Raw genomic sequence first — 263,897 nt, forward strand, 5'->3', positions numbered from 1 at the left:
CACGGTGAGTGGCAGGGAGCTTTGGTGGGAGCTGTGCCAGGAGGCTGCTCCTCCTCCAGCTCCCCAAGGCACGGGGATGCTTCTTTCTGATCCACCTTTGCACCTCACCAGTCTTACGACAAAGTATCAGCATTCCTTCTTCTTTAATCCAGACTTTATCTTGGATTTAACACTTGGAAACCTGAATTGTGACTCATCAACCACGTTGTCTTTGCAGGGCGTCATTGCAACCAAAGTGATGCAAGAGAACACCTGCTACATTTCCACCATGAACAGAACTGAGATGCCCAGCTTTGAGAATCTGCCCAGACTGGCCAGAGAGAGCAGGGTAAGATCCCAAAGCAGCAGCACTTTCTTCAGCCTGGAGTTCTTGGGGCCTTTTCTCAACTCTGCCTTTTCCTTCTGGAGAGGACGAGCTTGTCCCAAGCAGCAGGACTGTCTTTGTCTCCCCAGCAATGAGAACTGAGAATTTCTATTACGGGTGGTTTGTGAAAAGGAAAAGAGGGTGTGCATCATTCCCAGGGCCAGCTGTGCTTCCTCTGAGCACGTTGAGCTCTGCAGGCTGCTGAGAAACCCTTTCTCTCACATCCCCTTCAAGGCCATCCATTCTTTTCCCATGGCAATATCTCCAAGGGGTTGGGAGGCATTTCCATTTCAAGGTGTATTTGTCAGCTCAGAGCTTTGCCCTGTACTTGGTATTACCAACACTCCCTTTTCCTTTGGGGCAGGAGAGGGCATGTCTGGGGGATTCCAAGGCACCCTGAAGGCAGGTGGCACCCAAACACCAAGGCCAGAGTTGTCAATGCAGAACTAGGGATATGCCCAGCATGAAATGTGTCATTGCACTGAACTCTCTGAATGCTGTTCTTTGGTGTCTAGAACCAGCTTGGACTGGGAAGATTTACCAGGAAGATCACCTTTGTCACTGGTGGATTGGTCAGCAACCTCAACTCCTACGGCGCAGACATCATCAACATGTGCAGCGGAGCCATCACCTACCAGGCCTATGAAGTTCACGGTGAGTGCCAGCAAATCAATTCTTTCTCTCTCTCTCCTGGCATTTTTCTCCCATGGGGAATGGTGACTGCTCCAATCTCCTCCTCCAACCCTCGATGGATAATTCTTGAGAGGTTGCATTTCTGTAGGAAGGATTTGGCACCACTGCAGCTCAGAACACGTCCCAAGATGGGTGACAGCCTCCAGAACTAACATGGTGAAATCCCTTATAGCACTTTTCTTTAAAAATTAAGGTGCCTTTATATTGAGCATTTCATTTGGCCCACATTGATCTTTTCTTCAATGTCTCAGCAAATAGAAAGATTGTTCTCAAAACCCCCTTTCTTCCATTCAGATGTTGCTGATTAGTTTGCTGAGGAAGCCACCACCAAAGCCTTGTGCCTCAAAAGGCTGTGCCAAGTGGTTTTCTTCCCTGTTGGTGTTTCAGTGGGAAGGGATCGTGTTGCCCATGAGATCAGAGACCTGCACTTTGTAGGGTTATTGTAGAACATCAGAGCCAGTCAGGGCTCAGGAACTGGCACCAGCCTCACCCTCTCATGCCCAGCCACCTGCACTCACAGGGGCCAGTGTAACAGTGCCCCGATTCCTGCACAGAAACACCCCCAGTATGTTAAAGGGCACGTCTTGTGATCATTGAGTGCTGAATCACAGAGTTGGTGCTCTTTGGCCACGCCAAAGGAATTCTCCTCTCCAGCATCTGAAACTGTCCTTGGGCAGCAAATTCTTGAGAGCCTCACTCACTCTGAGTAACAACAACCCCTTCTTGGAGAGTGGTAACCAAAAAGGGAGGTGTTATCTCATGGGCTTTGCCTTATTCTTTTCCAGCTTTTACAAGACCTCAAGTGAATCTGGGAACATGTTTTACCCTCGATGTCCTGAGAGTTGTGGAGCTCAAGTACTGCAACAGCAATGGATTCCCTAACCAGGTGTGAAACCCTTCCCTTTCTTGAACAAAGTGCTGGGGCTGCAGAGCTGCTGCTCAAAGACACCCAAATGCCCTCGTTTCCATTTGTCTTCTCCCTTAAAGGGCTTCCTTCTTGAAGGTAGAGAAGCTGAAAAACATCACAGGGTGACCAGAGCTTTCCCTTTAAGGACCCTGAGTGTGGATCAGCTCTGGCTGGTTCCCTTGCACACATCAAACTCTAAAGGCTCCCCAGGACAGCTGTAAGATGCAGCAATGATGCAGTGAAGGCAGCAAAAGGATTCTCAGGGCTACTGCCCAACCCCACAGCCTTGAGCCTTTGTGCTTTGGAAACTGCTGAGGGCACTGCTGGCACTGCCTGTGGGCAGCCCTTCATCTCACAGGGATTTGGGGACATCACTGAAGTCATGCAAAGGGTAAACATCTTTCACTTGGTTTTTCAGCCTCAGCAGGACGACCAAAATCAGCAAGTGATCATTGGTGGCCAGTCCCAAATTGTGACCATCCACAGCCAATGGCGCGTGGCAGTGATCCAGCAAACGACCAGCACGGGCTCCTGGAAAACCATCTGGAACTACAACACGGTGAGTGGCAGGGAGCTTTGGTGGGAGCTGTGCCAGGAGGCTGCTCCTCCTCCAGCTCCCGAAGGCACGGGGATGTGTCTTTCAATTAAAGGTACTGAATCTGAATTAGCTTAAGATATCTCAGCATTCCATCCTGGTTTAATCCAGACTTTATCGCAGTCTCAGAATTTGGAAAACTGACCTGGGAGTGACCAACCACGTTGTCTTTGCAGGGCGTGATTGCAACCAAAGTGATGCAAGAGAACACCTGCTACATTTCCACCATGAACAGAACTGAGATGCCCAGCTTTGAGAATCTGCCCAGACTGGCCAGAGAGAGCAGGGTAAGATTCCAAAGCAGCAGCACTTTCTTCAGCCTGGAGTTCATGGGGCCTTTTCTCAACTCTGCCTTTTCCTCCTGGGGAGGACGAGCTTGTCCCAAGCAGCAGGACTGTCTTTGTCTCCCCAGCAATGAGAATTGAGAAATTGTCTTATGGGTTATCTGTCAAAAGAAAAAGAGGGTGTGCATCATTCCCAGGGCCAGCTGTGCTTCCTCTGAACACGTTGAGCTCTGCAGGCTGCTGAGAAACCCTTTCTCTCACATCCCCTTCAAGGCCATCCATTCTTTTCCCATGGCAATATCTCCAAGGGGTTGGGAGGCATTTCCATTTCAAGGTGTATTTGTCAGCTCAGAGCTTTGCCCTGTACTTGGTATTACCAACACTCCCTTTTCCATTGGGGAAGGAGAGGGCATGTCTGGAGGATTCCAAGGCACCCTGAAGGCAGGTGGCACCCAAACACCAAGGCCTGAGTCGTCCTTGCAGAACTAGGGATATGCCCAGCATGAAACGTGTCATGGCACTGATCTTGCTGAATGCTGTTCTTTGGTGTCTAGAACCAGCTTGGACTGGGAAGATTTACCAGGAAGATCACCTTTGTCACTGGTGGATTGGTCAGCAACCTCAACTCCTACGGCGCAGACATCATCAACATGTGCAGCGGAGCCATCACCTACCAGGCCTATGAAGTTCACGGTGAGTGCCAGCAAATCAATTCTTTCTCTCTCTCTCTCCTGGCATTTTTCTCCCATGGGGAATGGTGACTGCTCCAATCTCCTCCTCCAACCCTCGATGGATAATTCTCGAGAGGTTGCATTTCTGTAGGAAGCATTTGGCACCACTGCAGCTCAGAACACGTCCCAAGATGGGTGACAGCCTCCAGAACTAACATGGTGAAATCCCTTATAGCACTTTTCTTTAAAAATTAAGGTGCCTTTATATTGAGCATTTCATTTGGTTCACATTGATCTTTTCTTCAATGTCTTGACAAATAGAAAGATTGTCCTCAAAACACCTTTACTTATATTCAGATGTTGCTGATTAGTTTGCTGAGGAAGCCACCACCAAAGCCTTGTGCCTCAAAAGGCTCTGCCAAGTGGTTTTCTTCCCTGTTGGTGTTTCAGGGGGAAGGGATCATGTTGCCCATGAGATCAGTGACCTGCACTTTGTAGGGTTATTGTAGAACATCAGAGCCAGTCAGGGCTCAGGAACTGGCACCAGCCTCACCCTCTAATGCCAACCATGCCAAGCCCCTGCACTCACAGGGGCCAGTGCAACAGTGCCCTGATTCCTGCACAGCAACAACCACAGTGTGTTGAACTGCATGTCTTTGTGACCGTTCAGTGCTGAGTCTTAGACTTGGTGCTCTTTGCCCACTCCAAAGGAATCCTCACCTCGGGCATCTCAAACACTCATTGGGCAGCACATTCTTGAGAGCCTCGCTTGCTCTGAGCAATAACAACCTTATAGTGCAGCAGCCAAGGAGGGAGGTGTTATCTCATGGGATTTGGCTTATTCTTTTCTAGCTTTTACAAGACCTCAAGTGAATCTGGGACTCTGCGTTACCCTCGATGTCCTGAGAGTTGTGGAGCTCAAGTACTGCAACAGCAGTGGATTCCCTAACCAGGTGTGAAAGCCTTCACTTTCTTGAACCAAGGGTGGGAGCTGCAGAGCTGCTGCCCAAAGACACCCCCAATGTCCTTCTTCCCAAGGATCTCCTCCCTTGAGGGCTTCCATCTTGAGGGTAGAGAGCCTGAAACACATCAGTGGGTGACCAGAGCTTTCCCTTGAAGACCTTGAGTGTGGATCAGCTCTGGCTGGTTCCCTTACACACATCAAACTCTAAAGGCACCCCAGGACAGCTGTAAGATGCAGCAATGATGCAGTGAAGGCAGCAAAAGAATTCTCAGGGCTACTGCCCAACCCCACAGCCTGGAGCCTTTGTGCTTTGGAAACTGCTGAGGGCACTGCTGGCACTGCCTGTGGGCAGCCCTTCATCTCGCAGGGATTTGGGGACGTCACTGAAGTCATGCAAAGGGTAAACATCTTTCACTTGACTTTTAGCCTCAACAGCCAGACTACCAAAATCCAGAAGTGATCATTGGTGGCCAGTCCCAAATTGTGACCATCCACAGCCAATGGCGCGTGGCAGTGATCCAGCAAACGACCAGCACGGGCTCCTGGAAAACCATCTGGAACTACAACACGGTGAGTGGCAGGGAGCTTTGGTGGGAGCTGTGCCAGGAGGCTGCTCCTCCTCCAGCTCCCCAAGGCACGGGGATGTTTCTTTCTGATCCACCTTTGCACCTCACCAGTCTTACGACAAAGTATCAGCATTCCTTCTTCTTTAATCCAGACTTTATCTTGGATTTAACACTTGGAAACCTGAATTGTGACTCATCAACCACGTTGTCTTTGCAGGGCGTCATTGCAACCAAAGTGATGCAAGAGAACACCTGCTACATTTCCACCATGAACAGAACTGAGATGCCCAGCTTTGAGAATCTGCCCAGACTGGCCAGAGAGAGCAGGGTAAGATTCCAAAGCAGCAGCACTTTCTTCAGCCTGGAGTTCATGGGGTCATTTCTCAACTCTGCCTTTTCCTTCTGGAGAGGACGAGCTTGTCCCAAGCAGCAGGACTGTCTTTGTCTCCCCAGCAATGAGAATTGAGAATTTGTCTTATGGGTGGTTTGTCAAAAGAAAAAGAGGGTGTGCATCATTCCCAGGGCCAGCTGTGCTTCCTCTGAGCACGTTGAGCTCTGCAGGCTGCTGAGAAACCCTTTCTCTCACATCCCCTTCAAGGCCATCCATTCTTTTCCCATGGCAATATCTCCAAGGGGTTGGGAGGCATTTCCATTTCAAGGTGCATTTGTCAGCTCAGACCTTTGCCTTGCAGCTGCCTTTGTCCACACTCCCTTTTCCTTTGGGGCAGGAGAGGGCATGTCTGGGGGATTCCAAGGCACCCTGAAGGCAGGTGGCACCCAAACACCAAGGCCTGAGTTGTCCTTGCAGATCTAGGGATATGCCCAGCATGAAATGTGTCATTGCACTGAACTCTCTGAATGCTGTTCTTTGGTGTCTAGAACCAGCTTGGACTGGGAAGATTTACCAGGAAGATCACCTTTGTCACTGGTGGATTGGTCAGCAACCTCAACTCCTACGGCGCAGACATCATCAACATGTGCAGCGGAGCCATCACCTACCAGGCCTATGAAGTTCACGGTGAGTGCCAGCAAATCAATTCTTTCTCTCTCTGTCCTGAATTTTTTTTGCTTCTGTAATGGCTGCTGCTCCAATCTCCTCTTCTAAGTCTTGATGGATAATTTTCAAGAGGTTGCATTTCTGTAGAAAGGATTTGGCACCACTGCAGCTCAGAACACACCCCCAGATGAGTGACAGCCTCCATAACTGACATGGTTAAAACACTTAGAGCACTTTAGTTCAAATCTTAAGGTGCCATTTTATTCAGTGCTCCTTTTGTTCCGTGGATGGTCCTGTGGTGCAATGGAGAGCACTCTGACTCTGAATCCCAAGGACCTGAGTTCCAGTCTCAGTTGGACCGTCCCCTGGCATTTAAATGCCTCCCTGCCATCCAATCCTGTCAGATCTCGGATGCCAAGCAGGGTCAGCCCTGGTTAGTACTGGGAGGTGTAGACAGTCCTGAGGACGTCACTGTCACTGTCCAAGTTCACTCGGAAATGGCAGATGGACCTTAGAACTAAAATGGTGGGGCCAGTTCAGTGCACGCTGCACCTCACCTAAAAATCCACTGCGCAGGTTGGAAGGGCTCACCCACATGGGGAGAGCCCTTCCCAAATCCTCGTTCGCCAAGTCTGGCCATGCACACATACACACTTTGGGCCTACATTGACCTCCTCTTCAATGTCTTGATAAATACAAAGATCATCCCAAACCCCCTCTTCTTCCAGTCAGATGTTGCTGATTAGTCTGCTGAGGAAGCCACCACCAAAGCCTTGTGCCTCAAAAGGCTGTGCCAAGTGGTTTTCTTCCCTGTTGGTGTTTCAGTGGGAAGGGATCATGTTGCCCATGAGATCAGTGACCTGCACTTTGTAGGGTTATTGGAGAACATCAGAGCCTGTCAGGGCTCAGGAACTGGCACCAGCCTCACCCTCTAATGCCAACCACGCCAAGCCCCTGCACTCACAGGGGCCAGTGCAACAGTGCCCTGATTCCTGCACAGCAACAACCACAGTGTGTTGAACTGCATGTCTTTGTGGCCGTTCCGTGCTGAGTCTTAGACTTGGTGCTCTTTGCCCACTCCAAAGGAATCCTCACCTCGGGCATCTCAAACACTCATTGGGCAACACATTCTTGAGAGCCTCGCTTGCTCTGAGCAATAACAACCTCATAGTGCAGCAGCCAAGGAGGGAGGTGTTATCTCATGGGATTTGGCTTATTCTTTTCCAGCTTTTACAAGACCTCAAGTGAATCTGGGAACGTGTTTTACCCTCGATGTCCTGAGAGTTGTGGAGCTCAAGTACTGCAACAGCAGTGGATTCCCTAACCAGGTGTGAAACCCTTCCCTTTCTTGAACCAAGGATGGGATCTGCAGAGCTGCTGCCCAAAGCCACTCCCAATGCCCTTTTTCCCAAGGATCCCCTTCCTTGAGGGCTTCCTTCTGGAGGGTGGAGAGCCTGAAACACATCACTGGGTGACCAGAGCTTTCCCTTAAAGACCTTGAGTGTGGATCAGCTCTGGCTGGTTCCCTTGCACACATCAAACTCTAAAGGCACCCCAGGACAACTGTAAGATGCAGCAATGATGCAGTGAAGGCAGCAAAAGAATTCTCAGGGCTACTGCCCAACCCCACAGCCTTGAGCCTTTGTGCTTTGGAAACTGCTGAGGGCACTGCTGGCACTGCCTGTGGGCAGCCCTTCATCTCGCAGGGATTTGGGGACATCACTGAAGTCATGCAAAGGGTAAACATCTTTCACTTGGTTTTTCAGCCTCAGCAGGACGACCAAAATCCAGAAGTGATCATTGGTGGCCAGTCCCAAATTGTGACCATCCACAGCCAATGGCGCGTGGCAGTGATCCAGCAAACGACCAGCACGGGCTCCTGGAAAACCATCTGGAACTACAACACGGTGAGTGGCAGGGAGCTTTGGTGGGAGCTGTGCCAGGAGGCTGCTCCTCCTCCAGCTCCCAAAGGTACCAGAATGCTTCTTTCTCATTCACCTTTGCACTACACCAATGCAGTGACAACTACTGTCATTCCTTGCTGTTTTAATCCAGACTTTATCCCAGAGTGAGCAGTTGGAAAACTGACCTGTGAGTGATCGATCCCTTTGTCTTTGCAGGGCGTCATTGCAACCAAAGTGATGCAAGAGAACACCTGCTACATTTCCACCATGAACAGAACTGAGATGCCCAGCTTTGAGAATCTGCCCAGACTGGCCAGAGAGAGCAGGGTAAGATTCCAAAGCAGCAGCACTTTCTTCAGCCTGGAGTTCATGGGGCCTTTTCTCAACTCTGCCTTTTCCTCCTGGAGAGGACGAGCTTGTCCCAAGCAGCAGGACTGTCTTTGTCTCTCCAGCAATGAGAACTGAGAATTTGTCTTATGGGTGGTTTGTCAAAAGAAAAAGAGGGTGTGCATCATTCCCAGGGCCAGCTGTGCTTCCTCTGAGCACGTTGAGCTCTGCAGGCTGATGAGAAACCCTTTCTCTCACATCCCCTTCAAGGTCATCCATTCTTTTCCCATGGCAATATCTCCAAGGGGTTGGGTGGCATTGCAAGAGCAAGGTGCATTTGTCAGCTCAGAGCTTTGCCTTGCAGCTGCCTTTGTCCACACTTCCTTTTCCTTTGGGGAAGGAGAGGGCATGTCTGGGGGATTCCAAGGCACCCTGAAGGCAGGTGGCACCCAAACACCAAGGCCTGAGTCGTCCTTGCAGAACTAGGGATATGCCCAGCATGAAATATGTCAGTGCACTGAACTCTCTGAGTGCTGTTCTTTGGTGTCTAGAACCAGCTTGGACTGGGAAGATTTACCAGGAAGATCACCTTTGTCACTGGTGGATTGGTCAGCAACCTCAACTCCTACGGCGCAGACATCATCAACATGTGCAGCGGAGCCATCACCTACCAGGCCTATGAAGTTCACGGTGAGTGCCAGCAAATCAATTCTTTCTCTCTCTGTCCTGGCATTTTTCTCCCATGGGGAATGGTGACTGCTCCAATCTCCTCCTCCAACCCTCGATGGATAATTCTCGAGAGGTTGCATTTCTGTAGGAAGGATTTGGCACCACTGCAGCTCAGAACACGTCCCAAGATGGGTGACAGCCTCCATAACTAACGTGGTGAAAACCCTTATAGCACTTTTCTTTAAATCTTAAGGTGCCTTTATATTGAGCATTTCATTTGGCCCACATTGATCTTTTCTTCAATGTCTCAGCAAATAGAAAGATTGTCCTCAAAACTCCCTTTTCTTCCATTCAGATGTTGCTGATTAGTCTCCTGAGGAAGCCACCACCAAAGCCTTGTGCCTCAAAAGGCTGTGCCAAGTGGTTTTCTTCCCTGTTGGTGTTTCAGTGGGAAGGGATCGTGTTGCCCATGAGATCAGAGACCTGCACTTTGTAGGGTTATTGGAGAACATCAGAGCCAGTCAGGGCTCAGGAACTGGCACCAGCCTCACCCTCTAATGCCAACCATGCCAAGCCCCTGCACTCACAGGGGCCAGTGCAACAGTGCCCCGATTCCTCCACAGCAACAACCAGAGTGTGTTGAACTGCATGTCTTTGTGGCCGTTCAGTGCTGAGTCTTAGACTTGGTGCTTTTTGCCCACTCCAAAGGAATCCTCACCTCGGGCATCTCAAACACTCATTGGGCAGCACATTCTTGAGAGCCTCGCTTGCTCTGAGCAATAACAACCTCATAGTGCAGCAGCCAAGGAGGGAGGTGTTATCTCATGGGATTTGCCTTATTCTTTTCCAGCTTTTACAAGACCCCAAGTGAATCTGGGACTCTGCGTTACCCTCGATGTCCTGAGAGTTGTGGAGCTCAAGTACTGCAACAGCAATGGATTCCCTAACCAGGTGTGAAACCCTTCCCTTTCTTGAACCAAGGGTGGGAGCTGCAGAGCTGCTGCCCAAAGCCACTCCCAATGCCCTTTTTTCCAAGGATCTCCTTCCTTGAGGGCTTCCTTCTTGAGGGTGGAGAGCCTGAAACACATCACTGGGTGACCAGAGCTTTCCCTTAAAGACCTTGAGAGTGGATCAGCTCTGGCTGGTTCCCTTACACACATCAAACTCTAAAGGCTCCCCAGGACAGATGTAAGATGCAGCAATGATGCAGTGAAGGCAGCAAAAGAATTCTCAGGGCTACTGCCCAACCCCACAGCCTTGAGCCTTTGTGCTTTGGAAACTGCTGAGGGCACTGCTGGCACTGCCTGTGGGCAGCCCTTCATCTCGCAGGGATCTGGGGAGATCAGTGAAGTCACGCAAAGGGTAAACATCTTTCACTTGGTTTTTCAGCCTCAGCAGGACGACCAAAATCAGCAAGTGATCATTGGTGGCCAGTCCCAAATTGTGACCATCCACAGCCAATGGCGCGTGGCAGTGATCCAGCAAACGACCAGCACGGGCTCCTGGAAAACCATCTGGAACTACAACACGGTGAGTGGCAGGGAGCTTTGGTGGGAGCTGTGCCAGGAGGCTGCTCCTCCTCCAGCTCCCCAAGGCACGGGGATGCTTCTTTCTCATTCACCTTTGCACTACACCAATGCAGTGACAACTACTGTCATTCCTTGCTGTTTTAATCCAGACTTTATCCCAGAGTGAGCAGTTGGAAAACTGACCTGTGAGTGATCGATCCCTTTGTCTTTGCAGGGCGTGATTGCAACCAAAGTGATGCAAGAGAACACCTGCTACATTTCCACCATGAACAGAACTGAGATGCCCAGCTTTGAGAATCTGCCCAGACTGGCCAGAGAGAGCAGGGTAAGATTCCAAAGCAGCAGCACTTTCTTCAGCCTGGAGTTCTTGGGGTCGTTTCTCAACTCTGCCTTTTCCTCCTGGAGAGGACGAGCTTGTCCCAAGCAGCAGGACTGTCTTTGTCTCTCCAGCAATGAGAACTGAGAATTTGTCTTATGGGTGGTTTGTCAAAAGAAAAAGAGGGTGTGCATCATTCCCAGGGCCAGTTGTGCTTCCTCTGAGCACGTTGAGCTCTGCAGGCTGCTGAGAAACCCTTTCTCTCACATCCCCTTCAAGGCCATCCATTCTTTTCCCATGGCAATATCTCCAAGGGGTTGGGAGGCATTTCCATTTCAAGGTGCATTTGTCAGCTCAGAGCTTTGCCTTGCAGCTGCCTTTGTCCACACTCCCTTTTCCTTTGGGGAAGGAGAGGGCATGTCTGGGGGATTCCAAGGCACCCTGAAGGCAGGTGGCACCCAAACACCAAGGCCTGAGTTGTCCCTGCAGAACTAGGGACATGCCCAGCATGAAACATGTCACGGCACTGATCTTGCTGAATGCTGTTCTTTGGTGTCTAGAACCAGCTTGGACTGGGAAGATTTACCAGGAAGATCACCTTTGTCACTGGTGGATTGGTCAGCAACCTCAACTCCTACGGCGCAGACATCATCAACATGTGCAGCGGAGCCATCACCTACCAGGCCTATGAAGTTCACGGTGAGTGCCAGCAAATCAATTCTTTCTCTCTCTCTCCTGGCATTTTTCTCCCATGGGGAATGGTGACTGCTCCAATCTCCTCCTCCAACCCTCGATGGATAATTCTCGAGAGGTTGCATTTCTGTAGGAAGGATTTGGCACCACTGCAGCTCAGAACACGTCCCAAGATGGGTGACAGCCTCCATAACTAACATGGTGAAATCCCTTATAACACTTTTCTTTAAATCTTAAGGTGCCTTTATATTGAGCATTTCATTTGGCCCACATTGACCTTTTCTTCAATGTCTCAGCAAATAGAAAGATTGTTCTCAAAACCCCCTTTCTTCCATTCAGATGTTGCTGATTAGTTTGCTGAGGAAGCCACCACCAAAGCCTTGTGCCTCAAAAGGCTGTGCCAAGTGGTTTTCTTCCCTGTTGGTGTTTCAGTGAGAAGGGATCGTGTTGCCCATGAGATGAGAGACCTGCACTTTGTAGGGATATTGGAGAACATCAGAGCCAGTCAGGGCTCAGGAACTGGCACCAGCCTCACCCTCTCATGCCCAGCCACCTGCACTCACAGGGGCCAGTGTAACAGTGCCCCGATTCCTGCACAGAAACACCCCCAACATGTTAAAGGGCACATCTTGTGATCATTGAGTGCTGAATCACAGAGTTGGTGCTCCTTGGGCAGCAAATTCTTGAGAGCCTCACTCACTCTGAGTAACAAAAACCCCTTCTTGAAGAGTGGTAACCAAAAAGGGAGGTGTTATCTCATGGGCTTTGCCTTATTCTTTCCCAGCTTTTACAAGACCTCAAGTGAATCTGGGAACGTGTTTTACCCTCGATGTCCTGAGAGTTGTGGAGCTCAAGTACTGCAACAGCAATGGATTCCCTAACCAGGTGTGAAACCCTTCCCTTTCTTGAACCACGTGCTGGGGCTGCAGAGCTGCTGCCCAAAGACACCCCCAATGTCCTTCTTCCCAAGGATCTCCTTCCTTGAGGGCTTCCTTCTGGAGGGTGGAGAGCCTGAAACACATCAGTGGGTGACCAGAGCTTTCCCTTAAAGACCTTGAGTGTGGATCAGCTCTGGCTGGTTCCCTTGCACACATCAAACTCTAAAGGCACCCCAGGACAGCTGTAAGATGCAGCAACGATGCAGTGAAGGCAGGAAAAGAATTCTCAGGGCTACTGCCCAACCCCACAGCCTTGAGCCTTTGTGCTTTGGAAACTGCTGAGGGCACTGCTGGCACTGCCTGTGGGCAGCCCTTCATCTCGCAGCGATTTGGGGACATCACTGAAGTCATGCAAAGGGTAAACATCTTTCACTTGGTTTTTCAGCCTCAGCAGGACGACCAAAATCAGCAAGTGATCATTGGTGGCCAGTCCCAAATTGTGACCATCCACAGCCAATGGCGCGTGGCAGTGATCCAGCAAACGACCAGCACGGGCTCCTGGAAAACCATCTGGAACTACAACACGGTGAGTGGCAGGGAGCTTTGGTGGGAGCTGTGCCAGGAGGCTGCTCCTCCTCCAGCTCCCAAAGGCACCAGAATGCTTCTTTCTCATTCACCTTTGCACTACACCAATGCAGTGACAACTACTGGCATTCCTTGCTGTTTTAATCCAGACTTTATCCCAGAGTGAGCAGTTGGAAAACTGACCTGTGAGTGATCGGTCACTTTGTCTTTGCAGGGCGTGATTGCAACCAAAGTGATGCAAGAGAACACCTGCTACATTTCCACCATGAACAGAACTGAGATGCCCAGCTTTGAGAATCTGCCCAGACTGGCCAGAGAGAGCAGGGTAAGATTCCAAAGCAGCAGCACTTTCTTCAGTCTGGAGTTCATGGGGCCGTTACTCAACTCTGCCTTTTCCTCCTGGAGAGGATGAGCTTGTCCCAAGCAGCAGGACTGTCTTTGTCTCCCCAGAAATGAGAACTGAGAATTTGTCTTATGGGTGGTTTGTGAATAGGAAAAGAGGGTGTGCATCATTCCCAGGGCCAGCTGTGCTTCCTCTGAGCACGTTGAGCTCTGCAGGCTGCTGAGAAACCCTTTCTCTCACATCCCCTTCAAGGCCATCCATTCTTTTCCCATGGCAATATCTCCAAGGGGTTGGGAGGCATTTCCATTTCAAGGTGCATTTGTCAGCTCAGAGCTTTGCCTTGCAGCTGCCTTTGTCCACACTCCCTTTTCCTTTGGGGAAGGAGAGGGCATGTCTGGGGGATTCCAAGGCACCCTGAAGGCAGGTGGCACCCAAACACCAAGGCCTGAGTCGTCCTTGCAGAACTAGGGATATGCCCAGCATGAAACGTGTCATTGCACTGAGCTCTCTGAATGCTGTTCTTTGGTGTCTAGAACCAGCTTGGACTGGGAAGATTTACCAGGAAGATCACCTTTGTCACTGGTGGATTGGTCAGCAACCTCAACTCCTACGGCGCAGACATCATCAACATGTGCAGCGGAGCCATCACCTACCAGGCCTATGAAGTTCACGGTGAGTGCCAGCAAATCAATTCTTTCTCTCTCTCTGTCCTGGCATTTTTCTCCCATGGGGAATGGTGACTGCTCCAATCTCCTCCTCCAACCCTCGATGGATAATTCTCAAGAGGTTGCATTTCTGTAGGAAGGATTTGGCACCACTGCAGCTCAGAACATGTCCCAAGATGGCTGACAGCCTCCATAACTGACATGGTGAAAACCCTTATAGCACTTTAGTTCAAATCTTAAGGTGCCTTTATATTGAGCATTTCATTTGGCCCACATTGATCTTTTCTTCAATGTCTCAGCAAATAGAAAGATCATCCCAAAACTCCCTTTTCTTCCATTCAGATGTTGCTGATTAGTTTGCTGAGGAAGCCACCACCAAAGCCTTGTGCCTCAAAAGGCTGTGCCAAGTGGTTTTCGTCCCTGTTGGTGTTTCAGTGGGAAGGGATCATGTTGCCCATGAGATCAGAGACCTGCACTTTGTAGTGTTATTGGAGAACATCAGAGCCAGTCAGGGCTCAGGAACTGGCACCAGCCTCACCCTCTCATGCCCAGCCACCTGCACTCACAGGGGCCAGTGTAACAGTGCCCCGATTCCTGCACAGAAACAACCCTAACATGTTAAAGGGCACGTCTTGTGATCATTGAGTGCTGAATCACAGAGTTGGTGCTCCTTGGGCAGCAAATTTTTGAGAGCCTCACTCACTCTGAGTAACAAAAACCCCTTCTTGAAAAGGGGTAACCAAAAAGGGAGATGTTATCTCATGGGCTTTGCCTTATTCTTTTCCAGCTTTTACAAGACCTCAAGTGAATCTGGGAACGTGTTTTACCCTCGATGTCCTGAGAGTTGTGGAGCTCAAGTACTGCAACAGCAATGGATTCCCTAACCAGGTGTGAAACTCTTCCCTTTCTACAACCAAGGGTGGGAGCTGCAGAGCTGCTGCCCAAAGCCACTCCCAATGCCCTTCTTTCCAAGTATCTCCTCCCTTGAGGGCTTCCTTCTAGAGGGTAGAGAAGCTGAAAAATATCACAGGGTGACCAGAGCTTTCCCTTTAAGGACCTTGAGTGTGGATCAGCTCTGGCTGGTTCCCTTGCACACATCAAACTCTAAAGGCACCCCAGGACAGCTGTAAGATGCAGCAATGATGCAGTGAAGGCAGCAAAAGAATTCTCAGGGCTGCTGCCCAACCCCACAGCCTTGAGCCTTTGTGCTTTGGAAACTGCTGAGGGCACTGCTGGCACTGCCTGTGGGCAGCCCTTCATCTCGCAGGGATTTGGGGAGATCACTGAAGTCATGCAAAGGGTAAACATCTTACACTTGGTTTTTCAGCCTCAGCAGGACGACCAAAATCAGCAAGTGATCATTGGTGGCCAGTCCCAAATTGTGACCATCCACAGCCAATGGCGCGTGGCAGTGATCCAGCAAACGACCAGCACGGGCTCCTGGAAAACCATCTGGAACTACAACACGGTGAGTGGCAGGGAGCTTTGGTGGGAGCTGTGCCAGGAGGCTGCTCCTCCTCCAGCTCCAAAAGGTACCAGAATGCTTCTTTCTCATTCACCTTTGCACTACACCAATGCAGTGACAACTACTGGCATTCCTTGCTGCTTTAATCCAGACTTTATCCCAGAGTGAGCAGTTGGAAAACTGACCTGTGAGTGATCGATCACTTTGTCTTTGCAGGGCGTGATTGCAACCAAAGTGATGCAAGAGAACACCTGCTACATTTCCACCATGAACAGAACTGAGATGCCCAGCTTTGAGAATCTGCCCAGACTGGCCAGAGAGAGCAGGGTAAGATTCCAAAGCAGCAGCACTTTCTTCAGCATGGAGTTCTTGGGGCCTTTTCTCAACTCTGCCTTTTCCTCCTGGAGAGGACGAGCTTGTCCCCAGCAGCAGGACTGTCTTTGTCTCTCCAGCAATGAGAACTGAGAATTTGTCTTATGGGTGGTTTGTCAAAAGAAAAAGAGGGTGTGCATCATTCCCAGGGCCAGCTGTGCTTCCTCTGAGCAGGTTGAGCTCTGCAGGCTGCTGAGAGACCCTTTCTCTCACATCCCCTTCAAGGCCATCCATTCTTTTCCCATGGCAATATCTCCAAGGGGTTGGGAGGCATTTCCATTTCAAGGTGCATTTGTCAGCTCAGAGCTTTGCCTTGTACTTGATATTACCAACACTCCCTTTTCCTTTGGGGCAGGAGAGGGCATGTCTGGGGGATTCCAAGGCACCCTGAAGGCAGGTGGCACCCAAACACCAAGGCCAGAGTTGTCATTGCAGAACTAGGGATATGCCCAGCATGAAACGTGTCATTGCACTGAACTCTCTGAATGCTGTTCTTTGGTGTCTAGAACCAGCTTGGACTGGGAAGATTTACCAGGAAGATCACCTTTGTCACTGGTGGATTGGTCAGCAACCTCAACTCCTACGGCGCAGACATCATCAACATGTGCAGCGGAGCCATCACCTACCAGGCCTATGAAGTTCACGGTGAGTGCCAGCAAATCAATTCTTTCTCTCTCTGTCCTGGCATTTTTCTCCCATGGGGAATGGCGACTGCTCCAATCTCCTCCTCCAACCCTCGATGGATAATTCTCGAGAGGTTGCATTTCTGTAGGAAGGATTTGGCACCACTACAGCTCAGAACACGTCCCAAGATGGGTGACAGCCTCCATAACTAATGTGGTGAAATCCCTTATTGCACTTTAGTTCAAATCTTAAGGTGCCTTTATATTGAGCATTTCACTTGGCCCACATTGATCTTTTCTTCAATGTCTCAGCAAATAGAAAGATCATCCTCAAACCCCTTTTCTTCCATTCAGATGTTGCTGATTAGTTTGCTGAGGAAGCCACCACCAAAGCCTTGTGCCTCAAAAGGCTGTGCCAAGTGGTTTTCTTCCCTGTTGGTGTTTCAGGGGGAAGGGATCATGTTGCCCATGAGATCAGAGACCTGCACCTTGTAGGGATATTGGAGAACATCAGAGCCAGTCAGGGCTCAGGAACTGGCACCAGCCTCACCCTCTCATGCCCAGCCACCTGCACTCACAGGGGCCAGTGCAACAGTGCCCCGATTCCTGCACAGAAACACCCCCAATATGTTAAAGGGCACGTCTTGTGATCATTGAGTGCTGAATCACAGAGTTGGTGCTCTTTGGCCATGCCAAAGAAATTCTCCTCTCCAGCATCTCACACTGTCCTTGGACAGCAAATTCTTGAGAGCCTCACTCACTGTGAGTAACAAAAACCCCTTCTTGAAGAGTGGTAACCAAAAAGGGAGATGTTATCTCATGGGCTTTGCCTTATTCTTTTCCAGCTTTTACAAGACCTCAAGTGAATCTGGGAACGTGTTTTACCCTCGATGTCCTGAGAGTTGTGGAGCTCAAGTACTGCAACAGCAATGGATTCCCTAACCAGGTGTGAAACCCTTCCCTTTCTTGAACCAAGGGTGGGATCTGCAGAGCTGCTGCCCAAAGCCACTCCCAATGCCCTTCTTTCCAAGGATCTCCTCCCTTGAGGGCTTCCTTCTGGAGGGTGGAGAGCCTGAAACACATCACTGGGTGACCAGAGCTTTCCCTTAAAGACCTTGAGTGTGGATCAGCTCTGGCTGGTTCCCTTGCACACATCAAACTCTAAAGGCACCCCAGGACAGCTGTAAGATGCAGCAATGATGCAGTGAAGGCAGCAAAAGAATTCTCAGGGCTACTGCCCAACCCCACAGCCTTGAGCCTTTGTGCTTTGGAAACTGCTGAGGGCACTGCTGGCACTGCCTGTGGGCAGCCCTTCATCTCGCAGGGATTTGGGGACATCACTGAAGTCATGCAAAGGGTAAACATCTTTCACTTGGTTTTTCAGCCTCAGCAGGACGACCAAAATCAGCAAGTGATCATTGGTGGCCAGTCCCAAATTGTGACCATCCACAGCCAATGGCGCGTGGCAGTGATCCAGCAAACGACCAGCACGGGCTCCTGGAAAACCATCTGGAACTACAACACGGTGAGTGGCAGGGAGCTTTGGTGGGAGCTGTGCCAGGAGGCTGCTCCTCCTCCAGCTCCCCAAGGCACGGGGATGCTTCTTTCTCATTCACCTTTGCACTTTGCCAGTCATGGGACACAGTATCAGCATTCCTTCTTCTTTAATCCAGACTTTGTCTTGGATTTAACACTTGGAAACCTGAATTGTGACTCATCAACCACGTTGTCTTTGCAGGGCGTGATTGCAACCAAAGTGATGCAAGAGAACACCTGCTACATTTCCACCATGAACAGAACTGAGATGCCCAGCTTTGAGAATCTGCCCAGACTGGCCAGAGAGAGCAGGGTAAGATTCCAAAGCAGCAGCACTTTCTTCAGCCTGGATTCTTGGGGTCATTTCTCAACTCTGCCTTTTCCTCCTGGAGAGGACGAGCTTGTCCCAAGCAGCAGGACTGTCTTTGTCTCCCCAGCAATGAGAATTGAGAATTTGTCTTAAGGGTGGTTTGTCAAAAGAAAAAGAGGGTGTGCATCATTCCCAGGACCAGCTGTGCTTCCTCTGAGCACGTTGAGCTCTGCAGGCTGCTGAGAAACCCTTTCTCTCACATCCCCTTCAAGGCCATCCATTCTTTTCCCATGGCAATATCTCCAAGGGGTTGGGAGGCATTTCCATTTCAAGGTGTATTTGTCAGCTCAGAGCTTTGCCCTGTACTTGATATTACCAACACTCCCTTTTCCTTTGGGGCAGGAGAGGGCATGTCTGGGGGATTCCAAGGCACCCTGAAGGCAGGTGGCACCCAAACACCAAGGCCTGAGTCGTCCTTGCAGAACTAGGGATATGCCCAGCATGAAACGTGTCATGGCACTGATCTTGCTGAATGCTGTTCTTTGGTGTCTAGAACCAGCTTGGACTGGGAAGATTTACCAGGAAGATCACCTTTGTCACTGGTGGATTGGTCAGCAACCTCAACTCCTATGGCGCAGACATCATCAACATGTGCAGCGGAGCCATCACCTACCAGGCCTATGAAGTTCATGGTGAGTGCCAGCAAATCAATTCTTTCTCTCTCTCTCCTGGCATTTTTCTCCCATGGGGAATGGTGACTGCTCCAATCTCCTCCTCCAACCCTCGATGGATAATTCTCGAGAGGTTGCATTTCTGTAGGAAGCATTTGGCACCACTCCAGCTCAGAACACGTCCCAAGATGGGTGACAGCCTCCATAACTAACATGGTGAAATCCCTTATAGCACTTTTCTTTCAATCTTAAGGTGCCTTTATATTGAGCATTTCATTTGGTTCACATTGACCTTTTCTTCAATGTCTCGGCAAATAGAAAGATTGTTCTCAAAACCCCTTTTCTTCCAGTCAGAGGTTGCTGATTAGTCTGCTGAGGAAGCCACCACCAAAGCCTTGTGCCTCAAAAGGCTGTGCCAAGTGGTTTTCGTCCCTGTTGGTGTTTCAGTGGGAAGGGATCATGTTGACCATGAGATCAGAGACCTGCACTTTGTAGGGTTATTGGAGAACATCAGAGCCAGTCAGGGCTCAGGAACTGGCACCAGCCTCACCCTCTAATGACAACCATGCCAAGCCCCTGCACTCACAGGGGCCAGTGCAACAGTGCCCTGATTCCTGCACAGCAACAACCACAGTGTGTTGAACTGCATGTCTTTGTGGCCGTTCAGTGCTGAGTCTTAGACTTGGTGCTCTTTGCCCACTCCAAAGGAATCCTCACCTCGGGCATCTCAAACACTCATTGGGCAGCACATTCTTGAGAGCCTCGCTTGCTCTGAGCAATAACAACCTCATAGTGCAGCAGCCAAGGAGGGAGGTGTTATCTCATGGGATTTGGCTTATTCTTTTCCAGCTTTTACAAGACCTCAAGTGAATCTGGGACTCTGCGTTACCCTCGATGTCCTGAGAGTTGTGGAGCTCAAGTACTGCAACAGCAGTGGATTCCCTAACCAGGTGTGAAACCCTTCCCTTTCTTGAACCACGTGCTGGGGCTGCAGAGCTGCTGCCCAAAGACACCCCCAATGCCCTTCTTCGCAAGGATCTTCTCCCTTGAGGGCTTCCTTCTTGAGGGTAGAGAGCCTGAAACACATCACTGGGTGACCAGAGCTTTCCCTTTAAGGACCTTGAGTGTGGATCAGCTCTGCCTGCTTCCCTTGCACACATCAAACTGTAAAGGCACCCCAGGACAGCTGTAAGATGCAGCAATGATGCAGTGAAGGCAGCAAAAGAATTCTCAGGGCTACTGCCCAACCCCACAGCCTTGAGCCTTTGTGCTTTGGAAACTGCTGAGGGCACTGCTGGCACTGCCTGTGGGCAGCCCTTCATCTCGCAGGGATTTGGGGACATCACTGAAGTCATGCAAAGGCTAAACATCTTTCACTTGGTTTTTCAGCCTCAGCAGGATGACCAAAATCCGCAGGTGATCATTGGTGGCCAGTCCCAAATTGTGACCATCCACAGCCAATGGCGCGTGGCAGTGATCCAGCAAACGACCAGCACGGGCTCCTGGAAAACCATCTGGAACTACAACACGGTGAGTGGCAGGGAGCTTTGGTGGGAGCTGTGCCAGGAGGCTGCTCCTCCTCCAGCTCCCCAAGGCACGGGGATGCTTCTTTCTCATTCACCTTTGCACTACACCAATGCAGTGACAACTACTGGCATTCCTTGCTGTTTTAATCCAGACTTTATCCCAGAGTGAGTAGTTGGAAAACTGACCTGTGAGTGATCGATCCCTTTGTCTTTGCAGGGCGTGATTGCAACCAAAGTGATGCAAGAGAACACCTGCTACATTTCCACCATGAACAGAACTGAGATGCCCAGCTTTGAGAATCTGCCCAGACTGGCCAGAGAGAGCAGGGTAAGATTCCAAAGCAGCAGCACTTTCTTCAGCCTGGAGTTCTTGGGGTCGTTTCTCAACTCTGCCTTTTCCTCCTGGAGAAGACGAGCTTGTCCCAAGCAGCAGGACTGTCTTTGTCTCTCCAGCAATGAGAACTGAGAATTTGTCTTATGGGTGGTTTGTCAAAAGAAAAAGAGGGTGTGCATCATTCCCAGGGCCAGTTGTGCTTCCTCTGAGCACGTTGAGCTCTGCAGGCTGCTGAGAAACCCTTTCTCTCACATCCCCTTCAAGGCCATCCATTCTTTTCCCATGGCAATATCTCCAAGGGGTTGGGAGGCATTTCCATTTCAAGGTGCATTTGTCAGCTCAGAGCTTTGCCTTGCAGCTGCCTTTGTCCACACTCCCTTTTCCTTTGGGGCAGGAGAGGGCATGTCTGGGGGATTCCAAGGCACCCTGAAGGCAGGTGGCACCCAAACACCAAGGCCTGAGTCGTCCTTGCAGAAATAGGGATATGCCCAGCATGAAACGTGTCATTGCACTGAGCTCTCTGAATGCTGTTCTTTGGTGTCTAGAACCAGCTTGGACTGGGAAGATTTACCAGGAAGATCACCTTTGTCACTGGTGGATTGGTCAGCAACCTCAACTCCTACGGCGCAGACATCATCAACATGTGCAGCGGAGCCATCACCTACCAGGCCTATGAAGTTCACGGTGAGTGCCAGCAAATCAATTCTTTCTCTCTCTCTCCTGGCATTTTTCTCCCATGGGGAATGGTGACTGCTCCAATCTCCTCCTCCAACCCTCGATGGATAATTCTTGAGAGGTTGCATTTCTGTAGGAAGCATTTGGCACCACTACAGCTCAGAACACGTCCCAAGATGGGTGACAGCCTCCATAACTAACATGGTGAAATCCCTTATAGCACTTTAGTTCAAATCTTAAGGTGCCTTTATATTGAGCATTTCATTTGACCCACATTGATCTTTTCTTCAATGTCTTGACAAATAGATAGATTGTCCTCAAAACTCCCTTTTCTTCCATTCAGATGTTGCTGATTAGTCTGCTGAGGAAGACACCACCAAAGCCTTGTGCCTCAAAGGCTGTGCCAAGTGGTTTTCTTCCCTGTTGGTGTTTCAGTGGGAAGGGATCATGTTGCCCATGAGATCAGAGACCTGCACTTTGTGGGGTTATTGGAGAACATCAGAGCCAGTCAGGGCTCAGGAACTGGCACCAGCCTCACCCTCTAATGCCAACCATGCCAAGCCCCTTCGCTCACAGGGGCCAGTGCAACAGTGCCCTGATTCCTGCACAGCAACAACCACAGTGTGTTGAACTGCATGTCTTTGTGGCCGTTCAGTGCTGAGTCTTAGACTTGGTGCTCTTTGCCCACTCCAAAGGAATCCTCATCTCGGGCATCTCAAACACTCATTGGGCAGCACATTCTTGAGAGCCTCGCTTGCTCTGAGCAATAACAACCTCAAAGTGCAGCAGCCAAGGAGGGAGGTGTTATCTCATGGGATTTGGCTTATTCTTTTCCAGCTTTTACAAGACCTCAAGTGAATCTGGGAACGTGTTTTACCCTCGATGTCCTGAGAGTTGTGGAGCTCAAGTACTGCAACAGCAATGGATTCCCTAACCAGGTGTGAAACCCTTCCCTTTCTTGAACCACGTACTGGGGCTGCAGAGCTGCTGCCCAAAGACACCCCCAATGCCCTTCTTCCCAAGGATCTCCTTCCTTGAGGGCTTCCTTCTGGAGGGTGGAGAGCCTGAAACACATCAGTGGGTGACCAGAGCTTTCACTTAAAGACCTTGAGTGTGGATCAGCTCTGGCTGGTTCACTTACACACATCAAACTCTAAAGGCACCCCAGGACAGCTGTAAGATGCAGCAATGATGCAGTGAAGGCAGCAAAAGAATTCTCAGGGCTACTGCCCAACCCTACAGCCTTAAGCCTTTGTGCTTTGGAAACTGCTGAGGGCACTGCTGGCACTGCCTGTGGGCAGCCCTTCATCTCGCAGGGATTTGGGGACATCACTGAAGTCATGCAAAGGGTAAACATCTTTCACTTGGTTTTTCAGCCTCAGCAGGACGACCAAAATCCAGAAGTGATCATTGGTGGCCAGTCCCAAATTGTGACCATCCACAGCCAATGGCGCGTGGCAGTGATCCAGCAAACGACCAGCACGGGCTCCTGGAAAACCATCTGGAACTACAACACGGTGAGTGGCAGGGAGCTTTGGTGGGAGCTGTGCCAGGAGGCTGCTCCTCCTCCAGCTCCCCAAGGCACGGGGATGCTTCTTTCTCATTCACCTTTGCACTACACCAATGCAGTGACAACTACTGGCATTCCTTGCTGGTTTAATCCAGACTTTATCCCAGATTGAGCAGTTGGAAAACTGACCTGTGAGTGATGGATCCCTTTGTCTTTGCAGGGCGTGATTGCAACCAAAGTGATGCAAGAGAACACCTGCTACATTTCCACCATGAACAGAACTGAGATGCCCAGCTTTGAGAATCTGCCCAGACTGGCCAGAGAGAGCAGGGTAAGATTCCAAAGCAGCAGCACTTTCTTCAGCCTGGAGTTCATGGGGCCTTTTTATCAACTCTGCCTTTTCCTCCTGGAGAGGACGAGCTTGTCCCAAGCAGCAGGACTGTCTTTGTCTCCCCAGAAATGAGAATTGAGAATTTGTCTTATGGGTGGTTTGTCAAAAGAAAAAGAGGGTGTGCATCATTCCCAGGGCCAGCTGTGCTTCCTCTGAGCACGTTGAGCTCTGCAGGCTGCTGAGAAACCCTTTCTCTCACATCCCCTTCAAGGCCATCCATTCTTTTCCCATGGCAATATCTCCAAGATGATGGGAGGCATTTCCATTTCAAGGTGCATTTGTCAGCTCAGAGCTTTGCCTTGCAGCTGCCTTTGTCCACACTTCCTTTTCCTTTGGGGCAGGAGAGGGCATGTCTGGGGGATTCCAAGGCACCCTGAAGGCAGGTGGCACCCAAACACCAAGGCCTGAGTCGTCCTTGCAGAACTAGGGATATGCCCAGCATGAAACGTGTCATTGCACTGAACTCTCTGAATGCTGTTCTTTGGTGTCTAGAACCAGCTTGGACTGGGAAGATTTACCAGGAAGATCACCTTTGTCACTGGTGGATTGGTCAGCAACCTCAACTCCTACGGCGCAGACATCACCAACATGTGCAGCGGAGCCATCACCTACCAGGCCTATGAAGTTCATGGTGAGTGCCAGCAAATCAATTCTTTCTCTCTCTCTCCTGGCATTTTTCTCCCATGGGGAATGGTGACTGCTCCAATCTCCTCCTCCAACCCTCGATGGATAATTCTCGAGAGGTTGCATTTCTGTAGGAAGCATTTGGCACCACTGCAGCTCAGAACACGTCCCAAGATGGGTGACAGCCTCCATAACTAACATGGTGAAATCCCTTATAGCACTTTAGTTCAAATCTTAAGGTGCCTTTATATTGAGCATTTCATTTGGCCCACATTGACCTTTTCTTCAATGTCTCGGCAAATAGAAAGATCATCCCAAAACCCCCTTTCTTCCATTCAGATGTTGCTGATTAGTTTGCTGAGGAAGCCACCACCAAAGCCTTGTGCCTCAAAAGGCTGTGCCAAGTGGTTTTCTTCCCTGCTGGTGTTTCAGTGGGAAGGGATCGTGTTGCCCATGAGATCAGAGACCTGCACTTTGTAGGGTTATTGGAGAACATCAGAGCCAGTCAGGGCTCAGGAACTGGCACCAGCCTCACCCTCTCATGCCCAGCCACCTGCACTCACAGGGGCCAGTGTAACAGTGCCCTGATTCCTGCACAGAAACACCCCCAGTATGTTAAAGGGCACGTCTTGTGATCATTGAGTGCTGAATCACAGAGTTGGTGCTCCTTGGGCAGCAAATTCTTGAGAGCCTCACTCACTCTGAGGAACAAAAACCCCTTCTTGGAGAGCGGTAACCAAAAAGGGAGGTGTTATCTCATGGGCTTTGCCTTATTCTTTTCTAGCTTTTACAAGACCTCTAGTGAATCTGGGAACGTGTTTTACCCTCGATGTCCTGAGAGTTGTGGAGCTCAAGTACTGCAACAGCAATGGATTCCCTAACCAGGTGTGAAACCCTTCCCTTTCTTGAACCAAGGGTGGGAGCTGCAGAGCTGCTGCCCAAAGACACCCCCAATGTCCTTCTTCCCAAGGATCTCCTCCCTTGAGGGCTTCCTTCTTGAGGGTGGAGAGCCTGAAACACATCAGTGGGTGACCAGAGCTTTCCCTTTAAGGACCTTGAGTGTGGATCAGCTCTGGCTGGTTCCCTTGCACGCATCAAACTCTAAAGTCACCCCAGGACAGCTGTAAGATGCAGCAATGATGCAGTGAAGGCAGCAAAAGAATTCTCAGGGCTACTGCCCAACCCCACAGCCTTGAGCCTTTGTGCTTTGGAAACTGCTGAGGGCACTGCTGGCACTGCCTGTGGGCAGCCCTTCATCTCACAGGGATTTGGGGACATCACTGAAGTCATGCAAAGGGTAAACATCTTTGCTTTTACTTTTCAGCCTCAGCAGCCTGACTACCAAAATCCAGAAGTGATCATTGGTGGCCAGTCCCAAATTGTGACCATCCACAGCCAATGGCGCGTGGCAGTGATCCAGCAAACGACCAGCACGGGCTCCTGGAAAACCATCTGGAACTACAACACGGTGAGTGGCAGGGAGCTTTGGTGGGAGCTGTGCCAGGAGGCTGCTCCTCCTCCAGCTCCCCAAGGCACGGGGATGCTTCTTTCTCATTCACCTTTGCACTACACCAATGCAGTGACAACTACTGGCATTCCTTGCTGGTTTAATCCAGACTTTATCCCAGAGTGAGTAGTTGGAAAACTGACCTGTGAGTGATCGATCCCTTTGTCTTTGCAGGGCGTCATTGCAACCAAAGTGATGCAAGAGAACACCTGCTACATTTCCACCATGAACAGAACTGAGATGCCCAGCTTTGAGAATCTGCCCAGACTGGCCAGAGAGAGCAGGGTAAGATTCCAAAGCAGCAGCACTTTCTTCAGCCTGGAGTTCTTGGGGTCTTTTCTCAACTCTGCCTTTTCCTCCTGGAGAGGACGAGCTTGTCCCAAGCAGCAGGACTGTCTTTGTCTCCCCAGAAATGAGAATTGAGAATTTGTCTTATGGGTGGTTTGTGAAAAGAAAAAGAGGGTGTGCATCATTCCCAGGGCCAGCTGTGCTTCCTCTGAGCACGTTGAGCTCTGCAGGCTGCTGAGAAACCCTTTCTCTCACATCCCCTTCAAGGCCATCCATTCTTTTCCCATGGCAATATCTCCAAGGGGTTGGGAGGCATTTCCATTTCAAGGTGCATTTGTCAGCTCAGAGCTTTGCCTTGCAGCTGCCTTTGTCCACACTCCCTTTTCCTTTGGGGAAGGAGAGGGCATGTCTGGGGCATTCCAAGGCACCCTGAAGGCAGGTGGCACCCAAACACCAAGGCCTGAGTCGTCCTTGCAGAACTAGGGATATGCCCAGCATGAAACGTGTCATTGCACTGAGCTCTCTGAATGCTGTTCTTTGGTGTCTAGAACCATCTTGGACTGGGAAGATTTACCAGGAAGATCACCTTTGTCACTGGTGGATTGGTCAGCAACCTCAACTCCTACGGCGCAGACATCATCAACATGTGCAGCGGAGCCATCACCTACCAGGCCTATGAAGTTCATGGTGAGTGCCAGCAAATCAATTCTTTCTCTCTCTCTCCTGGCATTTTTCTCCCATGGGGAATGGTGACTGCTCCAATCTCCTCCTCCAACCCTCGATGGATAATTCTCGAGAGGTTGCATTTCTGTAGGAAGGATTTGGCACCACTACAGCTCAGAACACGTCCCAAGATGGGTGACAGCCTCCATAACTAACATGGTGAAATCCCTTATAGCACTTTAGTTCAAATCTTAAGGTGCCTTTATATTGAGCATTTCATTTGGCCCACATTGACCTTTTCTTCAATGTCTTGACAAATAGAAAGATTGTCCTCAAAACCCCTTTACTTACATTCAGATGAAGCTGATTAGTCTGCTGAGGAAGCCACCACCAAAGCCTTGTGCCTCAAAAGGCTGTGCCAAGTGGTTTTCTTCCCTGTTGGTGTTTCAGTGGGAAGGGATCGTGTTGCCCAAGAGATCAGTGACCTGCACTTTGTAGGGTTATTGGAGAACATCAGAGCCAGTCAGGGCTCAGGAACTGGCACCAGCCTCACCCTCTAATGACAACCATGCCAAGCCCCTGCGCTCACAGGGGCCAGTGCAACAGTGCCCTGATTCTTGCACAGCAAAAACCACAGTGTTTTGAACTGCATGTCTTTGTGGCTGTTCAGTGCTGAGTCTTAGACTTGGTGCTCTTTGCCCACTCCAAAGGAATCCTCACCTCGGGCATCTCGAACACTCATTGGGCAGCACATTCTTGAGAGCCTCGCTTGCTCTGAGCAATAACAACCTCATAGTGCAGCAGCCAAGGAGGGAGGTGTTATCTCATGGGATTTGGCTTATTCTTTTCCAGCTTTTACAAGACCTCAAGTGAATCTGGGACCCTGCGTTACCCTCGATGTCCTGAGAGTTGTGGAGCTCAAGTACTGCAACAGCAATGGATTCCCTAACCAGGTGTGAAACCCTTCCCTTTCTTGAACCACGTGCTGGGGCTGCAGAGCTGCTGCTCAAAGACACCCCCAATGTCCTTCTTCCCAAGGATCTCCTCCCTTGAGGGCTTCCTTCTGGAGGGTGGAGAGCCTGAAACACATCACTGGGTGACCAGAGCTTTCCCTTAAAGACCTTGAGTGTGGATCAGCTCTGGCTGGTTCCCTTGCACACATCAAACTCTAAAGGCACCCCAGGACAGCTGTAAGATGCAGCAATGATGCAGTGAAGGCAGCAAAAGAATTCTCAGGGCTACTGCCCAACCCCACAGCCTTGAGCCTTTGTGCTTTGGAAACTGCTGAGGGCACTGCTGGCACTGCCTGTGGGCAGCCCTTCATCTCGCAGGGATTTGGGGACATCACTGAAGTCATGCAAAGGGTAAACATCTTTCACTTGGTTTTTCAGCCTCAGCAGGACGACCAAAATCAGCAAGTGATCATTGGTGGCCAGTCCCAAATTGTGACCATCCACAGCCAATGGCGCGTGGCAGTGATCCAGCAAACGACCAGCACGGGCTCCTGGAAAACCATCTGGAACTACAACACGGTGAGTGGCAGGGAGCTTTGGTGGGAGCTGTGCCAGGAGGCTGCTCCTCCTCCAGCTCCCCAAGGCACGGGGATGCTTCTTTCTGATCCACCTTTGCACCTCACTAGTCTTAGGACAAAGTATCAGCATTCCTTCTTCTTTAATCCAGACGTTATCTTGGATTTAACACTTGGAAACCTGAATTGTGAGTGACCAACCACGTTGTCTTTGCAGGGCGTCATTGCAACCAAAGTGATGCAAGAGAACACCTGCTACATTTCCACCATGAACAGAACTGAGATGCCCAGCTTTGAGAATCTGCCCAGACTGGCCAGAGAGAGCAGGGTAAGATTCCAAAGCAGCAGCACTTTCTTCAGCCTGGAGTTCATGGGGCCATTATTCAACTCTGCCTTTTCCTCCTGGAGAGGACGAGCTTGTCCCAAGCAGCAGGACTGTCTTTGTCTCCTCAGCAATGAGAACTGAGAATTTGTCTTATGGGTGGTTTGTCAAAAGATAAAGAGGGTGTGCATCATTCCCAGGGCCAGCTGTGCTTCCTCTGAGCACGTTGAGCTCTGCAGGCTGATGAGAAACCCTTTCTCTCACATCCCCTTCAAGGCCATCCATTCTTTTCCCATGGCAATATCTCCAAGGGGTTGGGAGGCATTTCCATTTCAAGGTGTATTTGTCAGCTCAGAGCTTTGCCCTGTACTTGATATTACCAACACTCCCTTTTCCTTTGGGGCAGGAGAGGGCATGTCTGGGGGATTCCAAGGCACCCTGAAGGCAGGTGGCACCCAAACACCAAGGCCTGAGTCGTCCTTGCAGAACTAGGGATATGCCCAGCATGAAACGTGTCATTGCACTGAACTCTCTGAATGCTGTTCTTTGGTGTCTAGAACCAGCTTGGACTGGGAAGATTTACCAGGAAGATCACCTTTGTCACTGGTGGATTGGTCAGCAACCTCAACTCCTACGGCGCAGACATCATCAACATGTGCAGCGGAGCCATCACCTACCAGGCCTATGAAGTTCACGGTGAGTGCCAGCAAATCAATTCTTTCTCTCTCTCTCCTGGCATTTTTCTCCCATGGGGAATGGTGACTGCTCCAATCTCCTCCTCCAACCCTCGATGGATAATTCTCGAGAGGTTGCATTTCTGTAGGAAGCATTTGGCACCACTGCAGCTCAGAACACGTCCCAAGATGGGTGACAGCCTCCATAACTGACATGTTGAAATCCCTTATACCACTTTAGTTCAAATCTTAAGGTGCCTTTATATTGAGCATTTCATTTGGCCCACATTGATCTTTTCTTCAATGTCTCAGCAAATAGAAAGATCATCCCTAAACCCCCTTTCATCCATTCAGATGTTGCTGATTAGTCTGCTGAGGAAGCCACAACCAAAGCCTTGTGCCTCAAAAGGCTGTGCCAAGTGGTTTTCTTCCCTGTTGGTGTTTCAGGGGGAAGGGATCATGTTGCCCATGAGATCAGAGACCTGCACTTTGTAGGGTTATTGGAGAACATCAGAGCCAGTCAGGGCTCAGGAACTGGCACCAGCCTCACCCTCTCATACCAACCATGCCAAGCCCCTGCGCTCACAGGGGCCAGTGCAACAGTGCCCTGATTCCTGCACAGCAACAACCACAGTGTGTTGAACTGCATGTCTTTGTGGCCGTTCAGTGCTGAGTCTTAGACTTGGTGCTCTTTGCCCACTCCAAAGGAATCCTCACCTCGGGCATCTCAAACACTCATTGGGCAGCACATTCTTGAGAGCCTCGCTTGCTCTGAGCAATAACAACCTCATAGTGCAGCAGCCAAGGAGGGAGGTGTTATCTCATGGGATTTGGCTTATTCTTTTCCAGCTTTTACAAGACCTCAAGTGAATCTGGGACCCTGCGTTACCCTCGATGTCCTGAGAGTTGTGGAGCTCAAGTACTGCAACAGCAATGGATTCCCTAACCAGGTGTGAAACCCTTCCCTTTCTCGAACCAAGGATGGGATCTGCAGAGCTGCTGCCCAAAGCCACTCCCAATGCCCTTTTTTCCAAGGATCTCCTTCCTTGAGGGCTTCCTTCTTGAGGGTGGAGAAGCTGAAACACATCACTGGGTGACCAGAGCTTTCTCTTAAAGACCTTGAGTGTGGATCAGCTCTGGCTGGTTCCCTTACACACATCAAACTCTAAAGGCTCCCCAGGACAGCTGTAAGATGCAGCAATGATGCAGTGAAGGCAGCAAAAGAATTCTCAGGGCTACTGCCCAACCCCACAGCCTTGAGCCTTTGTGCTTTGGGAACTGCTGAGGGCACTGCTGGCACTGCCTGTGGGCAGCCCTTCATCTCGCAGGGATTTGGGGACATCACTGAAGTCATGCAAAGGGTAAACATCTTTCACTTGGTTTTTCAGCCTCAGCAGGACGACCAAAATCAGCAAGTGATCATTGGTGGCCAGTCCCAAATTGTGACCATCCACAGCCAATGGCGCGTGGCAGTGATCCAGCAAACGACCAGCACGGGCTCCTGGAAAACCATCTGGAACTACAACACGGTGAGTGGCAGGGAGCTTTGGTGGGAGCTGTGCCAGGAGGCTGCTCCTCCTCCAGCTCCCCAAGGCACGGGGATGCTTCTTTCTCATTCACCTTTGCACCTCACCAGTCATGGGACACAGTATCAGTATTCCTTCTTCCTTAATCCAGACTTTATCTTGGATTTAACACTTGGAAACCTGAATTGTGACTCATCAACCACGTTGTCTTTGCAGGGCGTCATTGCAACCAAAGTGATGCAAGAGAACACCTGCTACATTTCCACCATGAACAGAACTGAGATGCCCAGCTTTGAGAATCTGCCCAGACTGGCCAGAGAGAGCAGGGTAAGATTCCAAAGCAGCAGCACTTTCTTCAGCCTGGAGTTCTTGGGGCCTTTTCTCAACTCTGCCTTTTCCTCCTGGAGAAGACGAGCTTGTCCCAAGCAGCAGGACTGTCTTTGTCTCTCCAGCAATGAGAACTGAGAATTTCTCTTATGGGTGGTTTGTCAAAAAAAAAAAAGAGGGTGTGCATCATTCCCAGAGCCAGCTCTGCTTCCTCTGAGCACGTTGAGCTCTGCAGGCTGCTGAGAAACCCTTTCTCTCACATCCCCTTCAAGGCCATCCATTCTTTTCCCATGGCAATATCTCCAAGGGGTTGGGAGGCATTTCCATTTCAAGGTGCATTTGTCAGCTCAGAGCTTTGCCTTGCAGCTGCCTTTGTCCACACTTCCTTTTTCCTTTGGGGCAGGAGAGGGCATGTCTGGGAGATTCCAAGGCACCCTGAAGGCAGGTGGCACCCAAACACCAAGGCCTGAGTCGTCCTTGCAGAACGAGGGATATGCCCAGCATGAAACATGTCATGGCACTGAACTCTCTGAATGCTGTTCTTTGGTGTCTAGAACCAGCTTGGACTGGGAAGATTTACCAGGAAGATCACCTTTGTCACTGGTGGATTGGTCAGCAACCTCAACTCCTACGGCGCAGACATCATCAACATGTGCAGCGGAGCCATCACCTACCAGGCCTATGAAGTTCACGGTGAGTGCCAGCAAATCAATTCTTTCTCTCTCTCTCCTGGCATTTTTCTCCCATGGGGAATGGTGACTGCTCCAATCTCCTCCTCCAACCCTCGATGGATAATTCTCGAGAGGTTGCATTTCTGTAGGAAGGATTTGGCACCACTGCAGCTCAGAACACGTCCCAAGATGGGTGACAGCCTCCATAACTGACATGGTGAAATCCCTTATAGCACTTTTCTTTAAATCTTAAGGTGCCTTTATATTGAGCATTTCATTTGGTTCACATTGATCTTTTCTTCAATGTCTCAGCAAATAGAAAGATTTTTCTCAAAACTCCTTTTCTTCCATTCAGATGTTGCTGATTAGTTTGCTGAGGAAGCCACCACCAAAGCCTTGTGCCTCAAAAGGCTGTGCCAAGTGGTTTTCTTCCCTGTTGGTGTTTCAGTGGGAAGGGATCGTGTTGCCCATGAGATCAGAGACCTGCACTTTGTAGGGATATTGGAGAACATCAGAGCCAGTAAGGGCTCAGGAACTGGCACCAGCCTCACCCTCTCATGCCCAGCCACCTGCACTCACAGGGGCCAGTGCAACAGTGCCCTGATTCCTGCACAGCAACAACCACAGTGTGTTGAACTGCATGTCTTTGTGGCCTTTCAGTGCTGAGTCTTAGACTTGGTGCTCTTTGCCCACTCCAAAGGAATCCTCACCTTGGGCATCTCAAACACTCATTGGGCAGCACATTCTTGAGAGTCTCGCTTGCTCTGAGCAATAACAACCTCAAAGTGCAGCAGCCAAGGAGGGAGGTGTGATCTCATGGGATTTGGCTTATTCTTTTCCAGCTTTTACAAGACCTCAAGTGAATCTGGGACTCTGCGTTACCCTCGATGTCCTGAGAGTTGTGGAGCTCAAGTACTGCAACAGCAATGGATTCCCTAACCAGGTGTGAAACCCTTCCTTTTCTTGAACCACGTGCTGGGGCTGCAGAGCTGCTGCCCAAAGACACCCCCAATGCCCTTCTTTCCAAGGATCTCCTCCCTTGAGGGCTTCCTTTCTCAGGTGGAGAGCCTGAAACACATCCGTGGGTGACCAGAGCTTTCCCTTAAAGACCTTGAGTGTGGATCAGCTCTGGCTGGTTCCCTTACACACATCAAACTCTAAAGGCTCCCCAGGACAGCTGTAAGATGCAGCAATGATGCAGTGAAGGCAGCAAAAGAATTCTCAGGGCTACTGCCCAACCCCACAGCCTTGAGCCTTTGTGCTTTGGAAACTGCTGAGGGCACTGCTGGCACTGCCTGTGGGCAGCCCTTCATCTCGCAGGGATTTGGGGACATCACTGAAGTCATGCAAAGGGTAAACATCTTTCACTTGGTTTTTCAGCCTCAGCAGGACGACCAAAATCAGCAAGTGATCATTGGTGGCCAGTCCCAAATTGTGACCATCCACAGCCAATGGCGCGTGGCAGTGATCCAGCAAACGACCAGCACGGGCTCCTGGAAAACCATCTGGAACTACAACACGGTGAGTGGCAGGGAGCTTTGGTGGGAGCTGTGCCAGGAGGCTGCTCCTCCTCCAGCTCCCCAAGGCACGGGGATGCTTCTTTCTGATCCACCTTTGCACCTCACCAGTCTTAGGACACAGTATCAGTATTCCTTCTTCTTTAATCCAGACTTTGTCTTGGATTTAACACTTGGAAACCTGAATTGTGACTCATCAACCACGTTGTCTTTGCAGGGCGTCATTGCAACCAAAGTGATGCAAGAGAACACCTGCTACATTTCCACCATGAACAGAACTGAGATGCCCAGCTTTGAGAATCTGCCCAGACTGGCCAGAGAGAGCAGGGTAAGATTCCAAAGCAGCAGCACTTTCTTCAGTCTGGAGTTCATGGGGCCTTTTCTCAACTCTGCCTTTTCTTCCTGGAGAGGACGAGCTTGTCCCAAGCAGCAGGACTGTCTTTGTCTCTCCAGCAATGAGAATTGAGAATTTCTCTTATGGGTGGTTTGTGAAAAGAAAAAGAGGGTGTGCATCATTCCCAGGGCCAGCTGTGCTTCCTCTGAGCACGTTGAGCTCTGCAGGCTGATGAGAAACCCTTTCTCTCACATCCCCTTCAAGGCCATCCATTCTTTTCCCATGGCAATATCTCCAAGGGGTTGGGAGGCATTTCCATTTCAAGGTGCATTTGTCAGCTCAGAGCTTTGCCTTGCAGCTGCCTTTGTCCACACTCCCTTTTCCTTTGGGGCAGGAGAGGGCATGTCTGGGGGATTCCAAGGCACCCTGAAGGCAGGTGGCACCCAAACACCAAGGCCTGAGTCGTCTTTGCAGAACTAGGGATATGCCCAGCATGAAACGTGTCATGGCACTGATCTTGCTGAATGCTGTTCTTTGGTGTCTAGAACCAGCTTGGACTGGGAAGATTTACCAGGAAGATCACCTTTGTCACTGGTGGATTGGTCAGCAACCTCAACTCCTACGGCGCAGACATCATCAACATGTGCAGCGGAGCCATCACCTACCAGGCCTATGAAGTTCATGGTGAGTGCCAGCAAATCAATTCTTTCTCTCTCTCTCCTGCATTTTTTTGTTTCTGTAATGGCTGCTGCTCCAATCTCCTCTTCTAAGTCTTGATGGATAATTTTCAGGAGGTTGCATTTCTGTAGAAAGGATTTGGCACCACTGCAGCTCAGAACACACCCCCAGATGAGTGACAGCCTCCATAACTAACGTGGTGAAAACATTTAGAGCACTTTTGTTCAAATCTTAAGGTGCCATTTTATTCAGTGCTCCTTTTGGTCCGTGGACGGTCCTGTGGTGCAATGGAGAGCACTCTGACTCTGAATCCCAAGGACCTGAGTTCCAGTCTCAGTTGGACCGTCCCCTGGCATTTAAATGCCTCCCTGCCATCCAATCCTGTCAGATCTCGGATGCCAAGCAGGGTCAGCCCTGGTTAGTACTGGGTGATGTAGACAGTCCTGAGGACTTCACTGTCACTGTCCAAGTTCACTCGGAAATGGCAGATGGACCTTAGAACTAAAATGGTGGGGCCAGTTCAGTGCACGCTGCACCTCACCTAAAAATCCACTGCACAGGATGGAAGGGCTCACCCACATGGGGAGAGCCCTTCCCAAATCCTCGTTCGCCAAGTCTGGCCATGCACACATACACACTTTGGGCCCACACTGGCCTCCTCTTCAATGTCTTGGTAAATACAAAGATCATCCCCAAACCCCCTCTTCTTCCATTCAGATGTTGCTGATTAGTTTGCTGAGGAAGCCACCACCAAAGCCTTGTGCCTCAAAGGCTGTGCCAAGTGGTTTTCTTCCCTGTTGGTGTTTCAGTGGGAAGGGATCATGTTGCCCATGAGATCAGTGACCTGCACTTTGTAGGGTTATTGGAGAACATCAGAGCCAGTCAGGGCTTAGGAACTGGCACCAGCCTCACCCTCTCATGCCCAGCCACCTGCACTCACAGGGGCCAGTGTAACAGTGCCCCGATTCCTGCACAGAAACACCCCCAGCATGTTCAAGGACATGTCTTGGTGGCCACTCAGTGCTGATTCACAGACCTGGTCCTGTTTGGCTACTCCAAGGAATTCTCCTCTCAGGCATCTGAAATTGTCCCCGGGCAGGACATTCTTCAGAGCCTGCTCACTCTGAGCAACAACAATCCCTCTTGGAGAGCGTCAGCCAAGGGCGGTGTTATCTCATGGGGTTTCGCTTATTCTTTTCTTGCACTGACAGGACCCCAATTGAATCTGGGACGCTGCTTTACCCTCGATGTCCTGAGAGTTGTGGAGCTCAAGTACTGCACAGGCAACCTCCAGATTGATCAGGTGTGAAATTCTTCCCTTGCTGGGACCAAGTGCTGGGGCTGCAGAGCTGATGCCCAAAGACACCCTCAATGCCCTTCTTTCCAAGTGTCTCCTTCCTTGAGGGCTTCCTTCTTGAGGGTGGAGAGCCTGAAAGACATCTCTAGGTGACCAGAGCTTTCCCTTAAAGACCTTGAGAATGGATCAGCTCTGGCTGGTTCCCTTGCACACATCAAACTCTAAAGGCACCCCAGGACAGCTGTAAGATGCAGCAATGATGCAGTGAAGGCAGCAAAAGAATTCTCAGGGCTACTGCCCAACCCCACAGCCTTGAGCCTTTGTGCTTTGGAAACTGCTGAGGGCACTGCTGGCACTGCCTGTGGGCAGCCCTTCATCTCGCAGGGATTTGGGGACATCACTGAAGTCGTGCAAAGGGTAAACATCATCTTTCCTTTGGATTTTCAGCCTCGGCCGCTTGTCAAGCACGAAGTGATCATTGGTGGCCAGTCCCAAATTGTGACCATCCACAGCCAATGGCGCGTGGCAGTGATCCAGCAAACGACCAGCACGGGCTCCTGGAAAACCATCTGGAACTACAACACGGTGAGTGGCAGGGAGCTTTGGTGGGAGCTGTGCCAGGAGGCTGCTCCTCCTCCAGCTCCCAAAGGTACCAGAATGCTTCTTTCTCATTCACCTTTGCACTACACCAATGCAGTGACAACTACTGGCATTCCTTGCTTGTTTAATCCAGACTTTATCCCAGAGTGAGCAGTTGGAAAACTGACCTGTGAGTGATCGATCCCTTTGTCTTTGCAGGGCGTCATTGCAACCAAAGTGATGCAAGAGAACACCTGCTACATTTCCACCATGAACAGAACTGAGATGCCCAGCTTTGAGAATCTGCCTAGACTGGCCAGAGAGAGCAGGGTAAGATTCCAAAGCAGCAGCACTTTCTTCAGCCTGGAGTTCATGGGACTGTTTCTCAGCTCAGCCATTTCCTCCTGGGGAAGACGAGCTTGTCCCAAGCAGCAGGACTGTCTTTGTCTCCCCAGCAATGAGAACTGAGAATTTCTCTTATGGGTGGTTTGTGAAAAGAAAAAGAGGGTGTGCATCATTCCCAGGGCCAGCTGTGCTTCCTCTGAGCACGTTGAGGTCTGCAGGCTGCTGAGAAACCCTTTCTCTCACATCCCCTTCAAGGCCATCCATTCTTTTCCCATGGCAATATCTCCAAGGGGTTGGGAGACATTTCCATTTCAAGGTGCATTTGTCAGCTCAGAGCTTTGCCTTGCAGCTGCCTTTGTCCACACTCCCTTTTCCTTTGGGGCAGGAGAGGGCATGTCTGGGGGATTCCAAGGCACCCTGAAGGCAGGTGGCACCCAAACACCAAGGCCTGACTCGTCCTTGCAGAACTAGGGATATGCCCAGCATGAAACGTGTCATTGCACTGATCTTGCTGAATGCTGTTCTTTGGTGTCTAGAACCAGCTTGGACTGGGAAGATTTACCAGGAAGATCACCTTTGTCACTGGTGGATTGGTCAGCAACCTCAACTCCTACGGCGCAGACATCATCAACATGTGCAGCGGAGCCATCACCTACCAGGCCTATGAAGTTCACGGTGAGTGCCAGCAAATGAACTCTGGAGAGCAGCAGCCAAGGTGGGAGGTGTTACCTCACGGGGTTTGGTTTTGCTTTTCTTGCTTTGCAGGACCCCAAGTGAATGTGGGACCCTGCGTTACCCTCGATGTCCTGAGAGTTGTGGAGCTCAAATACTGCAACAGCAATGGATTCCCTAACCAGGTGTGAAACCCTTCCCTTTCTTGAACCACGTGCTGGGGTTGCAGAGCTGCTGCCCAAAGACACCCCCAATGCCCTTCTTCCCAAGTGTCTCCTCCCTTGAGGGCTTCCTTCTTGAGGGTGGAGAGTCTGAAACATATCATGGGGTTACCTGAGCTTTTCCTTAAAAACACTGAGTGTTGATGAGCTCTGGCTGGTTCCCTTGCACCCATCAAACTCTAAAGGCACCCCAGGACAGCTGTAAGATGCAGCAATGATGCAGTGAAGGCAGCAAAAGAATTCTCAGGGCTACTGCCCAACCCCACAGCCTTGAGCCTTTGTGCTTTGGAAACTGCTGAGGGCACTGCTGGCACTGCCTGCAGTCAGGACATATTGCCTTCTTGCATGGAATTTTTTAAGGGTTTGGGTTGCTACTGAAATATCTCTGTACTTTAAGAATTCTTTTTCACATTCTCAACAGAGTGGCCAGCACCAAGATATCATTGGTGGAGATTCCCAAGTGTCTTTTGGTGGTGGGGACTCCCATATCTCCATCTCTGGTGTCTCACAAAGCATGAACATCAACAGTCAAACACAGGAGGCAATTATTGAGCAAAAGGGCAACCAATTGTCATGGAAAACCATCTGGAACTACAACACGGTGAGTGGCAGGGAGCTTTGGTGGGAGCTGTGCCAGGAGGCTGCTCCTCCTCCAGCTCCACAAGGTACAGGGATGCTTCTTTCTGTTTCCCCTTTACACTCCACCAGTTGTAGGAGAAACTGCAACCATTCCTTGCTATTTTAATCCTGAGTTTATCCCGGTCTGAGCAGTTGGAAAACTGAATTGTGAGTGGTCAATGTCTTTGCAGGGCGTCATTGCAACCAAAGTGATGCAAGAGAACACCTGCTACATCTCCACCATGAACAGAACTGAGATGCCCAGCTTTGATGCTCTTATCAGAGTGGCTGCACAGGGCGGGGTAAGAGTATAATACAGGAATTTCTGGGAGTATTGTACAGTGGTTGAAAGCAAACTGATGTACAAGATATTGCTTTCATAGAATCATAGAATCATAGAATCGATTGGGTTGGAAAAGACCTCGAAGATCATCGAGTCCAACCCTTGGTCCAACTCTAGTTCATTTACCAGATCATGGCACCCAGTGCCACGTCCAATCTGTGTTTAAAAATCTCTAGGGGTGGTGAATCCACCCCCTCTCTGGGCAGCCCATTCCAATCCCTGAGCACTCTCTCTGTAAAAAATTTCTTTCTGCTCTCCAACTTCAATTTCCCCTGGCAGAGCTTGAGCCCATCGTGCCCCCTTGTCCTATTGCTGAGTGCCTGGGAGAAGAGACCAGCCCCCACCTGGCTATAACTTCCCTTCAGGTAGTTATAGACAGTGATGAGGCCACCTCTGAGCCTCCTCTTCTCCAGGCTGAACACCCCCAGCTCCCTCAGCCTCTCCCCACAGCACTTGTGCTCCAGTCCCTTCTCCAGCCTTGTTCCTCTTCTCTGGACCCGCTCCAGCATCTCAATATCCTTTCTGAACTGAGGGGCCCAGACCTGAACACAACACTCAAGGTGTGGCCTCCCCAATGCAGAGTCCAGGGGAAGGATCACTTCCCTCGTCCTGCTGGTCACGCTAGTTTTGATACAGGACAGGATCCCATTCAAATCATTCTAAGAAACCATTCAAATCATTCTAAGAAACCATGTCATGAAAAGGCATTTAGATGTCCCCCTTGACAATGAAGTTCTTTTTATTTCAAAGGTATGTTATAGTTATATAATTTGAAATGTTTAAAAAATTTGCACACCCTTAGTTAGTTGCTTTTAGTGGAGTTTTTTCATGTATTATCAGTATTGCAGATATCTTAGGGCATTTTTGTGATGGTTTCAATAATACTCCTACTGCCTGCTTTTTAATCCTCTGATGTGGTCCAAGAGTATTCTTTATAACCCCCCATTCTTGGCATACTGAAAAAGGGAAGAGTGAGCCAAGTACAGCCTTGAGCAAAATATCCAGCTTTAAGTACAGTTTCAGGCTGATGAGGAGAGGACAGTCACTGAGCAAACGCTTGGCCAGGTCTGGCTGAACACACTGGCTGCACTACTCTGCTCCTGCTCAGCGCATGCCTTGAGCTGCCACTTCTCCTTTGAGAAGAGTCCCTTCCAAAGATGTGCCTTAGGAGCTGTCCTCAAGGCTTGCTAGAGCTCCCACAGGCCCCAGGGGATTCCAAGGCACCCTGAAGGCAGGTGGCACCCAAACACCAAGGCCTGAGTCGTCCTTGCAGAACTAGGGACATGCCCAGCATGAAACATGTCATGGCTCTGATCTTGCTGAATGTTGTTCTTGGATATTTAGAATCTGATCACTCTTGGAAGACCTACAAGGCAGATCACCTTTGTCAGTGGTGGATTGGTCAGCAACCTCAACTCCTATGGAGCAAACACCATCGCCATGTGCAGTGGAGTCCCCACCTACCAGGCTTACGAAGTTCATGGTGAGTGCAAGGAAATGAATTCTGTCTCTCTCTGACGTGGAAATTTTTTCTTGGGGAAAGGTTATTTCACCAATGCTCCTCTTTCAACCCGTGATGGACAGAAACCAAGAGCTTGCAGTTCTGTAGAAAGGGTTTGGCATCTCTGCCAATCAGGACTAGAACAGGGTTGAGTCACAGCCTTCATAACTGACCTGGTCAAAACCTTTACAGCCTTTTTTTTGGGAAATTTTAAGGTGGCTTAAGTTTCAACCCAGAGTTTTGCAGGCTGACCTCTTGTCAATGCCCAGGCTAAGAAAGGAGGGGATTCTAAGAACCACTATTGTCTCATCCCAACAATAGTTGTTTTTGGAGTCACAAAAAGGATCCTTTATTCCTGTATTAAATCAATTCTATCACAGTAATTACTCAGAGCCTTTCTTGCTCCTAGGAACAAAAATACATCCTGAGAGATTACCCACCAATGTCTTAGCTATTAACTCAGGGTATTTGTTCTGTTTTTAAAGGGACCTACAATCCACAAACATGCCTTGCACTTCATGTCCTGCGACTTGTGGAGCTGAGATACTGCAATGGCAATGGCCAGAATGTCCAGGTCCAAAGCCCTCAGCTCTCTTGAGCCAAGTGCAAGCACTCCAGAGCTGCTGCCCAAAGACAACCCTGATGCCCTTCTTCCCTGGCATCTCCTCTTTCAAGAGTTTTCTTCTTGATGGTTCAGATGCCGAAACAGATCAATGGTGACCAAAGCTTTCCATTAAAAACCTTTTGCATAGATAATCTCTGGCTTGTTTCTCGTTACTGTGCGCCTCAGTCATCTATGGAATTCCTGAAAAAACATTTGGATTGTCTCTCTTTTGCCCTTCTTGAGCCCTTAGAATGCTCTTTTCATAGCCAGCTCTCAACACAGGGCACACCCAGAGGGCTGGGCAAGCCCTGGGGTGTGGACATGACAAGAGAGGCTTTCAGAGTTAAGACCTTCCTTTCCCTATTCAGGCAAAGATGCCTCACATTAAAAATCTTAATTCAGGTGGCACAAAAGGCAGAAAGAACGAAGGACAAAGCAATGAATTTGCCTTTGTTACTGGAAGAGGAGTCTCCTTTCTGGGGTTTACTGAGTTGTTCTTTGCTTAAACTGAGCCCTCTCTTCTGTGGTGCTCAGCAAGGACGGGCATGTTGAACACTAAAGAGGATGAAAATGTCCTTCAAAGATGCACACACGGTACAAACACAGCTGTTGGTCATGTGAGACAGTGCAAGATTCCCAGGCACCTCCTTCCAAATGCCTCTATCTTAGCATGCAAAAAACAAAGAGAGACTTGTCTTTCCTGATGTCTGGTCCCAGATTCTCTCTCTGCTCAGTCTTCCTCAGTAGGAATGGACAGGAATCAAGCCAGGAATACAGTCATGTTTCTGCTGAGCCAATGAGAGCATTTGACAAAGTGTCAACCCCTACCTACTCTCACCCAAACCAGTTTGTTGCTACAATGTTTTGTTTTGTTTTGTTTTGTTTTGTTTTGTTTTGTTTTGTGGCACTAGGAGGGTGTATTTGCTTGAACTCTTGTCACCCAACAAGAATTTTCCCCTCCTCCATCTTTCAAGGGACACCTGAACTCAAACTTCTTCTATGGTCAGAGAGAAAAATCAAAGAGAATGAGAAGCCAAACACTTGAGAGTTGAGACTTGCACAGGAGAATTAGACAATTTTATTTTTAGGAAGGCATGGTCCCTGTTGCTCAGAATCCTAAAATCAACTATTCTGTAATGAAACTGGCAGGATGCTCTGGGTTACCCAGGTGAACACAAACCTGTCTGGAGCACAAACCCCAGCCATGTGCAGTCCCTCAGTTTCTGGCACCATCTCACTGACCCCAGAGGCTTCACCATGTAGTGAATTGAGAGCATGGAGTTCACTGAGACACCACTCAGGGAAAAGCATCTCAATGATCTGGGTGAGCCCACACCAGTCCCCAAAGGAGAGACACAGGCAGGAGTTGGTTGCTGCCAATCTCCTTCCTTTTTTGGTATGACTGAATTTTTTTTTAATTCCCTCATAGACCATCAATTCTCTTTTTGAGGGCACTGAAGAATGACAGAAATAGGCAATAAACAAAGTTTAGGAGGGATTGAGTACCCTAACAAAATCTCTCAGCTCATCATGCCCTACTTTGCCTTCTACTTGGCATTTCTCTAACTCCTTTTCAGTAGGGACTGGAAAGACATTTCTTAGTAGTTGTGTCTGCCTTTTAATACCAAATGTATGTGAGTGAAAGAAAAAGGAACTTCAGCCACCTCATGAACCAAAACAACCCCTCAGCAGTCTAATTAGAGGAACTGTAAGTCTTTTCCTTTAGTAGTTTATTACTTTCATGCACTATATTTAACACCTTGTTTCCCAGTTACAGCTGCTGGGACCAGTTTGGCACTGTGTGGGTGTGACCAAAGCTGTGGGTTCTACACCCTCCGTGCCATTTCTGAAGGACTGTCAGTAATGGATCGTTGGCAGCAGCTGCCCAGGGCACAGCTGGCACCTCAGGGCACACCTGGCACCTCAGGGCACAGGATGAGTGGCACAGGGCCCTGTGGGACAGGGGAGTGTGCCAAGGTGGGTGTCACAGACCCTGTGGGACAGGGGAGTGTCCCAAGGTGGGTGTCACAGGGCCCTGTGGGACAGGGGAGTGTCCCAAGGTGGGTGTGAAAGGGCCCTGTGGGACAGGGGAGTGTCCCAAGGTGGGTGTCACAGGGCCCTGTGAGACAGGGATGTGTCCCAAGGTGGGTGTTAAAGGGCCCTGTGGGACAGGGGAGTGTCCCAAGGTGGGTGTCACAGGGTCCTGTGGGACAGGGGAGTGTTCCAGGGTGGATGTTAAAGGGCCCTGTGGGACAGGGGAGTGTCCCAAGGTGAGTGTCACAGGGCCCTGTGAGACAGGGGAGTGTCCCAAGGTGGGTGTCACAGACCCTGTGAGACAGGGAAGTGTCCCAGGATGGGTGTCACAGACCCTGTGGGACAGGGGAGTGTCCCAGGGTGGGTGTCACAGACCCTGTGGGACAGGGGAGTGTCCCAAGGTGGGTGTCACAGACCCTGTGAGACAGGGAAGTGTCCCAGGATGGGTGTCACAGACCCTGTGGGACAAGGGAGTGTCCCAAGGTGGGTGTGAAAGGGCCCTGTGGGACAGGGGAGTGTCCCAAGGTGGGTGTCACAGGGCCCTGTGAGACAGGGAAGTGTCCCAGGATGGGTGTCACAGACCCTGTGGGACAAGGGAGTGTCCCAAGGTGGGTGTCACAGGGCCCTGTGAGACAGGGGAGTGTCCCAAGGTGGGTGTCACAGGGCCCTGTGAGACAGGGGAGTGTCCCAGGGTGGGTGTCACAGACCCTGTGGGACAGGGGAGTGTCCCAAGGTGGGTGTCACAGACCCTGTGGGACAGGGGAGTGTCCCAAGGTGGGTGACACAGACCCTGTGGGACAGGGGAGTGTCCCAAGGTGGGTGTCACAGGGCTCTGTGGGACAGGGGAGTGTTCCAAGGTGGGTGTCACAGACCCTGTGACACAGGGCAGTGTTTCTGTCCCCACACCAGGGACCCCTCCCAGGAGGCATCAGCACCTCCACACCCACCTGAGGGGTCAGATCTGCCAAAGGGCCATCAAAGATTCCAGAACATCCCAGGACTCACAGAGTAAATCACCCACTGTGGAACTCCCTGCCCTGGGGAAGGTGCTGGGCATTCCCACCCAAGCCTGAGCCTGGATAATCTCGGGGTTTGGGGCTCCTGGGACCACTGGTGGGATCCAGAGGAGGAGCAGAACCTCGACAGGACTGCACTGCCACTCTCACCCAGACTGTGACATCATCATCCTCACCAACAGCTTTCCTTTCCTTTCACTCTGCACTCAGGGGCCCACGTGGGGCTCAGCACAGGGGCCAAGGAGCACCATCCTGTTCCTGCCCCAGGGGCTGGTTATACCCCTGTTCTTTATGGGTTTAAAACGTTCTCTATTGGTTAGCATGAGGTTGAGCAGAACACCATTCCATGTGGGATCCTCCACCAGTCCAACAGGAATTTATCATTGTTTTCTTAGATGATGCAGGAAGGATTTTTGACTGTTTGATTTTCACATTTTGTAGATTTTAGGAACTCAGTAGCTGAAGCAAAGTAGATTTTTAGTAGGTTGATATTTTTTAGCAGCTTAAGTTTAGTGTCTTTCTATCGCCACACCTGTCCCAGACTGGGGAGCTCAAATTCCTCAGCTGTTTAGTCTCTGTTTCAAGGCACGAGATTGAAGGATATCAGAAGAAGACATAAACATGGGGCAGAGTGACCCAGAACTAAGAACACTGGAAAACCTCCAAGAGTCTTTTGTATGCTGAAGAAGAGGAGGCTGATGAAGAGGGGGGGGTGTCTCATCGACCCCAGACCCATTTCCTAGGGTGGTGGGACAGGGTTGGGTGTTGCCACCCACTGACTCCAGTGGGTCCAGAAGAACCACGTGACACCGGACTCAGAAGTCAAACAACAACAAGCCCAGCATCTCACCTGGAAAGGGCTTGGGATTTTACCTTATAAGTACATGTTTCTAAGCTCAACCTATGGAGTCAGATGTGTTGTGCCTGGGGCGGGGTTACCTCGGGTTATATATGTTGTCTAATTTGAATAAAGTTGGGATTTGCCTGAGTACACCATATTGGTGTGTGTGATCTCCTTTGGACCCGTCCATAACAGGTGGGACAGAGGTGGCACTGGAAATATGTAAAGTGATGATTGGATGGATCATATTATAAAAGCCATGGAAGTTAAAGCTTGCCCAGGTGTACGTCGATGTGTTCCTGGGTGAGCCAGGCTGCTCATTGAAGTTGCTACCCTTTATCTTATCTCCTACTAAAATTTGGCTTGGAGACTTTTTAAGGCATCAAGGAACTTCTTGGACTGTTTCTACTCCACAGTATTGCTTCTCCTGCAGATGTCAGGGTAGTCACAGTTCCCCACAAGAAACAATGCCTGGCACTTTGAGACCGCCTGTAGAAAGCCTCATCCACTTTTTCCTCCTCCTGATCAGGCAACCTGTAACAAACACCCACAATAATGTCACTTTTCCTACTCTTCCCTTTTATCCTAAACCATAAGATGTCCACTTGCTCATCATCCACCCCAAGACTGAACTCAATACATTCTAAACAGAGGGCAAATAACTCCAGGTACAGGGTAAAATTCCTTCCAAGAGAGGGCAATGCCACCAGCACGTCCTGCTGCCTTCCACCTTCTCCCTTAAACAGGTGTATCCTCTCATGAGGACATTCCAGCCGGGAGAGCTGTCCCACCAGATCTCCATAATCACAAGGACATCACAGGCCTGTGGCTGCACACAGACCTCTAGTTCCTCCTGTTTGTTCTCCATATTGTGTATGTTGGTGTACAGGCACCTTATGGAGGTGTTTGACTGTGTCAGCATCTCAGAGGGGATGCAAAGGGATGCCCCATAATCCTGTCTTGTGGTTGTCTTTGGATGCTGTCCCAGACCAATCAGGGACAAGGCTGCAACGGGGTCATTTAGCCAATTCATTCCTTTGAAGGTGAGGTTAAGGTACACAACAGCAAATGTTAGAACTCAAGCAGACAACTCGCTTTACTTGAACAATAAAGGAAAGCAAAGAGGAAAAGTTGGGGGAAAAGAGGCAGGGAAAAGCGAGAGACTGGATTAAAAAATTGCACAGGAAAAGTTCACCACCAGTGAGAAGCAACACGGTGCCTGCAGGTGGTCAGGTGAGGCATCAGCAGGACATTGGGGCAGGGGAGCAGCAGGCAGGTCCTCAGCCAGAGCAGTGTCAGCAACTGCAAGGAAGCAGGAAGCAAACTAAGGAGGCAGGAGACACAGGCAGGGGGAGCAGAAAAGGCAGGACCAGCAGGACAGAGGCAGGCAGGACAGAGTGACAAGGAGTGGGACCAGCAGTGACAACAGAGCTGGTCTGACCTGAGCTGGAGTGGGGACTGGTCATCTCTGGGTGCTGCCCTAAACACCCTCCGGTGGGCGCTCACTGACCAGCTCGACCAGCAGGACAGAGACAGGCAGGACAGGGTGACAAGGAATGGGACCAGCAGTGACAACAGACCTGGTCTGACTTGAGCTGGACTCGCCACTGGGCATCTCTGGGTGCTGCCCTAAATATGCCCCAGTGCGGTCCGTTGCTAAGATTGTGGCTATGAGGGAGCCGTTGCTAGGGTAGTTTCTATGGGGGGCAGTTGCTGGGGCAGTTGCTATGGGGGGCCATTGCTAGGGCAGTTGCTGGGGCAGTTGCTATGGGGGGCAGTTGCCAGGGCAGTTGCTATAGGGGGCAGTTGTTATGGGGGCAGTTGCTATGGGGGGCAGTTGCTATGAGGGCAGTTGCTGGGGCAGTTGCCATGGGGGGCTATTGCTGGGGTGGTTGCTATGGGGGACTGTTGCTGGGGCAGTTGCTATGGGGGGCCGTTGCCAGGGCAGTTGCTATGGGGGGCTGTTGCTGGGGTGGTTGCTATGGGGGGCCATTGCTAGGGCGGTTGCTATGGGGGCTGTTGCTGGGGTGGTTGCTATGGGAGGCAGTTGCTGGGGCAATTGCTATGGGGAGCTATTGCTGGGGCAGTTGCTATGGGGGGCCGTCGCTAGGCCAGTTACTATGGGTGGCAGTTGCTGGGGCAGTTGCTATGGGGGGCCGTTGCTAGGACAGTTGCTATGGGTGGCAGTTGCTGGGGCAGTTGCTATGGAGGACATTGCTAGGGTGGTTGCTATGGGGAGGCCGTAGGTAGGGCAGTTGCTATGGGGGGCATTGCTAGGGTGGTTGCTATGGGGGCAGTTGCAATGGGGGCAATTGTTAGGGTGGTTGCTATGGGGTGCAGTTGCTAGGGCAGTTGCTATGGAGGGCATTGCTAGGGTGGTTGCTATGGGGGCAATTGTTAGGTTGGTTGCTATGGGGTGCAGTTGCTAGGGCAGTTGCTATGGAGGGCATTGCTAGGGTGGTTGCTATGGGGGGCAGTTGCCAGGGCAGTTGCTATGGGGGGCATTGCCAGGGTAGTTGCTATGGGGGGCCGTTGCTGGGGCAGTTGTTATGGGGAGCTGTTGCTGGGGCGGTTGCTATGGGGGCTGTTGCTGGGGTGGTTGCTATGGGGGGCTGTTGCTGGGGTGGTTGCTATGGGGGCTGTTGCTGGGGTGGTTGCTATGGGGGGCCATTGCTGAGGCAGTTGCTATGGGGGCTGTTGCTGGGGTGGTTGCTATGGGGGGCTGTTGCTGGGGTGGTTGCTATGGGGGACTGTTGCTGGGGTGGTTGCTATGGGGGGCCATTGCTGAGGCAGTTGCTATGGGGAGCTGTTGCTGGGGTGGTTGCTATGGGGGGCTGTTGCTGGGGTGGTTGCTATGGGGGGCAGTTGCCAGGGCAGTTGCTATGGGGGCAGTTGCTGGGGTGGTTGCTATGGGGGGCCGTTGCTGAGGCAGTTGCTATGGGGCAGTTGCTGGGGTGGTTGCTATGGGGGCTGTTGCTGGGGTGGTTGCTATAGGAGCTGTTGCTGGGGTGGTTGCTATGGGGGCAGTTGCTGGGGTGGTTGCTATGGGGGCAGTTGCTGGGCGGTTGCTATGGGGAGCTGTTGCTGGGGTGGTTGCTATGGGGAGCTGTTGCTAGGGTGGTCGCTATAGAAACAGCTCATTGCTAAGGCAGTTGGTATACACAAAATACTCCCTTCAAGGACAACAGGATTGTTTACCAGCCCCTGTTTTCCCATAACAACAAAGTATCTTTTTTGTCTAATTAAACCCGGATACAACTTGGCAACCCTCAGGGGCTTTTCCCTGTCAATCACATGCTGGGGCCCCAGAAAGGTGTCAGCAAACAGCCTGTCTTGGGTTGAGCTGGCACAATGCCAGCTGCCCAACACAGAACATCAGTCTCCCTCCCCCTGTTGCTGATAAAAGGGAGAAAGGAATAAAACTGGAAGCTCAAAACAGGTTTAAACTTAAATTAATTATATATATTTATACAGAAAAGAGAAAAATTAAAAGAAAACTACAATATCACACTTCTAAGTTAAATATAACAACAATTTTCTACGTCTCACTGAAGACAGATCTCATTACTCTAGATGCATAAAGTACTCCAAATAACACTTAGCAAGGAACAGAAAGAGTAACAATAAAATGTTTACTTCCCTGAATTAAAGAGAATGTGACATAGTGGCGGTGGCAGCAGGACCCAGCACAGCAGGACAGTTGGCAGCATGTCCTGTCTCTCCTGCAGACATGATGCTAACTCAGAAACTCCTCCTACTCTACTGCATTTATATCTCAGTTTTGCATCATCTGGTATGAAATATTTCTTTGGTTGCTTCAGTCAGGTGACAGTTGTCTCTCCCAATCTATGTAGATTCTCTGAGCCTCCTAAATTGAGGGCTGGCTAAAACTAAAGCCAAAACTACCCTAAAAAGGCACGGACTCAAAGAACTGCTCAGAGAAAATTTATCCTTAAGCAGCAAAGGTATTTATTTTCCAGCATTTTGGCACTGACTGGTTGGCACCAGACAAACTGGCTCCCAAATTTCAGTGAAAAGCTGGTAACTTTACACAGTCTTCATACAAGGCTGTAACATTGTCCTGGGCTGAGCTGGCAAAATGCCAACTGCCCAGTAGAGAGTCAGTCTCCCTCCCCTTGCTGAGAAAAGGGAGAGAGAAAAAAACACCTTTAAGATTTAAACTTAATTATATCTATTTATACAGAAGAGAGAAAATTAAAAGAAGACTACTGTCCTAGTTCAGCAGGAGGGACCAGCTAACCCTGTGTGGGGGTGATCAAAGCTGTGTATTCTACACCCTCTATTCATTCCCCAAGGACAATGGACCATTGGCAGCAGCTGCCCAGGGAGTCATTGGCACCTTCACACCCAGCCTGAGGGGGGCGGAGCTGCTCATGGGCCATCAACAGTTCAACACCCCCTGGCTCCCAGAGTTAATCACCCATTGTGTGAGTCCCTGCCCAGGGGGAGGGACTGGGTGCTCCCTGAGGGTACATAAGGGGTGGGTAAGAAGACCTCGGGAACTTCTCGTTGGATCCAGAGCAGCAGCAGGACCTCGACAGGAGGAGATCTCCGCTCTCACCCAGACCACAGCCCTCACCTGCACCAACAGGTTTTTCTTTTCCTTTTGCTCTGGATTTGGGGGAACCACAGGGGTCTCAGCACAAGGGCAAACAAACCCCCTTGGGTTTGTGCCCCAGGACACTGGGTTATACTGCTGGGTTTGTGAGTTGAAAGCAATTTCCCTTTGAGTCAGTGTTGTTATTGTAATATTATTATTAAATTTTAGGTCTGACTTATAATCTCTCTCGTGGTGAGTTCATTTCCCCTGCTGGTTCACCTTTAAACCAGCACACTACAATATAACACACACCTTGTTATAGTTTGAGCTGGCAAAATGCCAACTGCCTGGTACCCAGTCAAAAAGTCCACTCCCAGAGCAGGAGAGGGAGGGAAAACAGCAGAAACGAGGCTTTGGACACAGTGAGGTTTTTATATTTATACAGAGAAGAGGAGAGCTTAACACAGAATATGAAATAGCACATAGTGACAGAAAACAACAACAGGCTCACCGAGGTCGTCCCAGCTAACAGGTGAAACTCCAAGCCAACCAAACCCCCTCCCCAAAGGAAACCTCCCAGGAAGAGGGAAAGAGGAATTAACAGGAATGTGCTCACGTCCCCGGGTAAACAGACGTGGGACCGGCAGCAGGGCCTGATATCAGCAGTCAGGGAGCGGGAACCGTCCTGGTCAGAAGCAGGGACCGAAGAGAAGAGAGACTCCTCCCCCCTTGCTTGTTATACTCCCCGACACTTCCTGATGATGTCAGATGATATGAAATACCTCTTTGGCTGCTTAAGTCAGATGATACCTGTCCCCTCTAATCTGTGTCACAACCTTTGAGCCTTGCTAAAAACTGAGGCCTAAATGGGGACCTATGCTGACTAAAGCCAAGACTACTACACACCTGTATGTATATGTATGTACGGCCAAACTTCGCTGAACGCAGATTTGGGCAGGGCTGTCCCCACGTGGGTGCCCTTCCAGCCTGCGCAGTGGATTTCAGGTGAGGCTCAGCGTGCCCAGAACTGGCCCCACCGTTTCAGTCCTGAGGTTCATCTGCCACGGCCGAGCGAGCCTGGACGGTGCCAGTGAAGTCCTCAGGACTAGAACCTACAGCACCCGGCATTGCCCAGGAGGTCTCCCATCCAAGTGCTAATCCGGGGCTGACCCTGCTGAGCTTCCGAGATCTGATGGGATCGGATGTCAGGGAGGCATTTAACACACACCTACACAAGTTAGAAGACGGCATCTACATCCGATATCGTACCGATGGAAGCCCATTCAGCCTGAGGCGACTGAAGGCCCACACCAAGACCCTGAATCACCTTGTCCATGAGCTGCTTTTTGCTGATGATGCCGCCCTCGGTGCTCACACAGCAGCAGCTCTGCAGCGCTTCACATCCTGCTTTGCAGAGGCTGCTGAGCTTTTTGGGCTGGAAGTCAGCCTGAGGAAGACGGAAGTTCTCTACCAACCTGCACCTCAAGAAGTCGTCCATCATCCTCATAGGCAATTCAGAGCTTAAGTCAGTCCAGCAGTTCACTTACCTGGGAAGTATCATTTCCTCAGACAGTAAGATCGACAAAGAGACAGACAACAGGCTGGCAAAGGCACACAGAGCCTTTGGAAAACTCCATAAAAGAGTCTGGTCCAATAAACACCTGAAGAAAAGTACAAAGATCAGTGTCTACAGAGCCATTGTACTGTCTGCTCTTTTATATGGGTCTGAATCCTGGGTCATCTACCGCCACCACCTGCGGCTTCTCGAACGCTTCCATCAGCGCTGCCTCCGTTCAATCCTAAACATCCACTGGTCTGGTTACGTGACCAATGTGTCTGTTCTGAACAGGCAGGGTCAGCAGTATGGAGGCCATGCTGATGAGAACACAGCTGTGCTGGGCAGGGCACGTCTCCAGGGTGGAGGATCACCCACTGCCCAGGGCACGTCTCCAGGGTGGAGGATCACCCACTGCCCAGGGCACGTCTCCAGGATGGAGGATCACCCACTGCCCAGGGCACATCTCCAGGGTGGAGGATCACCCACTGCCCAGGGCACGTCTCCAGGGTGGAGGATCACCCACTGCCTCCCAAAGATTGTGCTCTGTGGTGAACTCGCCACCGGCTGCCACAAGAGAGGAGCCCCGAAGAGGAGATACAAGGACTGCCTGAAACAACAGCTCAGCCTTGACCATATTGACTGCCCCAATGGTCCACTCTGGCCTCCAATCGGGATTCATGGAGACCATTCCCGACGCTGCTGCTTCCTTTGAGAATGCACAGGGTCAGTCTGGAGGAGAAAAGACACCGCAGACAGAACCGTTCCTGGCCAATGTCACCCAGGGAGACGTTCCCCTGTGCCTTCTGTGACCGGACCTGCCTATCCCGTATCGGCCTTTTTAGCCACCAGCAGCTTGCAGAGAGTGTGGGTAGAGCCCTTCCCAAATCTTCGTTCACGAAGCCTGGCCATGATGATGACACAAGTTAGAAATAACAAAAAATAACTCCCCACTCCCCATCGAACACACAAAGCTCACAATTCGAGCTACAAACCACTCAAGAGAACTCAATCTCCCAGGGACAGACCCAAGCAGAGAGAAGACTAAAACTAAATGTTTCACTTTCCTAAGATACCAGAGCAGCAAGGGGTGCTGGGGCCTGGTTCAGGAAAACAACACAATACGTCCCTCCCAGACAAGAAGCCATCAGGAACTGAACTAAGCCCCTCCTACACTTGCTTTTATATTTGAGATGATGTCAGAATATGGTCCAGAACAGCATTGGCCAATAGAAGTCAGCTGTCAGCTGGCCCGTCCCAGCTCAAGTCAGCTGATTATCTCAGGCCTACTCGGAGAACTAAAGCCTAAATTTAGGCCTAGCTTAAACCACAACAAACATCTTAACATACATATTCATCCAATTTCAACATCTAATCCTCATATTTGTAAAAGGTGGAGCTTAGGCAGACTCTGAGGTGGAGTCTTCCCAAATCTTCTTTTGGTAGAATTTTTAGGGCCTTCTGCCTCATTTTTGGGGTGTTTTGCTCCTCTTCCTTGCTCTGAACTTTTCAACTTTTGTTGTTAACTTGACTCAGGTGCTGAGACTTGTAAAACTCCTTGACTTGTGTCCTTCCTGTCTTCTGTGAATGTTCACTTTGTCTCAATTTATTATTACTGGGGTGCTTGGAGTGCATTCCCAACCTCATCCATGTAGTCAGCAGGACAGAACAAGCTGAGAAGGGGATGGGGACCCCAGTGTGGGGATGGAGACCACAGTGAGGATATGGTGACCCCTGAGAAGGGGATGGGGTGATCCCAGTGCCTCAAGGACATTTAACCTGGGGAAAACAAAATAATTTTTATTTTGAGTTGTGTGTTGTAGGACATGGACCATCAGGTGAAGAAGACCTGAGCTGAACCAGTGTTGGTGTCCAATGAAGAATTGTTTTTCCCTTGCCTGAAATGGACTAATGCCTAATGGACTAATATGGAGGGGTGGAAGATGGAACTGAAAAGAACAAGGACTGTTTAAGTGTGGGAAATAGACATAGAATATGAGTTTGATGTCATTTGGTAAAAAATAAGGGGTGGAGATTGTGGTAGTTTTGGCTTTAGTTTTAGCTAAGCCTCATTTTCAGCAGGGCCAGAGACTCTACGTAGATTAGAGGGGAGAATCATCACCTGACTGAAGCAACCAAAGAAATATTTGATTCCAGATGATGCAAAACTGAGATATAAATTCAGCAGAGTAAGGGGTGTGCTCTCAGTTGGCATCATGGGGGCAGCAGAGACAGGACACACTGTCCTGCTGTGCTGGGCCTTGCTGCTGCCTCCACTATGTCACCTTTTTAATTCAGGGAAGTAAAAATGTGACTGATTTTCTTTCTTTCTGTTCCTTGCTCAGTGTCTTTTGGGGTGCTCTATGGATCTAGAGTGATGGAATCTGTTTTCAGTGAGAAGTAGAAAATAGTTGTTATATTTAACTTGTGTAAGTGTGTGACATATTGTAGTTTTCTTTTAATTTTTCCCTTTATTGTATAAATATATATAATTAGTTTAAGTTTAAATCTTAGAGTTTCCAGGGGTTTTTCCTCCCTTTTCTCAGCAGGGGGAGGGAGGCTCTGACACTCTGTACTGGGCAGTTGGCATTTTGCCAGCTCAACCCAAGACAGCTCTTTACGTTCTTGTTCTTGTTTCAAGCTGTCCTAGTTCAGCAAGCTCTGACCAGTTTGTCCCAGTGTGGGGGTGCCCAAAGCTGGGCATTCCAAACCCTCTGGGCCATTGCCCAGCAACTGTTCCCAAGGGCCCATTGGCAGCAGCTGCCCAGGGCACAGCTGAGCCCTCAGGCTGGGAGCTGGCTGGGAAAGAAGCCTGGCAGAGGAGCTGGGAGAACTGCCCTGCAGGGACTCCTTGGCACCTCCACACCCACCTGAGGACTCAGCTCTGCTCAGGGGCCAGCAACGAGTCCAAAATCCCCCCTGAGTGCCAGAGTCAGATCCCCCAGGCTGGAACTCCCTGCCCTGGGGGAGGCACTGGGGGCTCCCACCCAAACCTGAGGGGAGACAATCTTGGCCTTTGGGCACCTCTGGCACCACTCCTGGCATCCAGAGCAGGAGCAGACCCTGCACAGGAGGAGCCCCCCACTCTCCACCAGACTCTGCCATCATCTGCACCAACAGCTTTGTCCCCTCCTTTGCCTTTGGCCTCGGGGGAACCACGTGGGGCTCAGCACAGGGGCCACCAAACCCCCCTGTGTTTGTGCCCCAGGGGGCTGGGTTAGACTGCTGGGCTTGGGGGTTAAACCCAATTGCTCTTTGTGCCACTGCATTGATTGCAATGTTAGTATTAAATTGGAACTCTGACTTAGAATCTCTTTAGTGTTGGGTTCATTTCTCCTGCAGGTTCACCTTTAAACCACCACACAAGCCCAAAGTGTCTCCCGGGTTGGTGCAGACAACCTTATGTGCAAGATAAAGTTCTGCCACTTTTGCACAGTCTCAGGGCTCGGGCCATGACTCCTCTGGAGTGTGACTTGCGTTTGGAACCTGCCTCAGCTGACAGAAATAGCTCTGGAGGTGTAAAACAGCGACTTGGCCCTTCTGTGAGTTTTAAAAGGGATACAAACAAGCCCTGCCTGAGGCAGAGTCAACTTAATTGCCCAATTAACGCCCTACCGAATCTAAGCACTAGTGGCTAATTATTTCATTAGTGGCTAATTGTTGCACTGAACAAAGTGAAACCAAACAAACTAGTTAGAGACAGAGTAGTCTCTTAGAGATGTTTGTTGTTGCTGGAGGCGTCCCCTCTTCAGTCTCCTTTTGTTGCTGGGGTGGTCACTTTAGTTCTCCCTTCCCACTCCTTGTCTCTGTCGAGCCTGGCTCTTTCCTCCCCTCCTTCAAGTCTAGTGCTCAGCTCTCTCTAAAGCTCCCCCCAGCTCCTGAGCTGAGATCCTTTTCTGCTCCGAGACAGGGGGATTCCATTTGTTGTCAGCAGGTTTGGTGTCATATAAATTAATCCATGATCAACCCCCCAAACTCCACTGGTGACATCATTAAGATACAGAATTACTCTCAGCTGAAGGAAAATTGCCAGAATTTGACCTATTATTTAATGCTGTGACCCACTAGAAAACACTGAAACCAAAGAACCTTGAACAACAAGTGAAAAGAATAATTAATTCCACCATTCCAGTTCAAGTCTAAGTAACAAACAAGAATTTTAACATCTAAAGGAGTAGGATCCAATCAAGTCCAGGGGAGATTGCACGACCACAATAAACTCTCCTGGTGACTCACAGGGCTTTTATCCAGGTACTTTTCATAAATATTGACTTTATCAGGGAGTGAGGAGGTAGTGGGAGAAAAGCAAAGAGTGAAGCAACACCTCAAAAAACCACCCAAGCTCTCCGTGCTCCCATTTGAACTCGTGTGGGCCACGCTCTAGATAAAGGTGGGGTGACATTGCCTAGAAAATTCTGTGGCTCAAGGATCAGTCAAGGACAATTAATTCATTTCCATAGTTACAACCCCCCCCTCCCCAAACACCAAAAAGCAAACAAAAAAACCCCCAAAAGCTCAACCTTCCAGGATGAAACCAGGAATAATTTCAGCAGTTTTACTCTTGCTGGACAGGAAGATGAAAATGTACATGAAAATGGAAGTGTGTGCCCAGAATGAAACATTAATCTGAGGAAAGGGCGAAAACTGGAACCACTCCTGGCATTGGGAGTTTGTGCCCAGTGGTACAAATATTTCCTATGGGAACAGAATGCCTTGGGCAGAGCTTGAAAGAGGAGACAGAGACAAGCCTTTATTAGAAAAAGACCAAGGTGTTACCCAGTCAAAGCCCCATTCCTGCCCTTTTTCCTGGCTATTCTACTGTTCCCACTAGCTCTGTAAGCCAAACTTCATGTGCTTGGGCTGTTGGAAGACACAGGCAAAGCTGCTCCCAACTCATTGCTGATGACACTGCAGGGGTGAGGATTATACAACTCGGTTTCTTGTGCCTGTCTTGAGAATGCCTCAATTCATGGAATTTCCAGAGGCCGTGTGTGCTGGTTTAAAGGTGAACCAGCAGGGGAGATGAACTCACCACGAGAGAGATTGTAAGTCAGACCTAAAATTTAATAATAATATTACAATAACAACACTGACAGACAAGGGAAATTGCTTTCAACTCACAAAACCCCAGCAGTATAACCCAGTGTCCTGGGGCACAAACCCAAGGGGGTTTGTTTGCCCTTGTGCTGAGACCCCTGTGGTTCCCCCAAGTCCAGAGCAAAAGGAAAAGAAAAACCTGTTGGTGCAGGCGAGGGCTGTGGTCTGGGTGAGAGCGGGGATCTCCTCCTGTCGAGGTCCTGCTGCTCCTCTGGATCCCACGAGAGGTTCCCGAGGTCTTCTTACCCACCACTTATGTACCCTCAGGGAGCACCCAGTCCCTCCCCCTGGGCGGGGACTCACACAATGGGTGATCAACTCTGGGAGCCAGGGGGTGTTGAACTGTTGATGGCCCATTGGCAGCTCCGCCCCCCTCAGGCTGGGTGTGAAGGTGCCAATGACTCCCTGGGCAGCTGCTGCAAATGGTCCATTGTCCTTGGGGAATGAATAGAGGGGGTAGAATACACAGCTTTGATCAACCCCACACAGGGTTAGCTGGTCCCTCCTGCTGAACTAGGACACCGTGAAAGGAGTTTCTGACACAAAATAAAACGTCTTTGTGCATTTGGGATCTTGGAGTCTGAGGACATACCTGTCTCCATCCACAGATCAGTCCTGTGGGTACACACTGTGGGTTGTGGTGGCCAGAAAGGAGGGGGGTCACAGGTCTCAGGTGTCACACATGAGATAGTTTATTGAATCCCTCCATAAAGAAAGAAAAAGGAAAAAATAGAAAAAGGAAAAAATAGAAAAAGGCAAGCAAGGTAGATACATTCTAACTACAAGTTACACAATATATATTGTAAAATCCCACCCATAGCCAAGTTCTACAGGTTGAATCACAGTGACCACAAACTTTATTACAGGTTCTAATTGGATGTTACTTTTTGCCCAGATGTTCTTTGTTGTGTGAAAAATTTATCTCTTCAACATTCTTTGCCTTATGCCTGCTTCTCTCAGAACCTTCTTACCTCATTTTTGGTTTTGCTGGTCTGCTGGTTTTTCTCACAGGACTAAGTTTCAGTGTTCTCATCTCTGTACCAAAAAGTACCAGCTACTGGGCCTCAGACACTGCCTGCAGCTCCAAAGGCCTTTCTTAACCCAAACCCCTTAATAGTCCTCACACAGTCCCTTTAGAAGAACTATGAATCTTTTCCTGTGGTAGTTTATTGTTTTTGATGCCGAAAGGGTTTTTGTTCTGATTTTCACATTCTGTAGGTTTTAGGAACACAGTAGTTGTAGATTTTTAGAGGGTTAATATTTCTAACAGTTTAAGTTTAATGCCTTTCTATCACTACCCCTGTCCCAGAACAGGGAGCTCAAATTCCTTTAGTTAATTAATCTTGTTCAGACTCCTTTCCAAGGTAAAGAGCTGAAGGATATCAGAAGGCCCACAGAATGAAACATAAACACAGGTCAGAGTGACCCAAAAGCCAGAATTGGATGAACTCCAAGAGACCTTTGTGTGCCTGAGGAAGAAGAGCTGATGAAGACAGAGGGTCCTGACGACCCCAGACCCAATTCCAGGGGGTTGGACCAGGGGTGGGACTGGGGCTGGACTGAGAAATGTGTAAAGCAATGATTGGAGGAATCTTATTATAAAAGCCATAGAAACAAGAACTAAGATGCATGCATGTCATCCTGTATTCCTGTGGGCTGTAGGCCCTGTGTTATTAAAGGACCTTTACTTTTTATCTTACCCTGCACTAACGTGGCTCAGAGTCCTGTTTTTGGGGGGAAGGGTCAGTCACGGCATCAGTTTTGGCGAGCCAGGCAGCATTTTCATTCACCATATTTGACACCTGGAGCAAACTACAAAAAGGAAAACAGAGAGGCAGAGCCAGAGTGCTCCAGCTCCTCTGCACTCATGGACACCAAGCCAGGCATCAGCAGGAGGGCAGAGGGTGGTCCTGACAGCAGAAGTGAGAACTGGACCTCCCCTTCTCTAGGAAAGGAGGATTCCCAGTCTTTTCCAGTAACAGCTGCAGCAATGACCCTCAGCAGTGCATGGCAGGGAGGGCTGTGTCAGACACTTCAGTTTGGAGTGACACCGAGGCCCCATCACACCATCCTGGCAATGCAAAGGAAGCTTCAGTGTGCAAACCCTCCCTGAACTGCAGCCACGGTTACAATCAGCACTCAGGGACTGCCAGAACTGCTGTCAAACACAGGAGGGCACTTTGGGAGTTGGGAAATGAGCTCCTCTGGCAGTGCTGCCACTGGGATGGGCACAGCAAAGAAATAAATCCAATTTACCAGAAGCTCCTGGGCCATGGCCTTGTGTATTATTATCGAATTCAGAGAAATATTAAAATCTGCTTCCCAAATAGTGGTTGACATAAAATGCCTGATGTCACTGCTCCTCCCTTACTCATCTTTTGCTGCCTCCAGTTTATGGTCCCTTTCTCTAATCAACCCTTAGTCCATAATCAGGTGTTCCTTCCATGAAGGGGCTCTGTGAAGATTCAGGGTCCATCAGAAAGCAGATCCTGACTGAACATAGGAAGGTCCAGAACAGAACTCAGGAATTTCTGTGATTTAGAACCAACCTCATGATCTCCAGGGGCTGACTTAACATTTTTGGCATAGCAAGATGCCTGTTTAAAAGAAACCAAGATGTCTATCAAGGGAAGTGAGGAATTCTCCTGGACTAGGAAGGGGCCTCTCCTCAAAACCCACCACGACTGTAGGGATCAAACTTCATCTTCCAGCAGTGAGAAGCCTGACAAGCTTTAGCAGGAAGCCATGGCCAACAGAGGCTGAGACAAAATCCCATCACTAAGCACAACAAGGCTGTTGATGTTCATCCAAGCTGATTGGCTGTCTGAGATCCAAGACAGAGATGGATTTTAAGATGAATGTTATCAATTCATGCTGAAACCCTTTCATTTCTTTCCCCATGTAAATTCCTTTTATAGAAGATATCAACTAACTGTGCAACCCAACCAAAACTTGTAGAATCCCCTCGTTAACATATGTCACCATAATCCATCCTCCTTATTAACATACCCCAACCCAAGTCCTTTAAATTGCATGTCGTGTGTTCAATAAACATTCCAGTTTTTCCCTCCACATCTGGGATTGGGAGCTTTTTAGACTGTCACACACAACCTTTGAAATTAAGAGACTTCAATGAGAAAATGTAGAGAAAAAGGATGACAGTCCTTTACTACAAATATATATATCATAGAATCCTAGAATGGATTGGGTTGGAAAAGGCCTCCGAGATCATCAAGTCCAACCCTTGGTCCAACTCCAGTCCCTTTACCAGATCATGGCACTCAGTGCCACGGCCAAGCTCAGGTTCAAACCCTCCAGGGATGGGGAATCCACCCCCTCTCTGGGCAGCCCATTCCAATCCCTGAGCACTCTCTCTGCAAAGAATTTCTTTCTGCTCTCCAACTTCAATTTCCCCTGGCAGAGCTTGAGCCCATCGTGCCCCCTTGTCCTATTGCTGAGTGCCTGGGAGAAGAGAACAACCCCCACCTGGCCACAACTTCCCTTCAGGCAGTTCCAGACAGTGCTGAGGTCACCTCTGAGCCTCCTCTTCTCCAGGCTGAACACCCCCAGCTCCCTCAGCCTCTCCCCACAGCACTTGTGCTCCAGTCCCTTCTCCAGCCTCGTTGCTCTTCTCACTTGGGTTGGAAGAGACCTCTGAGATCATCAAGGCCAACCCTTGATCCAACCCCACTGGGATCACTCTGGCACTCTGTGCCCTGGGCTGGTGATCCCAGTGGGGTTGGATCAAGACATGGTGGATTCTCTGTCCCTGGAGGTGTTTCAGAGGACACTCAGTGCCACATCCAGTCCCTTCTCCAGCCTCGTTGCTCTTCTCTGGCCCCGCTCCAGCCCCTCAATCTCTTGCCTCAACTGAGGGGCCCAGAACTGAACACAACACTCAAGGTGTGGCCTCCCCAAGGCAGAGTCCAGGGGAAGGGTCACTGCCCTGGGCCTGCTGGCCACGCTAGTTTGGATCCAGGCCAGGATCCCCTTGGCCTTCTTGGCCACCTGGGCACACTGGTGGCTCCTGTTGAGCTTCCTGTCCCTCAGTCCCCCCAGACAGTTCTGGTCACAGACAGAGGGAGGTGATGCCACACCTCAGAAGGCAGTGGCTGTGGTGAGGCACTCACGGGCTCTGGAGAGGCACAGCCAGGAGCAGGGAGAGGTGCTGGTTCCAAAATCTCCCGTGGGAAGGGCAGCCAAGGGGTGTAGAGAACCAAAGCACCGACTGTCGGTGTGTGCAGCAAGAATCGTTTGTTGCTTATCACAAGTGTGAGAAACGGAGTCTCAGCCTCATAGGTTTTTAATTAAAATTTATTATATGATAAAAGCAATCTCAGCATGCTGGGTGGGACGGACACAAACATTGCTCTCCATTGCACCCCAAACACAGTGTAATTCTAACATTTATTTAGTCTCTACATACATATTCATTTGACTCAAGTATAAACATTTTAGATACATTGGTAAGCAGTTTAACATATACAACTATAGCTCAGTCACAGCCCCAGTGATAACCCCACCATAAATTCTGTTCCCCTTAGATGTGGGAAAGTTTTAAATTCTTTAACCTTCTTGTTACAACTCATGTGGTCCTTGACAAAGTCATGGGAGATAAAGTGATTTAACACTATCCTGTTTATCTCTCCATGTGGGTGTAAGTTGGAATTTCTGTTTAATTGGCTGGCCATATGTTTTTTTCTGGTGTCACTTTGGGAGCCTCAGTAACTCGTTCCTTTTTACCGACACGAATCACACTCCGACATCTCACCCAAGGCTCTATTTATACAGAACTCAGTTTCGCTTTCGGTTTCTTAGCTAAGTTAAGTTCCTTGGTCCTGACTGCATTTAGCATTTGTCTTTGCACCCATCAGCCTCCCTGACATCCGAGCCCGTCAGGTCTCGGAAGCCCAGCAGGGTCAGCCCCGGATTAGTACTTGGATGGGAGACCTCCTGGGCAGTGCCGGGGGCTGTAGGTTCTGGTCCTGAGGACTTCACTGGCACCGTCCAGGCTCGCTCGGCCGTGGCAGATGAACCTCAGGACTGAAACGGTGGGGCCAGTTCTGTGCACGCTGAGCCTCACCTGAAATCCACTGCGCAGGCTGGAAGGGCCCGTGGGGACAGCCCTGCCCAAATCTTCGTTCGCGAAGCCGAGCCCACATCAGCATTTAACACGAGTCTTTTCCTGCCAATCAGCTCGGCTCTTGCTCACAGTTCGGTTCTGACCTGGCACCAGCCACTCCTCCCCTGTCACTGCAGTCAAGTCTTGTAGCTTTTCACTTTCCCTTCTGACCTGGTCCTTGGGCTCAGCAATTTTGCTGCAGTTTGTTCTGGTCATGATTCTGTCTAGGGGGAGCTCCCTACACTGAGCTGGGCTGTGGACTGGTGGTCAGAAGAGCTGGGACACAGCAGGAAGGCTTGATCAGAAGGCTCACATCTTAGGGAGTTTATTCAGATAGGTCAACAGACAGTTCTCACAGCTCATAGCAGAAGTTAGTTCCTATTACATCAGTAGATCTAGATCTGGCTCACTCACATCCCAGTAGATTGTCCACACCTTTTAAGCACTCTCACATTCAACATGCCATGACACTATTGGTTAACCAATTCACTTCACATACACCACAGCCTCTCATTGGTCACAAGCCACCACACGTACTCCAGGTAGCTCTGTTCTCTTTAAGGCAGAACCTCCAAACACCTTTCCTTAAGGGATGCACTCACACTCACCCCCACAATTCTCCACAACATGGATGGGTTGGAAGCTTCCTGTGGGCAGCCCAAGGACCCTCTCACCATCCTTTGTCCAAAAGCACTGGGGGGTCAGCAACTCCTCTGCAGATGGCACTGACCCCTCGAGGAGCTTGTAGTGGATCCAGAGGCAGCAGTGATTGTTCCCTCAGGAGAATGGCACAGGGAGTGCAGAGTTGGGGGGGAGCCAGGACCCCCTTCCCAGTGCTGCCACCAGCCCAGCAAGCCGTGGCTGCCACCCAAGCAGACGGAGGACCCAAGTGTCACAAGCACCAGGAAACCTCTCTCACTCCACCTTCCCCAATCCTCCCCCAGCCATCCCGTTGGAATGTAAAGCCATCAGTTATCCCTTTGTTTGGGCCTTAGACAGTGAGCCCTTCCAGCCTGCACAGTGGATTTCAGGTGAGGCTCAGCGTGCACAGAACTGGCCCCACCGTTTCAGTCCTGAGGTTCATCTGCCACGGCCGAGCGAGCCTGGACGGTGCCAGTGAAGTCCTCAGGACTAGAACCTACAGCCCCCGGCATTTCCCAGGAGGTCTCCCATCCAAGTGCTGATCCGGGGCTGACCCTGCTGAGCTTCCGAGACCTGACGGGCTCGGATGTCAGGGAGGCATTTAACCTAAAATCCACCGCGCAGGCTGGAAGGGCACACCCACGTGGGGACAGCCCTTCCCAAATCTTCGTTCGTGAAGTTTGGCCATACATACATACATAGACAGTTACCTGGCTCTGGGAGCAGGTAGTGGTGGGCTGGGCTTTAAAAGCCATCTCGTCCTGGCCTCCAACTCCCAAACCACTCTGTTGGTACGGCACAAAAAATAAATAAATCCATGAAAGATTTTGAAAGTATAACCCAGGATTACCACCTGCCTTGATTTGGAATGATGGGTTTGGTTACAGGTACCACTTGAGGCTGAAACCTTTGCTACATAGTCAGTACAAGTTTCCTGGGGATCTGCTCTCTGGTTCTGCTCATTAATTTTTTCCATTTAAAGTTACTGTTAAATACTTTGGACTTACCAGGACAAGATTTCTTTCATCTCCCTGGAGCAATGAATTCAATCAGGCTGCTATCAAAGCCTGCCCTTATCAGAGCACTTCCCCAGGAAACCCGTCACCATTCTGTGAACACAGGGCACCTGCCAATAAGGTAAACCCATTGCCACCCTTAACTTTGGGGTATTATGTATCATTTTTTTCTCATAAAACTCTTAAGGTTGGACAGTTTTGAATGGAAAACCACTCAAATGAGTCTTTCTTGGCACTGAGTGAGCTCTTAGTGATTTGTGCAGGGATCACAGGGAGAAAAAGCCCAAAGGGTGGGAACTGCACAGGTGAAATGTCCCTTTTGGCAGGGATGTGACTCCATATGGCTACTCAAAAGGAAAAGAGAGAAGTGCTCTGTCCCAGGGGCAACACACACCCATGGAATATTAAAGCTTATCCATCTTCATAAGGGGAGTGAATCAGGCACATGAAAGTCAGGTTGGGATGAAGCCTGAATGTGAGGTCTGACACAACAGCACTGATGATTTCCCCTCTTCCATCTGAGTCCAAAAATTCTCTTCCCCATTTGTATGATCTCCAAAAGAACAGTTTCCCAAAACATGGCTACTACTCTGTTACTGAGTGAAACACTCCTGGGAATCCCCAAAGCTAAATCCTCACCTCCTTTCATCTTTCCCAAAAACCAGGACACTGAGGATGAGCACCACAATGAAAACTCAAAGCACTATGACACCCACCAGCACTGAACCAAAGGAGGGCTCTGAAGGCTGGAAAACTGTCTGGGACTTCAAGACTGTAAGTGGCTGCCACTATGGCTCAAAACATTGGCAAGAGACAAAAGAATTCTGAAAAAACACCAAAGCTTCAAGAAAACTTCCCCAGATTTTAGGGGAGACTTTGAAAAGGTGCTCCTGCAGCCCCAGGGCTGGTTCTGCTGTGCTGGGATCTACACTGAGCTTTGCAGCAGAGAATTCCCTCACCTGCCTCAACCACACCACAGACGTGGCATTACTGGAGGAGGCACTTTTGCCTTTCACCAAAGTCCCTCCATGACACATTTACCTCAACAATATCATTGAAAGGATCAATATTTTTCTTTCCCTGTGGCTGCTTGCACTGTACAAAGCCTTTCCTTTGACCAGTGCCTCTCTCCAGCAACCCACTTCTCCTTCCCTGGGTATTGTTTGCACCAAAAAGGGATTTTCTGTGTAATTCTAACAGGGCCACGTTGCAACCAAGGTGTTTTCAAGGAACACCTGCATCATTGCTTCAACAAGCAGGAGGCTTTGGCTTGATGAATGGTGTCCTGCTCCACCTCAAGGAGACACGGCAGGAGGGTGGGTGAAAGTGGTGTGAGAGCCAACTGAGTGAGAGAAGGCTCTGAGAACTTTCTCAGCAGGGCTGAGCCACTCCCAAAGTTCTCTCACAGGTTGCATTGCCCATGAACAGCCCCTTCCCCATTCCAGAGATGTGTGTGCAGGTTCTGAACTCCATTCCTGCTTTTCCTAAATGCTGTTTTCTGGCTTTGCCTCTTTGGTGCCTTACCAAGTGCCACCCAGAGAGAGTCACTTCATCCTCTCCAGGCACAGACTCCAAAGCTTCAGCCCACATGGAAAAGCCATCCAGGCTCTGTGCAGAGGAATTCCCTCTTGCCAGGCTTACCCAGCTCCTGCTGGCTCTGCCCTCACAGCCTTGGTGCTCTAAAACCACCAGGGGCTTGTAGGGTACAGTTAGAAAGATGCAGCTCAGCCTCTGAGTGGCTTTTCCTGGTACATTTCCAACACTAAGTTGGAAAAATTTCAGCGAGATTGTTCTCTTATTTTCTGAGTCCAAATCTAATCAGTTTTTCCTTTTCTTTCAGGAGCAAACTTCTTATCATGATCAAACATCTTATCAGGACCCAACTTCTTAGAGCAAGATATTTCATGCTTGAGAGTTTAGATTAATGAACTGCTTGGCTATCACTGCTCTCTACCTACTGTATTAGCCCTGTAAGATAATGTGGTCTGAAGCCCAGATTTGTAGAGATCCATCTAACTGAATTATTTTTATTTTAACTTCTTATTAATATACCAAGAATTAAAATGTTATATTTTAAAAATAAGCATTGCCAAGTGTGCTGGTTTAAAGGTGAACCAGCAGGGGAAATGAACTCACCACGAGAGAGATTATAAGTCAGAGCTAAAATTTAATAATAATATTACAATAAATACACTGACACACAAGGGAAATTGCTTTCAACTCACAAAACCCCAGCAGTATAACCCAGTGTCCTGGGGCACAAACCCAAGGGGGTTTGTTTGCCCTTGTGCTGAGACCCCTGTGGCTCCCCCAAGTCCAGAGCAAAGGAAAAGAAAAACCTGTTGGTGCAGGCGAGGGCTGTGGTCTGGGTGAGAGCGGGGATCTCCTCCTGTCGAGGTCCTGCTGCTCCTCTGGATCCCACGAGAAGTTCCCGAGGTCTTCTTACCCACCACTTCTGTACCCTCAGGGAGCACCCAGTCCCTCCCCCAGGGCAGGGACTCACACAATGGGTGATTAACTCTGGGAGCCAGGGGGTGTTGAACTGTTGATGGCCCATTGGCAGCTCCGCCCCCTCAGGCTGAGTGTGAAGGTGCCAATGACTCCCTGGGCAGCTGCTGCAAATGGTCCATTGTCCTTGGGAATGAATAGAGGGGGTAGAATACACAGCTTTGATCACCCCACACAGGGTTAGCTGGTCCCTCCTGCTGAACTAGGACACCAAGCCACATGGCAATTGCAAATAGAGAGAGACATTATTGCTCTGATCAACCCAGAAATCAGGGTGCAAAGGACAGAATTAAGAAGTGTATTCACTGCAGTCTGGAGCTGAAAACAGAAGTTTATTAAGAATGTTTTATAAGGGTTTAACCCAGAAAACAAAGAAGTATCCCCTAAATAACTGAAAGTTTTATTCCATGAAAAGCTTAAATTCACCATGTCTCCTACAGTAACATTTCAAAGTTTACACAAAATGTAGAACTCCTGCTGAGCCAAGGAGCAAAGGGGTTGCTCTTTCCAGACTCAAGGAATTTCACTCTAATAGGACAACCTGTCAGGTTTCTTGCTCTAATTGGGCTGTCATTACATCTCAGAATCTTCAATAGTCAGATTTAATTTAATTGAGGTTTTGATTCATTGTGAAGAGAACAAGACTCAAATTAAGATTTCTAAATAGGACCATGACAGCAAAGACTCCAGAGAACCTGAGGGGACAACCCTGTGTCTCTCCAAAGGCCCATGTAAGTCAGAGATACAGAAATATCCTTAACACTGCAGGGACTGGAGTTGCTTTTCTTGCCAAAAATATCCCTCTCAACAAGGATAAGTTTTATTGAAATTTTAATCCTGAGGGCAGCCTATCACCAGGAGCATCAGCATTATGAGGTGACAGGATTTTACCCAAAGTGCCTCCCCCCACAAATCCCCATCTCTGCTGCTGCTCCTCAGGAACCAAGGATGTAACTCCTGGTTGTGTATTGGGACGTATTAAAAATATCCCTCTGGACTTGCAGCTCCAAAAAGTGAACCTGAGGCCTGAATTCAGTTTCCTCTTGCGTGTGCTACAGTGGTTAGAAGTTATTTTTATGTTCAAAGCCCTCCCTGTCCCCCCACCATGAGCACAGACACTGCCTTTTAAAATAAGGGGCAGGGTTGCAGTTGGAAAGCAGCTTCCATGCCACAGACTGGGGTTGGTCACAGAGGGAAATGTTGGGCTATGAGGATGGGGAAGGGCCTGGAGGGGTCACAGGAGGAGCAGCTGAGGGCACTGGGTTAGTCCTGACTGCAGAAGAGGAGACTGATGGGACACTCACTGGGACTGCATCCTCCTCCCCAGGGGCAGCAGAGGGGCAGCTCCAATCTCTGCTCTGTCACCAGTGACACAACCCAAGAGAATGGGTGGAGATGTGCCAGGGAATTTTGGGATGGATCTCATGGAAAGGTCCTTCCCTCAGAGGGTGGTGGGCACTGAACAGGGTTTGGGCACAGCCCCGAGGCTGCCAGAGCTCCAGGAGCATTGGGATGATCCTCTGGGGCACAGGGTGGGATTTTGGGGTGTCTGTGCAGGGCCAGGGGTTGGATGGATGCTCCCTGTGGGTCCCTCCCTGCTCATCATTCCCTGATTCTGAGGATCTCAGGGAAAGGTTCTTCCCCCAGAGGGTGGTGGGCACTGACCAGGCTCCCCAGGGTTTGGGCACAGCCCTGAGGCTGCCAGTGCTCCAGGAGGGTTTGGATAATGCTCTGAGGGACTGGGTGGGATTGTTGGGTGTCTGTGCAGGGCCACGGGTTGGAGGGATGGGTGAGCCCTGTAGGTCCCTCCCATCTTGGGTTATTCCATAATCCCAGAGCTCCAGGAGGGTTTGGATGATCCTCTGGGGCACAGGGTGGGATTGTTGGGTGTCTGTGCAGGGCCAGGAGTTGGATGGATGATCCCTGTGGGTCCCTCCCTGCTCATCATTCCCTGATTCTGAGGATCTCAGGGAAAGGTTCTTCCCCCAGAGGGTGGTGGGCTCTGACCAGGCTCCCCAGGGTTTGGGCACAGCCCCGAGGCTGCCAGAGCTCCAGGAGGGTTTGGATGATCCTCTGGGGCACAGGGTGGGATTGTTGGGTGTCTGTGCAGGGCCAAGGGTTGCAGACTCAATGATCCTGGTGGGCCCCTTCCAGCTCAGGATATTCCACGATTCTATGACATAAAAACAAGTGTTCAAACCCCTCCCTCTCACACCTCACTGGCTGCCCCTGCTCCAGCATTTACGTCACCACAGAACATAAACTGAGGTAAAGTTAAAACAAACACTGTTACCACGTAAAATAAAAAAGGGACCCCCACAGAGGTCCTACATATTCTATACATAATATTTGAGCTTAAATTGTCTATTTCTTGTAAAACCACCTTCAGTGGCCATGTTGTACTTGGGGCAGGTATTTTGCAATGTTGCTGTGGTTACAAGGAACATACAGTGCATTGGAAGGTACAGAGGCTCTTATTTGAATTTCCTAATGCAAAGCTTTTTTTTTTGTTTTATTTTGTTTTAAACTCTAGGCTATCTCTGGTCTTAAATTCCATGTAATTTTGAGAAGTCATTAATACCTGTCAGGAAAATACTACAAAACGTATTTAATTTCTGACTCCAAATGGAGCCTTATCTGAGAATTCTCAGGTCAGAATGTGCACAAGTACAGTCCCCATGTTTATCAAGTAGTTACAGCAGGAAATAATTTGCAGTGACAAGTGGCAGGGAAACAAATGGCAAAATAATTATATTACAACACGGGGCCCTTCCAGAGCCAATTCTGAACCCACATATAAGGTGGGAGGTTCACGCTGCTCGTTCTACCTGCAGGAGCATCAGCTCTGCAGTCAGCATGAGGGGCTCTGTGAGTATACAGCTTTTCTGCCTTATTAACCAAACCTCTGCTTCAATCCCATTGCCTTTCTCTCTCTCTGAAGGGCCTCTGCCTGTCCACAGCACAAGGGCTTTCTCTGGGCACATTTTGCTCCTCCAGAGGGAGGAATTTCCCAAATCAGCTGAGGAAGGAAGGGGCTTTTTCACAGTTTATTCAGAATACAGAATCCCAATCCATGTCCATTTTTGTCAATGCTTTTGCAAACTGGAGCACTGCATTGATGGACCAACCCCTTCCCTGGAATGGCAGAGCACAAGAAATGGGGAAGCTTCTCCTGACTCTGGTGAAACCCCTGTGTGTGCCTGATTAGGGCTCAGAAGCAACTTGGGATTCAGGTCTTGGAACAGCAGCTGTGGGAGGTGTCTGGTTTGCAGCACCGTGGGGGAAAACAGGGGGGACTCTCTTCTGGACAAAGGAAGATCCAAGGAGGAACTTGGGATTCAGGTCTTGGAACAGCAGCTGTGGGAGGTGTCTGGTTTGCAGCACTGTGGGGGAAAACAGGGGGGACTCTCTTGGACAAAGGAAGATCCAAGGAGGACAATTAAACAGCAGATCAGGAAAAGGGCACAATGATTCTCATGACCAGACTCATCAGCCAGACCTGCAGTTCCACTTTTCTCTTTGTTTTCATTTCAGATTTTGGCTGCAGTCCTTCTGGGACTTGTCCTGACTCCAGCTCTTGGCAACTTTGTGAGTACAGTGCCCCATTTCCATTTCCCCAGCTGCTGATTCTGTATCTCTGCTTTGGGACATCTCCTTGATTCTCTCACCATCCCTTTGGAGTAAAGAAATTGAAATCTTCTCTCATTGATGAAACTCTAAAGGCACCCCAGGACAGCTGTAAGATGCAGCAATGATGCAGTGAAGGCAGCAAAGGAATTCTCAGGGCTACTGCCCAACCCCACAGCCTTGAGCCTTTTTGCTTTGGGAACTGCTGAGGGCACTGCTGGCACTGGCTGGGGGGAAAGATTGATTCAGTTTTAGCAGGGATTTGGGGAGATCACTGACTCCCTTCTTTCCCTTGGTGTTTTAGTCCCAGCAGACTGATGACAACTGCCATGTCTGTGCTGGTGGAGTCTACCAAAATATGACCCTCAGTAATCACCCTCCTGTGGCCGTTATTGAGCAAAGTGGCAACGAGTTGTCATGGAAAACCATCTGGAACTACAACACGGTGAGTGGCAGGGAGCTTTGGTGGGAGCTGTGCCAGGAGGCTGCTCCTCCTCCAGCTCCACAAGGCACGGGGATGCTTCTTTCTGATCCATCTTTGCACTCCACCAGTTGTGGGAGGAACGATGAACATCCCTTGCTGTTTTGATCCAGACTTCATCCCAGTCTGAGCAATAGGACAACTGACCTGTGAGTGGTCAAGCACTTTGTCTTTGCAGGGTGTCATTGTAACCAAAGTGATGGAAGAGAACACCTGCTACATCTCCACCATGAACAGACATGAGATTCCCACCTTTGCTGACCTGCCCAGACTGGCCAGTGAGAGCAGGGTAAGAGTAAAAGCAGCAGTTGCCTCAGAGATTGTGGAGTAATTAATGCTCATTTTTTGAAGGAGACACCTCTAATATCAAAATCTTGGAAATCAGGTAAATGAAAAGCTGTTCAGTTTGACTTCAGTGATATTTTTCAGGTGCATCATTTGAAAGCTTGCAAAAATTACAATATTCTTGTTTAGATGCCTGTAGTGCAGGTCAATCTTGTTTAGTCAAACTTGCAGGTCACCCAAGATTGGTTTTACAACGTTTCAAATGATTCCTTCAAGTGAACCTTCTTAATACTCTCTTAGGATCCAAGAGTTTTGATTTTTTGTTAAAATAAAATCACTTTTCATAGTCTCTAATTCCCTCAGGATAAAAAATTGATGTTTTTAAGAAGGTCTACTTAGGGGGAAAAATTATTGCAGGATACAGAAAGAAAAGTATAAATAAGATTTCAAAACTTTTTGGAGCTTTACACCATATTACCATGACTTCAACCTGAAAAATTAGCACACACATTTTAAAAAATGGTCTCAGCATTCCACACACTCACCATTGCTGGACACTCACTTGCCTCGAAGATTGAAAGGCAAGTTCTTGATGTAAAGCCCAAAAAGACCTGGAGCAGATAAAAAAATAGGACAGTGAGCCAAGTAGAGGCATAAGCAAATATAAAAAATTTTACCTGTAATTCCAGACTTTCATTTCCTAAGAAGCATCTCTGAGCCCCCTGTAGCTGATTCCAGCCCCTAACTCAGAAGTGAGAAGGAAGCACAGAGCCCTGTTCAGAGTCATGGCAAGGATCTGGCTGAATGATGTTATTTGCTGTCTAGAACATGATCAATCTGGGAACACCTAAAAGGAAGATCACCTTTGTCACTGGTGGATTGGTCAGCAACCTCAACTCCTACGGCGCAGACATCATCAACATGTGCAGCGGAGCCATCACCTACCAGGCCTATGAAGTTCATGGTGAGTGCCAGCAAATGGACTCTGGAGAGCAGCAGCAGCCAAGGTGGGAGGTGTTACCTCATGGGGTTTGACTTTTCCTTTTCTTGCTTTGCAGGACCCCAGGTGAATGTGGGACCCTGCGTTACCCTCGATGTCCTGAGAGTTGTGCAGCTCAAGTACTGCAGCAGCAAAGGAACCTCTGACCAGGTGTGAAACCCTTCCCTTCCTTGAACCACGTGCTGGGGCTGCCAAGCTGCTGCCCAAAGACACCCCCAATGCCCTTCTTTCCAAGGATCTCCTCCCTTGAGGGCTTCCTTCTTGAGGGTGGAGAGTCTGAAACACATCACAGGGTGACCAGAGCTTTCCCTTAAAGACCTTGAGTGTGGATCAGCTCTGGCTGGTTCCCTTGCACACATCAAACTCTAAAGGCACCCCAGGACAGCTGTAAGATGCAGCAATGATGCAGTGAAGGCAGCAAAAGAATTCTCAGGGCTACTGCCCAACCCCACAGCCTTGAGCCTTTGTGCTTTGGAAACTGCTGAGGGCACTGCTGGCACTGCCTGTGGGCAGCACATATTCTGTTTCTGCAAGGGTTTCTGGAGATCACTGACTCCCTGCAAGGGTTAAACATGTTCTATCCCTTGGTTTTTCAGCCTCAGCAGGATGACCACCAGCTAATCATCACTGGTGGCCAGTCCCAAATTGTGACCATCCACAGCCAATGGCGCGTGGCAGTGATCCAGCAAACGACCAGCACGGGCTCCTGGAAAACCATCTGGAACTACAACACGGTGAGTGGCAGGGAGCTTTGGTGGGAGCTGTGCCAGGAGGCTGCTCCTCCTCCAGCTCCCAAAGGCACAGGGATGCTTCTTTCTCATTCACCTCTTCATCAGTTGCGGTGGAACCTTTTGTAATTTCTTGCTGGTTTACTCCTCACTATATCCCAGGCTGAACACTCCACAAACTGACCTGTGAGTGTTCAACCACGTTGTCTTTGCAGGGCATCATTGCAACCAAAGTGATGCAAGAGAACACCTGCTACATTTCCACCATGAACAGAACTGAGATGCCCAGCGTGGAGAATCTGCCCAGACTGGCCAGAGAGAGTAGGGTAAGATTCCAAATCAGCAGCACCTTTTTGTCCTTGCATGTCATGACCATGTTTCTCAGCTGTGCCTTTTCCGTCTGGAGAGGACGAGCTTGTCCCAAGCATCAGGACTGTCTTTGTCTCCCCAGAAATGAGAATTGAGAATTTCTCTTATGGGTGGTTTGTCAAAAGAAAAAGAGGGTGTGCATCATTCCCAGGGCCAGCTGTGCTTCCTCTGAGCACGTTGAGCTCTGCAGGCTGCTGAGAAACCCTTTCTCTCACATCCCCTTCAAGGCCATCCATTCTTTTCCCATGGCAATATCTCCAAGGGGATGGGAGGCATTTCCATTTCAAGGTGCATTTGTCAGCTCAGAGCTTTGCCTTGCAGCTGCCTTTGTCCACACTCCCTTTTCCTTTGGGGCAGGAGAGGGCATGTCTGGGGGATTCCAAGGCACCCTGAAGGCAGGTGGCACCCAAACACCAAGGCCTGAGTCGTCCTTGCAGAACGAGGGATATGCCCAGCATGAAACGTGTCATGGCACTGATCTTGCTGAATGCTGTTCTTTGGTGTCTAGAACCAGCTTGGACTGGGAAGACCTAGAAGGAAGATCACCTTTGTCACTGGTGGATTGGTCAGCAACCTCAACTCCTACGGCGCAGACATCATCAACATGTGCAGCGGAGCCATCACCTACCAGGCCTATGAAGTTCACGGTGAGTGCAACCAAATGGACTCTGGAGAGCAGCAGCCAAGGTGGGAGGTGTTACCTCATGGGGTTTGGCTTTTCCATTTTATGCTTTGCAGGACCCCAAGTGAATGTGGGACCCTGCGTTACCCTCGATGTCCTGAGAGTTGTGGAGCTCAAGTACTGCAACAGCAATGGATTCCCTAACCAGGTGTGAAACCCTTCCCTTTCTTGAACCAAGGGTGGGAGCTGCAGAGCTGCTGCCCAAAGACACCCGCAATATCCTTCTTCCCAAGGATCTCCTCCCTTGAGGGCTTCCTTCTGGAGGGTGGAGAAGCTGAAACACATCACAGGGTGACCAGAGCTTTCCCTTAAACACCTTGAGTGTGGATCAGCTCTGGCTGGTTCCTTTACACACACCAAACTCTAAAGGCACCCCAGGACAGCTGTAAGATGCAGCAATGATGCAGTGAAGGCAGCAAAAGAATTCTCAGGGCTACTGCCCAACCCCACAGCCTTGAGCCTTTGTGCTTTGGAAACTGCTGAGGGCACTGCTGGCACTGCCTGTGGGCAGCCCTTCATCTCGCAGGGATTTGGGGACATCACTGACTTCCTGCAAAGGCTAAACATCTTTCCCTTGATTTTTCAGCCTCAGCAGGACGACCAAAATCAGCAAGTGATCATTGGTGGCCAGTCCCAAATTGTGACCATCCACAGCCAATGGCGCGTGGCAGTGATCCAGCAAACGACCAGCACGGGCTCCTGGAAAACCATCTGGAACTACAACACGGTGAGTGGCAGGGAGCTTTGGTGGGAGCTGTGCCAGGAGGCTGCTCCTCCTCCAGCTCCACAAGGCACCAGAATGCTTCTTTCTCATTCACCTTTGCACCTCACCACTTGTAGGAGAAACTGTTGGCATTCCTTGCTGTTTTCATGCAGACTTTATGCCAGATTGAACACTCTGGAAATTGAATTGTGACTGATCAACCATGTTGTCTTTGCAGGGCGTCATTGCAACCAAAGTGATGCAAGAGAACACCTGCTACATTTCCACCATGAAGAGAAACGAGATGCCCAGCTTTGAGAATCTGCCCAGACTGGCCAGAGAGAGCAGGGTAAGATTCCAAAGCAGCTGCATTTTTTTCTCCTAGGATTTCATGAGGCTGTTTCTCAGCTCTGCCTTCTCCTCCTGGAGAGGACGAGCTTGTCCCAAGCAGCAGGACTGTCTTTGTCTCCCCAGCAATGAGGCTTGAGAATTTGTCTTATGGGTGTTGGTCAAAAGAAAAAGAGGATGTGCATCATTCCCAGGGCCAGCTGTCCTTCCTCTGAGCACATTGAGCTCTGCAGGCTGATGAGAAAGCCCTTATCTCACATCCCCTTCAAGGCCATCCATTCTTTTCCCATGGCAATATCTCCAAGGGGTTGGGAGGCACTGCAAGACCAAGGTGCATTTGTCAGCTCAGACCTTTGCCTTGCAGCTGCCTTTGTCCACACTCCCTTTTCCTTTGGGGCAGGAGAGGGCGTGTCTGGGGGATTCCAAGGCACCCTGAAGGCAGGTGGCACCCAAACACCAAGGCCTGAGTCGTCCTTGCAGAACTAGGGATATGCCCAGCATGAAACGTGTCATGGCACTGAACTCTCTGAATGCTGTTCTTTGGTGTCTAGAACCAGCTTGGACTGGGAAGACCGAGAAGGAAGATCACCTTTGTCACAGCTGGATTGGTCAACAAGCTCCAGTCTTATGGAGCAGACATCTTCTCTATGTGCAAAGGAGTCCCCACCTACCAGGCCTATGAAGTTCACAGTGAGTGCAAGGAAATGAATTCTGTCTTTCTCCGACCTGGCATTTTTTTGCCTTGGGGAACACCTACTGCCCCAGTGCTCCTCTTCCAACCCACGAGAGAGAGAAACCAAGAGCTTCAGATTATGCAGAGGGATTTCAGAATGTCTGAATGTCAGGCCTGGACCAGAGTTTATTCACAGAACCCATAACTCACCTGGTCCAATCCCTTACACCTCTTTTCTGCAAAGCTTTAAGTGCCTTAACTTTGGGCACCAACTTTTGGTGCACAGTGACCTCCTCTGCAATGGCTGCGCAAAGAAAAATTGTTGTCCAAAGAATCTCTTTCTTCCTGTTCAGAGGTTGCAGCTTAATTTTTTGAGGAAGACACCACCAAACCCTTGTGGTTCACAACACTGGGCCAAGTGGTTTCCTTCCCTGTTGGTGTTTGAGGGGGAAGGGAACACATTGTCGGTGAGATCAGTGACCTGCACTTCATATGGTCCTCCAGGAATTTCACAGACTGTCAGGGCTCAGGAACTGGCACCAGCCTCACCCTCTAATGCCAACCATACTGACCCCCTGCACTCACAGGGGCCAGTGTAACAGTGCCCCAATTCCTGCACAGCAACACGCTCAGAGTGTTCAAGGGCACGTCTTTGTGGCCACTCAGTTCTGAGGCACAGAGATGGTGCTCTGTGGGCACTCCAGAGGAATCCTCCACTTGGGTATCTCAAACATTCCTCAGAAAGGAAATTCTTCAGAGCCTCCCTCGCTCTGAGCAACAACAACCTCCTCTTGGAGAGTGCCAGCCAAGGTTGGCAGTGTTACCTCATGGGGTTTGGCTTTTCCTTTTCTTGCTTTGCAGGACCCCAAGTGAATCTGGGACCCTGCGTTACCCTCGATGTCCTGAGAGTTGTGGAGCTCAAGTACTGCAACAGCAATGGAACCCCTGGCCAGGTGTGAAACCCTTCCCTTTCTTGAACCACGTGCTGGGGCTGCAGAGCTGCTGCCCAAAGACACCCCCAATGCCCTTCTTCCCAAGGATCTCCTCCCTTGAGGGCTTCCTTTTTGAGGGTGGAGAGTCTGAAACACATCATGGGGTGACCTGAGCTTTTCCTTGAACACCTTGAGCATGGATCAGCTCTGGCTGGTTCCCTTACACACATCAAACTCTAAAGGCACCCCAGGACAGCTGTAAGATGCAGCAATGATGCAGTGAAGGCAGCAAAAGAATTCTCAGGGCTACTGCCCAACCCCACAGCCTGGAGCCTTTGTGCTTTGGAAACTGCTGAGGGCACTGCTGGCACTGCCTGTGGGCAGCCCTTCATCTCGCAGGGATTTGGGGACATCACTGAAGTCATGCAAAGGCTAAACATCTTGCTTTTGGTTTTTCAGCCTCAACAGGACAACCAAAATCAGCAAGTGATCATTGGTGGCCAGTCCCAAATTGTGACCATCCACAGCCAATGGCGCGTGGCAGTGATCCAGCAAACGACCAGCACGGGCTCCTGGAAAACCATCTGGAACTACAACACGGTGAGTGGCAGGGAGCTTTGGTGGGAGCTGTGCCAGGAGGCTGCTCCTCCTCCAGCTCCCAAAGGCATGGGGATGCTTCTTTCTATTTAAAATTCTGAATCCATAAATTAGCTTAAGATCTATCAGCATTCCTTGCTTTTTTATTCCACACTTTCTCCCTGTGTGAGCAGGTGGAAAACCAAATTGTGAGTTGTCAAGCACTTTGTCTTTGCAGGGCATCATTGCAACCAAAGTGATGCAAGAGAACACCTGCTACATTTCCACCATGAAGAGAAACGAGATGCCCAGCTTTGAGAATCTGCCCAGACTGGCCAGAGAGAGCAGGGTAAGATTCCAAAGCAGCAGCACTTTTTTGTCCTTGCATGTCACGACCATCTTTCTCAGCTGTGCCTTCTCCTTCTGGAGAGGACAAGCTTGTCCCAAGCAGCAGGACTGTCTTTCTCTTAAAAGGAAAGCAGCTTGGAATATTGTCATAGGGATGATTTGTCAAAAGAAAAAGAGGGCCAGCTTTTCTTCCAGGGGGCAAGTTGAGCTCTGCAGGCTGCTGAGAAACCCTTTCTCTCACATCCCCTTCAAGGCCATCCATTCTTTTCCCATGGCAATATCTCCAAGGGGTTGGGAGGCATTTCCATTTCAAGGTGCATTTGTCAGCTCAGAGCTTTGCCTTGCAGCTGCCTTTGTCCACACTCCCTTTTCCTTTGGGGCAGGAGAGGGCATGTCTGGGGGATTCCAAGGCACCCTGAAGGCAGGTGGCACCCAAACACCAAGGCCTGAGTTGTCCTTGCAGAACTAGGGATATGCCCAGCATGAAACGTGTCATGGCACTGATCTTGCTGAATGCTGTTCTTTGGTGTCTAGAACCAGCTTGGACTGGGAAGACCGAGAAGGAAGATCACCTTTGTCACAGCTGGATTGGTCAGCAACCTCCAGTCTTATGGAGCAGACATCTTCTCTATGTGCAAAGGAGTCCCCACCTACCAGGCCTATGAAGTTCACAGTGAGTGCAAGGAAATGAATTCTGTCTTTCTCTGACCTGGCATTTTTTTGCCTTGGGGAACACCTACTGCCCCAGTGCTCCTCTTCCAACCCACAAGAGAGAGAAACCAAGAGCTTCAGATTATGCAGAGGGGGTTCAGAATGTCTGAATGTCAGGCCTGGACTAGAGTTTATTCACAGAACCCATAACTCACCTGGTCCAATCCCTTACACCTCTTTTCTGCAAAGCTTTAAGTGCCTTAACTTTGGGCAAAGACTTTTGGTGCACAGTGACCTCCTCTGCAATGGCTGCGCAAAGAAAAATTGTTGTCCAAAGAATCTCTTTCTTTCTGTTCAGAGGTTGCAGCTTAATTTGCTGAGGAAGCCACCACCAAACCCTTGTGGTTCACAACACTGGGCCAAGTGGTTTCCTTCCCTGTTGGTGTTTGAGGGGGAAGGGAACACATTGTCAGTGAGATCAGTGACCTGCACTTCATATGGTCCTCCAGGAATTTCACAGACTGTCAGGGCTCAGGAACTGGCACCAGCCTCACCCTTTAATGCCAACCATGCTGACCCCCTGCACTCACAGGGGCCAGTGTAACAGTGCCCCAATTCCTGCACAGCAACACGCTCAGAGTGTTCAAGGGCACGTCTTTGTGGCCACTCAGTTCTGAGGCACAGAGATGGTGCTCTGTGGGCACTCCAGAGGAATCCTCCACTTGGGTATCTCAAACATTCCTCAGAAAGGAAATTCTTCAGAGCCTCCCTCGCTCTGAGCAACAACAACCTCCTCTTGGAGAGTGGCAGCCAAGGTTGGCAGTGTTACCTCATGGGGTTTGGCTTTTCCTTTTCTTGCTTTGACAGGACCCCAAGTGAATGTGGGACCCTGCGTTACCCTCGATGTCCTGAGAGTTGTGGAGCTCAAGTACTGCAACAGCAGTGGATTCCCTAACCAGGTGTGAAACCCTTCCCTTTCTTGAACCACGTGCTGGGGCTGCAGAGCTGCTGCCCAAAGACACCCCAATGTCCTTCTTCCCAAGGATCTCCTCCCTTGAGGGCTTCCTTTTTGAGGGTGGAGAGTCTGAAACACATCATGGGGTGACCTGAGCTTTTCCTTGAACACCTTGAGCATGGATCAGCTCTGGCTGGTTCCCTTGCACACATCAAACTCTAAAGGCACCCCAGGACAGCTGTAAGATGCAGCAATGATGCAGTGAAGGCAGCAAAAGAATTCTCAGGGCTACTGCCCAACCCCACAGCCTTGAGCCTTTGTGCTTTGGAAACTGCTGAGGGCACTGCTGGCACTGCCTGTGGGCAGCCCTTCATCTCGCAGGGATTTGGGGACGTCACTGACTTCCTTCAAAGGCTAAACATCTTGCTTTTGGTTTTTCAGCCTCAACAGGACAACCAAAATCAGCAAGTGATCATTGGTGGCCAGTCCCAAATTGTGACCATCCACAGCCAATGGCGCGTGGCAGTGATCCAGCAAACGACCAGCACGGGCTCCTGGAAAACCATCTGGAACTACAACACGGTGAGTGGCAGGGAGCTTTGGTGGGAGCTGTGCCAGGAGGCTGCTCCTCCTCCAGCTCCCCAAGGCATGGGGATGCTTCTTTCTATTTAAAATTCTGAATCCATAAATTAGCTTAAGATCTATCAGCATTCCTTGCTTTTTTATTCCACACTTTCTCCCTGTGTGAGCAGGTGGAAAACCAAATTGTGAGTTGTCCAGCACTTTGTCTTTGCAGGGCATCATTGCAACCAAAGTGATGCAAGAGAACACCTGCTACATTTCCACCATGAAGAGAAACGAGATGCCCAGCTTTGAGAATCTGCCCAGACTGGCCAGAGAGAGCAGGGTAAGATTCCAAAGCAGCAGCACTTTTTTGTCCTTGCATGTCACGACCATCTTTCTCAGCTGTGCCTTCTCCTTCTGGAGAGGACGAGCTTGTCCCAAGCAGCAGGACTGTCTTTCTCTTAAAAGGAATGCAGCTTGGAATATTGCCATAGGGATGATTTGTCTAAAGAAAAAGAGGGTGTGCATCATTCCCAGGGCCAGCTGTTCTTCCAGGGGGCAAGTTGAGCTCTGCAGGCTGCTGAGAAACCCTTTCTCTCACATCCCCTTCAAGGCCATCCATTCTTTTCCCATGGCAATATCTCCAAGATGATGGGAGGCATTTCCATTTCAAGGTGCATTTGTCAGCTCAGAGCTTTGCCTTGCAGCTGCCTTTGTCCACACTTCCTTTTCCTTTGGGGAAGGAGAGGGCATGTCTGGGGGATTCCAAGGCACCCTGAAGGCAGGTGGCACCCAAACACCAAGGCCTGAGTTGTCCTTGCAGATCTAGGGACATGCCCAGCATGAAACGTGTCATTGCACTGAACTCTCTGAATGCTGTTCTTTGGTGTCTAGAACCAGCTTGGACTGGGAAGACCAAGAAGGAAGATCACCTTTGTCACTAGTGGATTGGTCAGCAACCTCCAGTCTTATGGAGCAGACATCTTCTCTATGTGCAAAGGAGTTCCCACCTACCAGGCCTATGAAGTTCACAGTGAGTGGAAGGAAATGAATTGTCTTTCTCTGACCTGGCATTTTTTTCCTCTCATGAATGCCCCAGTGCTGCTCTCCCAAACCATCAGAGACAGAAACCAAGAGCTTCAGATGATGCATAGATTGTTCAGAATGTCTGAATGTCAGGGCTGGACCAGAGTTTAGTCACAGGATCCATAACTGACCTAGTCCAATCCCTTACACCTCTTTTCTGCAAAGCTGAAGGTGCCTTAACTTTGGCCACCGACCTTTGGTCCACATCGACCTTCTCTAAAACACCCGAGAAAATAAATAGGGTCTTCCTAAGAACTCCTTTTCCTTCCATTCAGAGGCTGCTGATGAGTTCCGTGAGGAAGCCACCACCAAACACTTCTGCTTCAAAACACTGTGCCAAGTGGTTTCCTTCCCTGTTGGTATTTCACTGGGGAAAGATCACACTGCCCATGATATCAGAGACCTGCACTTCATAGGGTTGTTGAGAACAGCAGAGCCAGTCAGGGCTCAGGAATTGGCAGCAGCCTCAGCCTCTCATGCCCAGCCACCTGCACTCACAGGGGCCAGTGTAACAGTGCCCCAGTTCCTGCACAGGAACACCCCCAACATTTAAAGGACATGTCTTTGTGGCCACTCAGGGCTGAATCACAGAGATGATGCTCTTAGACCACTCCAAAGGAATCCTCCCCACAGGCATCTGAAACACTCCTCAGGAAGGAAATTTTTGAGAGCCTCATGCTGTGAGAAACAACAACCTACTCTCAGAGAGCAGCAGCCACGGTGGGAGGTGTTACCTGATGGGGTTTGGCTTTTCCTTTTCTTGCTTTGCAGGACCCCAAGTGAATGTGGGACCCTGCGTTACCCTCGATGTCCTGAGAGTTGTGGAGCTCAAGTACTGCAACAGCAATGGAATCCCTGACCAGGTGTGAAACCCTTCCCTTTCTTGAATCATGTGCTGGGGCTGCAGAGCTGCTGCCCAAAGACACCCCCAATGCCCTTCTTTCCAAGGATCTCCTCCCTTGAGGGCTTCCTTCTTGAGGGTGGAGAGCCTGAAAGACATCTCTGGGTGATCAGAGCATTTCATTAAAGACCTTGAGTGTGGATCAGCTCTGGCTGGTTCCCTTGCACGCATCAAACTCTAAAGATACTCCAGGACAGCTGTAAGATGCAGCAATGATGCAGTGAAGGCAGCAAAAGAATTCTCAGGGCTACTGCCCAACCCCACAGCCTTGAGCCTTTGTGCTTTGGAAACTGCTGAGGGCACTGCTGGCACTGCCTGTGGGCAGCCCTTCATCTCGCAGGGATTTGGGGACATCACTGAAGTCATGCAAAGGGTAAACATCTTTCACTTGGTTTTTCAGCCTCAGCAGGACGACCAAAATCAGCAAGTGATCATTGGTGGCCAGTCCCAAATTGTGACCATCCACAGCCAATGGCGCGTGGCAGTGATCCAGCAAACGACCAGCACGGGCTCCTGGAAAACCATCTGGAACTACAACACGGTGAGTGGCAGGGAGCTTTGGTGGGAGCTGTGCCAGGAGGCTGCTCCTCCTCCAGAACCCCAAGGCACGGGGATGTGTCTTTCTATTAAAGGTACTGAATCTAAATTAGCTTTCAGATATATCATCATTCCATCCTGGTTTAATCCAGACTTTATCGCAGTCTCAGAATTTGGAAAACTGACCTGTGAGTGACCAACCACGTTGTCTTTGCAGGGCGTCATTGCAACCAAAGTGATGCAAGAGAACACCTGCTACATTTCCACCATGAACAGAACTGAGATGCCCAGCTTTGAGAATCTGCCCAGACTGGCCAGAGAGAGCAGGGTAAGATTCCAAAGCAGCAGCACTTTTTTCTCCTTGCATTTCATGAGGCTGTTTGTGAACTGTGCCTTTTCCTCCTGGAGAGGACGAGCTTGTCCCAAGCAGCAGGACTGTCTTTTCTCCCCAGCAATGAGGATCAAGAACTTGTCTTAAGGGTGGTTTGTGAAAAGAAAAAGAGGGTGTGCATCATTCCCAGGGCCAGCTGTGCTTCCTCTGAGCACGTTGAGCTCTGCAGGCTGCTGAGAAACCCTTTCTCTCACATCCCCTTCAAGGCCATCCATTCTTTTCCCATGGCAATATCTCCAAGGGGTTGGGAGGCATTTCCATTTCAAGGTGCATTTGTCAGCTCAGAGCTTTGCCTTGCAGCTGCCTTTGTCCACACTCCCTTTTCCTTTGGGGCAGGAGAGGGCATGTCTGGGGGATTCCAAGGCACCCTGAAGGCAGGTGGCACCCAAACACCAAGGCCTGAGTCGTCCTTGCAGAACTAGGGATATGCCCAGCATGAAACGTGTCATGGCACTGATCTTGCTGAATGTTGTTCTTTGGTGTCTAGAACCAGCTTGGACTGGGAAGACCTAGAAGGAAGATCACCTTTGTCACTGGTGGATTGGTCAACAACCTCCAGTCTTATGGAGCAGACATCTTCTCTATGTGCAAAGGAGTCCCCACCTACCAGGCCTATGAAGTTCACAGTGAGTGCAAGGAAATGAATTCTTTCTCTGACCTGGCATTTTTTTGCCTTGGGGAACACCTACTGCCCCAGTGCTCCTCTTCCAACCCACAAGAGAGAGAAACCAAGAGCTTCAGATTATGCAGAGGGGTTTCAGAATGCCTGAATGTCAGGGCTGGACCAGAGTTTATTCACAGGATCCATAACTGACCTGGTCCAATCCCTTACACATTTGGCCGTGAAGCTTAAAAAGCCTTAACTTTGGGCACTGACCTTTGGTCCACATATTCGTTCTCCAAAATGCCTTAGAAAAGGGAAAGGATCTTCCTAAGGCCTCCTGTGCTTCCATGCAGAGGCTGCTGATGAGTTCCCCGAGGAAACCACCACCAAACCCTTGTGCTTCAAAACACTGGGCCAAGTGATTTCCTTCCCTTTTGGTATTTCATGGGGAAGGGCCACACTGCCCACGAGATCAGTGACCTGCATGTTGTAGGGCTCTCTGAGAACATCAGAGCCTTTCAGGACTCATGAACTGGCAGCAGCCTCACCCTCTAATGCCAACCATGCTGACCCCCTGCACTCACAGGGGCCAGTGTAACAGTGCCCTGATTCCTGCACAGCAACACCCCCAAGGGCACGTCTTTCTGGCCACTCAGTTCTGAGTCACAGAGCTGGTGCTCTTTGGCCACTGCAAAAGAATCCTCCCCTTGAACATCTCAAACACTCCTCACAACGGAAATTTTTGAGAGCCTCACATGCTCTGAGCAACAACAACCCCCTCACTGAGAGCAGCAGCCAAGGTGGGAGGTGATACCTCATGGGGTTTGGCTTTTCCTTTTCATGCTTTGCAGGACCCCAAGTGAATGTGGGACCCTGCGTTACCCTCGATGTCCTGAGAGTTGTGGAGCTCAAGTACTGCAACAGCAATGGAATCCCTGAGCAGGTGTGAAACCCTTCCCTTTCTTGAACCACGTGCTGGGGCTGCAGAGCTGCTGTCCAAAGACACCCCCAATGCCCTTCTTTCCAAGGATCTCCTTCCTTGAGGGCTTCCTTCTGGAGGGTGGAGAGTCTGAAACACATCACAGGGTGACCAGAGCTTTCCCTTAAAGACCTTGAGTGTGGATGAGCTCTGGCTGGTTCCCTTACACACATCAAACTCTAAAGGCACCCCAGGACAGCTGTAAGATGCAGCAATGATGCAGTGAAGGCAGCAAAAGAATTCTCAGGGCTACTGCCCAACCCCACAGCCTGGAGCCTTTGTGCTTTGGGAACTGCTGAGGGCACTGCTGGCACTGCCTGTGGGCAGCCCTTCATCTCGCAGGGATTTGGGGACGTCACTGAAGTCATGCAAAGGCTAAACATCTTTCCCTTGGTTTTTCAGCCTCAGCAGGACGACCAAAATCAGCAAGTGATCATTGGTGGCCAGTCCCAAATTGTGACCATCCACAGCCAATGGCGCGTGGCAGTGATCCAGCAAACGACCAGCACGGGCTCCTGGAAAACCATCTGGAACTACAACACGGTGAGTGGCAGGGAGCTTTGGTGGGAGCTGTGCCAGGAGGCTGCTCCTCCTCCAGAACCCCAAGGCACGGGGATGTGTCTTTCTATGAAAGGTACTGAATCTAAATTAGCTTTCAGATATATCATCATTCCTTCCTGGTTTAATTCAGACTTTATCGCAGTCTCAGAATTTGGAAAACTGACCTGTGAGTGATCGATCACGTTGTCTTTGCAGGGCGTCATTGCAACCAAAGTGATGCAAGAGAACACCTGCTACATTTCCACCATGAACAGAACTGAGATGCCCAGCTTTGAGAATCTGCCCAGACTGGCCAGAGAGAGCAGGGTAAGATTCCAAAGCAGCAGCACTTTCTTCAGCCTGGAGTTCTTGGGGTCGTTTCTCAACTCTGCCTTTTCCTCCTGGAGAGGACGAGCTTGTCCCAAGCAGGAGGACTGTCTTTGTCTCTCCAGCAATGAGAACTGAGAATTTGTCTTATGGGTGGTTTGTCAAAAGAAAAAGAGGGTGTGCATCATTCCCAGGGCCAGCTGTGCTTCCTCTGAGCACGTTGAGCTCTGCAGGCTGCTGAGAAACCCTTTCTCTCACATCCCCTTCAAGGCCATCCATTCTTTTCCCATGGCAATATCTCCAAGGGGTTGGGAGGCATTTCCATTTCAAGGTGCATTTGTCAGCTCAGAGCTTTGCCTTGCAGCTGCCTTTGTCCACACTCCCTTTTCCTTTGGGGCAGGAGAGGGCATGTCTGGGGGATTCCAAGGCACCCTGAAGGCAGGTGGCACCCAAACACCAAGGCCTGAGTCGTCCTTGCAGAACTAGGGATATGCCCAGCATGAAACGTGTCATTGCACTGATCTTCCTGAATGTTGTTCTTTGGTGTCTAGAACCAGCTTGGACTGGGAAGATTTACCAGGAAGATCACCTTTGTCACTGGTGGATTGGTCAGCAACCTCAACTCCTACGGCGCAGACATCATCAACATGTGCAGCGGAGCCATCACCTACCAGGCCTATGAAGTTCATGGTGAGTGCCAGCAAATCAATTCTGGAGAGCAGCAGCCACGGTGGGAGGTGTTACCTCATGGGGTTTGGTTTTACTTTTCTTGCTTTGCAGGACCCCAAGTGAATGTGGGACCCTGCGTTACCCTCGATGTCCTGAGAGTTGTGGAGCTCAAGTACTGCAACAGCAATGGATTCCCTAACCAGGTGTGAAACCCTTCCCTTTCTTGAACCACGTGCTGGGGCTGCAGAGCTGCTGCCCAAAAACACCCCCAATGACCTTCTTTCCAAGAATCTCCTCCCTTGAGGGCTTCCTTCTTGAGGGTGGAGAGCCTGAAAGACATCACTGGGTGACCAGAGCATTTAATTAAAGATCTTGAGTGTGGATCAGCTCTGGCTGGTTCCCTTGCACACATCAAACTCTAAAGGCACCCCAGGACAGCTGTAAGATGCAGCAATGATGCAGTGAAGGCAGCAAAAGAATTCTCAGGGCTACTGCCCAACCCCACAGCCTTGAGCCTTTGTGCTTTGGAAACTGCTGAGGGCACTGCTGGCACTGCCTGTGGGCAGCCCTTCATCTCGCAGGGATTTGGGGACATCACTGAAGTCATGCAAAGGGTAAACATCTTTCACTTGGTTTTTCAGCCTCAGCAGGACGACCAAAATCAGCAAGTGATCATTGGTGGCCAGTCCCAAATTGTGACCATCCACAGCCAATGGCGCGTGGCAGTGATCCAGCAAACGACCAGCACGGGCTCCTGGAAAACCATCTGGAACTACAACACGGTGAGTGGCAGGGAGCTTTGGTGGGAGCTGTGCCAGGAGGCTGCTCCTCCAGCTCCCCAAGGCACGGGGATGCTTCTTTCTCATTCACCTTTGCACTACACCAATGCAGTGACAACTACTGGCATTCCTTGCTGTTTTAATCCAGACTTTATCCCAGAGTGAGCAGTTGGAAAACTGACCTGTGAGTGATCGATCACTTTGTCTTTGCAGGGCGTCATTGCAACCAAAGTGATGCAAGAGAACACCTGCTACATTTCCACCATGAACAGAACTGAGATGCCCAGCTTTGAGAATCTGCCCAGACTGGCCAGAGAGAGCAGGGTAAGATCCCAAAGCAGCAACAATTTTTTCAGCCTGGAGCAATGGGGCTGTTTCTCATCTGTGCCTTTTCCTCCTGGAGAGGACGAGCTTGTCCCAAGTTGTGGAAATGTGTTTTTTAGCAGGAATGGGGTTTGATAATTTACCATAGGGTGATTTTCCAAAAGAAAGAGAGGGCATCTGTTGTTTCCTCCACCAGTTGTGATTCCTCTCAGGAAACAGGAGGAATTTGAGCTCTGCAGGCTGCTGAGGAACTCTCTCAGATGCCTTTCATGACCATGTGTTCTTTTCCCATGGCAGTTTCTCCAAGGGGTTGGGAGGCATTGCAAGTCCAAGGTGCATTTGTCAGCTCAGAGCTTTGCCTTGCAGCTGTCATTGTCCACACTCCCTTTTCCTTTGGGGTGGGACAGAGTGTTTCCATATTCCACAGCCTTTCCCCCACCACAGTGCCAGGAGCAACAACAGGAGGCTGTGGCTGGATCTGAGGAATGAGCTCCAGAGCAGAGGGAAGCCAAGGCTGTAGGAGAACAGACAGGCATCCTGGGGCTCTGTCCAGGTCACAGAACACTTGTGTGGGAGCCCAGAGTGGAAGTTCATTGCAAACAGAGCACTGTAGATCCCCTCACAAAGAGCTGTGCCACTCAAACACCCACAGTTCTCACACAGCTCCTCAGCAACACTTGCAAGGAGTCCCAGTGGAAATGGACCTGTGTGGTGTTGCTGCTGCCCTCTTTGGGTCAATTTGAGAGAGCTGGAGGAAAAGACTTCTGCTGCCAACCCTCCAGCCTCCAGCCAGAGGAGCTCTGAGTGGCAAAGCACTGACCAAACAAACGCTTTGCCAGGTCTGGCTGAACACACTGGCTGCACTACTCTGCTCCTGCTCAGCGCTTCCCTTGAGCTGCCACTTCTCCTTTGGCTCCCTGCACCTTGAGTCCCTTCCAAAGATGTGCCTTAGGGGCTGTCCTCAAGGCTTGCTAGTGCTCCCACAGGCCCCAGGGGATTCCAAGGCACCCTGAAGGCAGGTGGCACCCAAACACCAAGGCCTGAGTCGTCCTTGCAGAACTAGGGATATGTCCAGCATGAAACGTGTCAGGGCACTGAGCTCTCTGAATGCTGTTCTTTGGTGTCTAGAACCAGCTTGGACTGGGAAGATTTACCAGGAAGATCACCTTTGTCACTGGTGGATTGGTCAGCAACCTCAACTCCTACGGCGCAGACATCATCAACATGTGCAGCGGAGCCATCACCTACCAGGCCTATGAAGTTCATGGTGAGTGCCAGCAAATGAACTCTGGAGAGCAGCAACTGCCAAGGTGGGAGGTTGTGGGGGTAAGGGGTGTGAGTTGGTTTGTTATGGCAGGCAGAAGAGGCCCAGTCAGGTTCAGGTAGCAGCAGGAATAGCAGGCTTTGAACTTGGAACAAAGAGCTTGATCTTCAGTTACAGATTCACTTTTTATCTACTCCTGTATAGAGTGTGTCATCACACAATTGGCTAGTCAGTCCTCTAAGCATAGAAGGAACCATTCTACTGGCTACAAGGTCTGTCAAATGTTTCCAGTGACTGTTTCCTCCATAAGGGTACACCCCAAAATGCTTTTCTTTCAAAGAAACACCTTGAACTCTTGGAGATCAATTCCCTCATCAATTACCTCAGACATCAGAGGATCCACAGAACCACTGTCACCTCACCAGGAGGTGTTACCTGATGGGGTTTGGCTTTTTCTTTTCTTGCTTTGACAGGACCCCAAGTGAATGTAGGACCCTGTGTTACCCTCAATGTCCTGAGAGTTGTGCAGCTCAAGTACTGCAACAGCAATGACCAGAATGACCAGGTGTGAAACCCTTCCCTTTCTTGAACCACGTGCTGGGGCTGCAGAGCTGCTGCCCAAAGACACCCCAATGACCTTCTTTCCAAGTGTCTCCTCCCTTGAGGGCTTCCTCCTTGAGGGTGGAGAGCCTGAAACACATCAGGGGGTGACCAGAACTTTCCTTTAAAGACCTTGAGTGTGGATCAGCTCTGGCTGGTTCCCTTGCACACATCAAACTCTAAAGGCTCCCCATGACAGCTGTAAGATGCAGCAATGATGCAGTGAAGGCAGCAAAAGAATTCTCAGGGCTACTGCCCAACCCCACAGCCTTGAGCCTTTGTGCTTTGGAAAGTGCTGAGGGCACTGCTGGCACTGCCTGTGGGCAGCCCTTCATCTCTTCCAGTAGGGATTTGGGGAGTTCACCGATTGCCTTCAAAATCAAAACATGTTCCATTACTTGTTCTTTTAGTCTCAGCAGAATAATGACAACTGCCAGATCTCTGTTGGTGGAGTGTACCAAAATATGTCCCTCAGTAGTCAACCTCCTGTGGCAGTGATCCAGCAAAGAAGCAACCAGTTGTCATGGAAAACCATCTGGAACTACAACACAGTGAGTGGCAGGGAGCTGTGGTGGGAGCTGTGCCAGGAGGCTGCTCCTCCTCCAGCTCCCCAAGGCACCCCGAGGCTTCTTTCTGATCCACCTTTGCACTCCACAGTTTATGGTGGAAACCGTCACCATTCCTTGGTTTTTCAATCCTGACTTTATCCCTGTCTGAGCAGTTGGAAAACTGAATTGTGAGTGAATTTGTCTTTGCAGGGTGTCATTGCCACCAAAGTGATTCAGGACAACACCTGCTACATCTCCACCATGAACAGAAGCAAAATGCCCACCTTTGATGCCCTGGTCAGAGTGGCTGCACAGAACGGGGTAAGATTCAAAGCAGTTGTTGCCTCAGAGGTTGGATACTAATTGATACTCATTTTTTTTCTGAGACATTGGTATTTTCCAAACCTCATAAAAATTTGGGGAAATGAAAAGCCCTTTAGTTTGACTTCAGTGATGTTTTTCAGATGCATCATTTGAAAGCTTTCAAAAATTCCAATATGCTTCTTCAGGTGCCTTTGAGTGTAGGTTAATTGTGTATACTCAAAGTCACCTGTCACTTAAGTTGTCTTACAATGCTTGAAATGATTATCAAACTTGAATTTAAGAGTGTCTTGTGATACAAGAGCTTTCATCTGGAGGGTCGGGCCCAGAGAGTGCTGGTGAGCGGGGCTGTGTCCAGCGGGTCACCAGTGGTGTCCCCAGGGGTCTGTGTTGGGTCCAGTCCTGTTTAACATCTTTATTGATGATTTAGATGAAGGGATTGAGTCCATCCTCAGCAAATTTGCTGCTGACACCAAGTTGGGAGGGAGTGTCGACCTGCTGGAAGGCAGGAGGGCTCTGCAGAGGGATCTGGAGAGACCTGAGGGATGGGTTGATTGCAATGGGATGGAGTTCAACAAGGCCAAGTGCAGGTCCTGCCCTTTGGCCACCCCAAGCCCTGCAGCGCTCCAGGCTGGGCACAGAGTGGCTGGAGAGCAGCCAGGCAGAGGGACCTGGGGGGACTGAGGGACAGGAAGCTCAACAGGAGCCACCAGTGTGCCCAGGTGGCCAAGAAGGCCAAGGGGATCCTGGCCTGGATCCAAACTAGCGTGGCCAGCAGGCCCAGGGCAGTGACCCTTCCCCTGGACTCTGCCTTGGGGAGGCCACACCTTGAGTGTTGTGTTCAGTTCTGGGCCCCTCAGTTGAGGCAAGAGATTGAGGGGCTGGAGCGGGGCCAGAGAAGAGCAACGAGGCTGGAGAAGGGACTGGAGCACAAGTGCTGTGGGGAGAGGCTGAGGGAGCTGGGGGTGTTCAGCCTGGAGAAGAGGAGGCTCAGAGGTGACCTCAGCACTGTCTGGAACTCCCTGAAGGGAAGTTGTGGCCAGGTGGGGGTTGGTCTCTTCTCCCAGGCACTCAGCAATAGGACAAGGGGGCACGATGGGCTCAAGCTCTGCCAGGGGAAATTGAAGTTGGAGAGCAGAAAGAAATTCTTTGCAGAGAGAGTGCTCAGGGATTGGAATGGGCTGCCCAGAGAGGGGGTGGATTCCCCATCCCTGGAGGGTTTGAACCTGAGCTTGGCCGTGGCACTGAGTGCCATGATCTGGTAAAGGGACTGGAGTTGGCCCAAGGGTTGGATTTGATGATCTTGGAGGCCTTTTCCAACCCAATCCATTCTATGATTCTGTGATTCTATCTCTGGAAAAAAGAAAATTACTTTTAATAATGTCTCATTCTTGCAGGATAAAAAATATGTTTGTTTCTGAAGGTCTAATAGAAGAAGATGAAATATTGCAGTATGGAGGGAAAAAAGTTGAAATAAGCTTTAAATTTTTCTGAAAGAGCATTTTGTGATAACTTTAACACACAGAATTAGCACAGACATTTTTGAAATGGTCTCAGAATGCGACACACTCACCATTGGTAGGCAGTCACTTCCCTTAAAGGCTGACAAGTTAATTCTTCAGAATATCCAGGCTTTAAAGGGCAGGAACACCAGGAGAGGATAAGAAAACCAGGAGAGTGACTGCAATAAAGGCATAGGGAAACAGATCCAGCTTTAGGTGTAATTCCAGGCTTGCTTGTCCCCAGGTGTATCTCTGAGGCCCCTGTAGGTCATTACAACCCCTTGCTAACCCGTGAGAAGGAGGGACAGTGCCCTGGGCTTTCAGAAACCCGTTGCTCATATTCCACTGCACTTTTGAAAGCTTCTCATGATCCCACCCATCCCTGCCAAGAGTGGAGTTCATGGGGCTGTTTCTCAACTCTGCCTTTTCCTCCTGGAGAGGACGAGCTTGTCCCAAGCAGCAGGACTGTCTTTGTCTCTCCAGCAATGAGGATCAAGAACTTGTCTTAAGGGTGGTTTGTGAAAAGAAAAAGAGGGTGTGCATCATTCCCAGGGCCAGCTGTGCTTCCTCTGAGCACGTTGAGCTCTGCAGGCTGCTGAGAAACCCTTTCTCTCACATCCCCTTCAAGGCCATCCAGTCTTTTCCCATGGCAATATCTCCAAGGGGTTGGGAGGCATTTCCATTTCAAGGTGCATTTGTCAGCTCAGAGCTTTGCCTTGTAGCTGCCTTTGTCCACACTCCCTTTTCCTTTGGGGCAGGAGAGGGCATGTCTGGGGGATTCCAAGGCACCCTGAAGGCAGGTGGCACCCAAACACCAAGGCCTGAGTCGTCCTTGCAGAACTAGGGATATGCCCAACATGAAACGTGTCATGGCACTGATCTTGCTGAATGTTGTTCTTGAATATCTAGAACATGATTGGACTGGGAAGACCTACAAAGAAGATCACCTTCATTGCCAAGGGATTGGTCAGCAACCTCCAGTCTTATGGAGCAAACATCATCAATATGTGCAGAGGAGTCCCCACCTACCAGGCCTATGAAGTTCAAGGTGAGTCCAAGCAAATGAGCTCTGTCTCTCTCTCACCTGGCATTTGTTTTCCCTTTGGGAATGGTCACTGCCCCAGGGCTCCTCTTCCAACCCACCATGGACAAAGCCAAGAAACAGAATTCCACCCTTGTAGCACAGCACCTTAATTGTGGAGATTGGCAGGAACCAGCCCTGGGTGCCTCAATTGTATTTTCATCACTTCCAACAGGGTTTGTATTGGTGGGAAAAAAGCCATTTCTGGAAATACATCCAAGGGAACTAAGTTTGAATCTTGGGAGTTAATCCTGAGGCAAATCAAAGCACTCGGAGCCTTCCTGCAAGCTGAGTGTCTCCAGCCCTGTCAGGGAAAGCTGCTGCCCAGCTCAGGCTCAGGATGGGGCATTGTGGCATTGCAGCATTGCCCTCTGCCCCCTCTGCAATGCTGTGGGCCTTGCTTTGGGCACTGTGGGCACTGCTGTGGGCACTGCTGTGGGCATTGCTTTGGGCACTGCTGTGGGCACTGCTGTGGGCATTGTGGGCACTGCTTTAGGCACTGCTGTGGGCATTGCTTTGGGCATTGCTGTGGGCACTGCTGTGGGCACTGCTTTGGGCATCACTTTGGGCACTGCTTTGGGCACTGCTGTGGGCACTGCTTTGGGCACTGCTTTGGGCACTGCTGTGGGCACTGCTTTGGGCATCACTTTGGGCACTGCTTTGGGCACTGCTTTGGGCATTGCTTTGGGCACTGCTTTGGGCACTGCTGTGGGCACTGCTTTGGGCACTGCTTTGGGCATTGCTGTGGGCATTGCTGTGGGCATTGCTTTGGGCACTGCTGTGGGCACTGCTTTGGGCATTGCTTTGGGCATCACTTTGGGCATTGCTGTGGGCATTTATTTGGGCACTGCTTTGGGCACTGCTTTGGGCATTGCTTTGGGCATCACTTTGGGCATCGCTTTGGGCACTGCTTTGGGCACTGCTTTGGGCATTGCTTTGGGCATTGCTTTGGGCACTGCTTTGGGCACTGCTTTGGGCACTGCTGTGGGCACCGCTTTGGGCACTGCTTTGGGCATTGCTGTGGGCACTGCTGTGGGCATTGCTTTGGGCACTGCTGTGGGCACTGCTGTGGGCATTGCTTTGGGCACTGCTTTGGGCACTGCTTTGGGCATTGCTTTGGGCACTGCTGTGGGCACTGTGGGCACTGCTTTGGGCACTGCTTTGGGCATCGCTTTGGGCACTGCTTTGGGCATCACTTTGGGAACTGCTTTGGGCACTGCTGTGGGCACTGCTTTGGTCATCACTTTGGGCATCGCTTTGGGCACTGCTTTGGGCACTGCTGTGGGCACTGCTGTGGGCACTGCTTTGGGCACTGCTTTGGGCATTGCTTTGGGCATTGCTTTGGGCATTGCTTTGGGCACCCCTTTGGGCATTGCTTTGGGCACTGCTTTGGGCACCGTGGGCATTGCTTTGGGCACCCCTTTGGTCATCACTTTGGGCATTGCTTTGGGCACTGCTTTGGGCATTGCTTTGGGCATTGCTGTGGGCATTTATTTGGGTACTGCTTTGGGCACTGCTGTGGGCCCTGCTGTGGGCCCTGCTTTGGGCATCGCTTTGGGCATCGCTTTGGGCATTGCTTTGGGCACTGCTTTGGGCATCACTGTGGGCACTGCTTTGGGCACTGCTTTGGGTGCTGCTTTGGGCATTCCTTTGGGCACTGCTTTGGGCACTGCTTTGGGCATCGCTTTGGGCATTGCTTTGGGCCCTGCTTTGGGCATTGCTTTGGGCACTGCTTTGGGCATTGCTTTGGGCATTGCTTTGGGCCTTGTTTTGGGCATTGCTTTGGGCATTGCTGTGGGCATTTATTTGGGTACTGCTTTGGGCACTGCTTTGGGCACTGCTGTGGGCATTGCTTTGGGCATCACTTTGGGCACTGCTGTGGGCACTGCTTTGGGCATTGCTGTGGGCACTGCTTTGGGCATCACTTTGGGCACTGCTTTGGGCACTGCTGTGGGCACTGCTTTGGGCATCACTTTGGGCATTGCTTTGGGCAGTGCTGTGGCCACTGTGGGCACTGCTTTGGGCACTGCTTTGGGCACTGCTTTGGGCACTGCTTTGGGCATTGCTTTGGGCACTGCTGTGGGCATTGCTTTGGGCATCGCTTTGGGCACTGCTTTGGGCATTGCTTTGGGCATTGCTTTGGGCACTGCTTTGGGCATTGCTGTGGGCATTTATTTGGGCACTGCTTTGGGCATTGCTTTGGGCACTGCTTTAGGTACTGCTTTGGGCACTGCTGTGGGCCCTGCTGTGGGCATTGCTTTGGGCATTGCTTTGGCACCTGAGGGGGCTCAGTGGGATCAGAAAGGTGAGTACAAAGTGCCAGCTGTGAAGGGCTGTCTCCAAATTCACAGGTCTCTTCCCAATATCCACGACAGCAGCTCAGGGTAACGGTTTTTACTTTTTTCCTTTGTGAAGGGCCCCAGGTGAGTCTCGGATCCTGCACTGCACTTGATGTCATGAAAGTCGTGGAGCTGAATTATTGTCATGGCAGGATCATGGCTTGAAAACTTCACCATCCTTGAACCAACTGCTGGGGCTGCAGAGCTGCAGCTTTGCACACAACCCTGATGCCCTTCTTGCCTGGCATCTCCTCATTCCAGAGGCTCCTTCTTGAGGATGGAGAGGCTGAAAAACATCCCTGGGTGACCAGAACTTTCAATTAAAGACCTTTATCAAGGATTGACTCCAGCTTGTTTGTCATTACCCTACACTTTGTCATTTATGAACACCCACAGAAAAACCTTTTGATTGTCTCTCTTTGCCCCTTTGGAGCCCTTCAAACACTCTGTTCATTGCCAGCTCTCAACACAGGGCACACCCAGAGGGCTGGGCAAGCCCCGGGGTGGGGACTTTACAAACAAGGCTTCCAGAGTTAAGACCTTCCTTACCCTGTTCAGGCAAAGATGCCTCACATTAAAAATCTTGATTCAGGTGGCACAAAAAGCAGAAAGAAGGGGGAACAAACAGTGAATTTGCCTTTTTAGGGCAAGAGGAATCTCTTTTTGGAGATTTACAGTTGTTCTGTTCTAAACTAAAGCAAGGCAGGCTCCCTGTTGCTCCAAACTTCACCATCAAGATTATTTCCTCCTCTCTCACAAACCTGGCAGGATGCTCTGGGTTACCCAGGTGAACACAAACCTGTCTGGAGCACAAACCTCAGCCATGTGAAGTCCCTCAGTTTCTGGCACCATCTCACTGCCCCCAGAGGCTTCACCGTGTGGTGAATTGAGAGCATGGAGTTCACTGAGACACCTCTCAGGAGACACACACAAGGAACATCCCAGGGACAATGTTCTCTCCTTCACTACTCAGAGCCAAGCCAACAGTCTCAGCAAATTCCATAAAGCTCTGCTGGGAAGAACCATGAGAGACTCCCATGCCCTCAGATCCTTTTCATCAAAATCTTTCTGTGAAGGAGATGAAATCTGGGGCCACTTCAACATTCAGAGCATTGTCTCCAAGAGAATCACTGGTCATAATAGTTATCAGAAAAGAATTCATCATTATAGCAAAAAACTCTCCTGCATATTTCAATCCAGCCAGACCCCACTGCAGAGAGTGCTGATCCTGTACAGAGTTTAACAGGAAGTCAAAATTATTTTAGGACAGCAAATAACTTGATGTGAGATGAGCAGCACAAAGTTAAAATGCTGTGAATTTCAAGGGTTCTTTCAGACTGTGATTGCTCCTCTTCTTGGAGTTTTCCTGGCTCCAGCTCTTGCCAACGGGGGCTGTGAATGAGGGGGTTTGGTTGCTGAAAGAATCACCATAAAGGCCATTGGCTAAAGCAGGTTTTAATCTGAATTTGTGAGAGTTCAGGGGAGCAGAGTTCAGAGTCAGCACTCAGCCTGTTGTTCACTGCATGGATGAATCATGCAAAGAAGAATGGAATCAGAACCTGTTTAGAATGGCACACACAGAATCCAGGGGTACAGGGGGTGAGGGTACAAAGGGTTTAAGAGTATTTAATCATTGACTGATTTATCATTTACAGGGTGACTTGATAGGATTTACTACAGTCACAGACTCGAGATAACACCACTCATAATGACCCCAATCCCTGCAGAGGCACCCACAGAGCTGCCCACACTGATATCTCTGTGTGCAAACCACCTGTTGGAATTCCCCTGGAGCTCAGTGGAACAGGTCACATGTCTTGGTGTTTCTCAGTAGGTGAGGGTTGAGCCTCGAGGAGTTGGGGCTACCAGCCCAGGCCTCATCTTCAGAGCCATTGCAAGCTGGAGGGTTTGCAAGCCCCAGGAGGCTCCCACTGTGGGGAGATGCTCGTGGAACCCACTGTGGGGAGATGGTCATGGAACTCACTGTGGGGAGATGCTCGTGGAACCCACTGTGGGGAGATGCTCCTGGAACCCACTGTGGGGAGATGCTCATGGAACCCACTGTGGGGAGATGCTCATGGAACCCACTGTGGGGAGATGCTCATGGAACCCACTGTGGGGAGGTGCTCGTGGAACCCACTGTGGGGAGATGGTCATGGAACCCACTGTGGGGAGATGCTCCTGGAACCCACTGTGGGGAGATGGTCATGGAACCCACTGTGGGGAGATGCTCATGGAACCCTCTGTGGGGAGATGCTCGTGGAACCCACTGTGGGGAGATGGTCATGGAACCCACTGTGGGGAGATGCTCATGGAACCCACTGTGGGGAGATGGTCATGGAACCCACTGTGGGGAGATGCTCCTGGAACCCTCTGTGGGGAGATGGTCATGGAACCCTCTGTGGGGAGATGCTCATGGAACCCACTGTGGGGAGATGCTCGTGGAACCCTCTGTGGGGAGATGCTCGTGGAACCCTCTGTGGGGAGATGGTCGTGGAACCCTCTGCAGCTCAGGAGAGCTCAAAGGCCCCACTCAGGGCTGCTCTTTGAAGGGCTGAGAGGTGACTGTCTTCAGTCACCAGTAGATTTCCAGCCTGGCCATGACCCAAGGTGGTTACAATGGTGCTGTTCCACTCGGGCTGCAGCTCAGGTAAATCATGTTCTGAGGCTGTCAGGGGGTGACTGATTGTCCCTTGTTCCTGCCTTGGTCAGGCAACTGATGTTCCTGATACAATCAGTGTCACTCCCACCTTTGCCATGCAAGAGCTCTTGGCAGGGTCATGAGCACCAGGTTGGGGTAAGGGATTGTAAGGCCTGACACAACAGCCCCAAGGGCTTCCCATCCTCCCCTCTGAGGCCAGAAACCCCCTCCCCTTTAATCTGACCTCCAAGACCAACAATTTCCCCAAACACAGATCCTACAGCTATTGCTCTGTTGAGTGAAACACTCCTGGTACCACAAAGCTCAATCCTTACCTCCTTTAATCTTTTCCAAAAACCAGAACATGGAGAAAAACTCCAAGGAGCACCCCAATGAAAACCCCAATCCCTCTGACACTGGTTCAAGCAGGAGAGCAGATCCTGCACGTGGCAATACTGGAGGAGGCACTTTACCTTTACCAAAGTCCCTCACCACCTTCCATGACACATTTACCTGAACAATACAACTGAAAGGACCAATATTTCCTTGTCCTTGATTGTTTGCTCTGTATCAAGCCTATTTTTTTAACCTGTGCTCCTCTTTGGCAATCCACTTCCCTTCCATTCGTTCAATGTTGTTTGCAACAAAATCTTTTTTGTTTTTTTTCCCCCCCCTATGTCTACATTGCAGCCAAGGTTGATTTTAAAACATCTGCATCACTTTCACACTGTGGAAGAGGTTTGGACTTGATGAATGGTGTCCTGCTCCACCTCAAGGAGACACGGCAGGAGGGTGGGTGAAAGTGGTGTGAGAGCCAACTGAGTGAGAGAAGGCTCTGAGAACTTTCTCAGTGGGGCTGAGCCGCTCCCAAAGTTCTCTCACAGGTTGCATTGCCCATGAACAGCCCCTTCCCCATTCCAGAGATGTGTGTGCAGGTTCTGAACTCCATTCCTGCTTTTCCTAAATGCTGTTTTCTGGCTTTGCCTCTTTGGTGCCTTACCAAGTGCCACCCAGAGAGAGTCACTTCATCCTCTCCAGGCACAGACTCCGAAGCTTCAGCCCACATGGAAAAGCCATCCAGGCTCTGTGCAGAGGAATTCCCTCTTGCCAGGCTTACCCAGCTCCTGTTGGCTCTGCCCTCACGGCCTTGGTGCTCCAAATCCAAGGCAGGTTAACAAGACCACAACTTCCTTGCTCACCACCAGGTGGAGGTTGTTTTTTATGACTTTTCAGACCTTGGTGAGAGCTTTTGCAGGAAGGTTTGGGCTCCAGGTGTTGGCCCAAGTGTGAATTTTTAGGTTACCTGTAGCCCCCGTGGGTCCTGCTCCTCTGTCCAGCAGGGAGAGCACAATCCACCCCAGAGCCCACACAGAAACCCACATTTTGTCAGAGAAATCCACACAAATTCTGCTGCCCACAAAGAACCAGGAATGGAACCCCCTTGGGTGTGGTGGTACCAATCCAAAAAGTCCCTTTGGACTTGCAGACTCAACTCAGTGAAACCAAGACCAGAATTTAAATTAACACTGCACATGCAGCAATGGTTACAAGTTATTTGTCTGTATATATCAAAACCAACCATTTTTTTTTTAAATAAGTGGCTGAATTGCAGCTGAAAAGTAATTTTAGAATCTTTACAGTGAGTCCCTGTCACAGTTTGGGGCTGTTCACAGAATGAAACTGAGAAGTTTGACACAAATATCAAATATTCAAAAACCTCCCCAACTGAAGGACCATCCCATCAATATTTACATCACCCAAAATAAGAAAATATTTTCATCACAGAAAATAAACTGAGGCAAGCTGAAAACAAAATGTTGTTGCCACCTAAAACAGCAGAGGGACCTCTAAGGAATTGCAATTATGTGGAATATTTTAACTTCAAAACCCCATTTCTTGTAAAACAGTTTTCAGTGGCCACGTGGTATTTGGGGCAGGTATTTTGGAGTGTTGTTGTGGTTACAAGGAACATTCTGTGCATTTAGAAGGCACAAAGGCTCTTATTTAATTTGCCTAATGCAAGATTTTTATTTCAATTATTTTTAATTTACACTCCAGGCTCCCTCTGGTCCTACATTCCCTGTGAATTTTCAGAAATAACCAGTACATGTCAGAAAAATACCACAAAACATGTTAATTTTTTGACTCCAAAAGGATCCCTGTCTGATAACTATCAGCCTGCAGCAGGTCAGAATTTGCAGAAGTACAATCCCTGTATTTATCAAGTAGTTACAGCAGGAAATAATTTGCAGTGACAAGTGACAGGGAAACAAATGGCAAAATAATTTTATTGCAGCATTCAGCCCTTCCAGAGCCAATTCTGAACCCACATATAAGGTGGGAGGTTCACGCTGCTCGTTCTACCTGCAGGAGCATCAGCTCTGCAGTCAGCATGAGGGGCTCTGTGAGTATACAGCTTTTCTGCCTTATTAACCAAACCTCTGCTTCAATCCCATTGCCTTTCTCTCTCCCTGAAGGGCCTCTGCCTGTCCACAGCACAAGGGCTTTCTCTGGGCACATTTTGCTCCTCCAGAGGGAGGAATTTCCCAAATCAGCTGAGGAAGGAAGGGGCTTTTTCACAGTTTATTCAGAATACAGAATCCCAATCCATGTCCATTTTTGTCAATGCTTTTGCAAACTGGAGCACTGCATTGATGGACCAACCCCTTCCCTGGAATGGCAGAGCACAAGAAATGGGGAAGCTTCTCCTGACTCTGGTGAACCCCCTGTGTGTGCCTGTCCAGGGCTCAGAAGCAACTTGGGATTCAGGTCTTGGAACAGCAGCTGTGGGAGGTGTCTGGTTTGCAGCACTGTGGGGGAAAACAGGGGGGACTCTCTTCTGGACAAAGGAAGATCCAAGGAGGAACTTGGGATTCAGGTCTTGGAACAGCAGCTGTGGGAGGTGTCTGGTTTGCAGCACTGTGGGGGAAAACAGGGGGGACTCTCTTGGACAAAGGAAGATCCAAGGAGGAACTTGGGATTCAGGTCTTGGAACAGCAGCTGTGGGAGGTGTCTGGTTTGCAGCACTGTGGGGGAAAACAGGGGGGACTCTCTTCTGGTCAAAGGAAGATCCAAGGAGGAACTTGGGATTCAGGTCTTGGAACAGCAGCTGTGGGAGGTGTCTGGTTTGCAGCACTGTGGGGGAAAACAGGGGGGACTCTCTTTTGGACAAAGGAAGATCCAAGGAGGACAATTAAACAGCAGATCAGGAAAAGGGCACAATGATTCTCATGACCAGACTCATCAGCCAGACCTGCAGTTCCACTTTTCTCTTTGTTTTCATTTCAGATTTTGGCTGCAGTCCTTCTGGGACTTGTCCTGACTCCAGCCCTTGCTGGACATGTGAGTACAGTGACCCATTGCCACATTCATGGTGATGTTTCTGTGTCTGCTTTGGGACCTCTCGTCGATTCCTTCCTTTTTCTACATCTTTGGGAAGACAACTCAACCACTCAAAGGTCAAATTGTTCTTTCCTTTGGTTTTCTAGTATCAAAAGGTGGAAGAAAGCAAGAAAATCTCCATTGGTGGAGGCTTCCAAATTATGACCATCAATAGGGATTGGCTGGTGGCAAGTATTGAGCAAAGGTCCAACTATGGATCGTGGAAAACCCTCTGGAACTACGATACGGTGAGTGGTGGGAAGATGTTCCCTCAGAGACTCTACGAGGGGAGGAGCTGGGACATTCCAATGACTTTTTTAACACAGATTTAATGATAATAATAATTATTGAGAGAGTGAATTCCCAGTGGTAAATAACTTTGTTTTCCAGGGCTTTTTGGCAACCAAAGTGCTGCCAGAGAGGTCCTGCTACATTTCCATCATGAACAGGACGGAGATGCCCAAGTTTGATGCCCTTCCCCAGCTGGCTGCAGAGAGCAGGGTAAGATTGAAAAGGAGTTAATTGGAAATTTTGATTTACTGCCAAGCAAACTGACATCCCAGATTCTTTTCCCAAGCTTCTAAACCAACAGGAACTGTAAGAGCCACGTCATCACACCACTGATTATGGATTTTTATTGATTTCAATGACATTTTACATCAGAATAACTTGAAACCTTCGAAAAAGTAGAATATCCTGGTGCAGATGCTTCCAAGGGAGGGTTTTCATGTTCTGCCAATGTGGTAGATCACTCAGATTATTATTAGAAGGTTTCTAACAATTAAATCTGGGAATATGCCCAGGGATCAGGGCACTGACCTTGCTGAATGCTCTGATTTGATGTCCAGAACCAGAATCGTCACAGACCTCCCACAAAGGAGATTCTGTTCACCCTCGTCAGGAGAAACGTTCGTGACCTCGAGTCCTACGGACCTGACACCTTCTCCTTGTGCAGAGGACTCACAACTTACGTGGCTTATGAAGTTCAAGGTGAGTCCAAGCAAATGAGCTCTGTCTCTCTCTCACCTGGCATTTGTTTTCCCTTTGGGAATGGTCACTACCCCAGGGCTCCTCTTCCAACCCCCCATGGACAAAGCCAAGAAACAGAATTCCACCCTTGTGGCACAGCACCTTAATTGTGGAGATTGGCAGGAACCAGCCCTGGGTGCCTCAATTGTATTTTCATCACTTCCAACAGGGTTTGTATTGGTGGGAAAAAAGCCATTTGTGGAAATACATCCAAGGGAACTAAGTTTGAATCTTGGGAGTTAATCCTGAGGCAAATCAAAGCACTCGGAGCCTTCCTGCAAGCTGAGTGTCTCCAGCCCTGTCAGGGAAAGCTGCTGCCCAGCTCAGGCTCAGGATGGGGCATTGTGGCATTGCAGCATTGCCCTCTGCCCCCTCTGCAATGCTGTGGGCACTGCTGTGGGCACTGCTGTGGGCACTGCTGTGGGCATTGTGGGCACTGCTGTGGGCACTGCTGTGGGCACTGCTGTGGGCACTGCTTTGGGCATTGCTGTGGGCACTGCTGTGGGCACTGCTGTGGGCATTGCTTTGGGCACTGCTTTGGGCATTGCTTTGGGCACTGCTTTGGGCATCGCTTTGGGCACAGCTTTGGGCACTGCTTTGGGCATTGCTTTGGGCACTGCTTTGGGCATTGCTTTGGGCACTGCTTTGGGCACTGCTTTGGGCATCGCTTTGGGCACAGCTTTGGGCACTGCTTTGGGCACTGCTTTGGGCACTGCTTTGGGCACTGCTTTGGGCCTCGCTTTAGGCATTGCTTTGGGCACTGCTGTGGGCACTGCTGTGGGCATCGCTTTGGGCATTGCTTTGGGCACTGCTTTGGGCCTCGCTTTGGGCATTGCTTTGGGCCCTGCTTTGGGCATCGCTTTGGGCACTGCTTTGGGCATCGCTGTGGGCACTGCTTTGGGCACTGCTTTGGGCATTGCTTTGGGCATTGCTTTGGGCACCTCTTTGGGCACTGCTTTGGGCACCTCTTTGGGCACTGCTTTGGGCATCGCTTTGGGCATCACTTTGGGCACTGCTTTGGCACCTGAGGGGGCTCAGTGGGATCAGAAGCCGAGTGCAAAGTGCCAGCTGTGAAGGGCTGTCCAGAAATCCACAAGTCACTTCACAGTTTTATGGAGGCATCTCACGGTGATGCTTTTTTCCATTTTCTTGTTTTCCAAGGACCTCAACTCAGCCACAGACCCTGCACTACACTTGATGTCCTTCAACATTTGGCCCTTACCTACTGTCATGACAGTAACTACGTGTGAAAATCATCCCTGTCCCGAACCTTGGATGAAGGTTTGAGCTGCAGCTTTGTACACAACCCTAATGCCCTTCTTGCCTGGCATCTCCTCATTCCAGAGGCTCCTTCTTGAGGATGGAGAGGCTGAAAAACATCCCTGGGTGACCAGAACTTTCAATTAAAGATTTTCATCAAGAATTGACTCCAGCTTGTTTCTCATTACTTTACTCATTGTCATCGGTGAATACCCACAGAAAAACATTTTGATTTTCTCTCTTTTGCCTCTTTTGAGCTCCTCAAATGCTGTTTTCATTGGCACAGGGCACACCCAGAGCACTGGGCAAGCCTGGGGTGGGGACATTACAAACAACACTTCCAGAGTTAAGACCTTCCTTTCCCTGTTCAGGCAAAGATGCCTCACATTGAAAATCTTGATTCAGGTGGCACAAAAAGCAGAAAAAGGAGGGAAAAATCGATGCATTTGCCTTTTTTAGAGCAAGAGGAATCTCCTTTTGGAGATTTACAGTTGTTCTGTTCCTAAACTAAAGCAAGGCAGGCTCCCTGTTGCTCCAAACTTCACCATCAAGATTATTTTCTCTGCTCTCATGAAACTGGCAGGATGCTCTGGGTTACCCAGGTGAACACAAACCTGTCTGGAGCACAAACCCCAGCCCTGTGCAGTCCCTCAGTTTCTGGCACCATCTCACTGCCCCCAGAGGCTTCACCATGTAGTGAATTGAGAGCATGGAGTTCACTGAGACACCTCTCAGGGAAAAGCATCTCAATGACCTGGGTGAGCCCACACCAGTCCCCAAAGGAGAGACACAGGCAGGACTTGGTTGTCCCAGTGTGGGTGTGACCAAAGCTGGGCATTCCAAACCCTCTGGGCCATTGCCCAGCAACTGTTCCCAAGGGCCCATTGGCAGCAGCTGCCCAGGGCACAGCTGAGCCCTCAGGCTGGGAGCTGGCTGGGAAAGAAGCCTGGCAGAGGAGCTGGGAGAACTGCCCTGCAGGGACTCCTTGGCACCTCCACACCCACCTGAGGGCTCAGCTCTGCTCAGGGGCCAGCAACGAGTCCAAAACCCCCCTGAGTGCCAGAGTCAGATCCCCCAGGCTGGAACTCCCTGCCCTGGGGGAGGCACTGGGGGCTCCCACCCAAACCTCAGGGGAGACAATCTTGGCCTTTGGGCACCCCTGGCACCACTCCTGGCATCCAGAGGAGGAGCAGACCCTGCACAGGAGGAGCCCCCCACTCTCCCCCAGACTCTGCCATCATCTGCACCAACAGCTTTGTCCCCTCCTTTGCCTTTGGCCTCGGGGGAACCACGTGGGGCTCAGCACAGGGGCCACCAAACCCCCCTGTGTTTGTGCCCCAGGGGGCTGGGTTAGACTGCTGGGCTTGGGGGTTAAACCCAATTGCTCTTTGTGCCACTGCATTGATTGCAATATTGGTATTAAATTGTAACTCTGACTTATAATCTCCTTTGTGTTGGGTTCGTTTCTCCTGCAGGTTCACCTTTAAACCAGCACACCCACTGTCAGTCTCCATTCTCCATGAGACTTCCACACATGGGACTGGTGAAGGATGAGCAGGTCCTGCTGGTCACTCCTGGGCTCTGCAGCCAAGGAATCACCTCTCAGGTGGGATCAGGGTCTTGGCTGGTGTGTTATTGTCACCAGTGCACCATGGTAGAAATCAGCACCTGCTGTTCTTCAGCCTTGAAGATCAAAAGGATCCCCCAAGAGACCAGGCAGGGCAGAGCTGTTCCATTTCCTCCATCTCCAAGGCACTGAAAACCCACCAGTGCCTTTTTGGGTGCTGGAATCAGGCTGAGGTAGCCCTTGCCAACTGTACCCCCAGGCCAGTCACCATGGGGGGGTGTTGCCACTCCCAGTCAGGCTGATTTCAGCCCCAGAGACCTGCTGAGACCAGGACACCCTCTCTTAGATTATGGTGGCTCTATCCCCGTGCCACATTTTCTTCTATTTTATTTAATACATTACAAGCCATGTATTTTCACCTGTACAATTCATGTGACACTCTGCAGGCAAAAGTCACAAACACACCCAGAGTCAGCAGCCCCTGTTTAAAGAGCCAGTGGAACAAACTGGAATCACCAGAGAATTTCTGCATTCCAGCCTTCCATGGTGCATCATGGCAGGGCAAAGTCAGACCAAAGCAAGAGACAGGGGAGCTCTTCATCCTTTGAAAAATTATGGAATCATAGAATCAACTGGGTTGGATGAGAGCTCGGAGATCATCCAGTTCAACCCTTGATCCAACCCCACTGTGATCACCAGCCCAGGGCACTCCGTGCCCTGGGCTGGTGATCACAGTGGGGTTGGATCAAGACATGGTGGATTCTCCCAGTAGGGTTGGATCAAGACATGGTGGATTCTCCCAGTAGGGCTGGATCAAGACATGGTGGATTCTCCCAGTGGAGCTGGATCAAGACATGGTGGATTCTCCCAGTAGGGCTGGAGCAAGACATGGTGGATTCTCCCAGTGGGGTTGGATCAAGACATGGTGGATTCTCCCTCAGTGCCACATCCAGTCTCACCTTAAACACCTCCAGGGATGGAGAATCCACCCCCTCTCTGGGCAGCCCATTCCAAGGCCTGACCACCCTCTCTGCAAAGAATTCCCTCCCAATATCCAACCCAAACCTCCCCTGGCAGATCTTAAGCCTGTGCCCTCTTATTCCTACTACTGGTTTCCTGCAATCCAGGGAATTAGAGCAATCCAGAGAAGAAAAACCCCTGTTGGCCACTGAGCGTCAGCCTCGAGTTGTGTGTTTGTACAGCCGAGATGGAGACACCCAGAGGAGCCTGTTGTCCTGCACCAGGAGGGCAGCTCTGCAGTGCTCCCTGAATTACACCCCTTGGAGATACAACCAGGCACTTGGAGGACCTGCCTGTGCTTCCAGCAAGGAGCAATTCCTGGGCAGAGATGGTGTAACTGGGATGAGAACACTGGGGGGTGCAGGCAACTTGCTGCACCTCGATTGGACTCCCAGTGCTGTGACAGCTCCCTGAGGTGCCCTGAAAACCAGAGAAAGGGGCTTTTAGATCCTGACAGAAGCCACTGCCCATCATTCAGATCAGATGTTTGGGAGCCAAAGGGAACCACCCCCAAGCCCCACTGGATGCTGTGCCTGTCTCTCCCCTCAGCACCAGCACCAGTCCCCCAGCCTGGTAGAACCTGCTCCCTCCCAGCTGGGAGTTTCAGAGAAGGTCCCACAGACACATATGAGGGAGAAGTTGATAAAACAAAACCTGCTGATAGCACTTCCCCCCTCATTTACATATTCAATTCCAGTCACTCACCGAGGGCATCAGTTGGAGCTTAATTACTCATTGCACTGCTGAGTGCAATTAAAACACCTCACTAGTGCCTCTCACACAAGACTAGAACACACCCAGTCTCCCCAGGCACTGGGAGGTCTCACACAAAACTCTGACCTGCATAATATTCTTGGGTTTAGCATTTTTTGGAGAGGGAAGGACAGAAATTCCAACATGAGCTTCGTGTTATGGAGCTGAATTTCTCAGGGTGTTGATGCTGCTCTTGCCAGGTCATCAACAAAATACACATTCTTCAGACAGGCCTGTGAAGGGGATTAGTCCTCAGAAAGTCAGAGCTGCAGCACAGATCTCATGTCTCTCTCTGGCAGCAGCTCCCTCCACGTCAGGGTGCCCACACCTTCACCTCATGCCTCATTCCTTGGCTTTTTCCCAGGTTTTTCCAGGCCTTTTGTCAGCCACAGCCACACAGAGAATCCCATCTCCTGCTCCAGTCCCCCTCCTTTCCCTCCACTCACTCTGCAACAAAGTTCTTTTCCTGAGGTAGAGCTTTTCCTTTAGTTTGGTTTTTTCCCAAGTATTTGTTCATCTCAGGGCCAGTGAGAAACAAATGGAAGAGATTATCACTCTGCTTTTACTCTTTAAGCAGACACAGATCATAAACCAACGACAGCAAGACAAACCTGGCCATGACAGCACTTTAACTGTATCTCAGTCTGAAGCTCATCCCAAGTACTTTTCCAAAATTTCTCAGAGCCAGCACATCAGTCCCCAGAGAGGAAGCTTTTCTCCTACCCTTCCAGTTTCACATCCTGCATTCAGCTCATTTTCTTTTAAAATACCAAAAAAAAAAAAAAAAGGAGTCCACAGACTGGTCTCATCCCCTTCCTGAGAGCAGCACAAACACTCACACAACTCTCTGTGCCCAACTCCAGACCTACAAACACATTTTGTCCAGAACATCTGCATAAAACTTTAAAATTCCCAACCCTACATCTTTGCTGGCTACAGGAGCTCCAGCTCTGCACTTTGGTGTATCCAGCAGCCTCACCTGGGAGGGTTCAAACCCCCAGATCACCTGGACATGGAAACCAGCAGGTGATGCTCCACCTTTTCCACAACTGCCCATGAAGAAGCGTCTCCCCAGGAGTGGGGCAGGGGCCAGCCCTCAGTGTGGGCAGCAGCACAGCCCCCTGTGCAAAGGGCTCCTGGGACATTGCTGGCATTGTCCTGCATTCCCATGGGTTGTGGGAAGGCTGATGCCCTGGCACACACCCCTGGGCACCAAGGGGCCGTGTCACTGCCCTCCTGTCAGACTCGGAGATAACAGAAAGACTCACTCCTTGTGCTGGTTTGAAGGTGAACCAGCAGGAGAAATGAACTCACCACGAGAGAGATTATAAGTCAGAGCTAAAATTTAATAACAATATTACACTAAAAACACTGACACAAAGGGAAATTGCTTTCAACTCACAAACCCAGCAGTATAACCCAGTGTCCTGGGGCACAAACCCAAGGGGGTTTGTTTGCCCTTGTGCTGAGACCCCTGTGGTTCCCCCAAATCCAGAGCAAAAGGAAAAGAAAAACCTGTTGGTGCAGGCGAGGGCTGTGGTCTGGGTGAGAGCGGGGATCTCCTCCTGTCGAGGTCCTGCTGCTCCTCTGGATCCAAAGAGAAGTTCCCAAGGTCTTCTTACCCACCACTTATGTACCCTCAGGGAGCACCCAGTCCCTCCCCCTGGGCAGGGACTCACACAATGGGTGATTAACTCTGGGAGCCAGGGGGTGTTGAGCTGTTGATGGCCCATTGGCAGCTCCGCCCCCTCAGGCTGGGTGTGAAGGTGCCAATGACTCCCTGGGCAGCTGCTGCAAATGGTCCATTGTCCTTGGGGAATGAATAGAGGGGGTAGGATACACAGCTTTGATCACCCCCACACAGTGATAATTGGTCCCACCAGGACACTCCTGTACTCCCAACTCCCCCTGAATTTAGGTGTGGAAGCCCAAGGTCTCCACCTGGAAAACCCCCATTTCTGCTCCTGTGTAGCCCTAGAGCAGCTTTGGCTTCCAAGGGACCTCCAGGACCAAGGAGGTGCTGCTTGCCCATGTCCCTGTCACCCACACTGGAGGTGATGGAGCTGGTGCAGGTTGGGAGGGAGAGGCACTCCCAAAGTTCTACCCATCGATGCACAAAGGGGTCCCACTGCTCTGTCCTTCAGGTATTCTGCTATCCCAGCTTGCTCTTCTCCCTTGCACCTCATCCTGCTGCTTTTCCTGGGCTCCCCTCACATCAGTTGGATCTGCTAAAAAATTGTTTTAAGACAAATTTAACTCTTCAAGCAATGAAGAACAGCTGGAAAATCTGACCTGAGTGCACTTGCACCCCCTGCCAGAAACCTGACCTGGTCCCCCCACCCCTGAAGCTGATCCAGGACAAGGGTGTGGGTGCATCCTGAGAGGGCTTGGGAGGGAAAGTCGGGAGCTCCTGCTCCTGGAATCTTGAGTTCAGCTTCTATTGGCACCCTGACAGGGGACTCCTCTTCCCTTTGAGCTGTGCTGCTCAGGGTTTAGAGCTTGTGGTTGTGTTGGTGGAAGGAGACAAGAGATGCAAGTGTGGCTGAAGTGACATTGTCCATGGAGTTTTCTTGGAATAGGGAAGTTCAGGCTTTAGGTGGTTGAAATGAGTTTGGTAAGGATGGTGAGAGGGGGCAGCCTGTTTCTCTCCCAGGATCCTTCTGGATAAACTGTCCAGCCCACAGCTGGATAACCATGATGGGTTATCCCATCCCATGATGGGTTATGTGATGGGTTAACAACTGGTTCATAGCTTGGGCACAAAGGGTGACAGTGACTGGGGTGGCATCAGGCTGGCACAGGTCCCCAGTGGGGTTCCCCCGGGCTCCATGCCCAGCCCTGGGCTCTCCAACACCTTCACTGATGACCTGAACACAGGACTCAAAGGAACACTGAGCTGAGGACACCACACTGGGAGGAGCTGTCAAGTCTCTGGAGGGCAGAGAGGCCTCCACAGACCAGAGATGGACAATCCCCACCCATGGTGAGCTCCACAAGGGCAAGGGGTGGATTCTGTCCCTGGCATGGGCAGCCCTGGCACTGTGTGGGGCTGGGAAAGGGCCCTGGGGGTCCTGCTCACTGGCCAGTTGGCCACGAGTCAGCAGTGCCCTGGAGCCTGGGGGGACATCCCTGTCCTGGGGGGCATCAGGGGAGGGAGGGGATTGTCGTGCCCTGCTCTGAGCTGGGGCAGCCCCACCTGCAGTGCTGGGGCAGGTTGGGGGGACACAATGAAGGGAGAGATTGAGCCATTGCAGAGTGTGCAAAGGAGGCCACGAGGGTGGGGAAGGGTCTGGAGGGGCCCCCTGGGGAGCAGCTGAGGGCACTTGGGGTGTTCAGCTGGAGAAGGTCAGATAGGTCAGACCTCCCTGGGGTCTGTAGCTCCTCCTGAGGGGCAGCTCCATCTCTGTGAGCAGGGACAGGCCCCTGGAATGGCAGGAGCTGTGCCAGGGCAGGGTTAGGTGGGATATCAGAAAGGCTCTTCCCCAGAGGGTGGTGGGCACTGCCCAGGGTTTGGGCACAGTCCCGAGGCTGCCAGAGCTCCAGGAGGGTTTGGATGATCCTCTGGGGCACAGGGTGGGATTTGGGGGTGTCTGTGCAGGGTCAGGGGTTGGATTGATGATCCTGATGGGTCTGCTCCAACTCAGGATATTCTGTGACAAGCACAGATGTTACTGAGTGTTTCTCAGGGCTGAGAAAATACAAGAGAGGGAGTCTGGCATGGCTTGTTGCTTTAACTTTTGTGAAGCTACTCCAGGTTTTCAGAGGTCTTTAAACTCAGATGTGGCCTGTGTGGGAAACAGATGTGTCTGCACATCTCTCCTGTCTATTCTGTCTTTGTGGGAAACACAGAGGTCTCCAAGGGCATGTAGTGATAGGACAAGAGGGAATGGCCTTAAGCTGAGGGAGGGCACTGTTAGATGGGATTTTGGGAAGGGATTCCTCCCTGGGAGGGTGGGGAGGGGCTGGGGTGGAATTCCCAGAGAAGACCTGAGAGCTCCTTCCAGGGCCCAAAGGGGCTCCAAGAGCTGGAGAGAGATTTGGGACAAGGAATGGAGGGACAGGACACAGGGAATGGCTCCTACTGGAAAAGTGGATATTTAGATGGGATTTGGGGAAGTAATTCTTCCCTGGGAGGGTGGGGAGGGGCTGGGATGGAATTCCCAGAAGAGTTGTGGCTGCCCCATCCCTGGGAGTGCCCAAGGTGAGGCTGGAGCCCCCTGGGACAGTGGGAGGTGTCCCTGGGACAGTGGGAGGTGTCCCTGGGACAGCAGGAGGTGCCCCTGGGACAGTGGGAGGTGTCCCTGGGACAGTGGGAGGTGTCCCTGCCCATGGCAGGGGTGGCACTGGGTGGGCTTTGAGGTCCCTCCCAACCCAGTCTGTGGTTCCACGCACCGGGCTGTGCCTGCTGGGAGCAAACCCCTTGTGTGTTCCCACCTGGAGCTGCTGCGGTGGGTTCATGAGCTCAGTGCCCAAATATGCCGCAAACCAAACTCAGCCTGAGTTTTGGCCACGAGGTGGCAACGTCTGAGCTCCTTTTGCTCCGGCGAAACGGGACTTGCCATCTTTAATAATAACAATAATAATTAAGGGGGGGAGAAAGCCTCAAGCCCTCCCTGGATTTTGTGAGCTCTGGGACAAAGCAGGATCTGTGAGGAGGCTGCTCCTGCTCTTGCCAAACAATGGTGCTGCTTCCCGAGAGCCGCGAGGGAGACTGAGGGGCAAGTCCCTTTAACAGGAAAAAAAAAAAAGAGAAATACAGTATTGTGCATCTTGAAATCTGAAACCAAGAAACAGAAGTGCAAGGGAAACAAGGGGGAAAGCCTTGCAATTCCCGAGGACAACTGTTGCAAGTGGAGTTTTAAGGAATACAACCTACAGATGCACATTTGAGGCTCATTGAATGGCTTTGGGGGAGAAACCTGTGCAATAAGGGAGCCCTGAAGAAGACATTTCTTTTTCTCCTCCTCTCTGGATATAATGGCCATTGCAAAGCAAAGCATCTTGAGATTTGGCTTCAGGTGTCTCTTGCTGGCAGTTTTTGTGCTCCCCTGTGGCGGGCACGGGGGTAAGAGGGAGAATGGTGGTCCTGCCTGCTATGGGGGCTTCGATCTGTATTTCATCCTGGACAAGTAAGTCACCTCTACTTTGTTCTTTGTCAAAGAGATCTCTCTCTAGGCACGGGCTGGAGCGGCTCCTGCTGATCCCGAGGAGCTTCCCCTTGCCTTTGGGTTCAGCAGAAGTCACCGTGTCCCCGAGGGCCCTGTGCCACTGCGGGCCACTCGCTCTGGCTTTGTTGGGGTGGTTTCTTTGGTGGCTTTGGGGCATGAAGCCCTTTGTGCCCCGTGAATCGCAGCAGTTTTGCTGTGATTTATCGTGCCCAGTTGTGCTGGTGTGGGGGCTTTGTTGTGTGCTGGACCCTGCCCTTCCCTACAGCAGAGCTGGGCAGGGGGGCATCACCCTGGTGCCCCCACGAGCTCTCACCATGGCAGGGCTGGCAGGGCTGAGTTCATTCCATAGCTGAGAACGTGGAGGAAGCACCTGGAGCTCCTCAGGTCCCTTCCAGAGCAGCAACTGCAGGTAAAAACCAGCTCTGAGAGGGGCTCCTGCCTTCAGAGGGGCTCAGTTCAGTTCGTGGTGCCAGTGCCTCGTTTAAAGAGAGCCTTATTCCCCCTGGCTGAGTCACACTTTCTTTGTTCCGTGCTAATCAAATGCATGCTTTGAGCGGAGCTGTTTGTGCTGAAGATAATTTCCCACCTCGCTTTCTCATCACTAATCGTGGCAGTGTCATCTCCTTGGCTCCCTCTTTGTGCCTCTTTTTTTCAGACGTGAAATTGTGCTGAGCTTTGGAAAGCTTCATTCAAAAAAAAAAAAAAAACAAAAAAAAAAAACCAGCTAAAATGATTGTCCTGGATGAAGAATAGTCATTTTGTACCAAAAGTTTGGAAGTGCTGGACGTGATGCCTGCCAGGGCCGTGGCACTGACATTATTAACCATAAATTTCAGAGACAGGGAAGTATTTGTGAGTTGCCAATGGAGCTTTCTGGGGAGTGTTTTGCAGTAGCTCCCACATTCCTTTGGTATAAATGACTTGGAATTACATAAGCCCTTATTACAGAACACTGGGTAAAATGTGAGCTTCAGACACTGCCAGTTGTCCCAGTGCTCCAAGGGAAAGGGTTTTTTTCATTTATTTCTCCTTTTTTCAGTGGAAAGATCTGTCTGGCTCGTGCCTTTTGCTGCTCTGGCCGTTGGGTTGTTTGTTGGAATATCTCTGTTGTCTGGAAACAAACGGAGCCCAAACAACCCCAGGGTGTGATTTGGGCTTTTGCAAACTGCATTTCCTCGGGAGGTGAAGCAGCATCGAAGGTTTTATCCAATGTGATGGATGTGCTGTGTTGTTCCTCTGAGCTCATGTAACTTTAGCAGGCAGTTAATTCAAGTTCTGTGCTGTCCCTTTACTGAAATCCAGGACTTTGTAGCCCCGCTGGAGGGATTAAGGATTTGGGTGGAAACTGGAGCCTTGGCACAGACTTGAAAGCAGCCAGGCTGCCCTCAGAGCCTCGAGGCATCCAGCAAAAATCCTGCTTTGACACTTGCAGGGTTCCTGTTTCTGGGATTTTTCCGGTGCAGAAATGAACAGGATCTGATGTAAAAATTTCCTTGGAGTCCAGTGGAATTTGGAGCCTTGTGGTGTTGCAGCTGTTGGGGAGTTCAGTGTGTCATGGGCCTGGTTGTTTAACCCCTGGTCAGAGACTTGCTGGGGTGGGCTCAGTTATCCCACATCCTTTATCTTTGAAACCTCTTTTCATGGAATCTCAGGGTGGTTTGAGTTGGAAAGGTCCTTCAGGATCATCTGGTTCACCCCCTGCCACGGGCAGAGAACCTGCCACAGGCAGCTCATTCTCAGAGGCCAAGCTGAATTCCAGAAGAGCTGAGTCTTATTTAGCCTGAGCTTTCTGCCTTCTCCTTATCTACAGAAAGTTTTCCAAAGTGCTGCTGAACTCCTGAGTGCAGAGGGAGGTGATGCCCATAGAGGCCTTCAGGCAAAGTGTGAAATGATAATCTCAGATTCAGAGCTCATTGGTCTTATTTGAAATAGGTCTAGAAATGATTACAGTGATGGAGGACTCTGAAGCAGAAAAGATTTAGACTCTTAAGCCTGAAATGTAAATTCACAGCTGGAAGGAAGCTGTGAAAATATGGAGCAACCTCCTTTCTGGGATCAAAGGAGTGGTAGAGAACCAACAGACACAGGATGGGAGCCCCTGGGGCAGCAGCCCCTGCTGGGTTTGGTGGCTCCTCGAGCCCCTGCAGTGCCCTGTGTGTGACAGCAGCTCGTGGGACACGTGCCAGGCCCTGCCCTGGGTCCAGCCCTGCTCACAGCTGGCTCTCAGTCACAGGATGGCCACAGGAAGCCCCTTCAGAGTGACCCAGGATGTTCTCCTGAAGTGCTGCTGCAGGTCCCAGCAATGTTCTCCACAGGAATCACAGAAACAGTTGGGTTGGAAGAGACCTCTGAGGTCATCAAGCCCAACCCTTGATCCAACCCCACTGTGATCACCACATCAGAGAATGAGTTGGGTTGGAAGAGACCTCTGAGATCATCCAGCCCAACCCTTGATCCAACCCCACTGTGATCACCAGATCAGAGAATCAGTTGGGTTGGAAGAGACCTCTGAGATCACCAAGCCCAACCCTTGATCCAACCCCACTGTGATCACCAGATCAGAGAATCAGTTGGGTTGGAAGAGACCTCTGAGATCATCAAGCCCAACCCTTGATCCAACCCCACTGTGATCACCAGCCCAGGGCACAGAGTGCCCTGGGCTGGTGATCACAGTAGGGTTGGATCAAGACATGGTGGATTCTCACAGTAGGGTTGGATCAAGACATGGTGGATTCTCACTCAGTGCCACATCCAGTCTCACCTTAAACACCTCCAGGGATGGAGAATCCACCCCCTCTCTGGGCAGCCCATTCCAAGGCCTGACCACTCTCTGTGTAAAGAATTTCTTTCTGATATCCAACCTAAACCTGGCAGAGCTTAAGGCTGTGCCCTCTTGTCCTACTGTTGGTTGCCTGAGAGAAGAGACCAACCCCCCTGGGTAGAACATTCCTGCATCCTGCTGGGTGAAGTGTTGAAGGGATCCCTCCAGGTGTGTGCAGGCAGCTGGAGGCCCAACTCCCTGCACGTGGCACACCCAGAGCACCTGCAGCAAAGCTCCCATTTCCCATGGCCATGAAGGGGAAGGAAATCCAGAGTTCAGCCCTTCCGAACCAATCCTGCCACTCTCCACAGCCTCAGGGTGCACAGAGCAGAAGCAAAGCATGGATGGACCAGCTGTGCTTGCTGGGTCCAACATCCTCATCTCTGGTGTCTTTTGTTGCTCCCAGGGCTCTCACACTCCTGGAGCAGCAGCAGAGGCCTCTTGTGCTGTGCCCAGAGTTATGGTACAGACATGGAGCTGCTGGAGCAAGTCCAGAGGAGGCCCAGGAGATGCTCCAGGGCTGGAGCCCCTTTGGAGCCAGGCTGGGAGAGCTGGGGGGTCACCTGGAGAAAGGAGTGCTGAGACCCCCTTCCAGGGCCTAAAGGGGCTTATAAAAAGGAGGAAGAGGGACTTTAAATGCAGGTAGAGAGTGACAGGACAAGGGGCAATGGTCTTAAGATGGAGGGCAGGGTTAGATGGGATATTGGGAAGGAATTCTTCCCTGTTGCCCATGAATCTGTGGCTGTCCCATCTCTGAGAGTGTCCAAGGCCAGGCTGGAGAAACCTGGGACAGTGGGAGGTGTCCCTGCCCAGGGCAGGGGTGGCACTGGGTGGGCTTTAAGGTCCTTCCAACTCAAACCATGTCATGATTCCAGGATTCCGTGTTGCAGAAGTGCTGCAGACTCCCCAGAGGATGCACTTTGGGTTGGGCAGCTCCTTGCCAAGGAAAACTGAGGCTGTCCCACTGCTGTGGAGGGAACTGCAGTTGGCAGCTCTCTCCAGAGCCAATGCCTGGCAGGCAACAACTCCAAAGGACAAAAATAGTGTTACACACACAGACACCTAACGCAGAATTCTGAGCTGAAGGAATTGGATTCATGTGGATTAAGACTGGATTGATCCATTTCTTCAGTCCTTTGATGACAAAATCTCAGTCTGGGTCTGTTTTCTCAGTTCAGCCTCAAGCTGTTTGCTCTCCAGAGTGCAGTTGTTGCCATTTGCTGTTTGGCATCTCTGCAGGACCAAGTCACACCTCAAGGAAACTTAACTTGGAGATCAGAAAGAAATTCTTTGCAGAGAGAGTGCTCAGGGATTGGAATGGGCTGCCCAGAGAGGGGGTGGATTCCCCATCCCTGGAGGGTTTGAACCTGAGCTTGGCTGTGGCACTGAGTGCCATGATCTGGTAAAGGGACTGGAGTTGGACCAAGGGTTGGACTTGATGATCTCGAAGGGCTTTTCCAACCCAACTGAGAAGAGCAACGAGGCTGGAGAAGGGACTGGAGCCCCAGCCCTGTGGGAAGAGGCTGAGGGAGCTGGGGGTGTTCAGCCTGGAGAAGAGGAGGCTCAGGGGGGACATCAGCACTGTCTGGAACTCCCTGACAGGAGGTTGGACCCAGGGGGGGTTGGTCTCTTCTCCCACACAACCAGCAATGGCACAAGAGGGCACGGCCTTAAGCTGTGCCAGGGCAGGTTTGGGTTGGATATCAGGAGGGAATTCTTTGCAGAGAGGGTGGTCAGGCCTTGGAATGAGCTGCCCAGAGAAGGGGGTGGATTCCCCATCCCTGAAGGGTTTGAACCTGAGCTTGGCCATGGCACTGAGTGCCATGATCTGGTAAAGGGACTGGAGTTGGACCAAGGGTTGGACTTGATGATCTCGGAGGGCTTTTCCAACCCAATCCATTCTGTGATTCTGTGGATGTGGCACTGAGTGAGAATCCACCACATCTTGATCCAACCCCACTGGGAGAATCCACCAGGTCTTGATCCAAGCCCACTGGGAGAATCCACCACATCTTGATCCAACCCTACTGTGATCACCAGCCCAGGGCACAAAGTGCCCTGGGCTGGTGATCACAGTGGGGTTGGATCAAGGGTTGGACTTGATGATCTCAGAGGGCTTTTCCAACCCAATCCATTCTATCATTCTATGATTCCATGAAGGTGCAGGTAACACCAAGATAAGCCCAGTGTTGTGGAAGGCAGATCTGGCTTACCTTCAGGGAGGTGTTCTGTCCTCTGTGGTGCTCAGAGGGTTCATGGGCTGAGGCTCCATGAATGGGCAGGAGTTGCTGCCAGAGGATTTACAGCCTGATGTCAGCTTAGATACAGAGCCTTCATTAAGGAGGAGGAATGAGGAATTTGTGAGATATTCCTAAACCCCCACACATTTGCTTTTGCTGATACTGTCCAGTTATTCCCAAAGCATCCTCCATGTGACTAATTAATGATGGCTGTGACTGTGACCACCCCCTAATTGACAGGGCACCCAGTGGAGATCCTGCCCAAGCACAGATGGACTGCTCAGAGGCTGAGCTTCATCCCTTTGCAGGTAGGGGGGAAGGAATGACAGCTGAGTCTCCTCAGTGACCCTTTGCTGTGGCCTCTGTAGGTCACAGGGATGATTTCCCATGCTCCAAATAATGGGGAATTTATCCCCATGTGCAGAAAACCCAAGAGGAACTGTAGGTGTGGGAAGGAAAACTTGGCTCCAAGAGATCCCTGGCAAAATGAAGCAAGTAATCCAAGGCTTTCCCTGTGATCCCTTTGTGATCCAGCCAGCCAGGGAATCTCCTTTTAACCAGTTGTGTTGAAGTGAAGCTCCTGCCCTGGAGAGGTTGGTGGTTGTTTCTTTGACTGTAGCTTGAGTTACCACGACTTAAGTGGGACCAAGTCCAGGCTTACACTCGGAGTGGAGGCTGCAGGGACCGTGGTGGGATGGAACAGGCAGACACCAGGAACTGCTGCTTCCCCTGGGAAAGGGGAGCTCTCCAGCAGAGCCAGCACAGGGCCCCCCAGAGCTGGGGAGTGCTGGAGCTGCTCTCATGGGAACAAACAGGGGCCTTTAGGAGATGGAATGGAGCATCTGTAGAGGTGGAATCATGGAATGGTTGGGTTGGAAGAGACTTCAAAGCTCATCTATTCCACCCCCTGCCATGGGCAGGGACACCTCCCTCTTTCTCAGGTTGCTCCAAGCTGGCCTGGGACACTCCCAGGGATGGGGAGTCCACAACCCCTCTGGGCAGCAGATTCCAAACTATCTCTGACCTTTGCTGACCCCCCCAGTGGCTCCCTGGTTGTGTGTCCAGGATCACAACCTGAATGCAGATTCCAAACCATCTCTGACCTTTGCTGACCCCCCCCAGTGGCTCCCTGGTTGTTTGTCCAGGATCACAACCTGAATGCAGATTCCAAACCATCTCTGACCTTTGCTGACCCCCCCAGTGGCTCCCTGGTTGTTTGTCCAGGATCACAACCTGAATGCAGAGCAATGTGTGCCCCTTGTGTGCACAGCAGGGCTCAGGCATGTGGAGGGTCAGTTCTTGTCCGTGTCACCACGAGGGCTGAGGGACCCAGCAAGGCAGGGAGGAGCAATTTGTGCATTCTTAGGTCTTTTTTCATGTTGCCTGAAGGAATGAAATTAACTCCTCAGTCAGCCCAGGGCTTGCAATTGCAATGAGCCAAATTAATGTGTGAAATCCTTGCCAGTCTGGACCTGTAGATGTGTTTTTTTACCAAGTGGAGCATCTAAGGTAACTATTCCTTGGTAAGAGGGTTGAGTAAGAGCTTCCTCCCAGCCAGGATTAAGTGTGTGCCTGCACACTCTGCACTTTATCTGCTGCTCCATGTCAATTAAGTCCAGGGTCACTTGTTTATGAGTTGGGGTTTTGCATATCCCCTGCCAGCCAGGAGGAGAAGAATGTTGTTGGCCTGTGACTGGACTCAGAGGCTTGTCCTGCTCTGACCTGCACCTCCAGGGCCCCTCTGACCTCAGGAGTTTGGCAGAGTCTCTGCTGAGCTGTCTCTGTGAAGTGTGGCACGAGATGACAGTGTTTCCTCAAAGAATTGCGTCACCTCCCCGAGGTCTCCGGGCAGAGTTTTCAAAACTGCTCCTGAATTAGTTGGAAAGACAAAGGGCACTTTTTGCCTCACTTGTGTTATCCTTAAAGAGCTCAATAGAGAGATGCTGCACAACTTCTTGGGTAATTCCACCTCTGGGAGCCACGAGACTTCTTGGAGTTGGTCCAAACCCAAGAAAATTTAAGGAGATTTTGGATCAACATCAGCCTCTGAAGGAGGTGTCTTTATGTCCTCCTGTCACCTGGAGATCAGGTAACTCATGGGAGGTCTTTGTGCAGGAGCCTGTGGGCTTGATGCACTGATTCTTCTAGAACTAAAAAAACCCACGGGTGTTCTGAAAAGGTGCAAGGTCAGAAATGGGAAAATGGAGTCTAAAAAGTGCAAGAAAGACAAACCTTAAGGAGGTCTGAGCTGCTGCAGCTTTGGGTTGTGGTGCACCTTTGTGCCAGTGAGCAGGAGGGAAGCACCTGCTGGAGGGCAGGGCTTTGGCCAGAGCAGGCTCTGCTGGCTGGGGCCACGTGGAGAGTCTCTCTCAACACTTGCATTCAGTTTAGATGTACAAAATGCCAGCAGAGTTGGCCACAGAATGATCAGTCTCCTGTTCAAGAGAATGGTTTACTTAGGCTTAATTTCCATTTCTTGGGCTCTCCTCCAGAGGAGAACTTGGCATCCTCACGATGAGCCTTCTCCTGAACTACAAGTTCAATCACTCAGCTGTGCAGTGTTGGCTCACTGATCATCTGGTTTCTTCAGGGAATATGAAGGGACAACTGCTTTAAATTTGGCATTTCTTATCTTACAATTAGGCTTTAGAAATCCTTGTCCTGCTCAGAGCCCTTGGCCTCCCTCAGGAGAGGCTTTACAGGTGACAAGTGTCTTCTGCTGTGTGGCTGCTGAGTGGGACAGCTCCAGGCTGTGCAGGTGGACACTGTGAGCTGGTCCTGCTTTTGTAAACTCTCTGTTGGCTGCAGGAAGGTTTGTTGTGTTGGTTTTGTCCATTTTATGCCAAGAGAAGACTGTAAGAGGTCTGGAGTGTGTATCAGAAGATGCTTTTTATGTATAAGGGAAGAACTTTTTCCCCAGTGCAGGCCTGGGCACTGCCAGCCCCTGATGCCTCGAGTGGAGGAGAAATGAGCCCCCAGCAGGCTGAGCTGTCTGCCCACAGGTGGGAACTTGCCATGCAGGAAGGAGCAATGTGTGGTCAGCCAAGGTGTGAGCCTTCCTTTTGGGTCCCTGTTATAACCTGCCCTGGCAGAACTCAGGAATAAATGGGTTGGAGAGTCTTCCAGCAGTGCCACTTTTGTGCCTTGGGACCTGAAAGGAGAAAATATCCTCCTTTTGGTGGCTTCAGGGGGTTGGGGCTGTTACTGTGGCAATGGTAAAAAGTTCCCTTAAAATGGATGTTGAACATTCTGCTGCTCCTGAACTGTGGGTTGTTCCTTCCGTGTGTTGACAGAGGAGTGGGAAGGTTTGATGAAGGTTTGACCTCAGCACTGTCTGGAACTCCCTGAAGGTGGCCAAGAAGGCCAAGGGGATCCTGGCCTGGATCCAAACTAGCGTGGCCAGCAGGCCCAGGGCAGTGACCCTTCCCCTGGACTCTGCCTTGGGGAGGCCACACCTTGAGTGTTGTGTTCAGTTCTGGGCCCCTCAGTTGAGGCAAGAGATTGAGGGGCTGGAGCGGGGCCAGAGAAGAGCAACGAGGCTGGAGAAGGGACTGGATGTGGCTCTGAGTGTCCTCTGAAACACCTCCAGGGACAGAGAATCCACCATGTCTTGATCCAACCCCACTGGGATCACCAGCCCAGGGCACAGAGTGCCAGAGTGATCCCAGTGGGGTTGGATCAAGGGTTGGATTTGATGATCTCAGAGGTCTCTTCCAACCCAACTGAGAAGAGCAACGAGGCTGGAGAAGGCGCTGGAGCACAAGTGCTGTGGGGAGAGGCTGAGGGAGCTGGGGGTGTTCAGCCTGGAGAAGAGGAGGCTCAGAGGTGACCTCAGCACTGTCTGGAACTGCCTGAAGGGAAGTTCTGGCCAAGTGGGGGTTGGTCTCTTCTCCCAGGCACTCAGCAATAGGACAAGGGGGCACGATGGGCTCAAGCTCTGCCAGGGGAAATTGAAGTTGGAGAGCAGAAAGAAATTCTTTGCAGAGAGAGTGCTCAGGGATTGGAATGGGCTGCCCAGAGAGGGGGTGGATTCCCCATCCCTGGAGGGTTTGAACCTGAGCTTGGCCGTGGCACTGAGTGCCATGATCTGGTAAAGGGACTGGAGTTGGCCCAAGGGTTGGACTTGGTGATCTGGGAGGGCTTTTCCAACCCAATCCATTCTGTGATCTGTGGATGTGGCACTGAGTGAGAATCCACCACATCTTGATCCAACCCCACTGTGAGAATCCACCACATCTTGATCCAACCCTACTGTGATCACCAGCCCAGGGCACTCTGTGCCCTGGGCTGGTGATCACAGTAGGGTTGGATCAAAGGTTGGACTTGATGATCTCGGAGCGCTTTTCCAGACTAGTTGATCCAACCCAATCCATTCTATGATTCTATGATGGGAAAGGAGCAGGTTGTGTTCCAGATGGGACTGCAGGTGGGGCAGCAGAGCGAGGATGGAGAAGGGAAGGAGGTGCAGCAGCAACTGGAGCTGCTCGTGTGTGAAGAATTAAGAAGGAAACACTGCCCAGGTAACCAGAACAGCAGAACAAGAGCTGCAAAGGCAAAGACTTCAACAGGACAGGCTGTGGACTGCCTGAGTGGACTCCCTGAGTGTCACATCCTTGAACTGAGGGGCAGTTCTGGGGTTGAGCTTTGCTCTGGCAAGTGCTCCTTTCCCAAATGCATGAGCTCAGAGCCCTGGGAAGTGTCAGGGGTTTGGTGGGATGAGCTCCATGCCTGGCGTGCCCTGGGGCTGGATCCCCTCCCCACCTGCCTGGCTGCAACAGGCACTTGAAGGGAGGATCTTCTGTGCAGAGAGGAGGAGACAGCCCCACTTTTCCAGGCTAATGGAGCTTCCAGAGCACTGTCCTGCCAGGCTTTTCCCTCCACAGGAGGTGTGACAGGGTTGTCTCACCTGATGGCTGGGAGAAGGTTGGTGAGGGGCTGCCTGTGGGAGGGTCCCAGCTCCACAGTCTGGTACCAGCTGGTTCAGGAGATCTGTGGAACTTCACTGGGGGGTGGTTTTTACAGGTTGGTATAAAGGTCTAAAGCAACATCCATTTCACTGAAACAAGGACTAATTGGCTTATGGTTAACAAAGCCTGGGCTTTGTGTGTCTTCTGGAGGCTGATGTGACCACTGCTTTAAACTCAAGGGTTTCTTTTATGCCTCTCCTTATAAAGACAATAAATACTCATTTTCTAGGCCAGTTCTTGGAAATTATTTGGTCACTTTGGCATTGCTGAGGCTGGAGTGTCTGTCATGTCCAAGGTCTCAGAGTCATTCCATAGATCCCAGGGCAGTTTTCACCTGGGGTGGGATTTGTGGGCCTCTGTTCTGTCAGAGTTTGGATGCAGCAGGAGCCAAGCTCCTTGTTTGAGAGCAAACCCTGATGTACCTCACCCTTCATCTGCTTTGGCACCAATTTTCCCTCTGTCTGTGGTTTAATTCATTTATCAAGACCTTTCCTGTTTTAGTCCTCTTTGATACAGGTTTGTGTGGAGAACAAGTCCTGATTTCAGGTCCTGAAAGACAAGATGGAAGGAGAAATTTAGCCCTGATGGCCTTTGCTTCTGATCCCTCAGCTTTGCCACCTGCCCACAGCCCTGGTGGCTGCAAGGGGACCTTTCCTTGGTGGGTTTGGTGCTGAGGTGTCGAGTCCTTTGTGCAATGGGGAGGTCCCAGTTGTTCCAGAGGGACCTGATGCTCTTGTGCCTCTGCAAAGGTCCTCCCTGCCTGGTGTGTTTGGGCAGGTTGGGGTCACACAGAATCAAAACAGCCTCAGGTATCCTGGAGCAGGAGGGCAAGGCCAAGGCTCTGCTGAGTGGCTGTGAAGGAGAAGGAAAAACCATCACCCCAAATGTTCATCTTTTCTCCTCAGGCTGCACATCAGGGAGGTTTCTCTTAAGGCTGGAACGTTTATTTCCCCCATAAATATTTCTAATTGTAGTCAATGAATTAAATAAGTGATGACACATTTATTTTTCAACTTTAGGAAGGAATTTTTTTTCCAATATTAATATTCCAGTGTTCATAGAAGTGTTTATGCCAGAAGGAGCATTTAGTGCTGAAAGGTTCCGATTAACCTGATTTTTCTTGGTTCTTACAACACAAAGAAGAATAACCCAACCCCATTATAGCCCCTGGTTTATTCTCCTGAGGAGCAAAATCAGTTTGTTTTGTCTTTAACTGAGGTGTGAAGGAATTAACCAGAACAGCTGAGACATGAACTAAGATGTTTTACTTTTCACAGTCTCTGGCACAGTGGAAACACAAAAAGAAGTTTAATAATCTGTTCCTTATTCTCAGAACACACTTGAGCTGAAAGCTCTGCAATGGTTTGGAAGGGAGGGGGTGGAATGAACCTCAAACACCTCAGAGAGAAGCTCTTCACTCACACAGGGTTTGGTTGGTTGGGTCTTGCCCAACTGCCATGAGGTGTTGCCAAGGGCAGCCTCAAACTCCAGCGTGGAGCAGGAATTGTTGTTGCTTTTCAAGCAAGAAATGTCATTTATGGTTCAGTCTCTCCTTACAGGAAGAATATGGGCAGTGAGTGGCAAAGAAAACACAGGGAAATGCTCAGCTGAGCAAGGAGGGGCAGGACACGGGGCTGGGAAGGCTCCAGCAGCAGCAGCAAGGACACTAATCTGTGCCATGGTCATTGTGTCCCCAGGTCAGGAAGTGTCCTGCACCACTGGAATGAGATCTACCACTTTGTGGAACACTTGGCTCGCAAGTTCATCAGGTGAGAGGAGCTGCAGGGCCTGGAGGGGAGGCTCCAGTGGCTCCAGTTTGGCAGGAGCTGCTTCCCACTGGGCTCCAGTGGCTCCCAGTTTGACAGGAGCTGCTTCCCACTGGGCTCCAGTGGCTCCCAGTTTGGCAGGAGCTGCTTCCCACTGGGCTCCAGTGGCTCCCAGTTTGGCAGGAGCTGCTTCCCACTGGGCTCCAGTGGCTCCCAGAGCAGCAGGAGCTGCTTCCCACTGGGCTCCAGTGACTCCCAGTCTGGCAGGGGCTGCAGGGCCTGGAGGGGAGGCTCCCGTGGCTCCCAGACCAGCAGGAGCTGCTTCCCACTGGGCTCCAGTGGCTCCCAGTGCAGCAGGAGCTGCTTCCCACTGGGCTCCAGTGGCTCCCATTTTGGCAGGAGCTGCTTCCCACTGGGCTCCAGTGGCTCCCAGTGCAGCAGGAGCTGCTTCCCACTGGGCTCCAGTGGCTCCCAGTCTGGCAGGAGCTGCTTCCCACTAGACTCCAGTGACTCCCAGTCTGGCAGGAGCTGCTTCCCACTGGGCTCCAGTGACTCCCAGTTTGGCAGGAGCTGCTTCCCACTGAGCTCCAGTGACTCCCAGTGCAGCAGGAGCTGCTTCCCACTGGGCTCCAGTGACTCCCAGTTTGGCAGGAGCTGCTTCCCACTGGACTCCAGTGGCTCCCAGTTTGGCAGGAGCTGCTTCCCACTGGGCTCCAGTGACTCCCAGTCTGGCAGGGGCTGCTTCCCACTGAGCTCCAGTGACTCCCAGTGCAGCAGGAGCTGCTTCCCACTGAGCTCCAGTGACTCCCAGTTTGGCAGGAGCTGCTTCCCACTGAGCTCCAGTGACTCCCAGTTCAGCAGGAGCTGCTTCCCAATGGGCTTCAGTGACTCTCAGTTTGGCAGGAGCTGCTTCCCACTGGACTCCAGTGGCTCCCAGTTTGGCAGGAGCTGCTTCCCACTGGGCTCCAGTGGCTCCCAGTGCAGCAGGAGCTGCTTCCCACTGGGCTCCAGTGGCTCCCAGTTTGGCAGGAGCTGCTTCCCACTGGGCTCCAGTGGCTCCCAGTGCAGCAGGAGCTGCTTCCCACCAGGCTCCAGTGACTCCCAGAGCAACAGGAGCTGCTTCCCACTGGGCTCCAGTGGCTCCCAGTTTGACAGGAGCTGCTTCCCACTGGGTTCCAGGGGCTCCCAGTTTGGCAGGAGCTGCTTCCCACTGGGCTTCAGTGAGTCCCAGAGCAGCAGGAGCTGCTTCCCACTGGGCTCCAGTGGCTCCCAGTTTGGCAGGAGCTGCTTCCCATTGGGCTCCAGTGGCTCCCAGTTTGGCAGGAGCTGCTTCCCACTGGGCTCCAGTGACTCCCAGTTTGGCAGGAGCTGCTTCCCATTGGGCTCCAGTGGCTCCCAGTTTGGCAGGAGCTGCTTCCCATTGGGCTCCAGTGGCTCCCAGTTTGGCAGGAGCTGCTTCCCACTGGGCTCCAGTGGCTCTCAAAGCAGCAGGAGCTGCTTCCCACTGGGCTCCAGTGGCTCTCAAAGCAGCAGGAGCTGCTTCCCACTGGGCTCCAGTGGCTCCCAGTGCAGCAGGAGCTGCTTCTCACTGGGCCAGGGGATGGAGGGAGGGTTCTTCTCTTCATGCATCATCCCAGGGGCTGCTTCTCCCCACATCTCTGTCTCATGGGAAATAGGAGGGGATGAGCTGGTTGTTCCCTGTGTTCCTGCCTGTCTTCCATGGATCAAATTGTATTTTTGTGGGGAGAGAACCCTCCTGTTGGAGATGCTGCCTGAGGTACACAAGGTTGGGGCTGCAGGGACAGCCTGAGGCTGCAGCTCTCAGGCTCTGAATGACTTGAGTCTTGAAGAGTCCCTCAGGACATGGGATGTGTTCTGATGAACACGATTATCCTGCCCTTGTTCCTGAGGTGATTCCAGGAGGCCTTGGAGCCTTTCTTGAGGTTGTGATGCAATCCCAAGGCTCTGATGCAAATGCTCTGTGCATCTTTCACAAGGATTGCCCGTGGTTTGCCTGCTCTGGGAAGGCTCAGGACAAACCACCTTCTGCTGCCTCCTCCTGCCTGTCCTCCTGTTGGGTTGCAGCTGGAGAGCAGAGGGTCCCTGTGCTTGGGCCACCACAGTAATGCCCTTCTCTTCTCTTCTCTTCTCTCCTCCAGCCCTCAGCTGAGGATGTCCTTCATTGTCTTTTCAACTAGAGGGACAATTCTGATGAGGTTAACAGAAGACAGGTAAGAAGGGGTTGGAAGGTTCACCTTGCTCCATGATTTCCAGCCCACTCTGACCAGAGTTGTGACACCTTTGTGCTTCTCAATTTAATTGTTTGAACCACCTGCCCATTTTCATGTCCTAGAATGAATTAAAGCTTCTCAAGGCTTCTTAAATCCAACTTTTAAATGTTTTTCTGTCAGCTGTTGGGGTTTTGGCTCCAGCTGGTTTCCCTGGGAGCTCCATTCCACAGAGATTCAGCCTTTTGTCAGGGAACAGGACACTTGCTGCCTCTGAAACATCCTCTGGGGTTTCTTCTGCAAATAGGTGGAACTCCCTTCCCATAAAACCAGACTTGGAAAGCCAGAGGTGACTCCCACACTCCTGAGGTGACTCCTGAGGTGGAGGGAACGTGATTTGTGAAGGGCTGTGACAGGCAGACAGTGTTTGGGGGGGACTGCAAGGGGCTGTGGTTTGGTTGCCCCGTTCCTGAGGCGTGTTCCTCTCACCCCTTTGCAGATCCCTGAGTTAATCCCAGTAAAATCCACGGGATGGATTCTTTTTATTTAACTCTGACTTCAAGCAGGGCTGGACGAGTTCCTTAAATCACTTTTGCTTCCTCTGTTAACTTCATTGCCACGTGGAGCAGGAATATATGTAACACATGTGTGGAGTGTATAAGTCAGCATGTGGTTTACATATTGGAGGGCTGAACTCACATTCCAGAGCAGCTCCCCTGGAGCAGCAGGGAGGGGACTGGCTGCCTTCCTGCAGGGCACAGCACATCCCCACCAGCCCTGGCAGGGCCATTAACCCCTGCCAGCCCAGGCAGCCCTTCCTTGCCACAATATTATTATTATTATTATTTTTTATTTTATTTTTATTTATTTATTAATTATTATCATCATCATCATCATCATCATCGTTTTGGTTGTTATTGTTGTTATTATTATTATTGTTATTACTATTACTAATACTATTACTATTTCTATTACTATTTCTATTTCTATTACTATTACTATTTCTATTACTATTACTATTGCTATTGCTATTACTATTTCTATTACTATTACTATTACTATTTCTATTACTATTTCTATTTCTATTACTATTACTATTACTATTTCTATTACTATTACTATTTCTATTTCTATTACTATTACTATTACTATTACTATTACTATTACTATTGCTATTACTATATCTATTACTATTACTATTACTATTTCTATTACTATTACTATATCTATTACTATTACTATTGCTATTTCTATTACTATAGCTATTACTATTACTATTACTATTTCTATTACTATTACTTTTACTATATCTATTACTATTACTATTACTATTACTATTACTATTACAACGAGGATAAGGAGAATAAATGACCAACACTTAACTGGGTGCCAGAGGAAAACCTGTTCCCTGCCTCTTGCTGTGTCCCCCCCATGAACACACCCCAGTGCAGGGATCCCTCCTCTGCAAAGGCTCTGACCTGAGAGCCTGAAGTGTTTCCCACGTGGAAAAGGTTTCCCTATTTCTCCAGCTGTCCCAGAAATGTTGACTGGGAACAGGATATTGATATGGAATTAGTCTAAAGCTGAGTGAGGAGCTGCTGGGGTTTGATGGGGGGCCCACAAACGAGGTGTTGGTCCTTTAGTCCACACTGACCTTTGTTAATGGCCAAGGTGGAGAGGTGGGAAAACCTCCCTTGCCTTGTCTGTGCCTCTGTGTGGTGTGTCAGCCCCTGGAAGGGAAGGGGGGGGATGCTGAGCATCCCTTCTGGAAAAACTCTGTGCATCTTCTGGGACTGGATTGGTGTGTTTTAAACACTTTGCTGTGTATTTTAAAACATCAGTGTTTGTTCACCTTTGGAAAATGGGGATGAATGGGAAAAGCTCAGCTTTATGGTCAGCTGTGGCTTGGGGGGTGCAGGAGTGGCTGAGAGGAGGGAATCTGCCACTGGCCCAGCTGTGGCAGTGCCCAACTGGTGTCTGACTGGTTTGGGGTATCACAGGCACAGAGTGAGCTCTGCAAAGCTGAATAATTCAGCCTGTTGCGAAAGTCGGGGGTTTCCCCCCGAGGGAGTCACTGCTGTGCAGGGGGAATAATGTCAAAGTGTGGGAGGCCACAAAGCAGGTTTTCTGGAGTGTCAAAAATCTCAGGGAAAAACTGGTCTCTGGCATGTCCAGGAGGTCCTTCCTGCAGTGCCTTCACCCCTCCCCAGTTTGCTCAGACACCCCACACACACTGCAGGGGTTTATCCTGTGTCAGAGACTCCTGGGCTGTGCTTGGCTCCCAGAGTTTGGTGTTTGCCACTCAGGGGAGCAGCAAAGGAGTGCCCAGCCCATGGGCCCTGCAGCTGGTCTGTCTCTGTGCCTGGGCTCCCTGAAAAGAGCTAAACCAGCTACCCTGAAGCATAATGAGCTCTTGGGAAAGGCTTCAACCTTCCAGTCAGCTTGGAGAGGAACTGAAGGTGTAATGTCCAAATAAACCAAATAAATATTTGTTTAGTCAAGTCAGCAAACACAGGTGAGGAAAGTGAGCCAGGTGAGTCAGCTCAGTCTGACCAGGGAGTATTTATTTAGGAAGAAAAGTGTGAACTGCATGGATATTGAGGAGCTGCTGCTCTTGGGATGCCTTCCCAGGCTGTGGGAGCAACAGCTGCTCTGTTCTCCCCATCCTTGGAGAGGTGTCCACCCAGACTGGATGGATGGGAACGTCGGGTGGGCTCCTCCTGTCTCCTCCCTGTATCTGGTTGTGCCCTGCATGTCTTCCCCTGGGTCTGAGCTGCTGCTGGCCTGGCTGTGGGTCTGGTGGGGTGCTGGGTCTGACAGCTGTGCCCTCCTTGCAGGGAGCAGATTCGCCAGGGCCTGGAGGAGCTGCAGAAGGTGCTGCCTGGAGGCGACACGTACATGCACGAGGGATTTGAGAGGGTAACCAAGGGTGTGCTGGGGGGTGGCTGCTGCCCCCAGGGATGCAAACAGGGACTCTGAGATCAGCTCAGTTGGTTAAAACTTGGCTGTAATAATGCCCAAGGTCAGGGGTTCAATCCCCTCAGTGGGCCATTGACTGAAGAGTTGGACTCGATGATCCTTGGGGGTCTTTCCAGCTCAGAACAGTCTGGGATTCTGTGACTCTGTAATACCCCCCTGGTGGGTGGGGGGGACAATGCCAGGGGTGCAGGGGGGTGTGATGGCCAGTGCTGGAGCTGGGATGGGAGGTGCAAACTCTCCTTATCTTCATTTCTGCTTTCAGCTTTAGTGGGGGAGTTGCTTTTACATCTTAGGCCAAGCTGGAGCCTTTGGCATTGCAATCCCACTTGTTCCTGAGAGGTGGAAAGGTGTCAGTCCTGCCCTGTCAGAGCTGGGCTGTGACTCCAACCTGTCCTCACCCATGGCCAAACAATGCTGTGCAGATCATTGCCTGCTCTGACCTTCTCCCTCAGGATAGATTTTATATGTATTTTACCAGCTCAGAAGTCCCTCTAGACCTGAACTCCTGCACTCCCTCCCAGTTCTGTCCCACATGTGTGTTTGGGAGGACTCAGAACTGCTGAAAATGCAGAACTGTCATTGCTGCCATTGAAATGTGAGCACAACCCTCAAATTCAGGTGACCCAACAGAGACTTTGGTTGGTTTGCAATCGGAGCAGTTGCCCTGGAGGTGCAGGGGAATATTCCCCATGGGGAGTGGGATTTTCAGGGAGGAAGGGGAGTGGGATTTTCAGGGAGACAACATTATTGCTGGCCTCAGGGTTGGTTTGACTGAGCTGTGCTTTGAGAAGACTTTGGTGCTTCAATAAATGCAGCCAATGCCATAGGCAAGAGGCCTGGTCTGGGAGGGTTCCAGGTGCCTGAAGGCAGAGTTCCTGTTTGAACTGCAAATGTGACCCCCTCACTGCCCTCCTCCCTTTTGGTGCATGAATAGATGTCCACAAAGCATCACTGATTTATTGCCCATAACCTTCTGGTTTGTTTTCAGGCAAGTGAACAGATTTACTACGAAAACGTTCACGGTGAGAGACTTTTCTTGGTGCACTGAATGTTTTATTCTCCTTCCTTTCTGCTGATAACTTTACCAGATCTGAAACGTGGGAAGGGTGGGGGTGGCTGCTGCTCCTGCAGGAATTCAAGGCTGCTCAGGGCACTGTTCCTGGAAGGGAAGGAGACCTGGTGGAGCTTTAAGGAGCCAGAGCTGGAATGGAAATGTTCGAGGCCAGAAGGGGGATCCAGGTTGGCTGGAGGTGCCCACCCCTACCCAAACTCTCTGGTGTCCTACTTTGTTCCTTGTGCTTGGGGACTCTGCCAACCATTTCTCCTTCCTTCTCAAACATGAGTCTGTGGAGAAGCTGTTGGATAAAAGCCATTATTTAACCCAGCAGTAAGTGCAGACAATTACAAAAATGTTTGTCCCTCTCTGTAATTAATGTAAAATCTTCCTGCACTGCAAAGCCTGAAGTAGGAAAAAGGCACCTCTGGAGGTTATTTGGGCTCCCAAATCTGCAGCAGAAACACTCAGTTTTCTCCATTTCCTACAAAATGAGCTCAGGCATTTCATCTGCAAAGGGAATAACCCCACATGTTGCTTATTGTTGACTTGCTTGTGCCACCATTACCACAATATTGAAAATTGGGGGTTTCTAAACAGCAGCAAGAAAATTCAGGTGTCAGATCCCTGCTCTGCATCTCTGGGGGTTGCCTGTTTGGAAGTGAGGACTGCAAGGCTCAGTGAGATTGTTGGAATGTTGTGTGGAAATGGTGAAATGTTTAAATCCCAACAGAGATTTTTTTTTATCACAAGCTGAAAAAAATCCCCCTCTGGATTTCTTGAATTGACAGCATTAATAAAATCAGGAACTAACAGGAACAAATTGCATGAGGTTTTCTGGTGGCTGCAGATTAATCTGCTGCTCTGAAACCCTGGAAGGTCGAGGGGCTGTCCATGAAAACCATTGGCACATCCAAAGGGTGGGATATAAAACCGGGATTGGAGGGAGGTGAAAACCTGTGGGGACATGGATGTCTGCAGAGGAGTGGCTGGTGGAGGGAGGACAGGCCATGAGAGCCCTTTGGCAGGGTGGGTTTGGGGCAGCTGGGCACAGCCAGCCAAGCAGGGGCTGAAGGAGTGTTTGTGCTCAGGTTACAGAACCGCCAGTGTCATCATCGCGCTGACGGACGGGGAGCTCCACGAGGATCTCTTCTTCTACTCCGAGAGGGAGGTGAGTGTCCTACACATCTTCTCATAGTCAGGGGCATGTCTGGGCTGCCTGCTTTGAAGGCCAAAAGAAGGCAAAAGACAAGGAAAAGGTTTTTCCCTTGTGAAATCCTCCACTTTGGGGCTCTGTAGACACGAATGTGAAGGAAAACCATTGACAGCAGCAACGCTTCTGACTCATCACAGCTGAGGCTGCTCATGGGAAAGGAGAGGGCTTTGAACTTCCAGTTAAAAATAAACACTGGAGGAAGGACTAGTTTACAGCTGAGAAGTTTCACTATTGACTGGATTGCTCTGGGAAATACCTGGACCTTCTCACTTTTGCTTTTCTTCTCCCACCAAAAGCAAAGACTGCAGAGGGAGAGTGGCTGTTGTTCCTCTCATCTTGTGGGACATCAGAAAACCTCTCAGATGATCAAAATTGCCACAGATATTTCCAAGGTCCAAGCACATATTCTCAACATCCTCCTTCAATTAGTGAGCTGAAAAGCTTTGCTGTTTAATGTTCCTCCTGCTGCCCTCTGGACAGTCCTCCCTGCAGAGGATGAACCACTTTGCACTTGTCAGTCAAGCCAATTAGGATGACCTAAACTTGGAGGATGATGTTTTTGCATGAATTTGTTATGGACAGATTTTTTTCCTCTCAGTCTGTCCAAAGTGCAGCATTAAATCCAACAACAACAAAAGCCCTGGGTTTGTACAGTAAAACCAACATTGCTGCAGCACAAACAAGAGCTGGACCTGCAGTTCCCCTCCTTGCTGTCCATCTCCTTCCCTTCCCTCCTGAAATAAAAAACCCACAAGAAAAACAAGTTTGTTTTTCGAGGTGAATGAACAAGTTGAAGGGTCAGAAGTGCTCTGTTTGTTTTGGTTTGGGGAGGAGCAGCCACGAGCTGGTGGAAGGAGATCCCGAACAGTTGTTTGGGTTGAAGCTTCCCAGCGTGAAACTGGGATGAGGCTTCTCTGCTGTTGAACAACTTGACCTGCCCCAGCCTCCTGAGAGAGTCTGACCTGCTGCCATCTGCTCTGGGAAGGGCTTTTTGGTCAGGGCAGATGTTCTTGTTCTAATGGCTTGAATGCATTGGAGCATTTGTCATTTGAATAGTAAATGGAGCTTCACCTTCAATGAAAATCAACCCTGTGATGCCCCCCTGGTTTAGGGGGTGTGTAAGCAGTGGGAGTGATGGAATTCTGCAGCACATGGAATGAAATGTCTCTCACCTATAAATATCACCAGTCCAGGCACTCATGTCTGAAACAGAGAACAAAACATTTTATGTTGCTGTTGTACTGGGATGTGCCCTAAAAGATGAAAAGAAAATTGGTTCAGTCTGTCTGACATCTGGGGAGGGGGAATTACCAGGAAGGTGAACTGAGGAGGTTTAAAAACCCACCAAACACCTTGGGATTTGCTGTACAAAAAACCAGCTGCTCCAGAAGCAGATTAAACCTGATTGTAGAGAGTCAGGGAGGAAAGTTGTGAAAGCTCCTCTTTGACAAGCCCCCCATTGCTCATTGTAGAGATGTGCTGGTTTAAAGGTGAACCTGCAGGAGAAATGAACCCAACACTAAAGAGATTCTAAGTCAGAGTTACAATTTAATACCAATATTGCAATCAATGCAGTGGCACAAAGAGCAATTGGGTTTAACCCCCAAGCCCAGCAGTCTAACCCAGCCCCCTGGGGCACAAACACAGGGGGGTTTGGTGGCCCCTGTGCTGAGCCCCACGTGGTTCCCCTGAGGCCAAAGGCAAAGGAGGGGACAAAGCTGTTGGTGCAGATGATGGCAGAGTCTGGTGGAGAGTGGGGGGCTCCTCCTGTGCAGGGTCTGCTCCTGCTCTGGATGCCAGGAGTGGTGCCAGAGGTGCCCAAAGGCCAAGATTGTCTCCCCTCAGGTTTGGGTGGGAGCCCCCAGTGCCTCCCCCAGGGCAGGGAGTTCCACCCTGGGGGATCTGACTCTGGCACTCAGGGGGGATTTTGGACTCGTTGCTGGCCCCTGAGCAGAGCTGAGCCCTCAGGTGGGTGTGGAGGTGCCAAGGAGTCCCTGCAGGGCAGTTCTCCCAGCTCCTCTGCCAGGCTTCTTTCCCAGCCAGCTCCCAGCCTGAGGGCTCAGCTGTGCCCTGGGCAGCTGCTGCCAATGGGCCCTTGGGAACAGTTGCTGGGCAATGGCCCAGAGGGTTTGGAATGCCCAGCTTTGGTCACACCACACTGGGACAAACTGGGCCCACCTGCTCAACTGGGACAAGAGAAAAGCCACATTCCCAACTAAGAGCTCTCAGAAAGCTGCACCCTCTCAGGTTTGCATCCCTCTCACCTGCCCTTCCTCCCTCCAGGCCAACCGCTCCCGGGACCTGGGGGCCACCGTGTACTGCGTGGGGGTGAAGGACTTCAACGAGACCCAGGTAAGGGGGCACAGGGTGGGCTGAGTGCTTGGCACAGGGGCAGGTTCAGCCTGGGCATACACTCCTGGATCCCTTCCCCAAGGCTTCCCAAGTGGTTTCCCTCTCCTCCTGCTGGCTGTTTGCCAGGCTGAGGTGCCCACCTGGAGGGGTTGGGGGTTGGTTGAAGTCCTTTCCTGTCTGAATCCTCTGCCTGCCCCAGACACTCTGGGTATGGTGGAGAAAAGCAGAGGAGAAGGCACAAGAAGAACAGCAGATTGATTTGGGGAGGAGGTTGTGGGCACATTTTTTCCATGTAAATTGCCATTTAACACCTCAAATTCAGTCCAGCTTTTCCTGTGGGGAAAACTGTGCTGTGAAAAGCAAACTCCTTCACTTATGACCCCAATATTTCAGTGTTCCCCTTTGACACTCTGACTTCTGAACTTGTCATATGAAAGTTGGCCTGTCCAGGAATTACATTTCACACACAAACACCTGATTTTTTTCTAAAATGAGTGAAATACTTGCACAGCCCCCAGGGAAGGCTGAAGGAGTTTCTCCAAGTCTTCAGCTTTCAAAAAAAAGGAGTCCAATCAAACCTAGTTCAGGACAATCTCCTTTGAACCAAACCCACTGGTGCAACCCAGAGTAAGTCACAGAAAAGCAAAGAGGGAACAAAAATGGCCAAGAGACCAGAATTAAAGCAGCAGCCTCGGACAGCAGCTCCCTGAAGGTGTTTAAATACTGGAGATATTAATTGCAATTAGCTGGCTGTGTCTGAAGGCCCAGAATGGACCAGGAGAAGGGCCATGGGGAGGCAGTTGAGGGAACTCCAAACATCCTGAGTTCCAGAGGCTGCTCAGCTCAGCTCAGCCAGCAACGAGCAGCTTTCCTGCCCTTCTTGGAGCAGGCAGGGCAGAGTTGCCCAGGGTGTTTCTCTGGGTGCCAACAGGAGGTTGGCACGTGGAGCAGTGGGAGATCTGAGGGGCAGGAGCTGGAAAGGTGGAGCCCAGGGGGGGTTTAGGGGGGAATTTGGGGCTGTTCTGCTGCCTCCAACTTGCAGGAAACTCCAGAGGGGCCTTCTGGGCTGGGGTTCCCTCTGCCAGGGGACAGAATTACTGGAACAAACACTGGCCTTGCAGCAGCAAAAGCTGAGGCTGCTCCAGCAGATGCCTGGAGAGCTCGTTACACTCCATTGGAGCCTTAACCCTTCGTTTGCCACTGGCAGCTGAACCTGCATGAAGCTCCTGGCAGGTGATGCCCTGGTTGCCCTGACCTTGCCACCACCTCAGGAAGGCTCCTCTTCCTTGGCATGGAGGTGTCTGGATGCTCCTCTGAAACCTTTTAACCTCCACTTGGGAGAGATTTCCTGATCTCTCCCTGCTTTCCTTTTGGCTCTGATGGTGGCGAGTAGGACCAATAGTCCTGACAGGGAAGGTGAATCAGGGCTGCATCTCCAGGGGGGGGATAATTTCATAAAATCATGGAATTGTGGAGGCTTGAAAAAGACTTCCAAGGTCAAGTCTAACCTTTGGCAGAACACATTTTAATTAACCTTCTCTAAATGCTGAACCACTTGGATAACTGCCCTGGTCTCAGTGTGTTTTCTGCCTGTGCTGGTGCTGTGGCCTGTCTTGGCTGGGCACTTACAGTGGGGGGTGGGTCACAATCAGGTGGCAGAGTTTGGGCACTAAAGGCTCTCTCTGGGCACCACTCAAAGTTAAAAGCCCTTTTTTATCCTTTCTAAAATCAATCAGGCTGAAGAGATTAACTGTTCACTGCTTAATAAACCAAACCACACCAGCAGCCCACACAGAGTAGTGCAGCATTTGAGGGGATTTGTGCAAGTGGCTGAGTCTGGGGATGCCCTAATTAGCTGCCTGCTGGCTAATTGATGCCATTCTTTGCATCTCTGTGCCTTGCCTTGCCCTGCTCGCTCAGCTGGCTCGGATTGCAGACAGCAGAGACCACGTGTTCCCAGTCACCGACGGCTTCGAGGCGCTGCAGGGCATCATCGACTCGGTGAGGATGCGGAATCCTGGGGTGGCACTTGGCTTTTCCAGTGCTCCCAGTCTGGCTTTCCCTGTGCTCCCAGTCTGGCTTTCCCGTGCTCCCAGTCTGGCTTTCCCTGTGCTCCCAGTTTGCCTTTCCAGTGCTCCCAGTCTGGCTTTCCCTGTGCTCCCAGTTTGCCTTTCCAGTGCTCCCAGTCTGGCTTTCCCTGTGCTCCCAGTTTGCCTTTCCAGTGCTCCCAGTCTGGCTTTCCCTGTGCTCCCAGTTTGCCTTTCCAGTGCTCCCAGTCTGGCTTTCCCTGTGCTCCCAGTTTGCCTTTCCAGTGCTCCCAGTCTGGCTTTCCCTGTGCTCCCAGTTTGGTTTTCCCTGTGCTCCCAGTTTGCTGTTTTTACTGTGCTCCCAGTTTGGCTTTCCCTGTGCTCCCAGTTTGGCTTTCCTGTGCTCCCAGTTTGGCTTTCCCTGTGCTCCCAATTTGCCTTTCCTGTGCTCCCAGTCTGGCTTTCCCTGTGCTCCCAATTTGCTATTTTTCCTGTGCTCCCAGTTGTTTTTTTTTCCTGTGCTCCCAGTTTGGGGTTTTTTTTCTTGTGCTCCCGGTTTGGTTTTCCCTGTGCTCCCAGTTTGGTTTTCTCTGCTCCCAGTTTGGTTTTCTCTGCTCCCCGTTTGGTTTCCCTGTGCTCCCAGTTTGCCTTTCCTGTGCTCCCAGTTTGGTTTTCCCTGTGCTCCCAGTTTGGCTTTCCCTGTGCTCACAATTTGGTTTCCCTGTGCTCCCAGTTTGGTTTCCCTGTGCTCCCAGTTTGGTTTTCCCTGTGCTCCCAGTTTAGTTTCCCTGTGCTCCCAGTTTGCCTTTCCACATACTCCCAGTTTGGTTTTCCCTGTGCTCCCAGTTTGGTTTTCTCATGCTCCCAATTTGGTTTTCCCTGTGCTCCCAGTTTGCCTTTCCCGTGCTCCCAGTTTGCCTTTCCCTGTGCTCCCAGTTTGGTTTTCCCTGTGCTCCCAGTTTGGTTTTTTCCTGTGCTCCCAGTTTGGTTTTTTCCTGTGCTCCCAGTTTGGTTTTTTCCCTGTGCTCCCAGTTGTTTTTTTTCCTGTGCTCCCAGTTTGGTTTTCCCTGTGCTCCCAGTTTGGTTTTTCCCTGTGCTCCCAGTTTGGTTTTCCCGTGCTCCCAGTTTGCCTTTCCCTGTACTCCCAGTTTGGTTTTCCCTGTGCTCCCAGTTTGGTTTCCCTGTGCTCCCAGTTTGGCTTTCCCTGTGCTCCCAGTTTGGTTTCCCTGTGCTCCCAGTTTGCCTTTCCCTGTACTCCCAGTTTGGTTTCCCTGTGCTCCCAGTTTGCCTTTCCCTGTACTCCCAGTTTGGTTTCCCTGTGCTCCCAGTTTGCCTTTCCCTGTACTCCCAGTTTGGTTTTCCCTGTGCTCCCAGTTTGGTTTCCCTGTGCTCCCAGTTTGGTTTCCCTGTGCTCCCAGTTTGGCTTTCCCTGTGCTCCCAGTTTGGTTTTCCCGTGCTCCCAGTTTGCCTTTCCCTGTACTCCCAGTTTGGTTTTCCCTGTGCTCCCAGTTTGGTTTTCCCTGTGCTCCCAGTTTGCCTTTCCTGTGCTCCCAGTTTGGTTTTCCCTGTGCTCCCAGTTTGCTGTTTTCCCTGTGCTCCCAGTTTGCCTTTCCCTGTACTCCCAGTTTGGTTTTCCCTGTGCTCCCAGTTCAGTTTTCCTGTGCTCACAGTTCTCCCAGTTCGGTTATCCCTGTGCTCCCAGTTCTCCCAGTTTGCCTTTCCTGTGCTCAGTCTGGTCCTGTCCCCTCCCAGCACCAGGTTGTGGCTCCACCCTGGGATTGGCCTTACCTGTTTGGACAGTCCAGCCCCTCTGGAGCTGAGGTCACACTCAACTCGTGACCCTCCAGGTGGGAGCTGAAGGGGCCCTGTGGGGGCTGCTCCTTTCTCTCTTCTGAGTCCCAACTGGACTCTTTCATTAAGCAAAACAATTTCTTTGTCTTCCTCATCTCAAGAAAGCCCCTGCTGGAGCTTCAGCTCCCTCCTGTTTACTGTGGGGTTTGGGTTTGTCAGGAGGGGATGGTTGTGGAGAGGCAGATGGGCTGGTTGCTGCAGGAGCTCATGGAAGGCATGGAATCATTTATTAAATTTCCTTTTGCTGTGAAAAATTTGTGCAGGTCATAATCTGTCAGTTTAAAGCAAATGGAGCAAGTCCTGGAGGGCAAACCTGAACTTCAACTTCAGCTCCTGCTCGGTGTGGCTTTGGTGGGAGAGCTGCAGGAAATGGTCAGGAAGCACCAGGATAGTCAGGATGAGATCCTGTCTCTGCTCTGCTTTGAGCTGGAACAGGAGCTGAGAAGGAGCTGACCCTGGGCTTGTGTTCCACTCTGGCACCAGCCTGGAGCTTCTCCCAGGGCTGTGACCCTGCAGGAATTCCCAGGGGCCAGTCGTGGTGGGTGAGAAAGGAAGTAGCAGGAGCTGCTCTGTGGGACTGAGTCATGTCTGGGTAAATTGTACTCAGGATTCCTCCTTTTGAGCTGAATTCCTTGAGTGCTCCTTTTCATCCTCCTGCAGTGGTGCCCAACTCACCCTGGCATTGGTCAGGCCTGGCCTCAGCTCTGGGAACTGGTGTGGCAGTTCAGGGTTGGTGTGACAGCTCAGGACTGGTGTGGCAGTTCAGAGTTGGTGGGGCAGTTCAGAGTTGGTGTGGCAGTTCAGGACTGGTGTGGCAGTTCAGAGCTGGTGTGACACTTCAGGATTGGTGTCCCAGTTCAGAACTCGTGTGGCAGTTCAGGATTGGTGTGACAGTTCAGAGCTGGTGTGACACTTCAGGATTGGTGTGGCAGTTCAGGACTGGTGTGGCAGTTCAGGATTGGTGTGACAGTTCAGAGCTGGTGGGACACTTCAGGATTGGTGTGGCAGTTCAGGATTGGTGTGACAGTTCAGAGTTGGTGGGGCAGTTCAGAGTTGGTGTGACAGCTCAGGATTGGTGTGACAGCTCAGGATTGGTGTGACAGTTCAGAGCTGGTGTGACGCTTCAGGACTGGTGTGACAGTTCAGAATTGGTGTGGCAGTTCAGGACTGGTGTGACAGTTCAGAGTTGGAGTGACAGTTCAGAACTCATGTGGCACTTCAGGATTGGTGTCACAGTTCAGAACTCGTGTGGCAGGTCAGGGCTGGTGTGACAGTTCAGGACTGGTGTGACAGCTCAGAGTTGGGGTGACAGCTCAGGACTGGTGTGGCAGTTCAGAGCTGGTGTGACAGTTCAGAGCTGGTGTGACAGTTCAGGACTGGTGTGACAGTTCAGAGCTGGTGTGACAGTTCAGGACTGGTGTGACAGCTCAGAGTTGGGGTGACAGTTCAGGACTGGTGTGACAGTTCAGAGCTGGTGTGACAGTTCAGGACTGGTGTGACAGTTCAGAGCTGGTGTGACAGTTCAGAGCTGGTGTGACAGTTCAGAGTTGGGGTGACAGTTCAGAGTTGGGGTGACAGTTCAGAGTTCGTGTGACAGCTCAGGGCTGGTGTGGCAGTTCAGGACTGGTGTGACAGTTCAGAGCTGGTGTGGCAGTTCAGAGTTGATGTGGCAGTTTGGGATTGATGTGACAGCTCAGGGCTGGTGTGGCAGTTCAGGATTGGTGTGACAGTTCAGAACTTGTGTGGCAGTTCAGGACTGGTGTGACAGTTCAGGGTTGGTGTGGCAGTTCAGAACTGAGGTGGCACTTCAGGATTGATGTCACAGTTCAGGACTGGTGTGACACTTCAATGTGCTCCTCCATCCCAGGGATCTGAGCTTGGAAAAACCCTCTCTGGGAATGCTGGTGTCACCCAGATGTTTCCTGGGACAACCTGCACTGCTGGCTGTGTGCAGGGGGGAGCTTTGGTGACATCTGTGAGCACCTCACAGGCAAAGTGGGAGAGGGGGGGTGCTGGTTTTTGTGCCCACCCTGAGGTGGCTGCTCAAATTCCTCTGGCAAAGGGAAAAACTGGAAATTCCCTGGAGCAGGGAGAGGGCTGAGACCCCCTGAATGGAGGAGAGAGATGAGAGGGAGTTCATTCCTTTGCAAGATATTCTGAATGTGTCTTCTGTGACAGCCCAGACTTTCTGCACAGGCCAAGGAGCAAATTTCCAGCTGGAGCCTCCTGGTTTGCCCATCCCAAGGAGAGGATGTGAACCCCCAGTCTCCACTGTCTCATTAGTTTTAATGGTACATTAACTACTTTCTGCTTCTTCCTTCCCCCAAATGCATCTTTAAAAGGGCCTTAAATGTATTTATTTTTCTTAGCTCATGTAGATATTATTGGACAGGAAACACTTCATAAATAAATGGCTGTTTTGTAATTGGCAACAGACTTTGGTATTCAGTAATTGAGCAGAGCCTGCTAATGAGTACCTGGCCTCAGGCTGCAGGTCATTCCCACTCATGCTAATTAGGCAGAAACTTCAGAATCCTGTTTGCTGATTAGAACTCCCAAATTTGATGAAAAATAATACATAAGAAATGCAGAGCTGGAATAATGTGTCTGTGTGCTTGTGGAGCAGAACAGCAAGGGAAGATTCCAGCAGCTGCAGAGTCTTCCCTCTGCTTCCTGAAGGGCCTCCCCTGGCCCTTAATGCCCACCTGAGAGGAGGGGAAATGAGTCCCTGGTGGTGCTAAAACAGTTCTACCCCCACAGAGGTAACTGTGGCACACAGAGCCAGGGTCCCCTTCTGGGGTGGCAGGAATTATGAACCAGAGACCCTCCCAGAGCCTGGAGCACCCCTGGAGCATCCCTAGAGCACCCCTGGAGCATCCCTGGAGCACTCCTAGAGCACCCCTGGAGCACCCCTAGAGCACCCCTGGAGCATCCCTGGAGCACCTCTGGAGCATCCCTGGAGCCCCATGGCCCCAAGAGGAGCCTGAGCTGGGGTGTCTCCTCCCCAGGAGTGGGCACTGCCCCAAACACCTCCCCCTTTGGAAGGAGGTGCCAGGGCAAAGCTGCCTGAGCCCTGCAGGGAGTCCCCAAGTGCCCAGGGCTGTGGTGGCTCTCCCTGGGACAATGGGGATGTCTCAGCTCTCCCAGTCTGCTCTCAGGGTGTTTATGGGCCCTGGGAGATTCCACCACCTCCCTCCCATGGGATTTGCTTTCCTGGGAGCCCCAGAGCACCCAGGGCAGGAGCTGCCCCTGCAGCCCCCAGGGCTGGGCACCCCTTGGGAAAAGAAGGGGAATACAGGAATTCTTTTGCAGTGGTTATTGCTGCCTGCTTTTCACTTTAGGTCAGGGTGGGTGCTTGGAGCGTTGGAAACTTAACCTAAATCAAAACAAATATTGCAGTTGGCACCGTGAAAACCCATTAAGGCCAGTTTTTTGTGGTCATGTAAATGGGTTGGACTGGGCTGGGAGATCTGCACCATCCAACTGAGCCACCTGCTATTCCAGCCCCTCTCCCAGCTGGCTGACACCAGGAATGTTTGCAAATAGCTGAACTGAGGTCCTGAATCTCAACCTTAATTAAAAAAGTATTGATTGTATTTTACATTCTTCGTGTTTCTCCTTATTCTGTCTTTCAAATCCTTCCAGTGCTTCTCAGTTCTGTTCTCAGCTGTTGACTTTCTCTTTTTTTCCACTTGACAGTTCCTGTCTAACCTTGTTCCTGCAAATCTCTGTCCTCACCTGCCACCAGCTCAGAGGGTCCTGCCTCCTTCAGTCCCTTGGCACTGCCAGTCTCTACCAGCCCTGCTTCTGAGTAATCTCCTCTTTCAAACCTCTAAAAGGCAACTCCTGGCTCTCTGTGTCCCTTTTGCAATCAGGTATTGGAGGCAGAGAGTTGTGATTGTGGAGAAACAAAAAAGAAATGTCAGCCTGTTCTTGCAGAGTTCATTGTCTTGGTTGCTGCTCTTTCCTTCCAGATGTTTCATTTTAAAGTTGGGGAGACACTTTTGGTGTTGGGTTTGAGTTATGATGCTTGGCTGGTGTTTCTCTGCCTCTTTGGGAGAACTTTGCTCAGTGTTGCCTCAGGCAGGGGCTGCTCAGCCCTCAGTCCTTTCCTGGGGGTCACAGGGACTGGCACAGGTTTGCTGGGCACTGGCACAGGTTTGGTGGGCACTGAAGGCTTGGAGTTGGTTTGCAGGGCAGGGCAAAGGCTTCAAAGAACAGCCTGAGCAGTTTCAGCACCACTTGGGAATAAACAGTGTCCAACTCCAGCTGGCTCCTCAGCCCAGCCTGAGCCCCAGGGTGTGCCAATCACTGCAGTGCTTGGGGGCAGTGCCAGCCCTGCCAAAGGTTTATTTTGAGTGAATTTGAGTCTGTGCATTGGGTTTGAGACCTCAGAGCAGCTCTGAGGACACCCCAGGGGTGCTCTCCTGCAGCAGGAGCTGGAACCCCCGTGCTGAGCCCTGAGCTCTGTGGACATTCCTGGGGCAAAGCCAAAGAGCTCAGCCTAAACTTGGGCTGGTTCATTCAGTGTTGGGCTCCAGACTAACTTTGGACAGGGAGATGTGGCTGCAAAGGGAGGGCAGTGATGGTGCCCCCACACCCCTTCAGAGGGCACTGTGGTGGGTACAGAGTGACTTGTGCTGGTGACTGAGGGAAGATGGCCCTGGGATGGTGGAGGGCTTGGCACCCACCACCTCCCAGCCCAGCTCAAAGGGAGCAGGGCTTGGATGCTTTAGGCTGAAAAGCTGAGCTTGTGTGGGAATGAGCTCTTGCAGGGCTGTGTTTTTCTGTGGAGACACATCTGAGGGACTTCATGATGTCTTGTCTGTCTTTCAGATTTTGAAGAAATCCTGTATAGAGATCCTGGCAGCAGAGCCCTCCAGTATTTGTGCAGGGGGTAAGTACAACCCAGGCCACAGCAGCTCATGGTGCCTAAAGCTCAGCTTTCCACCTCTGATTGTTGGGAGTGCAGAACTCACTGATGACCTGGAACTAAATATTTGGCTTTTATTTTTGGTTTGGGTGAATTTCTTTTTCACCTTCAGACAGTTGGCACAGCTCCCACTTCTACCAAATGATATCAAATGGGTTTCCTTACAGAAAAGACCTGAGTTTTCCCTAAATGTTCTTCTGTCAAGTCAGTCTGTTTTACTCAGACTGTGCCAGACTTGGAGGAGTTATGCTGCAAAATTACAGATTAAATGAGGCAAAAAGCCTTTGATTAGGTTTAGAGTTTTGCAGAATTCATCATCCTGTGGGACTGGTGAGGGAGGTGCTTCAGAACTACCAAGAAAGTCAGGTGAGCACAGTTGGATCTGAAGGTTTCCAGTGTTCTTGGACCATTTCTCAGGTGTTATGGGGTGACACAGTGGCTGAGGAGCAGCTGAACCATCACTGCTGACTGTGTGAGTCCTGCTGTCCTCCCTTTGCCCTGACTCTGCTCTAAAGCCTGGCAGGTGACTCTGCACTCAGCAGGACCCAAACCAGGCTGGACAATCATTTTGGGCTCTTCCATCTGCTCCTGGGAACTCTTCATGTTTTATCAAGTGCATCCCAAGTGCTGAATGTGCAGCAGCACCTCATTGAGGGGTTGGGAGCAGAGCTGGGGTTTGTAGAGAAGGACAAGTCCCTGACTGGTTCTGCACCTTTATTGATAATCCCACCAAGTAACCCAGTTCTTCCTTATTCATCTTCACTCCCAAAGCAGCAGCTTTAATGATCCTGCATTTCCTGCTCCTGGAGTTTCCTGGACTCCTGAACACCCACAGGCAGCCCCACTGCCCAGCAGGTGCCCACCAGACTCAGTGCCCAACAAGTACCTGGCATCAGGTTGATGTTCCACATGTGCCACTGAAGAGCTTTGGGCTTTGAAGCCAGGATGGTATAACTGACAGGAATGAGAATCACAGAATCAGTTGGGTTAGAAGAGACCTCTGAGATCATCAAGTCCAACCCTTGATCGAACCCCACTGTGATCACCAGCCCAGGGCACCAAGTGCCACATCCAGTCTCATCTTAAACACCTCCAGGGATGGGGAATCCACCCCCTCTCTGGGCAGCCCATTCCAAGGCCTGAGCACTCTCTCTGCAAAGAACTTCTTCCTGATATCCAACCTAAACCTCTCCTGGCAGAGCTTAAGGCCGTGCCCTCTTGTCCTACTGTTGGTTGCCTGAGAGAAGAGACCAACCCCCACCAGGCCACAACCTCCTGCCAGGGAGTTGTGGAGAGTGCTGAGGTCCCCCCTGAGCCTCCTCTTCTCCAGGCTGAACACCCCCAGCTCCCTCAGCTTCTCCCCACAGGGCTGGGGCTCCAGTCCCTTCTCCAGCCTCATTGCTCTTCTCAGTTGGGTTGGAAGAGACCTCTGAGATCATGAAGTTCAAACCTTGATCCAACCCCACTGTGATCACCAGCCCAGGGCACTCCGTGCCCTGGGCTGGTGATCACAGTGGGGTTGGATCAAGACATGGTGGATTCTCTGTCCCTGGAGGTGTTTAAGAGGACACTCAGAGCCACATGCAGTCCCTTCTCCAGCCTCGTTGCTCTTCTCACTTGGGTTGGAAGAGACCTCTGAGATCATCAAGCCCAACCCTTGATCCAACCCCACTGGGATCACTCTGGCACTCTGTGCCCTGGGCTGGTGATCACAGTGGGGTTGGATCAAGGCATGGTGGATTCTCTGTCCCTGGAGGTGTTTCAGAGGACACTCAGTGCCACATCCAGTCCCTTCTCCAGCCTCGTTGCTCTTCTCTGGCCCCGCTCCAGCCCCTCAATCTCTTTCCTCAACTGAGGGGCCCAGAACTGAACACAACACTCAAGGTGTGGCCTCCCCAAGGCAGAGTCCAGGGGAATGGTCACTGCCCTGGGCCTGCTGGCCACGCTAGTTTGGATCCAGGCCAGGATCCCCTTGGCCTTCTTGGCCACCTGGGCACACTGGTGGCTCATGCTCAGCCTCCTGTCAATCCAAACCCCAAGGTCCCTTCCTGCCTGGTACTTAAGCAGCATTTTGGCTGTTCAGTGAATCAGTTTCTGTGTTAAAGCAGCTCCAAGCAGGGCCCTGGTGGGGGATTGCTGGGACAGTGTCTGGGGCAGGACAATGATGGCCCAGAAATGTTTGGGAAGGGAATCTCAGCAACATTCACATCCACTTTCCAAACTCAGAGCTTGTTTTAAACATGTATTTACCTACTTATTGAAATAATAAACACTGCTGCTTATGCCATGCCATGAGCCAGGAGGTGACTTATAGTCATCAATCATAACCATCTTTTTAATGCTTTGTCAGTTGATTTATTCCTCTCATTCCTGTGCCCTGATGAGAGGGCAGGGCTGGGTCCAGCTGTGCCCAGCAGAGCCAGCTGGCAGGAAAGGCAGAGGGGTTTGTCTAAATTATTCACATCAGAATCTGGCCAGAGGAGCAAAGTTGTCCTTAAAAAATGCCAGCAGTTCTTTGGATCCCCAATTCCAGGCTGGAATTCCTGGTCTCCAGGTTTGGGCAAAGAGTCCACTGCTCCTGGGATGTAGGTGGTTTATTCACTCAGGGCTCTGAGACTAAAGAAAGTGCCCCTGACTGTGAAAATTCTGTGCATTGGTGCCTTTAAAATAAGTGTTTGCAGGTGTAGCTCTGAGCCCTGCTGGGTTTGAGTTTCTGTGCCCATCCTTGAAGAGTGGGGGCAGTTTATTCCCCTTTTTTTATATTTGCAAGGAGGGAACGTGTGCTCTGAGCTGCCCCAGGCCACTCTTGCAGTGCTGGCTGGTCCCAGGCACTGCAGGGATGAGCTCCATCATTCTGGAATGGCCCTTTCTGGAGGGTTTGGCTTTGCAGAGTGAACTGCACAGTCCAGTTGAGCCTCCAGCAGAGCCAGAGCCCCCATGGCCCAGCTGACATCCCTGCTGCAGTTCTTTGGCTGCACCTGAACTCTCATCCCCAGCAGCTGAGCCTTCTGTGATTCCTCTTAAGGCTTCCCAGCCCCCACACTCCAGAACTCTTGTCCCCCCTCCCTGCTCTTCCCCAATGCTCTCAGACAGCTCACAAAGGGGCTGTGAGCAGCTCCCCTGGCTGGATGTGCTGGGATGATTTGCAGCTTGGCTGCAAACGAGCAGGACCTGGAATGGAGCCCAAATTCCAGAGCAAAGCTGCTCTTTTTGACAAGTACAGCACTGGCTCCTCAGGGGAGGTGAAAGGAGGTGGAGACTGGAAAATGCAAAGGGGGAAAAGCTGAACTGCAAAAACTCAGTTCCTTGGTGTCCTGGAGATTCCAAACCAGGGTGGTGTCCCTGGTGCTCCTGCCTCGTCTGGGTTTGCTCCTGCCTGGTCTGAGGCTGCTTCTGCCTCATCTGGGGTTGCTCCTGCCTCGTCTGGGGTTGCTCCTGCCTCGTCTGGGGTTGCTCCTGCCTCGTCTGGGGTTGCTCCTGCCTCGTCTGGGGTTGCTCCTGCCTCGTCTGGGGCTGCTCCTGCCTCATCCTGGTCAGTGAAACATTTTTAAGTCCAAACCATTCCCCAGCCTGACTTCAGTGAGGACTGGCTGAGTCCTCTCCCAGACACTCACAGGAGTTGTGGAGGCTGTTCCCTTCACCCTGGGGACAGCAGAGCTGCACTCCTTGGATCTGCTGCCAGAATGTTCTGGGACTGTGGCTCTGAGTCCAGATGTCCCAGTGGTGCTTTCCTCTCTCTCCACTCTCTCCACTCTGGGGGCTGCAGGGAGCCCACAGGCCCTTCCCAGAGGGGGTTCAAGTCATTGGAATATCAAGGGATGGCAGAGAGTGGCCCAAAGGCTGGTGGGGATGTGACCTCACTGCAAAGGGACAGCTCAGCTCAGTGCCCAGGTGTTGGTGGCTGTCCCTGGTGCTTCCTCCTGGCACCACAGCCTGTGGCATCAGAGTCTTTGTGCAGAGACTAAACCACTGAGCAGTTGATAAAATCCTCTGGCACGGCATGGAAATGAGTCCTCATGGCTGTTGGGAGAAAACTCTTGTGTGACTGACACAATTCTGCAGTTATTGGGAGCAACACTTCAACTTCTCCAACTTACCTGTCACTACAAGGTTTGGGGTTTTTTCCTTTCCATGGAAAGATACTTCTGACTTCCTTCACCCCAAACTATCTGCCATTTACCGTGGCCACTTGGGGAGGGGGAAGCTCCAAATCTCCCTGTTTTCACTGCAGGTCAGTTCAGATGTTTCTCTTGTGAATTTTTCCCTCTTTCTAAACCTTCAAGTTGAAGGGAGTGAGCGGAAGTTCCATTTTTAAATTTAAAAGTTGTTAAGCTGCCAGGGAAGCCTTGTGAGATGTGTCTGGGCTAAATGCCCCTCCTCTGCCTTGCTCTGTGTCACTAATGCAGTGCCTGTTTGTCCCCAGAGTCCTTCCAGGTTGTGGTGAGAGGGAATGGATTCCGACACGCCCGGAACGTGGACCGAGTGCTCTGCAGCTTCAGGATCAACGACACCCTCACACTCAGTAAGCTGCTTCCTCTGCTTGATCTCCTTCCTCTGCACTGGCAGGACATTTGGGACCTTCAGATGGGTTGATGGTGAAAGTATTAATTATGGGAGGCAGAGCTTTCAGTTTGCAGGATGCAGAAGGGATTGGTGGTGGTGGCAATTTGTGTGCTGTGACTCTGACAGCAAAGATGAGAAGGGCCTGGAGCCCCAGCCCTGTGGGGAGAGGCTGAGGGAGCTGGGGGGGTTCAGCCTGGAGAAGAGGAGGCTCAGGGGGGACCTCAACACTGTCTGGAACTCCCTGACAGGAGGTTGGACCCAGGGGGGGTTGGGCTCTTCTCCCACACAACCAGCAATGGCACAAGAGGGCACGGCCTTAAGCTGTGGGTTGGATAATGGGAGGGAATTCTTTGCAGAGAGGGTGGTCAGGCCTTGGAATGGGCTGCCCAGAGAGGGGGTGGATTCTCCATCCCTGGAGGTGTTTAAGGTGAGACTGGATGTGGTACTGAGTGAAAATCTACCATGTCATGATCCAACCCCACTGTGAGAATCCACCATGTCTTGATCCAACCCTACTGTGAGAATCCACCACATCTTGATCCAACCCTACTGTGAGAATCCACCATGTCTTGATCCAACCCCACTGGGAGAATCCACCATGTCTTGATCCAACCCTACTGGGGGAATCCACCATGTCTTGATCCAACCCTACTGTGAGAATCCACCACATCTTGATCCAACCCCACTGTGAGAATCCACCATGTCTTGATCCAACCCTACTGGGGGAATCCACCATGTCTTGATCCAACCCTACTGTGAGAATCCACCATGTCTTGATCCAACCCTACTGTGATCACAGTGGGGTTGGATCAAGGGTTGGGCTGGATGATCTCAGAGGTCTCTTCCAACCCAACTGATTCTCTGATCTGGTGATCACAGTGGGGTTGGATCAAGGGTTGGACTTGATGATCTCTGAGGTCTCTTCCAACCCAACTGATTCCAGGATTCTATGAAAAGCAGGTGTTGGTGGGTTTAGGTGTGCAGGAATCTGTGTGGCCCAGAGACCCCATGGCCTGGCTTGGGGGCTCTGAGGATGGCAGGGAGAGCTCTGGGGTGGCTGTTCCTTCCATCAGAGCTGGAGGAGCTCCAGGCACATTGAATGGCAGTGTCAGCCCAGTGCAGCCACAGCAGGGTTAGTCCTCTGCAGTCAGTCATTCACCTCCCCTGTTACACCAGCCTGGTTTGTAGTTCAGGCAGTCCCTGAGGACCCCAGTGCTCCCACCTGGAACACCAGAGAACTCCCAGCTGGCACCAGCAGGACTCAGCTTTCCCAACTTGGGAATCTCTTCAGAAGCTGATCATTCTGGAGGCAGTCCTGGCCCTTTTCAGCACCAAATAAATGTGTTAATTAATTTCTTACATCCAGAGGTCTAATGAACCGATGCTGGACTTGCTCATGCTCTGACCATCTGTGTGATTTGCTCTTTGGGGCAGGGCAGGTTGGCCAAGGCTGCTTGTCATGGAGGGAGCCCTTGGGGCAGGTGTAGGGCAGTGAGTGCTTGTAACTGGTGCTGAAAGGTCTTTTTGCTGCTGCTTTCACTCCTCTCAGGAGCAGGTTCTGGACTCACCAGCCCTTGTGTCCTCAAGCAGAAGGCTTGGCTGGCTGGGGGTCATGTTTGCCTGAGTCAGATGTGGTGAGTGTTGAGCACGTGCAGGGCAGAACCTGGAGGGCTCTGGAGCAAGACATTCCTTCCTTTAACATCCTAAAACCTCCACATAACTTGGAATGTTCAGTGGGGCACAAACACAGCCAGTGCTGCCGTGGGAGAACTGAGAGTGAGGGGTGGCTCAGCCTCAGGCACTGTTTGCTGGGGTGAGAGGATGAGGAGGGAGGCCCTTCCTCCCCCTCCGAATCATAGAATCCTAGAATCATAGAATCCTAGAATCATAGAATCGATTGGGTTGGAAAAGACCTCCAAGATCATCGAGTCCAACCCTTAGTCCAACTCTAGTCCATTTACTAGATCATGGAATCCACCCCCTCTCTGGGCAGCCCATTCCAATCCCTGAGCACTCTCTCTGCAAAGAATTTCTTTCTGCTCTCCAACTTCAATTTCCCCTGGCAGAGCTTGAGCCCATCGTGCCCCCTTGTCCTATTGCTGAGTGCCTGGGAGAAGAGACCAACCCCCAGCTGGCCAGAACTTCCCTTCAGGCAGTTCCAGACAGTGCTGAGGTCACCTCTGAGCCTCCTCTTCTCCAGGCTGAACACCCCCAGCTCCCTCAGCCTCTCCCCACAGCACTTGTGCTCCAGTCCCTTCTCCAGCCTCGTTGCTCTTCTCACTTGGGTTGGAAGAGACCTCTGAGATCATTAAGCCCAACCCTTGATCCAACCCCACTGGGATCACTCTGGCACTCTGTGCCCTGGGCTGGTGATCACAGTGGGGTTGGATCAAGATGTGGTGGATTCTCACTCAGTGCCATGTCCAGTCTCATCTTAAACACCTCCAGGGATGGGGAATCCACCCCCTCTCTGGGCAGCCTATTCCAATCCCTGAGCACTCTCTCTGCAAAGAATTTCTTTCTGCTCTCCAACTTCAATTTCCCCTGGCAGAGCTTGAGCCCATCGTGCCCCCTTGTCCTATTGCTGAGTGCCTGGGAGAAGAGACCAACCTCCACCTGGCCACAACTTCCCTTCAGGGAGTTCCAGACAGTGCTGAGGTCACCTCTGAGCCTCCTCTTCTCCAGGCTGAACACCCCCAGCTCCCTCAGCCTCTGTGTGCTGACTGCTTGTCTGGACTAGTCATTTTTGTGCTGTCTGTCACCATCATTTCACAGGAGCTTTCAGGAAAGCTCAGCTTATCTCAGTGCAGCCTCCGGGCTTGTTTTATTTGAGGCTGCCTTCTGTGTGCACAAAACCCCTGTGGGAAATGAGGCTAAAGGCCAAATCTGTGCCCTGCCCTGTGCCCTGCTGCATTCCTGGTGTCCTGAACTGATGCAGAGGTGAAAAGTGAGCTCAGTGTGCTTGGCACTGCACCCAGACCTGTCTGTGTGTCCTGCCCAGCCTGGACTGTTTGGAGCAGCAACGTGGCCACACACCCGAGTTCTGAGTCCAACCACCCCCTGCCTGAGGGAGCTCAGGAGTTGCTCATCCCAGGCCTCTCCAGGTGGCACTGGCACAGCTCTGCTGGGTTTCAGTTGCCCTGTGAGAGATGTCCCCAGCGTGCTGTTCCTTGGGGCACCCAACTGCAAAGAGCCCACCAGGAGAGTGGATGGATCAGCTCTGCATGGAAACCTCCCAGAGCTTTTGGACAGCTCAGCTGCCTTGCTTTGCTTGGGGCCTCTCAGCCCCTGAGCTGTCAGGGAGGGAGGGATTTTTACAGATAACACTAAGCCAACAGTTCCTGAAACCTTCAGTTCTCCCAGCTGAGGCTCAGTGAGCACAGCAAGGACGTGCTGAGGTTAAAGGCATGAGCTAATGGGGTTTATTGGGCTTGTTGGCAGAGAAAAGTGGCAGGTGAAGAGAGCAGAGACTCATAATGTTCATGGATATGGGAGGGGAAAAAGGCCCATCTGTAGAAACCATGAGGAGTATTTGGCTGAGCAGGGGTGTAACCAGATGCATGTTCAGCAGCAGCAGCAGGACCTGGCAGAGCTGCTCTCAGCCTGCACAGAGTTAAAAGTGATTATCCACTGCAGTGACTTATGGCTGCTCTGTGGTGCTGACAGGTCTGTGTGTGCCCAGAGGGGGCAGGATCCAGCAAAGGCAGCTCTGGGCAGGGAGGGCAGCTGTGGGTAGGGAGGGCAGCTGTGGGCAGGGAGGGCAGCTGTGGGCAGGGAGGGCAGCTGTGGGCAGGGAGTGGAGCTCTGGGCAGGGAGGGGAGCTCTGGGCAAGGAGTGGAGCTCTGGGCAGGGAGGGGAGCCCTGGGCAGGGAGGGCAACTCTGGGCAGGGAGGGGAGTCCTGGGCAGGGAGGGCAGCCCTGGGCAGGGAGGGCAGCCCTGGGCAGGGGTGGGAGCTCTGGGCAGGGAGGGCAGCCCTGGGCAGGGAGGGCAGCTGTGGGCAGGGAGGGCAGCCCTGGGCAGGGAGGGCAGCCCTGGGCAGGGGGGGCAGCCCTGGGCAGGGAGGGCAGCCCTGGGCAGGGAAGGCAGCTGTGGGCAGGGAGGGCAGCCCTGGGCAGGGGCGGGAGCTCTGGGCAGGGAGGGAAGCCCTGGGCAGAGAGGGGAGCCCTGGGCAGGGGGGGCAGCCCTGGGCAGAGAGGGCAGCTCTGGGCAGGGAGGGCAGCTCTGGGCAAGGAGGGCAGCCCTGGGCAGGGAGGGCAGCCCTGGGCAAGGAGGGCAGCCCTGGGCAAGGAGGGCAGCTCTGGGCAGGGAGGGCAGCTCTGGGCAGGGAGGGGAGCCCTGGGCAAGGAGGGCAGCTCTGGGCAAGGAGGGCAGTTCTGGGCAAGGAGGGCAGCCCTGGGCAGGGAGGGCAGCCCTGGGCAGGGAGGGCAGCCCTGGGCAAGGAGGGCAGCTCTGGGCAGGGAGGGCAGCTCTGGGCAAGGAGGGCAGCTCTGGGCAAGGAGGGCAGCTCTGGGCAAGGAGGGCAGCCCTGGGCAGGGAGGACAGCCCTGGCCTGGGCTTTTTAAACGGGAAGATGGAGATGAAATGTTGGTGGGGAACCAGCAGGCACCACAGCAGGGCTGGGGCTCGTTCTGCTGCACTCTACAGAGTGCTCTGCATCCTTGGCCAAGCCCATCCTGGGCACAAACTGGCCTGAGTTTTGGTTTTTTCAGACACTGGGAGCAGGACTGTGCCAGGTATCAACAGAGAGTGAGATGTATGCAGAGCTGTATCCCCAAACTGCCCAACAAATGCCTTCCAAACCTTGTCTCCTCTTTTCAAAGCCTATCAGATTGCTCCATTTCCCCCATCTGTCTTTTTTCCTGGCAGCACATGAGGGTTTTTTCTGATATCTTCTTTACTTTCTTGCAGCCTGATCCACTCTTAGCATGGGAATGTTTTGCTTTGCAGTTCAACTCCCTCATCCCTAATTTTCCCCCCTTGCTCATGTCACTTGAACCCTTTCCTGAATCTTTCAGTTTTATTTTCTCATAGCAGCTTTTCTCTCTTTCCACTGTGGCATGTCCAGGGCATGTCCATCACTGTGTACAAACCCCAGCAGGTGTTTTGGGGAGTGTGACCTTTATGAGGGACACAAAATAAGGCTGTAACCTTTCCCAGGTGAGAAGATGCCCCAAGGGGAGCTTGGCAGCCTCTCTTGAGGGGTGGCACAAGTCATTGCTTGACAAAGACTAAAAAACCAGAGGAAATGGTCACATTTCCCTCAAATGCTCCCTCAGCCTCCCAGAAGTGTCAGAACCTTTAACCCAGGACTCCTGTGCTTTGCCTCCAGCAGAATTCCCTGCAGGCTGAGTGGGAAGGAGCAAACCCAGGACATTTGAACTGAGAGAGGAGGAGAATCTCTGGGCAGTGTGAGAGCTTTGCCAGACTCACCCAGCGATCCTGGGTGCTGCTGGGGCACCAGGGTGGCACCAGGGTGGCACTGGGACAGGAGGACATGAGCTCATGGGGACAGCTCTGGGGCTGGAGCTCCTGCAGGATAGCCCAGAGTGATCTCTCACTGTGACATGAGGACAGGAGCTCCTGGGGGCAGCTCTGGGGCTGGAGCTGCTGCAGGATGGCCCAAGGTGGGACCTGGGGAGAGCTCTGGGGCTGGAGCTGCTGCAGGATGGCCCAGGGTGGGACAGGAGCTCCTGGGAGCAGCTCTGGGGCTGGAACTGCTGCAGGATGGCCCAGAGTGGTCTCTCACTGTGACATGAGGACAGGAGCTCCTGGGAGCAGCTCTGGGGCTGGAGCTGCTGCAGATGGCCCAGGGTAGGACAGGAACTTTTATGGGGACAGTTCTGGGGCTGAAGCTGCTGCAGGATAGCCCAGAGTGGTCTCTCACTGTGACATGAGGACAGGAGCTCCTGGGGACAGCTCTGGGGCTGGAGCTGCTGCAGGATGACCAAGGGTAGGACATGAGCTCCTGGGGACAGCTCTGGGGCTGGAGCTGCTGCAGGATGGCCAAGGGTAGGACATGAGCTTTTATGGGGACAGCTCTGGGGCTGGAACTGCTGCAGGATGGCCCAAGGTGGGACATGAGCTCCTGGGGGCAGTTCTGGGGCTGGAGCTGCTGCAGATGGCCCAGGGTGGGACAGGAGCTCCTGGGAGCAGCTCTGGGGCTGGAGCTGCTGCAGGATGGCCCAAGGTGGGACCTGGGGAGAGCTCTGGGCCTGGAGCTGCTGCAGGATGGCCCAGGGTGGGACAGGAGCTCCTGGGGAGAGTTCTGGGGCTGGCGCTGCTGCAGATGGCCCAGGGTGGGACATGAGCTCCTGGGGGCAGCTCTGGGGCTGGAGCTGCTGCAGGATGGCCCAGGGTGGGACATGAGCTTATGGGGACAGCTCTGGGGCTGGAGCTGCTGCAGGATGGCTCAGAGTGGTCTCTCACTGTGAGGACATGAGCTCCTGGGGGCAGCTCTGGGGCTGGAGCTGCTGCAGATGGCCCAGGGTGGGACATGAGCTCCTGGGGGCAGCTCTGGGGCTGGAGCTGCTGCAGGATGGCCCAGGGTGGGACATGAGCTCCTGGGGGCAGCTCTGGGGCTGGAGCTGCTGCAGATGGCCCAGGGCTCCTGGCAGGGACCAGCTGTGGTGCAGCCTGAGCTGCCAGTGGTGAGCAGGGGCAAATGAACCGTGGGGTGCCCTGGCAGGTTCTGTTTGCAGCCTCAAGGCTGTGGTTGCTCCTTTAACAGTGGTTTGCTCAGCACATAAACCCACCAGGGGAAAAGTGAGCCCTTCCAAACCCCTTCTCTCCATCTAGAGACTGTTGTGGATGATATCTCTGTTCTGTGCTTATCTGTCTGTTCCCATCCCCTGCCTCTGCTCTCCACGGTTTGGCATTCACAGCTCGTGTGTCCCTGCACAAAGCAGAGCAATTACAGCCTGATCTCAATGTGGTTTTCATTACAGCATTAACAAAACATTTCTTATTTATGGGCCTCTCTCCCAGGCAGTTTCTCCAGCTCGGAGAGTGCTCCAGTGCCTTCCTGCATTCCCAGCTCCCCACAAAATGGGTTTGAAATGCAAACTTGGCTTGCAGAGCTGTCACAAAGAGTGGCACGGGAGGAGGAGGCAGCCAAGAGGAGCAGACTGTGAGTGGGGCAGAGCATCAGGGAGGTGTTTTGGCTCATCTCAGGTGACAAAGGGACAATGGGAGTGCTGAGGGTGACCTGGGGCTGCCAGCCCAGGTGGGATGAGGTGCAGAGAACGGCCGTCCCAGGCCAGGGAGTGAGTGCTGTGTGAGAGCAGCCAGTCCCACCCAGCTGGGCTGTGCTGGGCTCCTCTGCTGCAGAAACAGGAGGCTGGGGCAAAGCTCTTCTGAGCTGGGCTGTGGTTCCATACAAACGATAAGTGCAGGGACAGCAGGAGGAAATGGTTAGTCTGTGACACATGGGAAGTTTGGCAAAGAGCTTTTGCAGCCTTTTCTGGCCTGAAATTGTGCTGAGGCTGCGAGTTCAGCAACCAGCACGTGCAGTGCTGCAGGGGCAGTTTGGCAGTGCTGGACCTTCCCAAACCCCTCAGAGAGGGCTCCTTGCAGGCTGATTTCAGTGCTGAGTGTCCCAGTGACCAAAGACAGGGCTGTAATTTGGCAATGCTGGACCTTCCCAAACCCCTCAGAGAGGGCTCCTTCAGCCTGATTTCAGTGCTGAGTGTCCCAGTGACCAAAGACAGGGCTGTAACTTGGCAATGTTGGGTCAGAGAGGGCTCCTTCAGCCTGATTTCAGTGCTGGCTGTCCCAGTGACCAAAGACAGGACTGTAATTTGGCAATGTTGGACCTTCCCAAACCCCTCAGAGAGGGCTCCTTCACCCTGATTTCAGTGCTGGGTGTCCCAGTGACCAAAGACAGGGCTGTAACTTGGCAATGTTGGGTCAGAGAGGGCTCCTGCAGCCTGATTTCAGTGCTGGCTGTCCCAGTGACCAAAGACAGGGCTGTAACTTGGCAATGCTGGACCTTCCCAAACCCCTCAGAGAGGGCTCCTTCACCCTGATTTCAGTGCTGAGTGTCCCAGTGACCAAAGAGGGCTGTAACTTGGCAATGCTGGACCTTCCCAAACCCCTCAGAGAGGGCTCCTTCACCCTGATTTCAGTGCTGGCTGTCCCAGTGACCAAAGAGGGCTGTAATTTGGCAATGCTGGACCTTCCCAAACCCCTCAGAGAGGGCTCCTTCACCCTGATTTCAGTGCTGAGTGTCCCAGTGACCAGACAGGGCTGTAATTTGGCAATGCTGGACCTTCCCAAACCCCTCAGAGAGGGCTCCATCACCCTGATTTCAGTGCTGGCTGTCCCAATGACCAAAGACAGGACTGTAATTTGGCAATGTTGGGTCAGAGAGGGCTCCTTCACCCTGATTTCAGTGCTGGGTGTCCCAGTGACCAGACAGGGCTGTAATTTGGCAATGCTGGACCTTCCCAAACCCCTCAGAAAGGGCTCCCTCAGCCTGATTTCAGTGCTGAGTGTCCCAGTGACCAAAGAGAGGGCTGTAATTTGTCAATGTTGGGTCAGAGAGGGCTCCTTGCAGGCTGATTTCAGTGCTGAGTGTCCCAGTGACCAAAGACAGGGCTGTAACTTGGCAATGTTGGGTCAGAGAGGGCTCCTTGCAGGCTGATTTCAGTGCTGGGTGTCCCAGTGACCAAAGACAGGGCTGTAACTTGGCAATGCTGGACCTTCCCAAACCCCTCAGAGAGGGCTCCTTCACCCTGATTTCAGTGCTGGGTGTCCCAGTGACCAAAGAGAGGGCTGTAACTTGGCAATGTTGGGTCAGAGAGGGCTCCTTCAGCCTTTCAGTGCTGGGTGTCCCAGTGACCAGACAGGGCTGTAATTTGGCAATGCTGGACCTTCCCAAACCCCTCAGAGGGCTCTTTGCAGCCTGATTTCAGTGCTGGCTGTCCCAGTGACCAAAGACAGGGCTGTAATTTGGTAATGCTGGACCTTCCCAAACCCCTCAGAGAGGGCTCCTTCACCCTGATTTCAGTGCTGGGTGTCCCAGTGACCAAAGACAGGGCTGTAATTTGGCAATGCTGGACCTTCCCAAACCCCTCAGAGAGGGCTCCTTGCAGGCTTTCAGTGCTGGGTGTCCCAGTGACCAAAGACAGGGCTGTAATTTGGCAATGCTGGACCTTCCCAAACCCCTCAGAGGGCTCTTTGCAGCCTGATTTCAGTGCTGGCTGTCCCAGTGACCAAAGAGAGGGCTGCTAGTTTTGACCTGGTTCTGTGGCCCAAAGAAAGTGCTGCTCTCCTGTTTGTTCACCTCCTTTGGCTTCTTGTGCTTCTCCTTCATTGAGGTTTCTCTTTTGTGTTAAAGCATCGTGCATATATTGAGGCTTTTCTCATCATGGTTGGGAAGCATTCCAAGTCCTGGCTTGCCAAAAGGTTACACCCTGCTAATGGCAGAAGAAACTCTTCTCTCTTGCAGGGAGTAATAGATTTTACAGTAATAGATGTACAGTATTTTACAGGGGGTAGGAGTTCTGGGTACAGAGTTTCAGGAATCTGAGCAGTGTCAGACTCTTGTTGAAAGGACATCCACACAAAAGGGGTGTGGTTTGGGGAGAGGTTTGACCCTCCCTCTGTGCCCAGTGCTCTGCATGGCTCAGGACTGGCTTGGTTGAGTCTCTGTCTGTTTGTTTTGCTCGGGGGAGGGGGGGGTGGAGGGGGTTATACAGTGATTTTTCCCCAAGGAGGGATTAGAGGGGCACAGGTGGGGATTAGAGGGGCACAGGTAGGGATTAAAGGGGCACAGGTAGGGATTAGAAGGGCACAGGTAGGGATTAGAGGGGCACTGGTAGGGATTAGAGGGACACAGGTGGGGATTAGAGGGGCACAGGTGGGGATTAGAGGGGCACAGGCGGGGATTAGAGGGGCACAGGCGGGGATTAGAGGGGCACAGGTGAGGATTAGAGGGGCACAGGTAGGGATTAGAAGGGCATAGGTGGGGATTAGAGGGGCACAGGTGGGGATTAGAGGGGCATAGGTAGGGATTAGAGGGGCAAAGGCGGGGATTAGAGGGGCACAGGTGGGGATTAGAGGGGCACAGGCGGGGATTAGAGGGGCACAGGTGGGGATTAGAGGGGCACAGACGGGGATTAGAGGGGCACAGGTGGGGATTAGAGGGGCACAGGTAGGGATTAGAAGGGCACAGGTAGGGATTAGAAGGGCACAGGTGGGGATTAGAGGGGCATAGGTAGGGATTAGAGGGGCACAGGCAGGGATTAGAGGGGCACAGGTAGGGATTAGAAGGGCACAGGTAGGGATTAGAGGGGCACAGGTAGGGATTAGAGGGGCACAGGTGGGGATTAGAGGGGCACAGGTGGGGATTAGAGGGGCACAGGTGGGGATTAGAGGGGCACAGGTAGGGATTAGAGGGGCACAGGTAGAGAGCAGGTTGTGCCTTTCCTGCGGGCAGCCCTTCTCAAAAGTGACCCATTGCAGTGTTCCCTGAAGATGTCCCAGCTCTGCCTGAAGTGTCTGAAAGCTGCCCAAGACCTGCTCATCCCTTCCATGAAGCTGTCAGCGGAGCAGGAGTGATTCCTGCACCGTTCCCTGCCCAGCCCCGAGCCAGGAACCCAATGACGTCCTGGGCAGGAGACTCAGCGACAGCGAGTCGAGCTCTCCCCTCCCTTCCCCAGCCCTGCCACCAGCACTGTCAGCTGAGAGCTGGCCAAACCTCAGCATCCACATCTTGGCACGAGCTCTGGGCTCTGGGAGCTCCCAGCCCCGTGTCCTCCTGGGCTGGGCTGGGCTGGGCTGGGCTGGGCTGGGCTGGGCTGGGCTGGGCTGGGCTGGGCTGGGAGTTTGTTCCGTGGCTGACACAAAGCGCGTCCTCCTCCCGAGCGAGTCCCGCGGCTCCGAGGCCGGGGCAGAGCACAAGGCTTGTTTTTTGGTTTGCTTTCCCTCTGTGAGTTTTCCAGGAAGGAGTCAGATGGGCAGAGTTATGCAAACCAAATGGGTCTCCTTTTGTTTGGAGCAAAGGAATTAAATAGTCGCTCATTTTTGTGGTGAAACACAAACGTTCTCTCCAAACAAACTGTAGCCAGCCTGGAGCTCCCTCGTGGCTCTCCGAGGCTGATAAACTTTCTAGAGAGGCAACTTGGGGGTGGGAAAGGAGAGAAAGAGAAACAAAAACCCAGTGAGATCTAAGCAAAAGGCCCTGCAAGATGAAGCAGCTTTTGTTTGAGTGAATGCTGGCACGGGGAAGTCTTTGGCTGCCAGAGGGAGCAAGGGGGAGAACAAGACATTGGTCTTCATATTGTTGGCATGTGTGTGCTGAGACAATGTCATAAATTCATGGGAATTAATGATATCTTCATAAATCAGGGTGAGAACAGCACTGCGGGGCCAGATGGGCCACCACTGCACATCTGCCTTGAGTGGGAAGTGCCACTGGCTTGGCTTGGGAGCTCCATTGCAAATCCAAGAGCCTGCAGAGCCCCCCTGAAGGCAGGGCTGGGCTGGAGGTGGTGGGGAGGGAGGGGTGGGTGGCACCACTGCTCTGCACCCCTTCAATGCCCGTGTTCCTGCTGCCTGCCCTTGGACAGGAGGCAATTCCCTGGGCTGTGGGGCTGGCAAAGGAGTGTCCTGTCCAGAATCATCTGCTCCTGGTGTTCCATGGTGGGAATGTTCCTGCATGTCCCTGCACTGAGCCTGGGGGAAAACAGCCCCAACCTGGCACTTTGCAGGCCAAGAGCTGGGGCAGGGATGGGGAGTGATCCCAGGGGCTCAGAGCCTGGCACTGTGCTAGCCCTGAGCTGGGCAGGGATGGGGAGTGATCCCAGGGGCTCAGAGCCTGGCACTTTGCAGGCCAGAAGCTGGGGCAGGATGTGGGGGGATCCCAGGGGCTCAGAGCCTGGCACTGTGCTGGCCAGGAGATGGGGCGGGATGTGGGGAGATCCCAGGGGCTCAGAGGCTGGCACTGTGCTGGTCAGGAGATGGGCAGGGATGGGAAGGGATCCCAGGGGCTCAGAGCCTGGCACTTTGCTGGCCCAGAGCTGGGCAGGGATGGGAAGGGATCCCAGGGGCTCAGAGCCTGGCACTTTGCTGGCCAAGAGCTGGGGCAGGGATGGGGAGTGATCCCAGGGGCTCAGAGCCTGGCACTTTGCAGGCCAGAAGCTGGGGCAGGATGTGGGGGGATCCCAGGGGCTCAGAGCCTGGCACTGTGCTGGCCAGGAGATGGGGCGGGATGTGGGGGGATCCCAGGGGCTCAGAGGCTGGCACTGTGCTGGCCAGGAGATGGGGCGGGATGTGGGGGGATCCCAGGGGCTCAGAGCCTGGCACTTTGCTGGCCAGGAGATGGGCAGGGATGGGAAGGGATCCCAGGGGCTCAGAGGCTGGCACTTTGCTGGCCTAGAGCTGGGCAGGGATGGGGAGGGATCCCAGGGGCTCAGAGCCTGGCACTTTGCAGGCCAGAAGCTGGGGCAGGATGTGGGGGCATCCCAGGGGCTCAAGAGATGGGGCAGGGATGGGGAGGGATCCCAGGGGCTCAGAGGCTGGCACTGCTGGCCAGGAGATGGGCAGGGATGGGGAGGGATCCCAGGGGCTCAGAGCCTGGCACTTTGCTGGCCAAGAGATGGGCAGGGATGGGGAGGGATCCCAGGGGCTCAGAGGCTGGCACTGTGCTGGCCAAGAGATGAGCAGGGATGGGGAGGGATCCCAGGGGCTCAGAGGCTGGCACTGCTGGCCAGGAGATGGGCAGGGATGGGGAGGGATCCCAGGGGCTCAGAGGCTGGCACTGTGCTGGCCAAGAGATGGGCAGGGATGGGGAGGGATCCCAGGGGCTCAGAGGCTGGCACTTTGCTGGCCAAGAGCTGGGCAGGGATGGGGAGGGATCCCAGGGGCTCAGAGCCTGGCACTTTGCTGGCCAAGAGATGGGCAGGGATGGGGAGGGATCCCAGGGGCTCAGAGGCTGGCACTGTGCTGGCCAGGAGATGGGCAGGGATGGGGAGGGATCCCAGGGGCTCAGAGGCTGGCACTGTGCAGGCCAGGAGATGGGGCAGGATGGGGAGTGATCCCAGGGGCTCAAGAGATGGGCAGGGATGGGGAGGGATCCCAGGAGCTCAGAACCTCCTCCCTCTGGGAGAGCCACAGGGCAGAACCAAAGCCAGTGCAGGAAACCCACGTGTCTGCCCAAACTGCTTCACTTCTGGCCTGGGTCAAACACTCCCTGACCAAACAACTGCTGTGGGTAACCCAGAAATTCGAGTGTGTGTTTGTGGCATGAGATCTGCTGAAAGCTGGAGAACTTCAGGGCAGGCTACAACTTTTCCTTGCCATTTCTTTTTTATTTCTCCTTTTAATGGAGTGTAAAAACCAAACAGCTCCTAACCTGCCTGAGGAGATCTCCTTTTACATTGCTGCCAAAGCAAAGAAACACCCCAGGATGAAACAGGGATTGTAATGTGGGACAGCAGTTCCCACAGCAATAATTCTGCTTTCTAAAGTTTGGTGGAAAGCTCTTCTAGGAACGTCTGGGAAGGAATGCTTGGCTTGGGAAGTCCTGCTGCTGCCTGAGGGGACAGCCTGCTGCACTCAGTACCTCTCTGTGCCTCACCCACTGCAGTGACATGTGCTGCAGGACCCTGGTTTTGAGGGACCCCCCCCGAGGTGACACTGAGATCAGGTCAGTGGTACCCTGGTCATCACTGGCACCATCCATGGGGGCAAAGTCACCCCAGCAGCCAAGGGAAGCAGGAACAAGGCTCCCAGCCGACACAGAGAGAGCTTTGGAGGAGTTTGCCATGTTCTCTTTGGCTTTGTGTCTCCTCAAGGCTTTCCCTCTTTCCACTGGCACCTGAAGTGGAGTCGTAACTCGCACAAGTTTCCTCAAAAGCAGAAGACCAGTTGGCCAGAACAGCTGAGCTCTTTGTTCCATTGCTAAATGTCTTGGTCAAGCTTTCACCCTCACTCCTTTCCACTCCTGCTGCTGCCAGTGGGGCACCGAGCACTGCCCCTGCTCCCCTGTGCCCGCTGTTCTGGGCACCCTGGGAATTCACTCAGGGCATGATGCAGTTGTGAAGAGGCTTTGGGTGGTCTGAGAGCCTGGGGTTGTGTCTGTGATGTCAAACAGCTCAGCAAGGGGGTGGTGAGTTGTGCTCCTGTTCCATTGTGGCCCTTCAGGGTACAGAGAAAAAACAAAGACGAGGTTTGAACCCTCCAGGTCTGAGAGGCCAAGGGGAAGGGACCAGGCAGGAGCAGAGGGGACTTCAAAGAGAATGGAAAGTTGAACTGGAAGGTGTTAGGAAGCTGGTGGTGTTTGGTGACAGCTCATTTCAGGTCTATGAGTGTCCCTGGGAGGGCCCTCAAGCCGGGATGGGTTCAGCTGCTAGAAAGGTTTCTGATGCAGGGACGTGCTGAGTCAGCACAACCAAACCCTCCTGTGGAATGTTTTGGTTTCCACCCCAAAAGACAACCACCACCACCCAACCTGTCTGCCTGGTGTCTGCCAGTCTGCCCCATCTCCAGCCAGCTGGCACATGGGCTGGGAGTTCCTTGGGATCCCCATCTGTGTGATCACCTTGGGATCTCCATCAGTCTGATCACCTTGGGATCTCCATCTGATCCCTTTGGGATCGCCATCTGATCACCTTGGGATCTCCATCTGATCACCGTGGGATCTCCTTCTGATCACCTTGGGATCTCCATCTGATCACCGTGGGATCTCCTTCTGATCACCTTGGGATCTCCATCTGATCACCTTGGGATCTCCATCTGATCACCGTGGGATCTCCTTCTGATCACCTTGGGATCTCCATCTGATCACCTTGGGATCTCCTTCTGATCACCTTGGGATCTCCATCTGATCACCTTGGGATTTCCATCTGTCTGATTACCTTGGGATCGCCATCTGATCCCTTTGGGATCTCCATCTGATCACCTTGGGATCTCCATCTGTCTGATTACCTTGGGATCTCCATCTGATCACCTTGGAATCCCCATCAGTCTGATCACCTTGGGATCTCCATCTGATCACCTTGGAATCCCCATCAGTCTGATCACCTTGGGATCCCCATCTGATCACTTTGGGATCTCCTTCTGATCACCTTGGGATCCCCAACAGTCTGATCCCCTTGGGATCTCCATCTCTCTGATCACCGTGGGAACTCCATCTGATCCCCTTGGGATCCCCACCTGTCTGGCCCCCAGTGATGGTGTCAAGTTCTGATCTAAGCCTACAGTAGCACTTGTGTTGCTGTTCCTGTTGCCCAGGCAATTGCCTATTGATAATTCCTCTCCCTCCTCTTCTAAGGCCACAGCCTAATTCAGGCTGACAGGTTTAATTTGGGTTAATTTGTCTGCCTGAAAGTGCAAATTTTTCCATAACAATTTTCTTTACTTTGATACTTGCAATTATTTGCAACCTCCTGCAACTCCCCCCGGGCTCCTGCACAGAGTGGTCCTGTGCTCTGACCTTCCAGAAACCTCCATCCCTGGCTGTGGCTCAGATATGGGGCACAGCTCTTCATCCTCCCTGGTGTCTGATCTCGTTTTTGTGCTCAGAGTGAGGTTAAAGTGGCTCTTCAAGGCCTGGATTCCTGCTCAGGTAACCAACACCACCATTCCTGTCTTGCAGACGAGAAGCCCTTTGTGGTGGAGGACACGTACCTGCTGTGCCCAGCACCTGTGCTGAGGGAGGTTGGCATGTAAGTGCTACCCAGATATGTCCTTTGCCTGTGGGAAGATGGGTCTGGGTCACCTCACTGTGCTTTGTTGTCCTTCTGTGGGTCTAATGGTGACATTCCCTGGTGCTCATTGGGTTAATTGGCACTAATTGGGCACTGGAGCACAGGGGGTAAAGCACCACCAATCCAAAGGGCTCTGGGTGCCAGGGGATGGTGTCAGAGGGTTGGGACCATCTGGTCTGAGCTGTCCCTGGTGGTTCCTTTGCAGGGAGGCAGCTCTGCAGGTGAGCATGAACGATGGGCTGAGCTTCATCTCCAGCTCCGTCATCATCTCCAGCACCCACTGCGTAAGTCTGGGCTTTGAAATGCTCCATGGGGTGGGTGGTGGCACTTCCTGGCAGGGGTTTGTTCCAGCAGCAGCAGAGCTGCCAAGGTGGCTGAACCTGCTGGGAGGGGCCTGTTTGCCCCTTCAAGGTGAGTTTGGGTGTGTTTTGTGCCCCTTGTGAGTGTGGCAAAGCTCTTGAGCCTTCGGTGAGTGCCTCAGACTCCACATCTGCTGTGGGACACAGCCCAGGGCAGGACTGGCAGAGCTCTGCAGGGCTCTGTGCCTGCTTGTCCAGTGCCCAGGGCACAGGGAGCAGCTCTGCTGGCCTCCTCTCTAACAGTGGTGCTGCTCCTTCTGGAAGGGCACTTGGGGTCAGACCCTTTGTCTGGAAACCACTGGTGTGGTGGCCAAAAATGTGGTGGGTTCTGCCCTGAAGAAGCTGCTCTGTGGTTGCACCCCTCTGTGCCAGGGGGAACTGCTGCTCTCAGGCTCTGCTGGAATGAGGGTGATGAAACCAGGATTGCTGAAGGTGCTGCTTCTGCTGAGTCAGAAAGAAATTCTTTCCTGGGAGGGTGGTCAGGCACTGGAATGTTCTGGCCAGAGAGGAGGTGGATTCTCCATCCCTGGAGGTGTTTAAGGTGAGACTGGATGTGGCACTGAGTGAGAATCCACCATGTCTTGATCCAACCCCACTGTGAGAATCCACCATGTCTTGATCCAACCCTACTGTGAGAATCCACCATGTCTTGATCCAACCTCACTGTGAGAATCCACCATGTCTTGATCCAACCCTACTGTGATCACCAGCCCAGGGCACAGAGTGCCCTGGGCTGGTGATCACAGTGGGGTTGGATCAAGGGTTGGGGTTGGATGATCTCAGAGGTCTCTTCCAACTCAGTTGATTCCATGATTCTATGGCTGTTGGGAATAGGGCATGGAATGTCTCCTGCTGGAGTTGGTGGTGGAGGAATTCCCTTGGAGCTCAGAGCAATCCTTTCTGCTTCAGCTTTCCCCATCTGTGGGGAGATCTCTCCTTGCACAGGCCATGGGGGAGGAGCTGCTTTTACTTCTCCTGTGAAGTGACTTCAAGTAGTTTTTGGGAAGCCAGAAGAGTCTTGCCACAAAGACTCCAGACTCTGTGCCCAGCCTGCTTTGTGCCAGTCCACTAAAGTCCTGCTGTGTCTCTGGCCAGACCAAGGGAAGGCCAAGCTGAGTAACTTGGGGCACCCCAAGAGTTCTGAGTCCACAAAGGCTGAGCCAACAGTGAGGAAAGTCTTTTGTGTCACCCAAACTTGATCTGTGTTCAACAAGGATAGGATTGTCTGGAGGGTTTTCAGAGCTTACAGGAAGAGTTATATTCCAATCTGACAAAGATTTCCTTATGCCTGAAAAGAGGGGAGTTTATTTGATCGGTTAATTTTTAGTTCTACTTCACTGCTCACTGGCAAAAAGGTATTTGCCTTTTGTCAGCAAATTCAAGGAATTTTTCCTGTGTTTTACTCATATGAGGCAAGGGCTGGGAAAGAATTCTTGGAGAAAAAGGATTCCTTCCTCATGTGCTTTCTTCCAGTGATGGAATTGCTATTTGTGGGTTGTAGGTGATGAAATGTCTCTCTTGTATTGTTCAATAGCAGAAAGGAAACTTGTGCCCATGCCAGTGCTTGGTGGCACTGCCCTGCACGGGCACTCTGACAGGCATTGGCAGGCCTTGCATGGCACTGCTCAGCTCTCAAAGAGGAGGGGAAGAGAAATAAGGCAGACCCAGGTTGGCAGAGGGGAAATTTTTGTTAATGCCACTCCTGTGGGTCCCTCAGGGGCAGTGCTGGGGTCGGGTGTGTTGTACCATCCTGGCTGTGCTGCTGGTGGCTCCAAAGTCAGCTGGGAAACCTGGCTGGGCAGTGCCAGGTGCCCGCGGGGTGGTGAAGGACCAGAGGATGTGTCTGTTCTGCCTGTGAGGAGAGGAGAGTGGAGAGCCCGTGGTGCTGCACCCCCTGCTTTGAGGGGACAGAGCAAACCTGCCCCAGGTCAGCTCCTCCTGTGGGGTCTGGGGGTGCAGACCCTCCGAGAGCCCCGAGTGGGGCAGGGCAGGAAGGGCATGGCCTTTGGGAGGGGGAGCAGCCTGGGGGCTGTGTGTGCCCTCAGGGTGCTGTGTGTGCCCTCAGGGTGATGTGTGTGCCCTCAGGGTGCTGTGCCCTCAGGGTGCTGTGTGTGCCCTCAGGGGGCTGTGTGTGCCCTCAGGGTGCTGTGTGTGCCCTCAGGGGGCTGTGTGTGCCCTCAGGGTGCTCTGTGTGTGCCCTCAGGGTGCTCTGTGTGTGCCCTCAGGGGACTGTGTGTGCCCTCAGGGTGCTGCGTGTGCCCCTCAGGGTGATGTGTGTGCCCCTCGGGGTGATGTGGCTGTCAGGGTGGTGCGTGTGCCCTCAGGATGATATGTGTGCCCTCAGGGGGCTCTGTGTGCCCCTCAGGGTGTGTGTGTGCCCTCAGGGTGCTGTGTGTGCCCCTCAAGGTGCTGTGTGTGCCCCTCAGGGTGATGTGCCTCTCAGGGTGTGTGTGTGCCCCTCAGGGGGCTCTGTGTGTCCCTCAGGGTGCTGTGTGTGCCCTCAGGGTGCTCTGTGTGCCCTCAGGGTGCTGTGCCCTCAGGGAGCTGTGCCCTCAGGGTGCTGCGTGTGCCTTCAGGGTGCTGCGTGTGCCCCTCAGGATGCTGTGAATGCCCTCAGGGTGCTGTGTGTGCCCCTCAGAGTGTTCTGTGTGCCCTCAGGGGGCTCTGTGTGCCCCTCAGGGTGCTGTGTGTGCCCCTCAGGGTGCTGTGTGTGCCCTCAGGGAGCTGTGTGTGCCCTCAGGGTGCTGTGTGTGCCCTCAGGGGGCTGTGTGTGCCCCTCAGGGTGCTGTGCCCTCAGGGAGCTGTGTGTGCCCCTCAGGGTGTGTGTGTGCCCTCAGGGGGCTGTGTGTGCCCCTCAGGGGGCTGTGTGTGCCCCTCAGGGTGCTGTGCCCCTCAGGGTGTGTGTGTTCCCTCAGGGTGCTGTGTGTGCCCTCAGGGGGCTGTGTGTGCCCCTCAGGGAGCTGTGTGTGCCCCTCAGGGGGCTGTGTGTGCCCTCAGGGAGCTGTGTGTGCCCCTCAGGGTGTGTGTGTGCCCTCAGGGAGCTGTGTGTGCCCCTCAGGGTGTGTGTGTTCCCTCAGGGTGCTGTGTGTGCCCCTCAGGGTGTGTGTGTGCCCTCAGGGTGCTGTGCCCTCAGGGTGCTGTGTGTGCCCCTCAGGGGGCTGTGTGTGCCCCTCAGGGTGCTGTGTGTGCCCCTCAGGGGGCTGTGTGTGCCCCTCAGGGTGCTCTGTGTGCCCTCAGGGGGCTGTGTGTGCCCCTCAGGGGGCTGTGTGTGCCCTCAGGGTGCTGTGTGTGCCCCTCAGGGGGCTGTGTGTGCCCCTCAGGGTGCTCTGTGTGCCCTCAGGGGGCTGTGTGTGCCCCTCAGGGGGCTGTGTGTGCCCTCAGGGTCCTGTGTGTGCCCCTCAGGGTGCTGTGAATGCCCTCAGGGGGCTGTGTGTGCCCCTCAGGGGGCTGTGTGTGCCCTCAGGGTGCTGTGTGTGCCCTCAGGGGGCTGTGTGTGCCCCTCAGGGTGTGTGTGTGCCCCTCAGGGGGCTGTGTGTGCCCCTCAGGGGGCTGTGCCCCTCAGGGTGTGTGTGTGCCCCTCAGGGTGTGTGTGTGCCCTCAGGGGGGCTGTGTCTGCCCTCAGGGGGCTGTGCCCCTCAGGGTGCTCTGTGTGCCCCTCAGGGGGCTGTGTGTGCCCTCAGGGGGCTGCGTGTGCCCTCAGAGTGTTCTGTGTGCCCCTCAGGGGGCTGTGTGTGCCCTCAGGGGGCTGTGTGTGCCCCTCAGAGGGCTGTGTGTGCCCCTCAGGGGGCTGTGTGTGCCCTCAGGGGGCTGTGTGTGCCCCTCAGGGAGCTGTGTGTGCCCCTCAGGGGGCTGTGTGTGCCCTCAGGGAGCTGTGTGTGCCCCTCAGGGTGTGTGTGTGCCCTCAGGGAGCTGTGTGTGCCCTCAGGGGGCTGTGCCCCTCAGGGTGCTGTGCCCTCAGGGAGCTGTGTGTGCCCCTCAGGGGGCTGTGTGTGCCCCTCAGGGTGCTGTGTGTGCCCCTCAGGGTGCTGTGAATGCCCTCAGGGTGCTGTGAATGCCCTCAGGGGGCTGTGTGTGCCCTCAGAGGGCTGTGTCTGCCCTCAGAGGGCTGTGCCCCTCAGGGTGCTGTGCCCCTCAGGGGGCTGTGTGTGCCCCTCAGGGGGCTCTGTGTGTGCCCTCAGGGGGCTGTGTGTGCCCCTCAGGGGGCTGTGTGTGCCCCTCAGGGGGCTGTGCCCCTCAGGGTGTGTGTGTGCCCTCAGGGGGCTGTGCCCCTCAGGGGGCTGTGTGTGCCCCTCAGGGGGCTGTGTGTGCCCTCAGGGGGCTGTGTGTGTCCCTCAGGGGGCTGTGTGTGCCCTCAGGGGGCTGTGTCTGCCCTCAGGGTGCTGTGCCCCTCAGGGGGCTGTGCCCTCCTGGTGTGCCAGGAAGGAGCTCTGGGACAGAAAGGGCTTCTTCTTGCTGCAGGAATGCTCTGACTTCCATTTCTGTGTCAGGAACAGGAGCTGTTGTGGTTGGGCAGAGCATTTGTGTGACTGAGTCATGGGCTGCAGAGGCAGCTCCTCTGGCTCAGGGCAGAGCTCGGCCCGAGGGGGCACTTGGGCTCCCTGTACAAGGCCCAGACTGTTTTTCACTCTGGGGTTTTGCTCCCTGCACCCCCAGACCAAGGGCCACTCCTGGTGGAGCTGCTGAGAGGGAGGGCCTGGATATCTGGAGGCAGGAGGGGAGAGTGTGGGCACCAGGGGCTGCAGGCAGAATGTAACCCTGCTGCTCACTAACTTACCTATTCCCCACTTCAACTGAGACAGGGCTGCCCTGAGTGTGATTTGGGGTGTTCTTTGCTTATCCTGAGTGTCATTCATGGTGTTCTTTGCCTTGCACTGAGCATGATTTAAGGTATTCTTTGCCTTGTCCTGAGTGTGATTCAGGGTGTTCTTTGCCTTGCCCCAAGTGTGATTTGGGATGTTCTTTGCCTTGCTCTGAGTGTGATTTGGGGTGTTCTTTGCCCTTGCCCTGAGTGTGATTTGGGGTGTTCTTTGCCTTGCTCTGAGTGTGATTTGGGGTGTTCTTTGCCCTTGCCCTGAGTGTCATTCGGGGTGTTCTTTGCCTTGTCCTGAGTGTGATTCAGGGTGTTCTTTGCCCTTGCCCTGAGTGTGATTTGGGGTGTTCTTTGCCTTGCTCTGAGTGTGATTTGAGGTGTCCTTTGCTTGTCCTGAGTGTCATTCAGGGTGTTCTTTGCCTTGCCCCGAGTGTGATTTGGGGTGTTCTTTGCTTATCCTGAGTGTGATTCAGGGTGTTCTTTGCTTATCCTGAGTGTGATTCAGGGTGTTCTTTGCCTTGCCCTGAGTGTGATTCAGGGTGTTCTTTGCCTTGCCCTGAGTGTCATTCAGGGTGTTCTTTGCCTTGCCCTGAGTGGGATTCAGGGTGTTCTTTGCCTTGTCCTGAGTGTCATTCAGGGTGTTCTTTGCCTTGCCCTGAGTGTCATTCAGGGTGTTCTTTGCCTTAGCTCAGTTGGTTAAAACTTGGCTGTAATAATGCCAAGGTCAGGGGTTCAATCCCCTGTGTGGGCCATTGACTTGAGTTGGACTCGATGACCCTTGGGGGTCCTTCCAACTCGGAATAGTCTGGGATTCTGTGACTTGCCCTGAGTGTGATTTGGGGTGTTCTTTGCCTTGCCCTGAGTGTGATTTGGGGTGTCCTTTGCCTTGCTCTGAGTGTGATTTAAGGTGTTCTTTGCCTTGCCCTGAGTGTGATTTGGGGTATCCTTTACCTTGCCCTGAGTGTCTTTCAGGGTGTTCTTTGCCTTGCCCTGAGTGTGATTTGGGGTGTTCTTTGCCCTTGCCCTGAGTGTGATTTGGGGTGTTCTTTGCCTTGTCCTGCGTGTGATTCAGGGTGTTCTTTGCCTTGCCCTGAGTGTGATTCAGGGTGTTCTTTGCCTTGCTCTGAGTGTGATTTGGGGTGTTCTTTGCCTTGCACTGAATGTGATTTGAGGTGTCCTTTGCTTGTCCTGAGTGTCATTCAGGGTGTTCTTTGCCTTGCCCTGAGTGTGATTTGGGGTGTTCTTTGCTTATCCTGAGTGTGATTCAGGGTGTTCTTTGTCTTGCCTTAAGTGTCATTCAGGGTGTTCTTTGCCTTGCCCTGAGTGTGATTTGGGGTGTTCTTTGCCTTGCCCTGGCAGCTGCTCCACCAGCAGGGCAGGGCAATGGATGGAATGAGAGTTCCTGGGGCTTGGAGACAGTGAGAGGTTTGTGTGCTCAGCTGGGGATGAGGTGCCAACACCTCGGGGCTGACAGGGCTCAGCTGCCCCCAAGGCCCTGGGGCATTGAGATGCCAACATTTTGGGGCTGACAGGGCTCAGCTGCCCCCAAGGGCTTGGGGCATTGAGATGCCAACATTTTGGGGCTGACAGGGCTCAGCTGCCTCCAAGGGCATTGGCCTCTTGGCTTTGGGCAGTGTGGTGGTGCCAGCCCAGCTGGAGTTCAGCCCCAGGCAGCCTCTCACAGTCCCCAAAGTGAGGTCGGCAGAGAACCAGAAGAGCAAACAAGGAACTCCATGGGTTGAATAATTTTGATCAATGCAATAGGGGAGGAAAGCCACACACAGAAGCAAAGCAAAGCAAGGAGTTCCTTCCCCACTTCCCAAGGGCAGGCAGGTGTTCAGTCAGGTGTCACAGGAGATCAGGGTGTCACAGGAGATGGTTCCTTGAGAAGGCAATCCCATCACTCCAAGCATCCCCCACTCCCTTCTTCCCTCAGCCTGACATGCTGAGCACAATTCCACAGGGGCTGGAATATCCCTTGGGAAAGTGGGGCTCAGCTGTCCTGGCTGTGCCCCCTGCCAGCTCCCTGGGCACTCCCTGGCTGGATGGTGTGAGCAGAAGGAAAGGCCTTGGCTGTGCAAGTCCCTCAGCAATGGTGGAACATCCCTTGGTATCAATGGGGTGTTCAGCACAAACCCCAAACACTGCCCATGGCAGCTCCTGTGGAGGGAATCCCAAACACAGCCCCATGGCAGCTCCTGTAGAGGAACTGAAACCCCAAACACAGCCTCATGGTAGCTCCTGTGGAGGAACTGAACCCCCTAACACAGCCCCATGGTAGCTCCTGTGGAGGAACTGAACCCCCAAACACTGCCCATGGCAGCTCCTGTGGAGGGAATCCCAGACACAGCCCCACGGCAGCTCCTGTGGAGGAACTGAACCCCCAAACACAGCCCCATGGCAGCTCCAGTGGAGGGAATCCCAAACACAGCCCCATGGCAGCTCCTGTGGAGGGAATCCCAAACACTGCCCCGTGGCAGCTCCTGTGGAGGGAATCCCAGACACAGCCCCATGGCAGCTCCAGTACTGGAACTCAACCCTCAGGCACAGCCCCATGGCAGGTCCAGTGGAGGAACTGAACCCCCAAACACAGCCCCATGGCAGCTCCAATGGAGGAACTCAACCCCCAAACACAGCCCCATGGCAGCTCCAGTGCTGGAACTCAATCCCCAAGCACAGCCCTTTTGTAGCTCCAGTGGAGGAACTCAACTCCCAAGCACAGCCCCATGGCAGCTCCTGTGGAGGGAATCCCAAACACTGCCCAAGGCACCTCCTGTGGAGGGAATCCCAAACACTGCCCATGGCAGCTCCTGTGGAGAGAATCCCAAGCACAGCCCCATGGCAGCTCCTGTGGAGGAAATCAATTCCACCTCAGCCCAAACCACCACAGGCAGTTCTTGATTCATTCCCCTGAAATTGCTTTTGCAATATCTGCACCTCTTCAAACGATGGGTTTTTTTCCTTTGGAAGCTCCCTGGGGGGAAGGAATCCCTCCTTCCCCAGGGAGGGCACTGAGGCTGCCCTGTCACCCAAACAAGAGAGGGCAGAGCCCTGCAGGGACACCCAGGGGAGCTCTGCTGCTGGCAGGAGGTGCTCAGTGCCAGCCAGAGCCTGGCACGGGCTGGGGCAAGGCATTGCTGCTGCAGGAATGGCCCAAAGGCTCTGGCATTGCACTGGCCCAGAGAGGAGCTGGGCTTGTTCCCTGTGCCCCTTTAGGCAGGGCAACCCCTTCTCTGTAGAATCCAGAGGCATTTAAACCCTCTCTGCAGCCCTTGGACTCAGCTGGAACTGCCTGGAGTGAGCTTGGAGGAGGACACTCCCCTTGGAAGCATTTTCAGGAGGCTCAGGGATGCATCTGGGCATCTTTTTGGCAATTGGCACCTTCAGTTCTGAGTCTGAAGGAGCTATTTTGGTTATAACTATGTAGTCAACAGAACTTGCCACCATCCATCTCTCTTGCTTGACTCCAATTAGACAGATGTTCCTTTGGGGAGGCAACACCCCCTTCCTCCTGCTGACATTCCTTCCTTCTTGGCCTCTGTCCTGCAGTCACACTGATGGATCTGACTTGCTCCAGATAATTAATGCTGAGAGTTTAAAAAGCAGTTTCATCCTGCTGTTGATGCCAGTGGACCTTTGATAGTCCAAGGCACCAAGAACCAGTTTAATCTGCTAAATATAAAACCCCACCTTGTAATGGCAATAATTTAAGGTATAGGACCCCGAATGCAATGGGCACTGAGCATCCTCAGCTTCCACTGGTGCTAATTAATATATAAATTAGTCCTTCTTCCTCAGCCAATGATCTCCCCACCCCAGAGCTCTCGGGTGTGAGGCTGCCCCGTGCCAGGCTCTGGGGGTGAACATTTGGTGGCACTGCCCTCCCCTGCACCCCTCAGTGCCTGGGCAGTGTTTGCTGCAGGGGGTTCCCACTGCTGGAAGAATCACCAAGGAATGGCTGGTGGTGCAGAGCAATGAACTCAGGGAGTTTTCATTTCCTTTCAGAAATTGGGCCACATTGTTTCTGGTATATTAAAAAATTCCTCGGTTGATAAAGTAAATGGCAGACATTGATTTCAGTTGCTGTGAGGGGATGAGTCCCCAGGAGAGTCCAGCAGGAACAGTTTCCTTCACAATAAAAGCTTCCTGAGCCACTCTGGTGCAGAGACAGGGCCAGCTTTTCTTCCCCCCTTTGTTGACTAAAGGACATTAAAACTGTGCCCCCTTTCTCTCCAGGGAGAAAACCTCTGTCTGATTTTGGATGCTCACTCCAAACTGTACTCATGATTTTCATAAAGGTCTTTAAAAGCACTTCACCCTTTTCCTACTGACACCTCTCAAAGGTACTTGGAAAAAGTGAAAGAGAACTGGGATCCAGGAGCCATTCACATCTTCCCTGTCTCTGGAATGGCATCATCCTGTTCTTTGTAAAGCACCTGAGGCTCAGAGCTGAGAGCAGGTTCAGAGCTGGGAGCAGGTTCAGAGCTGAGAGCAGGTTCAGAGCTGGGAGCAGGTTCAGAGCTGAGAGCAGGTTCAGAGCTGAGAGCAGGTTCAGAGCTGGGAGCAGGTTCAGTCCAAGAGCAGGTTCAGAGCTGAGAGCAGGTTCAGAGCTAAGAGCAGGTTCAGAGCTAAGAGCAGGTTCAGAGCTGAGAGCAGGTTCAGAGCTGGGAGAAGGTTCAGAGCTGAGAGCAGGTTCAGAGCTGAGAGCAGGTTCAGAGCTGGGAGAAGGTTCAGAGCTGAGAGCAGGTTCAGAGCTGGGAGAAGGTTCAGAGCTGAGAGCAGGTTCAGAGCTAAGAGCAGGTTCAGAGCTGGGAGAAGGTTCAGAGCTGAGAGCAGGTTCAGAGCTAAGAGCAGGTTCAGAGCCGAGAGCAGGTTCAGTCCAAGAGCAGGTTCAGTCCAAGAGCAGGTTCAGAGCTGAGAGCAGGTTCAGAGCTGAGAGCAGGTTCAGAGCTGAGAGCAGGCTCAGAGCTGAGAGCAGGTTCAGTCCAAGAGCAGGTTCAGTCCAGGAGCAGGTTCAGTCCAAGAGCAGGCTCAGAGCTGAGAGCAGTTTCAGAGCTGGGAGCAGGTTCAGAGCTGAGAGCAGGTTCAGAGCTGAGAGCGGGTTCAGAGCTGGGAGCAGGTTCAGAGCTGAGAGCAGGTTCAGTCCAAGAGCAGGCTCAGTCCAAGAGCAGGCTCAGAGCTGAGAGCAGGTTCAGTCCAAGAGCAGGTTCAGTCCAAGAGCAGGTTCAGAGCTGAGAGCAGGTTCAGAGCTGAGAGCAGGTTCAGAGCTGAGAGCAGGTTCAGAGCTGGGAGCAGGTTCAGAGCTGGGAGCAGGTTCAGAGCTGAGAGCAGGCTCAGAGCTGAGAGCAGGCTCAGAGCTGAGAGCAGGCTCAGAGCTAAGAGCAGGTTCAGTCCAAGAGCAGGTTCAGAGCCGAGAGCAGGTTCAGAGCTGAGAGCAGGTTCAGTCCAAGAGCAGGCTCAGAGCTGAGAGCAGGCTCAGAGCTAAGAGCAGGTTCAGTCCAAGAGCAGGTTCAGAGCTGTTCAGCTCACTGGGGGCAGAGTTTCTTCCAAATTGTGACTAAAATTCCAAAAGGGAATGAAAGCAGACATTTGAAATGCTTTTTCACCAGCTCTGTCAGATGGGGAAAGAGATCTGAGAACATCAGAGGAACTCTTGCAAACTCTTTCAGCAGGCAGAGTTGCCCTCCTGTTCATCCCTCAGCTTCTCTCTAAGCACAGCTCTGTAAAACCACAGATACTGCACAGGGTGACAACCAAATTCTGGCAGGGACTGGCAAAGGAAAGAGAAACCAAACCCAAAGCAGTTTAATGGTCCCCTTTGGATTCTTCCAGCAGGATTTATGGTGTGGCTTGCTGGGGTTCCCTCCCAGCTGGGACAGGTCCTGCCTGAGGGTCTCACTCTGCCACTTTGCAGAGCCCAGAAAACTCAGTTCAGGTTTGTCTGGAACATTTTGATTCCTGTTCAGATGGAAGGAGAGGAATCAGCCCAAGCAGAAGGGGTTTGGGGGGGATTGTGATACCTGGAGGGAGATTGTTCCTGCAGACTTGCCAGGCAGACCTGGCTGTGCTGAGAGGAGTTACCTGAGTGGGACAGGGAAGAGCTGGCAATTCCAAGCCTTCCCTGCCCTCTGCAATGCTTTGCTGCTGGGACACACCAGCTGGACCTGCAGTGCAGAGAAACATCTGTTGGGGTACCCTAAACTGGTCTTTACAGATTGTCTTGGGGGGAAGAAAAATAAAAAGAAATTCTATTTAAAAAATACCCCCCAAACAGTCAAAAGGCCACTTTAATTTGTTTTGCATATTTGCCAATTGATTTTAGAATACTCTTAATGAGAAAATGTTTGTTAAAGTTGTGGCTTAATGGGCAGGCAACATCCAAAGCCTTATTTTTTCTACAGTTTGACAGCAGCAAAGAGTGGAGCTCCCATTTTCTGAAGCCTTGAATTGCAGCAGGTCTCACTTTGCAGATGATGGATGTGCCTTTGTGCTCTTTGTCTGGAGGAACAGCCCCAAATGTGCAGCTCTGTCTTCTCAAAGGAGCTTTTATCTTGGGTCAGGCTCCAAGTTCCATCTCCAGACATGCCTTGGGTGAATTCTTCTCCTGTGTGGACTACCCCTCTTCAGCTTCCAAGTGTCAAAGATCAGGATGTCTCCATCCAAGTTCTCCAGAAATCCTTTCTACACCAGCAGAGAGTTTGGAAAATGCTCCCAACCTGATTGTTTTCCATTACTGTCCCATTCTGGAATGCTGGGAGCTCATCTGGCCCCCGAATTTCAGTGACCTAAGCAGGCCCCCAGATGTCCCACCCCTCAGGTCACTCTGCTCCTGGCCATGTCCTCCCTCTGGCTCTGGGATCCTGACCCTTGGGTGGGGGTTTGGAATGCCTGGCTCTTCCATCAGAAACATCTCAGAGGGGCTGAGGTCAGGCCTGCCCGCTGCCCTGGCAGTGGGGTGGTGCTGGGGGTGTGGGTGGGCAGACTGGCACACCTCAGCAGGGCAGGAACATCTGCCATGGCTTCAACCCAAGCAACAAGAAATGATGCCCTGTTGGGTTTTGATGCTGGGCTGGGCTGGCCCAGCAGTTGGCAGGGCTGGGGGAGATCTGGGAGTTGCAAATGTGTTTTTTCTGGGGGAACATCCCAGCTGGAGAGGAAAGGATGCTCTGGAGTTAATGGCTTTGATGAGGAAACATCTTGGGAGAGAGAGGGAGAGGGAGAGGGAGAGGGAGAGGGAGAGGGAGAGGGAGAGGGAGAGGGAGAGGGAGAGGGAGAGGGAGAGGGAGGGGGAGAGAGAGAGAGAGAGAGAGAGGGGGAGAGGGGGAGAGGGAGAGGGAGAGGGAGAGGGAGAGGGAGAGGGAGAGGGAGAGGGAGAGGGAGAGGGAGAGGGAGAGCAGAGCAGAGGACACTCTGGAGTTAATGGCTTTGGTGAGGAAACATCTTGGGAAAGGAGAAAAGGGAGAAGAAAGAAAAGGGATAAGGGAGAAGGGAGAAAGGGGAGAGAAGGGAGAAGAAAGAAATGGGAGAAGGGAGAAGGGAGAGGAGAGGGAGAGGAGAGGGAGAGGAGAGGAGAGGAGAGGAGAGGAGAGGAGAGGAGAGGAGAGGAGAGGAGAGGAGAGGAGAGGAGAGGAGAGGAGAGGGAGAGGGAGAGGGAGAGGGAGAGGGAGAGGGAGAGGGAGAGGGAGAGGGAGAGGGAGAGGGAGAGGGAGAGGGAGAGGGAGAGGATGCTCTGGAGTTAATGGCTTTGTTGAGGAAACTCCCTGGGGGTGCCTGTTCAGACCTCCTTGGAAAGCTCATGGCAGAACATCCCTGAGCCAGCCCTGCCAAGAGGAGCAGGATGACCTGTGTCAGTGGAGACCTCACTGTTTGGGGTCAACTTTAGTGCCAACACCACTTTTGAGTTTGTGCTGCAGGAGGGGGAAGGAGCTGCTGAGAAGCAGAATGTTTAAACTGCAGGAAAACATTGCCCAGAGAGGTTGAGTGGATGGATTTCCCACCCCTGGGAGTGTCCAGGGCCAGGTTGGACAGGGCTTGGAGTAACCTTGGCTGGTGGGAGGTGTCCCTGCCCATGGCAGGGGGTGGAATGAGATGACTTTAAGGTCCCTCCAACCCAAACCATTCCATGATTTCCTGATTGTGTTGTCAGCTCCTTCTCAGTCTTCCCAACACTCTGAGGGATGTTGCATGAGTTTGAATCTGAGTTCAAATAAATGTTTTATGGAATTTTGAGGTTCAGAAAATTAAGGCAAACCCCCTGAAGGGAAGGAGAGACCTCTTGGCATTGAGCTGTGGAGAGCAGATGCCACATTTAACGGGTGAGGAGGGAGGAAAACTGCATTTTGTCTGAAAAACGAGTGTGGCATTGATAATTAGTGTCATTAACATGACAATAAATGGGAATGGCCTCTGGAAGCGGGAGGCACAGGGGGCACCTTGGAGGGCAGGGCTGTGTCAGAGCTGCTCACACCTCTCTGCTCTTTGTCCTGCAGTCTGATGGGACCATCCTGGCCATCGCCCTGTTGATCCTCTTCCTGCTGCTGGCCCTGGCTCTGCTCTGGTGGTTTTGGCCTCTCTGCTGCACTGTGGTGAGTACAGAAACCATGAGCACCAAACAGCCAGGCACTGCTGCCTGAAAGCAGCAAACGAGGGGGAAGGAGGCAAAGCTTTCCACAGGATGGGACAGCGTCTCCTCCACCCCTGGCACCCTCTGCCCAACCTCTGGGCAATGCTGCCAACACCCAGACCCTGCCAGGAGCCTCTTTAGTCTTATTGGTGGGTCACAAAGAGGAAATGGTTTGCAGAGATGTGTTTCTTGCTGTGCCTGTCTGGGGAGAAAAGGCCATTCTGGGTTGTTGGGATGCCCATCCTGGAGGACTCCTGGGGAAGGGCACACATGGTCAACACAGGCTGCTTGTTCTGCCTCAGGTGCAAGAAAAAGGCACTTAATGTGGAAATTTGTGCAATATTAGCTTTGTTTCCTGGCTGAAAACCACTTTGCATTATCCAAGTGACAGTTCCAGGGGAGGGGTGGCTGTTCCACTCTGAGTCCTCTTTCCTCCAGCCTCTGTCACAGAAGTTCAAAAGCACCATCACTGAGTTAATACTTTAGAAAATCAGGAGAGAGCAGGGGAGGAGGAAGAGGTCAGGGGAGGCAGGAAGGAAATCACAGGACTTGAGATGTGACTGGTGTTTGCCTTCAAGGAGCTGTCACAGCCCTGCCCACCCCCTGGCACTGCCTTTGCCACTGAGGATCAGGGCAGGGGCTGATTGTTGTGGCCCAGGGAGGTTCTGCTCCTGCTGAGGGCCCTGTTTGTGCTGCAAATGCAGGAGCAGAAGGAGAGGGGCACAAAGGGAGTCCTGCTTTGGTGTCTGGCTGCACACAACATTCCATGTGCTGCTTTCCAGCTGCCCAAACTGGGTCACCATCACTGTCCCTGCTTTTAAATCCCATTCCCAGGTGTCTTGGTTTGAGATAAGCAACTGCCAACCCCCCCAAGCACAGAGAGAAAAGCCTCCCTCCTAACACCAGGGAAAGGGAGGAAAAGAGAGGGGAAAGAAAAAAAACACTTCAAACTGCATTTATACTAAAACTACATATATTTTTATAGAAAGGAAGAGACAGTTAGAAGAGAGTACAAATATTCACTCACACAAGTCTGCAACAACAAGTTCCCCACCTCAACTTCTTAACAAACACACAAATTCTACTGTCCTAACTACACATTACTTAAGAAGAAGCTTATTCCCCAGGGAGACAAACTCAAGCAGAAAGGAGAGACCCAGAACAACACATTTCACTTTCCTGAGGTCCCCTGTGAGCCAGGGGTGGGCCTGGTCCTCTCCATCCCCCCTGGGACAGCATCGTGTGTCCTCCCAAGAGGAGGCTGAGAAGTGACTGCCTTAACCACTCCCACACTGGTTCCTACTGCCCTGGAGATGATGCCATAGTGTGGGATGGAATACAAAGTTACTGGCTAGAAGAGGTCAGCTGTTGGCTCAGCCCAGCTCAGGTCAGCTGTTGGCTCAGCCCAGCTCAGGTCAGCTGTGAGCTCAGCCCAGCTCAGGTCAGCTGTTGGCTCAGCCCAGCTCAGGTCAGCTGTGAGCTCAGCCCAGCTCAGGTCAGCTGTTAGCCCAGCCCAGCTCAGGTCAGCTGTTGGCTCAGCCCAGCTCAGGTCAGCTGTTGGCTCAGCCCAGCTCAGGTCGGCTGTTGGCTCAGCCCAGCTCAGGTCAGCTGTGAGCTCAGCCCAGCTCAGGTCAGCTGTTGGCTCAGCCCAGCTCAGGTCAGCTGTGAGCTCAGCCCAGCTCAGGTCAGCTGTTAGCCCAGCCCAGCTCAGGTCAGCTGTTGGCTCAGCCCAGCTCAGGTCGGCTGTTGGCTCAGCCCAGCTCAGGTCAGCTGTGAGCTCAGCCCAGCTCAGGTCAGCTGTTGGCTCAGCCCAGCTCAGGTCAGCTGTGAGCTCAGCCCAGCTCAGGTCAGCTGTTGGCTCAGCCCAGCTCAGGTCAGCTGTTGGCTCAGCCCAGCTCAGGTCAGCTGTTGGCTCAGCCCAGCTCAGGTCAGCTGTGAGCTCAGCCCAGCTCAGGTCAGCTGTTGGCTCAGCCCAGCTCAGGTCAGCTGTTGGCTCAGCCCAGCTCAGGTCAGCTGTTGGCTCAGCCCAGCTCAGGTCAGCTGTGAGCTCAGCCCAGCTCAGGTCAGCTGTTGGCTCAGCCCAGCTCAGGTCAGCTGTGAGCTCAGCCCAGCTCAGGTCAGCTGTTGGCTCAGCCCAGCTCAGGTCAGCTGTTGGCTCAGCCCAGCTCAGGTCAGCTGTTGGCTCAGCCCAGCTCAGGTCAGCTGTTGGCTCAGCCCAGCTCAGGTCAGCTGTTGGCTCAGCCCAGCTCAGGTCAGCTGTGAGCTCAGCCCAGCTCAGGTCAGCTGTTGGCCCAGCCCAGCTCAGGTCAGCTGTGAGCTCAGCCCAGCTCAGGTCAGCTGTTGGCTCAGCCCAGCTCAGCTCAGCTGACAGCTTCAGCCTAGTCCAAACTCCAGAGCCCAAATCTAGGCCCACCTGGGTGAACCCATAACACCAGGGTTGTCCCAAACCTGCAATCCAGTGCTGAGAGCTCTGGAGCCTCACCCTGCAGGAGGAGACAAAGCCAGGGATGTCTTTGTGTTGGGATGAATTTCCCCAGAACGAGGACGGAAATCTCGCAGGAAAAATCTTCGTTCTCTATTTCTGTTCCTGGTTGGAAATTCTGGGGATAAAACACTTCTTTTCACAGGAGTTTGGCACATCTGGCCCAAGATGAAAACCAGAATGGAAAAAAATATTTATTTGGACTTTCAGAACAATAAAAAAGTTGGTTCTAAAACTGGCCAAAGCATCACCAGCGTGGTGGGTTGCTCAGAGCTCTTTGCCCAAACTGGATGGCACATTCCCAGAGGAGCTGGGCCAGTTCCTTGGTTGGCACATCTGCAGGGAAGGGGCTGGAGATGGGCCTGGACAGATGTTGGCACTGGGATCTGCTGGAGAATGAGGGGATGGACAGGAAAGGAGGGTCTGGAGAGGACAAAGGTGGAGCTGCTGAGAGAAAGGCCCAAGGAACAGGAGGGCAGGGAATGCAGGGATCTGGAGCTGTGCATGGGGAATTCTGGGATATGGAGCTGTGCATTGGGAATTCAGGGATATGGAGCTGTGCAATGGGAATTCAGGGATATGGAGCTGTGCATTGGGAATGCAGGGATATGGAGTTGTGCACTGGGAATTCTGGGATATGGAGCTGTGCATTGGGAATGCAGGGATATGGAGCTGTGCATTGGGAAATCTGGGAATTCAGGGAATGCAGGGATCTGGAGCTGTGCATTGGGAATTCAGGAATTCAGGGATCTGGAGCTGTGCAATGGGAATTCAGGAATTCAGGGATCTGGAGCTGTGCATTGGGAATTCAGGAATTCAGGGATCTGGAGCTGTGCAATGGGGAATTCAGGGATCTGGAGCTGTGCCCTGGGAATGCAGGAATTCAGGGACTCAGGGATCTGAGCTGTGCCCTGGGAATGCAGGAATTCAGGGATTCAGGGATCTGAGCTGTGCCCTGGGAATGCAGGAGTTCAGGAATTCAGGGATCTGAGCTGTGCCCTGGGAATTCAGGGATTCAGGGATCTGAGGTGTGCCCTGGGAATGCAGGAATTCAGGGATTCAGGGATCTGAGCTGTGCCCTGGGAATGCAGGAATTCAGGGATTCAGGGATCTGAGCTGTGCCCTGGGAATGCAGGAGTTCAGGAATTCAGGGATCTGAGCTGTGCCCTGGGAATGCAGGAGTTCAGGGATTCAGGGATCTGGAGCTGTGCCCTGGGAATGCAGGAATTCAGGGATTAAGGGATCTGGAGCTGTGCCCTGGGAATGCAGGAATTCAGGGATCCGAGCTGTGCCCCGGGAATGCAGGAATTCAGGGATTCAGGGATCTGAGGTGTGCCCTGGGAATGCAGGAATTCAGGAATTCAGGGATCTGAGCTGTGCCCTGGGAATGCAGGAATTCAGGGATTCAGGGATCTGAGCTGTGCCCTGGGAATGCAGGAGTTCAGGAATTCAGGGATCTGAGCTGTGTCCTGGGAATGCAGGAATTCAGGGATTCAGGGATCTGAGGTGTGCCCTGGGAATGCAGGAATTCAGGGATTCAGGGATCTGAGGTGTGCCCTGGGAATGCAGGAGTTCAGGGATTCAGGGATCTGAGCTGTGCCCTGGGAATGCAGGAATTCAGGGATTCAGGGATCCGAGCTGTGCCCTGGGAATGCAGGAATTCAGGGATCTGAGCTGTGCCCTGGGAATGCAGGAATTCAGGGATTCAGGGATCTGAGCTGTGCCCTGGGAATGCAGGAGTTCAGGGATCTGAGGTGTGCCCTGGGAATGCAGGAGTTCAGGGATTCAGGGATCCGAGCTGTGCCCTGGGAATGCAGGAATTCAGGGATTCAGGGATCTGAGCTGTGCCCTGGGAATGCAGGAATTCAGGGATTCAGGGATCTGAGCTGTGCACTGGGAATGCAGGAGTTCAGGGATCTGAGCTGTGCCCTGGGAATGCAGGAATTCAGGGATTCAGGGATCTGGAGCTGTGCCCTGGGAATTCAGGAATTCAGGGATCTGAGCTGTGCCCTGGGAATGCAGGAATTCAGGGATTCAGGGATCTGAGCTGTGCCCTGGGAATGCAGGAGTTCAGGGATCTGAGGTGTGCCCTGGGAATGCAGGAATTCAGGGATTCAGGGATCTGAGCTGTGCCCTGGGAATGCAGGAATTCAGGGATCCGAGCTGTGCCTCGGGAATGCAGGAATTCAGGGATTCAGGGATCTGAGCTGTGCCCTGGGAATGCAGGAATTCAGGGATTCAGGGATCTGGAGCTGTGCCCTGGGAATGCAGGAATTCAGGGATCTGAGCTGTGCCCTGGGAATGCAGGAATTCAGGGATTCAGGGATCTGAGCTGTGCCCTGGGAATTCAGGGATTCAGGGATTCAGGGATCTGAGGTGTGCCCTGGGAATGCAGGAATTCAGGGATTCAGGGATCTGAGCTGTGCCCTGGGAATGCAGGAGTTCAGGGATCTGAGGTGTGCCCTGGGAATGCAGGAATTCAGGGATTCAGGGATCTGAGCTGTGCCCTGGGAATGCAGGAATTCAGGGATTCAGGGATCTGAGCTGTGCCCTGGGAATGCAGGAATTCAGGGATCCGAGCTGTGCCTCGGGAATGCAGGAATTCAGGGATTCAGGGATCCGAGCTGTGCCCTGGGAATGCAGGAATTCAGGGATTCAGGGATCTGAGCTGTGCCCTGGGAATGCAGGAATTCAGGGATTCAGGGATCTGGAGCTGTGCCCTGGGAATGCAGGAATTCAGGGATCTGAGCTGTGCCCTGGGAATGCAGGAATTCAGGGATTCAGGGATCTGAGGTGTGCCCTGGGAATGCAGGAATTCAGGGATTCAGGGATCCGAGCTGTGCCCTGGGAATTCAGGGATTCAGGGATCTGAGCTGTGCCCTGGGAATTCAGGGATTCAGGGATTCAGGGATCTGAGCTGTGCCCTGGCTGTGGCTCTGCTGCCGCAGCGATGTGAGGACAGGGCTGTGAAGTGTGAGAAACACCATCCAGCCAGGCAAGGTGGGTCAGCAAACAGGGGAGTCTCTGCCCACAGGAAACTTCATGAGCTTAATATTTTCCAGATTTAAATGCTGCCCTTGAAGAAGTTGCTGTAGATAAAAGCTTTTCCTCACTCTCCTCCACCTCCCACGTTCCCTCGTACAAGGTCTGCAAGAGGGGACTGTTCACTGATAGTTTCCAACTGTAAGTCAGACACGTCCCTGGAGTTGTTGGAAAGATTCTCCTTCAAGGGCCTGGGTGAGATCTTTGCCACCTCCCCAGGAGGGCAGGGCAGGGGAAGATCTCTGCCACCTTCCTGGGAGGGCAGGGGGAGATCTCTGCCATCTCCCCAGCAGGGCAGGGCAGGAGGAGATCTCTGCCATCTCCCCAGGAGGGCAGGGCAGGGGGTGATCTCTGCCATCTCCCCAGGAGGACAGGGGGAGATCTTTGCCATCTCCCCCGCAGGGCAGGGGGTGATCTCTGCCATCTCCCCCGCAGGGCAGGGGGAGATCTCTGCCATCTCCCCAGGAGGGCAGGGCAGGGGGAGATCTCTGCCATCTCCCCAGCAGGGCAGGGTGAGATCTCTGCCACCTCCCCAGGAGGGCAGGGGATGATCTCTGCCCCCTCCCCAGGAGGGCAGGACAGGGTGAGATCTCTGCCACCTCCCCAGGAGGGCAGGGGATGATCTCTGCCCCCTCCCCAGGAGGGCAGGGCAGGGGGAGATCTCTGCCACCTCCCCAGGAGGACAGGGGGAGATCTCTGCCACCTCCCCAGGAGGGCAGGGCAGGGAGAGATCTCTGCCACCTTCCCAGGAGGACAGGGGGAGATCTCTGCCACCTCCCCAGGAGGGCAGGAGGAGATCTCTGCCACCTCCCCAGGAGGGCAGGGCAGGGAGAGATCTCTGCCACCTCCCCAGCAGGACAGGGGGAGATCTCTGCCACCTCCCCAGGAGGGCAGGACAGGGTGAGATCTCTGCCACCTCCCCAGCAGGACAGGGGGAGATCTCTGCCACCTCCCCAGGAGGGCAGGGTGAGATCTCTGCCACCTCCCCAGGAGGACAGGAGGAGATCTCTGCCACCTCCCCAGGAGGGCAGGGCAGGGAGAGATCTCTGCCACCTCCCCAGCAGGACAGGGGGAGATCTCTGCCATCTCCCCAGCAGGGCAGGGTGAGATCTCTGCCACCTCCCCAGCAGGACAGGGGGAGATCTCTGCCATCTCCCCAGCAGGGCAGGGGGAGATCTCTGCCACCTCCCCAGCAGGACAGGGGGAGATCTCTGCCATCTCCCCAGCAGGGCAGGGGGAGATCTCTGCCACCTCCCCAGCAGGACAGGGGGAGATCTCTGCCACCTCCCCAGGAGGGCAGGGGGAGATCTCTGCCACCTCCCCAGGAGGGCAGGGGAACATTTCTGCCATCTCCCCAGGAGGGCAGGGCAGGGAGATCTCTGCCACCTCCCCAGGAGGGCAGGGCAGGAGGAGATCTCTGCCACCTCCCCAGGAGGGCAGGACAGGGGGAGATCTCTACCACCTCCCCAGTAGGACAGGGTGAGATCTCTGCCATCTCCCCAGGAGGGCAGGGCAGGGGAAGATCTTTGTCATGTCCCCAAGAGGGCAGGGAGAGATCTCTGCCACCTCCCCAGGAGGGCAGGGCAAGGTGCTTGGCACCAGCTCAGCAGCTGAGATGCCTCACTGTGAATTAAACACCCCAAAACTCTGGGAAGTTCAGGATAAATCCATGGAGGACACCCAGCCTGGCTGGGGTGTGGGCAGAGGGAGCTGAGCAGAGCCACTGCCCACTTTGGAGGTGGCACAGGAAGGGATGCAGCCCTGGCAGGAGGGACTTGAGAGCACAGGAATTGCCCAGAGCACCAACCTCAACCCACCAGAGGGCACAGAAATTGCCCAGAGCACCAACCTCAACCCACCAGAGGGCACAGGAATTGCCCAGAGCACCAACCTCAACCCACCAGAGGGCACAGAAATTGCCCAGAGCACCAACCTCAACCCACCAGAGGGCACAGAAATTGCCCAGAGCACCAACTTTGACCCACCAAGGGGCAGAGCTGCTGATTCTATGATTCTGTTTAATTTGCATTCTATCCCAACCCAGGGATGTTTCAGAGGGAACTGTGGATGTGTCCAGGGGAAAAAGGAAAAAAAAAACCCACAAGTTCTTTTCTTACCAAGTATAAATTTGTTTCTGAGCGACAAGCACATTTCTAAAGCCTGAAATTCCTCTTGGCATGGTTTTTAATTAAAGAGGAGTCATTATTATCCAGCAGTTCTGCAGGAAGGACACGGAGCCAGCTCTGTCCCTGGAGTGGATGGACTGAAGTCAATGGGCTGGCTCTGGAGGTTTATCTGGAGCCCAATATCTCCTTGGCACAGCCCCAGGAAGGAATGCTGCTTCCAAATGTATCCAAGTTTTTTGGCCTCCGAAGTGTTCTGGGACCCAGTCTGGAATTTCCCACTCGTTTACAGTAGAGGCAATTGTTGCTTAATGGCTCAGAACAATCAGAACGTTTTGCTGTGCCTGATCCCAGCAGGGGCAGAATTTCCCTGGATACCTGGGGGGTGTTACAGAGCCATGGGAGGCAGTCACGGACCTTTCCAGGGGTTGGAGGAGGTTTGTTCAACAACAGAAAACAAAGAGAGAATTCTGCAGGGCTGCCATTCCCAGCACTGGGCTCATCACACAAACACCTCTGCTGGGGTGGCCCCACTTCTCCTGAGCTGAGCAGCTCTGTGGAACAGGAAGCTCAACAGGAGCCACCAGTGACCCAGGTGGCCAAGAAGGCCAAGGGGATCCTGGCCTGGATCCAAACTAGCGTGGGCAGCAGGCCCAGGGCAGTGACCCTTCCCCTGGACTCTGCCTTGGGGAGGCCACACCTTGAGTGTTGTGTTCAGTTCTGGGTCCCTCAGTTGAGGAAAGAGATTGAGGGGCTGGAGCGGGGCCAGAGAAGAGCAACGAGGCTGGAGAAGGGACTGGATGTGGCACTGAGTGTCCTCTGAAACACCTCCAGGGACAGAGAATCCAACATGTCTTGATCCAACCCCACTGGGATCACTCTGTGCCCTGGGCTGGTGATCCCAGTGGGGTTGGATCAAGGGTTGGATTTGATGATCTCAGAGGTCTCTTCCAACCCAAGTGAGAAGAGCAACGAGGCTGGAGAAGGGACTGGAGCACAAGTGCTGTGGGGAGAGGCTGAGGGAGCTGGGGGTGTTCAGCCTGGAGAAGAGGAGGCTCAGAGGTGACCTCAGCACTGTCTGGAACTGCCTGAAGGGAAGTTGTGGCCAGGTGGGGCTTGGTCTCTTCTCCCAGGCACTCAGCAATAGGACAAGGGGGCACGATGGGCTCAAGCTCTGCCAGGGGAAATTGAAGTTGGAGAGCAGAAAGAAATTCTTTGCAGAGAGAGTGCTCAGGGATTGGAATGGGCTGCCCAGAGAGGGGGTGGATTCCCCATCCCTGGAGGGTTTGAACCTGAGCTTGGCCGTGGCACTGAGTGCCATGATCTGGTAAAGGGACTGGAGTTGGACCAAGGGTTGGACTTGATGATCTTGGAGGGTTTTTCCAACCCAATCCATTCTAGGATTCTATGAAATCCTGGCCTCCCTGAGCCAGTGGTTGGCTTCCCATTCCTCCTCCTTCCTGACCTCCACCTGGAGGAGTCCAAGCACCCCGAGCAATAACTGTGTGTGCAGGAGGCTGTGCAGGTGCCAAGGGGGACACTGTTCTGGGTGGGAGGCCAACATAAGCTCAGGGTTCATGTTGATGTAAACCAAGTGGAGTTTAATGCAGGTGTGAGCCAAGAGATAATGAGCCTCCAAAAGCAGGAGGATTTTGCAGGCATGTTGTTAGATTGGCTTGGAAATGAAAGTGGCTCAACTGTTTGGATGTGCAGTGAAGGCATCACTGATCCAACAGCTGGAAGGCTGGGCTGGGCTGGGCTCCCTCTGCTGGAGTGGGTTCCCTGGGAGGGGGTGGCTTTCCTGGGATGGAATGGGGTCCTTGGGATGGGATGGAATGGGCTCCCTGTGCTGGGATGGACTCCCTGGAATGGGATAGAATGGGTTCTCTGGGATGGGGTGGGTTCCCTGTGCTGGGATGGTTTCCCTGGGATAAGATGGGCTTCCTGGGACTGGATAGTTCCCTGGGATGGCATGGGATGGGATGGGATGGGATGGGATGGGCTCCCTAGGATGGAATGGTTTCCTGGGATGGAATGGGTTCCCTGAGATGGGATGGGTTCCTTGAGGTGGAATATGTTCCCTGGGATGGCCTCCCTAGGATGGAATGGTTTCCCTAGGATGGAATGGGTTCCCTGGGATGGAATAGGTTCCCTGGGATGGGTTCCCTGTTCCGGGATGGTTTCCCTGGGATAGGATGACTAGGATGACTTTCCTGGGATAGAATGGGCTCTCTGGGATGGGATGGTTCCCATTGCTGGGATGGTTTCCCTGGGATGGGATGGTTTCCCTGGGATGGGATGACTTTCCTGGGATGGAATGGGCTGTCTGGGATGGGATGGTTCACTGTGCTGGGATGGATTCCCTGGGGTGGGATGGGATGGGTTCCTTGGGATGGGATGGCTCCTCTGGCATGGAATGGCTCCTTGTGCTGGGATGATTTCCCTCTTCTGGGATGGGTTCCCTGGGCTGGGATGGTTTCCCTTTTCTGGGATTGGTTTCCCGGGATGGGATGGTTCCCTGTGCTGGGATGGGTTCCTTGGGATGGGATGACTCCTCTGGCATGGAATGGCTCCTTGTACTGGGATGGTTTCCCTTTTCTGGGATTGGTTTCCCGGGATGGGATGGGTTCCCTGTGCTGGTGTGAGCACCACACTGAGCCCGTGTCCCACATGGACACTGACCTGGCAGGATGAGGGAGTTGGTTTGGGCCACCCTTGGCACTTTGGCAAAGATGAGCCCTGGCAGAGCCTGTCTGAGCCTTGGGCTGGGCATTCCAGGGCTGGGGGTGGAATTCTCCCCCAGGGACAGCTCAGACTGAGATTTTCCCCAAGATCATCTCCCCATGAGCTCGTCCATCACATCTCCCCCCAGCTCTAGGAGGCAAACACGAGTCTTTGCCCCCTCCTGCAGCCCTGCAGGGTGCCCTGAGGGGCAGGGCACGAGGCTGGGCTGTGGCAGATGCCCCTGCAGAAGTTCTGCCCCCTGCCCCTGCTTTTCCCACTGCAGCATTTCAAACCCAGGGGCGTGGCTGGCAGATAAACGAGCTGTTGGTGCTGAAGCATCGAACACCAGTTGTAGTTTTAAAGCTGCTTTCTGGAAGGAAGGGTGGAAGAACCCAGCAATGTGTTTGGCTCCCAGTCCCTGCTGCAGCTGACCAGGAGTTTTGGAAACAAAGAGCTGGATGGAGAGAATACAGAAAATATGAATTAGAACCACATGAAAATCGTGGCTAAAGTGGAGGAAGAGGAGGGGAGGAGAAGCACAGGCTCTGCACAGCCCCAGAGCCACGGAGGGACACGGTCCTGGCTGGCTGGAGATTCCCTCCTGGGGTCCCTGTGTGTCATTCCCAGCCAATCCCACACGAGGCACAGCTTTGCTGCAGCCCTGGTGGGTCTGGGAGAAGGGAGCACAGGCTCATGAATCATCTGGAATATTATTGAGGCAAAGCAAGAGGAAGGGAAAGCAGGAGGAGGAGGGCAGAGGGTTTGGGAGCCCTGCAGGCCCTGGGCTGTCCAGGTGGGCACTCACCTGAGCAGGGAGAGTCCCACATCACAGACTGGCTGATGATGAATAATAAATCCCTGGATTTATTGGAGATAACTGAATTCACACACTCTGCAGGAAGGAGTGTCTGCATTTACAGCACAGTCACCCCAAACCCCCCTGGGGCTGCTTTAGGGCAGTGTCAGAAACAGAGCCTGACTCTGCCATGCTGGGCACAGAGGGCAGCAGGAGGGTGAGGATGGTCTCATTCACCACCCAGAGTAGCCAGGGCAGTTCAGTGCTGCCCTCAGGCCCCTGCCAGTCAGACCAGAGAGGTTTGGACGTGGCTGGAACACTCAGTAGGTGGTTGTGTTTAAACAGTCTGCTTGGAACCCAGCCCAGCCCAGCCAGTGCCCGGGCTGGTGCCACCAGCTCTGTGGCACAGGTGGAGGCATGGCCTGCTGGCACAGTGTGGGTGCCAGGCACTGAGCTGGGGTGCCCTGGCACAGTGTGGGTGCCAGGCACCAAACTGGGGTGCCCTGGCACAGTGTGGGTGCCAGGCAGCGAGCTGGAGTGCCCTGGCACAGTGTGGGTGCCAGGCACCGAGCTGGGGTGCCCTGGCACAGTGTGGGTGCCAGGCACCAAACTGGGGTGCCCTGGCACAGTGTGGGTGCCAGGCACCGAGCTGGGGTGCCCTGGCACAGTGTGGGTGCCAGGCACTGAGCTGGAGTGCCCTGGCACAGTGTGGGTGCCAAGCACTGAGCTGGAGTGCCCTGGCACAGTGTGGGTGCCAGGCACCAAACTGGGGTGCCCTGGCACAGTGTGGGTGCCAGGCACCGAGCTGGGGTGCCCTGGCACAGTGTGGATGCCAAGCACTGAGCTGGAGTGCCCTGGCACAGTGTGGGTGCCAGGCACCGAACTGGGGTGCCCTGGCAAAGTGTGGGTGCCAGGCACTGAGCTGGAGTGCCCTGGCACAGTGTGGGTGCCAGACACTGAGCTGGGATGCCCTGGCACGATGTGGGTGCCAGGCACCAAACTGGGGTGCCCTGGCACAGTGTGGGTGCCAGACACTGAGCTGGGGTGCCCTGGCACAGTGTAGGTGCCAGGCACCGAGCTGGGGTGCCCTGGCACAGTGTAGGTGCCAGGCACTGAGCTGGGGTGCCTTGACACAGTCTGGGTGCCAAGCACTGAGCTGAGATGCCCTGGCACAGTGTGGGTGCCAGGCACCAAACTGAGGTGCCCTGGCACAGTGTGGGTGCCAGGCACTGAGCTGGGGTGCCCTGGCACAGTGTGGGTGCCAGGCACCGAGCTGGGGTGCCCTGGTGTGCTGCTCTCACGTGTCATCACCAGCAAGGTAACTCCAAACTCTCCAGGGTGTCCCTCAGTTGTGGAGGGTCCAAACCCAAAGATGTTGATGGAGTTCCCCTTTTGGAAGGTGCCCCCTGAGCTCAGAAGGTCACCTGCCTCCAGGTGCTGTGCCCAGACCTCAGAGTGCCAACCCAGCTCCCTTGCTCATGTGTCTCCTTGAGGCTGGATCCAGTTCTGCCAATCCTGCCCAGGCTCAGCACCTCCTGTCCCAGACCACGGCAGGGCCTTCACTGCTGTGCTTGGGCAAGAAATTCACTCCACCAAACCCACTTCTCCCTTTGTTTTCCCTCCCTGGCACCTCTCAGCTCTCCCAAGGAAAGCTGGCTCAGCCCAGCTGAGGAGAAGCAGCTCCTTGGGACAGAGTCCTGCTAAACCAGACCATTCCCAGGAGTCAGTGAGGGCTCCTGTGGGTGCTCAAGTGGCCATGGGGGTTTCTTTAGCCCAGAGATGGAATTTCATTTGGATAATTCTCCAATAAAGTGGGTCAGACACCTGGAGCACATCCCAGTGGTTCTGGCCTGGTTTAGCTGTGAGTGGAATAGCCCAGGAGAAGGAACAACCTTCCTCCAGCATTCCCTGGAGAGCTCCATGGCAGCCCCACTGGGCTGCAAACTGTCCCAGGCCTCCTTCAGGGGAGGCTTTTCCCCTCCTCAGGTCGTGTCTTCCAAAAGTGAAGAGGTTTGACAAGTGCCATGGTCTGTGTTGAACTTGGTTTGGGCAGTTCACCTCCAAATCCTCAGCGTGGAACAGCCTTTTCTTCCAGCTTTAATGAGTTAAAATTGGGATTTCTGGACCTGCTCCCAGGCTGACAAGAGAGGGGAACCTAAAAGGATGAGTTGGCTTTGCTTTGGACCTCTTCTACCTCTTGTGTGTCTAGAAAGAAGGTTGTATTATATTGCAGATGAAGAAACTGGGACAGGCCCTGCTTGTTTTAGGTTGGAAGTGAAGCCCAAATCTCCAAGGATTTAGTGGGGCCTCAGAAGACAAGGCAGATATGACAGAAATCAAAGGGAAATGTTCCTTTACCCAACTCATACCTCAGCTATGAAACTGTCACAGGACTGAGAGGTCAAAACTATAAATATGTGAGGAGGAAAAATAAAGATGAGTCAGATGGGTCAGAGTTAAGTCTATTAAAAGTCCCTGTTTATTAGGACAGCAAAAATACACATTCTGTGGTTTGCAGAAGAGTGAAGGTAAATGAGGACAAAATTATTTGCTCAGTTAATTTATCCTCCCATCCCAAATTTTAGCCCTAATTGGAGGCAAATTCCTTCATTTCTTATTTTTGTCCTGTTTGCTTCATTTCAAATGATGATCTGTTCCATCCTAAAGCTCCCCTGACAAGAAACATATTGCCCCTATTTGTCATGTGAGGCTCCAGGGCCAGGCAGTGCCTGTGGGATTGCTGGACACTGAGCTGGGGGAGATTTCTGGGCTCCCAGGATGGAAAACATCCCAGACACATTCCTGGAAGATGCAGAATTTGGATTCAACCTGTGCTTTCTTATGCCTGAATGGCTACAGAGACTTCAGGGCAGCAGAAGATTCCTCCTCTCAGTGCTTTTCCCCTTCCAGGAGGGGGCTGGTGACTCCTCTGCTTTGACACTGGGCTGGCCATGGGGATCAGCTGCTTCTCCAGGGGCTGTGACATGGGCTGACTCAGGTGACAGAGACCTGTGTCACTCCCACACACGCTGGGATCTGTGATGAGAGGCAAAGGATGACTCCACTGTGCTGGATTTCCCCAGCTGAGGGGGCAGAAGAGCTTCAACTGCTCTGCAGGTTCCTCCCTGTCCCCAGAAAAGGCAAAGGCCACCCCTCCATCCCACCTGGAAAGGAAAGAGCAGGTGTAAAGCTCCTGTGGCACAGGGATGGTGTGGAACCCCTCAGGTGCTGGACCATCCTGCTTTCCCCCTTCCCAACCCTGGCACAGGAGAGGCAGCAGCATGAGGGTCTCAGGATCCCAGGGTGAGGGTCTCAGTGCCCAGGGTGAGGGTCTCAGTGTCCCAGGGTGAGGGTCTCAGGATCCCAGGGTGAGGGTCTCACTATCCCAGGGTGAGGGTCTCAGTGCCCAGGGTGAGGGTCTCAGTGCCCAGGGTGAGGGTCTCAGTGTGCCAGGGTGAGGGTCTCAGTGCGTCAGGGTGAGGGTCTCACTATCCCAGGGTGAGGGTCTCAGTGTCCCAGGGTGAGGGTCTCAGGATCCCAGGGTGAGGGTCTCACTTTCCCAGGGTGAGGGTCTCAGTGTCCCAGGGTGAGGGTCTCAATGTCCCAGGGTGAGGGTCTCAATGTCCCAGGGTGAGGGTCTCAGTATCCCAGGGTGAGGGTCTCAGTGGCCCAGGGTGAGGGTCTCAGTGCCCAGGGTGAGGGTCTCAGTGTCCCAGGGTGAGGGTCTCAGTGCGCCAGGGTGAGGGTCTCAGTGTCCCAGGGTGAGGGTCTCAGTGCGCCAGGGTGAGGGTCTCAGTGCGCCAGGGTGAGGGTCTCAGTGCCCAGGGTGAGGGTCTCAGTGTCCCAGGGTGAGGGTCTCAGTGCCCAGGGTGAGGGTCTCAGTGTCCCAGGGTGAGGGTCTCAGTGCCCAGGGTGAGGGTCTCAGTGTCCCAGGGTGAGGGTCTCAGTGTCCCAGGGTGAGGGTCTCAGTGCCCAGGGTGAGGGTCTCAGTGTCCCAGGGTGAGGGTCTCAGTGCGCCAGGGTGAGGGTCTCAGTGTCCCAGGGTGAGGGTCTCAGTGCGCCAGGGTGAGGGTCTCACTATCCCAGGGTGAGGGTCTCAGGATCCCAGGGTGAGGGTCTCAATATCCCAGGGTGAGGGTCTCAGGATCCCAGGGTGAGGGTCTCACTATCCCAGGGTGAGGTTCTCAGTGTCCCAGGGTGAGGGTCTCAGTGCGCCAGGGTGAGGGTCTCAGTGTCCCAGGGTGAGGGTCTCACTATCCCAGGGTGAGGGTCTCACTATCCCAGGGTGAGGGTCTCAGTGCCCAGGGTGAGGGTCTCAGTGTCCCAGGGTGAGGGTCTCAGTGCCCAGGGTGAGGGTCTCAGTGTCCCAGGGTGAGGGTCTCAGTGCCCAGGGTGAGGGTCTCAGTGCCCAGGATAAGGGTCTTGGTGCCCCAAGATAAGGGTCTCAGTATCCCAGGATAAGGGTCTGAGTATCCCAAGATAAGTGTCTCAGTATCCCAGGATAAGGATCTCAGTATCCCAGGATAAGGATCTCAGTGTCCCAGGATAAGGATCTCAGTGCCCAGGATAAGGATCTCAGTGCCCAGGATAAGGATCTCAGTATCCCAGGATAAGGGTCTCAGTATCCCAAGATAAGGGTCTTGGTATCCCAGGATAAGGGTTTTACTATCCCAGGATAAAGGCCTCACTATCCCACGATAAGGGTCTCAGTATCCCAGGATAAGGGTCTCACTATCCCAGGATAAGGGTCTCAGTATCCCAGGATACGGGTCTCAGTATCCCAGGATAAGGGTCTCAGTATCCCAGGATAAGGATCTCAGTATCCCAGGATAAGGGTCTCAGTGTCCCAGGATAAGGGTCTGAGTATCCCAGGATAAGGGTCTCAGTGTCCCAGGATAAGGGTCTGAGTATCCCAGGATAAGGGTCTCAGTAACCCAGGATAAGGGTCTCACTATCCCAGGATAGGGGTCTCTGTATCCCAGGATACAGATCTCACTATCCCAGGATAAGGGTCTCAGTGCCCAGGATAAGGATCTCAGTATCCCAGGATAAGGGTCTGAGTATCCCAAGATAAGTGTCTCAGTATCCCAGGATAAGGATCTCAGTATCCCAGGATAAGGATCTCAGTGTCCCAGGATAAGGATCTCAGTATCCCAGGATAAGGATCTCAGTGCCCAGGATAAGGATCTCAGTGCCCAGGATAAGGATCTCAGTGCCCAGGATAAGGATCTCAGTGCCCAGGATAAGGATCTCAGTGTCCCAGGATAAGGATCTCAGTATCCCAGGATAAGGGTCTCTGTATCCCAGGATAAGGATCTCAGTGTCCCAGGATAAGGATCTCGTGCACATTCATCTGGAACTTCAAGAATCCAAAAGGGAGAAGGAGAGGATTTGTGCTGTTTGGAGAACAAACCCCGTTCCTGACCTGGGCAGGGAGACAGAAATCATATTTTTTGCAAGGCCTGAACTCTGAGAGGTCGCTGAGGCTCAAAGGCACAGAAGACTCAGCTCTCCCCACCTCTGCTCGTGTCCAAACCAACCAATCCCCGCTGCCAACTCGCTGATTGTTCAAGCACTCCCAGAAGTGCAAAGTGCTTGAAAATGGAAGGAATGTCTCTTTTTCCCCCTCTTGGCCTGTGATAGGAAACACTTGATGTGTCACAGAACCCCCTTGGTGTGTACGTGCTCCATGTGTTGTCAGAAGGATGCAAATGTATGCAAAGCAGCCACCTCCTGGGTCCCAAGGCTGTCACCTCCAGAGTTCCTGGCTGGGCAGTTGTGTTTGGATGCTGAGCTGGACCAAATGTGCTGGATGGATTATCCTGATGCTCCTTGCCAATGGAAATGAGAGGAACTCCACTGGAACCTGTGATGTCCCAGCAGAACAGGAGGGAGCGGGGCCACCTCCAGCAGGTGTATCTTGGAGCAGATTCCTGAAGTCTCTCAGCATCCAATAGGTTTTGATTCAGGGGGTTGGTTCAACAGGAGGTCTCTTGACAAGTGCCACCCCTCACTCTGACCAAAATGAACCCAAAAACGTGACTAGAAGAGTGCTCTGAGTGGTTTTGGTGCATTGAACACTCTGTGTCAGCATTTGGTGTCTCAAGAGACGTGTCAGAGGTGCTGCTGTTCCATCTCACTCCAGGGAGCAGCACTCAGAGTAAACCACGAGGATACCCAAGATTTCCTTTCCACACAGTAGTGGAGTCAAGTTCTCACCCACTTCTCTTCCATTTGTCAGCCACTTCTCACAGGATCAATTATGTTGGAAGAGACCTCTGAGATGATCCAGTCCAACCTGTGACCCAACACCACCATCCCAACTAGAGCAGAGCACTGAGTGCCACTTCCAGTCTTTCCCTAAACACCTCCAGGGGCTGTGACTCCACCACCTCCCTGGGCAGCCTCATGAAGAAATTCCTCCTGATGTCCCCCCTGCCCTGGCCCAGCCTGAGGTCATGCCCTCTCCTCCTGTCCCTGTGCCCTGGAGCAGAGCCCGACACCCCCCCCCCCAGCTCTCCCCTCCTGGCAGGGATTGCAGAGAGGGAGAAGGTCCCTCCTGAGCCTCCTTTTCTCCAGCTGACCCCCCCCCCCAGCTCCCTCAGGAGTTCTTCAGACCATTCTCTTGGTGTTCCAGCCCCTTCCCAGCTCCATTCCTGTCCCTGGACGTGCTCCAGCCCCTCAGTGTCCCTCCTGAGCTGAGTGGCCCAGAACTGGGCACAGCCCTGAAGGGGCCTCAGCAGTGCCAGCCCAGAGGGGCAATCACTGCCCTGGTCCTGCTGGCCACACTATTCCAGGATGCCACTGGCCTTCTTGCCCACCTGGGTGCCCTGCACCCACTTTTCACCCCCTCTTCATCATTTTCCATCATTTCCATCCTTTCTTCATTTCTGTGCTGCCCAAGGGTAGGAATCTCAGCATGGACAGAGGGGTGGGTGATGGACAGAGGGGTGGGTGATGGACAGAGTGATGGGTGATGGACAGAGGGGTGGGTGATGGACAGAGGGGTGGGTGATGGACAGAGGGGTGGGTGTTGAACAGAGGGGTGGGTGATGAAGAGAGGGATGGTGATGAACAGAGGGGTGGGTGATGGACAGAGGGGTGGGTGTTGAACAGAGGGGTGGGTGATGGACAGAGGGGTGGGTGATGGACAGAGGGGTGGGTGATGGACAGAGGGGTGGGTGTTGAACAGAGGGGTGGGTGATGGATGGAGGGGTGGGTGATGGATGGAGGGGTGGGTGATGGACAGAGGGGTGGGTGATGGACAGAGGGGTGGGTGATGAAGAGAGGGATGGTGATGGACAGAGGGGTGGGTGATGGACAGAGGGGTGGGTGATGGACAGAGGGGTGGGTGATGGATGGAGGGGTGGGTGATGGACAGAGGGGTGGGTGATGGATGGAGGGATGGGTGATGGATGGAGGGATGGGTGATGGACAGAGGGGTGGGTGATGGACAGAGGGGTGGGTGATGAAGAGAGGGATGGTGATGGACAGAGGGGTGGGTGATGGACAGAGGGGTGGGTGATGGATGGAGGGGTGGGTGATGGACAGAGGGGTGGGTGATGGATGGAGGGGTGGGTGATGGACAGAGGGGTGGGTGATGGATGGAGGGGTGGGTGATGGACAGAGGGGTGGGTGACGCACAGAGGGGTGGGTGATGGACAGAGTGATGGGTGATGGACAGAGGGGTGGGTGTTGAAGAGAGGGATGGTGATGGACAGAGGGGTGGGTGTTGAACAGAGGGGTGGGTGATGCACAGAGGGGTGGGTGATGGACAGAGGGGTGGGTGATGGACAGAGGGGTGGGTGATGGATGGAGGGGTGGGTGATGGACAGAGGGGTGGGTGATGGACAGAGGGGTGGGTGTTGAACAGAGGGGTGGGTGATGAAGAGAGGGATGGTGATGGACAGAGGGGTGGGTGATGGACAGAGGGGTGGGTGATGCACACACCCTCCCCAGCTCTGCAGGTCACCCCAGCTCCTCCTGGGGGGCACCTCCCCCTGTGGCTGCATGGCCACATCTGCCCCACAGTGCCAGGAGGGGGGATGTGCTCCCACCAAGCTCCTCAGGTGGCATTTGGTGCTCCCACATGTGCCCTGGACCTCTGTGCACACCAACAGAGACCCGAGGCTGGTCCCTAAAGCCCCCAGGGGGCTGCAGGCCACCAAAACCCAAAGCCCAGTGGCCCAGGAGGAGGTGGTGGCAGAGCTCCACAGCCACCCCTGCTCTGGGCTGGGCCACAGAGAGCTCCAGCCCCGTGTCCTGCCCTGCCAGAGCCACATGCTCCTCATTAATGGCCACATTGCATGACTCGGGTTGTGCAGAGGAAAGTCAGACCAGTGAGCTCATCAGAGCAGGAAAAACACGAGCGAGAGGAACTGCTGTAAATATTTATATCCTCAGGACCTTTAATGTGCTTCTCATTTTCCCTTTCTGCCTTCAAACAGCCAAGCTGTTGCTCTTTGGGACTGTATCCTTGTTCTGAAGGGTGATTTTTGAAGCCTCTGCCCCCAGCACCCCATCCTGGAGCTGGGCACACTCAGTGGCACCTCCAGAGCATCTGACTCGTGGGCTGGTGTGTGAAGGAGGAGCTGCCTCATCCAGATGGAGAAGATCCATCCCTGGGGCCCAGGCCTGACGTGCCTGGCTGGGCTGGGGCTGTGTGAGGGACCTGACGTGCCTGTGTGGGACTCTGTTCCCGTTGGAAGGTCCTCTGTTGCTCTTGGAAGGAGGAGCAGCCAACAGCCTGCAGAGCTCTGGATGCAAAGTTTGTGCATGAAATAATAACCTCACACCCACAGCAACTGAGATGGTTTCCATGGAGAACCTCCTGGACTGGTCCACAACCTCACCCTGCCTGCTTTAGTAGAAACCTTCAGAAAGCCCCAAATATATACATATAAATATATATATTTATGCTTTTTAAAGCTTCCAGCAGTGAACCACATTACCCTGATAATGTGAAAAGCAGGAATGTGAAGAGCATGAGGTGGCACAGCCTTCTGGAATGAAGGAGAAAGAATGGTCTGGAGACAGGCTGGGGCTTTTCACTGCTTTGCAATGTCTCCAGGGTGTTTTACTTCATCTGGGTTTCACTTTCCAGCCTCTGTTCAGGCTGTGAATTATCTGAGGCAGGATTTGTGCAGGGTCCAGTGGCAGGAGATGCTGATGGCAGGGTGGTTGTTCAGGTGGAACATCAATCGCTGTGTGTTGCTCAGAGGCACCACCAGCTGTGGGATTAGGAGGCTGGAGGATCAAGGGTGTGAGACTTTGGATGTGCTGTTACCTTCACTGGATGAGGAATGTGGGTCTGGAGCTGCAATCAGGGATGTCTCCATGGCAGGGCTTGGGGACATCTCCTGGCCCTGTCCTGCTCTCAGTGCCAGTGGCTCCAGTGGCACCCCCAGGACCCTGTGATCGATCACACCCCAGAGATGTTCCCAGCACCACACCCTGTTCTTTTCCCCTTTGCAGGTTTTTTGTGGTTTGTTTGTTTGTTTGTTTGTTTGTTTTTGGTTGGTTGGTTGGTTGGTTGGTTTGGGGTTTTTGGTGACATTTGAATTGTGCTGAAGGATTTCACTGTTTTGTTTCTCTTTGGTCTTTCCAGATCATCAAAGAGCCTCCCCCACCTCCAGCAGAGGACAGTGAGGTGAGTACCTGTGGCCCCTGATCTGCTCAGTGTTGAGGACAAGGGTTTGCTCAGTGTTGGCTGTGGGTCTGTGTGTGCAGGACTTGCCCCAGCAGGGAGGGAAGGGGGACAGGCACAGACAGCACCTCCCGTGGTTGAACAGCTCTCAGTCAGACTGTGACTCACCAAAGGGACAACCCTTAAGTCTGTGTTTAACTTTGAAGTTAATGGAGACTAAACACAGGCTTAGTTGCCTTCCTGGAGTGGCAGGGCCATGGGTTTGGTGGGTTGGGATGTACAACCATCCTGGCAGCTGGTCCCTTGTGAGCAAAGGCAGCTCGTGGTCCTTGCAGAGTGTCTGAGTTCAGTGGGGCAGATTCTGAGCAGATTTAACCCCCCACTGAACTCCTCCTGACCTCAGAAGAGCTGCCCCAGGCAGGGAAGGTTTCATGGAGAATTATCCCCAAATGATAAATCAGCCTTAAAAATTCCACCTTTGTCCTGCTTGCAGTTTCCAGATGAATCCACTCAGGAATGGTTCAAGCTGTGTGCCCATTGCTCAGTCACCAGCTGTGCCCAGAAACGTGCCCAGTTTCCCTCTGCCTTTCCCTGCCCTCCTGCTCCCAGCACACAACAAGTCCCTCCTTTGCTCCTGCTGTTTTCCACTTGGGATTTCCCTGCTGGGCTCTGTGCAGGGGGCACTGATGGCAAGGGGAGCATTTCCATTGCCTTCCCTGGGGTTTGGATCAGTCCCTCCTAACTCTGCTGGTGAAACTGGGCTTAGATCTGTGCTCAGAGTGGTTTGGTTGGTTGGTTGGGCTTGTTCTCTTTGTCTGGAGGCAAATTCCTTGCCTGTGAGTGGCAAAGCTTCCCAGATGGGGCTCTCTGCTCTGCAGGAATCCTGGCCCAGGAGTGTGGGGTGAGCCAAGGCACAGACACCCCCAGAGCTGCAATCCAGCCTGGCTTAGAATCACAGAATGGATTGGGTTGGAAAAGCCCTCCAAGATCATCAAGTCCAACCCTTGGTCCAACTCCAGTCCCTTTACCAGATCATGGCACTCAGTGCCACGGCCAAGCTCAGGTTCAAACCCTCCAGGGATGGGGAATCCACCCCCTCTCTGGGCAGCCCATTCCAATCCCTGAGCACTCTCTCTGCAAAGAATTTCTTTCTGCTCTCCAACTTCAATTTCCCCTGGCAGAGCTTGAGCCCATCGTGCCCCCTTGTCCTATTGCTGAGTGCCTGGGAGAAGAGACCAACCCCCACCTGGCCACAAAACTTCCCTTCAGGGAGTTCCAGACAGTGCTGAGGTCACCTCTGAGCCTCCTCTTCTCCAGCCTGAACACCCCCAGCTCCCTCAGCCTCTCCCCACAGCACTTGTGCTCCAGTCCCTTCTCCAGCCTCGTTGCTCTTCTCACTTGGGTTCCAAGAGACCTCTGAGATCACCAAATCCAACCCTTGATCCAACCCCACTGGGATCACTCTGGCACTCTGTGCCCTGGGCTGGTGATCACAGTGGGGTTGGATCAAGACATGGTGGATTCTCTGTCCCTGGAGGTGTTTCAGAGGACACTCAGTGCCACATCCAGTCCCTTCTCCAGCCTCGTTGCTCTTCTCTGGCCCCGCTCCAGCCCCTCAATCTCTTTCCTCAACTGAGGGGCCCAGAACTGAACACAACACTCAAGGTGTGGCCTCCCCAAGGCAGAGTCCAGGGGAAGGGTCACTGCCCTGGGCCTGCTGGCCACGCTAGTTTGGATCCAGGCCAGGATCCCCTTGGCCTTCTTGGCCACCTGGGCACACTGGTGGCTCCTGTTGAGCTTCCTGTCCCTCAGTCCCCCCAGGTCCCTTTCCTGCCTGGCTGCTTCTCCCTGCCCTGGGCATTGAGAAATCCTTCAGGGCACCACTGGCACCTCCACCTCGGTGGCACTTGTGCCCTTCAAAACAGGCCTGAGGCAAAACTCCCAACTGGCCCCCTCCTGGCCCCCCAGGAGGATTTGCCTTTGGCCCCAGTGCTCCCAGTGCCTCCAGCTGCAGGCACTGGTTCTCCTGAGCAGACATTGGTTTGGGCTGTGGGAGAACCCACCAGCTTAGTCAGCTCCTGTCCTCGGGAAATATTAACCTGCAGTTGCACATGTTTTGTCTGCACCACACAGGCCTCCAGGCCAGGGGATTCAATGGCTTAAAGTAATTAAAAAACATCATTCTGGAATGTTGGCTGCCTGGCCAGGGAGTGGGAGGGGAAATTGTCCCTGTGCTGAGAGGGCAGCTCTGCCCCACCTGTGAGGAAGGTTTGGTCAGAGCAGCAAGGGCTGCAAATGCACATCAGTTGCTGCCAAATGAATTGGTTGAAGGAGAAAGTTTTAAATCCAACTTGTCCAGGCTTTGCTTGTGCCCAGAGAGGATCTGGGTGTTCTTTTGGTTGTTTGGGCACCTTGGCATGGCAGGTTTTGGTCACAACATTCGTGGAATGGTTTGGGTTGGGAGGGATCTTAAAGATCTTCTCATTCCAACCTGTCATTGGCAGGGACAGTTCCACCAGCCCAGGTTGGTCCAAGCCCTGTCCAACCTGGCCTTGGACACTTCCAGGGATATGCCAGCCATCCATACCATGTGCCAACCTTGTAGTGACTGGTCTGATGGTGGCATTTCACCTGTGCTTCCCACCAGAGCACATCCCCCAAGCTCAGTGCTCAGTTCCTCTTTCAGCAGCCAAAGGATTCTTAGAAAGGAAATGTAGTTTATCCCCTTTTAGAGGCTGTTCAGCATCAGAGCAGTGCTCAGGAATCAGGAAGCTTTGAGGCTGTGACTTGTCCTGTGTGTTTTTTGCCAGACACAAGAGCTTCCCACTGGTGGAAAAACAGCAGGATAGATGCATTTGGTTGGTCCTCTTGGAGTGGCTGGTCCACAGGATGGGACTGGCAGTCACGTGGTGCTTCCCCAGAAGGTTGGAGGCTCCAGATCTCCTGCTTGGCTCAAAACAAATGGAACCTGGAGTTCATGTCCCACAATCCAGTTTCCCCCCTGCAGAAACCCAGAATGGCAGAGGCCAAATCCCTTCAGCAGCAGCAGCAATGCACTTAGACTTTTATTTCTTTTCTTATCCCAAAAGCCTTGGCCACAAGAAACTAAAGACAAGAGAGGAATTGTTGCATGAGCAGATTTGGGAGCTGAGACCCAGAGGAGGCCACTGTGACAATGAGGGGCAGGTGGTGCTGCTGCCAGAGCAGCCAGAGGGTTTGTTGGGGACTCCCTTTGCAAGGCCTTGGGAGACACGTTGGAGACACACTTGGTGTTGGTGAAGGAGATCATTTTTGGCCAGAAACTTCCAATGAATTCATTCAGAAATTGCCAATGTCATCAACTCAGCCCTGAGCTGCTCCCACAGCACGGGATGCTGAGGAGGAGGAGCCCAGAGCAGGACAGATGGTTCCACTTGCAGCCAGGAAGGGTTGAGTTAATGCCAAGAGGAAGAGGGGGGTGCCTGAGGAGCCAGAGAGCACCTTTCTGGCCCGTGATTAGTCACTGAAGGGGGATCAAAACCACATTCTTCTCCCTGCAGTGAATGGGAGGGCTTTTTCTAGCCCTGTTGGAGGAAGACACAGCTGCTTTTACTCATGTGTCCCACCACCTTCAGGCTTGGGTTTATTGGAGCAACTCCTGCCCAGCTCAGCCCAGAAGTTTGCCAAGAGGTGGTTCTGTTACAGCAACTCATCCTCTGCATCAAAAAACTCCCAACCTGCAGGGCTCTGCAGCTTCCAAAATCTCCCTGTTCAGAAAGCCTGGGCCATGGCAGGGTCTGCTGCTGTCAGTGCCACAGGAGGACACACTGGCTGCAGTCTGAGGGGCATGAGAGCCCTCCCAGGAGACACACACTGTCCTCCTGCTGCCCTGCCCTGCCCTGCCAACAGAGGCCAAACCCACTGCTGGCTCTGCCCCCCCAGCAGGGCCCAGGGGCACAAACCCCTGAAGTCTGGCAAAGCCAAGGTGACCAGAGCTTGCCCTTTCCCCATCCCCCAGACCTGTTTTTCCCCTGCTGCCCTGTCACCCAAGCTGCACAGTCCCCCAGAGTGTGGCACCAGGGCCAAGCCACCAACCAGGCAGGAATTGGATAATTGTGGTGTCTGTTGTGCTCTTCCCCACACTCAGCAAAGCTGACACAGACAGGACAGCCCTGGAGAGAAAGGGCTGCTCAGCCCTCCCTGTGCTGGGACACAGCCTGGGAAGGGGTTTAACTCCTCTTCAGCTCAGCTCACTTTATTTGGTGCCAACTGGTTTCTCCCACAACATTCATGAGGCCAGAGAACAACTGAGAGAGATTTGTCTGCCTGGGGAGGTGCTGAACCCTCACTTATTATCAGAGGGTCACAGAACACTTTGGGTTGGGAGGGACCTTAAAGTCCATCTCACTCCACCTCCCTGCCACGAGCAGGAGCACCTTCCACTAGACCAGGTTACTCAATTATTGCTGTTCATTCATAGAATCACAGAATGGATTGGGTTGGAAAAGCCCTCAGAGATCATCAAGTCCAACCTTTGATCCAACCCCACTGTGATCACCAGCCCAGGGCACGGAGTGCCCTGGGCTGGTGATCACAGTGGGGTTGGATCAAGACCTGGTGGATTCTCCCTCAGTGCCACATCCACAGAATCACAGAATGGATTGGGTTGGAAAAGCCCTCCCAGATCATCAAGTCCAACCCTTGGTCCAACTCCAGTCCCTTTACCAGATCATGGCACTCAGTGCCACGGCCAAGCTCAGGTTCAAACCCTCCAGGGATGGGGAATCCACCCCCTCTCTGGGCAGCCCATTCCAATCCCTGAGCACTCTCTCTGCAAAGAATTTCTTTCTGCTCTCCAACTTCAATTTCCCCTGGCAGAGCTTGAGCCCATCGTGCCCCCTTGTCCTACTGCTGAGTGCCTGGGAGAAGAGACCAATCCCCACCTGGCCACAACTTCCCTTCAGGGAGTTCCAGACAGTGCTGAGGTCACCTCTGAGCCTCCTCTTCTCTTATTATTCTTTGCCAGGCTGTTTTCCTCTCTCTTCCTCAAAAGCCTTGCTGAGGAGATACCAAAACAAGCCCCAGAGAAAGGATCTGATGGGAACCCTTTGCAGGCACCAAAGCAGGAAATTCATTCTGCTGTTCCTGAATTAAAGCCACATCCCAGTGATGTGCCAGTGCTTTTTCTTCCCTGTATTCCCCTTTTTGCAAGGAGTTTTGGAAATGTGGGAGGAGGAGGAAAAGAACCTTTCAAGAGACAGGCAAAAACTGGGGGTGCCATTGGCTCTGGCAAGGAGCAGTCTGGGGAGAGACCTCAGTTCTCAGGAGGCACCAAAACACCCACATGGAGAATCCCAGAATGGGTTGGGTTGGGAGGGACCTCAAAGCCCATCCAGTGCCACCCCCTGCCATGGGCAGGGACACCTCCCACTGTCCCAGGGGGCTCCAGCCTGGCCTTGGACACTCCCAGGGCTGGGGCAGCCACAGCTTCTCTGGGAATTCCATCCCAGCCCCTCCTCACACTCATAGGGGAGAATTTCTTCCCAACAGCCCATCTAACCCTCCCCTCTGGCACTGGGAAGCCATTCCCTGTGTCCTGTCCCTCCATGCTTTGTCCCAAGTCCCTCTCCAGCTCTTGGAGCCCCTGGGAGAGGCTCTCAGATCTTCTCTGGAAATTCCAGCCCAGCCCAGCTCCTCCCCACCCTCACAGCCAACAATTCCTTCCCAATATCCCACCATTCCCTGCCCTCTGGCACTGCGAAGCCATTCCCTGTGTCCTGTCCCTCCATCCCTTGTCCCAGGTCCCTCTCCAGCTCTCCTGGAGCATCTTTAGGCACTGGAAAGCTGCTGTGAGGTCTCTCTGGAGCCTTCCCTTCTCCAGCCTGAACAGCCCCAAGTTCAGCCTGACACAAGCTCATCCTTGAGACACAAATGTTGAGCACAGCAGCCTTTGGTGGCCTTGCTGGCCACAGAAACTCTCTGTGTGTGGCACAGGTCCTTGGGGATGCTCCTGGAGTGATGTTCTTCCAATGCAAAGCACAGAGCAGAGGAAGCCCTGCTTTGCTGCAGGAAGGGTGTTGAGCTGTTCCCACCCCGCTGTGAAGGTGGAGTTTTGTGGCCAAATTTCATGTGAGATATCCAGGCAGGCCCAGTGCAGGGACTGGGCAAGTTGGGATTAATCACATCACAGTGCAATGGGAGCAGTGGTGGTGATTCCTTTCATCTTATCAGACCTTCTCTCACCCTCCTGGAGCTGAGCTCTGGGGTGGGAACAGCTCAACACCCTTCCTGCAGCAAAGCAGGGCTTCCTCTGCTCTGTGCTTTGCATTGGAAGAACATCACTCCAGGAGCATCCCCAAGGACCTGTGCCACAAACAGGGGGTTTCTGTGGCCAGCAAGGCCACCAAAGGCTGCTGTGCTCAACATTTGTGTCTCAAGGATGAGCTTGTGTCAGGCTGAACTTGGGGCTGTTCAGGCTGGAGAAGGGAAGGCTCCAGAGAGACCTCACAGCAGCTTTCCAGTGCCTAAAGATGCTCCAGGAGAGCTGGAGAAGGACCTGGGACAAGGGATGGAGGGACAGGACACAGGGAATGGCTTCCCACTGCCAGAGGGCAGGGAGAGGTGGGATATTGGGAAAGGATTCCTGGCTGTGAGGGTGGGGAGGGGCTGGGATGGGATTCCCAGAGAAGCTGTGGCTGCCCCATCCCTGGGAATGTCCAAGGCCAGGCTGGAGCCCCCTGGGACAGTGGGAGGTGTCCCTGCCCAGGGCAGGGGTGACACTGGGTGGGCTTTGAGGTCCCTTCCAACCCAACCCATCCTGAGATTCTCCATGTGGGTGTTTTGGTGCCTCCTGAGAACTGAGGTCTCTCCCCAAACTGCTCCTTGCCAGAGCACCAGGAGAACATTCCCTCTGGGCTGTTCTGTGACCACCTCCTGATGGTGGTTTGCAGCTTTGGGCCAGTGAGAGGCAAAGACACAAGAAAAAGCAAAGTGATGAGTTTCTGCAGCTGCAGAGAATGATTCCAAGCAACCCTTCCAGGGCAGGAGGGGAGGTGTCCTGAGAGCAGAGAGAGGTGTCCTCAAAGCCTGACAGGGGGGTGGCCGTGGGGTTTGGGATCTGGGAGAAGAAGGAGGCAGAAGGGAGCCCTGAGGACAGAGAATTCCCCTCAGTGCCCTCTCAGCTGTAAAGCTCAGTGATAACCTCTCTCCCTCAGAGCAGTGATTGTCCTCTCCTGTCCTGTGGAGCAGGCAGAGCTCTGTCAATGCTGAATCCTGACAAAGCTCAGGCACTGCAGAGACAACTGGGAAAACAATCAGCAGGGTGGGGAAAGGGCTAAGCTGTCCAAACATGGATTTTTTTTATTTTTTTTTTTTAATATCTGGCCAAATTTCGTTTGAATTCTTACCCTGAGTGGTTCAGATGTCCCTTGTGGAGCCTGAATTATCCTCGTGTTACCCACAGACGAGGTTCCCTCAGGTCAGGGTCGGAGCATCCAGAGCTCAGTGTGGGCTCCGAGATAAACACAGAGCTTTGTTTTCTGCAGCCCAGCAAGGATGGAGCTGGAGCTGGGGCTGTGGAGCAGCTCTGGGCTGCTCCTCCTGACTTTGGAAGAGAAACTCGAGCTCCATCTAAAGCAGATTTGGGGCTGGGAGGTTGCCAAGCTCTGCACAGTCCCTTTCCAGCAGCCTTAAATGCACTTGGATTTTCCAGGGCTGTTTTTTGCGCTGCAGTTGTTGGGTCAGAGCTGGAGCAGTTCTGCCCTGGGGACAAACCCCGCGGTGGCCTCAGGTGACAAAACACAGGTGGGACAGAGCCAGGGAGTGGGAATTCAGCCCTGGCTCAAACAGGGCACTGGGCAGGGGGTTTGTGTCCCTCTTCCTTCCCATCTCCCTCCCCTGACCCCAAGTTTCCAGTTGTTTCCCATCATCTCCTCACGTGTGTTGGGACCACATCGTGTAGGACATCCCTGGTGGCTTCCTCGGGTTTGTTGTTTTTTGGTTTGTTGGTTTTGTTTTTTTTTTTGCTTGGATTGCAAAACCTCCCATGCCCTCCCAAACATGTAAACAGAGTCTTTCTGCAGCAAACTTGTGACTCCTTTGTTGTTCAAGTGGCCGCTGTTGTTGTCTCTGCCTCGCTCTGGCTCCTGCAGGGGCTTGCGGGGCTTTTAAGGGCTTTTTGTGGGGAACGTTTCCTAAACTTTGGTATTTCCTGTTGTGAGAAGTCCAGTCTGGGCTAAAACTGAAGGCAGAGAAAGAGAATCGCTGAAGGAAAATATTTAGATGGCTTTGCTTCCAATTCTTTTGGAAAAAAAAAAAAGAAGTTTTTCCTCATGGAAAACTTCATGCAGAGATATTTAAGTTCTGGGGTTGCAGCAAAGGGCTCTGCCCAGAGTGGGAGAAGGAGCTCCCCAGAGAGTGAAGCCCTTCACTCTTCCTTCAAATTTTTCAGCCCAGTTTCTGTGTATTTGGATAAACAGAAATGTCTCTGCTCACCATGAAAATCAGAGTTGGCCTTGGATTTTTTCTCCCCCCCCCCCCCCCCCCGTTTTTTTTTTCGTTTTTCCTGCCGAGGAGTTTCAATTTCCAAGTATTTTTGGCTTTTCCCATCTTGGAAAGCTTCTGTGTTTTGGAGTTTTGCCAAATCCCTGCGAAAAATTAAAGAAAGGAGAAGGCAAAAAAAAAAATAAAACAGAGAGAGGGACCATTTTTTCTTTTCTCTCCACATTTTTCACAGGAAATTCTCCACGTTTTTGATGAACTCTCCTTTTCTGCTCTGCCAGTTCACAGCCTGAGCTGCAGAAATTAAAAGGCAAAGGCACCAGAACAGCAGCTCAGACGTTGCCCCATACATGGGGCAGCAGAGAACAAATTATTGAGTGCACTCCTAAAGCTTTGGCAGCCTCATTTTACACAGAGCTGGGGAGGTTTGGGGGCTGTTAATTAGCCCATGTCTGAATGACACCACAAAGCCCAGGGAGCTGGGCAGCTTTGCCCCCATGAGCCACACTAGGGGAGGTGCCTGGAAGGGCAGAGCACAGAATTTCAGGCTCATTTTCCACCCTTTCTGCTCCCTCAGGCCACAGGACTCCCTGAGGCCACTTGGGCTTCCATGGGCAGCCTCTCCAGAGGAGGCACAAGTTCATTAGAGGAGTTAATTCCATGCTGGTGACTTTTCCATGAGACATTTCCATCCCATTGCTCTTGGCCAGCTCATCTCAGTGACCCTCATCTCCACGCTGGGCAATCCCACTGAGGATGTTCCCAGAGGTGCCCCCAGGTTGGCATCACTCAGAAGCCATTTCCTGGCTGCCTTGCTCTTTTCCTCCCCGTTCTGGGAGCTCTGAAGTCCAAAATGAGGATTTCTCTGGGCCCTGGGGGGGTTCCTGCAGCACAGGGACCTCCCCACTCCCAGGTGGAAGGGGAGGGATGGCAGAGATGAGTCCCTGCACATCCCCCAGCCCTGCAGCCACAACACCTGAGCTCTCCTGACTCTTCATCTGGTGGCTTTTCCAATGATTTTCCAACTTGGATTTACTTCCATGAATTTAGACAGGATTAAAGACAGTCCCCTTAAAAAAAAAAAACAACACAAGAAGTCAAAAATCTCATCCTGCACCTTTCAAGTGATGGTGTTTATATCATGAAATATTTTCTTTTCATGAGTGGAAACCAGAGAGGGAGAGACCAGAACCTCAGCACAGCCTGGGACTGTTCATTCCTTTCCATGCTCTTCCTCACAGTGCCCCCCTCCCCTCTGCTTTGCAGGAGGAAGATGATGATGGCCTTCCAAAGAAGAAATGGCCCACAGTGGATGCCTCTTATTATGGTGGACGAGGAGTTGGAGGCATCAAGAGGATGGAGGTAATTAAATCCCATGGAATTAATTGGAATTAACCCCCAGGTCAGGAGTCAGGGCTGGTCTGGGGGTTGAGCTGGGACATCCCACAGGGAGAAACTCAGACAGATACAAACTCCTTTAAGCTGCTTTTGGTACCTTTGGGTCCAGACCCTTTTTACACAGGAATATCTGAGAGCCAAGCCCAGATTCCTGAAGGGTGGGATCACTTTTCCCTGGGCTGCAGCAGATCCTGCCCCGTGCCTGGGCTGCAGGGAAATCACAATCCCTGCCAAAGCACAGGGAAATGGGGTCACTTGTTCTGCAAACCTTCCCAGCTCTGATAAATCCCAAGGAAGAAGCTCAAAGCTTGGGGTGGAACCTTGAAACAAGCCCCAGAGCCTGATCATCCCTTCAGCCCAAGCTTGGACACTGGGAAGACACAGGAGAGGGTCTGGTTGTCCCAGCAGGGCTGAGGCTGCAGCAGGTCCTGCTCTGATGTGTCCTGTTGTCTTAGTTTGAGGGAAACCAAAATGTTTACAAGCCCCAGAGCCTGAGCATTGCCCTTCAGCCTGGGCTTGGACACTGGGAAGACACAGGAGAGGGTCTGGTTGTCCCAGCAGGGCTGAGGCTGCAGCAGGTCCTGCTCTGATGTGTCCTGTTGTCTTAGTTTGAGGGAAACCAAAATGTTTACCGAGACCAGAGGACAGGATTCCTCCTCAATAATCATGTTACCTCTTATTAAATCAAGAAAATACCTAAAACTTTAATTAGAAAATGTGTATAAGAAGGATAACTGTTCTTAACTACTATATATAGATATAGATATAACTATGAACAGACCAGAGCAAACCACTCCCCCAGCACCAAAAAGAAAAACCAACAACCCCCCTAAAGCTGCAGGTTCCTCCTGCTGCAATCATATTTATGGACAGTGTCAGTGCCAGCCTGGGCTGGCTGTGAGGGGAATTCTCAGTCTGTTCCCAGCGAGGCAGAGACAAGGGGTGAACACTCATGTGGTGCAGGATGGAGCCTTTCCCGTGGGGGAAAAGCAGAATCTCTCTCTCTCCTTGTCCTTTGTTCAAAAGAAGGAGGCACTGGGAGTTGAGGATTGGTGATAATTCCCAGAAATCTCCTTGCAGTCGAAGTCAGTCCCCAGGAAGCAGCTGGGACCCTCCTCTCTCCTCTCTCTCAAGCTCAGGGTGCCCAGAGATGAAGGGGGGTGGTGGGAAGGCAAAGAGCAGAGCCAGGAGCTCTCACCAGCTCAGCAAAACAGTGACTCTGTCCCAGCAGCTGCCCAAACCCAAAGTGAAGCAGCACCCAGGAAAAGCCTCTCCCCCTCCCAGGTTCACTGAGTCTGTTTTCTCACCTTCACCCCTCCATTAAGTTGGAATCTGGAGCCACCAACCACTCCTTTGTTCTCAGTCCTGGCACTTCACCGCCCAAAACCTTTGTGTTGGTAGGGTGAGAAAAATGCCCTGAAGGAACCCTTTGACACCTGGTGCCTTTCCAGGTGCGCTGGGGAGAAAAGGGCTCCACAGAAGAAGGTGCCAAGCTGGAGAAAGCCAAGAATGCCCGGGTGAAGATGCCAGAGCAGGAGTACGAGTTCCCCGAGCCCAGGAGCCTGGCGAGCAGCATGCGCAGACCCTCCTCGCCACGCAAGTGGTACTCGCCCATCAAGGTGGGTCCGGCCTCAGGGTGGGCACACCTGAGGCTCTCCATGAGCCTGGCACCTCCAGGGGTGCTGGGGTGGCTGTGCTGAGGGGCTGCCCCAAACCTGTGCCTGGGGACGTGCTGTCCAAAGGAACCACCTGGCTGGGCAGGGTTGGGGGTTGCTTTTCTCTCTCAGAGCAGAGCAGGATCCTGATCTCCTCCAATGTTGGAGCAGCTTCTGTGAAGGGTTCCCAGACTCACCTGCACTCCCAGGGGGCCACTCTGCCTGTTCCCTGAGATGCAGGAAATCAAGAGCAGCTTCTGTAGGAAGGACATTGAGGGGCTGCAGCAATTCCAGAGAAGAGCAACGAGGCTGGAGAAGGGCCTGGAGCCCCAGCCCTGTGGGGAGAGGCTGAGGGAGCTGGGGATGATCAGCCTGGACAAGAGGAGGCTCAGGGGGGACCTCAGCACTGTCTGGAACTCCCTGACAGGAGGTTGGACCCAGGGGGGGTTGGGCTCTTCTCCCACACAACCAGCAATGGCACAAGAGGGCACGGCCTTAAGCTGTGCCAGGGCAGGTTTGGGTTGGATATGGGGAGGGAATTCTTTGCAGAGAGGGTGGTCAGGCCTTGGAATGGGCTGCCCAGAGAGAGGGTGGATTCTCCATCCCTGGAGGTGTTTAAGATGAGACTGGATGGGGCACTGAGTGAGAATCCACCACATCTTGATCCAACCCCATTGTGAGAATCCACCATGTCTTGATCCAACCCTACTGGGGGAATCCACCATGTCTTGATCCAACCCCACTGTGAGAATCCACCATGTCTTGATCCAACCCTACTGGGGGAATCCATCATGTCTTGATCCAACCCCACTGTGATCACCAGCCCAGGGCACAGAGTGCCCTGGGCTGGTGATCACAGTGGGGTTGGATCAAGGGTTGGGCTTGATGATCTCAGAGGTCTCTTCCAACCCAACTCATTCTCTGATCTGGTGATAACAATGGAGTTGGATCAAGGGTTGGGCTTGATGATCTCGGAGGTCTCTTCCAACCCAACTGATTCTCTCATTCTTCAAAGGTGATCAAGGGCCTGGGGCATCTCTCTGATGAGGAGAGACTGTGGGAGCTGGGCCTGGTTAGTCTGGAGAAGAGAAGACTGAGAGGGGATCTCATTAATGCACACAAACATCTCAGAGGGGTGTCAGAGGATGGAACCTCTGTGGGTGCAACTCCCTGACCTCCTTCAGAGCTGGGGCCTTTCCCACAGAAGGTGCTGCTGAGTCTCTCCCCTTCCCCACTGAAGCTCTTGGGTTACAGGAGACTTCCAGTGAATCCTCAGGGAATTCTGCCTGATGGGAGATCAGACCTGGAAGGAGGAGTCAGGTTTGTTGTAGAACTGTGTCCCAGCTGGAAATTCTCCAAAGTTCAAGAGAGGCTTGGAGAGGAAACCCAATGCATGCAGGGCTCAGGTTCAGTTCTCACTCTGGAACAGCTTTTGCTTTGTAACAACAGGGACTCTGTTAGAAAGGGGCCTGCAGATATTAAGAATATCTCAGGGGTGATATATATCCTTAATTCCTTTAAAAATGTCTCTTCTCCACCATTCCAAGTGTGTCCAGGATAAGGACAGTTCCAATCCAAGGCTCAGTATCCAAACACTCCCAAAACTTTGGGGTGTTCCACATCTGGAGAGGATTTAGGATTAGCATTTAGCCTGGACAAGAATTTACCTAATAATTAATTGCCACCACGCCCCTTCTTGAGCTGCACCCAAAGAGACACGTGTGGAGCTGGGAGAGCTGCACCCAGCAAAGCCAGGAGGGATCAGTCCCATGGCCCAGGGTCCTGCTGTTGCTCTCCTGTGCTGGGAGGAACCAGCAGAACTGGCAAAGCTCCTCAGCACTGCTGGAGAAGCTCCTGCCCTGGAGGTGGGGGCACCTGGAGATGAACTTGCATGGCATGAGCCAGGGAAGCTCTCAGGGGGCCCTGGAGGGCAGGAGGGACAACCTGGAGCTGCCCAGGGCTGGACCATCACCCAGGGTTGGACCATCACCCGAGGCTGGACCATCACTCACCCAGGGCTGGACCATCACCCAGGGCTGGACCATCACTCACCCAGGGCTGGACCATCATCCAGGGCTGGACCATCACTCAGGGGTGAACCATCACTCACCCTGGGCTGGACCATCACCCAGGGCTGGACCATCACTCACCCAGGGCTGGACCATCACCCAGGGCTGGACCATCACTCACCCAGGGCTGGACCATCACCCAGGGCTGGACCATCACCCAGGGCTGGACCATCAATCACTCAGGGCTGGACCATCACCCAGGGCTGGACCATCACCCAGGGCTGGACCATCAATCACCCAGGGCTGGACCATCACCCAGGGCTGGACCATCACCCAGGGCTGGACCATCAATCACCCAGGGCTGGACCATCACCCAGGGCTGGACCATCAATCACCCAGGGCTGGACCATCACCCAGGGCTGGACCATCACCCAGGGCTGGACCATCAATCACCCAGGGCTGGACCATCACCCAGGTCTGGACCATCACCCAGGGTTGGACCATCACCCAGGGCTGGACCATCAAACACCCAGGGCTGGACCATCACCCAGGGCAGCACTGCTGGGTTGGCTCCATCCTTCTCTGCTGACAATCACCCAGGGCTGGATCATCACCCAGGGGTGGACCATCAATCACCCAGGGCTAGACCATCACTCACCCAGGACTGGACCATCACCTAGGGCTGGACCATCACTCACCCAGGGCTGGACCATCACCCAGGGCTGGACCATCACCCAGGGCTGGACCATCAATCACCCAGGGCAGCACTGCTGGGTTGGCTCCATCCCTCTCTGCTCTGTCCTGGTTTAAAGTAACAGAGAGGCTTCCATCTCTTGTTGGGGGGAATATTTCCCCCTCTGCCAGACCTCACCCACAGGGAATTGGATGCTGACACTCAGCTTGGACCTTCCCTCATCCCCGTGCTCCAAGTGCACTTGGCTCCTGGGGTTAAAGGAGATGTTGAATTTCCTGCCCTTCCACCAGTGCAAACACCTCTTTGGGAGGCAGATAAATATGCAACTGAAATCGCTGTTAAAGGAGAAGGGCAAGGAATTGAACCTCAGGAGCAGCAAAACAAGGCAGTTTGGATCTCACACAGAGCCAGGAAAGTCACATTTTAGGGCCAGTCTCCTTCTGCACAAGTGCCAGCCTTTATTGGAATGTTCAGCCCTTTGGAGTTTCTGTGATGGAGTTCTTCTTCCCTCTGTTGTTTCACCTTCCCAGAGCAATGTCTGTGAGCAGGCAGACAGCTGAGAGTGGAGAGATTATTTTCTGCAAAGCTCCAGAGATTGATTTGCTCCCAAATGTGGCTACTGACACTCAGCAGACTGTGGTTCCTGCTGTGGTTACTCTGAGTTGCTGCTGGGACTCCTTAGCACGGCACCAACTGGATTATCTCCCTTTTAAAATGTCATTTCAGCTGTTTGACAAGTCAGGGCAGGCAGTCCAAGGGGAAGGACAAACCAAAAAACTCCTTAAGAAACTCTCCAAGCCCTCAGTTCCTCTGACAGGGAGGGACAGCACAAAATGTGGGTGGAAGTGGATCAGAGAACCACAGGAGGGTGGAAAAGGTCTCTAAAACCATCAGGCCCAGCCATAACTCATCCCCCCCACCACAGTCACCTCTAAACCACGTCCTCAAGAGCCACATCCACGTGACTTTTGAACCCTTCCAGGGATGGTGACCCCCCCACTGCCCTGGGCAGCCTGTGAAGACATCTGTCCCAAGATCCAGACTGAAATCTCCCCTGGCAGAACCTGAGGCTGTTCCCTCCCATCCTGACCCTTGTTTTGTGGCACAGGAGACCCACCCCCACCTCACCTCAACCTCAGGCTGAAGCAACAAGTGTTGCTGTCCAAAAGAAACCCCAGGGACCCCTCCATGGAGGCCCCTCCAGCTTTTACTGACCCTGCCACCTTCTCCAGCCCTTGTCCCTCCTTCCTTTGCCATCTGCCCTCACTGTTTCTTTTTTCTGGGCCTCAGACCTAGTAGGACCCAAGGCTTTTTTGCCCCCAGACCTTTCTTTTTCTCCAAGTGCCCTTGTTCCTCAGCTGCAGAGGAGTTCCCAGGCACAGGCACAGCCCCTGCACTGGAGAGCACAGAAGGGTTTGTGTTTCCAAATGGATTCATTGCCATTTCAGTTCCTCAACCAGCATCATCCTTTCCACAGGATCCTTTCCATCCTTTCCCTTCCCTCCACCCAGATGTCTCAGGCAGACCCTGAGGCTCCATTCAGACTCCCAGAGATGGAGCTCTTGGCTTTTCCCAAGAAATCCTGGTAGGCTCCTGGAAATCAGGACTGCAGAGCAAAAAGGACTTTTTTGTTCCATGGAAAGTTGTCGTTTTGCCTCTGAAAGGAAAAATGGAAGAAAAAGGTACTTATTTCTGAAGCTGTCAGGGTGGACAGGAGATCAAGAGCTTCCACCAGCTCTGCTGTAGGGCAGAAGGTGGGTTGGGATGGAAGGGATGGCTTCCCCCAGGTCTCAGGGGTTCTGCTGTCCAGATGCAGAAGAATCTGACAGAGAAGGTTCTTGCTGCTTCCTTTGAGAGTAACAGACTTTCCTGGCTCTCACCTTGGCCAGTCTTTCCCAGTATCCCATGGAAACAAGTTCTCTGCAGTCATCCTGTCTGTCTGTCTGTCTGAGTGTCTCCACCCATGTCTCCAGCTCCCAGACCAGCTCTGAAGCATTGGCTCCACACACTGGTTGAGGAGCAGAGGTCTCAGACAGGATTATGGCCCAGATGGTTCCTCGGAAAGGGAAGAGAAAGATTCTCCCCATGAAAGGGAGAACATCCATGGGGAGTGTTCAGACACCAAGGAACCAGGTGACAAAGGACCTCCCACCCACCCTGGCTGCAGGTCCTGCCCTCACAGACACTGCAGGTCACCACCCAGACTCTGAGGAGAACAACCTGCCTTCTTCATGAAGCCACTCACCTTTCCCCACCACTCTGCAGCATCCAGGGGACATTTCCTTTGGTCAATCCTGTCCCACAACAGCCACAAGAGGCAGTTCTGCCATCACAGGAGTTCTGTAGCCTTTGTTTCCAGGGAGCAGTTTCTGGGCCAGTCTTTGGCTCTGATCCTCTCACCTGCAGAAAAGAGTTTTGTACCAAGGGACAACTTTGTGCATCCTCAGAATATCTTGTTGTGCTGGTTTAAAGGTGAACCAGCAGGAGAAATGAACCCACCACGAGAGAGATTATAAGTCAGAGCTACAATTTAATAACAACATTGCAATCAATGCAGTGGCACAAAGAGCAATTGGGTTTAACCCCCAAGCCCAGCAGTCTAACCCAGCCCCCTGGGGCACAAACACAGGGGGGTTTGGTGGCCCCTGTGCTGAGCCCCACGTGGTTCCCCCGAGGCCAAAGGCAAAGGAGGGGACAAAGCTGTTGGTGCAGATGATGGCAGAGTCTGGTGGAGAGTGGGGGGCTCCTCCTGTGCAGGGTCTGCTCCTGCTCTGGATGCCAGGAGTGGTCCCAGAGGTCCCCAAACCCCCAGATTGCCTCCCCTCAGGTTTGGGTGGGAGCCCCCAGTGCCTCCCCCAGGGCAGGGAGTTCCACCCTGGGGGATCTGACTCTGGCACTCAGGGGGGATTTTGGACTCGTTGCTGGCCCCTGAGCAGAGCTGAGCCCTCAGGTGGGTGTGGAGGTGCCAAGGAGTCCCTGCAGGGCAGTTCTCCCAGCTCCTCTGCCAGGCTTCTTTCCCAGCCAGCTCCCAGCCTGAGGGCTCAGCTGTGCCCTGGGCAGCTGCTGCCAATGGGCCCTTGGGAACAGTTGCTGGGCAATGGCCCAGAGGGTTTGGAATGCCCAGCTTTGGGCACCCCCACACTGGGACAAACTGGGCCCACCTGCTGGACTGGGACACTTGTCTCTGCCTCTGCAGGGCCAGTGCAGTGTCCTGGCTGTTCCTGGCTCATGGTTCCTGCTCCAACATCACAGCAATTGGAGCATTTGGAACAATACTTAGGGAAACATCAATAAGTGCTGTTTGTTCTCAACCTTCCCCAGAAATGTTCACAAATCTTTCCATATCCTGCACTTAACAGAGAGAGGCTCAAATAAAGAGTCTGATGAATTAATCCTGAGCTTGTAACACACCTGTAGCTTTCCCCTGACCCAGCCAAGGTGCTGCCCTTGTGCAAACCCTCCCGCAGGAGCTGAACCCACAGGGGAGGTGAAGGCCTGGCCTGCTGGAGTGGGGATGCAGCAGGAACCCTCCAGCAGCACATGCAGGTCCCAGAGCACGTGGGTTGGTGGCTCTCCCTGCTGGGCTGCTCCTCGTGGCTCCTTTGCAGAGTGAGCACAGCCTTGGGGTGTTGTGTGGCTGCTGAAGCCCAGGGAGGCAGCACAGCCACACCAGGGACCACCCAAATCAACCAGACCCTCTGCCAGCAAGGGATTGCACCAGGCTGGGCTTCAGCAGAGCCCCTGTGGGTCTGGGCACCTTTGGGGAGGGGCTGCTGGGGCTGAGACCACCCAGGAGGGAGCAGCTCCTCAGCACTGCTGTGTGGGTGGCACTGCAGGGCAGCTGCTGAGCTCCTGGGGCTGCAGGGCTTTGGAACAGGGGGGTTACTGCCTGGAAAATGTGAGCTGGCACATGGGGTGGGTCTGGGTGAGCGCCATGAGGTGGCACTGATGGCCATCACTCAGCACTGGCACTCAGCTGCCCTGGCACGGGGGCTCTCACTCAGCTCTCCCCAGCAGAGACATAAATCAGAGTCACTTCTGCCATGTCACAGGGACCACCAGAGCTGGAAACAAACTCTCAGCCAGGGGAGGAGACAGAACTCCTGGAAAGGCATCATATGAGCTCCCCCAGTGGCTTTCTGCTCTGATTTAGCATTCTGGCAGGAGCTGAGGAGGTGCTGGTCTCTCCCTCAGCCCAGGTGGCTTCTGAGTCACTCAGTACCTCTGGAAAGGTTGGATAGAGGGAGATGTTGTGTGTCAGACATCCTACCTTTGGAAAGGTGGGACACACAGACTGTTGTGTCAGACATCCTACCCTTGGAAAGGTGGGACACACAGACTGTTGTGTCAGACATCCTACCCTTGGAAATGTTGGATACAGGGACACTGTTGTGTGTCAGACATCCCACCCTTGGAAATGTTGGATACAGGGACACTGTTGTGTGTCAGACATCCTACCCTTGGAAAGGTTGGACACACGGACTGTTGTGTGTCACACATCTCATCTTTGGGAAGGTTGGACACACAGACTGTTGTGTGTCAGACATCTCACCTTTGGAAAAGATGGATACAGGGAGGTGTTGTATGTCAGACATCTCACCTCTGGAAAGGTTGGATAGAGGGAGATGTCGTGTGTCAGACATCCTACCCTTGGAAAGGTTGGATACAGGGAGATGTTGTGTGTCAGATATCTCACCTCTGGAAAGGTTGGATAGAGGGAGATGTTGTGTGTCAGACACCCTACCCTTGGAAAGGTTGGATACAGGGAGATGTTGTGTGTCAGACATCTCACCTCTGGAAAGGTTGGATAGAGGGAGATGTTGTGTGTCAGACATCTCACCTTTGGGAAGGTTGGACACACAGACTGTTGTCTGTCAGACATCTCACCCTTGGAAAGGCTGGATACAGGGACACTGAAAGCTCTTCCTTTGCACTTGCAGCAAGTTTCTGTGGGACAAAACTTTGCTCTCCAGCACCTTGGAACAGGGTGGGTTCTACAGCTGCTGGAAAAGTGAGGCTGAGCACCACTGAGAGTTCAGAAAACACAGAATCTTTATCAACAGGAGGGACCCAATAGCAGGAAGCCAAAGAGAAGGGAGAGAGAAGGAGGGAGACTAAAGCAATAAACCCAAACATGTCAGCACCCACTGACCAGAGTTACTCACCTAAGGTTGTCCTACCAACTCAGGACACTCCCCCCAAGGCAGGGGCTTCATCCTCTAGGCATTGGCTGGCAGCAGTGGGGAAAAACTACCAATACCAAGAGCATGAGCCCTCACACCTTTATTGAGCCTGTTAGAGATGTCTGTCCAGGGAACTGAGACCACCACCCCTCAGGAAGAGGTCACAGACCCTGCTGCTCTCTCTCTTACTCTCTCTCTCTCCCTCTCTCTCTTCCTCCTTGCTCTCTCCTCCCCAACTCTCCTCCCAGGGCTGTCAAACCAATAGGAGAGACTCAAGTAACTTGAGTTTATGCAAACTCTGCCTTCAAGGGCAAAGCCTTCACTGTATCAGCTTCTGTTCCCTGGAACTTGGCAGGGAAAGGATAAATCTTTTCACAGGTGGCATTGGCAAAAACACAGACCAAAATGTCACCAGTTTTAATTGACAGAATCATAGAATGGATTGGGTTGGAAAAGCCCTCTGAGATCATCAAGTCCAGCCTTTGATCCAACCCCACTGTGATCACCAGCCCAGGGCACTCCGTGCCCTGGGCTGGTGATCACAGTAGGGTTGGATCAAGACATGGATTCTCCCAGTAGGGTTGGATCAAGGCGTGGTGGAGTCTCACTCAGTGCCACATCCACAGAATCATAGAATGGATTGGGTTGGAAAAGACCTCTGAGATCATCAAGTCCAACCCTTGGTCCAACTCCAGTCCCTTTACCAGATCATGGCACTCAGTGCCACGGCCAAGCTCAGGTTCAAACCCTCCAGGGATGGGGAATCCACCCCCTCTCTGGGCAGCCCATTCCAATCCCTGAGCACTCTCTCTGCAAAGAATTTCTTTCTGCTCTCCAACTTCAATTTCCCCTGGCAGAGCTTGAGCCCATCGTGCCCCCTTGTCCTATTGCTGAGTGCCTGGGAGAAGAGACCAACCCCCAGCTGGCCACAGCTTCCCTTCAGGGACTTCCAGACAGTGCTGAGGTCACCTCTGAGCCTCCTCTTCTCCAGGCTGAACACCCCCAGCTCCCTCAGCCTCTCCCCACAGCACTTGTGCTCCAGTCCCTCCTCCAGCCTCGTTGCTCTTCTCACTTGGGTTGGAAGAGACCTCTGAGATCATCAAATCCAACCCTTGATCCAACCCCACTGGGCTCACTCTGGCACTCTGTGCCCTGGGCTGGTGATCACAGTGGGGTTGGATCAAGATGTGGTGGATTCTCACTCAGTGCCATGTCCAGTCTCATCTTAAACACCTCCAGGGATGGGGAATCCACCCCCTCTCTGGGCAGCCCATTCCAATCCCTGAGCACTCTCTCTGCAAAGAATTTCTTTCTGCTCTCCAACTTCAATTTCCCCTGGCAGAGCTTGAGCCCATCGTGCCCCCTTGTCCTATTGCTGAGTGCCTGGGAGAAGAGACCAACCCCCACCTGGCCAGAACTTCCCTTCAGGCAGTTCCAGACAGTGCTGAGGTCACCTCTGAGCCTCCTCTTCTCCAGGCTGAACATTCCCAACACAACCCTGTACAAGCCCTGGGATGACTGAGTGAAACCTGTGTGGGTCCAGGCTGGGCTGCCCCTGCCCTGCCCTTGGCACAGCCCATACCAACCCTGTCTCTCCTTTGCTTGCAGGGGAAGTTGGATGCTCTCTGGGTCCTGCTGCGGAAAGGCTACGACCGAGTGTCCGTGATGCGCCCCCAGCCCGGGGACAAGGTACTGTGCTCCAAACACCTCACACAGGGAGGGCAAAGCCCTCCTGAGGGGCCTGGCACGGGGGGCACACACCCAGCACGGCTCAGAAACCATCACTCAGCACTGTTTGGAGCTGCAGCTCAGGTGGCTGGGCCGATGGAGTCTCAGGGATGAGCTGTGCAGGGGCAGGGAGGGACACAGCCATGGAGCAAAGAGCTGCTCTCCATCAGCTGCAGGAACAACTCTGGTTGATAGGGAGGGATATACCTGCAGGGTTTGACAGGACTCAAGGGAATGGCTGGAGCTGTGCCAGGGGCAGGGGTAGGATGGATCTCAGGTGAAAGTTCTTCCCCCAGAGGGTGGTGGGCACTGACCAAGGTTTGGACACAGCCCTGAGGCTGCCAGAGCTGCAGGAGGGTTTGGATGATCCTCTGAGGGACAGGGTGGGATTTTGAGGTGTCTGTGCAGGGCCAGGGGTTGAATGGATGATCCCTGTGGGTCCCTCCCTGCTCATCATTCCCTGATTCTGAGGATCTCAGGCACAGGTTCTTCCCCCAGAGGGTGGTGGGCACTGCCCAGGCTCCCCAGGGTTTGGGCACAGCCCCGAGGCTGCCAGAGCTCCAGGAGGGTTTGGATGATCCTCTGAGGGACTGGGTGGGATTGTTGGGTGTCTGTGCAGGGCCAGAGTTTAGATGGATGGATGATCCCTGTGGATGGGTCCCTCTCAGCTCAGGTTATTCCATAATCCCAGAGCTCCAGGAGGGTTTGGACAACACTCTGAGGGACTGGGTGGTATTTTTGGGTGTCTGTGCAGGGCCAGGGGTTGGACTCTGGTCCTTGTGGGTCCCTTCCAGCTCAGGATATTCTGTGGTTCTGTGATTTTCCTTAAATTCACCTCATAGTGGAAAATGTCAGTTCTATGGGTGTCTTATGGAGCCAATTCCACAGCTCTGACGTGAATCAACAGCAGAACTTGGAGTGGCTTCAGGGAGAGGTTTGTCTCAAAGCAGAAGTGGCTGCAGGACTGGGAAGGCTTCAACAAACTCAGCTGCACAGGAAACAATGTTTTGGTGGAGAATCACAGGTCTGCAACATTTGTAAGGATTTTTATTGAATCAGGGAATTAGGAGGTTTAATATTTTATTCCATCTGGGGGAAGATTTGCTAAAAGGCCTTCACTGATCCTGATTCCCGAGAGGAAAGTTGGGCACACACAGACTGCTGGTGCCTGGCAGTTGTCCCTCAGAAATCAGGCTCTGAAGAAAGCCTGTCCTGTGAATCACTCCTTTGACTCAACCAGCTAAAATTGTTTGCATGGCAGATGCCACTTCCATTTCTGCCTGGGAGGATCCAGAGCAGAGGAACAGTTACCAGCAGTTCCTCCCAGTGCAGCTGCCAGGAGGCTCCATCCCCTTCCAGTGACACTTCCTTGGCCACATTGTCCTGTGTCCCAGCAGGATCAGCCCCTACAGGTGTTCTCTGATCCACCCTGGGAGTAAATTAAGCCCTTTAGGATTGAGTTGTGCTCCAAAGGATCTCTGACCTGGGTACAATAGAATTTAGTGTGAAAGAGGAACTGGCTCAAAACACACCCAGGCTTTGAGCTGCTGAAATACCTGTTGGTCTCCAGCTCACTCTGTGACTGACTTAAGAGTTGGACTCGATGATCCCTGGGGGTCCCTTCCAGCTCAGAATAGTCTGGGATTCTGTGATTCCCTGTGTGGATAAGAAGCACTCCCAGACCCTCCTGGAAGGGCAGACTGCTCTCCAACTGCTTTCCCTCTGAGCCTGGTTGTTTGGCTGCCCTGAATAACCCCGTGGGACAGAACACCACCCCCCGTTGTTAATCACTCTGAGTGCAGTGAGCGGTTTGTGTGAGCAGTGACACAACCCCAGGTGATGTCACCCCTCCAGCCCCAGTGTGAGAACTCTCTGTGAAGCACTGCAGGAGTTTACACAGCTGAAAGGGCAGAATTAACTCGGGTTTTCCACTTTCTTAGTCAGCAAAAATGTGTGGGGTTTGTTCCCCTGCTTCAGGTTTAGACTAAGGAGAAGCATCCAGTTTTCAAGCACTGGCTTCAGCTGTGTGATTTCTGAGTCAGCTCCCACCTTTCTATAGGCAAGGGCAGGGTTGGTCCTCACCAGCTGCCAGACCTTCAGCAGGGAGCCTGTGGGCTCAGAGGTGTCCTCTGGCAGGGTGGGATCCCTGTGGGCTCAGAGGTGTCCTCTGACAGGGTGGGATTCGATCCTGTGGGCTCAGAGGTGCCCACTGGCAGGGTGGGATTCGATCCTGTGGGCTCAGAGGTGCCCACTGGCAGGGTGGGATTCGATCCTGTGGGCTCTGAGAGGTGTCCACTGGCAGGGTGGGATTCGATCCTGTGGGCTCTGAGAGGTACCCACTGGCAGGGTGGGATCCCTGTGGGCTCTGAGATGTCCATGGGCCAGGTGGGATTTGAGCCTGTGGGCACTCAGAGGTGCCCACTGGCAGGGTGGGATTTGATCCTGTGGCTCTCAGAGGTGTCCACTGGCAGGGTGGGATTTGAGCCTGTGGGCACTCAGAGGTGCCCACTGGCAGGGTGGGATTTGATCCTGTGGCTCTCAGAGGTGTCCACTGGCAGGGTGGGATCCCTGTGGGCTCTGAGATGTCCTCTGGCAGGGTGGGATTCGATCCTGTGGGCTCAGAGGTGTCCTCTGGCAGGGTGGGATTCGATCCTGTGGGCTCAGAGGTGCCCACTGGCAGGGTGGGATTCGATCCTGTGGGCTCAGAGGTGCCCACTGGCAGGGTGGGATTTGATCCTGTGGATTCTCAGAGGTGCCCACTGGTAGGCTGGGATCCCTGTGGGCTCAGAGGTGTCCTCTGGCAGGGTGGGATCCCTGTGGACTCTGACATGTCCACAGGCCAGGTGGGATTTGATCCTGTGGGGTCTCAGAGGTGCCCACTGGCAGGGTGGGGTTTGGCCCTGTGGACTCTCAGAGATATCCTCTGGCAAGTTGGGATTTGATCCTGTGGGTTCTCAGAGACATCCACTGGCAGGTTGGGATCCCTGTGGGCTCTCAGAGGTGTCCACAGGCAGGTTGGGATCCCTGTGGGCTCTCAGAGGTGTCCACAGGCAGGTTGGGATCCTTTTGGGCTCTCAGAGGTGTCCACTGGCAGTTGGGATTTAATCCTGTGGGTTTTCAGTGGTGCCAGGTTGGGATTTGTTCCTGTGGGCTCTCAGAGATGCCCACTGTCAGGCTGGGATTTGATCCTGTGGGTTCTCAGAGACATCCACTGGCAGGTTGAGATTTGATCCTGTGAGTTCTCAGAGGTGGCAGGGTGGGATTTGATCCTGTGGGCTCAGAGACATCCACTGGCAGGTTTGGATCCTGTGGGCTCTCAGAGGTCACAAGTTGGGATTTGATCCTGTTCTGCAGGATCTGAAGGAATGCCCTCCCCAGCCTGGCAGCAAAGGGGTCCCTGGAGCTGGTTCTGCCCCCTCCAGGCCAGTGGTGTGTTTCAAGGTGGAGGCACGGCTGGTTTGAGGCTCGATGCCCCTTTCCAACCCAGCCTTGGTGGCCTCAGGGGTTGGTTGGGAAGCTGCAGGATTTGAGCTCTTGCTGCTCAGGGCAGCTCCATTTTCCAGCTTTTTCCTGCCTGCCCAAATTCATCCCCATGCCACCCTCTGCCAGGGTGCCACAGGGAGCCAGGGCCCCCAGCACCCCCCTGCCAGCTCCTCTCAGCAGGGCTGGGCTCTGCTTTGTGTGCCCAGGGCAGTGCCAGGCTCAGCAGCCCCATCTCAGATGCCCCCAGAGGATTTCCCGGCAGGAGCTGAATAAACCCCCGCGAGCTCCTGAGCAGCAAAGCAGCAGCCCATGCTGCCAGCTGCCCCCAGGCTGCCAGCCCTGGGCATGCCCTGGGCACAACAGAGCCAGGGATGAGCAGAGCAGCCCCCAGGGAGCAGCAGCAGCCTCAGATGGAGCCCCCTCCCCACGGAGCATCCTCAGGCTGCAGGAACACTCAAACCCTCACAGGCAGAACTTATGGCTCGTGAAGAGGAGCTCAGAATTTGCAGCCAGGAGCCTTTGGCCACGTGATAGTCCTAAAAGCTCCAAGGAGGAGCTGTTTTGATAGCAGTTTGTACCTCCTTACTTCCCTGCTCTTCCCTGAACAAAGGGGAGCAGATCTCAGTGCTGGCGAATGGGCTCCTTAATTCCCCCACTGATGAAGATAAAATAGTGAAGCCAGATGAAAAATAACTGAAAGGCATCTCTGTTTGCTTTGGAGCCTGGAAGGAGCTGGCCTGGCTCCCAGAGTTACCTCATTTTCATATAGAAGCAATCCCTTGCCATAATCTGTGACTTCAGCCCCTGCCAGCACACGAGCTGAGCTGCTCAGAGATTCCCTGCCCAGAAGGAAACACGGAATGCACCTCAGCCCTGCCCTGAGGGGCTGTGGCTGCTCATCTGCTGCAGCCCAGGCAGCTCCCAGGGATCCAGGGAATCCTCAGGAAAGATGTGCCCTGCCCTGGGGTCACATCAGTCCGACACCAGACAGTGACTAAACAACTGCAGTTCATGTTCCCTGCAGTGGGTGATGTGGGGGCTGAAGATTCCAGTCCTCCCCCTCCCCCTCCTCCTCCTCTTCCTCCTCCTCCTCCTCCTCCTCCTCTTCCTCCTCCTCCTCCTTCTCCTCCTCCTCCTCCTTCTCCTCCTCCTCCTCCTCCTTCTCCTCCTCCTCCTCCTCTGGGTGACCTCAGATGTCTCCTTGTCTTTGCCTCTTGGCTGGTTGTGCCCTGAAGCCTTCAATGAAGGTGGAGATGCTGAGGGGCTGTTTCCTCACTGGGGGCAGGGTTGGATCATGGAGTCATAGAATAGAATCATAGAATTGATTGGAGTGGAAAAGACCTCTGAGATCATCAAGTCCAGCCCTTGGTCCAACTCCACTTGGTGTGGAGACAGAGCTGGGAGTTCTCCCAGGGGAGGTGCCAGGAGGGAAGGGATCCATGCCCAGAGCTTGGCACCAGCCTGAGCCACAGCTTGGGTAAAGCTCCACCATGACCTCTGCAGCCCCTGACAGAGCCTGGCAAGGACAAGCCTGGAGAAGAGGAGGCTCAGAGGTGACCTCAGCACTGTCTGGAACTCCCTGAAGGGAAGTTCTGGCCAGGTGGGGGTTGGTCTCTTCTCCCAGGCACTCAGCAATAGGACAAGGGGGCACGATGGGCTCAAGCTCTGCCAGGGGAAATTGAAGTTGAAGAGCAGAAAGAAATTCTTTGCAGAGAGAGTGCTCAGGGATTGGAATGGGCTGCCCAGAGAGGGGGTGGATTCCCCATCCCTGGAGGGTTTGAAACTGAGCTTGGCCGTGGCACTGAGTGCCATGATCTGGTAAAGGGACTGGAGTTGGACCAAGGGTTGGACTTGATGATCTTGGAGGTCTTTTCCAACCCAATCCATTCTGTGATTCTGTGGATGTGGCACTGAGTGAGAATCCACCATGTCTTGATCCAACCCCACTGTGAGAATCCACCATCTCTTGATCCAACCCCACTGTGATCACCAGCCCAGGGCACTCCGTGCCCTGGGCTGGTGATCACAGTAGGGTTGGATCAAATGTTGGACTTGATGATCTCAGAGGGCTTTTCCAACCCAATCCATTCTGTGGTTCTATTCTATGATTCTGTGATTCTGTGGAGCAAAGCTGGGCTGCCCTGCAGGAGGCTCTTACCAGCACCTCTCCCATCCCAGAGCAAAGGGATCCTCAGGCTCTGTTGGGAATGAGCCCAGAGAGGTTGGGATGCACAACAAGGGGGTGAAACTCTGGGATTCTGGAGCCAGATGATCTGAGGTTCCCAACAGACACAGATGGCTCCAATAAGGAGAGGAAGAGGCAGTCACAGGGGATTCCTGTGGGCTCCTCACATTTTCAAGAGACTGGGTTTGCATTCCTGGCAGCATTAATGAGGTTATTTTTATACTGGAAACATCACTGGATGGGGTGATGTAAAAACATACATTTTTCAGGGGGTTTTATCACTTCTACAGTGGAGCTCAGGAATGTTCTTTGTGCAAATCACTCACAGGGCCCAGACAATTCGTGTCTCTTTGAAGTGACAGTTGCATTTCCTTGTTAAACCTTGTTCTGGCAGGGATTTATGGGGTTATTAAAATGTGCTTTGTGCTCACCCTTGGTGGGGAACTCTTCAATCAAGGAGCAAATCATATTCTAATCTGTTACTGCTTTGCAGTAATTGCATTTTCATTTTGTGTTTGTGCAGGCAAATGTAGATGGAGAAGGGTATAAATATGAGAAAAAAGTTCAATAATCCCATGTGTGATTTTGTGTAATGATGATTTTGTACCTAAATTAATGAAGGTGCAGAGAGAGGAGGTTTTTTCCAGTGCTGGGGTGGTTGGAATCACATAAAACTGAGACTGTGTTGGATCTGCCTCTGGTGCAGACTGGGATGAGAGGATGAGGCCACCAAGTGCAGACTGGGATGAGAGGATGAGGCCACCAAATGCATGAAAATGGCCCCATTAAATCATCACAATTGTTCTTTTTCCTGGGAAAGGAGGAATGTGTGTGCATGTGCTGACATAAAACTGCTCTTAGAATAAACAGAACAGGCAGGGTATGAAATAAGACACATTTGCAGCCAAATTGTGTGAACCTTTCACTGCAGGAAATCTCCATGTGGAGTGGATGGCTCTGCTCATTGTAATTCCTGCTCTGCTAATTCCAGAGCTGGGGGGTCCCAAAGGGCTGAGGGCAGAGGGAAGAGCTGAGCTTTGGGTGCCAAACTGGGAGCCAAAGCCTGGAGAGTGCCTTGGGTGACCCTGACCAAGCCCTCCCATTCCTCAGAGGCCTTTCCTGCCCCCTCAGTGCAGCTGATCCCGTGTGTTTTCATTCCCAAACATCTGTGGGAGTGAAGGTTGGAGCTCAGTGAGTAGCAGGAGCAGCAGCAGGACCAGGGCAGGGTGGGCAGGGGTGGCACCTGGGGGGCTTGTGTGGCTACAACACGATGCCCAGGTGCAGAGGGGCAGGGTCTGGGGGTCCAGGTGGGCACATTTCAGACATGAATCACTTTGCCCAGCCTGTCCCAGTGGCACCTTTGCCACCTGTGCCAGGAGCTGACCTGCTCCAGCAGAGCAGGATTGGTGGGACAGCCCTTGGAGCATCCCCAGCTGATGGGTGATCATCCCTGTGCCCAAACTATGCAGGGGACAGAGAGAAGGAGCCTGAATCACTGCCATGTGACCATAAAATGTCCTTCTTCCCTGCCCTTTTTATTCCTTTGGGTAACTTTTCCTCTGCTGAAGCAGTTGGGTGTTCCCAGAGCTCAGCACTGGCTGCTGCCCCACCTGAGGAAGGGAAGGATTCTTTATTTCTGCCAAATTCAGGCTCTCAGGACACCAACCCTCCTCTCCTTGAACCTTCCCTGCTGGTGGGGGATGATTTGTGCCTGCACAGTGGGCTGGGAAACAGCTCCTTGTCTCTCCCTTCCCACCCAGTGCTGAGGTGGAAGGGAATTCAGTCTGGGCTGAGATCAGGACGGTGCTGCCCCATCCCCTGGGGCCTCACCTCTCCATGCAGTGGGGGAATCATGAGCTCCAGACCTCAGCTTGAACCAAACCCATCCAGGAGGGGCTGTTCAGGGGTGAAACCAAACCAGAACCTCAACCCTGTGGCACGAGCAAGTGTGGGGAGTGACATGAGAAACCCTGGGATGATGTGCTGGGGCTGAGCCGTGGGAACACTAAGCAGGGGATCTACAAAACCAGCTGGAATATTCTGTTAATGGAGTTCAAATCCTCCTGGAACCACAAGGAACAGCTTTTCTTGCTACTTCACTCTCCCTCTGCACAGATTCCAGGCAGCTTCCAAAGAAGAAATTAGGAAGAAATTCCTCCCTGTGAGTGTGGGGAGGGGCTGGGATGGGATTCCCAGAGAAGCTGTGGCTGCCCCATCCCTGGGAGTGTCCAAGGCCAGGCTGGAGCCCCCTGGGACAGTGGGAGGTGTCCCTGCCCAGGGCAGGGGTGGCACTGGGTGACCTTCAAGGTCCCTCCATCCCAGCCCATTCCAGGGCTCCTGCCCATCCCTGGCAGCTCCAGCTCCGTCCCACCAGCAGCTCTGGGGGTCTCAGCCCCTCCTCAGCTCCAGCCCAGAGGCAGCTGAAAGACTTGGGGTTCAACTGGCACTGGGATGGATTTCAACTGGCAGGGACTGGGGTGAGGTGGGATATTGGGAAGGGATTGTTGGCTGGGAGGGTGGGGAGGGATGGGATGGGATTCCCAGAGAGACCTGAGAGCCCCTTCCAGGGCCTAAAGGGGCTCCAAGAGCTGGAGATGGACTAGGACAAGGAATGGAGTGACAGGACACAGGGAATGGCTTCCCACTGCCAGAGGGCAGGGAAAGGTGGGACATTGGGAAGGGATTCCTGGCTGTGAGGGTGGGGAGGGCTGGGCTGGGATTCCCAGAGGAGCTGTGGCTGCCCCATCCCTGGGAGTGTCCAAGGCCAGGCTGGAGCCCCCTGGGACAGTGGGAGGTGTCCCTGCCCATGGCAGGGGTGGCACTGGGTGGGTTTTGAGGTCCCTTCCAAGCCACCCCATCTCAGGGTTCCAGGAAGCCTCAGCACAGAGTTCCCCCCAAAGCTGAGTGGTGGCAGTGAGAGCCCAGGGCAGGCACAGCCTCTGGAGGTTGGGCTGCAGGAGGGGCAGTGCCAGGCCCTTGCAGGGGCACAGCAATGCTCCTCTGGACCAGTGGCACAGGGAACTGGACCCTCAGGATACCTTTTTGTTTGCCAGAGGACAGAGCTCTGGGTGCAAGCACAGATGGGGGGTGGTTTCTTTACCCAATTCAGAGCCACCTCCCCTCTTTGATCCAAAGGGAGGTGTTTGTGTTTCCTCTCTGGTTCCTCTTCCCCTCCCACCCTCCTCAGCCCCAGACTCTTTGCTCCCCTGAGAATCTGTTTAAAACAGGTTCTGTCCAGATTTTAGCCCAGCACTGAAACCATCCCAAGTGGTTTCACAAGCTGAGCTTTGCTGTCAAGGCTGCTTTGAATTGAGACAAGAAATCTCACCCTGACTTGAGAGCTGCAGAGCAGAGAGGGCAGGGCAGGGATCTCCTGTGTGGGGCTCCTGGAAAGGGCAGCCCTTGGGAGAAGGAGCTGAGAAAGAAAAGGGGCTCCTGCTTTGCTTTAAAGATCAAACAAGGCAATGGAACAGCCAAGGTCAGACTTTCCTCCCCATGGGATGAGCAGTTGGGCAGCTGTGGGAGAAGGAAAGAAGGGCTGGAGTAAAGCCCTTCCTGGAGGCAACGCTGGGCTGTGGGGGTGGAACTGCAGGACCCAGCAGAGCAGCTGCAGAAAAGTGGGTTCATTCTCCCAGAAAATGCTGCAGATTTGCTCAGAAGGTGTTGAGGTTGTTCCAACTCAGAGAGAATCACCTTGGGATGTGTCCAGGAAGCTCATCCCTCCCATGCCTGGTTCTGGCTGAGGGAATGTTGAGGCTGCATTTGTTGTGCTTCCCTCCTGCAGGTTCCAGCCCTGGGCTGGACTTGCTGTCCTTGCCCTGCTGGGAAAGCAGGTCATGGTTCCCTGGGAATTCCTGAAAAAAGGGAGCAGCCCCTGGGAAAAACTTGGGCTGTGCTGGGCCCACCTGCCCTGAGGAGCTGTGAGGGCAGCCCTGGGTCTCACACCAGCAACCAGAGGGGGCACCACGGCCTGGCCAGGCACACAGAGCCCAAAGAGTGGCACCAAGGTACCCCCCAAAGACTGGCACCAGCAGCAGGTGCTGTACCTGCAATCCAAGGGGTGCTCTAAACTACAGCTCAGCTCAGCCCTTGGTTTGCCAAGTCAGAGCCCACCCTGGGGGGGAAAGAAGAGGCACCTGCAGGGCCCTGGGCAAAGAACCTGCCCCAAGGATGAAAAGAGCAGTGCCAGGCTGGTGGGATGGCAGCTGGGAAGACAGAGGGGTGGTGGATCCAGGAAGGGGCTGTCAGGATTGGGGCTCACTCCCTGTCAGGGTGTCACAGGTTGGTGGTGTGGGAGCTGCTCCTCCTGTGCCACTCCAGCCCTGGTTTCTGCTCCTCCTGTGCCACTCCAGCCCTGGCAGCTGCCCCTCCTGTGCCATTCCAGCCCTGGCAGCTGTTCCTCCTGTGCCACTCCAGCCCTGGCACCTGCTCCTTCTGTGCCACTCCAGCCCTGGCAGCTGCTCCTCCTGTGCCACTCCAGCCCTGGCAGCTGCTCCTCCCTTGCACCCCAACCTCTGGTTCCAGCTCTCCATGCCCAGCTGGCAGGGCTGTGACAGGTTACACCCAGAGCTCTGGTTCCAGCTCTCCATGCCCAGCTGGCAGGGCTGTGACAGGTTGCACCCAGAGCTCTGGTTCCAGCTCTCCATGCCCAGCTGGCAGGGCTATGACAGGTGGCACCCAGAGCTCTGGTTCCAGCTCTCCATGCCCAGCTGGCAGGGCTGTGACAGGTGGCACTCGGAGCTCTGGTTCCAGCTCTCCATGCCCAGCTGGCAGGGCTGTGACAGGTGGCACCCAGAGCTCTGGTTCCACCTCTCCATACCCAGCTGGCAGGGCTGTGACAGGTGGCACCCAGAGCTCTCCAGCTCTCCATGCCCAGCTGGCAGGGCTGTGACAGGTGGCACCCAGAGCTCTCCAGCTCTCCATGCCCAGCTGGCAGGGCTGTGACAGGTGGCACCCAGAGCTCTCCAGCTCTCCATGCCCAGCTGGCAGGGCTGTGACAGGTGGCACCCAGAGCTCTCCAGCTCTCCATGCCCAGGTGGCAGGGCTATGACAGGTGGTACCCAGAGCTCTCCAGCTCTCCATGCCCAGGTGGCAGGGCTGTGACAGGTGGCACCCAGAGCTCTGGTTCCAGCTCTCCATGCCCAGCTGGCAGGGCTGTGACAGGTGGCACCCAGAGCTCTCCAGCTCTCCATGCCCAGCTGGCAGGGCTGTGACAGGTGGCACCCAGAGCTCTCCAGCTCTCCATGCCCAGCCGGCAGGGCTGTGACAGGTGGCACCCACAGCTCTGGGTTTCTCTGCTCTGGTCTCCATGGCCAAGCCCCCAGACCTGTAAGTGGCACTTTGGAAGAGCCCCAGAGAGGCTCAGCAGGCCCCTCATCCCAGCAGTGTCTCACAGACCTCGGGGGGCACAAAAGCCTCTGATTTTGGTGCCACCATCAGGGCCTTGCAGCAAACTCAGCCCTGTGTGGGCCCAGCAGGAGCTGTGAAGGCCATTCAGGAGCTCTGGTTTAACTCAGGGCTGTTTGTTAGAGCTGGAACTCCCCAGGGATGGGAGCAGGTAGGCTGGGCCAGGGCTTGGGGGGCACAAAGGAAAGGAAAACAGCCCCAGAGCTGCAATTATTTATTCCTAATTGGACACCGAGGAGCAAATGGTGCCTCACAACCCCCAGCGGGTTCAGTGACAGGCAGGAATGTGTTTCATTGGAGCAGCCACGCTGATGTGGGGCTGGGCACTGGTTAATGAGGAACATCCCAGGGCACAGCAGCAGAATGTGCCACCCTGGGACTGCCCGGGCTCCTCCCTGGAATTGGGAGCCTGGTTTGGAGATGAGGAATTTCAGCTGCCCTGGCTCCATCCTGGAATTGGGAGCCTGGTTTGGAGATGAGGAATTTCAGCTGCCCTGGCTCCTCCCTTGAATTGGGAGCCTGGTTTGGAGATGAGGAATTTCAGCTGCCCTGGCTCCTCCCTGGAATTGGGAGCCTGGTTTGGAGATGAGGAATTTCAGCTGCAATTGTCTGATTTCAGCATCACGAATAGAAACCTCCTCCCAAAACAAAGAACACAAACCAGGAGATAAAATTTCAAATCCCCCTGGTTTGAACTCCAGACATGGTCCCTTTTCAGACCTGAGAACAAAACCAGCTGTGCAGACCCCAAAGTCCCCCCAACACCCCTGTACCCGTTTGCTGATCCCTCCCCTGCAGACCCAGAGCTGCTCTTTAACCCCTCCTGTCGTCCCAGCTCGCAGAATTTTGGTGAGAGGCTGCAGAGCCTGAGAACAAACTTGTCACCTTTCCACACTCCCCACTGCACTGTGGTTTTCCATTAATAGCCATGGAAAAGTTAACCTAAACATGAGCTCTTTTTCCTGGAACTCACAGCTCCCAAGCCAAAAGCCTGGAGATGTGCTCAGGGCTGGGAGAGCAAAGCCAAGCTGGCCCTGAGCTGCTCCCGAGGCTGAGCCTGCCCAGCTCCTGAAGGGAACACCCCAGTCCAACCCCCATCCAGGGCACAGTTTATCCCAGAGGGAATTACAGAGCTGTGCCTGTGGCACTCATGTCAGGGGCCAAGGCAAACCCAGCAAACAGGGAGTGCAGGGGGGGATTATTTATTTTATTGGAAATTTTATTTTATTGGAAATTTTATTTTATTGGAAGTTGAAGTTGGAGAGCAGAAAGAAATTCTTTGCAGAGAGAGTGCTCAGGGATTGGAATGGGCTGCCCAGAGAGGGGGTGGATTCCCCATCCCTGGAGGGTTTGAACCTGAGCTTGGCCGTGGCACTGAGTGCCATGATCTGGTAAAGGGACTGGAGTTGGACCAAGGGTTGGACTTGATGATCTTGGAGATCTTTTCCAACCCAATCCATTCTGTGATTCTGTGGATGTGGCACTGAGGGAGAATCCACCACGTCTTGATCCAGCCCCACTGTGATCACCAGCCCAGGGCACAGAGTGCCAGAGTGATCCCAGTGGGGTTGGATCAAGGGTTGGATTTGATGATCTCAGAGGTCTCTTCCAACCCAACTGAGAAGAGCAACGAGGCTGGAGAAGGGACTGGAGCACAAGTGCTGTGGGGAGAAGCTGAGGGAGCTGGGGGTGTTCAGCCTGGAGAAGAGGAGGCTCAGAGGTGACCTCAGCACTGTCTGGAACTGCCTGAAGGGAAGTTGTGGCCAGGTGGGGGTTGGTCTCTTCTCCCAGGCACTCAGCAATAGGACAAGGGGGCACGATGGGCTCAAGCTCTGCCAGGGGAAATTGAAGTTGGAGAGCAGAAAGAAATTCTTTGCAGAGAGAGTGCTCAGAGATTGGAATGGGCTGCCCAGAGAGGGGGTGGATTCCCCATCCCTGGAGGGTTTGAACCTGAGCTTGGCCGTGGCACTGAGTGCCATGATCTGGTAAAGGGACTGGAGTTGGACCAAGGGTTGGACTTGATGATCTTGGAGGTCTGTTCCACCTCAATCCATCCTGTGATTCTGTGATTTTATGGATGTGGCACTGAGTGAGAATCCACCATGTCTTGATCCAACCCCACTGTGATCACCAGCCCAGGGCACGGAGTGCCCTGGGCTGGTGATCACAGTGGGGTTGGATCAAAGATTGGACATGATGATCCCAGAGGGCTTTTCCAGCCCAATCCATTCTCTGATTCTGTGATTATTTCTCACCCAGGAGTGGCAGGACAGTGTTCAGTGGGCAGCAATTCCCATTTCTTTGGCACTGCACAGGGTCGTTGTTCTGAGTCAGGTGAAGGAGCCACCAAGGTGTGTTCATCTCCCATGTGCCTCGTGGAAGGTCCTGCCCTGAATCCTGCCCTGTCTCCTCTGCCCAAAGACCAACTGCAGCCAGCAGGACCCTCCCCATGTCACTGATTTCTGGGGGCTGCCAGGCTTGCTCTGCCTCTCCTCTCCACAGGGATGTCCACCACGGCCCTCCTTGAGCTGTTCCACTTATTGCTGCCCAAACAACGTGCTCCGTTTTTCTTTTGCTTTTTTCTCTTTTCCTCGTGCTCAGTAAGTTGTGTCCTTCAGCCCCCACAAGACAGATCAGAGCCTGGTGGGAGGTGTGTCTTTGGTGTGTCCTTCAGCCTTTCTCTGGCTGCCTCTTTCCAGAAAGACAATGGGAGGAATGACCAGATCTTCCTGGAAATGACCCCCATCCCACAGCACAAAGGAGCCAAAAGCAGCTCCTGCAAAAGCCATCAGGCCTGTTGCTGACAGGCACCTGCCCACTCACCCCAGAGAGCCAGTCCTGGCTCTGGCACAGGCCAGAGGTGGAGACCGTGGAGCTCATTCCCACGCTCAGATTTGGCTGGATCATCTTGTTTCACTTTTTGGGAGGAGTTTGCTCTGGTTGTTTCCTTTGTAGCAGATTCCCAGCTGCTCCAGTCCTTCCCAGTGTGGTCAGTGATTTCCAGTAGGTTCCTCAGCTGCTCCAGTCCTTCCCAGTGTGGTCAGAGATGTCCAGTAGGTTCCTCAGCTGCTCCAGTCCTTCCCAGTGTGGTCAGAGATGTCCAGTAGGTTCCCAGCTGGCCCAGTCCTTCCCAGCATGGTCAGAGATTTCTCCAGTAGGTTCCCAGTCAGTCCAGTCCCTCCCAGCATGGTCAGAGATTTCTCCAGTAGGTTCCCAGCTGGTCCAGTTCTTCCCAGTGTGGTCAGAGATGTCCAGTAGGTTCCCAGCTGGCCCAGTCCTTCCCAGTGTGGTCAGACAGTTCCAGTAGGTTCCCAGCTGGTCCAGTCCTTCCCAGTATGGTCAGAGATTTCTCCAGTAGGTTCCCAGCTGGTCCATTCCTTCCCAGCATGGTCAGAGATGTCCAGTAGGTTCCCAGCTGGTCCAGTCCTTCCCAGTATGGTCAGAGGTGTCCAGTAGGTTCCCAGCTGGCCCAGTCCTTCCCAGTGTGGTCAGAGATTTCTCCAGTATGTTCCCAGCTGGCCCAGTCCTTCCCAGCATGGTCAGAGATGTCCAGTATGTTCCCAGCTGGTCCAGTCCTTCCCAGTGTGGTCAGAGGTGTCCAGTAGGTTCCCAGCTGGCCCAGTCCTTCCCAGCATGGTCAGAGATTTCTCCAGTAGGTTCCTCAGCTGGTCCAGTCCTTCCCAGTGTGGTCAGACACTTGCAGTAGGTTCCTCAGCTGGTCCAGTCCTTCCCAGTGTGGTCAGAGATGGCCAGTAGATTCCCAGCTGGTCTAGTCCTTCCCAGCATGGTCAGAGATTTCCAGTAGGTTCCCAGCTGGCCCAGTCCTTCCCAGAATGGTCAGAGATGTCCAGTAGGTTCCCAGTCAGTCCAGTCCTTCCCAGCATGGTCAGAGCCCCTCAGCTGGCAGAGCAGGGGGGTTGCTGGGGTTGTGGTGGGTCTGGAGGGCTGGGCACAGATGGGAAGGGCTGAGTAAACTCAGGATTGGAGGTTACAGCAGGAGGGTGAGTTGGCACAACCCCTGCACTGATGTACATACATGGGGCAGCTTTAGCCTCCAGCCAACAGGCCTGAACTGATGCTCTAAATAAGCTCTTAATTAATTCAGTTTACTTTCCTCTGTTCTTCCATGAGTGCAGCTTTTGGGTTGCTGAACAGAACAGGATCTTGTAAACACAAATATAAAGAATTGCATTAACATCTCAATAGACCAAACCCTATCAAGGCATCAAGGAAAGTTAAGTGGGTTTTCTGCTGCTTTTTTCCTGCTGAATTTAGGCAGGATGTTTGGCTGCAGTGTGGGAAACTGTCTCTGGTATAACTGGAGTCCAGTGACCATGTGGGAGGTTTCTTATCACCAGTTGTAAGTTTTTCATTTGGGGTAAATCCCCAAAACTCCTCTCTGGCTTCAGCAGAAAACACCATTTTGTACCACCCTGTTCCTGGGAATTAGAAAGTCCAATCCACCATGGCCAGACTCAACTGAAAACTCTGCTGTCCTGGTTTTCTGGTACTGGGAGCCAAGAGAAAACTCTGGATCTTGTTCCAAACATCCTCACCTTTCACAGACAGTTCAAGGTAAAGCAGAACACCCAGAGCTTTGGGTGCTGCCCCTGCAGTGACAGACCAGGTTAGCAGAACCCCGTGGGGTGGTGACCTCATCAGTGGAAGGTTTCCTCTTAATTCAGGAGAAAAGAGCTCAAGCCTCCAATTTAATATTTCTGGGGTGGCCAAGGTGGCAGGAGTGCCTGGGGAAGGCAGGTTTGTGGGCCAGGCTGAGCTCTAGGTCTGGCTTTAGTAATGAGATAGATGGGTCTGGGTTTGTTGGAGTGATATTTTATCATGAAATGAGGCAGCTTTGATGGTGGGTTGGTGAGTCACACACGGAGAGGGCTGGGAGTGAATTCACACACAGAGAGATAGCAGGGAATGAGTTCACACACCCAGAGATAGCAGGGAATGAGTTCACACACCCAGAGATAGCAGGGAATGAGTTCACACACCCAGAGAGATGGCAGGGGATGAGTTCACACACACAGAGATAGCAGGGAGTGAGTTCACACACACACAGATAGCAGGGAGTGAGTTCACAGACACAGAAATGTCAGGGAGTGAGTTCACACACCCAGAGATGGCAGGGAGTGAGTTCACACACCCAGAGATGGCAGGGAGTGAGTTCACACACAGAGAGATACCAGGGAATGAGTTCACAGACACAGAGATGGCAGGGAGTGAGTTCACACACCCAGAGATGGCAGGGGATGAGTTCCCACACCCAGAGATGGCAGGGAGTGAATTCACACCCAGAGATAGCAGGGAGTGAGTTCACACACACACAGATAGCAGGGAGAGTTCACACACCCAGAGATAGCAGGGAATGAGTTCACACACAGAGAGATGGCAGGGAGTGAATTCACACACCCAGAGATGGCAGGGAATGAGTTCACACACCCAGAGATAGCAGGGAGTGAGTTCACACACCCAGAGATAGCAGGGAGTGAGTTCACACACCCAGAGATGGCAGGGAGTGAGTTCCCACACCCAGAGATAGCAGGGAGTGAATTCACACCCAGAGATGGCAGGGAGTGAGTTCACACACCCAGAGATGGCAGGGAGTGAGTTCACACACCCAGAGATGGCAGGGAGTGAGTTCACACACCCAGAGATGGCAGGGAGTGAGTTCACACACCCAGAGATAGCAGGGAGTGAATTCACACACAGAGGTGGCAGGGAGTGAGTTCACACACCCAGAGAGATGGCAGGGGATGAGTTCACACACCCAGAGATAGCAGGGAGTGAATTCACACACCCAGAGATAGCAGGGAGTGAGTTCACACACCCAGAGGTGGCAGGGAGTGAGTTCCCACACCCAGAGATCGCTGGGAGTGACACACGGAGGTGTCCGAGAGTGAATTCACACATTCGATGGTGGCAGGGAGTGAGTTCACACACCCTGAGAAAGCAGGAAGTGAATTCACACACCCAGAGGTAGCAGAGGATGAATTCCCACACCCAGAGGTGGCAGGGAGTGAGTTCCCACACCCAGAGGTGGCAGGGAGTGAGTTCCCACACCCAGACACAGCCCGGGGTGAGCCCCTTGGGGCGGGGGCAGCGCTCCCTGGCAGTGCCAGGCACTCTCAGCCCAGGGGCTGCCCGACAAAGCCCAGGAGGGAGTTCACAGTTTCCTAGAGCTGTTTGCAGCCAGGCTGCTGTGCTGGGAAAGGCTCGGGTGTGCTGCAGGGGCAGTTGGAGCTCACAGAACCCTCCCAGGGTGCAGAACCACCTGGGAATTAACTGGGGGTTGCCCTGGCGGGGGTTGGAGCAGAGAAACCCCCTGCAGACCCTGGGGCAGGGGTTGGAGCAGAGAAACCCCCTGCAGACCCTGGGGCAGGGGTTGGAGCAGAGAAACCCCCTGCAGACCCTGGGGCAGGGGCTGGAGCAGAGAAACCCCCTGCAGACCCTGGGGCAGGGGTTGGAGCAGAGAAACCCCCTGCAGACCCTGGGGCAGGGTTTGGAGCAGCAAAACCCCCTGCAGACCCTGGGGCAGGGGTTGGAGCAGAGAAACCCCCTGCAGACCCTGGGGCAGGGGCTGGAGCAGAGAAACCCCCTGCAGACCCTGGGGCAGGGGTTGGAGCAGTGAAACCCCCTGCAGACCCTGGGGCAGGGGTTGGAGCACCAAAACCCCCTGCAGACCCTGGGGCAGGGGTTGGAGCACCAAAACCCCCTGCAGACCCTGGGGCAGGGGTTGGAGCAGAGAAACCCCCTGCAGACCCTGGGGCAGGGGTTGAAGCAGAGAAACCCCCTGCAGACCCCTCAGGCTGCCCCACCAGGGCTCATCCCAAGGAGGGGGAAGCAGGTGGGCATTATTCTCACTCTGGCCCTTCCCCAGGCACAAAGGGATGCACTTTTGGCCAGAGGTTTGCAAAGTGCCCTGGGCAAGGACCCCTTTCCCAAGAGGGGATCCACTCCAGGTGGGCTGTGGGTGGGTTTTCCCTGGAAACACAGGAGAGGAGCATGAGCTGCCCGTGCTGGTTGGCTCTGCAGACAGACAGGCAGACACACAGACAGACAGGCAGACACACAGACACACAGACACACAGACAGACAGGCAGACACACACACAGACAGGCAGACAGACAGACACACAGAGAGACACACAGACAGACAGGCAGACAGACACACAGACAGACACACAGACAGGCAGACAGACACACAGACAGACACACAGACAGACAGGCAGACAGACACACAGACAGACACACAGACAGACACACAGACAGACAGACAGACAGACAGACCCACAGACAGACAGACAGGCAGACAGACACACAGACAGACACACAGACAGACAGGCAGACACACAGACAGACAGACACACAGACAGGCAGACAGACAGGCAGACACACAGACAGACACACAGTCACACAGACAGACAGACAGGAAGACAGGCAGACACACAGGCAGACAGACAGGCAGACAGACAGGCAGACAGACACACACACACACACAGGCAGACAGACAGGCAGGCAGACACACAGACAGGCAGATACACAGACAGGCAGACAGACAGACAGGCAGATACACAGACAGGCAGATACACAGACAGGCAGACACACAGACAGACACACAGACAGACAGCTCCTGCCTCCCCCTCCCCATGGCTCAGAGCTGCTCTCAGCCCTTCTGGGACTCCCCACTCTGCTCCTCCTCCTCTCCCCCCTCATCACTTCCCACATCTGGGGGAGTTTCATGCCTGGACTGGGTTCAAACCACCCCCAGAATCCCCGGGAAGGGGATTTGCCTCCAGGACCTGAGTGAGTTTCTCCCATCGTGTGTGTGCTCTGCCCTTGTAGCAGCTGCAGTTTGGAAATCACCTCTTTGCAGGCACTGGTGGAACTCTCACATTTATTTAATATATTCAGTGGTTGCCTGTGACTCACTTGGCCAGTATTTCCTACAAGTTCTTGTGCATGGTCGAGTCAGAATCAGGTATCAAATCACAGGATGATTATTAAATTTCCTTTTTTTCTCTCTCTCTCTTTTCCTTCTTCTCTTTCTCTTCTCTGTATTTCTTTTTATTTCTCTCTCTTCCCTCTCATAACAACAGGGTAAACCAGGATATTGTTTATGGAAAGTCTGAATTACTAATGACCCATGCAAAGCAACATTAAGGCTCATATCTTTTCCAGGGCCTCTCTTTCAACCAGGCAAAAGAAGCCAGTCCCAGTGTTTTATGATCTTAAAATGTTGATATTTTTCCAGGTATTAATTCCAGCTTGATAGGAAACCAAAAGAAACAGAAACATTTTTCATCTTTGCTCCAGAAAATTGTGCTCCATCTTTGTCTGTTACAAAGAGATCTCCTGAGTGCCATGGAGAGTTTGTCACTGCTCTGGGTCCCACCTCCCTGTGCTAAATTCCCTCCTTGCTGTGCCCTGTGTGAGCCTGTCCCTGGAACCACAGAGAGCAGGGCTGGAATGGAACAAAGATCTCCTGAGTGCCATGGAGAGTTTGTCACTGCTCTGGGTCCCACCGCCCTGTGCTAAATTCCCTTTTTTCTGTGCCCTGTGTGAGCCTGTCCCTGGAACCACAGAAAGCAGGGCTGGAATGGAGCAAAGATCTCCTGAGTCCAGTGGAGAGTTTGTCACTGCTCTGGGTCCCACCTCCCTGTCCTAAATTCCCTCTTCACTGTGCCCTGTGTGAGCCTGTCCCTGGAACCACAGAAAGCAGGGCTGGAATGGAGCAAAGATCTCCTGAGTGCCATGGAGAGTTTGTCACTGCTCTGGGATCCAAATGGAGCAAAGATCTCCTGAGTGCCATGGAGAGCTTGTCACTGCTCTGGGATCCAAATGGAGCAAAGATCTCCTGAGTCCAGTGGAGAGCTTGTCACTGCTCTGGGATCCAAATGGAGCAAAGATCTCCTGAGTGCCATGGAGAGTTTGTCACTGCTCTGGGTCCCACCTCCCTGTCCTAAATTCCCTCTTCACTGTGCCCTGTGTGAGCCTGTCCCTGGAACCACAGAGAGCAGGGCTGGAATGGAGCCAAGATCTCCTGAGTCCAGAGGAGAGCTTGTCACTGCTCTGGGATCCAAATGGAGCCAAGATCTCCTGAGTGCCATGGAGAGTTTGTCACTGCTCTGGGTCCCACCTCCCTGTCCTAAATTCCCTTTTTGCTGTGCCCTGTGTGAGCCTGTCCCTGGAACCACAGAGGGCAGGGCTGGAATGGAGCAAAGATCTCCTGAGTCCAGAGGAGAGTTTGTCACTGCTCTGGGTCCCACCTCCCTGTCCTAAATTCCCTCTTCACTGTGCCCTGTGTGAGCCTGTCCCTGGAACCACAGAGAGCAGGACTGGAATGGAGCAAAGGCCAGAGCTTTGTCCTGGTTTGAGTCCTGCTGGGATGGGGCTCAGAGGGCTGGGCAGAGGGAAGGAAATCCGGTGGCATCCCAGGAGAAGGGTCCGTCCTCCCCGAGGCTGAGCCCCAGGATGGTCCGTGCAGGTCACACTGCAGAGCTCTGAGTGCTGCTCCATCCCCCTGGTGGTTGGCAGGCTCAGATAAAAGCAGGGAGAGAGGCAGGAGGGGGTGGGAAGTGGCTTGGCCAAGGCTGTGGAGCTCCAAGGAGATGCCACAGCTTGGCTGAGGGATCTGCTGCCCTGGGCACCTCTGCCCAGAGCCCTGGCCAGGCACAAATGCCCTCATGAACGCTCAGCACCCACCAGTCCAAGCTCCAACCCCAGCAGGGCCCTGTCCCCAGAGCTCCACACCCCACCCTGCTCTGCCAGCCCTGGAAATGCCCCTCAGGCAGATGGGAAGAACTAAAGGAAAAGTTTGGATGGGGTGTGCAACCCTGTGGTGTTCACAGGGCAGGGGCAGGATCAGAGGAGACACAGGACACAGAGGGCACAGAGGGCACAGAGGGCACAGAGGACACTCAGGGCCCATGTCCAAGTGTCCCTGGGCACAGACAGCCCCCATGCCCAAGTGTCCCTGGGCACACACAGCTCCCATGCCCAAGTGTCCCTGGGCACAGACAGCCCCCATGCCCAAGTGTCCCTGGGCACACACAGCTCCCATGCCCAAGTGTCCCTGGGCACAGACAGCCCCCATGCCCAAGTGTTCCTGGGCACAGACAGCCCCCATGCCCAAGTGTTCTTGGGCACACACAGCCCCCATGCCCAAGTGTCCCTGGGCACACACAGCCCCCCTGGCTCCTCACCCAGACCATTCTCCAGACCACACAGTGCTGGCCATGGAGCAGGTCAGTGGTGCTGATGGTTTATTTTCCTGCTGCAATTCATGTCCAAAGCCCAGCTGGGCCTCAGGGCTTCCTCTGGGTGAGGGCAGGTGGGAAACCCACTCTGGCCAATGTTTCAGAGAGAGCTGAGTCCTCTGGAGCCCCAGGGTTTCTGTTGGTGCTCACTCTCTGCTGGCACAACCTCTGCACCCTTGTGATCATGTTGCTGGGTACAAGGGGGTCAACATCCAGCTTTTTGGGTAAAGGAGTTTTCTCCTTCCTGGGCCTGCTTTGCATTTGCACCCAGGGCACCAGCAAACCATTTTCTGCCCCTCCTTCAAGGGCAAAGGAATTTGTTTCCTGGACATCCCCTCGTCATTCAGTCTGCCAGTTCCCCTCCCCAAGGAGCTGTTGGCTGCCCCCTCTCCCCTGGGGTTGTGCAGTTGCCAAAGTCCAGCTCAGTCCATCTGGACTGAGAACTTCCCTCTGGCATCGTCCCCCAGCTGGGTGAGAGGAATGTGAGTGAGGAAACACAAGAACTCCCTTGGTCTGGCGGCTCTCGTGGCAGGAGGAGGGAGCCTGGCAGTGTGTGTGCCCTCCACACCTGCTGGATGCCCTGCAGATGCCACTGCAGGAGGGCAGCACGTGTTGGCAGACAGGGCACTGCCAGCTCGGGCAGCACAGCCATGCCAGGAGCAAAGGAAATGGGAGGGGAGTGGGAATGGCACGTGGGGGCTGAGGGAAAGAGCAGAGCCAGGCTGGGGCAGGGGGAGAGGGGTGGAACTCTGGGCTTAGACCAGCACAGGGATGGGATGCTCCTGGCTGGGATTTAGGCAAATACTTTGGGACAGAGGGATGGGATGCTCCTGGCTGGGATTTAGGCAAATACTTTGGGACAGAGGGATGGGATGCTCCTGGCTGGAATTTAGGCAAATACTTTGGGACAGAGGGATGGGATGCTCTTGGTTGGAATTTTAAGCAAATACTTTGGGACAGGGGGATGGGATGCTCTTGGTTGGAATTTTAAGCAAATACTTTGGGACAGAGGGATGGGATGCTCTTGGTTGGAATTTTAAGCAAATACTTTGGGACAGAGGGATGGGATGCTCCTGGCTGGGATTTAGGCAAATACTTTGGGACAGAGGGATGGGATGCTCCGTGCTGGGATTTAGGCAAATACTTTGGGACAGAGGGATGGGATGCTCTTTGTTGGGATTTAGGCAAATACTTTGGGACAGAGGGATGGGATGCTCCGTGCTGGGATTTCAAGCAAATACTTTGGGACAGAGGAATGGGATGCTCCTGGCTGGGATTTCAAGCAAATACTTTGGGACAGAGGGATGGGATGCTCCTGGCTGGGATTTCAAGCAAATACTTTGGGACAGAGGGATGGGATGCTCCTGGCTGGGATTTCAAGCAAATACTTTGGGACAGAGGGATGGGATGCTCCTGGCTGGGATTTCAAGCAAATACTTTGGGACAGAGGGATGTGAAGTTCTTTGCTGGGATTTTAAACAAGTACTTTGGGACAGAGGGATGTGAAGCTCCTTGCTGGGATTTTAAACAAGTACTTTGGGACAGACCTGCTGAGTGAGGGCAAGGCTGAACCTGAGGCTGGCTGGGTCAGGTCTGGCTCTCAGGCTGTGCTCAGCCTCCAGACAGATGTGAACAGGTCTGAGCACTCAGCAAGGGCACTGCAGAATTAATCAGACTGGAAAAAGGAGCTCTCCTGTTGCAAACAAGCCTGTTCCTGGAGGAGGAGCCTCCCTGGCCATGGGTATGAGCTGTGCAGGTCGTGCCTGACTGCAAGGGCTGTGCCAACAGGGCAGCCACAGCTGGCACGGCCTGGGAGCCCCTTTGCCTGGTAATTCACGGCTTGTAGTCCCAGCCTGTTCTCCCCAATACCAATCAAATCCTTGCCCGTGCCCAGGATGCCCAGGATGTGCTTCCTTCCCCTTTGGAGCACGGCCTGGGCACTGCCAGGAGCATGAGATGGGTTTCAGTCCCCAAGCCCTGCCCCAGCCCCAACCCCAAGGATTTCTGAGCCTCTCTGCACCCTCCTGGATGCTCTCAGGGCAGTGCTCAGTCCCATTTGGACCAGCAGCTCCACAACCTCACCCTCAGAGCATCCCAGACAGAGCATCTCTCATAAAAAAAAACCTGCAAGTTTTCGTTCTCTGGCTGGGATTTCTGACTGCTGCTTTTTGTTCAGGTTTATTTTATTCCCATCATAAACAAAGCAAACAAAACGACTGCAAATGATGGCCTGGAATGACTGAAGTTGCATGGCAGGAGATGTGGCACAGGAACAAGGAAAACATTCTCATGGAGGGGTTTATTTCTGAGCAGAACTGGTTAATCTCAAGTTCAGACTTTCCTCACTCAGCAGGCCTGTCCCAAAGGATTCCCTTCAGAGCTCAGCAAAGTGCATTAAAAGGATGTTAAGGCAGAGAGAGGAGCCCAGAGATGGGTGGGGTGGGGTGGGGTGGGGTGTGCCCACTGCAGGCACTGCTCTGCCCCTCTGTGGGGCAGCACCAGAGGGGTGGGATGTGAGGAGGGTTCCTGCTCCCTCTGGCACTTCATTTGGTGTTGGCATTTTGTCCCGTGCAGGGGGTGGAGAACAGACAGTAATGGAGCTCAGCGTGGGCTCCCTTTCCCCTCGTGCTGTCAGGACCAGCCTGGCACGACAGGGCTTTGATGCTCAGGGAGGGGCATTCCCAGGGAGGGGCATCCTCAGGGATGGGGATGCCCAGGGATGGGGATCTCCAGGGAGGGGCATCCTCAGGGAGGGGCATCCTCAGGGATGGGGATCCCCAGGGAGGGGCATCCTCAGGGATGGGCATCCCCAAGGAGGGGCATCCTCAGGGATGGGAATCCCCAGGGAGGGGCATCCTCAGGGATGGGCATCCCCAAGGAGGGGCATCCTCAGGGATGGGAATCCCCAGGGAGGGGCATCCTCAGGGATGGGCATCCCCAAGGAGGGGCATCCTCAGGGATGGGAATCCCCAGGGAGGGGCATCCTCAGGGATGGGCATCCCCAAGGAGGGGCATCCTCAGGGAGGGGCATCTCCAAGAAGGGACATCCCCAGGGAGGGGCATCCTCAGGGAGGGGCATCCTCAGGGATGGGGATCCCCAGGGAGGGGCATCTCCAGGGAGGGGCATCCCCAGGGAAGGGCATCTTCAGGGAGGGGCATCCTCAGGGAGGGGCATCCCCAGGGAGGGGCATCCCCACGGTGTGTTCCTGCCCCTGGCAGGGGCTCTGCCCTGCCCCAGCCCCCCTGCTCAGGGACAGCCTGTGCTGCAGCCAGAGGTTGTTCCTGCTGCCAGAACACCGGGACTGAGCCTGGCAGAGTGGGCTCTGTGCCCACCTCCAGCTGGGTGCCATCCAAGGCGCTGGGAAATCCATCCCTGCTTTCCTTAAAGCCCCTTCTCCTGCCCAACCCAGGCTGAGCTCGGCTGGGGCTGCTCCTCAGCCCTCAGCAAGGAACCCAGAGCTGAACCAAAGCTCAGCAGATGTTTCTCCACGTTCAGGGAGCACGAGGAGCCTCTTGGCAGAGCTGCTGGAGAGGAGCTGTGTGTGTGTCTCTGTGCCAGCCCCTTCCATGCCAGCTCCTCTCAGCCCTGTCACATCCCCCTGATGCCCTTCATGCCCTTCTTGTCCTTACAGAGCTGGGCAGAGCATTGAAGTGATTGATGTTGTTGTCCCAACAAATCCAGTCCAGCCTGCAGGGGCTCAGTGCTCCACTTGGCATTTTTTCAGCAGGGAAAACATTTATTTTGGGAGGGGAAAGAGGCAAACAGAAAATAAGCACATGCTCACAAGTCCAAAAACTCAAGAATGGATTCAGAAATCCTCTGGTGCCTTTGGGGATGATTTCATATCGAAAGGAATGAATCCATGATAGAATAGTGCTGAGTCTGACATTCGAGTATTTACAGTGGGATCTTTTGCAGGTGGAACTGAGGAAGGGAAAAAAAGGAAAAAAAGCAGCTCAGAGGGCAAAGGTTTTGTTTAAAAATGTACAACAAACTGTAGCTTAGCACCAAAGAGCGAGAGAAGCAGTTTCTTGGCTCCTCACAAGCACTTGAGTCTCAAGACATCCTGATGAGGAATGGATGCATTTCAGGAAAAAATCCTTTGTTAGACAAACCTTCCCTTCTGCCTCGTTGGGAAAGGGTGGAGAGAGACCCAAAAGCCACGAGTTTGGAGGGAGGGAGGGGCACCAAGGGGGCAAAGCCCAGGGTTTGTGCTGGGGGAAAATCAAGGCTGAGGTGTGGGAAGAGGCAGGGACAGACCTTGGGCTGAGCAGGGACTGCAGCTCTGAAACAGCACCGGGGACAAGGGGGTGGCCCTGAGCTCCTGGAGGGCACCTTTGATTAGAGAGTAGGGCAGAGTTCTGCTCTGTGGTGGGCAGGCCCTGGCACAGGTGCCCAGAGAAGCTGTGGCTGCCCCATCCCTGGGAGTGTCGAAGGCCAGGCTGGAGCCCCCTGGGACAGTGGGAGGTGTCCCTGGGACAGTGGGAGGCGTCCCTGCCCAGGGCAGGGGTGGCACTGGGTGACCTCCAAGGTCCCTCCATCCCAGCCCATTCCAGGGCTCCTGCCCATCCCTGGCAGCTCCAGCTCCGTCCCACCAGCAGCTCTGGGGGTCTCAGCCCCTCCTCAGCTCCAGCCCAGAGGCAGCTGAAAGACTTGGGGTTCAACTGGCACTGGGATGGATTTCAACTGGCAGGGAGTGGGGTGAGGTGGGATATTGGGAAGGGATTCCTGGCTGTGAGGGTGGGGAGGGCTGGGCTGGAATTCCCAGAGGAGCTGTGGCTGCCCCATCCCTGGGAGTGCCCAAGGCCAGGCTGGAACCCCCTGGGACAGTGGGAGGTATCCCTGCCCATGGCAGGGGTGGCACTGGGTGGGCTTTGAGGTCCCTTCCAATTCAGCCCATGCCCTCACTCTGTGCTAAAGGCTCTTGCCAGCCCTGGCAGTGCCAGCAGGACCTGAGTGCCCAGGGCTGTGCTGGGAATGTCCTGGGGAGGAGCGTGGGGGCATTTCACCCTCCCCTGCCACAGCTGCCCTTGGGGTGCCACCTCCGGGTGCTCAGGGCAGGAATTGCTCTGACAGCCCCCAGGAGGAGTGAGGAGCAGGGGCAGAGGGGGCAGCTGTGGGTACAGAGGGCAGATCTGCAAATGTGGGCACAGAGGGCAGGTGTGGGCACAGGGGGCAGGTGTGGGCACAGGGAGAGATGTGGGCACAGAGAGCAGGTGTGGGCACAGGGGGCAGGTGTGGGCACAGGGCGCAAATGGGGGCACAGAGGGCAGGTGTGGGCACAGAGGGAGATGTGGGCACAGAGGGCAGGTGCGGGCACAGAGGGCAGGTGTGGGCACAGGGAGAGATGTGGGCACAGAGAGCAGGTGTGGACACAGGGGGCAGGTGTGGGCACAGGAGGCAGGTGTGGGCACAGAGGACAGATCAAAGCACAGACATCAGCTTTGGGCACAGAGGGAGATGTGGGCACAGAGGGCAGACGTAGGCACAGTGGAAAGATGTGGGCACAGTGGGAAGATGTGGGCACACAGGGCAGCTTTGGGCTCAGGGGCAGGTATGGGCACAGGGAAAGATGTGGGCACAGAGAGTAGGTGTGGGCACAGGAGCAGGTGTGGGCACAGGGGCAGGTGTGGGCACAGGGAGAGATGTGGGCACAGAGAGTAGGTGTGGGCACAGGAGCAGGTGTGGGCACAGGGGGCAGGTGTGGGCACAGGGGCAGGTGTGGGCACAGGGAAAGGTGTGGGCACAGAGAGTAGGTGTGGGCACAGGAGCAGGTGTGGGCACAGGGGGCAGGTGTGGGCACAGAGAGCAGGTGTGGGCACAGGGAAAGATGTGGGCACAGGGGCAGGTGTGGGCACAGGGAAAGATGTGGGCACAGGGAGAGATGTGGGCACAGAGAGCAGGTGTGGGCACAGGAGCAGGTGTGGGCACAGGGGGCAGGTGTGGGCACAGGGGCAGGTGTGGGCACAGAGAGCAGGTGTGGGCACAGGGGCAGGTGTGGGCACAGAGAGCAGGTGTGGGCACAGAGAGCAGGTGTGGGTGCAGGGGCAGGTGTGGGCACAGGGGCAGGTGTGGGCACAGCCCGGGGGTGTCTCTGCTGGCTGTGCCCCCTCAGGGGTAACTCTGCTCTCCCCTCTCTCCTCCCAGGGTCGCTGCATCAACTTCACCCGAGTGAAGAACAGCGAGGGCCCCCCCAAGTACCCCCTGAACAACTCGTACCCCCCCTCGGCCGCGCCCCCCGCCCCCATCTACACCCCCCCGCCCCCCGCCCCCATCTACACGCCCCCCCCCGCCCAGCTGCCCCACCCCCCACCCCCCCTCCCCCTCCTCCACCCTCCCCCCGCTGCCCCCCCCACCCCAGGCCCCCCCTCCCAACAGGGCCCCCCCTCCCTCCCGGCCTCCCCCCCGCCCCACAGTCTAGGGGGGCTCTCCCTGCCCCCCCCAGCAGAACTGTGCCCACCCACCCGGGCAGGGCGGGCAGGGGGCAGGGGGAGCAGGGGCACCCTCAGACTGGGTGACGAGGCATCTTTCTCCTTTAGTTTTCTGTTATTTTTCGACTCCCCTTGTGCATCAGTGGCACCAAACTATGGAGGCAAGAAAAGCCAAGAGACTGCAGGGGCAGGACACAGAACTTGAGTTTCATCCCACTCTTGGTGCCACCCCACTGTTGGTGCCACCCCACTGTTGATCCCATCCCATTGTTGGTCCCACCCCACTGTTGGTGCCACCCCACTCTTGGTGCCACCCCACTGTTGGTCCCATCCCACTGTTGGTGCCACCCCACTGTTGGTGCCACCTCAGTGTTGATCCCACCCCACTCTTGGTCCCACCCCACTGTCAGTCCCACCCCACTGTTGGTCCCACCCCACTCCTGGTCCCACCCCACTCTTGGTGCCACCCCACTGTTGGTGCCACCTCAGTGTTGATCCCACCCCACTGTTGATCCCACCCCACTCTTGATGACACCCCACTGTTGATCCCACCCCACTCTTGGTGCCACCCCACTCTTGGTCCCACCCCACTGTTGGTCCCACCCCACTGTTGGTCCCACCCCACTCCTGGTCCCACCCCACTCTTGGTGGCACCCCACTGTCAGTCCCACCCCACTGTTGGCCCCACCCCACTGTTGGTCCCACCCCACTCCTGGTGCCACCCCACTGTTGGTGTCACCCTACTCCTGGTCCCACCCCACTCCTGATGCCACCCCACTCCTGGTGCCACCCCACTCCTGGCCCCCCCCACCTCCCTGGGCCTCAGCACGGGCATTCCAGGAAACATCAGGAAAATGGAATGGACAACTCGAGCAAAGCAAATTCTCCCTGGGGAAGGACTGCAAGAGACTCTTCCAAGTGCAGAGGTCCCACCTGCCACCTGGAGGCAGCTGCACCAATGCCATGGACAGGACAGGACACTGAGCACCTCCCTGCCCTGTGCCAGCTGCCAAGGGAATGGTGGCAACTCCAGAAAGCCCCTGAATCCAGGGGGAAGCTCTGCCAGGGAGCTGTTCCCACGGACCAAGAAGTGGAGCCAGGAAGGTGGCACCATCTCAGAGGGTGTGGGGAGGAGAAGGGGGGGACTCTGGGGGTGGGTGGGGATGTTGGAGTGTGGAAGTGCAGGTGGATGAAGATGGAGTGTCACGAGGAGAAGGAACCAGTCAGGGTGTCCCAGGCTGTGAGGCCACCCCTGAGGACATGGAATGACTGGGGACAGCCCTCAGTGCTCCCAGAGGGACAGAGGAGGGCACAGACACTGAGGAACCTGGGACAGGTAAGGTCAGCAGGAGAGTCCTTGGGTTGGTTCAGACTGTTGTGTCCATCCAGTCAAACATTCCACGGTTCTGAGGTGGAATTTCATGTTTCCTCTTTAAAAGGGAAGATTCTGGGTGCAAACCAGAGTTTGGGGTTCCAGGGCCCCAGTCCAGTCTGCCTGAGCTCCTTGTTGGTCCCAGTTTGAAAGGTCACCACTGATGTTCCTGGCTCTGTCAATCCTTCTCTTTCACCCTGGAAATGTTTCCACGTGGATTTTCATGTTTTGGTTTTCCTTCCCTAAATAAGTAGCAGATGCCTCCCAAGGGCTGGGGGTGAGGAAGAGCCCTGTGCTTCCTCCCCCCTGGCACTCCAAGCAGCAGCCCTGCCATGGGCAGGTGTTTCTGAGGCAGAACTCACCCCATGGGACCTCCAGCTGGGGGTCACCCTGCCAAGGAATGCACTGCCTGCATTTCTCCTGCTTTCTCCTCACCTTCAGGGGCCACCCCACCACATCCCACCACGTCTCCTGCATCCTCCAGGTGAGGGCCCTCAGCTCTGCAGCCAGAGCTCTGCTCCCTCATGTCCTGCTGGGGTCACTTCCCACCAAGCTCTGCCCCTGCAAAGTCCTGAGGGATGAACCACCTTTGTAGCTGCAGCTCCAGGAGCAGCCCAGGGTTGTCACCTCACCTTTTAGCAGATGCAGAAATGCCTTGCCAGGTATTTCCCTCAGTGCTGTTGGAAATATTAATTCTGGCTTTTCTAGCAGAGCAAGAGAATAAAAGGAAAAAATAAAAAAAAAACAACATTGCTCAAGGAGGAAAAGGAAAAAAAGGAAAGACACTCCACAAGTGGAGACTTGCCCTGGCTGAGGACAGGAATGACCCCTCAGCAGGTCTCAGGTGGATCCAAGGTGGATCCAAACATTCAGTCCCCAGCCAGGTGACCCCAAGGGCTCCTGCCCTCCCCTCACACTGCTCTGGCTGCGGGCAGCACAGGGCAGTGCCCAGCTGGCAGCAAACCCACCCCCTGCTGCCCCCTCCTCCAGGCTGAGCAGCTGCAGGCCAGGGGTGGGCCACAGCACGACTTCATGGTTGGCAGGTGGGAGGGAGAAGCTCCACCACCCCAACACAGGCTTGGGTGGGCTCCCTGGTGGGATCTGTTGGGTTTGGGTTCCCCTTGGAAGGTGTGAAAACTGGGAATGGTGGGACAGCACCAAGAGATGTGGCCCTGACAGATCCTGACAGAGAAGTGTGGAAAGGGAACTGCTCTTCACCAACATGGCATTGAGAATTTAATTTTTTAAATGTCAAGTGACCAATGAATTGGTTAATTGGTCCATTAACCAATAAACCTCCTGCTGAGGGGGAAATAAAAGCCGTGTATTCTCCATGGCTTCTTCCAGATGTGTCTGGAAATACCCATTCACCCCAAACTAAAGGAAAAAAACCACAACCCTGCAGATTTAAAGAAAGAAAATCAAGCCTAGGCTGGAAAAATGCTGATTTTCCAACAGCCCCTGTGCAATCATCCAGCTGATGACTCAAAAACAAGCTCCAAAGGTTCTTGTTGTACATATTGTTGCTGCGTGCTTACCATGTGTTAGATGGAAGCATTTCCTATCCCCTGTGGATAAAAGAACAGTGTTCAAGTTGTAGTAAATTATTCTAAAGCCAAGGACATTTCATGGCATGTTATCGTATCAAGCTGTGCTTGTTGTATTTTTTTCTTTATGGTTGTTATTGCTTTTTTTTTTTTTTTTTAAATAAGTGTACAAATATTTCCTGTAGTGACGAACACCTTTTTTACATGGCATTAATTTGGGCACTGCAGCTCCAGGCCATGGGTGCCCCTGGTCCTTTGGCACATGGGTCAGGGTGGCATCAGCCCAGAGCATGGTGGGGGCTCCAAAACTAGTGACAGGAGGGGGGGGGGACAAAGCCAGACCCCCCCACTCTGCAGTGGGTTGGCTTTGGTGGCACTTCGTGGTGTTCTCAGAAAAACCAGAGTGAGTTTGGGGGTGGATTTTGCCCCTGGTTTGTGTTTAGGAGGGAATTCTTCCCTGTGAGGGTTGCCCAGAGAAGCTGTGGCTGCCCCATCCAGGTGGGACAGGGCTTGGAGCAACCTGGACTAGTGGAAGGTGCCCCTGCCCATGCCAGGGGGTGGCACTGGATGATCCTTAAAATCCCTTCCAACACAAACCAGTCTGGGCTTTAAGCTCAGCCTAAATCTGGCTGCAGAAATGGCTCCCAAAAGTACCTTTAAAAATCTCACTCCCTTCAATGCCACACCCTAAAAATTAACTGGGGAACTTAATGAAAGGCCACCAAGAGTGACAACTTGGTCCTGACCCAAAGTGAGCCCCCCCTGGCAATTAATGCTGTGTAAATGAGGTTGATGAGCTGGAGCACCATCCCTGCCACGTGGTGCCCGATGTACTCTGTGTCTATAAACCTTTCCTGGAACACGTTGCCATCAGTCCACACCAGCCAATTCCCAAGGGAATGTTCATTCCAGAGCAAAAGGAGCTGCTCTGCCACCTCAGAGACCCCAGCAGGTCTCACTGGTTCCCAGTGGCTCCAGTATGGGCTGCTCTGAGCTGCAATAATCAGATGTCTGATGGAATTAAGCAGATCACGAGGGGTTTGGTTTGCTCTGAGCAGGTCCCTTTGGTTCCTCCTGGTGTCTCTCACTCATTCAGAGCTCTCTGTTGGTGTCTCACAGACTCAAAGGACTGAGCAGAGACTCCCATTATTTTGGGCTTTCCTTGCCCAAAGGTTCAGATTGTTGCTGGCTGTGCTTCCAAGTGCTTCCCCACACGAACTCTGCATCCCTCTCTGCTCCTTGGTGTGTGGAGGCTCTTCTGGCACTGCCTGTTTGGGGGAAGGGGATGCCTGGCAAGGTCTGGGGGTCACCAGTGGGGGGAATGTTGCCTTGGGAAGGAGGGGAAGAGCCCCTGCTGTGCTGTGGGAGCTCGTGCTGTGGGTTCAGCCACTGCTGTTTTGTTCCCTGTTTGTTGCATGTGTTGTGTGTTAAATTCAGTCATTACTCTCGCTGACCTTGATGTTACCATTAAAGATCTACACCAGTCTGTGTGGGGCTCTGTGCCATTCCTGCCTGGGCAGCAAAAGCCTGGGCAACAATTCTCCTCAGAAGCTGGTTTTTGTTTTCCTGGGGAGCTCCTGTCCTGTCCGATCTGTGAGTCTGATGTTCCTCTGAGCCTGGGTCACTGATGGCAAAGGATGGGTTTGGGCTGTAGAACCTGCAATGAAAAGCTGGTAGTCCATGGCTTGGACAAGTGTCCCCTCTCCTGGATTAGGAGCTGGCTGGAGGGTCGGGCCCAGAGAGTGCTGGTGAATGGAGCTGCATCCAGCTGGTCCCCAGTGGTGTCCCCAGGGGTCAGTGTTGGGGCCAGTCCTGTTTAACATCTTTATTGATGATTTAGATGAGGGGATTGAGTCCATCACCAGCAAATTTGCTGCTGACACCAAGCTGGGAGGGAGTATCGACCTGCTGGAAGGCAGGAGGGCTCTGCAGAGGGATCTGGAGAGACTTGAGGGATGGGCTGATTGCAATGGGATGGAGTTCACCAAGGCCAAGTGCAGGTCCTGCCCTTTGGCCACCCCAAGCCCTGCAGAGCTCCAGGCTGGGCACAGAGTGGCTGGAGAGCAGCCAGGCAGAGGGACCTGGGGGGACTGAGGGACAGGAAGCTCAACAGGAGCCACCAGTGTGCCCAGGTGGCCAAGAAGGCCAAGGGGATCCTGGCCTGGATCCAAACTAGCGTGGCCAGCAGGCCCAGGGCAGTGACCCTTCCCCTGGACTCTGCCTTGGGGAGACCACACCTTGAGTGTTGTGTTCAGTTCTGGGCCCCTCAGTTGAGAAAAGAGATTGAGGGGCTGGAGCGGGGCCAGAGAAGAGCAACGAGGCTGGAGAAGGGACTGGAGCACAAGTGCTGTGGGGAGAGGCTGAGGGAGCTGGGGGTGTTCAGCCTGGAGAAGAGGAGGCTCAGAGGTGACCTCAGCACTGTCTGGAACTCCCTGAAGGGAAGTTGTGGCCAGGTGGGGGTTGGTCTCTTCTCCCAGGCACTCAGCAATAGGACAAGGGGGCACGATGGGCTCAAGCTCTGCCAGGGGAAATTGAAGTTGGAGAGCAGAAAGAAATTGTTTGCAGAGAGAGTGCTCAGGGATTGGAATGGGCTGCCCAGAGAGGGGGTGGATTCCCCATCCCTGGAGGGTTTGAACCTGAGCTTGGCCGTGGCACTGAGTGCCATGATCTGGTAAAGGGACTGGAGTTGGACCAAGGGTTGGACTTGATGATCTTGGAGGTCTTTTCCAACCCAATCCATTCTGTGATTCTGTGGATGTGGCACTGAGGGAGAATCCACCACGTCTTGATCCAACCCTACTGTGGGTTGGACTTGATGATCTCAGAGGTCTCTTCCAACCCAACTGATTCTCTGATCTGGTGATCACAGTGGGGTTGGATCAAGGGTTGGACTTGATGATCTCAGAGAGCTTTTCCAACCCAAACCATTCTAGGATTCTATGAAAGGCTCTTTCCACTGGGATGTGACAGAGCCCAACCTGTCACCTCCCCCTCTGCTCCCCAGACCCTCCCAAATGCAGGAGAACACCCATTTCACATAGAGCCACAGCCACCAGAAACCACCAAACTCAACCAGCACTAATTCCTGGGGACTTTGCTGTTGTTGGAAGAGTTTATTCCACAAAGGAGATCACCTGAGCATGAAGGAGTTCCCCTGCCCTGGCTCAGCCAAGCACAAGCCCTGGGTTCTCCTCCCTCTGCAAGGATGGGCTGGCACCTCCCTCAGCACCTCACAGGGCTGGGCTCAGCCTGCATTTTAATTTAAATGTTTAATTATCTAAACTTGGAAATGCAGAGAGGGAAGTCACAGTGCTAAGCCCACCACGATTCCCAGGGAAAATCCCACTGTGCCATTGCCATGACCTGTGCCAGGGTGGCACAAACCACCTCCACAGCCAGAGCTGGGGAAATGCCCACCCTGGGTGGGCACAGAGATGAGCAGATTCAGCAACCAGGACAGTGAGTGCTGGAGAATGGCCCAGAGGGTGGGCAGGACCCCTGTGACCTGAAGCCACCAGGCCCTGAGGGTGTTTGTCCCGCCTCAGGCTGCAGGAACCTGGGTGTGATGGTGCCCCACTAATGCCAGGGGGCACCTGGTGTGTTCATTTCTTGTAGTTTAGGGGTTTTTTTCCCCCTCACATTCCAGGACATACGGATTGAACTGGAATAATGAAGATTTACAACTCAGTCCATGTTCCAGGAATTTTCCATCCCCTCCAGAACTGGATTTTGCCCAGCCAGGGGGTGTGCCAGGCTGTGTGCCCTGTGCTGTGGGGTCCAAGGCAAAGTGGCCCTGCCCATGGCAGGGGGCCTGGAACAAGATGCTCTTTAAGGTCCCTTCCAAGCCAAACAATTCCATGAATCCAAGCAAATAGAGACCCTGGCAAAGCTGCCATCAAAGATGGCTCTGGGGGTGGTGGCAGGTGCTGGGCAGCTCTGTGGGCAATGTCCCCACCCCTCTCTGGTGGCACTGCCACAGGGCTGTAAAGCTGCAGTGCCTTGAGGTGTGGGACAACATCTTGGGTTGTGTTCAAACCCAGAAAAGCTTCACTTTCACCCCTGAGAGCTGCCAGCAGAGCTGTCTCTGCCAGCCCCAACCTCTGCCTCGTGTCCCACCAACACCCCTGGCACTGCCACCAAGATCTGTGTGCCCAGAGCTCAAAGCCCTTTGCAGAATCCATCCTGAAGGTCACCCGTGTGCCAGGAACTGCCCCAGCCCAGTGGGGTGGGGGAACCCTGGCTGTGTCTGGGGTGGTGCTGACCTGGGACCAGGGCCCAGGTGGCATCTAGCGTGGTGCTGACCTGGGCCCAGGGATCAGGTGGCATCTGGGGTGGTGCTGACCTGGGACCAGGGCCCAGGTGGCATCTGGGGTGGTGCTGACCTGGGACCAGGGCCCAGGTGGTGTCTGGGGTGGAGCTGACCTGGGACCAGGACCAGGTGGCATCTGGGGTGGTGCTGACCTGGGCCCAGGGATCAGGTGGCATCTGGGGTGGTGCTGACCTGGGCCCAGGGATCAGGTGGCATCTGGGGTGGTGCTGACCTGGGACCAGGGACCAGGGACCAGGTGGCATCTGGGGTGGTGCTGACCTGGGCCCAGGTCACAGGTGGCATCTGGGGTGGTGCTGACCTGGAACCAGGGACCAGGGCCCAGGTGGCATCTGGGGTGGTGGTCTGGGCCCAGGTCACAGGTGGCATCTGGGCTTCTCCTGCCTGCCCTGGTGCCTCATACCTGGAGGAATCCACATCCCACTGGGCTTGAGGCAGTGGGACTTTTGTGCCTGTGCCACTCTGAGCCTCCCCTTGTCCTGGCTGTGTCCCAGATGGTCACCAGGAGCAGGGAATGCTCCCCACGGACCAAGAGGCATTTCCTGCCATCCAAGCCCTCAGTGTGGACACCAAACCACTGCTCCTCTGTGTCCTACACCAGTTTGGGGGTTTCCTAATCCAACCCAATGAAAGCTGGTGGGTTTTCTCCACTCCCAGCATCTTGCCATGGACATTTCAGCAGGTTTTTGGGTTGGGTTGGGGTATTTTTGGCCAGATGTTCTTGTCTGTGTGGATCTGGTGTGTTGAACACACAGAATGAGGTGCAGGATTGTCCAACCAGGATTTGGGGACAAAACCTCCCCCAGGACTAAAGGCCTCACATGCCCTCAGTGAGACACAACCCCACCACCCTCCCAGGCAGGGGAGAGGTTGGAGTCAAAGCCACCAACCCTGTCCCTGAGCAGGGAGAGAAGAGTCAGGACCTGGGCTCTGTTTCTTGGGCTGCAGAAGCCAAGAAGGAAGAAACCACCCAAGAGCAGACAAACTGGCATCTTTGGGGCAGAACACTCTGCCTTGGGCAGTGCTTGGCAAATCAAGGTGATCTTTGGAGAATTTTATTGCTTAAAACCTACAAACAAGACAAGACCTGCAGTGCAAAAGGCAACCAGCAAGGACAGTGATGTCTCTCAGTCATCTAAGGGGGGTTCTAGGCCTGGTTCAGTGCTGGACACTCAAAGCCAGGGGTGCTGAGCTGGGCACAGAGGACCTGACTGGTGCCATCTCTGCCTCAGCGGGGCTGGGCTGAGCCCGGGGACAGTGACAGCTCAGGGCTGGGGTCACCTCAGGGCTGGTGTCACCTCAGGGATGGTGTCAGCCCAGGAGTGCTGTCACCCTAAGGGTGGTGTCAGCCAAGGGCTGGGGTCACCTCAGGGCTGGGGTCACCCCAGGGCTGGGGTCACCTCAGGGCTGGAGTCGCCTCAGGGCTGGGGTCACCCCAGGGCTGGTGTCACCTCAGGGCTGGTGTCACCCCAGGGCTGGAGTCACCTCAGGGCTGGGGTCACCTCAGGGCTGGTGTCACCCCAGGGCTGGGGTCACCTCAGGGCTGGGGTCACCTCAGGGCTGGGGTCACCTCAGGGCTGGTGTCACCCTAAGGATGATGTCAGCCCAGGGCCAATGACAGCTCAGGTCTGGTGTCACCTCAGGGCTGGTGTCACCCCAGGACAGTGTCCCCAGGATTGATGTCACCCAGGACAGTGTCCCCAAGCTGGTGTCACCCCAGGACAGTGTCCCCAGTGCTGGTGGCAACCCAGGACAGTGTCTCCAGGCTGGTGTCACCCCAGGACAGTGTCCCCAGCGCTGGTGGCAACCCAGGACAGTGTCTCCAGCACTGGTGGCACCCCAGGCCAGTGTCCCCAGGCTGGTGGCGCTCCAGGACAGTGTCCCCCAGGCCAGTGTCCCCAGCGCTGGTGGCACCCCAGGACAGTGTCACCCAGGCCAGTGTGCCCAGGGCTGGTGTCACCCCAGGACAGTGTCCCCAGCGCTGGTGGCACCCCAGGATAGTGTCGCCCAGGCCAGTGTCCCCAGGCTGGTGGCACCTCGGGACAGTGTCCCTAGGCTGGTGGCACCCCGGGACAGTGTCCCCAGGGCTGGTGTCACCCCAGGACAGTGTCCCCAGGCTGGTATCACCCCAGGACAGTGTCCCCAGGCTGGTGGCACCACGGGACAGTGTCCTCAGTGCTGGTGGTACCCCAGGACAGTGTCATCCAGGACAGTGTCCCCAGGCTGGTGTCACCCCAGGACAGTGTCCCCAGGCTGGTATCACCCCAGGATAGTGTCACCCAGGCCAGTGTCCCCAGGCTGGTGGCACCCCGGGACAGTGTCCCCAGGCTGGTATCACCCCAGGCCAGTGTCCCCAGGCTTGTGGCACCCCAGGCCAGTGTCCCCAGGCTGGTGGCACCCCGGGACAGTGTCCCCAGCGCTGGTGGCACCCCAGGATAGTGTCACCCAGGCCAGTGTCCCCAGGCTGGTGGCACCCCAGGCCAGTGTCCCCAGGCTGGTGGCACCCCAGCGCCGCTGCTCGTGTGCCCACAGCTCCCCCTGGCTCCGGCCCGGCCGCGGCTCCCTCGGTGTCAGTCCCTGGAGGCAGCGATCCGGTCCACCTGCAAGAAGCACAGGCACCATAAAAACAGCAGCCCTGGCAGAGGGGCAGGCTGTGCTCTGGTGCCAGCTGTGCCCAGGGGCACCCACCCAGCACCCACAACCCTGGCAGCTGCAGAAGGAGGGTCATGGGGGATGGAAACCTCTGGAGATGAGGGAGATTTGGGCTTTTTTGGGGTGTTAATGGTGGGTGAGACAAAGGAGGGCTTGGTGTGTGCAGGGCCATGACCCAGCCTTGGGGGCATTGCCCAATGCCAGGGGAACACTGCAGGAACAGCTGGGCACGAGGGGGGTTAGTCCTGCCCCTGAGGGATGTGAGAGGTGGCAAAGCTCCCCTGCTCCTCCTGGCCTGTCTGCAAACACCCATGGAGTCAATGCCACCTGCCCTGCCCCTTTGGCACCGTGGGGGGAGTCTGCAAACAGTCCTGGGGGCTTTGGGTGCTGGTGAACCAGAGACTGAGTTGTGCCAACACCTCCTGGGCAGGCTGGAGTCAGGCTGGAGTCAGGCTCAGCCCTGCCATGGTCCTGCCTCCTGTTTCCCTGTGGGACCCCCTTGCCCTGGCCCTCGGGGAGAGCTGTGGCTGCTCAGGGAGCAGGAGGCTGGGCAGGGACCCAAACACCCTCGGGGAAGGTGGGCACAGGGGCTGTGCCACTGCCTGGGCACCACTTTGGGCTTTGCTTCCCACTGCCATCCCGGGAAGCAGCACCCATAGGCTGTGTGGGCTCGGGAACAGCTCCAGTTCTTCCCGTTTTTCCCAGCCATGGAATGACAGCAGGTATTCCCTTTGGGGTGGGGCTGCCCACGGTGCTCTCCACAGCCCCTGGCACAACCAGAAGGTGCCCCAGGGAGCTGCATTGCCAGGCTGTGATTCCTTGGCCCAGCTGAGCATTTCCCTGCTTGTTCCTGGTGAGCAGAGAAGCGTTTCTGAGTTGCTGCTCCAGGATGATAAAGCTGAAGTCCTTTTTTCCTGTGCTGAAGGTCCAGAGCAGCTTTTCTGGGAGCAGGGCCAGGGTGGCTCCAGCTCTCCACGCTGCCCCACTCCAGCTGCTCACACCCACCTGCTGCAGTGAAGGGAAGGATGTACAAATAAATCCCTTGGATTGTTGCCTTTCCATGTGGGCATTGGCCACGACACCACTTGGACACCACGTGGTGACCCAAGGACATGTGAGAGGCAGAGCAGTCCTGGGAGAGGAGGGACAGATTTGGGGCTGCAAAAGGCTCAGGAGCTGTTTGAGCTCGTGCTTTGCCTTCAGTGGCACCTCACACTGCACAGGTGACACCTGCTGACTGAGCAATGGCCTTCTGGGAGGGGAAGGGACAAATGTCCTGCTCTGGGAGAGGTGGTTGCCCCCAAATGTTTGCCTCCTTCCCTCTTCAGGAGGTAACTGGGCTGTGGCTTCACCCAGGTGAGACCCAGCCTGCAGGTGCTTCCTGAGCCCATTCCTGCCCCAGCCAAGCCCAGGTTGGGGCCTGGGACCACCACAAGCCCTTGCTCCTGGCTGGCACCACCTGGAGGCGGATGAGGGGCAGATGACTTCAGGACCTGCTGATCCCTGTCCCATCTCCTGTGTCCCTGAGCAAGAATTCCCCCCTAGGCCCAGTGCTCTGCAGGCAGGTGCCATTCTGGGTGAGCTCAGGACCTGCTCAGCCCCACCTGGGTCCTGCAGGGACACCCTGGAGGCACTTCATTCATCCAACATTCCTCCATGAGCCTTTCCTGAGGGCCTGAGGGAGGTGATGGGGCTGTTCTGTGGGCTCAGGTCCCTCCTGTGCAGAGGAGGAAGTTGAGGATGAGGATGAGGATGAGGATGAGGATGAAGACGAGGATGAGGATGAGGCCTGCCCTTCTCTGTTGGCACAGGGTGTCACCCACATCCAGGCTCACAGTGGCTCCTCACAGTTTGGTCCAGCAGAAGCTTTTCCCATGTGCAATTCCCAGTTCTGGAATCCCCCTCAGGTTCCAGCAGGCGATGGATGGAGCCTCAGGTGGGATGTTGTGTCACCAAGGAGGTCTCTGAACATGAACTTCACATCTTGGCATGGGCCATGTGTGCCTTGGGCTTTCTCAGGGTGGACCAGCTGGGGCTGGTTGGATGGCAGAGAATTTGTCTCATCAGCAGTTCCAAGGCTTGGGAAAGCCTCTCTTCCCAGGGAGAGGAGCTGCTGCATGGAATGCCAGCAGGAATGCTGGTCCCTGCCACAGTCTGCAGTGGAATGGTCCAGCCACTGCCCACAGGGGCCCCTCTGTCTGTCCTGGTCATGCTCTTGCACTGATCTCGGGCTGGAGAGGAGGTTTGGAAGCTCCAGCTGGGCTTTCCCAGTATCCATGTGCTGGTAGCCCTGGAGGGTGGCTTTGGCTATGAAGCCTCTTCAGGCACATCCTGGGGGTCTGCCAATGACACCAGTCACCCTGTGCAGGCCAGAGTGTCCTGCCCAGTGCTGAGGGCCAGAAGAACCTGCTTGGGAGCTCCAGGAATGGTGGTTGGAGCTCTGGGACCAGCAAGGAGGGGAGGCAGCAGATCCTTCCTCTCTGACTCCCTGTCACGAAGAGGGGAGGCTGCCAGAGCTGCCACCCCTGCAGTGCCCCGTGCCCTGCTCTGTTGGGGACACAGAGCTGTCCTGCTCTGCTGTCCTGCTCTGCTGTCCTGCTCTGGCCAGGAGGCTCCTGCCATCCCTTCCCCTGTACCTCTGCCCTGGTGCAGGTTAATGGTGGGCACAGAGGGCTGGGAGGAGCAGGGAGGGTCCAGCTGCCCCCCCGGCTGCTCCTCCCAGCAGGACCTGCAGCAGCAGCACTTTGGGGCAGCCAAGGTTTGCCTGTGAGGGTAGTTCTGTCCTTAACAAGGTCTCTGGATGCCCTCCCATCCCTCTGAACATCCCCCTGTGCTGGTACCCACCCTGCACATGGTCCCTGTGTGCCCCCCAGTGCCCAGGAGCCCTTGGGAGTCCAGCTGGGCTGAGACCTGGGCTGGGCTGGTGCTGGGACTGTCCCAGTGTGTCTGCAGGGCCCTGGGCTGGTGTTGTGAATGTCCCAGTGTGTCTGCAGGTCCTGTGGTGTTGCTGGCACTGTCCCAGTGTGTCTGCAGGGTCCTGGGTGACAGCCCTGCTGCTGTCACTGTCCCATTGTGCCTGCAGGGTCCTGTGCTGGTGCTGGGACTGTCCCATTGTGCCTGCAGGGTGCTGGGTGGTGCTGTCACTGTCCCATTGTGCCTGCAGGGTGCTGTGCTGGTGCTGTCACTGACCCATTGTGCCTGCAGGGTGCTGTGCTGGTGCTGTCACTGACCCATTGTGCCTGCAGGGTGCTGTGCTGGTGCTGTCACTGACCCATTGTGCCTGCAGGGTGCTGTGCTGGTGCTGTCACTGTCCCAGTGTGTGTGCAGGTCCTGTGCTGGTGCTGTCACTGTCCCAGTGTGTGTGCAGGTCCTGTGCTGGTGCTGTCACTGTCCCAGTGTGTGTGCAGGTCCTGTGCTGGTGCTGTCACTGTCCCATTGCGCCTGCAGGGTGCTGTGCTGGTGCTCTCACTGTCTCATTGTGCCTGCAGGGTCCTGGGTGGTGCTGTCACTGTCACTGTCCCATTGTGCCTGCAGGGTCCTGGGTGGTGCTGTCACTGTCTCATTGTGCCTGCAGGGTGCTGGGTGGTGCTGTCACTGACCCATTGTGCCTGCAGGGTCCTGGGTGGTGCTGTCACTGACCCATTGTGCCTGCAGGGTTCTGGGCTGTTCCTGGGACTGACCCATTGTGCCTGCAGGGTGCTGTGCTGGTGCTGTCACTGTCCCAGTGTGCCTGCAGGGTCCTGGGTGGTGCTGTCACTGTCCCCCTGCAGGGTGCTGTGCTGCTGCTGTCACTGTCCCAGTGTGTCTGCAGGGTGCTGTGCTGGTGCTGGGACTGTCCCAGTGTGCCTGCAGGGTGCTGTGCTGGTGCTGTCACTGTCCCAGTGTGCCTGCAGGGTCCTGGGTGGTGCTGTCACTGTCCCATTGTGCCTGCAGGGCGCTGTGCTGGTGCTGTCACTGTCCCAGTGTGCCTGCAGGGTCCTGGGTGGTGCTGTCACTGTCCCATTGTGCCTGCAGGGTGCTGTGCTGGTGCTCTCACTGTCCTGGGTTCCCCCCCTGCTGCTCCCCTGCCCACACAGCCCAGCAGGCTGTTTGTTTAAGCTGTTTCCATAGGAATCTTTAAGGACCATGGGAACACATTTTATGTGACCTAAACAATGAAGAATGAGCCCGAGGAGGGGGAAGGAGTCCTGTCCTGTCTGATCTGTGGCTCTGATGTTCCTCTGAGCCCGGGTCACTCCTCAGCACTGACTGGACCTTTCCTTCTCCCTTCCAGCACCTGCACTGTATTCCAACCAGCAGATAAATGCACGGAAATGGGTCAGAAACAGCCTCTTTCAGGCCCACAGGGTGGGGTTGGGGTCAGACTTGCAGCAACAGAGCTCCTATGGCTGGGCTGGAGCCGAAGAGGTGCCCAAGTGCCATGGCAGGCTGTGCCCTCTGACAGCAGAGGGTGCCCTCAGGTGTCTGTGCAGCCTCTCTGTCCCTGTCTGACTGTGCCACCAAAGCAGCACCAAAGGCTTTGCCCTCTGACAGAGGCCATGCAGGGCTGTGCCATACCCAGACAGGCTCTGCCTTACCCAGACAGGGCTGTGCCTTACCCAGAGAGGGCACTGCCATACCCAGAGAGGGCTCTGCCATACCCAGACAGGCTCTGCCTTACCCAGACAGGGCACTGTCATACCCAGAGAGGGTTCTGCCTTACCCAGACAGGGCACTGTCATACCCAGATAGGGTTCTGCCATACCCAGACAGGCTCTGCCTTACCCACCTAGGGCTGTGCCATACCCACCCAGGGCTGTGCCATACCCAGAGAGGGCTCTGCCATATCCAGACAGGCTCTGCCATACCCGGAGAGGGCTGTGCCATACCCAGACAGGGCTCTGCCATACCCAGAGAGGGCTCTGCCTTACCCACCCAGGGCTGTGCCTTACTCAGACAGGCTCTGCCATACCCAGACAGGGCTTTGCCATAACCAGACAGGGCTTTGCCATAACCAGACAGGCTCTGCCATACCCAGAGAGGGCTGTGCCATACCCAGACAGGCTCTGCCATACCCAGACAGGGCTTTGCCATAACCAGACAGGCTCTGCCATACCCAGAGAGGGCTGTGCCATACCCAGAGAGGGCTCTGCCTTATCCACCAGGGCTGTGCCATACCCAGACAGGTTCTGTCTTACCCACCCAGGGCTCTGCCATACCCAGACAGGTTCTGTCTTACCCACCCAGGGCTCTGCCATACCCAGACAGGTTCTGTCTTACCCACCCAGGGCTCTGCCATACCCAGACAGGGCTCTGCCTTGCCCAGAGAGGGTTGTGCCATACCCAGACAGGCTCTGCCTTGCCCAGAGAGGGCTCTGCCATACCCACACAGGGCTGTGTTTTGGAAAAGAAACCATGAATTTAAGAAGTTGTGGAATCCAGTGTAACATCCCCTGAGCACGGGCTGTGCTGGCTGTGACTGGTCTCACTTAGGGATAGAAAACAGGAAATTAAAAAAGAATTACAGTACAGAAGGTACAAACCCCACACTGCCTTAGGGGGATTTCATGGGGTTTCCTGCAGTGCCAAAAGTCCCAGGTGGGAAAGTGAAATGCAAACTGCACCTCTGAGCTGCCAACAGCCTGGCTGGGCAGCAGAGGGCACAGGTAAAGCCCCAGGATCTCTGCTCTGCCCATCCTGCTGGGCAGGAGAGGGCACAGGTAAAGCCCCAGGATCTCTGCTCTGCCCATCCTGCTGGGCAGGAGAGGGCACAGGTAAAGCCCCAGGATCTCTGCTCTGCCCATCCTGCTGGGCAGGAGAGGGCACAGGTAAAGCCCCAGGATCTCTGCTCTGCCCATCCTGCTGGGCAGGAGAGGGCACAGGTAAAGCCCCAGGATCTCTGCTCTGCCCATCCTGCTGGGCAGCAAAGGGCACAGGTAAAGCCCCAGGATCTCTGCTCTGCCCATCCTGCTGGGCAGCAGAGGGCACAGGGAAAGCCCCAGGATCTCTGCTCTGCCCATCCTGCTGGGCAGCAGAGGGCACAGGTAAAGCCCCAGGATCTCTGCTCTGCCCATCCTGCTGGGCAGCAAAGGGCACAGGTAAGGCCCCAGGATCTCTGCTCTGCCCATCCTGCTGGGCAGCAGAGGGCACAGGTAAAGCCCCAGGATCTCTGCTCTGCCCATCCTGCTGGGCAGCAAAGGGCACAGGTAAAGCCCCAGGATCTCTGCTCTGTCCATCCTGCTGGGCAGCAGAGGGCACAGGTAAAGCCCCAGGATCTCTGCTCTGCCCATCCTGCTGGGCAGCAAAGGGCACAGGTAAAGCCCCAGGATCTCTGCTCTGCCCATCCTGCTGGGCAGGAGAGGGCACAGGTAAGGCCCCAGGATCTCTGCTCTGCCCATCTTGCTGGGCAGCAGAGGGCACAGGTAAAGCCCCAGGATCTCTGCTCTGCCCATCCTGCTGGGCAGCAGAGGGCACAGGTAAAGCCCCAGGATCTCTGCTCTGCCCATCCTGCTGGGCAGCAGAGGGCACAGGGATAGCCCCAGGATCTCTGCTCTGCCCATCCTGCTGGGCAGCAGAGGGCACAGGTAAAGCCCCAGGATCTCTGCTCTGCCCATCCTGCTGGGCAGCAGAGGGCACAGGTAAAGCCCCAGGATCTCTGCTCTGCCCATCCTGCTGGGCAGCAAAGGGCACAGGGATAGCCCCAGGATCTCTGCTCTGCCCATCCTGCTGGGCAGCAGAGGGCACAGGTAAAGCCCCAGGATCTCTGCTCTGCCCATCCTGGCTGGGCAGCAGAGGGCACAGGTAAAGCCCCAGGATCTCCGCTCTGCCCATCCTGCTGGGCAGCAGAGGGCACAGGTAAAGCCCCAGGATCTCTGCTCTGCCCATCCTGCTGGGCAGCAGAGGGCACAGGTAAAGCCCCAGGATCTCTGCTCTGCCCATCCTGGCTGGGCAGCAGAGGGCACAGGTAAAGCCCCAGGATCTCCGCTCTGCCCATCCTGCTGGGCAGCAGAGGGCACAGGTAAAGCCCCAGGATCTCTGCTCTGCCCATCCTGCTGGGCAGGAAAGGGCACAGGTAAGGCCCCAGGATCTCTGCTCTGCCCATCCTGCTGGGCAGCAGAGGGCACAGGTAAAGCCCCAGGATCTCTGCTCTGCCCATCCTGCTGGGCAGCAGAGGGCACAGGTAAAGCCCCAGGATCTCTGCTCTGCCCATCCTGCTGGGCAGGAGAGGGCACAGGTAAAGCCCCAGGATCTCTGCTCTGCCCATCCTGCTGGGCAGCAGAGGGCACAGGTAAAGCCCCAGGACCTCTGCTCTGCCCATCCTGCTGGGCAGCAAAGGGCACAGGTAAAGCCCCAGGATCTCTGCTCTGCCCATCCTGCTGGGCAGCAGAGGGCACAGGTAAAGCCCCAGGATCTCTGCTCTGCCCATCCTGCTGGGCAGCAGAGGGCACAGGTAAAGCCCCAGGATCTCTGCTCTGCCCATCCTGCTGGGCAGCAGAGGGCACAGGTAAAGCCCCAGGATCTCTGCTCTGCCCATCCTGCTGGGCAGCAAAGGGCACAGGTAAAGCCCCAGGATCTCTGCTCTGGCCATCCTGGCTGGGCAGCAGAGGGCACAGGTAAAGCCCCAGGATCTCTGCTCTGCCCATCCTGCTGGGCAGCAGAGGGCACAGGGATAGCCCCAGGATCTCTGCTCTGCCCATCCTGCCCTGCCCTTGCCCAGGGGTTACTCTCAGGGCATTAAAGACCAGCCATTCCATTGGTTTCATGGAGGGCACTTGATTTTATTCAAAGGGTGAGATACAAAAAAAGGAAGCAAAAGGACAAAACCCAAAGTGTAAAACACTACAGACCAAAGTAAGACATTTTCTGCACACAGCACAGGACAGCAAACACAGGCTGGTCCCCACCCCCCAAACCAGCTGCAAAGGTACAGCAGAGGCAGAGAGATCTGCAAGGGAGGACACGTGGGGTTTGCCACTCAAATGTCTATTTACAGAAACTGAATTGAAGGCAAAGAGTTTTCTTTTATGCAACCCAAATCCTTCTCTGTTCCTTCTTCTTCCTGCTCCTGATGAAGAGGAGGGACTCCATGCTTTGAGGCAAGTTTGGGACATTCAGGTAGGATCTAAAATCAGCCACGGCTGAACACTGAACTTCAGGCCCTCCCTCCATCCAGCTCAGGCCACCAGGCACCTCCTCGTGGCATCAGAGACTTCCAGGGGCAGCCACAGAGGGGAAAAGCCAACCCTGCACTTGGCTTGGGTTTCCTCACACCTTCAGATGTTCTGCTCTCAGCTTAAGCAAAGCTGTGTGTCTGGGCCAGGCTTAAGGCTCTGAGCTGGGCATGACAGACACCAGGTGTGTGAGCTGGGCATGACAGACACCAGGTGTGTGAGCTGGGCATGACACCAGGTGTGTGAGCTGGGCATGACACCAGGTGTGTGAGCTGGGCATGACAGACACCAGGTGTGTGAGCTGGGCATGACACCAGGTGTGTGAGCTGGGCATGACACCAGGTGTGTGAGCTGGGCATGACAGACACCAGGTGTGTGAGCTGGGCATGACACCAGGTGTGTGAGCTGGGCATGACACCAGATGGGTGAACTGGGCATGACAGACACCAGGTGTGTGAGCTGGGCATGACACCCACCAGGTGTGTGAGCTGGGCATGACAGACACCAGGTGTGTGTGCTGGGCATGACACCCACCAGGTGTGTGAGCTGGGCATGACAGACACCAGGTGTGTGAGCTGGGCATGACACCCACCAGGTGTGTGAGCTGGGCATGACAGACACCAGGTGTGTGAGCTGGGCATGACAGACACCAGGTGTGTGAGCTGGGCATGCCACCAGGTGTGTGAGCTGGGCATGACAGACACCAGGTGTGTGAGATGGGCATGACAGACACCAGGTGTGTGAGCTGGGCATGACACCAGGTGTGTGAGCTGGGCATGACACCAGGTCTGTGAGCTGGGCATGACAGACACCACGTGTGTGAGCTGGGCATGACAGACACCAGGTGTGTGAGCTCAGCATGCCACCAGGTGTGTGAGCTGGGCATGACAGACACCAGGTGTGTGAGCTGGGCATGACACCAGGTGTGTGAGCTGGGCATGACAGACACCAGGTGTGTGAGCTGGGCATGACACCAGGTCTGTGAGCTGGGCATGACAGACACCAGGTGTGTGAGATGGGCATGACACCAGGTCTGTGAGCTGGGCATGACAGACACCAGGTGTGTGAGCTGGGCATGACACCAGGTGTGTGAGCTGGGCATGACAGACACCAGGTGTGTGAGCTGGGCATGCCACCAGGTGTGTGAGCTGGGCATGCCACCAGGTGTGTGAGCTCTGCCCCAGCCCTGGGAAAGGCTCTGGGGGAGCTTTTGGCTCTCTCAGTACAGGGGGTTGAGCCTCACCCACTGAGGGTGTCCAGGCAGGATCTGGGACAAGAGGGTGTCCCCACCTCAAGGAGGAGATGGATCTGCTGCACCTCACAAGGTCAGGGCCACCCAGACACTGCTTTGGGCTCTCTGTCCAACAGTGTTGACCCCTCTGATGAGTTTGGGAAGGAGCTGCCCATGGCCCTTCTGCAGCTGAGCCACCTTCTGACATAATTCCACATATTCCAGCTTAATTTCCATGTGTGTGTGGAACCTTTTCCAGCAGTGTGGAACCTCTCTGAGATCAACAATGTGTGCTGAGCTGGAAATTCTCTGCTCTTTGGTAATTAAACCCCCCTAAGAGCCACAGGCTGCCCTTGGAGCCTCTGCAGTCAGAGGTGAGGAAAGCACAGCCTTGCTCTGCATTGACCTGTGGCTCAATTTTAGAGACAGGGCTACTGAATTTTCAACGCCTCAGTGAGGAAGGAGAGAGTTTTTACTGGCTCAGTAAGCAAAACATTCATTTGGGAGAGCAGAAAACTGACTGGCTGTTAATAAATATCACGAGACATTCTAAAAGTCTTCTAAGAAAAAGAGAAACATCATCTGTTCATCCAAATGCAACACGTGGACAAAATGAGGTAAGAAAAGCTAAAAGAGTCCTTTATACATCCCCACTCCCCACTGCATGGCAACAACCACCAGGAGATGCTGAGCAGGTGGATCCAGAGCATCCTCTGAGCCCCACAACCCCCTCCAGCCCCAGGGCAAGGGGCTGCTCCAGAGTTTGACACCCTCCAGGCAGTTTGCTGGGGTGGAACCCCCCAATCCATCAGGAGTTTCATGCCTTAGTCCCAAGGAGTAAAGGTTGGTCTGTCCCAGCACACCCCAAAGAGCTCAGCACTCTCTGCACAGTCCCAGTGGCCTGGCAGGGTCACACTCCACCTTTGGAACTCAGACTCCTGTTCTTTGGTCCTCTTTGTACACAACTCCATAAATATTGAACAGCCTGCAAGAACAAACTTCTACTGAACAGCAAGTTGTGAGTGCCCTGCTTTGCTGGCACACCTGGCAAGCTGGGGGGCTCTGGGCAGGGCAGGGGCAAAGCCAGGCCTGCTGCAAGGCAGGGAAAACACCTCAAATCAGCCTCTTGCAGGGCTGAGTCCCAGGAGATCCCACTCCAAGGACACAGGGAGGGAGCCAGGACAGCCCTGCCTGGGGCCAGCCCTCCATCTGAAAGGTTTGCAGGTTCTCTTAAGCAAGTTGGGTGGGAAGGGGAGGAAGGGG

The 263,897-nt window shown here is 53.2% G+C and overlaps 7 protein-coding genes across 7 annotated transcripts in view; 6 read left to right on the forward strand and 1 right to left on the reverse strand.

Moving 5' to 3' along the window:
* Positions 1 to 19,883, forward strand: part of LOC139683635 (uncharacterized) — a 23,729-nt gene extending 3,846 nt beyond the window's left edge. The window contains exons 6-37 of the mRNA XM_071578954.1: positions 1 to 4; positions 218 to 328; positions 880 to 1,018; positions 1,843 to 1,943; positions 2,383 to 2,523; positions 2,736 to 2,846; positions 3,398 to 3,536; positions 4,367 to 4,467; positions 4,905 to 5,048; positions 5,262 to 5,372; positions 5,924 to 6,062; positions 7,269 to 7,369; positions 7,808 to 7,948; positions 8,162 to 8,272; positions 8,824 to 8,962; positions 9,792 to 9,892; positions 10,331 to 10,471; positions 10,685 to 10,795; positions 11,347 to 11,485; positions 12,264 to 12,364; positions 12,803 to 12,943; positions 13,157 to 13,267; positions 13,819 to 13,957; positions 14,738 to 14,838; positions 15,278 to 15,418; positions 15,632 to 15,742; positions 16,294 to 16,432; positions 17,256 to 17,356; positions 17,795 to 17,935; positions 18,149 to 18,259; positions 18,810 to 18,948; positions 19,777 to 19,883. The exon at positions 1 to 4 is cut by the window's left edge and continues 137 nt beyond it. Coding sequence (XP_071435055.1) covers positions 1 to 4; positions 218 to 328; positions 880 to 1,018; positions 1,843 to 1,943; positions 2,383 to 2,523; positions 2,736 to 2,846; positions 3,398 to 3,536; positions 4,367 to 4,467; positions 4,905 to 5,048; positions 5,262 to 5,372; positions 5,924 to 6,062; positions 7,269 to 7,369; positions 7,808 to 7,948; positions 8,162 to 8,272; positions 8,824 to 8,962; positions 9,792 to 9,892; positions 10,331 to 10,471; positions 10,685 to 10,795; positions 11,347 to 11,485; positions 12,264 to 12,364; positions 12,803 to 12,943; positions 13,157 to 13,267; positions 13,819 to 13,957; positions 14,738 to 14,838; positions 15,278 to 15,418; positions 15,632 to 15,742; positions 16,294 to 16,432; positions 17,256 to 17,356; positions 17,795 to 17,935; positions 18,149 to 18,259; positions 18,810 to 18,948; positions 19,777 to 19,883 — 3,808 coding nt within the window. The remainder of the gene's footprint in view (positions 5 to 217; positions 329 to 879; positions 1,019 to 1,842; positions 1,944 to 2,382; positions 2,524 to 2,735; positions 2,847 to 3,397; positions 3,537 to 4,366; positions 4,468 to 4,904; positions 5,049 to 5,261; positions 5,373 to 5,923; positions 6,063 to 7,268; positions 7,370 to 7,807; positions 7,949 to 8,161; positions 8,273 to 8,823; positions 8,963 to 9,791; positions 9,893 to 10,330; positions 10,472 to 10,684; positions 10,796 to 11,346; positions 11,486 to 12,263; positions 12,365 to 12,802; positions 12,944 to 13,156; positions 13,268 to 13,818; positions 13,958 to 14,737; positions 14,839 to 15,277; positions 15,419 to 15,631; positions 15,743 to 16,293; positions 16,433 to 17,255; positions 17,357 to 17,794; positions 17,936 to 18,148; positions 18,260 to 18,809; positions 18,949 to 19,776) is intronic.
* A 397-nt stretch (positions 19,884 to 20,280) lies between these two features.
* On the forward strand, positions 20,281 to 37,106 carry LOC139683636 (uncharacterized). Its single transcript, XM_071578955.1, is given in 28 exon segments — positions 20,281 to 20,457; positions 20,671 to 20,781; positions 21,333 to 21,471; positions 22,300 to 22,400; positions 22,839 to 22,979; positions 23,193 to 23,303; positions 23,856 to 23,994; positions 24,772 to 24,872; positions 25,312 to 25,455; positions 25,669 to 25,779; positions 26,331 to 26,473; positions 27,308 to 27,398; positions 27,837 to 27,977; positions 28,191 to 28,301; positions 28,853 to 28,995; positions 29,829 to 29,919; positions 30,358 to 30,498; positions 30,712 to 30,822; positions 31,377 to 31,515; positions 32,336 to 32,436; positions 32,874 to 33,014; positions 33,228 to 33,338; positions 33,890 to 34,028; positions 35,234 to 35,370; positions 35,809 to 35,904; positions 36,118 to 36,228; positions 36,780 to 36,918; positions 37,009 to 37,106. Coding segments are annotated over 28 exon segments (3,459 nt in total).
* Positions 37,107 to 37,650: 544 nt separating this feature from the next.
* LOC139683637 (gastrokine-1-like) lies at positions 37,651 to 40,196 on the forward strand. Its single transcript, XM_071578956.1, has 4 exons — positions 37,651 to 37,737; positions 37,946 to 38,056; positions 39,442 to 39,580; positions 40,084 to 40,196. Exons 1-4 carry the CDS (start codon positions 37,651 to 37,653, stop codon positions 40,194 to 40,196), a joined length of 450 nt encoding a protein of 149 aa, XP_071435057.1.
* A 27,222-nt stretch (positions 40,197 to 67,418) lies between these two features.
* Positions 67,419 to 92,588, forward strand: LOC139683638 (uncharacterized). The gene is made up of 38 exons (XM_071578957.1): positions 67,419 to 67,462; positions 68,129 to 68,182; positions 68,526 to 68,666; positions 68,881 to 68,991; positions 69,813 to 69,951; positions 70,046 to 70,137; positions 70,593 to 70,721; positions 70,931 to 71,041; positions 71,593 to 71,731; positions 71,823 to 71,914; positions 72,353 to 72,493; positions 72,708 to 72,818; positions 73,369 to 73,507; positions 74,352 to 74,443; positions 74,882 to 75,022; positions 75,237 to 75,347; positions 75,881 to 76,019; positions 76,802 to 76,956; positions 77,394 to 77,534; positions 77,749 to 77,859; positions 78,411 to 78,549; positions 79,374 to 79,465; positions 79,904 to 80,044; positions 80,258 to 80,368; positions 80,919 to 81,057; positions 81,887 to 81,978; positions 82,426 to 82,557; positions 82,771 to 82,881; positions 83,433 to 83,571; positions 83,662 to 83,753; positions 84,192 to 84,332; positions 84,543 to 84,653; positions 85,782 to 85,920; positions 86,391 to 86,482; positions 86,928 to 87,068; positions 87,276 to 87,386; positions 89,798 to 89,936; positions 92,385 to 92,588. The coding sequence occupies exons 1-38, from the start codon at positions 67,451 to 67,453 to the stop codon at positions 92,471 to 92,473; spliced, it is 4,452 nt and encodes a 1,483-aa protein (XP_071435058.1). The 5' UTR covers positions 67,419 to 67,450; the 3' UTR covers positions 92,474 to 92,588.
* Positions 92,589 to 94,908: 2,320 nt separating this feature from the next.
* GKN1 (gastrokine 1) lies at positions 94,909 to 100,609 on the forward strand. The gene is made up of 7 exons (XM_071578958.1): positions 94,909 to 94,958; positions 97,287 to 97,353; positions 98,238 to 98,291; positions 98,438 to 98,578; positions 98,721 to 98,831; positions 99,179 to 99,320; positions 100,521 to 100,609. The coding sequence occupies exons 1-7, from the start codon at positions 94,909 to 94,911 to the stop codon at positions 100,607 to 100,609; spliced, it is 654 nt and encodes a 217-aa protein (XP_071435059.1).
* A 7,951-nt stretch (positions 100,610 to 108,560) lies between these two features.
* On the forward strand, positions 108,561 to 243,345 carry ANTXR1 (ANTXR cell adhesion molecule 1). Its single transcript, XM_071579091.1, is given in 19 exon segments — positions 108,561 to 109,088; positions 120,853 to 120,924; positions 123,081 to 123,152; positions 125,987 to 126,068; positions 127,117 to 127,150; positions 128,274 to 128,353; positions 130,682 to 130,750; positions 132,671 to 132,751; positions 139,465 to 139,525; positions 143,985 to 144,083; positions 159,724 to 159,793; positions 160,041 to 160,119; positions 173,494 to 173,589; positions 194,402 to 194,443; positions 204,185 to 204,280; positions 205,768 to 205,935; positions 215,466 to 215,546; positions 243,072 to 243,206; positions 243,208 to 243,345. Coding segments are annotated over 19 exon segments (1,707 nt in total). The 5' UTR covers positions 108,561 to 108,936.
* An 8,295-nt stretch (positions 243,346 to 251,640) lies between these two features.
* The window catches only part of GFPT1 (glutamine--fructose-6-phosphate transaminase 1), a 59,521-nt gene continuing 47,264 nt past the window's right edge, over positions 251,641 to 263,897 (reverse strand). The window contains exon 20 of the mRNA XM_071579323.1: positions 251,641 to 253,201. Within this exon, the coding sequence (XP_071435424.1) occupies positions 253,172 to 253,201 (30 nt within the window). The 3' untranslated portion in view covers positions 251,641 to 253,171. The remainder of the gene's footprint in view (positions 253,202 to 263,897) is intronic.

Source organism: Pithys albifrons, chromosome 29 (genome assembly GCF_047495875.1).
Source record: "Pithys albifrons albifrons isolate INPA30051 chromosome 29, PitAlb_v1, whole genome shotgun sequence".
In the NCBI taxonomy this organism is placed as follows: Eukaryota; Metazoa; Chordata; class Aves; order Passeriformes; family Thamnophilidae; genus Pithys; species Pithys albifrons.

Excerpts from the sequence above, each read along its gene's own strand:
- LOC139683637 (XM_071578956.1), top strand. The coding sequence starts at position 37,651 with ATGAACATCAACAGTCAAACACAGGAGGCAATTATTGAGCAAAAGGGC. Across the intron at positions 37,738-37,945 it reads CCATCTGGAACTACAACACG|GGCGTCATTGCAACCAAAGT; the intron begins GTGAGTGGCAGG and ends ATGTCTTTGCAG. Across the intron at positions 39,581-40,083 it reads CCAGGCTTACGAAGTTCATG|GGACCTACAATCCACAAACA; the intron begins GTGAGTGCAAGG and ends CTGTTTTTAAAG.
- LOC139683638 (XM_071578957.1), top strand. Across the intron at positions 75,023-75,236 it reads CCATCTGGAACTACAACACG|GGCATCATTGCAACCAAAGT; the intron begins GTGAGTGGCAGG and ends TTGTCTTTGCAG. Across the intron at positions 87,387-89,797 it reads GAGTGGCTGCACAGAACGGG|AACATGATTGGACTGGGAAG; the intron begins GTAAGATTCAAA and ends TTGAATATCTAG.
- GKN1 (XM_071578958.1), top strand. The coding sequence starts at position 94,909 with ATGACCCAAGGTGGTTACAATGGTGCTGTTCCACTCGGGCTGCAGCTC. Across the intron at positions 94,959-97,286 it reads CCACTCGGGCTGCAGCTCAG|GTGGGAGGTTCACGCTGCTC; the intron begins GTAAATCATGTT and ends CCCACATATAAG. Across the intron at positions 98,579-98,720 it reads CCCTCTGGAACTACGATACG|GGCTTTTTGGCAACCAAAGT; the intron begins GTGAGTGGTGGG and ends TTTGTTTTCCAG.